This window comes from Sciurus vulgaris (genome assembly GCF_902686455.1).
Source record: "Sciurus vulgaris genome assembly, chromosome: X".
Lineage (NCBI taxonomy): Eukaryota > Metazoa > Chordata > Mammalia > Rodentia > Sciuridae > Sciurus > Sciurus vulgaris.
Genome location: NC_136471.1, coordinates 18,151,565 through 18,395,585, shown reverse-complemented (window position 1 = coordinate 18,395,585; position 244,021 = coordinate 18,151,565). Strand labels below are relative to the sequence as shown.

Here is a 244,021-nt window from a genome sequence, read left to right as displayed (position 1 = left end):
GAAGCTTGTTGGTCTCAGTCATACTGATTTCCTGAGCAGGGTTGATGATTGATATACTCTAGATTGACATAATCTAGCCAAAACTGAGAAAACTGAGCATTAGACACCGGGCAGATTGGAAGGCGCTCCCATACAAATCTCTCCTACCAAATATGTTTCCTAAGTAATGGGAAATCATGCTGAGATTACCATAGTAACAGAGGAACACCCACTGCCAATCATCAGCAGGGAAAGAGACGTGGGAGCGCGGCACCGGGGAAGAAAGGCGGTTCCTTGATTGCGCGTGCGCTCCCGTTAAGGTTGACAAAGGCGCCTGAAGTGACGTTCATTCCCTGCGTAGTAAGCAAGCGTCATCTGTTCAGACACAGAGCGCATGCGGGAAGGGGCGGAACTCAACCGACTCTGGAAGGCGGCAAATTGCAGTTTTTGTTTTGGTCTCAAAGGCTTAGCTGGGCTTGTCGCGGTTTAGAAAGATAAAGGAGAAGGGATCGCGGCGGTGACCGAGATAAGTGCCTCGTTTGTATCATAGACTTGGAGGTGGGGGACCTTTTCTGCCATAGGGGCCCAGAGCATGATTGGGGTAAGGACGTTTGGAACCAGTCCTGCCAAACTTTGTGCCCACTGGTGTTCATGATCCTTGGACTACAAAGGTGAACATTCCTATTTGCCTAAGACCTTTTTCCTTCCTTTTTTCCCTTTTGCCTCCCTCCTTCCGTTATCTACCCAAATACATGATTTGTCCTTATGTGAATGGGAGCCAGAAAGCCTTGAGAACTTCGAACTAAGCAGTGGTTTCAACCTTGACACGGATGTGGCACAGGAGAAAATGGAAGTAGACTTGGAGCTGCCGCCGAATTCCACCGCCACAGATGGCAACGCCCTAAGACCCAACAGCGCCCCTGTGATCAATGGATTTGGGTGAGCAGGGTTGACGTACTGGAGGAGGCAAGCGGGCATTGGGGAGGTGTTGGACGAAAGTGACTTCCTCTAGCATTACCTTCCTTGTATGCATGGAGGTTTTGCAGGTATCCCCCTTGTCCCTGGTGTCTGGGGATCCCACCCTCAGCCTGGTGGAGTCGGGGCGGGTGTGGAATAGGCTGACCTGAGGAAGAACACACGCCGCCGCAGCCTAAGGTTGACACACATCTAAACCTGAACAGCCTCTCCTGACAGTCCACCAGGACCTGAAAGCAGCAACCAATCAGTGTGGAGCACCACTTTTTTCCAATTTCAGCCCATCTCTTACCCACTCCTTTGAAGAAACAACACCCTCTCCAATCCCTCCCTGCTTCCAGATCTCCTGTCACGACCAGTTTTTCTCATTCTCAATTGTTCTGTCACCTCTGACCTTCCCCTCTGGCACACTAAAGATGAAAATGGTTCTCAAGCAAATAAACTTGGACCTTTCTTATAACTAGTTTTTATTTGAACAGAAAGTTTAGGTACTATAGAAGTTCAATCTCCTAAATTACACATTTTCAATGGGTAATATTCCCCCAAGGAAGATGGTTCTTGGGAGGGGGTGTGTGTGAAAAAGTTCTATTATTTTCATGTACAAAACACAGATATATATCTGTGCTGTGAAAATTTGGTGGAATGGGAGTTATTAGGTGAAAAAATACCTAAAAAGGCTCCTTAGAGGCCAAATAATGAAAAAAAGAATTAGAAACACTGCATTCAAAAATGGTTGACTATTTCTTGCACATGTCTGAAGGTCTGGCATTACTAAAGTTTATTAATTCTGAAATAGGTTTTTAAATGAGATTTTGGGAGTGGGGACATACCTCAGTGGTACAGCATTTGCCTAGCATATGTGAGGCCCTGGGTTCTATACTCAACATTGGAGAGAGAGAGAGAGAGAGAGAGAGAGAGAGAGAGAGATATCTCACATCCTGGTAATCCCAGTATCATAAGATTTTCTAGATACTGTAAGTCTGAAAAGTACATTCACTATATGTTATATTAACTTTGCTGCTGACCCCCAAGCCCTGGTACTAGGGATTAAACCCAAGCCCCAGCCCTTTTTATTTTTTATTTTGTGACAGGGTCTCACTAAGTTATTTTTTTTTTTCCTCTGAGGCACCGGGCATTCGAACCGCAGTCCTTCCACATGCTAAGTGAGGGCTTTCCAACACGAGCTTCACTAAGTTATTGAAGCTGGCATTGAACTTGCAATCCTTGGGCCTCAGCCTCCTGAGTTGCTGGGATTACAGCCATATACCACCATGCCCAGCTGCTCCCCACCTTTTATGGCATCATGCCAGTTGATAGTTGTAATACATATAGCATAGACTATTAGCAAGTGACTCACCAGATCAGCCCTCCTTGTTGAACATGTGAGACCTACATATCTTCATAATGACATAGTGACAGAGCCAGTACTAGGAACCTGTATCTCTGGGCTCCTAAACTAGTGTTTTGTGCACTACTATTTAATGTCTAAGATTATTGGCTCTAAAGAAATGCAACTTTTTGGTAATTTGAGTCAGGGAATAACATATAGTCACAAAATGAGGCTAAGATTGGCCAAAAAATAATACATTACCAGCCTGGTGTTGGCCTGTAATCCCAGCAGTTTGGGAGTCTGAGGCAGGGGGATTGTGAGTTCAAAGCCATCCTCAGCAATGTAGTGAGGCCCTGTCTCTAAATAAAATATAAAAAAGGCTGGGGGTGTGACTCAGTGGTTAAGTGTCCCTGGGTTCAATCCCAAGTACAAAAAAAAAAAAAAAAAAAGAAAAATTACCTTTTTAAAAAAGAAAATCTAGAGAAAAATAAAGGTGGTGGCTCTGCATGTTGTATGAAGAACAGTAACTTTTTATTAACTCAAGATTTTGCTCTAGTCCTATTGCAGGACTAAGGAATTGTTATGGGACCTACCCTGCTAGTAGAGTAGAGCAGTAAGAAAGAAGAGTATTGGGTCCCCGCCCCTTTTTGTGGGATGCTGAGGATGAACCCAGGGCCTTGCACATGCTAGGCAAGTGCTTTACTCCTGAGCTACACCCCAGCCTGAGAATGTTGGTTTTATTGGAAAACTTTATGAAAAGAAGCAGTTTGCAAATAATAATGAAGGATATATGCTTGAAGGAACATGTGGATCTAGTTTAATGCAGGAAACATTCCAGGGAGGGAAGAGACTCCACCCCTTTGCCTAATCCACAGAGTCCTGGATCTAACAAAGATCTGTTATAGGACTGGGGATATAGCTCAGTTGGTAAAGTGCTTGCTTAGCATGCACAAGGCCCTGGGTTCAATCCCCAGCATTGCAAAAAAAAAAAAATGATCTTAGTTATCCCTTCCTTCTTTATTGTGCAAAGGATTGACACTTTTAAAAATCACTAGAGCACAGTTACAGAGTTCATTTCTCCAGCTTAAGATCATGATTCATGGAGTAAAATTTGTACAGAAAGGTGAGTGTAAGTTGTCTATTTATCTAGTGGGAGTTAAAGATATAGAAACTGTAGAGTGGATCAGCTCCAGTGACTCAGAAGTTACAGGAATGGTGTGTGACATGCCTGATGTCAGGAACTTGCCCAAGTGATTTGAGCGCATGTTTTGTGATGTTTTTGCAAGCTTAGGCTGTGGTTAGAGAAATTATTCTGAAGAACAATTTAGAGCAGGATTACACTGAGCCTGAGTTGAATTCATTTTCACTTCTTTGCAATTGTAGTATGTACACAGCTCGCTCTTCTCATTCCCTTACTTGGGCCTCTAATACTTGGTGTCTTACCCTTTCTAAACTATACCTGGCAGTAAAGCATTTGGTTCACAGCTTGCTAAATACTGTTGTACCTCTTTCAAGTAATTTTCTGATTGTGCTTGATGTTTCCAATACATAAAGACTCTCTCTCTCTCTCTCTCTCTCTCTCTCTCTCTCTCTCTCTCTCTCACCAGAATTTGCAGAATTTAATTCCTTAAATGTCAGTTATTTAACATAGTACAGCTCCTGCACTGTTTTGTGAACATCTTGTATTAATAAAAGTACCAGTATCAAAAGTTTTGAACCTCGTGGTTCTATATTCTCTTTAGTTGGCTGATTTTATTACTGGTGTCAATAACTATATTTAAAGATGTTGGGTTTTTTTTTTTCCTTTTATTTTTCTCTGACCCTTTTTAAAATAATTAGAGGTCAGGCCGGGCACAGTGGTACACTCCAGTAATCCCAGCAGCTCTGGAGGCTGAGACAGAAGGACTCTGAGTTCAAAGCCAGCCTCAGCAATTTAGCAAGGTCCTAACTACCTCAGTGAAACTCTGTCTCTAAATAAAACTACAAAGAAAATGGACTGGGAATGTGGCTTAGTGCTTGAGTGCCCCTGGATTCAATCCCTAGTACAAAAAAAAAATTAGGGGTCAGGCTGGGGTGTAGTTTAGTGGTACAGTGCTTGCCTAGCTTGTATGAGGCCCTAGGTTTAGCCCTGGCATTGCAGAAACAAAAACAAAAACAAAACAAAAGTGTCTTGGATTCTTGCCAGCAACTTCCCCCTTTAAAAATCTCCAGTTTGATCCTGCTTTTAAATTGTTGCTGCCTCAATTGAAAGGCAGAGTGTTGCCCAAGGGACAAATCTAGCCTGTCCCTTGATTTTTGAAAAATGTTATTGGAACTTAACCATATGCATCTGTATATTGTCCACAGCTACTTTCCCACTACACTGGCAGAGTTGAGTAGTTACAACAGACTGATATGGCCCACAAAGCCTGAAATATTTACTGTCTGTCCCTTTGAAGAAAAAGTTTGCCCACTATCTGGTTTATTGAACTTTTGCCAGAAGAAGAGTAGTGGCCACGAAAAATAATGGCTGGCCCCGTGCGATGGTGCATGCCTATAATAGCAATGACTCAGGAGACTGAGGCAGGAGGTCTACAAGTTAAAGGCCAGCCTTGTCTTGTAAGACCCTGTCTCAGAGTAAAAAATAAAAAGCACTGTGGATGTAGTTCAATGGTAGAGCACCCCTAGGTTTAATCCCTAATACTGAGAAAAAAAAAGAAAAGAAAAATGACGGCTTTGAGAATATTAGACATAATTCTGTTATTGTTTAGACAGCTGTTACTGATCACTTGATGTGGGTCATTGAATACCATCCTGTTATATTAGCTTCACTTTTTCCAAATTAGAAATTGATTTTAACTCAGTTCTAGGAATCATAGAGTGTTTTATATAAATTCATTTTACATGACTTATACTAATTGAAGTGTGTGCTGCCTCAATTATTTCTTTCAGTTATAGTCTTATTAAATAAAATTGGTAGATTACAAATTTAGGGGAGAATACTATTGGCAGCCTGAAGAGGCAGGCTCCCTTCAGAAACACACAAAATATAGTGGAAATAGGTAACCTGTTAGTGTCCCTTCAGTTTCCTTATATAATTGACTGCCTATTCCTGTTCTCATAAGGAAAATGACTGGGAAAGGAGGGAAAAATTATATATCCTCTCAATTCCAAAATATTGAGTTCTTGCCTGTTTCATGCAAATTTCCATACTACAACATTGAATCAAGCTCAATAAGCTTTCAATTTAATAGGGAAGATAAATCCTGAAAGAACTTCAATATTTGGTAGGGTAAAATAAGTGCTTAGGGAGGTAAAGAATGTGCTAAAGGAATTCAAAGAAGGGAGTGAAAAATTGGAGCAGACAATTGATGAAGGATAAGGAAAAGGTTCAGGGAGAAGGTGGCATTTGAAATAGGCCTTAATAGGAAGGAAGAAATTCAGATGGCTGGGACAGCATTTCAAACATACACAACAGGCTTGGAGGCAGGAAAGCCTAAGTCTGTAATAGCCAGACAGCTGGGTGGTCAACATTGCCCGTTAGCCCTGGATTCCAAATGCTTATCTGACCAATGCTGATCCCCAGTGAAGGGTCTGGGTTTTTTTTGTTTGTTTTTTTGCCCATCCATGTTTTTAAAAAAGTTAAGTGCCATGTAATTAAATATGTAACTGCTAATTGTCCTTTCCTGGGCAATTAGCAGCTACGTAACATTTAGCACTTTATCTACTTCCCTAAGTACTTATTTTACTCTACCATACATTTGAATCTGTTGAGTATTTATCTTCCCTATTAAAACCCTACACTGCCTTCTGAGATCATCAGTTCCCTACATTTTTGTAATTACCAAAATAAGCTTTTATAAGTGAAACATTAGTGTTGGTCCATGATGAGATTTTTAAAAATTAGTTATTTAATTGTACTTATTTATGGGGAACAATGTTATCATTCAATATATGCATAAAATGAATAATGATAAAATCAGGGTGGTTTACATTTGAATCTCAAACATTTAAAAAAATTTTTTTTTTTTTTTTTTACTTTTTTTGTATATGTGTGGTGCTGAGGATCAAACTCAGGGCCTCATGCATGCTAGGCAAGCACTCTACCACTGAGCCACAACCCCAGCCCCCATTTTTAAAAATTTTCCATTAACACATTGTCAGCCCTGGCATGGTGGCACACACCTATAATCCCAGTGGCTCGGGAGGCTGATACAGGAGGATTGCAAGTTCAAAGCCAGCCTCAGCAATGGTGAGGCACTAAGCAACTCAGTAAGACCCTGTCTCTAAATAAAATACAAAATAGGTCTGGGGATGTGACTCAGTGGTTGAGTGCCCCTGAGTTCAGTCCCTGGTACCCAAAACAAAAACACATAGTGTACATATTTATGATGCCCAGCATGATATTTCAATACATATATACACTATCAAATCAGGCTTATTAATATTTCCATTTTCTTATCATTACTTTTAGTTTGCAGCCTCCCAGCTCTTTTTCAGTTATTCAAAAAATGTAAACTAGGTTATTGTGAACTATGGTCATGGCACTGGGCCCTACTTGGCAAAAGAGAAAGATAGTCACTGTATTTGTGCCTAGATTTCATACTGAAATTTTACTACTTCCTGAAATGCAAAATTCAAGTGCCAAATTGTGGAGGGCTTTAAAGAACTAAATTCAGGTCGGAGTGGTGGCCTATAATTCCAGCAACTGGGGAGGCTGAGGCAGTAGGATCACAAATTCAAGGCCAGTCTCAGCAACTTAGTGAGGCCCTGTCTCAAAAAAAGAAAATTAAAAGGGCTGGGGATGTAGTTCAGTGGTAAAGCACCCATAGTTCAATTCCCCAGTACGGCCATCCCCCAAAACAAAACTTAGTTCTTCAGACAATAAAGCAAGCCACTGAAAGTAGTAAGACAAGTAAGCAAGTAAGCAAGCTGTTCTTTAGGAAGTTGCCCCTGGTAGTGTTTTTTTGGAGAGTTTGGAGTAAGGAAAGAACAGAGGTGAGGAGGCCACTGAGACTATTGTGCAGTCTATAGAAAAAGGAGAAGGTTTTGAATTGGTTTTTGACGAGGAGCCTGAGAAGAATAAGATAGATGTAAGAGAGAACATAGAGGGAAAACCTAGAAGACTGGTACCTGATTGGATATAAGTGTAAGCGTGGTCCACTTTTCCTTTTGAATATAGCCCTCACTGCTTATTTTAAAAGGGACATATTTTTCTTTTCCTCTTCTCCCTTTCCCCTTTCTTGACGTGGGGGCAGGAACAAGATTACCTTTTCCTATCCTAGACCTAGTTAGTTATCTGTCCTTGAGCACACACTTACCACAGGAAGGCCATGTCACTGGGAGATCTAGGAAGTGCCTATCTCCCAAATTAATGAGTAAGTGAATTTCACCACACTTTCAGGGCGCACCTGGGGCCCCCCTTGGGGCACACCTGGAATGCAGCCTTGAAGACCTTTAAAAGCTCTGTTCTCCCTGATGGGTGGACCCACAGCCTCTGGACAAGTCTCCTGTACTCCTTTGCTAGCTCATTATTAAATTGGCTTGATTGGCATTGGGGAGAAGGACCCAGCTTTCCATAATATAAGCAGACAAAAAAAAAGTGTTAAAAATGATTTATTATTATCATTGGATGAAAGGTACATGGGAACAATTGGTGTTCTTTTTGCAACTTCTTGTGAGTCAAATTATTTCAAAATAAAACGTTGTAGTAAGTGGGGAATGGTGGCACATGGTGGCTTTGGGAGGCTGAGGCAGGAGGATAGAGAGTTCAAATCCAGCCTCAGCAAAAGTGAGGTGCTGTGCAACTCAGTGAGACACTGTCTCTAAATAAAATACAAAATAGAGCTGGGGATGTGGCTCAGTGGTCGAGCACCCCAGAGTTCAATTCCTGGTACCAAAAAAAAAAAAAATGTCACAGTAAAAAGAAAACATATAAAGGAAAAAATGACTTCTTCAGGGTTATAATCTCAAATAGAATTGAGGCCACCTGGTTGGGCTATAGCCCAAGCTGAGGACACACACTTCATTTTCAGTGGGCAGCAACTGCTCACTTTCAATCCATTGTTGTCACATGGGAATGTAGCCCAATGTTGCAAAATCTTGCGAATTTTCAATAGAAGCAAAAATCTGGAATCTGGATTTTTTCTTATGAAATCTCTCAACTTGCACAATGAATTCAGAAATGTATTTAACACCTTGTAGGTCAAACAAAGCATATCTGTGAAAGATCTCAGTTCTGTTGACACCTGCTATCAGTTATCCCTCTTGTTCATGTAATATTGGGGAGTTGAGAGGGATTGTAGCTCCGATCATAAATTTATTTTATGTTGGTACGGGGGATTGAACTTATGGGCACTTAACCACTGAGTCACATCTCCAGCCCTTTTTATTTTTTATTTTGAGACAGGGTCTCGCTAGGTTGCTTACAGCCTTGCTAAGTTGCGGAGGCTGGCTTCGAATCTGAGATCCTCCTGCCTTAGCCTCCCGAGCTGTTGGAATTATAGGTGTGCACCAGTGTGCCCAACTCCAATCATAAATTTAAATGAATTACAGGTTTACACTGAAAAATGATGTATTTCCAAGATCACAATTATTCTTATTATACTTATTCTCAGTAGCATTAGAGGTAAAGTGGCATGCTTGAGAATTCCTTGCCTTACATGGTGACTTGTTTAGGCTTAACGGACTAAGACTGTGTATATGTTTGTGTCTGCACAGTTGTCTCCACCAAGATGCCAGTTACAGTTAATGGCATTGCTATTTAAGTATTAGAAATGTTATTTCTTTAAGGGCTGGGGGTATAGCTCAGTTGGTAGAGTGCTCGCCTCGCAAGCATAAGGCCCTGGGTTCAATCCCCAGCACCACAAAAAAAAAAAAAAAAAATGTGTGGGGGAAAAAAAAATGTGTGGGCTTGAGGATGTAAGTCAGTGGTCAAGTGCTTGCCTAGAATGGACAAGGCCCTGAGTTCCATTTCCAGCACTGTTTTAAAAGAAATTGTAATAAATTTTATATGACAAGTGTTTTTTCTTTTTCTCCTTAGTGATAATTCACAGGTATTCCAAGCTGACACGTTAACAGTGAAAAGAAACAGCACAACATTTATAAGCCGGCATGGCCTGGTAAGAAAATGCCTATAGCAGACTCCTTGTCCAAGTCTTAACCAGTGGTACTCAGACTTGAGTGAGCTCCTGGGGGGTTTGTTAAGACATGGTTGGCAAGTTCTCACCCCATAGTTTCTGGTTCCGTGGGTCTGGGGCAGAGCCTGAGATTTTGCATTTCCAACAAGTTCCTTCTTGAGAAACAGTACTCTAAACACTAACCAAGGAAAAACAAGTACATTGAATATAGGTTTTGCTGCATTTGAAGCAGAATTAACTTTTGAATTCCACATGGATTTAACATTAAGATGTGTTTTTATGTATAAGGTCATCTATCTTCCAGGTTTTGAAGAATATACTAACTTTGATAGGAAAATTTATTTGCTCTCTTAAAAGTAGTTTTCAGACCTTTAATTTCATCTCACCTTTATCTTGAATTGTAAATAAAATTTCCTATTCATAAGTTATAATGCAAATCTTTAAATTGTGATATTTTCTAATTAAACATATGAAACATACTTGTGATCAGTAAGCCAAGGTGAATGAATGCTTCATTATATGGAAATTGTATTGAGGTAAAATTCAGCTAACATTTAATTGACTGTTTTAAAATGCACAGTTTTGTCAAGTGAGGTGATGCTGCCCTGTATTCCAGCTATTCTGGAGGCTGGGGCAGGAGGATAGCAAGTTTGAGGCTGGCCTCAACAATTTAATAAGACCCTGTCTCAAAATAAAAATAAAAAGAGATGGGGGTGTAGTTCACTGGGTTCAATCCCCAGTACCGCTAAATAAATAAATAAATAAATTGTACATTTCAGTGAATTCACAGGGTTGTTCAACCATCAGCTCTCTTTAGTTTCAGGAAGTGCACATCCTTGTTTTGTTCCTAGTGGGGGGGGGGAGCTTTCAGAGTTTCACCATTCATTGTAATGTTGACTGTGGGGTTTTGGTAAATACCCTTTATTATATTAAGGAAGTTTCCTTCTACTCTTACCCATGAGGGTTTTTATCATGCAAGAGCATTGAGCATTGGGGGATGGGTGTTGCAAGCCTGTAATCCCAGGAACTCTGGGAAGTTGAAGCAGAAGGATCACAAATTCAAGGCCAGTCCCAGAAATTTAAGGAGACTTTATCTCAAAATAAAAAGGGCTGGGGTGTAGCTCAGTACTAAAGCACCCTTGGGTTCAGTCCCTAATACCGAAAACAGAAAGGCATGGAATTGTGAGTGTTTTCTCTGCACTTTTGAGATGACCATGTTTTCCCCCTTTGTTCTATTAATATAACACAGCACTTTGATTTTCTTAGGTTAAACCACCCTTGAGTTCCTGGGGTATGTTCCTTTGCATCTTTATTTAGAAGGGATATTGGTCTGTAGTTTCCTGGTGGTGTCTTTGCTGGCTTTGGCATCTGGGTAATGCTGGCTTTCAGAATGCATTAGGAAGTGCTAGCTTTTTTTTTTCCTGTAGTTCTGAGAATGGAACCCAGGGCCTAGCATATGCTAAACTGTGCTCCACCACTGAGCTACACCCCAGCCTCTCCTCTAATTTTGGAAGAATTTGAATAGGATTGGTTTTAATTCTTCTTTTAAGTGTTTCATAGAGTTCATCCATGAAACCATCTAGTCCTGGAAATGTCCTTGTTGGAAGGTTGTTTTTTTTTTTTTTTTTTTTTGTGGTGCTGGGGATCGAACCCAGGGCCTTGTACATGCAAGGCAAGCACTCTACCGACTGAGCTATCCCCCCAGCCCTGTTGGAAGGTTTTTGATGACAGATTCTATCTCTTGTTATAAGTCTGTTGAGATTCTATTTCTTCTTGAATCGTTTTGGTAATTTGTATGTTTGTAGGCATTTGTCCATTTTATGTAGATTAACTTGTTGGCATACAGTTGCTCATAAATTTCTCTTATAATATGAATTTCTATGTGAATCTGTAGGATGCATTCTTATGAAACGTTACACCTTGAAATTTATTTTAGAATGTTACTACTGTCTGCCAGGCACAATGGGTGCATGCCTGTAATCCCAGTGACTTGGGGACTGAGGCAGGAGAATTGTAAGTTTGAGATCAGCCTCAAGAACTTAGTGAGATCCTGTCTCAAAATAAAAAATTAAGAAGGACTGGAAGTGTGGCTCAGTGGTAAAGTGCCTCTGGGTTCAATCCCTAGTACCCCTCCAAAAAAAATTACTTCTTAAGCTTAAAATCAGACATTTTCATCATTTGTTTGTTTGTTTGTTTGTACCGGGAATTGAACTCAGGGGCACTTGAACACTGAGCCACATCCCCCAGCCCTATTTTGTATTTTATTTAGAGACAGGGTCTCACTGAGTTGCTTAGGGCCTTGCTAAGTTGCTGAGGCTGGCTTTGAACTCCTGCCTCAGCCTCCCAAGTTGCTGGGATTACAGGAGTGTGCTACCATGCTCAGCATGTACCTGAAATTTTTAAATGCATTATATTTCTTAGGAATTTTAGGCTCTTAATTTGCTTACAGTTCAGTTTAGTACAGTACATATTTAAAATAAGCCATTTTATATAACATATCATGTGTGCCAGAATCGAATTCATTTTTACTCATTTGATGATAGGAACATCCAGGGCTTATTGGTTAAACTTATACATGTGGCTTTATTGTGTCAAAATAGCCCATCATCATTATTATAGGACTTATGTCCATATATACTTGCCTTTATTATAGAAGTGCTGAATTATCTAGGAGAATGACATGATTAATTAGAATGCTTTCAGCAGAAGGAACAAAATACAATTAGAAGGGCTGGGGTTGTGGCTCAGTGGTAGAGCGCTTGCCTAGCACGTGTGAGGCACTGGGTTCCATCCTCAGCACCACATAAAAATAAATAAGTAAAATAAAGGTATTGTGTTTATCTGCAACTAAAAATTTTTTTTATTGTAAACAAATGGAATACATGTTGTTTCTCTGTTTGTACATGGAGTAAAGGCATACCATTTGTATAATCATAAATTTATATAGGGTAATGCTGTTTGATTCATTCTGTTATTTTTTTCCCTTCCCCCCCACCCCTCCCACCCCTCTTTTCCCTCTATACCGCCCTTCCTTCCTCTATTCTTGCCCCCCTCCCTAAAAATATTTTTTAAAAATACAATTAGGAAGGGCTGGTGATATAGCTCAGTTGGTAGAGTGCTTGCCTTACAAGCACAAGGCCCTGGGTTCAAACCCCAGCACTGCAAAAAAAAAAAAAATACAATTAGGAGAGACTTAAGGAATATTTATGCTATCAAATAATAAGCTGTCCCTAAGAATGGAGGTTCCAGGGTTGGTTAATTCAGTGATCCAGTGATGTCATCAGAGACCCAAGTTCCTTCCATCTCTCCACTTTCCCATCCTCAGCAGCCTCACTAATCTTTGTCCCTAGTAACTAGACAGTAACTAGACCCAGGGTTCAGGATCTTATATGTATTTATAGATATCAATGAAAATATGAGCTGGGTATGATGGTGCACACCTGTAATCACAGCTGCTTGGGAGGCTGAGGCAGGAGGATCATGAGTTCAAAGCCAGCCTCAGCAAAATCAAGGCACTAAGCAACTCAGTGAGACCCTGTCTCTAAATAAAATACAAAATAGGGCTGGGGATGTGGCTCGGTGGTCGAGTGCCCCTGAGTCCAATCCCTGGTACCCACCCCCCACCAGAAAAAAAGAAAGATATATAGCAATTTGTTATTACAATTAGAGGAAGAATTTACTTCTACTTTACGTATTTCTATGGTATTTAAATATTTTTCAGAAAGCATGAACAATAAAAGTATTTTCATTTCTAGCTAACATATCACATTACAAAGTAGAAACGTCATTCCTGAAAAAATGTAAGCATTGCTGAGTGGTATCATAAACTATAATTTTAAGGGTCTTTGCCATACTGGACTACCCTTAAAATTGGTACTGCAGGTAGCTAGAGTGGTCAAATTCATAGAGACAGAAAGTAGGTTGGTGATTGCCAGGGCTGGCAGGAGGGAGTAACAGGCAGGTATTGTTTAATGGTGTAGTTTTAGTCTTGACAAATGGAGAGTTCTGGAGACTAACATTCGCATTAAGGCTACTGAATTGTGCACTTAAAAATGGTTACTGTGGTATGTTGTATGTTATGTATATTTTACCAAGATTGAAAATTTAAAAAGTGGTGCTGGTTTTCATGTATTTTAGTGTAGGTAAAACAATGTTTTAGAAAAAAATCACTGTAACAAAGGTCCTTGAAGAACCAAGGGTTTCATTTAACAAATAAATGTGAATATTTCTTAAGCATTGTAAAATTGTGCATTATCTCACAACTGTTTTGTTTAATTAAGCACAAATATTTTCTTCACCACTTTCAAGAAATCACTGCACCCTACTTCTAGTTAGTAGAAACACGAGGGTTTCTTCTGACTATTGGGGCTCTGCCTTCCCTCCAAATCCCCCCTTTTCTTTATCTCAACAACGCTGAGGTTGGCATGCCATTCCCCATCTCTGCCAAGAATCCTCTTAGCACCCCTGTTGAGTCTGGGTGCAACTGTGGTATTTCTCCATCCCTGCCTGCCCCCTGTTCTTCGAAAAGAAGCAGGAGACATGTTTCACCCTCTTATTAGCCAAGATTGGGTTTTTCTTGAGCAGTTCATCCACTTTAATTTTATGGCTGTTGATATTTACCTGATTGGCTTTTACTTTTCACGTTGGCAGCTACGAACCCTAAATCTAGTTCACGGCTCACCCGGCAGCAAGTGTATAATGCATTCCAGGCCTTGCTCTGTCTGTGCTGTCTGTCCAGCCTACACTCAATTCTTGTTAAGTACCACTGAGAACCAACTTAATTTCTGGAACCAGACAGCCATTTCTAAACATAGCATACAACCCTTCATTCAGAATTTTCTAAGCCTTTTATCTCTAGTAAGGACTAGGAAATGGATTAAAAATAACATACCTAGAAAAGTTAAAAATTATTTTTAAAAATTTACTGTCTGTAGAATATTAGTTTTCTATGGTTTCTCTTTTAAACAGAACTTATGTTGGTCTTTCTTCCTATCTTAATTGCTTCACTTGAAAGAAATCCTAGGAATTAGTTTCACCTATTGCTCATCCCCAACCCCTCTTTCCATCCCTACTCCCCCATGACACACACACACACACAAACCTTGATATCATTCCTTGGTGACATCATTTTTTGGTGCTAGTACTCTGGCTTTCCTCCAAAGACTTTTTCTCCCTAGAGTGTAAGAGATATGTGAGAAATTAACACAGAAGATACCAATGAGTTTTAGCAACATCTCAGGATACTTTATTTTATTTTATTACTTTGTTTTATATAGAAAAGTTATCTGGGCTGGGGTTGTGGCTCAGTGGTAGAGCACTTGCCTAGAATGTGTGAGGCACAGGGTGCAATCCTCAGCACAACATAAAGATAAATAAAAATAAAAGTTAAAAAAATTATCTGATGCAATTTCCTTATAAGCACTAGCTATAGTACTTAACTTTGGAGAGAATTCTCTTCCAATTAATTTTTCACAATATTACTAAAACAAACAAACAAAATCAGCCAGTCCGGCATTTGATTCACAATTTATTCAATTAAAAAAACGTCCTGTGATTTTCTGTGATTCTGTAGCTAAAGTTCAAACCCAACCCACCCAGAAAATTCACACTATAGCACTACTGATGTCATAATTTCAGTCAGGCAATTTTTTTTTTAATTTATAGTTGTAGATGGGCACGGTACCTTTATTTATTTATTTATTTTTATGTGGTGCTGAGGATCAAAGCCAGTGCCTCACCACCAGGCAAGCGCTCCACCACCAGGCCACAAACCCAGCCCTAGTCAGGTAATCTTCTAGTGATTTCCTGGACAGAGTCTTCCAATAGGAAATTCTAAACCTTTGCCTGAACTAAACTGGGTCTTTCCCATCCCTTAGGTATCTGTGAAAAATAATCTCTTCCAGGAAGTCTTTTGTAATTAGTTTAGAATTGTTTACCACACTCTGCAATTCTCTTTTCCTGGTTAAGGATGTAGCTCAGTGGTAGAACAGCAGGGGGCCCTGGATTCAATTGCCAATATTGGGAAAAAAGTACTGAGGCAGGAGGATCCCCAGTTCAAAGCCAGCCTCAACAAAAGTGAGGCTCTAGCAACTCAATGAGACCCTGTCTTTAAATACAGAATAGTGCTGGGGATGTGACTCAGTGGCTGAGTGCCCCTGAGTTCAATCTCCGGTACACTCCAAAAAAAAAAAAAAATCATAATTCAGCTAAAGTAACGAACACAATTTCATATATAGAGTATATGTATATATTTTAATATAGGTTACCATGTCTTTTTTTTTTTTTTTTTTTTTTGGTGCTGGGGATTGAACTCAGGGCCTTAGTGCTTGCAAAGAGAGCACTCTACCAACTGAGCTATCTCCCCAGCCCGTTACCATGTCTTTTCAATCAGATTATAAACCTCAATGTTTTATATCATATATTGTGGGTGTTCTGTGCATTGGAATGCTGCAGATGTGGACATCAGTATAATCAAACTTTTTTGTTTATATTGGATATTGAGCCCAGGGATACTTAACCACTGAGCCACATCCCAGCCCTTTTTTATAGTATTTAGAGACAGGGTCTCCTGCCTCAGCCTTCTGAGCTGTGGCGTGCAACAATGCCCATCAGAATTAATTAAACAATAAATTTTACTTGTTCAAGGATGTGTATACATACTCATACACATGCATATATTGTATTTGAGTCCTTTTAAAAGGAAAATCCAAAAATTTCAGCTAGAGTTCATGCCACTGCACAACTTAGCAATGATCAGTGGTAATAAAAGGGAACATTGGGCTGGGATTATAGCTCAGTGGCAGAGCGCTTGCCTAGCATGTATAAGGCACTGGGTTCAATTCTCAGCACCACATAGAAATAAATAAAATAAAGGTCCATCAACAACTAAAAAAAATATTTAAAAAACAGAACATCGTGGAAGAATATCCACAACTGTGTATGAATCACAGTATTTTCTGCTTGCTTTGGAAGGTCAATTATTTTTATAATGGGCCTCAAGAATGGGCATACAAATTTTTTCTTTTTTTTAAAAATTGCCAGTCTCTAATGTTGGAAAGATGTAAGGAAATTATGTTTTCGACTGAACAGGTATTGCTCCATAATAAGAAAAGTGAATCAGCTAGATGTGGTGGCGTATGTCTGTAATCCCAGTGGTTTAGGAGGCTGAGGCAGGAGGATCGTGAGTTCAAATCCAGTCTCAGCAACTTAGTGAGGCCTTAAGCAACTCAGTGAGACCCTGTCTCTAAATAAAATATAAGAAGGACTGAGGATGTGACTCAGTTGTTAAATGCCGCTGAGTTCAATCCCCGGTACGAAAAAAAAAAAAAAGTCTGCTTCTAACCACATTGGGGTAAATTGAGGTATCAGACTTTTTCTCCTGTCATAAAAAAAAACCCTAGAACACTAAATAACATAGGAAACAGCTGTTTTTAGATACTGTTCAGTAGGAAGAACAGGACTGTGATCCCATAGAGAAGGGGAGAGAATGAGGGGAAGTCTATGATGGTCCCTAATTTCTGTCTGGAGGCACTTTCTGGACCATGGTGTGGGAAGGAGAAACTCCAGAAGAGCATAGAGGTCTCCCTGAGTTAATGAGAAAGATATTGGAGTTTGGAAAAATGAGGTGGCTGGAATTTATAGGGCAGAGTTCTGAATGGAGGGAGCATGAAAATAAATTTAAAAAATAATAATTTTAAAATGTAAGTTTTATACAGAAACATTTCCTGACTTTCCTGAGAGGGGTCTACTAGTTGCACTATTGACTTGAATTAGAAAGGTTCTTGAAATATCACTTCTGGAGCTTGGTTGGTACAGGCCAGCCGAGTTACTAGTCCACAGCTGTCAGACCCCTTCTGTATATCCATCCTCTGAATAGGAACTGAACCAGGCTCAGGGCTGAATATCTGAGAATGTCCACTTCAAAGTTAAATAGATGGTGCTGCTGGGTGTAACCAGCTTGTCTTCCATATATACTAGGGGCTGGGGATATGGCTCAGTTGGTAGAGTGCTTGCCTCGCAAACACAAGTCTCTGGGTTCAAATCCCCAACATTGCCAAAAAAAAAAAAAGAATTTCTGTATATACCAGAATAGGTTGTTTTTTGCACAGTTCAGAGGATTTGAGCAAGACATTTAAAACTTGCATGTCTTCACCCTTCCAGCCTCTGAGCTCCCTCTTCCTCCCTGCCCTCCCTGGACTCAAACAGGGTTAACAGTCTTGCCAAAAACATGCCAAGCACCACATAAAAATAAATAATAAAATGATAAATAAATAAAATAAAGATATGTGTCCATCTACAAATAATTTTTTTTGCGGTGCTGGGGACTGAACCCAGGGCCTTGTGCACACAAGGCAAGCACTCCACCAACTGAGCTATCTCCCCAGCCCCATTTTCACTTTTCTGTTGCTTCCGGTGTTAAACTCCTTGCACAACTCAAATGCCACCCAGTGCCTCTCATCTGTCTCCTACCATCTGCGCATGGACAGTTGATCTTCACTTTGTATTTCCACTCCACCTTGCTTCCATTTAAAAAATCATTTCCAAATAATATTTGCTTCCACAACTGGTTTGTAAGGTCTCTAAGTGTCTCTTATTAGCCTTTTCCGCTTCAACGCTCTCCTTTCCCTCTGAGCAGAAAAACAGCTCCTTAAACATGATAAGGATTCAAAACATACTGAAATACTTATACATTAGCCACATTTTTATAATAGTGAATTACTATGATAAAGTAGTTGTTGCTAATTATCAAATATAATTTATATGTAGTGAATTTCCAGTTAGTCACGTAAGAATTTTCTATTTTTTGTTTGTTTGTTTTTTACCTTTTTTGGTACCAGGGATTGAACGTAGAGGCACTTAACCACTAAGCCACATCCTTAGGAAAAATTTTAACTGTAAATGGACATAATGCCTTTATTTCTTTTATTTATTTTTATGGGGTGCTGAGGATTGAACCCAGTGCCTCATACATGCTAGGCAAGTGCTCTATCACTGAGCCACAACCCCAGCCCCTCCTCAGCCCTTTTTATGTCTTATTTTGAGACAGGGGTCCTGCTAAGTTGCTGAGGCTGGCCTTGAACATGCCATTCTCCTGTCTCCGCCTTCCAAGCCCTTGGGATTACAGGCCTGAGCCACTGCACCCAGTTTCTTATCCTTTTAACAGTCTTGGCTATTTAGTCCACTTTTAGAAAATGTTGGGGGGAGAAAAAAGCTGATGTTAACACTTTAAGCAAAATATAATTGGTGAGGCAACAGGTTCCTGAAGAAGTCATATGATACATTTTAAAACTCAATAAAGCTAGATGCAGTAGTGTGTGCCTATAATACCAGCAACCTGGGAGGCTGAGGCAGGAGGATTGAAAGTTTCAGGCCAGCCTCAGCAACTTAGTGAGGCTCTAAACTACTTAGTGAGACCCTGTCTCAAAAAAAAAAAAAAAAAAATGAAAAGGTCTGGGAAGGTGGCTCAGTGGGGAAGCATCTCTGAGTTCAATCCCTGGTACCAAATAAATAAATAAACAAATAAATAAAAATTTTTAAAATAGTAAAAATTCAGATTATCTGCTTCATAAAGCATTTATTTTTCCAACACACACTTTTGAGCATTTGTCAATTTATTCTTCTTATTGTCTTTCTTGTCCTACTGGTTGCTACTAGGATCCTTAAGCTAGTCCAGTTCTTTTCCCTCTTCCTGATCATTTCTCCAACTGGCTGCCTTCTCTTCTCCCTCCCTTTTTCATCCAACTCTTACTCTCTTTACTAGCCTGTGACCCTGCTTCTAGTCTTCCACTCTAAATTTGTTCTGCATGATACTACTAGGGTTACCTTTCTTTTTTATGTTGCTGAGGCTGGCCTTGATTTTGAAATCCTCCTGCCTCTGCCTCCTGAGTGTCTGGCATTACAGGCGTGCGACAGCATGCCAGGCGAGGGTTACCTTTCCAAAGCTATTTAGAAGCCTTGTTGTTTAGAAGACCTTTTTTGTTCAGTGCTGGGAATTGAACCCAGGGCCTTGTGCATGCTAGCCCTCTATCACTGAGCTATACCCACAGCCCCTAGAAGGCCTTTAAGCCTGGTACAGTATTGCACACCTGTAATCCCAGCAACTCAGGAGACTGAGGCAGGAGGATTGCAAGTTGGAGGCCAGCCTCAGCAACTTAGCACGACCCTATCTCAAAATAAAAAATAAAAAGGGCTGCGCATGTAGCCCTGGGAGTACTGATATGGTGACCATGGTTTCAATCCCCAGTATCAAAAAAAAAAAAAAAAACCTTTGAGATATAAGAACTTATGCTTTGGGTTTCCTATTGGACTCAAATGCTAAAGTTCAAAAATTGGAATTTGTTTTCAGTCAAATTTCTCCTAATTTGCTCCTGCAACTTCCTCTGACATATCAGGTTTCAGCCACCTTGAACCCTTCTGTTCTGAGAACCTTGGGTTTTGGCCTGAGCATCTCGTCCCACTCCTTCAAACGCCCTTCTCCCTTTCCCCATCTCACGAATTCCTACCTCCACTCTGGGGCCTTCTCTAAGACTGTAGGTAGAGTTTGCTGTCTTTTGAGCTCCCACAAATGATAACGGTTTTGGCACTTACTTGTGGCCTACTTTTCCCTAAGTGGACATTGGTTTCTCAAGGATAAGAAAAAATATACTTTTTAATCTTTGGATCTTCAGGGCTGAGCAGAGTATTTTAGCACATGGTAGGTGCTCATTAAATATTTTCAGTCAGATATGGCAAATTCACTATCTAACATTTCAAGAAAAAAACAGGGTACAGAAAGAACAAATGAATAAATGTGGAAAGTAATTTTCTAGCTCCATATTCACACTCAACTTTAAATCCCTTCCCTGTTTTATGCCCTTCTCGTGTAGGTCCTCATAAGCTTTGAAAAAAGACCTAAAAAGAGAAAGTAGCCCTGAAAAAGAGAAAGGACCTAGACGACAAGGTTCTTAGCAATCAAGAGTAAAATGTGCTACTTGAAAACGATTACCTAAAGTCAGTTCATATTAATGAACATTTTGTTTCCTTGCCTAGAATCCAAGGTGTTTGGTGGAGTTGCTTCTTTTATGTTCCTTTGGTATGTTTGGCAAGTTATCTGCTGATATAAGGACTGTTTCTACTATTTGTTCCAAGAAATGCCTTTCACTAAGCTTTAAGGATGGGCTTAAACTGGCAAGAAGAATGAGGTGATTTAAAGCTCTAGTACCTTAGGACCTTAGGAAAGGAAAGGTAAAGATAAAATCTTTTCTTTTTGACTTCTTTTTTTTTTTTTGGTACTGGGATATTAACCTGGCGTGTTTTACCACTGAGTCCCATCCCCAGCCCTTTTTGATTTTTATTTTGAGGCAGGATCTCACTAAGTTGCTTAGGACCTTGCTAAGTTCCTGAGGCTGGCCTCGAAATTGCAATCCTCCTGTCTCAGCCTCCCAAGCCGCTGGGATTACCAGCCACTGTGCCAGGCTCTGTCCCATATTTCTTATGTTAACAGTTATTTTGTTTGGTTTTGAAATGCATTAGACTTTGGTTAGTGTAATTTCTTTTTGTCAAGATCCAACTGAATATTTTAACCTTTGACCTTAACTGATATCATTGCTAGTATACATTAGGCACTCAATAAATGTGTTAGATGATTCAACATTAACTTCCTGTTTAGAAATAACTAATCAGAAATGTTAACACGAGCTTGACTTTTATGTTTTAAATTTCAGTTGTTCCTACCTTCTCCTATTCGTACTTCTGCCAGTCGCCTGCATCAAATCAAACAGGTAAGAAGACTTTCAAAATTGACAGATGTTCATTAACAAAAGTAAATTTTATTTATTTATTTTTTTAAAAGATCTATGTTTCAGTAATTCTAAGCCAGGTCATGTATAATTAAGTTTCTAATTTTAGGAATGGTTTTCTAAACAAAACAAATGATACAGTTCTCTATTTATTTGGGCTATTTTAATAAATTGATAGTTTCCAGAAATACCACGTACCCTTATGTTACAAATCTAGTTTCTTCCAAGGATCTCAGAGAATGCTATATATAAAAACTAAGTTTCAGCTTCATAATTACCACAGTTATGTTTTCTTAAAGCTCTCCAACGAATTTTTGGACAGCTGAAGTGACTTTTATGCCACTGTTTTGCATTCACTTCTTAGTGATCTGAGTTTAGGGACACATTGTACCTTACTGGTTTAATGTTTGGTGCATGCCTGTGTGTGTTTATATGCATGTGTGTATTTAACAGCACAAGCCAAATACAGAATTAAACCTTTTAATTATCCAAGGATTAGTCACCAAACTCAAAAAGATCAAATCACCACTCCATCACAGGTGGTAGGATTTTTTCTGACCCAGGTACAAGCAGCCTTTTTGCAAGGGGGTGCTTAACTGTTACGAAGCACTTATTCACTTAGCACTGTGATGGGTACATCTGTGGTCTCTTTTCATCTCACAACAGCCTTGCAAGGTCAGAAATAAAAAACAGCAGAACTGAACTTATTTACCCAATGTCCAGACTTCGTGAATGTCAGAGTCAAGATTTAGGCCCAAATTATTAGATTCTTTTCCAGCTCCCCTTTCCCGGTTAGAGTGACACAAAACCCTTAATGGTATTTTATAATTCTAGTTGTTAGTCCTCTAACTCGTATGTCCTTTTCCTCTCTACCTCGCCAGCATGATGGCCTCCCTAAGGTCAGGTTACCTTACACTAACAAGAAAGTATGATGAAACTGTTTTTTTTTTTTTGGTACCAGGAACTGAACCCAGAGGCACTTAACCAATGAGTCACCTCCCAGCCCTGTTTAAAATATTTTATTTAGAGACAGGGTCTCACTAAGTTGCTGAGGGCCTTGCTAAGTTGCTGAGGCTGGCTTTGAACTTGTGATCCTCCTGCCTCAGCCTCCTGCGCCACTGGGAGTATAGGCGTGTGCCACTGCAAATAGTCCATTCTTTTGATTTTTACCTTTTCACTGCTTGTCTTTGTACGATGCTATTTCAGAATTTTTCGAAGAATGAAAAAAAACTTCACACCAACAGTAAAAGTGACTTTTGACTTATCTGTGCAATTTGGTTTTTTGCTTTTCGCAAATCAAGCCAAAAATTTGAAAATGGGTTATTTTCAAAGAAATCAGTGCTATTTGAACTGGTTAATAATGTAGGTTGGAAAGCCACTTATTTCCATAGTGACAGAATATGTATTATAAACATTTAAAGTGAAAAACAAGTAGAAAATTAGTGATGAGGAAATCGAGTTACACTACTTTGAACCTGGGTACTGATTGAATGGAAAATTAAGACTTATTCTCAGTTTAATGAACTGATAAATGTCTTAAGTTGCTTACTTCTTTATATGCATTCTTTAACCATGACTACTACTACTTTTTTTTCTGTTGAACTTAATTTTTTAAGCTTAAAACAGGGCTGGGGAGATAGCTCAGTTGGTAGAGTGCTTGCCTTGCAAGCACAAAGCCCTGGATTCGATCCCTAGCACTGCAAAAAAAAAAAGCTTAAAACAGAAATGTCTGGTCCTTTCTCCATTGCATTCTGAACTTTGACTTTAACAACATTAATAAGGACATTTATTTCATCTTTCAGTAAAATGGAGGAAATAATAGTAGCTTTTTCAGGGTTGTTGTGAGGATGAATATAATTAATATATGTATAATATCTGGCATACTGCATTAATTTTTTTTTGTAGTGGGGATTGAATCCAAGGGCACTTAACCAGTGAGCCACATCCCCAGACCTTTATATATATATATATTTTTTTTTTTTTTGAGACAGAGTCTCACTAAGTATATGTGGACCTCATTAAGTTGCTGAGGCTGGCTTTGAACTTGCAATCCTCCTGCCTCGCCTCCCAAGTCACTGGGATTAAAGGTGTGCACCACCATGCCCTGCTTTGCATTAAAAATTTTTAATGGAAGTTTAAAATCATATAAAATAGAACCTCCATGTACCTAATACCTAACTTTGAACAGTTATCCACATTTGGAACATTATTTTTTCATCTATTTCTTTCTATTTAGAGGGGAACAGAGGGATAGTACTTTAAAGTAAATCCCTAATGTATCTTTTTACCTAAATTTATGGGCATGAAAAAGACTCTTTGGCACCAGGTGCGGTGGTGCACACCTGTAATCCCAGCAGCTCAGGAGGCTGAGGCAGGAGGATCACGAGTTCAACGCCAGCCTCAGCTACTTAGAGAGGCCCTAAGCTACTCAGGGAGATCCTGTCTCTAAATAAAATGTAAAAAGGACTGAGGATGTGGCTCAGTCATTAAGTGCCTCTGGGCTCAATCGCTGGTACTAAAAATAGAAGAGGACGAAGAAGAAGAAAAGAAGAGGAGGAAGAGGAAGAAGAAGAAGAGAAAAAAGAAAGAGACACTTTGGCATAATCACAATGATCATTATGTATAAGAAATTAATTTCTCAGTGTCATCTAAGTCCATGTTAGGTTTTTTCAGATTCTTAAAAATGCCTTTTTTATTGATTCAGACCCAATCCAAACATGACACTTGGTATCTCTCTCAGACCTTCTTTATTTAAAACATCCTTCTCTTCCTATTCTTGTTTACTGTTGCGTTTTTATTGTAGAAACCAGGTCATTTGTCCTGTAGAGTGTCCCACATTCTCCTTTTGCTTCCATGTAGTGTTAATATGTGCTTTTATTCCCTGTAAACTGATTTCATGAAATTTGCTTTTATTTTTAAATAAGCACACAATCCTAAGTGAATGTTAGGTTCTGGGTTAGCATTGAAATAATTGTATAGTTTAAATTGCAACCTTCCCTACTGGACTATTAATGGACAATGTCTTGATTGTGATTGTTAGCTGTTTTCTGGTATTTGAGAGCTCAAACTTAATTTTCTAACACATAGCAATTCTTCCTAAGTATTCAAGAATTAATGTTTTTGTGATTTTCCTTTCCTAATAACAAGTGATATTGTGTTTTGATTTAAAAGCACCGTCTGTAGTTCTCTATCTCCCAAAGCAGTGAACATACAGAGCAGAAATAGTGGTGAGTTTGCTCAGGCTGCTGTAACCAAGTACTACAAACTGTGTGTCTTAAACAGTAGGAATGTGTTGTACCTCACAGTTCTAGGGACTAGAAGTTTGAAATCAAGGGGTTCCTTCTGAAGGAGGTGAAAGAGATCTGTTCCAGGCCTCTCTCCTTAACTTGTCAATGGCTGTCTTCACATTCATATGAAGACACACTGTACAACCACTTGGCCATTAAAATCTTTCAGACACAGCCTCCATTGGAGAACAAAAGTAAAGGCCCTGTCTTCAAATAAGGTCACATTCTGAGGAACCTAGGGGTTAGGACTTCAGTATATGAATTTTGAAGGACATAATTGAGTTTGATTGCAGTATTTCATTGTATAACTTTATTTCCTAACTTGCTAAGTAGGATGTAAAATCCTTAGTATCCAGATGGGGTGATGGCACAGTTCTGTTATCTCAGCTACTTTTTGTTTTTTGGTAGTGGGGATTGAACCCAGGGGTGTTTTACCACTGAACTACATCCCCAACCCTCTTTTATGTATCTATCTATCCATCTAACTATCTATAATGGCATTGAACCCAGGAGTGCTTAACCACTGAGCTCTACCGCCAACCCCTTTTATTTTTTATTTTGAGACAGGGTCTTCCCAAGTTACTTAGAACTTCTCTAAATTGCTAAAGCTGGCCAATCTCAGCTACTTTGAAGGCTGACGGAAGAGGTTTACAAGTTCAAGGATAGACTGAGCAATTTAGGAAGATGCTGTCTCAGCATAAAAATTTTAAAAAGGGCTGGGGATGGCTGTAGCTCAGTGGTAGAGTACTTCCATGCACTTGGCTCTGGGTTCAATACCCACTACTCACAACAAAGCAAAACAAAACAAAACATTGGCATCCAGTAAGCACTTGACTTCTCTATAGTGTCTTAAGTAAAATCAATTGAAAAGTATCTTCTTTATTTATATTTTTTATTTTTGGGGGGTACTGGGGATTGAAATCAGGGGCACTTGACCACCGAGCCACATCCCCAGCCCTATTTTATATTTTATTTAGAGGCAGGGTCTCACTGAGTTGCTCAGCGCCTCACCATCGTTGAGGCTGGCTTTGAACTCGTGATCCTCCTGCCTCATCCTCCAGAGCTGCTGGGATTACAGGACTGCATCACTGTGCCTGGCACTATTATGTATATTTTATAATGCAAACATAAAAATAAAGGAAATTTTTTTTAATCTTCTTACTTGCATTTCTAGTATCCCTGTATTCATATTTTCACAAATTAAAACTTTAGTAACATATTACAGTTTTCTTTTTATCTTACCTGGATTTTACTAATTAAATTGAAGTTAGACATAAATATAAGGAAGCTGTTTATAAGATGAAGCCATTTAAAATGGATTACGCCAGCTGGTTGTGATTATGATAGGCACAGTGTAGATAGTATCTTTCTGTGAGCATTTTCTTGTCTAATAAAGCATTGAAATTCAATTTCTGTGATATGTTTTTGAGGACTTTCTTTTATCTTTTTTTTTTTTTGAACCTAATAAGTACCTAGTCTCTTTCATGAACAGAACTTCTTTAAGGGAAGAGCCTAACTTGTTTAAAAAGAAATTTAATTTGATCTTTGTTTATGAATTGTTTCAGTCTTTCAACAAGCATTTATTGATAACTATGCAGACGTTTGACAAATAAATCTTTCAGGCATAGTTTCCCTCAGGGAGGAAAAATTCTTTTCTTTTTTTACCTTGTGTACTCAAAAATTGAAAACTAACAGGGTTCAGTGGTGCACCCTATAATCCCAGCAACTCAGGAGAATGACAAGTTCAAAGCCAGCCTCAGCACCTTAGCCAGACCCAATCCCAAAATAAAAAGGGCTGGAGATGTAGCTCAATGGTTAAGCACCCTGGGTTCCATCCCTGACACCACAAAGAAAGAGAGAGAGAGAGAGAGAGAGAGAGAGAGAGAGAGAGAGAGAGAGAGAGAGAGAGAAATAATCTTAAATCCTCAATTGTGACAGTTACATCACAGGGAAAGGGTGGTGCTATATACTAGAATATTATCCTTATTTTAACATTCTTATTATAAGTCATCTAAAATTCTCAAATCATTTGGGAAAAAGACAAGACATAAAATGAAAAAGCATCAATCAACTCCCTTTTACTAACAACACTCAATAGCTGATGCTGCCTCACGTTACTTTTTTTTTTTTTAATTGTACTACAGATTGAACCCAGGGGTGCTTAACCACTAAACCACATCCCTAGCCCCTTTTATTTTTTATTTTGAGACAGAGTCTCACTGAATTGCTTAGGGCCTGGCCAAGTTGCTATTGGCTGACCTTGAATTTATGATCTTCCTGCCTCAGCCTCCCCAGTTGCTGGGATTACAGGTGTTCACCCTTGCACCCAGATCACGCTCTTATTTTGAATGGGAGGAATATTAAATAAAATTTGGTCCCAGTTCTAGGAAAACTTGCTGTTTGCTTGCTCATTGGCTTAATTACAAAATACCATGAGCTTTTCTCACTAGAGGAAAACATCTACATGAATATTAAATGGAAGAATTATACTAACAATTTTGCTTAAAAGATTGACTGTTCCATTATTCTAAGATATTGAATTTCTTCTTAAACTACCTTTCTGAATTTCCCTCATTTTCCATGACAGTATCAAAATAGTCACCATCACACAATTTTAAGACTTAATCTTCACTTTGTCTTAGTTTTCATCCAATTAGCCCTCTAATCCTATTAATTTTTCCTTGACAGCATCTTCTCTGTTCTCACGGCCACTTCCTCCTTCTGTCCCTTGGGTCCAAATCACAAAGATAATATCCTAATAGATTTCCTATCTCTTCCAGTTTTATCTGACTTCCACAAGCAACACCGAGGTAACTTTTTTTTTTTTGGTACTGGGAATTGAACTCAGGGGCACTTAACCACTGAACTACATCCCCAGCCCTTTTTATATTATATTTAGAGACAGGGTCTCACTGAGTTGCTTAGGGCCTTGCTAAGTTGCTGAGGTTGGCGTTGAATTTGCAATCCTCCTGCCTCAGCTTCCCGAGACACCAGGATTACAGGTGTCTAGATAACTTTTCTAAAACATTGTTTTTTACTTTCTTACTACACAAAAAGTACGAAAGGCTTTCCATTACCCACTAATAAGATTCATTGATGTGTGGGCTGGGGAGATAGCTCAGTCAGTGGAGTGCTTGCCTTGCATGCACAAGGCCCTGGGTTCAATCCCCAGCACCGCAAAAAAAAAAAAAAAATAGATTAATTGATTTGTAATGAACCGTAACTACGTGCTAGACACTGTGTTGAGAACTTATACAACCACATCAATATTCTCGTTATTATCATCTTTGTAAGGAGGAAAAAAACAAGACTCAGGTTATGTCTGCAGTTACACAGGTAATAAGTTAAAGATTCTAGGGATCTGGGATTCTAGTCAGTTCTGTTTGACTTCAAAGCCTTTGGGCCTAACAACTATTCTTTTTTACCCAAAATTCTTTAAGTTCAAACTCTTCAATTGTTTAAGGTCCTATAAATCTGGTCCTGTCTTATCTCTCCAGTTTTATCTTTTCGTTACTCTGTCACACAAACTGTTTTCAAGCTAGACTTGACTATCTGTAAATTTGCTATATTCTTTCCTTCCTCAAAACTTTTGTTCATATGTTACCTTCTGTTTGTAATATTCTTCCCTCCACCCTCTCCTTGTCCATATTTGAGCATCTTTAAAGGCCTAGGTCAAATTTTGGTTCTTTCATACACCTCATACCACCACTCTTCCAAAACATTTACTATTTATAATAGAAACAACAATCTTTTTTTTTTTTTAATCTGAGGATTGAACCCAGGGACACTCCACAACTGAGCCACATCCCCAATCTGGTTTGTTTGTTTGTTTGTTGTTTGTTTTGAGATAGGGTCTCACTAAGTTGCTTAGGGCCTCACTGAGGCTGGCCCTTCTGAGGCTGGCCTCAACCTTGCAATCCTCTTGCCTTAGCATCCCAAGTTGCTGGAATTACAGGTGTGATCCTTTGCACCTGGTGTAAACAACCAAGTTCTTTAAACTCTCTTTTTTTCTTTTTTGGTGGTATTGGGACTCAAACCCAAGGCCTCCCATGTGGGAGACAAGCACTCCACCACAGGGGTACATCCATAGCTCCTAAATTCTCTTGAACACACACGACATCAGTATGAAACGTTTGAGTACTTGCCTCCAATAAACACACACACACACACACACACCCTAACCCACTGTATTTACTTATACATTTTGGACATATACCATTGTGCTAGTATATTATAAGAATCAGAATATATACAAAGTAGAAATAAGCAGGAAATTATATGTTTAGAAAATTTAAAATTTTACTAACTATAGATTATTATTAAGACTGAATATGAATTTTTATTTCCAATACTTTTCTTTTAATGGAAAGTATTTATTTATTTTTGTAATTTATAAGAAGAAATAGAAACTGGAAAAACTAAATGAATTACTAAAAGCCAAATAAATGTTTTGTACTGTAAGAGATAATTTCTTAAAATACCTCATTTGCAACATAGAAGTTGTGGTCATTATGTTTTTTTTTTATACATGTATATAGGGTAATAACATCTGTCTCATTCTACTGTCCTTCCCATCCCCACTGCCCCACCCCTCCCCCCATTCCCCTCTACATAATCTAAAGTTCCTTCATTCTTCCCTACCTACCACCCACTATGGATCAGCATCTGCTTATCAGAGAAATCATTCAACCCTTAGATTTTTGGGGATTGGCTTATTTCACTTAGCATGATATTCTCTAGTTCCATCTATTTACCTGCAGATGCCATAATTTCATTCTTTAAGGTTGAGTATTATTCCATTGTGTATATGTACCACATTTTCTTTATTCATTCATCTGTTGAAGGGCATCTAGGTTGGTTCCATAGTTTTACTATCATGAATTGAGCTGTTATAAACATTGATGCGGCTGTATTTCTGTAGTATGCTGATTTTAAGTCCTTTGGGTATAGGCCAAGGAGTGGGATAGCTGGGTCAAATGGTGGTTCCATTCCAAGTTTTCTTAGGAATCTCCATACTGCTTTCCAAAGTGGTTGCACCAATCTGCAGTCCCACTAGCAATGTACAAGTGTTCCTTTCCCTCCACATCCTCAGGAACACTTATTATTGCTTGCATTCTTGATGATTGCCATGATTGCCATTCTGACTGAAGTGAGATGAAATCTTAGATTTTTTTTTTTTTTTTGTGGTGCTGGGGATCGAATCCAGGGCCTTGTGCTTGCAAGGCAAGCACTCTACCGACTGAGCTATCTCCCCAGCCCTGAAATCTTAGTTTTGATTTGCATTGCTCTAATTGCAAGATGATGAACATTTTTTCATATGTTTGTTCATTGTATTTCTTCTTCTGTTAAGTGTTTGCCCAGTTCCTTAGCCCATTTATTGATTGGGTTATTTGTTTTATTGGTGTTAAGTTTTTTGAGTTCTTTATATATCCTGGAGATTAGTGCTGTATCTGAGGTGCACGTGGAAAAGGTTTTTTTCCCATTCTGTAAGCTCTCTCTTCATGTTATTGATTGTTTCCTTTGCTGAGCTGAAGCTTTTTAGTTTGAATCCATCCCATTTATTGATTCTTAATTTTACTTCTTGCACTTTAGGAGTCTTGTTATGGAAGTCAGGTCCTAAGCTGACATGATGAAGATTTAGGTCTACTTTTTCATGTAATAGGCTCAGGATCTCTGTTCTAGTGCCTAAGTCTTTGACCCACTTTGAGTTGAGTTTTGTGCAGGGTGAGAGATAGGGGTTTAATTTCATTTTGCTACATGTGGATTTCCAGTTTTCCCAGCACCATTTGTTGAAGAGGCTATCTTTTCTCCAATGCATATTTTTGGCACTTTTGTCTAGTATCAGATAATCATATTTATGTGGGTTTGTCTCTGTGTCTTCTGGTCAGTACCATTGGTCTACATGTCTATTTTGGTGCCAATACCATGCCATTTTTTGTTACTATTGCTCTGTAGTATAGTTTAAGGTCTGGTAGTGTGATGTCTCCTGCTTCACTCTTCTTGCTAACGATTGCCCTGGCTTTTCTGGGTCTCTTATTTTTCCAAATGAATTGCATGCTTGCTTTTTCTATTTCTATGAAGAATGTCGTTGGGATTTTAATTGGAATTGCATTGAATCTGTATAACACTTTTGGTAGTATGGCCATTTTGACAATATTAATTCTGCCTATCCAAGAACATGGGAGATCTTTCCATCTCCTAAGGTCTTCTTCCATTTCTTTCTTTAGTGTTTTGTAGTTTTCATTGTAGAGGTTTTTCGCCTCTTTTGTTAGATTGAGTCCCATGTATTTTATTTTTGTTGAGGCTATTATGAATGGGGTAATTTTCCTAATTTCTCTTGCAGTGGATTCGTCGCTTATGTATAGAAATGCATTTGATTTATGGGTATCGATTTTATATCCTACTACTTTGCTGAATTCATTTATGAGTTCTAGAAGTTTTCTGGTGGAGATTTTTGGGTCTTCTAAATATAGAATCATGTCATCGCAAATAGTGATAGTTTGAGTTTTTCTTTTCCTATTTGTATCCCTTTAATTTCTGTCATCCGTCTAATTGCTCTGGCTAGAGTTTCAAAATGATGTTTAAGTAGAAGTGGTGCAAGAGGGCATCCTGTCTTGTTCCAGTTTTTAGAGGAAATGCTTTCAATTTTTTTCCATTTAGGATGATGTTGGCCATGGGCTTAGCCTACATAGCCTTTACAATGTTGAGGTATGTTCCTACTATCCCTAGTTTTTCTAGTATTCTGAACATGAAGAGGTGCTGTATTTTGTCAAATGCTTTTTCTGTGGTAATTGAGATAATCTTATGATTCTTGTCTTTAGATCTGTTGATGTGATATATTATGTTTATTGATTTCCGTATGTTGAACCAACCTTGCTTCCGGGGATGAGCCCCACTTGATCATGATGCCCTATCTTTTTAATGTTTTTGTATGTGATTTTCCAGAACTTTACTGAGAATTTTTGCATCTGCATTCATCAGGGATATTGGTCTGCAGTTTTCTTTCCTTGATGTGTCTTTGTCTGGTTTTGGTGTTAGGTGATACCACGCTCAATGAATGAATTTAGCAGGGTTCTCTCCTTTTCGATTTCATGGAATACTTTGAGGATTATTGGAATGAGTTCTTCTTTGAAGGTCTTATAGAACTTGGCTGACAATTCGTCTGGTCCTGGGCTTTTCTTGGTTGGTAGGCTTTTGATGGCATCTTCTATTTCATTGCTTGAAATTGATCTGTTTAAATTGTGTATGTCCTCTTGCATGAGTTTGGGTAGGTCTTATGTCAGAAATTTTTGGATGTCTTCAAGGTTTTCTATTTTGTTTGAGTGTAAATTTTCAAAATAGTTTCTAATTATCTTCTGTATTTCAATAGTATCTATCATGATATTTCCTTTCTTATCACAAATTTTAGTAATTTGAGTTTTCTCTCTCTTTCTCTTTGTTAGTGTGGCTCAGGGTTTATCAATTTTATTTATTTTTTCAAAGAATCAACTTTTTGTTTTGTCAATTTCTTCAGTTGTTTCTTTTGTTTTAATTTCATTGATTTTAGCTCTGATTTTAATTATTTACTGTCTTCTGCTTCTTTTGGTATTGATTTGTTCTTTTTCTAGCGCTTTGAGATGTAATGTTAGGTCAATTATTTGTTGAGTTTTTACTCTTTTAGTGTACGAACTCAATGCATTGACCTTTCCTCTTAGCACTGCCTTCATAGCATCCAAGAGATTTTGATATGTTGTATTGGTATTCTCATTTACCTCTAAATATTTTTTTATTTCCTCCTTGATTTCTTCTTTTATGCATTCATCATTTACTATTAAATGATGCTATTTAGTCTCCAGGTGTTGGAGTATCTGTTATTTTTTTATTTTATCATTGACTTCTAGTTTCATTCCATTATGATTGGATAGAATGCAGGGTAGTGTTTCTATTTGGATTTGCTGAGAGTAGCTTTGTGGCATAACATGTGGTCTATTTTAGAGAAGGATCCTTGTGCTGCTAAGAAGAAACTGTATTTGCTTGATGATGGATGAAATACATATGTCCATTAAGTCTAAATCATTGATTATGTTATTTAATTCTATAGTTTCTCTGTTTAGTTTTTGTTTGGAAGATCTAGTCAGTGGTGACAAAGGTGTGTTAAAGTTACCCAGTATTATTGTGTTGTGGTCTATTTGATTCTTGAAATTGAGAAGGGTTTGTTTGATGTACATAGATGCTCCATTGTTTGGGGTATATGTATTTATGATTGTTATGTCTTGCTGATTTATGATTCCCTTAAGCAGTATGAAATGTCCTTCTTTATCCTTTCTTACTAACTGTGGTTTGAAGTCCACATTATCTGACATGACATGAGGATGGAAATCCTTGCTTCTTTACATAGTCCATGTGAGTGATATGTTTTTCCTTAGACTTTCACCTTCCATCTGTGGATGTCTTTTCCTAGGAGGTGAGTCTCTTGAAGGCAGCATATTGTTGGGTCTTTTTAAACATCTAGTCTGTCAGTCTATGTTTTTTGATTGATGAGTTTAGGCCATTAACATTCAGGGTTATTATTGAGATATGATTTGTATTCCTGGTCATCTTGGTTTATTTTTGGTTTTTAACATGACTTAGTTTCTCCTTTGATTGACCTTTCCTTTAGTGTAGTTCCTCCCTTTGCTGGTTTTCATTGTTTTTTTTACATTTCCTCCTCACAGAATATTTTGCTGAGAATGTTCTGTAGTGCAGGCTTTCTTGTTGTGAATTCTTTTAACTTTTGTTTATCATGGAAGGTTTTTATTTCATCTTCAAATCTGAAGCTTAATTTTTCTGGCTATAAAATTCTCGGTTGGCATCCATTTTCTTTCAGAGCTTGATATATGTTATTCCAGGGCCTCCTGGTGTTGAGGGTCTGGGTTGAGAAATAAGCTGAGATCCAAACTGGTATCCCCTTATATGTAATTTGATTTTTTTTTCTCTCACAGCCTTTAAAATTCTATCTTTATTTTGTATGTTAGTCATTTTCATTATAATGTGCCTTGGTGAAGGTCTGCTGTAATTTTGTACATTTGGGGTCCATAAAGCTTCTTGTAGTTGATTTTCCATTTCATTCTTAAGATTTGGGAAGTTTTCTGATATTATGTCATTGAAAAGGTTGTGCATTCCATTGGTTTGTATCTCCACGCCTTCGTGTATTCTGATAAATCTTAAATTTGGTCTTTTCATGTTGTCCCATATATCTTGGAAGTTCTGTTCAAGATTTCTTACCATCTTCTCTGTGCCATGAACTTTATTTTCAAGAGTATGTATTCTGCCTTTGTTGTCTGAGGGTCTGTCTTCCAGGTGGTCTAGTCTATGGTGATACTTTCCATTGAATTATTAATTTGGTTTATTGTTTCCTTCATTTCAAGGATTTCTGCTTGATTTCTTTTTATAATCTCTGCCTCTATATTGAAGTGATCTTTTACTTCCTGTGTTTTCTAATACCATCCTCTATTTTATTTTTATTTTATTTTATTTTATTTTGTGGTGCTGGGGATTGAACCCAGGGCCTTGTGCATGCAAGGCAAGCACTCTACTGACTGAGCTATCTCCCCAGCCCCCATCCTTTATTTTGAAGATCAATCTAATTATGTATTTTCTAAACTCCTTCTCTGACATTTCTTCTACAGTGTTGTCTATGGAGTCTATTGTTGGAACATCTTGGTTTGTTTGAGGCGCTTCGTTCCCTTGTTTTTTCATGTTGTTTGTGTGTCTTCTTATCTAGTGGTGTGGAGCTGAGGCAGTACAGATTCTACCCTGTAGTCTTATGGTGTCCCTGAAAGCTTCCAGTACCTCACCTTTAAGGGGAAGACCATTATTAGCAGCATCCAGTACAAACAATATACAACCTTAAACCAAATGGCTCCTATTAAGGCATTTACTGCTTTGTCACAATAGACAGAAATGAAGTATTCAATTATTGTCTATAATATAAACAGTTAGTTTGCTAATTTTGTTTTTCTTTCAAATGATGGATGATGAGGGAACAGAAGTAGTGGAGGATGTGATGTTTATGAGGGAGAGGGAGAGAAGATAGAGGTAAAAATTTATAGTAAGAGTGAGGAAAGAAATAGAGGATAGCTGTTAGTATGAGAGAAGTGAGAAAGAGAATCCAGGGAGACAGGTAGATGAGAAAAAAAATATATGCAGATTTTTTTAAAAAGTAAAAATATCGATCCCCAGCACCCCCCCCAAAAAAGTAAAAATATAAGAATAAACAACAAAACTGTCATATACTATTCAGACATCTCATTCTTCAATAAATTGATGGATGAAAAATATTTGGATTCAAAGATGGTAGAGGTGTGAGAGAGAGGGCAAAAAAAGAAAAAAATAAAGGAGGAAAGTCTCAATGGAAAATTGATTGCTTCTATTGGCTTTCAAAAACGTTCTCAGCTTCCCTTCTCCACTGATAGTGGGGTTGTTTGAAGTTTGATGTTCGCTCCAGTCCAGTGGGTGCCCAACCAGTTGGGTGGGCAATCCAATAGCCAGATGCCCTCATACCCTTCTAGTCTTCCCACTCATTGTAGCTGGCCCCTTCCATCCCTGCATACCTCAGGACTCACTGAGCTGGAGAGAGCCCAGTTTTCTCCAGTTTCTTCAACCTGTGCTCCCCCCACGGAACTGCCCCTAGTCTCCGCCTTTCCACAGACTTGCCAGACTCAGACTGGCCCATGCAAACCCAGCTGCAAGCTGATGGACCTGGGCTTCAGCTTCCCCAGGCCCTGTCTTGCTGCAGCTCCAAGATCTCAGTGCCCTTTCAGCTTGCAGAGAGACCACCAGGCATGCGCTCACACAAAGGAGTGATCCTGCAAAGAGACAGTCAGATAGCAGCCACTACCACATGGAGTAGAAAGACCTCAGGGGCAACCAGACCTGTGGGTACCCCAATATATCTCCAGGTCCTGGCCTGAGTCCCCAGACCCAGGTGGCTGTGCCCCAAGATGATGGTGGCTTGGGTGGCAAACCCTGCAAGCCCTGGCCAGTGTTCCAAGATGGTGGCAGCTGTGTGTAACCAAACCTGTGGGTAGTGTGACAGTGGACTTCCAGGCAACAGTGGGCAGCCAGGTGATCTGCTGGTGGTCTGTAGGCAGTCTGCAGGCTAATGGCTGACAATAGGCGGGAGAACACTGGGTGGTGGGCGATGGGTAGGGGAAAATTGGGCGATAGGCAGGCAAGAGGTGGGCAAACAGGCAAATGGTAGATGAAAGGCTGCGGTCAATGAGGAATCTGCACTCCAAAGGCAGGCAATATGCTGGCAGATGGCGGGTGATCATGGCGGACGAATAGGGTAAACAGCAGGGGATTGGTGGGGAGCAAGACTGCGGACTGCCTCGCAGAGAAAGGTTTCCTCTGCTTGAATCCCTATGACGGAGTGATCAGGAATGCAGCCACCCCTAGTTTGCCATCTTGGATCTCTATCTCCAATACTCTTAATGATTCATACTTTAGACAGCTCCTTGATAGATGAGAATAGCTCAGCCTCGTGTTTTCATAGTAATGAGGCTTAGAGGAGCTGTGTAGCTAGGAGTAGCACAGGTTTCACCTTTGCCACTTTCCCAAATATTTGCTTCAACTTGCATTACTAGCTTTAGCTTTATCTGGTGTTCATAGGAGTCCTTTTTTTTTTTTTTTAAGGAAATGGGGTCCCTCTGTGTTGCCCAGGCTGGCCCCAAACTCCTGGGTTCAAGTGATCCTTCTGCCCCAGCTTCCCTGATAGCTGGGACTACAGGTGCCCATCACAATGTCCAATCTGTAGGAATCTTGTTCAGGCTTTGTCCATGTTGTGGTTAGTGGTTTAGTGAAAAGTGGACAACATATACATGTTTAGCTAACTTGGCTCAGGTAAACTACAGCTGACTATATAAACAGGTAAAGACCCTCCCAAAATACCCTTCCCTCAACTTCTGGAACCGAAGGGCTGAGTGAGGTCACCTGTGTCAATCTGTATGTTTAATATCAGAAAGCATTTAATTCTTGCTATCTTAAATCAATATATATTTATAAATTGACATATAGGTAGGTAAATTGAATTTCTATCTTGAGTCTATATTTAATACATTTATATAACTATAAAAATTGAATGTTTTTTTCTTTCTGCTTCTCAGTAGGTCATCTTATGCACCCCATAGGCTATGTTCATATTTACTTTGGAGAATAAACACTTCCTGTATGATTTGAGACCTCTTTGGGGAAGGTTCATCTGCCTTCCTACAATGTTTAGCACCCTATTTGTCACATTGGAGATATTTATTGTGCATGGAATATGTTCTTGAGAATGTAAGGATAAGTAGACTGGTTGTTTTTGTTTGGCCATTTTAAGCATTTTAAGAATATAGTTAGAGGGCTGGGGATGGAGCTCAGTGGCAGAGTGCTTGCCTAGCATTCCTGAGGCCCTGGGTTCAAGCCCCAGCACCACCAAAAAAGTATAGTTCATGGTATTAGATACACTCACAATGTTGGGCAACCATCTCCATTTTTAGAACTTCTTCATCAAGCCGAGCATAGTGGTGCACACCTATAATTCCAGCAACTTGCGGGGCTGAGGCAGGAGGATCTCAAGTTCAAAGGCAGCCTCAGGGAATGAAGGGAAGGAAGGGGGAATGGTAATAGGAAAGATAATAGAATGAATTGGATATTACTATCCTATGTGCATATATGATTACACAAGCAATGTAACTGTATATCACATACAACCAGAAGAATGAGAAGTTATACTCCATGTATATATAAAATGTCAAAATATACTCTACTATCATGTAAAACTAATAAGAACAAATTTAAAAAATTTTTAAAAAGCCAGCCTCAGCAAGATAGCAAGGACCTAAACAACTCAGTGAGACCCTGTGTCTGAATAAAATGTACAATTGCTGGGGATGTGGCTTAGTGCTTAAGCACCCCAGGTTCAATCCCCGGTACACAAGAAAAAAAAAAGAACTTTTTCATCATGCCAAACAATAACCGTTTAAATAGTAATTCCCCATTCTCGCTGCCACCCCAGCCCCACCCTGTAACCTCTACTCTACTTTTTGTGTCTGAATTTGACTCTTCTACATACTCATATAAATGGAGTCTTGCAGTATTTGTCCTGGCTTATTTTGCCTAACAATGTTTGCAAGATTCGTCCATGTTGTAGCATGTGTCAGAACTTCATTTCTTTCTAGGGTTGAATAATATTCCATTGTATGACTGTACCACAGTTTCTAATCTCCACATCTGTCGACGAACACTTGGGTCATTGCCACCTTGGAGCTCCTGTGACTAGTGCTGCTCTGGGTATTGGTGTACAAGCATCAGTTGGAGTTCTTGTTTTCACTTCTTTGAGGCAGATACCTAGAAATGAAATCGCTAGCTCATTTGGTAATTATTTCAATCTTTCGGGACTTGCCAAACTGTTTTCCACAGAGTTTATATCATTTTTCATTCCCACCAGCAATATCCAAGAGTTACCATTTCTTCACATTTTCACCAACATTCATGCCTTTCTGGTGAACATTCTTCTGGGTGCCTCTCTTTCACAATTTTATATAAACAATTCATTTTTTTCCCACTTAACATATAATACATGTTTTTTGATGTCAATGACTAGATTTAAATCATGTTTGTCCCATCATTTACGTATGCAAACTCATATTGACTGACATTTAGTTTGTTTTGGACTATGAGTAATATTAATATAGTATTAATGGTAGGGAAAAATCAATAATTTTGAATCTTTGGCTTTATTATTTATACTGGGAATTGAAACCAGGTGCGCTTAACCACTGTACCACACCTCCCGATCTTTTTAAAATATATTTTATTTAGAAACGGGCTCACTGAGTTGCGTAGGGCCTCGCTAAATTGCTGAGGCTGGCTTTGAACTCGAGATCCTCCTGCCTCAGCCACCTGAGCTGCTAGGATTACAGGCACGCACCACTCACCCAGTACAGAATGAAAGTTTTTCGCCTAATCATTCCTTGTATATCTGATGTTCTGTAATGCATAAGTAATAGATCTTTGTGTGGGAGTTTGTATAACAATGAAGAATACAGACCAAGATACTTATTTAGAGATCTGTTTATGCTATAGCTCTTCGATAGTCCCATGAGTAAGAATATAGATGCGCCCAAATGAAACTTTAAAATTTTCAACCTAAATGAAACTGTTTAAAACCACAGAAACTAGACGTTCCTTTTACCCTCATGTCCCCACCTTCCAGGAAGAAGGCATGGATGTAGTAAATAGAGAAGCAATGCATGAACGGTGAGTAGTGTACTTTGAACTATGACTTTGATTATTTGTATATTCAGTTCTATCTTTTCCTTCAGATAGGCAGGCTACGGTACTGATTTCTTTTTTCTTTTTCTTTTTTTTTTTTTTTGTAGGGAGATACACACTGCGATACAGATAAGTCAGTCTTGGGAAGAAAGTCTAAACCTGGTATGGTATTATAATAACACTTTAATATTGTCCAAAATTTCAAATTTTCACTGTTGTAGTGTTGTGCTACCTAGTTTCATTGTAATTTCTAAAAAAAAATCTCAGCTCTTGTTTGATATTTAATTAATATTTTTAATATAAATTAATTGAATGATCTTAAGTAATAGTTTATGATTTATCCATAAAATAACTATTATTTGAAAGTGGGGTTCAAAGTACATAGTTGTCTGATACAAAACCATAGCTGGTCTAAACCAACTTTCTTTCTGTCCTAGTGGACCTTTGAAAAGTTGTTTTACTAAAATGCTTAGAATGCAAAACAATAAATGATTTTACTTCTACATCATTTATTAACTATGTTAATTTTAAGCTATAGGCAATGGATTTATGAAAAGATATTGCATTTTTATGTCTGCAAATATATATATATATATATATTTTTCCCTGGTCACATTTTAACATATAACATTTAAGCATGTTCAGAATATAGTTACATCCCTCATTCACATTTTTTAATGTTTCTGTACATCATGGTTGCTCAGTTATGGTAGTTGAATGATGTTTAGTGTTCTTTTCTATGGAAATTTGTGATGGTAGGAGATGAACTGAAATTTGAGTAGGAGAGATTCTAGTTAATGTCAATTTCCAGATTTGGGAGTTATTAGATCAAGAAATGGGTCATCAACAGAAGACATCTTTTCCTTTGAGTCCTGAGTAACTTACATGAACATCTGCCCCTGATTTTGAAGTAGGTTCTGAAAAATGAATAGATACCTTCTGGAGTCTTGTCCCTACTCACATTTTGGTACTAATAACAATTTTTAGATGTTGTCAGAGTCCTTTAATTGACCAAATTCTAATTACTGTGGGTGTTGGCATGAGTAAGTGAATAAGAGATTCTCCAAGTGTTTTAGGAGGAGAAAGGGAACATGTAATATATGTTTAACTTACATTGTGTTTTGGAAAAGAAGAGAGCCTATGTTAAAATTCTCAATTATATAGTACTGATTTTGCCCACATAAAATCTATAATTTTTTTTTTTAGGTCATCCTGCCGTCCCATTTATATTTTAGTTCTAGCTGAATCTTTTTGAGTCCTTTTCTGGACATAGCATTACAGTTTTCATTAGCAAAGTACAGGTCAAATCCAAGAAGGAACGCTGAAACTTAGGGTTTGTGTATATAGTATATATAGCTTAATATTGAGTACTCATGTTCTAGGTTTTTGGGATGCTAGGGAAGCCCCTCAATCACCACCTCCAAGTGGCAAAGGGAAGCTTTGCTTCTGGAAGTGAATCTTAGGTTCCCTGCTTGCTTTATCATGATGAGAGCTTTCTGCATGTTGAAGCCAGACTCAGTAGTAAAGATTCTCTTTCCCATGCAACAGCTATCTCCATAAGTATTTGATTAGTAAGTAATTGGTGCTACAATTATCCACTGCTTTCTGCTTTCACAGAATGACCATGATCTGGAGAAACCATCCTCTATAAAGAGCATTGATCTAATCCCAGTACCCCAAGCAGCTTCTCTCACCAAATGGATTGGGAAAGTAAGAAAGGGGTGTCTTGAAGTCTATGTTCTTTGAAATAGTACTAGTTACCCACTCAAAAGCCTCTGAGGGCTGGGCATGGTGGGCCAAGCCTGTAATCCCAGTGGCTCAGGAAGCTGAGGCAGGAGAATTATGAGTTCCAAGCCAGCCTCAGCCATTTAGTGAGGCCCTCAACAACTTAGCAAGACCCTGTCTCTAAATAATGTGTAAGAAAAGGGCTAGGGATGTGGCTCAGTGGTTATGTACTCCTGGGTTTAATCCCTGGTACAAAAAAAATAATCTCAGAGGGAGTATATTTTGCTATGGTATATCTGATGCTTAGCAACACTTTTCCCTTTTTTTTCATTTCTCAAAGTATTATTTATATATAATAAAATTCACCAACTTTTAAGTACACAGTTAACTTTGGTAATTGTGTACAGTTTCATAACCACAACCCTAATCAAGGTATAGAAGAGTTCCCACACTCTAAATAATGTCATGATCTTTTGTACTGTCTCCCTCCCCATCACCCTTCCTGCCCTAGGAAACCACTGACCTGTTTTCTAAGAAAAGTGGTGGTTTTAAAACCTCTGTTCCAATTTGGTTTTAGCGATGTTTTCCTCCATCAAATTGGTGTGAGTTACACAAGTTTGCCTCCAAATCCTGTTCCCTATTAGTCCTACATGATGAGTTTCTATGTAAGTGTATGTTATCTGAAATACCACATTGCTTATAAAATAAGAATTTTAGAAACTTAGAAGAAATTATAGCTCCAGGTTCTATGACAACCAAATAAGTGGTTTCTTTTTAGTGAAATGAAAATGTCATTTGTTTGGATTTATCATTTTTATATACTGAAAAAGAAAAACCCGTGACAAAGAACGCATGAAAATAAATGCAAAATTCAACAATTCATTAACCCTGTTTCACCATAATCTTCCTCTGACTGATCTTGTTCATAAGCCTTATTTATCTCTAGCACTTTAAAGAACCTCTTCATCCACAATTCTCAGCTTGATTCAAGGCATGTCTCAGCCTGGACTTGCATGTCCTTCTATACTGCAGGTTCCAAAATCCTAAATCTTGGTGAATTAGAAGACAATTTGCTCTCGATGTATTCCTAGATTTATCCATATTTAGAAAAAGGCAATAAAGTGATGTGATATCACATAGTATCCACAGTTCTCTTTCGTGTTTCATGCTTAGATCTGTTATAATGAAATAATCATTGATTTCTTTTCAGATTTTTTTCTAATGATCATAATGGTTTTATTTTAGAAGTCACAGGCCCACCAACACTGTTAAAACAAGTATCCTTGGAGCAGAAAAAAGAAAAGGTACTTTATCTACTCTCAGAAATAAGTATAACAACTTTTACTCACTTTTATAAAATAACTAAAATCAAGTTTTTTATAAAAATTGCTTTTAAATGATTTATTTAAAATGTATTTAATAAGTTACTATAACTCTTCCATTTTACCCAAATGGAAATACGTATAAAGACATTGAAAACTAAATTGGTCAAGGTGATGCACGCCTGTAATCCCAGCGTCCTGGGATGCTGAGGTAGGAGGATCATCGAGAGTTCAAAGCCAGCCTCAGCAACTTAGTGAGACCTAAAGCAACTCAGTGAGACTGTCTCTAAATAAAATAAAATACAAAATAGGGCTGGGGGGTGGCTCAGTGGTGGAGTGCCCCTGAGTTCAATCCCAGGTACTAAAAAAAAAAAAAAAAAGACATTCAAAACTATTAAGTGCTATATAAATGTGAACTGAGAAATTTAATTCCAGTTTAGTTGACTGTTATGATTTTTTTTGTATCAGAATAAGCCCAGGGATGCTTAACCACTCAGCCACATCCCCAGCCCTTTTTAATATTTTATTTTGAGACAGAGTCTTGCAATTTGCTTAGGGCCTTGCTAAAATTGGTGAGGCTGACTTAAAACTTGCCATCCTCCTGCCTCAGCCTCCCAAGCTGCTGGGATTCCAGGTGTGTGCCACCACACCCGACCTGGTTGTTCTGATATTCATTATATAAGTATAATTTACCAAGCTAGCTGCCTTAGATATTCTCTAAAATAAGGTAGAGAATGAATGAATGAATGAATGAATGAATGAATGAATAAACGAACAGAGTGAGTCACTGATAAAGTATTTTGCTTTATCTTAACTCCTGTCCCTCTACTGCAGATATACACATTGATATCATATGAATAAGTTAGTACAACTTAAGTCTACTTAAACACTAACAATATATGTGAAGGGATAGGTTCTTTTTGATTTAACGAATAGAAAGCCACCAACCTACTCAGTAGTAAAAGGGCAGTTTAATAAAAAGAAGTGTCTTTTCTTAAACTCCATAGAACTAGATCCTGCTTCTCAGTGCTCCCTCCATAAATTACACTTTTCTTCCTTTCTAAATACACTATTGAATTATATATTCAGAACAAAGTCTAACTACAGTAGGGAGGGAAAAATAGGTAAATGGGAAGGAGATTAAACTTAAAAGTGTGTAATTGTGAAAAACCCATTATGATGAGAAAGAAGATGAAGAAATGATAGGGAAAGAAGTTGAAATTTATGTGACTTTTGGGGGAGGGGGTACTAGAGATTGAACCCCAGGGCACTTAACCACTAAGCCACATCTCCAGTCCTTTTTATATTTTATTTAGAGACAGGGTCTCACTGAGTTGCTTTGGGCCTCACTAATTTGCTGAGGTTGGCTTTGAACTCAACATCCTCCTGCCTCACCCTCCTGAACCACTGGGATCACAAGTGTGTGCCAATACACCTGGTGAAATATATGTATTTTGTGTATTTTTGATTAATGAATGGACATCTCAATAACAATATACCTAACTCAGCATGTACTTTTTATATTCTAAAACTAGATAAATTCTGAAAATTCTCATTTCCAAACTAAGTACATTGTTTTATAAAGATGCCTCAATAACTAAACTTAGGGGTCTTTTGCTTGTGCTGTGAAGCGTGGACTGGTGTTGAAAAACATTCAACTATATCAGCAGTTTAAGACCCACTAGGAAGTTGGTATCTTTGAATATTTCAAATACAGTGTGCTTAGGGCTGGGGATATGGCTCAGTGTGCTTAGGGCTAGCCCTTGCCTAACATGAGTGAGGCCCTTGATTCCGTCCTTAGCACTGCAAAAAATTAAGTATGCTTAAATTGAAAATAGTGCTTTATCAGCTTAAGACAGTTTTCCCTTTTATAAGGCATTTATATGTAAAATATTTTATCACATTGAAAGTGCTTGGAGTTTTCTTAGAATATATGAATTAAGAATTGTTTTGGGAAGTCTGGGGATGTAGTTCAGTGGTACTCCCTATGCCTAGCATGAGGCCCTGGGTTCTAGACCCAGTGATGCCAAAAAAAAATGTTTGGGGATAGGCAGTGGTGGGGGTGGGGGTCAAGTGGGGATGTGGGGAAATGGTGCTTCAAAGAATGAGTACTCTGCCAGGTGGGCATGATGGCACAGACCTGTAATCCCAGCAGTTTAGAAGGTTGAGGCAAGATTCCTAACAACTTAAGTTCAAGGCCAGCCAAACAATTTAGCAAGATCCTTAAGCAATTTGGAGAGACCCTGTCTTAAAATATTAAAAGGACTGGAATGTGGCTTAATGGTAAAATACTTTTCGGTTCAATCCCCAGTTCCCCAGTAACTCCCCCACCCCCAAAAAGAATAACAGATCAATAAAGTGAAGGAATGTGAAATAAAGATCAGTCTCAGCCTTGCAAGGTGGCGCACACCTGTAATCCCAGCAGCCCTGGACACTGAGGCAGGAGGATCACGAGTTCAAAGCCAGCCTCAGCAATTTAGCGAGGCACTAAGCAACTCAGTGAGACCCTGTTTCTAAATAAAATACAAAATAGGGCTGGGAATGTGGCTCAGTGGTTGAGTGCCCCTGAGATCAATCCCTGGTACCACCACCCACCCCCTGAAAATCACAGTCTCTAAGCAAATGAAGGCATATTGTATGTGATAAGTAGCAGTTACTTCCATTAGAAGTAAGCAAGAACAAGTAGGAAATGTAAGAACTTTCCAAAAATTAGGTAGCTGTAAATATTGTTTTAAAGTAATACTGGCTTTAGCAAAGAATTTTGCTGAGGCAGGCTTTGAACTTGGGATCTTCCTGCCTCAGCCTCCCCAGCTGCTGGGATTACAGGCATGTGCCACTGTGCGCTGCTTAATTTTCTTTTTCTTTTCTTTTTTAGAAAATATTTTTTAGTTGTCAATGGATTTTTATTTAATTTATTTATTTATATGCAGTGCTAAGAATCCAACCCAGTTCCTCACACATGGGAGGCAAGCACTCTAACACAGAGCGACAACCCCAGCCCTTAATGTTCTTTTATGAGGACTTTTTTTGTCATGTTTAAATTTATTTATTTTTATAGTTTTTTTGTTTATTTTTTTGTTGTTTTTTTTAATATATTTTTTATTTTTACAGACACATTTTGAGTCATTGTACACAAATGGGGTACAACTTTTCATTTCTATGGTTGTACACAATGTAGATTCACACCATTCATGTAACTATGGTAATACTGTGTGTTTCATTCTACTGTTTTTCCATCCCCACCCCCTCCCACCCCTTTTACCTCTACACCATCCAAAGTTTCTTCATTCTTCTCTCCCCCACCCCTCCTGCCACCCCCCGTCGTTATATATTGTCATGCACTTATCAGAGAAAACATTCGGCCTTTGGTTTTTGAGATTGGCTTATCTCCCTTAGCATGATATTCTCCAATTTCATCCATTTGCCTGCAAATGCCATAATTTTATCAATCTTTATGGCTGAGTAATATTCCATTGTATATATATACCACAGTGTCTTTATCCATTCATCAATTGAAGGGCATCTAGGTTGGTTCCACAATCTAGTTATTGTGAATTGAGCAGCTATGAACATTGATGTGGCTGTATCTCTGTAGTATGCTGATTTTAAGTCCTTTGGGTATAAACCGAGGAGTGGAATAGCTGGGTCAAATGGTGGGTCCATCCCAAGCTTTCTGAGGATTCTCCATACTGCTTTCCAGAGTGGCTGCACTAATTTGCAACCCCACTAGCAATGTATGAGTGTACCTTTTCCCCACATCCACACCAACACTTATTATTGCTTGTGTTCTTGATAATAGCCATTCTAATTGGAGTGAGATGAAATCTTAGGGTGGTTTTAATTTGCATCTCTCTAATTACTAGGGATGATGAGCACTTTTTCATAAAAAAAAAAAAAGAACAGATGGGTTTTTTTGTTGTTGTTGTTGTTGTTTTTTTTAATACTAGTGTCTGCCATGGGATAGGATACCAGACTTTTTCAAAGCTTTATGACCCATGATTATACTCCTAAAGAAGTTCTATGGAATCTCTGTCTGTAGGATAATGATGATGACGATAATGATAATGATTTCAGTACTGGAGATTGAACCCAGGGGCCCTTTACCTCAAAGCTACATCCCAGCCCTTTTTATTTTTTTAAATTTGAGACAGGCACTCACTAAGTAGCTAAGGGTGGCCTCCAACTTATGATCTTTCTGCCTCAGCCTCCAGAGTCGCAGGGATTGCAGATGTGTGCCACCATAACTGACACTAGGATTATTTTTTTAATGATGGTCCCAGTATTTTGTTTTGTTTTTTTGTTTGTTTGTTTTTGGTACTAGGCATTGAATCCAGGGGTGCTTAAGTCCTGAGCCACATCCCCAGCCCATTTTATTTTTTATTTTGAGTTAGGGTCTCTGAGTTGCTGAGGCTGGCCTCGAACTTGTGATCTTCCTGCCTCAGCCTCCCTAGTCAGTGGCATTACAGGTGTGGGCCACCATGCGTTGCCTGGTCATAGTGTTAAAAATATACTCCACCCTAGAAGACGTAGACTTGAATGTCAGTTTTTCTCTCAGCCAGACACTGTTATCATATGAATATGAAACATTGTGCAGATTTTAACATTTACTTCAAAGCAAAGATTATAGCAGTGTCATTTTTTGATATTAGATGGTTCTCCTTAATCTTTGAATATATATAAATGTGTGTTTATGTGTGTATGTGTAGTTCATTGTGTGCTGTAAAAGAATTTACCAAAAGAAAAAAATTTACCTATTTAGTTCATCATATATGTTTGGCAAATAAAGGTAGCAACAACCTAAAGGTTTAAATTAAAGAATGGGATTAAGTTCATTCAACAGCCCTACTACAGTTATATAAAATCATGTGGTAGAATTTAGTTAGAAATAAAACAAAATGATAATCATTAAAAACAACAAATAGATTAAATACCATTATATATAGTACAAATCCAAGTTTGTTTTAAAATAAACAGTCATGTATGCACACATATTCAGGGTTTTTTGAAGATTGATAATCTCTGGATAATAATGAGTTAAATTTTTTTCTTTATACTTTCTGTATTTTCCAAATTAGTTGCAACGAACAATTATTACTTTTGCAATGAAAAGCACAATAAGCAAGTTAAGAAATGTCTCTCTTGATCTGCCATTTTGTCTTAGGTAAAATTGCACTTGATGATCAAAGAGATTTTCAAAAGACGCTGCCAACATACATCCTGTGACACTTCCCAGTTGTCAGCAAAAAGTGTATGGTGAGTATCAACATGGGGTTTTTAAAATTCACTGGCTATTTTTCACTTGACTTTTAGGTGTACTTTGGCCATTAGGTATATTCAGACCTATGGTTCATTATTAAATATATCTAGAAATTATAAAACTAGTATCCCAAATGTATACTATCAACTTCACTTCTTTTTTCTAGCATGTGTGTGATATTCATATATGGTAGATTCATTTTTAGAATGGAGGTTTTGGCATTAGATTAAGAGGTATTGGAGAAATACATGAAAATGCATGCTTAGAGCTGGAAGTATATTTCAGTGGCAAAGCATGTGCTTAGCATGCTGGAGGTCCTGGGTTCAATCCCCAGCACTGCAAAAATAATAATAATTATTATAAAATAAAGTCAAGTCTGCTGAAGAAAAAGTCATTTTCTGCCTGTCTTGTCTACCTTGGATTTTTGCCTGTTTTGTTGATTGAGAGTATTACTGAAAAGTATGCCTAAGAAAGCATTTTTGTTGTTGTTGTTGTTTTGTTTTTTTTTGCAGTGCTGGGGATCGAACCCAGGGCCTTGTGCTTGCAAGGCAAGCACTCTACCAACTGAGCTATCTCCCTAGCCCAGAAAGCATGTTTTAATAATTATAGTGGGAAATAAAGGAATGCATTTTTATCTATTGGTACTATTGGTGTACGTGTTTTTGTTTTTGCTTTTTCGGTACTATGGATTTTGTGATGCTATTCTTGTGAAACAGCCTTTGTGACTAGTGCCAGTTGTTTGTCACATATTTGGCATTCCTGTGTAGACAAAGCAGAGTGCACAGAGTCATGTCTTGAATCCTGTTATGAATCCGCGGCATTTTCTTCTCTTAGTTTATCTCCAGCTATTCCTAATGAAAGCAATAGCAATGTTGGATCTTCTTCCTGTAATTCAACAGCTAAAATCAGCACAAACTCTCCTCTGTCACCTTCTGATACTGGTTCTCCTTTTATTTGTATAGATTTCAACTAAAAAGACCTTCTTATCATTGAACACACACACACACACACACACACACACACACCAAACCAAGTCAGAGCAATAACAGAATTGTGTAATTTAGACTATCTCCTATTTATCTTTTTTCCCCCAAAAAAATCTAAAATCCTGTGTATCTACAAAACTTATATGTGTAATTCTGTGCATGGCCTTCAGTTCAATGTAGTAATATTTTCAAAGATGTTTTCCAACTAAGACCTATGTTGAGGATACAGTCATATGTCTATAAGCTGAAATGTCTACAAAATGCTTTACCTTGATTTTTGTTGATAATTCAGAGCTCTATTTATTTTTAGGGATTAAAAAGGAAATGTCATAAACAAACATCTGAAACTATAAGGTCTAATGAAATGTAATTGTCCAATTAACCAACAGGATAAAATGATTTTTAAAAATTACTAGTTTTTAATAATATTTTCAGTAATTGTTAGTTTCCATCTGGTAAGGAAAAGCTACCTATTAAAAGCAATTTTTGAAACTAAGCCAGTTGTACCATCCTGATCTAAGAATTGACTATTTTGCACATGAATACTTGGGTATTTAATTTGTTGGAATTAGTACGTAGGGGAAGAGCAAGATGAATAAAAGCTAATTGAATGGAAAAAAAATAATATATAATTAGGGCTTCACTCAATTTGTACTCAACCTGATTAGCCTTGATCAATTTTGTATTCTAATTAAATCCAGAAAAAAGACAATGTCGATAAATTGTGGTCTTTTATATTTTTATGAACTACCTTTTATTCATCAGCATGACTACTGATTTGATTAAATACAAGCTTAATATATTAGGGCTTTTCTGCAAGAATCATGTGTTTCCAATTGTTCCCTATGGGCTATAAATATTTGTTTAAGCCTCAATTTTCTATTTGAAAATCATAAGGGCTTATTTTAATGGGAAAAATTATTTGTTAAAAAATTTAAATCTATGCCAAACACAGAAGTGCCTGTGCTGGCCTGTAATCCCGGCAACTTGGGAGGCTGAGATAGGAGGATCGCTGCAGGTTAGAGACCAGCCTCTGCAATTTAACAAGACCCTGTTTCAAAATAAAATAAAAAGGGCTTGGTGAAACTCAGTGGTAGTGCACGCTTGTGTTAAATCCCTGTACTATGCACACACACACACAGACACACACACCCATACAAATTAAATTATTAATTTTGGGGAGGGGGTACCAGGGATTGAACTCAGGCACATTTGACCACTGAGCCACATCCCCAGCCCTATTTTGTATTTTATTTAGAAGCAGGGTCTCACTGAGTGGCTTAGTGCCTTGATTTTGCTGAGGCTGGCTTTGAACTTGCTATCCTCCTGCCTCAGCCTCCCCAACCACTGGGATTACAAGCATGCACTACTGTGCCCAACCCAAATTATGAAATTGTTTTTTAAAAAAATAGAAATGTATCCTATCCTAATGAAATGAAGTTGAAAATTGGTTTAAATTGCTTCAGCTAACAAAATAAGAGCAGTTATCTAAAATGTTAACAGAAGTTTTTCCCTCTTCATTGGGAATAATCAGAATATTGAATTCTGATACAGGTATACCCGAACATGGAAAAATGGTTGTGGCACTAAGAATTTTTCGACGGTTGCCCTACAGGAATTAACCAGAGTAGATGAAACCAAATATTTACAAGATGCCTAGGATCATGATGGTCACCTGAAACTGAGACAGGATTCTATAAATTGACTAAGGACAAGCCTGTAAATGTTGTCATTGTTACTCGGCTTCTCTATTTACCAGACATTTAGTGCACCAGTTGTAAACATATGAGGGCCCCTCAGAAATGAGGAGTGGTCGCAGTGATGTTGCTGAAGTTGTAGATCATTGACAGACGAGAAGGTCCACACACACTATTGACACTATTGACACTTTAACCAAAGAGTTTTGCAGCATGAAGACAGCAGAGTTCAAGAACACAGAGTATGGACGAAGACTGTAAACAGTGGGAGTGAGACGCGGTTGTAAAAGGAACTTCCATCAGTAAATCTTGGTATTCTAGACTGTCTCAATACTCTTCACTCAGCTCAGAAAATTTCCTGCTTTGTTCAGTTAGTACTATTTTAGTTGTACATCAGGATGCCAAAACTCTTTCTATACCATGCTCAAAACCAAAGATTCCATTGTTGGTGCTCCATTCTCTTGCCTTTGACTTTACTGGGAGGATTCATTTCTTTTTGAGGGGAGCTAGTATTGAGGATTGAACCCAGGGATGCTTTACCACTGAGCTACATCCCCAGCCCTTTTTAAAATTTCTATTTTGAGGCAGGATCTCTCTAAGTTGCTGAGTCTGACCTCAAACTTGCAATTCTCCTGCCTCAGCTTTCCAAGCTGCTGGGATTATAGGCATGTGCTACCATGCCCAATTGGGAAGATTTGTTTCTTTTTTCTTTCTTTTTTTTTTTTGTAATATTTTTAGTTGTAGGTGGACAAGATATCCTTATTTTATTTTTATGTGGTACTGAGAATCAAACCCAGGGCCTCACACATGCTAGGCAAGCACTCTACCACTGAGCCACAAACCCAGCCCTGAAGATTTGTTTCTTAAATGATTTTCCATTTATTGAGTTTCGGACCAAAACAGTTGTAACTTTTACATATTTTCAACCACAAGTTAGGTGATTTAAAGCAATGAAAATTTATTCTCCCATAATTCTGGAGGCAAGAAATCCAATATCAAGTATTGGTGGAGTTGTTTTTTTCCTGGAGGCTGTAAGGGAGAATCTGTTCCATGTCCCTCTAGTATTTTCTGGTGCTTGCTGGCAAACCTTGACTTACAGACAGATAACTCCAATATCTGCCACTGTCAATGTGTGTAGTTCTATCTGTGTCCCTGTGTCTTCACATGGCCTTCTTTTTTTTTTTTTTTTGTGGTGCTGGGGATCGAACCCAGGGCCTTGTGCTTCTAAGGCAAGCGCTCTACCAACTGAGCTATCTCCCCAGCCCCTACATGGCCTTCTTATAATGACAACAGTCACTGGATTTAGAGCTGCCCTAATCCAGTATGACTGCATCTTAATTTGGTTACATCTGTGAAGACCCTATTTCGAGATCTGGTCAAATTCACAGGTAGTGGGGATTAGGACTTCAACATACCTCTTTAGGGACACAGTTCTACCCATTGCAATCTTGATTTTGCTTGTTTCATTTTTCTTAAATTATTTTTAAGATTGTCTGTCCATAACTCATCTTTAAAATGTGAGAACAAAAGATGACTATGTTGTACATAGTGTTGACATCTCTTCTCATGTATCTGTGTGTATGCTAATTTTCATTGTCAGTAAAAGGATAAAGAAAAGAGGAAATATGTTTTTCAAATATTTTTTAAAAACCATTTTAAGCCTTAAGTATGTGTTCAATTAAGTATTCCTATTTACTCATCTTATAAAAGAGCAGCACTCCAAATTTACCTTAAAGATTCACAGAGATTCAATAAGAAAACTCACTCTAGTAGTGAGGTGGATTCTCGGCTCAGGAAAAAAAATATGATTTTTAAAATTCATGAAAACCAAATCAACCAATCAAACTGGTAATTTCAAGTATATTCATTGTATAGGGTATTCTGTGTAAAGGATCAGTACTAAAAATTACACAATGACCAGGAAGAGTGTGACACCATCCTATCTTCAAGCAGAAAGTACAAAAATACTGATCCTGGTATGGCGGTGCATGCCTGTAATCCAGTGGCTCGGGAGACTGAGGCAGGTGGATCATAAGTTCAAAGCCAGCCTCAGCAACTTAGCGAAGCCCTAAGTAACTCAGTGAGACCATGTCTCTAAATAAAATATAAAAAGGCCTGGGGATGTGGCTCAGTGGTTAAGTGCCCCTGGGTTCAATACCAGCTACCAAAAAAAACAACAACAACAAAAATATTGATACAAGGCCATCTATAATAATGACTGTATATACACATATGGAAGTACCCCTATACTATCAAAGTAGGATATAAAAATAATATTGGAATCACAGAATTTTAGAGTTAAAGGATTTTAGAAGTCTTTTACTCCACCTCTGAATGCAGGAATCCTTTAAAGATTTCCAGATAGATGGTCTTTTAGCCTAGTTTGAAATCCTATAGTAATGAACTGACTCCCTGGCAAACATTCATTCTATTGTTGAACAACTCTCACAATTAGAGATCTTCTACATTTAAAAGGGGGATGGGTTGAGAGTTTGTATCTAGGTGGACTTTTTTATTGACTCTTTAGAATTGAGGCAAATCAAGTGAGCTATTAAAAGCACATGAGTTATGATTCTAATTCTGCATAAATCTGGTCCTTGAATTATTAGTACTCCCACTACAGAATATATTTAATCTAATCTTCTAAATGAATTTTAAAAATTCACCTAGAAGCAACTGTATAAATATCCATGATGAAAATGTATGTATCGTACTTCAGATAGCTATGAGGATAACTAATTTACAATTTGTCTCAAGTGTCTTAAAAGTTGAGCTTGAATAATCTATCATAGAGGTAGACTTTGCTGTCAGATAGTTAAAATTTATAGAATTTAGAAAAGGCCAGGAAGCCATAGGTACTCCAGCAAAGAGATAGCTTGCTTTCCCTAAAATGCAGTGATATGTCATGGACTTTTTCCAATGTATTCTTTTTTTGTGTGTGTGGTTCTGGGAATTGAACCCAGGGCCTTGTGCTTGCAAGGCAAGCACTTTACCAACTGAGCTATATCCCCAGCCCCCCAATGTATTCTTAACTCAGTGGTAAACAGGGAATGGGGTCATAGCTCAGTGATAGAGCACTTGCCTAGCATGCAACAGGCCCTAGGTCTTAATGCATGTGGGCCCGCATGCGCGCACACACACACACACACACAAGATTGATTGTCACAGGCTATAGCGTATAAGTAGAGAGCATTATATATCATAGATTAATCTCAGATTATTGCTCAACCCACCCAAGAGTGAGATACTTAATGACCAGGGTCTCTCAGAAAGAAATGTGTTAATGGAATTCATTTGTTAAGTAAATCCTTAATAAGTTGACCGATTGCCACTTCGATGCAATCGGAGTTCTCTATGGCTTTACTGATATTAAAGGAAATTGGTAACATAATTGCTCATGTCAGCCTTTTGGGGGAGTGACCTGACTGCATTCTTTGTGACCAGAGCAGTCAAGAGGTCTGACTTTTAGCTCTGCCACTAGTTCTGTGTGACTTTGGGCAGATCTCTTCACCTCTCTGAACTTCTAGTGGTTGATCTATAAAATAAAGTTGGAGTAGACATTTACAAGATCCCTATTGCCTCTTAAAATTTTATTGAGTCTCTGAAAACATCTGCCTTCATCTTTGTTAGTGTGACAGTGAAAGTCATAATGGCATGCATTTCAGAACACTTTTAGAAAATATTCCTATGTAAATTTATGATTACACAAATGGTATGCCTTGACTCCATGTACAAATAGAGAAACAACATGTATCCCATTTGTTTACAATAAAAAAAAAAGAAAATATTTAGGCCAGGCACGGTGACACACGCCTATAATCCCAGCGGCTCAGGAGGCTGAGGCAGAAGGATTGCAAGTTCAAAGCCAGTCTCAGGAATTTAGCGAGGCCCTAAGCAATTCTGCAAGACTCTGTCTCTAAATAAAATATAAAAAGGAGGTGACTGGGGATGTGGCTCAGTGGTTAAGTACCCCTGGGTTCAATCCCCTGTGCCAAAAAAAAAATTAGGAAATTAGACAGCTTCATACCTAATATTTTTATTCTTCCTGGCAAAGAAAAACTCATTTTGTTCAGCCTCATCAATAGTTTCCCCTCCCTTCTGAATTATGAATGATTTATGATGAAATGCAGAAGCTAATTTCCCCTTGGTTTCTTGTTTTGTGTGAATAAATGATCCTCTCAGGATTTCCATATTAATAACAAGTTCCCAGTGACAAAGCACTCACCATAAATTTTTCTTTGTACTGTAAGTACAGCTTGAGACAAAACAAAAGAAAGATATGCTTGGTGTGTTCGTTTCAGAGAAGCAAGAGAGACATAGCCAAGAGTTGCATCAACTATGAAACACAGCGTCAGGCTGCATTTAGAAGTGTTGAAATAGCACTAAAAAGCAAACCACCAGCAAAAGAGCATTTTCTTTTTCCTCAACAATTTTTGTATGGCTAAAAGAAAAGCCCTCTAACGTCAATTCCGTTTATTTCCCGGCATTGCTTGTGTGTTTGGTAACTCTCCATTGAACACAAACGCAAAGGGATGCACTCGAAAGTTGCAAACAGCTGGCTTGTGACTTTGTGCTGAGGAAGAAAATACTTAAAAATTTCATTATCCAGCAGAGGAACCTAATTATACTTTCCATTTCTGGTCTGGCTCTTCTGAGAGGAAGGGTTTAGTTTGCTTCCTTAACTAGACTTATGTTAAACTCTACAGGGTTTTATACTGAGTCCTATTCTTGGATGATCTTTTCATCAGATGGGGATCTTTGGAAAGGAAAGTATTGAAACTAGCACATTAGAGCAGTCAGAGGAGTTCAGCTAAATTCCCTTCAACTTGATTTGGAATACATTCCTATGCCATGTTAACAAGCAGAAAATTTTTAACTGTTTATAATATATAATGCTGTTGAAAATATGGGGAAAGGGGCTGGGGAGATAGCTCAGTTGGTAGAGTGTTTGCCTTGCAAGCACAAGGCCCTGGGTTCGATCCCCAGCACCCCCCCCCAAAAAAAAAAAAAAGAAAGAAAGAAAGAAAATATGGGGAATGTGCTATTTGAATTCACTGTTGTAGATTGATAATGTCTTCTCTGGAGAAAGTTTCACAGTATATATCAAAAGCCTTCAAAGATGTACATTGATAAAGCAATTCTGATATATATATATTATTTTTTTTTTTTTTTAAACTGGAGAATGAACCCAGGGGCACTTAACCACTGAGCCACATCTCCAGCCGTTTTTATTTTATTTTTTATGTTGATAGGCCTTATTTTATTCATTTATTTATATGTGGCACTGAGAATTGAACCCAGTGCCTCACACATGCTAGGCAAGCACTCTGCCACTGAACCACAACCCCAGCCCCCATTTCTATTTTTTATTTTGAAATGTGGCTTCGCCAAGTTACTGAGGCTGGCTTTGAACTTGTGATTCTCCTGCCTCAGACTCCTGAGCCACTGGGATTATGGGCATGTGCCACCAAGCCTGGCTGATTTTTTGGTTTTTGAAGTACTGGGGATTGAGCCCAGAGCCTCATACATTCTAGGCGAGTGTTCTACTATTGAGCTATACCCCCAGCCCCTGATACAGCAATCCTAGGAATTTTATTTGGGGAAAATATTAAACAGGTCAAAAAGAATGTTTATAATAATATTATTAGTAAATGTGAAAAAATTAATTGTGCAAAACAGTCTTGCCAGGCATGGGGGTACAGACCTTATAATCCCAGTGACTTAGGAGACTAAAGCAAGAGAACAGCAAGTTCAAGCTCAGCCACAGCAATTTAGCAAGACCTTGTCTCAAAAAATAGAAAAGGCCACACACAATGGCATTTCCTGTAATCCCAACAGCTCAGGAGACTGAGGCAGGACAATTGCAAATCTGTCATCAGACACTAGGGAACAGTTAAGCCAGTATTTCTCAGGGTGCTGTACAAAATATTAGTAAGTATGTGTCTTGGAGAATTAAAGAAGAGGGAGTCTAGAAGAATCCATGTTCAAGTAAGCTTGATAAATTCAGTTAAATCTGTTTTTTTTTTCTTTTTTTGTGGAGTGCAAGGGTGCTTAACCACTGAGCCACATTTCCAGCCCTTTTTCTTTTTTATTTTGAGACAGGGTCTCACTTGCTTAGGGTCTTGTTAAGTTGTTGAGACTGGCCCCAAATTTGCGATCCTTCTTGCCTCAGCCTCCCAAATGGCTGGGATTTTAGGCGTGCGCCACCACGCCTGGCTTATAACATTGTCTGCTCTGTCCTCATCATTGGCACCAGTTTTTCTGACTTTTGGTCACAATAGACCAGAGTTAGACAAAGTCAAGCTGCATGCAGATTGGCTGACTTCTCAGTTGAAATGCCCTCCACCAGATGACAGCAGTAGGCCAGAGTTCATATAGAATATCATTTGTTGTCCTTGACTTGCTCCCAGAATTCCTGCCTAACCCAATAAACACATTGGTCTTTTTTCTAGCCTAATGAAAACTTTACTTGTTATGCCTGTTTCCATTTTCCTGCACAGTAGGCACTTTTAAAAAGAGCCTGATAAAAATATATGCTCCTGCCCAAATAGTACAGAGCTTAATGAGTTCCACTATGCATATGTACCTATGCACTTAGCTTTTTCAAAAGGGTTGTTACTTAGTTCTAAGTGCTACATCTTGGTACAGAGTTAATACAGGGTACTTGATACTTACAAAGCAGAAATAACTTTTGATTGGCAACTTCGGAAGAGTTTTGTTTTATTCAGTTTTTAAAAATTATTTATTTATACTGGGGATTGAACCCAGGGGTGCTGTAACACTGAGTTATATCCCTAGCCCTTTTTATTTTGAGACAGGGTCCTGCTAAATTGCTGAGGCTGACCTCCAACTTGTCATCCTCCTGCCTCAGCCTCCCAAGGCACTGGAATTTTAGGTATGTACTGCATGCCCACCCTTTTTATTTTTCATTCTACTTTTTGGGGTACTGGGGATTGAACCTAGGGTTGCTTTACTACTGAGCTACATCTCTAGTCCTTTTTATTTTTAAGTTTGAGATAGGGTCTCACTACGTTGCTGAGGGGCTTGCTAAAATGATGAGGCTTGCCTTGAATTTACAGTCCTCCTGTCTTGGCTTCCCAAGTTGCTGGAATCACAGGTGTGTGCCACCACACTTGGCTGACTATTTTAATTTTTTTTTTTTTTTTTTTTTTTTTTTGGTGTGTGTGATGCTGGGGATATTGAACCTGCAAGGCAAGCACTCTACTAACTGAGCTACATCCCCAGCCCTATTTTACTCTTTATATCAACCTTATGTATTGGTACAGTATATTTTTAGTTTTTTGTTTTTGCTGTGTGCTGGTGCTGGGGACCAAAACTCAGGGCTTTGCACATGCTGGGTGAGTGCTGTACCATGGAGCTACATCCCCAGAGCCAGACCTTTTTATGCAGTTTCAAAATCAGTTTTATCCAAGTCCAATTTGTATGTTACAGATTATACCCATTTTAGCCTTACAGTCAAGGTGTAGACCATCTCCATTGCTACAGAAAATACCCACTATTCCTTGCAGTTAATTCTCCTCCACTCCCTGCTGCTGACTCCAGTCTACCACTGATCTTTTCATTACTGTAGTTAAGATTTCTCTTTTATACAATTTCATAAAAATGTAATCATATGGTATATACTTTTGGTGGTTGGTTATTTTTGCTTGCAATAATGTCTTTGGGAGGATTCATCTGTGTTGCTTCCTTTATCAGTAGTTCATTACCTTTTTTTTTTTAAAGTAGTTCATTACTTTTGATTGCTAAATTATATTTTATTGTATGTATATGGTACAGTTTATCCATTCGCCTTTTTTTTTTTTTTTGGTACCAGGGATTGAACCCAGGGGCACTTAACCACTGAGCCACATCCTCCAACCCAACCCTTTGTAATATTTTATTTAGAGACAGGATCTTACTGAGTTGCTTAGGGCCTTACTAAATTGCTAAGGCTGACTTTGAACCTGTGATCCTCCTGCCTCAGCCTCCCAAGTCACTGGAATTACAGGCGTGTTCTACCACACCCAGCTCCATTGGACTCTTGATGGACACCAGGGTTATTACTAATAAAACTGCTATGAGAGGTTGTGCTTTTTTGTGTGTGATTCTGGGAATTAGAACCCAGGGCCTACCTACATGCTAGGCAAGCACTCTACCACTGAGCTATACCCCCAGCCCTGAATATGTGTGTCTAAGGCTTTGCATGTTTATATCTTTTTTTTTTATTTGAACAAATGGGATACATGTTATTTCTCTGTTTGTACATGGAGTCAAGGCATACCATTTGTGTAATCATAAATTTACATAGGGCAATATTGTTTGATTCATTCTGTTATTGTTTTCCCTTTCCCCCCACCCCTCCCTCCCCTCTTTTCCCTCTGTACAGTCCTTCCTTCCTCCATTCTTACCACCCTCCTTATCCCTAACCCAAAACCTAACCCTAACGCTAACCCCTCCTACCCCCCATTATATGTCCTCATCCGCTTATCAGCGAGATCATTTGTCCTTTAGGTTTTTGAGATTGGCTTATCTTACTTAGCATGATATTCTCCAATTTCATCCATTTGCCTGCAAATGCCATAATTTTATAATTTCTTTTGAGAAAATATCTAGTAGAATTGCTACATTTTAAGGTGAATGTATGTTTAAATTTGTAAGAAATTGTCAGGCTGTTTTCCAAAGTGCCTTTACCATTTTATATTCCCACAGGCAGCACATGTTCATTTATGTAGTTCATATATGTAGCTCATTGAAATGCTTTGATTTGAGATCTTACTTTTCAAAAGCATTAGTTGTGTTAAATGTTACTTGAGGTAAGAAAGCCATCAATGAGGGTGAAGAGAGTATATTTAAATGTTTATTTTGTCAAAAAATGTCAATTAGATTATATGTGCTGTCGAAGAATTTAATTTGTATGTCTTGGGTTTTGGTATTTGGCCAAATACAATTTTATCACTGTTTAAAAAATGATCAGCTAAAGTTCATACTTTCTTTGAAAGATAATCGAATTTATTTAGAAAATAGACAGACCAGACTCTTTCCAGAGGCTCCTAAAATTCTTAGAAATAGCTTCACATGATTTCATACTTCTTTTAGTTAACATAGAAATTCAAGATAAATAAATATTCAGTTAAAAAGAAGCTATGACTTGAAGCTAAGTCCCAGGGACAGAAGTGTACTTGGCCTCCCAAACTCCCTCACTTACTGACAGGAAAAGAATCTGACTTCACAGATGCTTACCAGGGTCCTGTTGGTTAGGAACCATGGGTGCCTGGAAAGTTACTAAGCATGGTGTCACCCTTTGGATCTTGGTGGCAAGAAAGGAATAAAAACACAAAGCTAAATAAAACAGTACAAGTACTTGCTCTATTTTACCATACCACAGATCTAAGGGTTTATAAAGTACATGTTACCAAGCAACAAGCTTTTTGTAATCCCTCTTTACAAGTAGAAAGTCTAGCATAAGTGCCAGGTTTATCTGAGTCTTGTCTGAGACTCCCCAAATGTTGGGCAGGAGAAGGAAGCTATTGGTGTACTAAATAATGTAGTCCCAGGCTATCAAGGGAATGTGATATCTCCTTACAGGGTGAAACCAGGGGCAGTGTGCGTGCCTTTGGAATTTCTATAATAGGTGGTCTTTTCTTCTATGACATAGGGTCTGTATAACACATTACATCTGGGGGCTATTTGGGGTCATTAGGCAAAGATGCACCAGAGATGAACCCCTTCTACCTTAGTTTTTTTTTTTTTTTCCATGAGAACCTTTCATTTGGTCCCCAGTATCTTCCAAGCCATTTACAAATATTTACACTAGGCCAGGTGTATGTGTGGTTCGGGCCTTTAATCCCAGTGACCTGAGGCTGAAGCAAGAGGATCAAAAGTTCAAGTCCAGATTGGGTAACACAGGAGACCCTGTCTCAAAATATAAAAATAAAAAGGGCTGGGAATATAGCTTGGTGGTTGAGCACTTGACTAGCATGTGCTAGTCCTTGGGTTTGATGCCCAGCACTGCAAAGATGAATGAATGAATGAATAAATAATTCTAGGGTGGAAGGAAAAATAGAAGTTCATTGGATTAGACAAAGGGGAATGCAGGGAAGGGAAGGGATGGGAATGGGAGAGACAGTGGAATGAATCAGACATCACTTTCCTATGTTCATATATGAATACACCACCAGCGAAACTACACATCATGTACAACCACAAGAATGGGATTGGGCTGGGGTTGTGGCTCAGTAGTGGAGTACTCGGTTAGCACATGTGAGGCAGTGGGTTTGATCCTCAGTACCACATAAGAATAAGTAAATAAAATAAAGGTATTAAAAAAAACTTTATTAAAAAAAAAAAAACAATGGGATCCTCCAGGCACATCAGTATTGATAGGAACAGCATCTCAGCAAAGGAATGAGCAAATTCAGAGTCACTGAGTTGACTTAGGTCTTGGCATATTTGACTTATAGTTAATAGGGTAATTTGACTGATGGGTAGTGAAAAAATACAGTAGGAAGGGATAACATCCAGTGGACCCCCTTAGGTAAAGGTTTGTGTAGTATTGTAATTGCAAAGAGATGTCCTTACAAAGACTTACTTATTGTTACCACGTGTACAAGGATTTCTCTAGAAGCCTTAGCAAATGAACTGTAGGAGAAGGAAGTAGAGAGACCACCTTGAAAGTTTTTGCAATTGTCCAGGTAAGTCGTACCATTGACTTTGAGCAAAGTTCTAATAGGGGTGAAAGGAGCTGCATTTTACCAGAAAAATGATACATTTGTTAAAAAAAAAAAAAAGAACGGGATCTGAAATTGTATTCCATGTATGTACAATACGTCAACATATACTCTACTGTCATATATATCTAAACAGAACAGATAAAAATAAATAAATAATTCTATATGGGGTATCACCTGCCTTTTATAAATGGAGCATTGACGTACTCTCACATTCCGGAGTGACTACATTATATTGAACTCTTTTTTGCTATGACCCTGTCCTAGACCCTGGGTTCATCTGTGTAACTTTGTGGAATTCTCATTATTCAATGATAAATGAAAGCAGAGAGATACATATGTCTAATTCTGATTCTTTGAGTAGGACAAAGGCCAGTATTGTTTCCTACAAGTGAAAATGGCTTTAAAAGAAAAATGCATGACTGGGGAGATAGTTCACTTGGCAGAGAGCTTGTCTCACAAGCTTAAGGCCCTGGGTTCAAGCCCCAGCACTGGAAAAAAAAAAAAAAAAAAGAAAGAACAAAAGAAAAATCCAAGACTGCCTTCTCAGAAAGTTGAATGGCAATCGTAACCTACTGGGATGGAGCAGCTTAATAGGACCCAGATACTTTCTCGCCACTGATGTATTATTTATTGTTATATTCTGCTTCTTTCCCCAAAGCACGTGAATTAGAGACACTTGAAGTGGATGGTTTGTCTTTAGTTTCCTCCCACCTTGATTTCTGCTGTTTCTTTCCCTCCACGTGCCCCCCTACCCCCCACCACACATACACACTGTCTCCTCCCAAAAGAGGCTGGTGTTCCAACAGCACATCATCTCCCCCTCTTCTAATCAAAACCTCCAACCCAGCAAGGCTGAAATCAATTTGGACATTATGATTAAAGTTCTTCTAGGAAAATTAAAGTGACCAATAAATTTAACTCTGAGGGAGGTGTTTGTAATTTAAAGCAGTAATTTAGTTCCAGTCTCAGCCACTGGCATCTGGTGGGTCAGGGAATGTTGTAGCTAGAGTCTCTGTCCCCTTCCTGTCCTCTCTCTAAGTTTCCCCAAAGCATGACATGGAGTGGGAAGAAACCATTGAACCCTTCTCTCCTATACATCCCCATTATTGTCCCCATTTACTTAGAAGCAAACTGAGACTTGGGAAGGATTATCACTTGACTTGGTTTTCCTCCTAAACCAATGGGAATGGTGATAGTACCTAGCTCCTATTTTTGTGAAGATGAATCATATCTGCTACATGTAAAATAGGAAACTACAGCCGGGCACTGTAGGGCACATCTGAAATCCTAGCCACTGGGGAGGCTGAGGCAGGAGGATTGCAAATTTAAGGCTAGCCTCAGCAACTTAATGAGACCCTGTCTCAAAATAAAAATGACCAGGATGTAGCTCAGTGGTAAAGTACCCCTGGGTTCAAACCCCAGTAGCTAAATAAATGAATTATAAAAAACAGTAACCTGCCTGGAAAACAGTAAGTACACAATTTCAAAAGTGCTTCTTGTTCTTATTTACGTACTGGTCTCTGAATGGAAGGGAAGAGGCCCATGCTAAGTATCAACCGATATCTCTTTCTAGACCTTTATGTCCATTTGATACTGTGTTTCCATTCATGTTAGTGTTATGAAGTTCTCTTTAAAACAAAATTTTTATTGGTTCTTAGCTATACATGACAGTAGAATCCATTTGGATAAAATTATACAAGCATGGAATATAACTTATTTTAATTAGGATCCCTTTTTTTTTTTTCTTTTTTGGTACTGGGGATCGAACTCAGGGCCTTGTGATTGCGAGGCAAGCACTCTACCAGCTGAGCTATCTCCCCAGCCCAGGATCCCATTCTTGTGGGTGGGCATGATGGTGGGGTTCATTTAGGTAATTTCATTTGTGTATACAGGAAAATTATGTTAGATTTGTTCTACTGGCTTTTCTATCCCTCTCTTCATTTCATTTCCCTTTGTCTAATCCATAGAACTTCTCTTCTCCCCCCATTTATAGTGGTTTAGCTTTCACATATCAGTGAAAACATTTGACCTTGGGTTTTTTGGGATTGACTTATATCACTTAGCATGATATTCTCCAGACCCATCCATTTGCTGGCAACTATCCTAAAGTCATTCTTCTTTATGACTGAGTAATATTCCAGTATGTATACATACCACAATTTCGCTATCCATTCATCTGTTGAAGCACCTAGGTTGGTTCCATAGCCAGGGAAGCAAGTTGGTTTAAAGAAATTCATTAGATATCAGGTATGAAGTCATATGTGGTCATGTCAAAGATGATGATGAATATAAGTGACTGCTTATGTCAGTGATTCCTCCTTGTAGAGTAAGTACAAAGTTCATAATGGAGTAACCACTGCGATTAATAGTGCATCTTGTCTGTTCCAACTTCTAGCACTCCTGATCCCCTGTGACTTACTCTACTTTTTCCTTGTTCCACAGGACTTACCACTCTCTAACACACAAACAGTAATTGTAGTAACAAATATATATATATTTGGTACTGGGGATTGAACTCAGGGACACTTGACCACCAAGGCATATCCCCAGCCTTCTTTTGTATTTTACTTAGAGACAGGGTCTCACTGAGTTCTTAGTGCTTTGCTTTTGCTGAGGCTGGTTCTGAACTCACCATCCTCCCATCTCAGCCTCCCGAGCCACTGGGATTATAGGTGTGCGCCACTACGCCCAACGTATTTTTATTTTTATTGTTTGCCTTTCCTTGCTAGAATGTAAGCTCCCCCAGGGCAGGAATCTTTTCCTACTTTGGCTCACTCAGTGAATGAAGTTATCTAAAACCATGCTTAGCATGTAGTAGGTGGTCAATACATATTCAGCAAGTGACTGATTGAATGACTTTGGCATTCACAATCCTTTGTAGTCTGGTCTTGCTCTATTTTCCAACCTCATCTCTCGCCATTCTCCACTCTGTGCCACTGATTCTAGCAGTTTCCCACACACACCATTTGCATCCTCATCCCTATACTCTTTATATCTCATCTTTATATCTCATCCCTCTTACTCTTTCCTCTGCCCTGGATAAATGGCCATGGATTTATGCAAAAAATCAGTTATAAGGGTATTCTTCACAGCCCAGACTCATATCTGCAAAAAATAAATTGAAATAACCTCAATATCCATCAATACTTTATCATTTAAAGAAATCGTGGTAACTTGCACTTGGTGGAGGGCAATTTGGCAATGTGTATCAAAATTACAAATATAGGGGCCTGGGGTTGGGGCTCGGTGGTAGAGCGCTTGCCTAGTACATTGGAGACTCTGGGTTCCATCCTCAGCGCCACATAATAATAAATGAAATGAAGGTATTGTGTCCATTTATAACTAAAAATTTTTTAAAAAATTACAAATACACATTGCTTTGACCCAGAAATTCTGCTTTTGAGAGTTTGTCCCATATCAATATTTGCTTATGTACCAAATGAATATTGGACAGGGTAGTGACAGAACTCACTGAATTATCGTAGAGCTATCTTTGTTGATGCCAAGAAGATTCTGATAGCGGCCAGGCCATGCCTGTAATCCCAGCAGCTAGGGAGGCTGAGGCAGGAGGATGGCAAGTTCAAAGCCACCTCAGCAACTTAGCGAGGCCCTAAACAACTCAGTGAGACCCTGTCTCTAAATAAAATATAAAAAGGGCTTCAGATGTGGCTCAGTGATTAAGCGCCCCTGGATTCAATCCCAGTTACCACAAAAACTAAAAAGCATAGTAACTCAAATTAATTCAACTTGCCATGTGTCAGGCACTGTGATGAGTGGTTTTTAAACAATATTTTTTATCTCATTTAATCCTCATAACAACCCTGTGAGGCAGTTACTCTAATAATCCACATTTTAAACAGGAGGAAACGTACTCTCAGAAAGGTTAATTTACTTCACCAGGGTCAGAAAAGTAACTCGCAAAACATTCTAACAAAACATTTGTATACTATGATCCAATTTTGTCAAAAATATCGATAAATATATGTGTGTGTGTATAAAAAGATTGGAAAGAAACATCAAAATGTTAATAGGTAGGTAGTGGACTTGTGAGTGATTTTTATTCTCTTAGTATTTTCTGATTATGTTGTTACATTTGGAGGCCAACAAGGGAGGAGAAAGCGGAGCCAGGAGGCACAGACATTCCTTGTATCATTTCAAAGATCACTAAATTTGAAAAATCTGATGGTAACGTGGAACGATGGCACAGATATGAGGGAAGTGTTCCTAGTGAGGAGCAAGAGCTTCTCCAAAGGGCAGGAGGATGGCTTCTGGGGCCAAGTGAGGAGAAGGCAGGAGAATTGAGTGCCAAGGACACAAGTGGAAGGAACAAGCTTGAGAAGCAAGTACCTCTTTCCCATGAGGCTTGGGGGACTGGGAGGCAAAAACCACAGTGAAGTGTGCAGAGAACTGGGGAAAGCAGGTGAAGAAGGGGATTGAGGGAGTTCCTGCTTGGTGGCCTGTATTCTTTCATTGAAATCCAGGGCTAGGCCATCGACTGAGGGTTCTGGGGCAAGGGTCGGGCAGAGGATGTGAGGAGAAGAGGATTTGGAACAATCGCTGAGAGAAATTTGATACAGGTATATAAAAGGACTGCCTCGAAGCCCTTGGGGCCCAGCTAAGGCTGGCCGGCCGGGCTTTGTAGTGGAGCCAACTTCATGACCTTCTCCAGCAATAGCTAGCAGCCCGGGAGCGAGTGATGGAGAGAATGCATAGTGGGGTTTTCACAGAGCTGGGAACTGGCAGAGCAAGTGCTGCTGAAGGTCACAGGGAGAATGAATCCAGGCATCAACACTAGCAAAGCAAAAATGGCTGGTCATGGGACGGACTTGGAAGGAGGAGGAAGCCAGGAGGCGACTGAGGCCTCTGGGAAAGAAGAGGGGAGGAAGGGTGGGCTAGTGACTGGGATGGCCAAAGAGCAGTTCAGGGAGACCAATAAGCCGAGGTCAGAGGGGAGTTTCTGATTTTGAGTTGTTGAAGCGGTCCCGGATGGGACCTAGGGAATAAGAGAGGAGTTCCCAGGATACTGTGCTTGATAAAAGGGCACAGACAGCATGCAAACAGCTCTTAATGGAAAGAGGACAACTTGGAAGTATCTACCAGAATTGCAAAGGCACATTCTCTTACATCCTGCAAGTCCACTTTAAGGAATGTCTCCTACCTAATTATTTACTTGCTCTCGTGCAAGAGGATGGGTAAGGCCAGTGGCTGCAGCAGAAGCTGTATTCACAACAGCTTGGCAACAGCCTGAGAGTTGATCAATAGTAACTTGATGAGTTAAACAAATTTCAGTTCATAAAATTAAATGCTAGGTATTTGTAAAAAAGGAGGAAGCTGTTCTTTATGTGTTGATATGGGATGATATTCATGATTTAATAAGTGGAAGAAGCAAGACGCAGAAGAGTGTTTTGCAATCTATTTACTAACCTGTGCATAAAACAGCTCCAGAAGGATACATAAAAAACTGTTAATATTGATTGGTTGCCTCTAAGGACTCCAGCTGTTGGCAGGTGCACAGGGCTTCAAAACTGTTGACTTGGGGACAAGGATGGAAAAGGACTTTTCACTGGTCTTTTTGTTTGTTTGTTTGTTTGCTTTTTGTTTTTTGTACCTTCTGAATTTTCAGCCATATGAATATAGAACTTACTGGGAAAATAAAATAATTAAAATACTATATAGACACATAAAGTGAATATTTCAATCAATTTTAGGTTTATATATAACTGGACTCTGTTTTACAGATTTTAGTACTGAAAAGCATAACCAAACTTCTCCCAGAGATTTGTTTCAAATCAATCCATTTGCTGGGATACCGTGGGGGGATTTGGGTGAAATGAAACTGATCATGCGTCAATAACTGTTAAAGTTGGGGGTGGGTATACAGGTGTTTGTTTTCATTTGGAACACAAAATTGTCATCTTCGTAGGTCAAAAATGGCTCAATTTTGGCAATTTCATGTGGTTTAAACTAATGCTGTTTTCCAAATTTTTTCATAATATTAAAGTTTAAAAAAGAAAAGGGAAAAATAGTCCCATCAGGCCCTTGCTAGGAACATTCGCGTACTTTCTCATGTGGGCTCTTGTATCTCATAATTGAGTGGAAATTCCCATTCCCCCATCGACTTGTGAAACAGCAGTACTGCTTTGCTGCTTCTCTTTATTATGGGACCCGGTACTGTTCTGAGAATTTTTCCTATTAACAACAATCTCTCTCCATCCTGTTGTGTGTTAATTGGCTACTCCCTTATCCTTATTGCTGGTAAAGCTCATCCTGTTCTCAAAAAAATCACTTCTTTAGTTTCTTATGATCACTTGACATTCTCTTCCTGCATCGCTGTTTATTATTAGCAGCTCTAGCTCAGCTGGGGCCGTGCCCTTATCCAGGTTACTTATATTTATTAATCTGGGGGCTGATGTCCCTCAGACATTCAGTGTGCATCACTGCAAAGGTCATCTGTAAGCACACTTGTGTTCAACCTTTCAACCTCAAGTGGTTTTGCTTACGTAAGCTTCTGCTTCTAATGTTACCTCAGAGGCTATGGCGGCCTCAGCCTGGCCCCTGACGCCTGCTAATCCATGCCATGCCTCGTTGTCTGTCCTCAGGAAGCAGGTGGCTTCTGGTTGCCTACAGGTCCAGGCATCTTCCCCATATCCCAGTCCATCAGGCCCTCTGCTCACATGTCTCATTGGCACCTCAAATCTCCACCGGGCTTCCCAACATTAAGCCTCCCCTCTACCTCCTCTGTAAAGAGCTCCTCTGACCCCCTTCCCCAAAATCTGGGCTTTATATTTCTCCTCCAGGCACTCACAACAGCCTTCACCACATGCCAAAATGATCCCCTCTCTGTTTGTCCCTCCTGCCCCACTGTGAGCTAAGGATAGACACCATGACTTATTCTCCCTTGAATATCTCACAGCGAGCACAGCCTCAGGCACATGATTAAATGCTCAAAATAACATATATACACATATATATTTCAAACTAAAAAACAAACATATTTTGCAGTGCTGAGAGTCAAACTTGGGGCCTTGTGTATACCAGGCAAGCACTCTACCACCGGCCCTGCACCCCCTAAAGAATATGTTTTAAAAATATTAATTGAAACAGAGAAACAAGATGTATCCCATTTGTTTACAATAAAAATAAAATTAAAAAACTTGTATATAAAAAGTTGTTAAATTTAACACTAAATAAATGAATGTTTATATATGAAAAAAATTAATTGGCAACTTATGCAAATTGCATGCAAAATAGCAAAAAGAACTTTCATAGACCCTTGATCAAGATTCATCTGTTATAAAGGTCTTGTTACATTGTCTTTATCACTGTTTCTCTCAACACATACAGACAAGCTCACACACTCCAGTTTTCTTCCTGAAACACTTGAGAGAAGGTTGCAGACATTGTGTCCCTTTGCCCCTTAATACTACAGTATTTTTGTTTCCTAAGAACAAGGATATTCTGTTACGTAAACACAATAGAGTTATCAAGCTCAGGAAATGTACTATTGATACAGAACACAATCATATAATCTATAGTTCATTTTCAAATTTTAATTGTCCCGATAATGACCTGCATAGCTATTTTTTTAATCATCCACGATCCAGTCTAGAATCACATTTGTAATTAGTTGTCACGTGTCTTAGTTCTCTTAAATCTCCTTAAGTCTGGAACAGTCTTCATCCTTTTTTTTTAATCTTTTATGGTAATGGTCTTTTGGAGGAGTACAGGTCAATTAAAATGTCCTTCAGTTTGAATTTGCCTGGTTTGTCCTGATATGTCCTTTGCCTGGAATGATGAGTCAGGTTATGTCTTTTGGCAGAAGTAAAACAAATAAGCTAGTGAGGATTATTGTTGATGTTACCTTTGATTCCTTGGTCAGGATGATGTCTTCCAGGTTATTTTCACTGTAAAGATTCCATTTTTCTGTTTGTACTTCATAACTAATATATGGGGAATTTCTTTGAGACTATGTAAATAATTATGTTTCTCACAAAACTTTTACTTCCTAGTTTTAGAATCCATTGATGGCTATTGACAACTTTGACCAACCAGAAGCTGCCATTCTAAGCAAAAGAACTCATCCTTTCTGCAGGACTCATTTAATCAGTGGGTACATACTATTTTGAAAATTACTATTTGGTAACCAACAAAGAGTCTAGGCGGAGACAAGGTACAGCCTGGCTTGAAAACACATGACACTGTAGCACTTGTAAACTTTAGATGAGGCTGGTTCTCCTGAAAGTTCCTTGACCTTTATTGGGGCCCAGAATGAACTCCACAGCATTCCCAATATAGTCTCCCTGCAGCAGGCTAGCAGGCGGCAGCTGTTGGTTTGGTATACCCCACACCATGCATCCCATGCCTGCCTGCCCTTGCTCTTCTCCATCAAACTTGAGAGAGTTCCCTTTTGGTGTATTTGGAAAATATGGAATGCAGTTCAGTGTCCCACACAGGTTCTCGTGTCATTCTGAAGACTATGTGTCCGTGTGCTTGGGTCAAGGTATCATTTTCGTGTGCGTTCATGTACATACATAGAAAACAATCACAGTCTGCACCAAGACTACATGGATGGCAGAGGGCAGAGGGTAGGGGTGCTATTTCTGTTTGGGTAGTGTTTTATTTACAGCTGCAGAACTCCAATCTGTGTCTCCATCTTCACATGACCTTCTTTCTTCTGTATCTCACGTGATGTTCTCCTCTGCGTGTGTGTCCAAATTTACCTCTTCTTAAAGGACACCAGTCATTGGATTAGGGCCCACCCTAAGACCTTTTCTTAACTCGCAGTCGGATCTTTATAGTGGCAAACCTTACATCTGCAAAAAGCCTTTTTCCAAATAGGGGCACATCCACAGGACTGCAAGATACCTTTTTGGGGAATATGATTCCATCTATAAGAGGAACCATATCTGAAATCCAACCCATCTGAGAATCCAGAATGGAGTGCTGTTGTCTATGACATTTAGCCCAGTAGAGCACAACTGTCTCTCCTACTCACTCTAGTTGTGGGTGGCTTGCCAACACGTAAGGAAAGAAAATGACATAGGCAGAGCATGCTCAGCCCCCTTGAAATAGATTTAGGACATCATTTTCAAATGATCACAAGCTATTCATATAACTATTACATAGCAGACAATAATAGAAAACAATCACAGTCTGCACAGTCTTGCCTCTGCATTCTCTCCTATAATTCTAATAGTTGCTTAAGGATATAAATATAGCAAGGCACGGTGGCACATGCCTGTAATCCCAGCAGCTCGGGAGGCTGAAGCAGGTGGATCAAGAGTTCAAAGCCGGCCTTAGCAACTTAGCAAGACCCCGTCTCAAATGAAATATAAAATATGGCTGGAGATATAGCTCAGTGGTTAAGCACCAGTGGGTTCAATCCCTGGTACAAAAAAAATATATATATTAATATATTTGTGAGAAGCGAGACTTCCTGTGGGTCACACAAGTACTGACTAAGTAAATTCCAAAAAGGCAGGGTCATGTCTGAAGTTTACCCAATAGAGCATAGTCATTCACTTAATGAGCCATCAGTTATTTACTGAGCGTCTGCCACAGCTGAGCGAGAGAATGAGTGATCGAATCGGGCTAGAGCTCTGGTCTTCATTTCCTCATGCATTCTTCTTTCCACTCTACCTCACGAAGTGTAGTCCCAAGACAGTGATTGGGGTATATATATAACTAGGTCAATGTCAGATCTTATTGCTGTCTTTGATAATCTTCTCACTTCTATGGCAATAAGCATGTTAGTCTGTAGTTCATTCTTCTTTCTGCTCTACACCTGATAAACTGTTTAAGAAACCATTTTGTCAGCATTGCCTTCTAATCTTACTGGGGTTGTGTAACGGGAGGAAAGGCAGGCTTTACCACGTGAAGGATTTTGCTCTAACAATGTATCAAGTAAAGAGTTCAGCATGTTGGCAGCGGGGTGTAGCTGAGTGGTAGAGTGCTTGCCTAGCGTGCATTAGGCCCTGGGTTCCATCCCCAGTACTGCCAAAAAAAAAAAAAAAAAAAAAAATCAGCATGTCCCCTTCATCCTCTGAAGTGGAATGTGGAATGTTGGCATTCCCTTATGCCCATTTCAGGTCTCCATCAGCAGCATCACTGAAACAACTAGTGCCATTTAGCCTTGCCAACAAGGATTCATTAACAAGCTACTGTGTGCCCAACCCTAGGCTAGGTACTAAAGGAGAAAGAAGAGCTTCCTTTCCAGTGAGCAATGTGGCATCCACATGGAAAAGAATGAGCCGAGCCAACAGGCTAACATTTGCTGAGCACCTGTGAGGTGCCAAACACTTTACAAACCCTTTCAGGCTGGAGTTGCCCCATTGAATGGATGAACACACTGAGGGGCGTCAGGGTCTAGACCGCATGCCTAAGATCCTGTAGCTAGTAAGTGTTAGAACTAGGATTTGAACTCAGGTCCCTCAGACTTAAAATTAGAAAATAATATGAATCAATTTATATCAACTGTTGACTTGCATGGGCCAACTGAAGGGTACTGAAGAAGTTTCCGGGAGATAACACAGAATGTATGAAGGCCAAGTTGAGGCCTTTTGGGGAGGGGAGGGTGTGTCTGGACTCTGATGGCCTGCAGCACATATTCCCTTCCCAGATCCCTTTATACCCTGCCTGAGAGAACCACCTGATTGCCCTGAAGGGCTCCAGCTTTGTCCATCTCTTCTGGAGAGGTGGGGAGGAGAAGCTGGTTCAGGTTTCTACGTTCAACTCAAAATGGCCCCTCTCCAAGGCTAGCTGAACTACTACTGCTTTTCTCCAAGTGCCTGACTTCAGGGGCAGTTCAATACCCAGAGCTTCCTGGCCTGCCCTTCTCCCTCCTTCCAGTTGCTACTTCTATTCACACTGAGGGGATGAAAGGAATTTAACATGTTTCTGCTTTTTTCCCATGGTAGGAAGAAGAGCTGGCTTAGTCAGATATAGAATCTTTCCAGTCTTTTCAAGCCATTACCAATGGATAGCTCCACCTGAAACATCAGGTCCGTAGATTCAAATAAAAGAAGGTCACACACATTCTCTGACTTTTTTTTTCCCCAGTGGGATAATTAAGATGGGGATAAGGGAAACTATTTCTTTTTTCTTCTCTCTTTAATTTTGGCAGGCTCAGGGGTTGAACCCAGGGGCGCTTTACCACTGAGCCACATTCCCAGCCCTTATTTATTTTTTATTTTGAGACAAGGTGTACTAAGTTGCCCAGGCTGGCTACCTTGAACTTGCCATGCTCCTGCCTCAGCCTCCTGAGTTGCTGGCATTACAGGTTTACGTCACCCAGCCAAGTGGGCAAGTTTTTTCCCAAGTCTATACTTTTAGTTCTCATCTCTCACCCTGCACAAAACTCAACTCACAGTGGATCAAGGACCTTGAAATCAGACCAGAGACCCTGCATCTTATAGAAGAAAAAGTAGGTCCAAATCCTCACGTTGTTGGCTTAGGATCAGACTTCCTTAACAGGACTCCCATAGCACAAGAAATAAAAGCAAGAATCAATAACTGGGATAGATTCAAACTAAAAAGCTTTCTCTCAGCAAAGGAAACTATCAGTAATGTGAAGAGAGAGCCTACAGAGTGGGAGAATATCTTTGCCACTCATACTTCAGATAGAACACTAATTTCCAGAATATATAAAGAACTCAAAAAACTCTACACCAAGAATACAAATAACCCAATCAACAAATGGGCTAAGGATATGAATAGACACTTCACAGAAGATCTACAAGCAATCAACAAACACATGAAAAAATGTTTACCATCTTTAATAATAAGAGAAATGCAAATCAAAACTACCCTAAGATTCCATCTCACCCCAATTAGAATGGTGATTATCAAGAATACAGGCAACAATAGGTGTTGGAGAGGATGTGGGGAAAAAGGTACACTCATACATTGCTGGTGGGGCTGCAAATTAGTGCAGCCACTCTGGAAAGCAGTGTGGAGATTCCTTAGAAAACTTGGAATGGAACCACCATTTGACCCAGCTATCCCACTCCTTGGCCTATACCCAAAGGACTTAAAGTCAGCCTACTACAGAGATACAGCCACATCAATGTTCATAGCTGCTCAATTCACAATAGCCAGACTGTAGAACCAACCTAGATATCCTTCAATTGATGAATGGATAAAGAAACTGTGGCATATATATACAATGGAAAATTACTCAGCTATAAAGAATAATAAGATTATGGCATTTGCAGGCAAATGGATGAAATTGGAGAATATCATGTTAAGTGAGATAAGCCAATCTCAAAAATCCAAAAGGTGAATGATCTCACTGATAAGCGGATGATGACACATAATGGGGGGTGGGAGGGGGGCAAGAATGGAGGAAGGAGGGACTGTATAAAGGGAAAAGGGGTGGGAGGGCTGGGGGGGAAGGAAAAAATAACGGAATGAATCAAACATCATTATGTAAATGTATGAATATGCAAATGGTATGCTGTTACTCCATGTACAAAGAGAAACAACATGTATCCCATTTGTTTACAATAAAATTTAAAAAAGAATCAAGGAGGGGTGGTGTAGAGTGGGGGTGGGATAGACTTCTTTCAAAAGAAAAATTGGAAAATGAAGGTTTTGTAGAGCACTTAAAAGAAATGCAGGATTGTGCTTGAGGTTTTTTTGTTTTTTTTGTTTTGTTTTTTACTTTTTATTTTGAAATAAATTATAGATTCACGGGAAGTTGCCTTTCACCCTGTCTCCCCCAATGGTTACATCTCACATAATGATAGTACAATAGAAAGACTAGAAAATTACAATGTGTGTCTAGTTCTATGCCATTCTATTAAATGTATAGATTCATGGACTTACCATCACAAAGATCTCCTTTCTATTCTCCTTTATAGTCATATCCACCCTTCCCCATCCTTACCTCTGGTAACCATTAATTTGTTCTCTATAATTTTGTAATTTTAAAGTACTTTCCTAGCTGGGGTGTAGCGGTGTATGCCTTATAATCCCAGTGACTCAGGAAGTTGAGGTAGGAGCATTGCAAGTTCAAGGCCAACGTCAGCGACTTAGTGAGGTCCTGTCTCAAGATAGAAAATTTAAAAAGACTGGGGGTGTGGTGCTTAGTGGTAGAGTGCTTGCTTAGCATGGATGAGGTCCTGGGTACAATCGCCAGTACTGCCAAAACAAAAGAAAGAAAATAATAACACAGAGTACAGCTAAAATGAGAAGGGGCTAGCAGAAGGGAAGCCCAGGTTCCATGGCAAGGATTCATTCAGACCCCTGGGCTGTTTTGATCTTTCCCCTTTACGTGCATTTATCTTGCTCTTCATGAAGAGCACCACGCTCTCCTCACCTTACCAGTGGCACACACACAAAGCCGGGGTCAGACCTATTAGGACCTGGTGCCCTTTAGAAGAAATGACTTCAAACTAGTGGCCCCCTCCACAGCCAGCCCCAGAGGTAGAGGAAGGAGATGATATCTGCCTTTGAGCTAGGGAGCACTATAGTCCTGGTAACTGGCCCCAGTTCCCTACTTTCTGAGTAGGAACCCCCCACCTTCCAGAACATTCCATCCTTCCCCTTTGATGAGGCAGCTAGGGAAGGCAGAACAGAATGCACCTAGTTCTGTGCCCTACCCCAAGTGCCATTGCTCTGGGCTGCATCATAGTCACAACCAAAGGCCCTCAATATGTATGATGAAAGCAGCTACTTATGCTTCAGGTTGCTCCCCTCACCAAATAACCCATTGGTGTAATTTGTAATTTCCCAAGTGAAAATGTTACTGGAATTAAAAGTCCAGGCTGTCACATCAATGTTTAGTACCAGTTCAATTCACAATAGCTAAACTATGGAACCAACCTAAGTGTCCTTCAACAGATGAATGGATAAAGAAAATGTGGTACATATACACAATGGAATATTACTCAACCTTAAAGAAGAATGAAATTATGGCATTTGCGGATAAACAGATGGAACTGGAGAACATCATACTAAGTGAAATAAGCTAGTCTCAAAGAACCAAAGGCCGAATGTTTCCTCTGATACGCAGATGCTAATTCACAATGGGGGAGAAAATAGAGATAATTTGAACTAAACAGGAGGGAGTGAAGGGTGGAGAGGGAGTATGGGGGTAGGATTGATAACAGAATGAAGCGGACATTATTTCCCTATGTGCACATATGATTACACAACCTGTATAACTCTACATCATGTACAACCAGACGAATGAGAAGTTATACTCCATTTATGTATGATGTGTCAAAATGCATTCTACTGTCAGGTATAACTAATTAGAACAAATGAAAATATTAATTTTATACACACACACACACACACACACACACATATATATATATATATATATATTTTTTTTTTTTTTTAAGTCCCGGCTGCCCACCACTTAAGTACCAACATTCAGGAGGTGAATGTGGGAGGAACAAGTCAGGTTGGTTCAGGGCCAACCCTGAGGAAGATAAAGGAGTAGCTTCTCAAAGATCTGTCCCCTGGCTCGGGGAGGCAAATGGCATTCATGGGGAGGGATGGAGGCTAGGAGTCTGTAGGCTGCCCAGGCTCTTCCTCTTGGTGGCAGTTACCATCTAGGCAGGGCTTTTCTTAGGCCAAAGGATAGGGAAGGCTAGAAGGGCAAAAGGGAAGGAGGGAAGTGGTGGACAATTTCAAGGGGAGCCCCTATTACAAAATGGTTTTTGAACTCATTTAATAATCCTGGCATGTTCTCTGTTGCCTTTTTGTTTGTTTGTTTGTTGTTTTTAGTTGTTTGTGGTATAGGGAATTGAACCCAGGGGCACTCTGCCACTGAAGTGCATCCCCAGCCCTTTTAATATTTTTATTTTGAGACAGGGTCTCACTAGGTCACTGGGGCTGACCTCCAACTTTCCATCCTCCTGTCTCAGCCTCTCAAGATCCCTAGGATTACAGGTGTGCACCACTGCACCTGGCTGCCTTGGTTTTCTTAGGGGGTAATTTTTGTGGCTGTTTCTGAATTATCTTTTTCTTCAATTTTTGAGAAGTTGAAAACAACACAGGGCCAGTGTCTGGTCTGGATGCTGGTCTTGACTCTGCCTCTTAGTTGCTGGACAAGCAATGCCGTTAACATAGACCATACATGCCATACATGTTTGTGTCTTTCAGTGGTGTCAGAATTATTGAATAACAATAAATTTGCAGGCTATACCACTCTCAGCTGTGGCGGTTTATCAAATGCTTGTGGGTGACCTGATAGTCATAAGCTGGGCTATCGCAGGTTCTTATATTCCAATATTTACTAATATGTGTAACACTGAAGTCATACATCACCCTTTGCACAAATATATATATATATACACATACTATATATATATTTTTTTTTCTTTTTTTACAGAAAGGGTTAAGGTGGCCACAGTTCAGGAAACTGAACTGAGAGCAAAGGCAAAGAGCAGATACCTGAAGACAAGAGTCACCGTGGTAGTCAGGATGATACTAGTCAAAGAACTTATGCGGGGCACAGAGCTTTCAAAGCACAGAACTTATTCCAGACCAAAGTTCAGAGGGATGGCAGTTTCAGGGTGTCAGCTGGAAGTGTCAGCAACTTAGAGTGGGCCATGCAAGGTCGTCAGGGGCAGGAGAAACCCTGTTGTGTTGAAGCCTGAGAATAGATTCAGAGGTTCGTCACTTTGAATTTTCCTGGGCAAGGCTTGTGGTGAGTGACCAGGTGACCGGGTCATCGTGCAGCTGTGTCCTGTCTTGGGGTGCTTGTTTTATGGGCCTTGGCAAGGGGGTTGCTTCATTCAGTGGTCTGACATGTTTGATAAGCTTATAGGCCTGTTTCTTTTTTTTAATATGAGTTTGATATGCCTATGCATTCGTGTGCTTCTGATTAATTTGATAAGTTCACAGGTGGTCATTTTTATTAGCATGGTTAATTTATCAGTTTGTGCCTTATGGTTGTGCTAAGCAGATGGTTGTTGTTTACTTGTAGAAACAAGGTGTAGAGTCATTCCGCCTCAGTATTTATACTCAAAATGGAGGAACTTATGGCTAGCTAGTGCTTTATAAAATGGAGTAACTCAGGTTTAGGCACAGCCTGTAAACTACTGTTCTGTACATAATGGAGTAAATCAGTAGGGCACAGCTTACTCTCTATAGCAGACTTCTCGTAGAGAGCCAGTAAATGCCATCTGTGGGCCTTAGTTTCCTCATCTACTACAGAGAGATAAATAATAACTGCCCTTCTAACTTTACAAAGGTGACCAATGAGATAAAAAGTGATTTTAGAAAAGCCTTTGTGAAGGTTTTGGAGGGAAAATACACTGATGAATACATTACTAAAATGTGGTGTTGAAAATACTCTCTTTAAAATACTCTTCAGTGTGGAGGAAGGAAGCACTGTATAGAGGGTAAAGAGGGGTGGGACGGGTGGGGGGAAGGGAAAAAAATAACAGAATGAATCAAACAACATTACTGTATGTAAATTTATGATTACACAAATGGTATGCCTTTGCGCCATGTACAAGCAGAGAAACAGCATGTGTCCCATTTGTTTACAATAAAAAAAAAGAAAAAAAAAGATGACAAAAAAAAATACTCTTCAGTATTTAAAAAATATTTTAAATAATTCTTAACTATTATACCCTAGGTCTTTTGTTTTTGTTTATTTCAACTCATTCTTAGCATTGTTATAATTTTTTTTAATGAGGTAAGTTGGCTGCAAAACATTAATTCAATCCATTAGAATGTGGGATAAAGCAATCCAAATAGTTATTTAAATTGCAGAGGAAATACACTAAGAATTTTTAAAAAAATTTTTTAGTTGTAGATGGACATAATACCTTTATTTTACTTATTTATTTTTATGTGGTGCTGAGAATCAAACCCAGTGCCTCACATGTGCTAGGCAAGCGCTCTACTACTGAGCTACAGCCCCAGCCCTACACTAAGAATTTGATTTCCTGCTTAAACATAACTAGCTTTGTGGAGCACACAGGTTTAGTACTTTTGAGTTGGATTACTGTTTCACAACAGCACATTGTGTCCAGGTCATTTGGTTGTCAAAAAGTCAATCATAATCCCTATGGTCGGTCGCCTATCACCAGGCCATTTTGTGGGCCTCTTCACCTGTTCTTCTGTGTGTGTGTGTGTGTGTGTGTGTGTGTGTGTGTGTGTGTGTGTGTGTAGATTGTTCCGAATTACATCCCTGGGGCTTTGACCTGAGGACTTCATCAGGTTCCTGCTAGAGGCTAATTAATCATCACATCAGCTCATTGCAAAACCAAGTAGCCATGCTGATCCATTAATGCAGGTCTCCAGAGTCATTAGGGCAGTGAAAGAGAGGAAATAGCCCAATCTCCTCCCAGGATCAGAGGAGGAAAGTTCCTGAGATCTAATGAGTTCCTGCTAAACTGGAGGTGTGCTCCAAGCATTACTCTTTTCCTACCTTTTCCAGTAATATTCCTTTCAAAAAGCTGCCCAGAAAACAAAAGGACCTATTGTACCCAGCTGTTCAGGCATTAAGGCTCCCTTCTTGGTGTATGCAACTCAGTCAGCCACTTGTCCTTCCTGCCTATAGATGTCAAACTAGTCTGAAAAAAAACTTTTATATGAAGAAATTCATTTCTTACAGTTCCAGAGGCTGGAAAGTCCAAGGTCAAGGGGCCTGCATCTGGTGAAGGCAGGGGAGCAACAGCATATGAGAGATTGATAGCACCAGTGAGCTGGGTCCCCCAGTGCCGGGGATCAAACCCAGGACCTTGAGCATGTTAAGCAAGAGTTCTACCACTGAGCCAAATCCCCAGTCCTGATACACATTTTTTAATGCCTTTATCAGTTATTTGGGTTTATATCAAATCTTTGTTCTGGGAGAGTTTGTAGTTTGCAATTTGAATCCTATTTGGGTCAGCAGTCACTGTCAAAATGGAGTAACTCTAATAGTTGTTCCAGTTTTCTTTGCCTGACCACTCTGAAATATTTAGCTATCTATGTGAGACTATAATAACTAGCTGAAAAGTGAAAAGGCCTTTCAGTGGAGCAAGGGATTGCCAGCACCAGAGCAGACAGTTTGGTTTTCTGCTATTGTTGTGGCTGAGATGACTGGATATTTTTGTGTTGTGTGTACACACATTATTTCTGATTCTATATATTTTTTTAACTGGAGTTGCTGCAAAAGTGAATTCTCCCTGGAAGGAAGCATGCTGTAAATCACAGACTCTGAAGCCAGACAGACCTAAATTGATTAACTGTGGGATCTTGGAAAAGCCTAGTGGTATCTCTCAGCTTCGGTCATCTCATCTGTAACTTGGGCATGATAATATCGGCCTTTTTCAAGATTGTTAGAAGGCTATTCTGCCAGTCAGATGGTGCTTCTCAATTCTTAATACAGGTCCAGGTCACCTGGAGATCTTGTTAGGTGGCTGACTCTAATTTGACTGGTCTGGGGGCGGGGGGGAGCCTGAGACTCTCCACTGTTAGTAGGCTCCAGGAGATGCCCAAGCTGCTTTGCCATAGACCACACTTGCAGTAGCAATGGTCTAGTCTCATTGACAAAGTGCCTGGCATAGTTAACTGCTCAATACATGGTCACTGCACAACAATTGAGTCACATTTAAAAATAATAGGGCTGGGTGCAGTAGCCCACACCTGTAATCCCAGCAACTCAGGAGGCTGAGTCAGGAGGATCACAAGTTTGAGGCCAGCCTTAGCAAAGCAACTTAACAAGACCCTGTCTCAAAATAAAAAATGAAAAGGGCTGGGAATGTGACTCAGTGGTAAAGTGCCTCTGGGTTAAACCCCCAGTACCAAAAACACAAAAACAAATGACTGAGGGCTGGGTGCCGTGGTGCACATAGGCAGCTGGAACTGGAGGAGCACAAGTCCAAGGCCAGCATCAGCAACTTAACAAGACATGGTCTCAAAATAAAAAATGAAATAAAGAGATGGGGATGGAGCTCAGTGGTAGAGGTCCTCTGGGTACTGCTAAATAAATAAATTAAATTAAAATGAGGGCTGGGGATATGGCTGTTATAGAGCACTTGTCTAGCATGCACAAGACCCTGGGGTTCTGTTCCCAGTGCTACAAATAAATACAATAAAAATGACTGAGAAGAAGCCCCTTTTCCACAAAAGTAACAACCAGTATGCCAATTGCTGTGTTCCCGTAGCCTTTACAAAATCTAAGATTGGCTGTGGTTGGTAATTTCGGAAGGCAGGTAGTGGGTGCATAGGAGAAATTCATTGTACTATATTCTCTGTTCTTAGTGAGCCGGGTCCCCCAGTGCCAGGGATCGAATCCAGGACATGCTGTCAATGTTTTTTGTTATTTAATTTTTTCGGTACCAGGGATTGAGCCTGGGGGCACTTAACCACTGAGCCACATCCCCAGCCCTTTTTTGGATTTTATTTTGAAACAGGGTCTCGCTAAGTTGCTGAGGCTGGGTTTGAACTTGTGATCCTCCTATCTCAGCCTCCAAAGCTGCTGGGATTATAGATGTGCACCACCCAACAAGGAATTTTTAGGGCAGTAAAACTTTGCATCATACTGGCTGATATATGTCATTATACATTTGTCCAAACCCATAGATGTGCATGAAAGGGTGAATCCTGGCAGACTGTGGACTTTGCAGGATAATGATGCATCAGTGTAGCTTCTGGATTGTCACAAATGTGGTCCCACGGTGGTGTGGGATGTTGGTAGAAGGGGAAGCTGTGCATGCGAAAGGAACTCTCTGTACGTTCAGCACAGAGTTCACAGTTTCAGCTGCGAACCCAAAACTGCACTACAAAATACATTTAAAGAGAACCACAAACAAATAGAAAACACCAGTTTCTAATAGCCTGAGAACAACAGAAGATATAGGTTACCTAGCACAGTGATTAGCTCCAAAAATACATTTTGAGGAGAGTTTTTGTTTAAATTCTCTAAGCCTTGATCTCCCATAACTTATGATTGTGCAAAAGTGATTTACTGTATAAGTAAATAGAACAACAAAAAATTGACCAAAAAAAAGTGATTTACTGTGGGATTTCCTCCACATGTATGCACTGAATTTGCATTCCGCCATCTACTCCAGGGTTCCGCATGTTTTTCTTAACATTACCACAGTTCACACTTTGTCAAGTGGGATTTTGCACCGTTTTTCTCTACGTTGTTGGACTAAAATCTACGTCTGTCCTCCTGAAATCATTTATTCTTTTCACTCTATTGAAACAGGCTTGCCTGCCACCTAGCTTGATCACAGCCTGAACTGCCTCGCTTGTTCTCATTAAGTCAGTGATTCACAAAGCAATTGCTCAGCTAATTGGAAAATACATTGAGTGAGCTGGACATTCCCTGCCATCATCTTCCTGAAACTGGGCCCAGTTTTTATTAGGTACTGAAGCTGACATAGCCCAGAGCTGGTGCCCTTTAATTTGGTGAAGTTTTTTTGTTGGATTTTGTGATTAGCTAAATGATGGGCAAATCAGAGAAAAAACAAAAGAACAAAATAAGGGAAATAGCCAAATTGAGTTTAGTCCATTCATTTTTGTTCTCTTCATCACAGAAAGCCTCTCTAAACAGTGTCCTCATTGAGTCTTCCTTTCTCTGCCTATGGCTTAAAGGATCTTTGATGTGGTCACCAGACAAGGCCTCATCCTAATGCTCTGTAGCTGGGTCAACTCTTTTGTTTTTCTCTTTGGCACTTAGTCCCATAGACGGAAGTTGTGCTCTGGTATGTTGTTTATCACTCCCAGCTCATAGGTGTAGCAAATATCTTCCTAGTGCAATAATCACAGATTTGACATTTCTGCTGCTAGTATCATCCAGCCAGGCCCTACTGGGCTCCTCCATTTTCAATCTTCTAGCCAGTTTCACCCAACTTCTCCTTAGGTCTAAATTGTTCTTTTGAGGCATGTTCTCCCTACATGTCAGGGCGTTGGGTGATACTTGAAATCTTCACTCTCTTTGGCAATAGTGACATTCTGAAAGCCTAACCTGTTTCCCTGGGTGTGCAGAAACCCTGTAGCTATCCCTCAGTCCCTCAGCGGCTGCTATAGTCCTATCCTCCTTAATTGCTTGGCGAAGGAAAATTTCTAGGGGCACTTCCAGAATCCTTCTAGAAACCTACATGCTGACTTGCTACAACTCCTCTTGAAGTGAACGAGGGTGGCGGGATTGTGCTGACCTAACCGTTTCGAGGTGGCAGAAACACCTGCAGTGACAGATAATTACAACCATTGCCATGTCTCTTGCTGCATGTTTCCTGTTTGCCAGCCACTTTCAGGATGAGTCATATTTGATTTCACAATGACAACCAGTTCATTGCTTCTTCCATGATTGAACTTAGAAATACCTATGGCCCCTTGGCCAGTTTGCTACTTCTTTCACATTCTACTTTCTTCCCCTTGAATTATGGCAGCAAAACATTTTCTTCATGGCACACATCACAGCCTCAAATCTCTCTGTAAATGTCATTCCAAAACCAGTCTCCTCACCTGGTGGCATGTACTTCCTTGCCTTTTCTTCTGCATGTATAAACCAAACTCACTGAGCCAGAGCTATCTCAAGTCCCAGCTCTCTACTCACAAAATTCTTATCATTTGGATATAAAGGAAATAAGACTACATTTTTTTTACATAAAGAAACATCGGAAGTATATTTAAACTGATAAAAGTGTTCATTTGTAGGGCTGGGTAGACAGGGTGGGAAGGTGTGATTTTTCACTCCATACCTTTTTATAGCTTTTAATTTTTGAAGTATGTCTGTTACCTATTCAAAAAGTTAAATTCAGAATGAGTTATGGAGCCAGGCATGGTGACGCATGTCTGTAATCCCAGCAGCTCAGGAGGCTGAGGCAGGAGGATCCAGAGTTCAAAGCCAGCCTCAGCAACGGCGAGGTGCTAAGCAACTCAGTGAGACCCTGTCTCTAAATAAAAAACAAAATAGGGCTGGGGATGTGGCTCAGTGTTCGAGTGCCTGAGTTCAATCCCTGGTATCCCCCCCCCCCCAAAAAAAGAATGAATTATGGGCTGGGGTTGTGGCTCAGTGGTAGAGCACTTGTCTAGCACATGTGAGAAACTGGGTTCGATCCTCAGCACTGCATAAAAATAAATAAAGACGTTGTGTCCGCCTACAAAAAGATATTTTAAAAAGGATCACACACCTGTGATCTTAGCTACTAGGGAGGGTAAGGCAGAGGGATTGCAAGTTCAAGGCCAACCTTAGCAACTTAGCTAGGATCTAAGCAACTTTGTGAGAAGTGGTGTCAAAATTAAAATTTTAAAAAGGACCTGGGATGTGGCTCAGTGGCAAAGCACCCCTTGGTTCAATCCCCAGTACAAAAAAAATAAAAAATTAACCACCTTGGTAAAATAAGAAACTAAGGACATTTCTAGCTCATATATTTCACTGTTCTTATTTTCCCTACTTAATTCATAGAAATATGAGACAACTTTAATAGGAGAGTTAAAATTCTTTGAGTTCCCCTGAGTTAAACCAAATAAACTGTTTAAATCAATGTGAAACTCAGGCCTCCATTTTCTTTTATTTTTTAAAAGTAATTTCTATTCTTTGCAATGTTACCACACACACACACACACACACACACACACACACACACACACACAGTTTGAAAAATGGATAGAGAAACAAGAGAGCCTCCCAAACATAAGATTTTTTAAACAAAGTTCAAAGTAGATTATATTTATGTGCTTCTCGGTCATTAAACAATGTACAGACATGAGCCACTGAATGATTTATGCTCCCCAAATGGTTAAACATGATTTTCTATGAAAGACTAGACATAAAAGCTTTTAGAAGCAGAACTGTTTCCTCCAAAAACCAACTTCAGGCGTACATTTGTGTTTACGAATATTCCTTGAGAATGCTACAGTAGCAGTGCATAAATTCATTCTGTAAAAAGATCTGAAAGATGATTTTCAAGAGACTCTCAATGCATTGTGCTTTCAGATAAAAATCCTAAGACAAAAAGATCAGTTGGTATGACAATAACAGTTAAAACTGCATTTTATATACATATATATACACATATGTGTGTGCATATATATATGTGTATTAGAGATCAGAAGAGGCTACAAAGAAATGTAAATAGTTGTGCTTAGGGGACTTTTTGGTAAAGTTGTTTTAATAAATAAAAACTTTAATAAATAAAAACTTAAAAAATGTCTCAGTGACTGATATAAAATAGACACAGGTATCAAGGGTTTTCCATTCTCAGCTTAAGAATTTAAAGGTGAAAAAGTCATCTCCACAGAAACCATCTGATACCTGATAATCCCAATCTGGGCAAGTCACTTACAGTCAGGCAGGCAAGGGTCTTGGGAGAAAAGATAAAGGGATTTCCCCCCCTATTAACATAAAGCATTAACCCGAGGTAAAGCCAGGGCAAACCAACTAACTAAACAAATGCCTACCTTCCATTAGAACTCTGGACCAAATAGGTCAACCTACTTCAATTAGGTTTTTTAAAAAACCCATATGCTTGGTGTATGGACCACAACCCATCTGTAGTTCACAAGATGAATTAAATATGTCCTATCTTCTGTGAGACCCTAGGATAAGCATGATCCCTTAGTACCTTAGACTTTTTTAACCCTCCACACGTTAACTGTAAAACTCTCAGAAACACCATAGCAACTGTTTACAATAATAGAGGGCAAGGTATACTTTACATAGTAACATTGATGTGTGTAGCTAGGAAGTCAATGTAATTTTATTTTTAGGCTGGTCATTTTGTTCTTTTCAGCCTTTAGCTTTGAAGGACACACGACTCTTATCAATCAAAGTGGATTAGAAAAATGATGAGAAAATAACAAATGTTTTAAAGTCTTTTGCACAACAGGCATAGATATAAAAAGAATTTCTTCAAATAGTTTCCTAGGTGTCACTCAGAAGCATCCTTGCTGTCTGTAACATAATGTGCTGGCGTCCTTCAAATAAAATTATAGAGAAATTTAAAATATATATTATACATTTGCAGTTATTTGAAATCATTCAATAGTTTGTGGCATGTTAATGGAGTGAATAGAGATAAAAGGCAGTCCACATTCATAGTTTCAAGATAAATTTACTTTAGAAGTCAGTTGAAATCCTTGCTCACGTTCTAAGTATAGCCATTGTGATAAGACCTGAAAGGAAAAAGAGACAACAGTTAAAGACATGCATTTGACAGCCTCTTCCATTCAACAAGCAATTCTTCAGGCCTCAATGAATTCAAAAGTCTAATACATAGGCAGACACTCTACCAAGACCCCAAAGTCAATTTGAATTTAGGTGATATTATACAGAAAAAAATCCAATTCACAGCAAGGGGCAGTCACTGAATAGATTTTAATTAAATCACTAATGTCTGGCCATAGTTCATCTCACCATCACACATACCTCCTACTTTATCCAGTCACATCAGCTATAATTATAGCAGACATGCCATTTTAAAGTGTCAATAAAGCCAGCAAGCTTCGGCAACAGAAGCTTCAAGAGGCTATTTGTATCAGGGCCGTAGGGCCACAGAGACAGAAGCACAGGGTTTCTGCTTTTCTTCAGCGATCCTGCATGCAAGACCATGAACATGTAAATAATATAAGAATGTGCTCAGTCCTAAATGGATGGAGAGGAGAACGAGTGATAAAAAGTACAGGGCTGGAGTTGTGGCTCAGTGGTAGAACACATGCCTAGCATGTGTGGGGCCCTGGGTTCTATCCCCAGCAAAACACATTCATATGTGTCACAAACACAGGAGAAAGGAGGATGATCATGTAACACTGGGGCAATCTACAAAGTTGTCCCCGAAGGTTGTCCCCTTAAAAGATGCACGGAAAAGATACAGAACAATGGGGGGGCAGACATTCCAGGTAAAGACATGGTATGAGCAAGGGCCTTGGAGGACTAGACTTTAGATGAACTTTTCCAGAGTCAATAAATAATCCAACCATCTGTACTCAAGGACTTACACAGGGAAGTGGCTAGACCAGACTGGTTCAAGAAGTCTCAGATTGTGGAGAGTTGAGTGTGTGTGTGTGTGTGTGTGTTTGCCGGGGCCTGAACCCAGGGGAGCTTACCCACTGAGCCACATCGCCAGCCTTTTTATGTTTTATATAGAGACAGGGTCCCGCTGAGTTGCATAGACTCTCACTAAGTTGCTGAGGCTGGTTTTGAACGCCCGATCCTCCCGCCTCAGCCTCCCAAGCTGCTGGGCTTGCAGGCATGTGCCACCGCATCCAGCTGATTGTAGAGTCTTAAATGCTGAGTTATGGAGTTTAACTTCATCCAGTGACTATGGGGAACTTCTGAGGTTTTCAGTAGGGAATGGTTATGAAACCAAAAGAGGATGGATATTGACCTGACATCAATGTGATGGATGGTTGTGGGGGACAGGAGAATGAGGGGAAGGAAGAGTGAGAAAGAAAACAGACAGAAGGTAGGGAGACAATGTAGAAATTTCAAAAAGAAAGGGCACAGTAGGGAATACTTAGAGGATACTGGAAAGAGTTGAAGTGAGAGGAGGAAATGAGGAAAGAGCCATGCATCAGCACAATCACAATGCTCAACACATGCAAGGCACTGAATACATGTTGGCTCCGTTGAAATAATTAACTCTAGGATTTCAAGCCAGGATGACTGCAAGAATGAACAGGAAATGGGGAACTGGTTTAAAGAGAAAGGTTCACGATATTAAGCAACATTGCATGTTCATCTTTATCATGGTGTACACCTTGTCTAAGTGTTTCCCCAGGAGCAGTTCCTGCCAGTAGAAAGACTGTATTATGAAACATATGCATTTCATACATCCATTATAGCACCATAAGTCAGTGAAAGGAAAAGAATTGAGTAAATACAGTTGTAGGCACTAGATAAACAAGTCAAAGACAACGAAATGCAAGCCAAAAATTAAATCTTCAAATGTACCCCACCTCAGACCTCAATGTGCTTTCGAACAATCCTTCAACCTGTTTTTGAAAAAAGAAACCAACCCACTACCCCCCCAACATAAAACCCTACACATATGTCCCCAATGCATCTTTAAACCCCTTACCTAAGATATAAGCAGCCACTAATTTTTGATTCACACTTAAGTGGAGGTAGAGAGGCACCAGCGATTCCACATCCCCCAGCGTGGGCAGCATCAGGGCTGCAATGCACACCACTCCCAGGAAGACAGTTAGTAAACTAGGTCCTGAGGAGACAGTTCTGTTTTCTGTAAAAAGACAAAAATCCCTGAGCTTGTTTCTAAAAACAAGCAAACTGAAGACAAAAGTTCCCTCACAAGTACTGGCCACCAGCTGGGCGTCATCACGCAAGCCTGTAACCCCAGCCACTTGGGAGACTGAGGCAGGAGGATCACAAGTTCAAGATCAGCCTCAGCAATTTAATGAGGCCCTAAGCAGCTTAGTGAGACCTGTTTCAAAATAAAAGAGAAAAAGGTATGGGGATGTAGCTCAGTGGTTGAGCACCCCTGGGTTCAATCCCCAGTACCAAAACAAAACATACTTGGCCATCACTCGCTGGGATTCTCTTTTGGCTGTCTTCTCTGACCCCTTCCCCATCATTCCCATTCCACGGAGACCTATGTGCTACACTTTTCTCAAAGCCTATAAAACTTAATTGCTCTGAGTCATTACAGGATGGCATGCCAAAATGGCACTGTGAGTTAGGGAGTTCCTACTGAAAAAAGTGGGCACCAAATGCCCCCACCCTGATATCCCACCCTCATCAGTAGAAAGTGTTCAAGCATGTAACATTAATGCACGTGTATTTATAAATCATATGCACAAGTTCTGTACTAGTATGCTTAATATAAAACATACAAACAGAACTCTCAAAGAATGTGCTAAAAATAAATTGATGTTCAGTATTTTCTTCCTGTACCCCAAAGAATGGCTTGTGTTTATAAATGATTCCTGACTTAACAATGGCTAGACTTAAGATGGTGTGAATGCATTATGAATTCAGTACAAACTCTACTTTGGATTTTGCTCTTTTCTGGGATAGTTATGTGGGGCCTGACACTCTCATGATACTGGACAGCAGGAGTGGGCCACAGCTGCTGCCGGCCACACAATCATGAGAGGAAGCAACTGACATTCCATAGTCGACTGTACGGCTAAGATATGAGGTCTAGTAGGTTAGGGGTATTCGGTGCATTTCTGACTGATGTGTTCAACTTACAGTGGGTTCTTTGGGACATAATGCCATCATAAATCAAGGAGCATCTGTACTCCATATGAGGCTATTACATTAGGTCTGCAGGGAATATCTCAGGGAGGAATCCAGACAGATTTGATTCCAATAACCACAGCATGCTGCTACTATCTTAAAAAATGTTAAGACACCAAAAAAGCACTATTTGAATGTTATACAGTTGCCCATAAAAGTTCATGCCCCCTGCCCTACCCCATTCATAGTAAAGAAGAAAGCTGTAAAAACAACAGCTTGTCTGGCAAATTTATGCTAAGTGGAATAAGGCAGTCATAGACGAGCAAATTCTTCATGATTCTACTTATATGAAGCATCTAAATAGTCAAACTTATAGAACCAGAGAGGAGAATGGTGGCTGCTAGGGCCTGGAGGAGAAGGATAAAATTGCTAATCAATAGGTATAATTCTTGATTATACAAGAGAACAAGTTCTAGAGATCCATTCTGCAATCAAGTCCCCATAGTTAACAGTATTGCAATATACACTAAAAATTAGTTAAGAGGCCAGGTGTGGTGGCACATGACTGTAATTCCAGCAGCTCTGGAGGCTGAGGTAGGAGGATCACGAGTTCAAAATCAGCCTCAGCAACTTACTGAGGCCCTAAGCAACTCAGTGAGACCCTGTCTCTAAATAAAATATTAAAAGGCTGGGGATGTAGCTCAGTGGTTAAGCACCCCTGGGTTCAATTCCTGGTACTAAAAAAAATTTTTTTTTCAAACATTTGCTATCAAGCCTGCTGTTCTACAGCTCTGGATATATATATATATATATATATATATATATATATATGCAACAAACTTACTCTTCTTTTTAGGAAACTCAATAACACCATTTTCTGTTATATGGCTTTTCTCACTTATGTTCCTTTCATTAAAAATAGCCAACAGCAACACAATCTTGGTGTTTTATTAATGAAATAACAGTTCATTCTATTATTAAATGATGCTTTTCTAAATTATTAATACCTCAGCTGTTGGAAAGTCTAATTGAACCTCACCAACGCCAGATAGGTAAAAAACAAATTCAAATTTCATAATGATTATTGCTTGGGATGAAATAATAGTATAAGTATCTTTAAAAAAAACCATCTCATTTTAGTTAATAAATCAAAGATGAATTTTCAAGGAAAATATTTATGATTTGTGACAATTACACCACATAGTACAAACTTACAATAAAGATAATTTCAAAGAATTTAGTAGTTAGAGAAATGCCAAAAACAAAATGAAAATAGCCTTTTTCCTGATGGTACATGATTATGAAAAATGTATAAAGATATAGAAAACAGGGCTTGGGATGTAGCATAATGTTAGAATGCTTGCCTAGTATATATGAGGTCCTGGGTTCAACCCCCAGCATCACAAAAACAAGATATAGAAAACAAAGTTTCCTCCATAATCTCATCCTCCTATAGATAGGGTAATGCTGTTGGTAATATCCTTTCAGATTTCATAAATGCCTGCATAAATATGTAAAATAATTCTTTACATAAAGGAGAACATATTATATATACCATTACATAACTGTTTTTCACCGTTCACTAAGAAATACATTTGAAGCTTTTTCTGTGTTGATACATAAACATCTATCATTCTATCTGATCCTCGTAAATTCCTGCCAGGCATCCCAGCTTACGAACACTATTAATTTAATCATTTCCCAAATTGATGGGCTTTGGGGTCATTTTCAATTTTGCATTATTATAAAAAATAATAAAGAGCATCATTTTCTTGAGCCAGAGGGCAAAGACTCAAACATAGCAAAGACATGGCAGTTTATTAGTAATGTAATTAAGATTCAGTTATATCTTTTTACCTCTTTTTAATAACCTGGGCTCTAGCATTTTATTAAAGTATACTTTGTAGGTTTCTCTTAATTTAACAGTTAAATTTCTATTAAATGAAAAAACTCACAAAACATAAAATTGTATTTCTACACATTGGAATGGTGTGGAAAGTAACATGGAACACTTACATAAGGAGATTTGCTAAGTGTGTGGGATTAAAGGTGTTCTTTTTCTTTTGGGAATTTGTTACTGCCGTATGTCTTTTATACGATAATCTTGAGAAAAAAATTCTCATTTTACCAACTTTCAATGTTTTAAAATCCAAATTTTTCATAATGTAGTCTTCAACTATTTTTTACTGGTAGTCTCATGACACTGTTATATTTCCAATGCCTCTAATATGCTTTTTATTGAAATGTTTTCGAAGCTAATAACTTGAAAAAATATTGACATTTTAAAACCTCCCAGAAAAAAAAAATCCTCCAGAAAACAATCTCAACTTATTTTGACATTTTGGTTCAGAGAAACTTAATGAAAAAAACAATCTATATACTAGAAATGATTAATGATTATTAATTTAATAGGAGAAATTTTAAGATATCACTTTGTCAACCTAGACCCAGTCAGTCATCATTATACTTAAAGAAAATAAAAACTACTCAATTATTTCCAGATTATTAGCTATAGTGGGGTAACTACCCATCAATGGGGCATGTTGGCCAGGATTGTGAGTGGGCCTCTATTCAGTCCGTTCATGCATTTACTGTGTAACTACTCTGGACCAGGCACTGTGCTAGTACTGAGGACATAGTGGTGAACAAGACAAAGTGCCTGCCTTCCATGAACTTTCTGACATGAATGACTGAGAGATGTTTTCCTCTCCAAAATAGAAACCACTGCATGTTAGGCCAATGTCACCTATCTTCATTCATCTACCTACTCCAATTTTACAGTTAGAATTCTCTCAGATACTTTGGATGTCGAAGTTCGTTACAAAAGTAAAAGAAGAATAAAACAATACCTATTGTAATTTTTTAGCCTTTTAGGATGATTTCCAAGAAATTAAAAAATCAAACAATAAAGTTCTCCTTATGTACATGTACATACACTGTTAAATCTTAACCTTTATATTCTTGGCTATTAAACCAATCTATTAATAAATACAAAATGAGTACCAATGACCCCTTGAATGGATGAATTTAATGTCAAAGAAAAACAAATGCTCATGCAATAGCCCTTCTTGTTTCAGAGGAGGCATTCTGAAGGGAGAGCCTTAGATTTCATAAGTAAGTTGACCTCACAATATTGATCTGACACTTACATTTGACAAATGTAAATGAAAATGTTCTCTCAAAGGTTCCCTTTCTTAGAAAGATGAAAAGATGGTGCTGTCAATTAACAATACATGCTGAAAAGAAAACAATCTACTAACTCCTCCGTACTCCTGGTATCACCAGGAAATCTGAGCTCTCCTTGCATGGACTGAGAAGACACTTGGTAACAGAAACCAAAAAGGCACTATTCCCTATCTTATTGAAATAAATATTCAAAGATGAACAAGCTGATATGGATCTAGGAATTAATGTAATGACAAGTAGATTTTTAAAAATCCCTCAAATACAATATGTCACAATTTCAAGGACCGCTGCTATCACATTTGTATATCACTACATGCAAAAGTTTCCATGTTTTTCAATGGAAAATTTTATCTCCCTCCTCTTATCCGTGTGGGGGAAGATAATGAGAAGTTGGGAGGGAGGGGGAATGACGTCCAAAGAGTTGAATATGAGCATAGTGTCAGCGTTGAAAGAATATATCATAACACTTCTGAATATCTAAGCTGGAAGGAAATGAGGAATGGAGAGGGATTCAATTAATAGCCCACAGGGGATATTATAATCTACTTAGTTTAATTAACTTCAACTTTAATGAGATTTTTTTTTTCAAAATAATATGAACAGTGCACTAAGCTTGGCCTGTTGCCAAACACAATCTCTCTCCTCCTTCGAACTAATTAAATGAGAAAGGATATAGGAAAGTCATAGAAACAAAAGTATAGGATTGCCAAATTCTGCTAGCATACAAGATCATGCCTACAGTCTCCAATTACGACCTCATAAATATGTATATATATAATCTCCAATATATATAAAAAATATGTATATATGTTTACATTTACATTTTTTAAAGGCTACAGTAACATTTGCCCTCTCCTTACAGGCTAGTCTACTGAGGGCTATTCTCGCCTCTGAAAATCCAGATCTGGGTCTTTTGCTCTATTTCAGGTACCTGATTCTCTAGGATTGGTTTTGAAGTAGTTGACTAGGTTTAAAGTGTCAGATTAACTTTTTAGCAATTATTCTTAGCCCCCTGATGATTTTAAAGTTAGAAACGTATAAGATGCAATACTACCTGGTTGAAATGACTGCTCAAAAAATAAACTTTCCGTTAAATGTTCCTTTATTCTTTTTTCCTCCTCTTCCTTTTGTTGTTCTTTTGCAGATGGAAGAAGAGTAGCGATGACCTCTTTCCTTCCTAAAGCCTTCCTCTGGCTTTGCTCAGAAACTTGGAGACGGAATTTATCTATTACACCATAGTGACAGGATCGAACATCTCTATGACGAATCACACTGTAAGCAGCAAAAAAATCAAAAGCTACTGTTTAGGTTTCTAGGGGCCTGTCAAACAGAATGCAGCAAGAGATTTCAATGCAGTAAAACAATATTAACTGACTATAACCAAATACTCAAAAATAGAAATTTACTAATGATGCTAAAAAAAATCATAGTATAAGCCAAAAAGAAATGGGTAATTGAAATATTTGATGAAAGCACATACTCTAAAACATTGAGAAAAGTCTTAAGTAAAAGAATGATAGGTAACACAATAACCTTTTTTTTCTGGCCATCTATATAAAGCAATATTGCCTAATTAGGAATATATGAAAATTTCTTCCCCACAAATATTATCATAAATTTATATTGTTTCTTTTTTGGTACCAGGGATTGAACTCAGGTGCGCTTAACCACTGAGCCACATCCCCAGCCCTTTTTAGATTTTATTAGAGACATGGTCTCACTGAGTTGCTTAGGGCCTTGCTAAGTTGCTGAGGCTGGCTTTGAACTCGTGATCCACCTGCCTCAGCCTCCTGAGCCTCTGGAATTATGGGTGTGCAACACTGTACGTGGCTCATTTATCTATTATTTGCCTAACAAAGTTCACCCAAGACTTAAAAACTGATTGACATACACACAGGTAAAAATAAGCAAGTGAGTAAGTGATAAATCCACTCTGACCAGGGTACCAGAAGTCTAACAATAGACCTCTGTATTTTTCTAAAAGGAAAGTGTATAAAGCACTGTCATTTTTGAGATTTTGCAATTCCACTTTCAGACGTACTTTCTTCTTCCTAGGGAGTACAAAATAATTAGGTCAAGGGTAACAAAATTGTGAGACTACATTTCTATGGAATAGCCCTTGCCTATTATAGACTGAATGAAAATGAAAAGAAATATACAGCTGGGCCCAGTGGTGTACGTCTGTAATCCCAGTGACTCAGGAGCCTATGGCAGGAGGATGGCAAATTCAAGGCCAGCCCAGGTAACTGAGCAAACCCATTTTCTGCCTCAAAATAAAAAATTTAAAAAGGGAGTCGGAATATAGCTATTTGGCCCTCCTGGGTTCAATTCCCAGTACTGCAAAAAAAGAAAGAAAGAAATGTGCAAAAAACACGTTCTCAAAGATACATCATCTTCTAGCTTTGAGATGAAGAAAATATATTCAAGAGGAAAGGCTTCTGCTTTTTATTCTCAAAGAAGATTTAAACAAAGTTGACTTGGTAGCTTAAATTAAGGGCTGGTCAATGGATCCATCTGGTCACCACTATTTCTAAAGTGAAAATTAAATATGAACAGCTTGAACAAACAATCATTTATCTGACACTCTAAGATGAAATTATCTGGAAGCACTCAGATAACCTTTTACAGATGAGTAGTTACATGCTTTGCTTCCTGTTTATATAGATTAACTTCCAGGCTTATTAGCTGAATCATTTCAGATGAACTCACATTACCACTGTTCTTACGCCACAGTATTACTAGTTTCTCAAATGTCATTGTAATAGGAGGATGTTCCAAAGAAAGCTGAATTCCCTATTACTGCAAGAGAAATTAATAAAAGGCATAACTCAGAACTTGAATTTCACAAACATCTCTGCCTTAACTAAAACCACAAGGAAGAAATAGTCAAAGAAATACTGACATGTACATTAGTGGCAACATAATGAAATATTATTTGGTTGACTTGTTTAGAATCTCTTAGAAACTTCATAAACTTTGATAGACAAAATGTCATCACAAATTCAAGATATTATCAATGCCTACGTGGGAATAGCTTTAAGATCCCTTTCCAGTTAAAAACAAATATTAATGCACCCAAAATGTGTTACCAGGAAGTGATTTTGACTTACATATCCACACAACACTGAGGCTTTACTGCACCTGCAGCATCAACGACAACATACTTATTTGGAGTAGTACACAAAACTGAAAGAAAAAGTCACAATGGCCATTAGTATTTTTAAAACAATTAGTTTCTATAAGTAAAAAATTAGTAGGGACTAGTTAAAAATTCATTAAGAAAGACCTAGGAGACTCACCTTTGAACTTCAAGGCAAACTCATAGGGATTGTACAGAGTCAACACTTGTTTATGTGTTGACTGATCATCTGCATAAAATATTAGCTCCGTGGGAAACACAAAAACGGGAAGATTTCCTTCCACTAGCTCTGGTTGTCTTTTTTGTTGATGCATTGGCACTGAATCCCCTCGCTGCAGCTTCTGTTTTTACAGACTCAGATCTATTTTGGACTTTTCTTAGTTTCAGTTAAAAACTCCAAAGCATTTTGGCAATCTAGAAATAGAAAGAGAAAGGGAGAAGGAAAACCAAATGATACTGATTTTCATTACTCTATATAGTCTCTTCACAAAAAGCAGGTTTAGTGTGCATGAAAATAGGCCCCGAATCACAGAAACAGGCCTCTTGACCTTTCCTGTTGGCTTACTGACAGAGCTTTGACCAGATCATGCAAAGAAATTTATACATGTTCCTTTCACATTCAGGATTTCAACCTATGATAGGTTACATAAATACCCGAATAAAGGAAAAATAGAAGTCTTTCTCAAACTGATCATCTCCTTTCGAAGAGGTGAGATCAAAGGAACATCCCTCTTGAAACTTCATATTTTTTTTAAAAAGTAGAATAAACTAAGTATCGTCACAACTGATTTTATGTGAGCCAATCAACTTTTTACGTGAGCCAATCAACTAAATAAACAAGATTTTAAAAAACAATAAAAAAGACTGAAAAAATAATAAATAAAACAAAGGAAGTTTCCATGATTTATGGGAGAAAAACATGAGAATCACGTTTATACTCATGTCAACAATGCTTTATTTAGTGCAATGGCAGCATGGGTGGGAGACTTCTTTTAATCTTCTTTCTACTGAAACTCAAAACAAGCTAAAATGTCTTGAAAGGAAGCTAAATAGCCATATTTGCTACGCAGGACTTGGAGTTTTTTATGAAAATTCAAAGTCACTAAGCGGACTTTGGCATGCGTGGCGCCACCATGTCAAGTACACAGGCTTCATAAGAGCTATTTTCTTCCAACTTCAGAGGCCTTTTTGGATTCCTTCTGGACTTGAATGTGTTCCAGATGGTTGTAGCTGGCAGAAGTCTGACTGTCAAGTGTAATAGTTCTGTATTTATTTCCTAATCTCATTTTAATCAATATCCATATCCAACAAGTCACCCCCAAAGTGGGGCTTTTAAAAATAAAACGTAGGGTTTGATCCAGCATGCTCAAAAAAAGTTAAAACACACAATCAGTATGAAAGATGGTGGAATGAGACAGACAGTATCACCCTACGTACATGTGTGATTGCACGAATGGTGTGACTCTACATTGTGTACAACCATAAATACGAAATGATGTATCCCATTTGTGTACAATGAATCAAAATGCAGTCTGTAATAATAAAAAAAAATACAAAAAACCCAAAAAAATCACAGAAAATGAGCTTCACTCTGTGGATTGCACCTTTAAAATAGGTTATAAAACATTTAATACTTTGATTTCAGGTTCTCATACATTCAGAGGGAAATATAACCAATGAATAAATTACTTGCTTTTATCAGCTAGCAGGGCTCCAATGCTCTTCTGATTGAGGCCTTTTCAACTTTTATCAAGTATGATACTGTATAACTATATGTGCAAATTTTTATTTTTTTCTTTCAGCTGGACAGCTGTTATGCCAGGAACTATTTCAGGAGATGAGCAGCCATACAAAGATAAAGTAATACTTAGGCCCTCCCCTCAAGAAGTTCAAATTTAACTGGTGAGATGAAAATAATAACACTATCTCTATTATAATGCATACCATTTTGTATAAAAAGTACTAAGGAGTCAGAAGACCACAAGAATAATTCAGTCTTGAAGAGAGACCAGGAGATGGCATGTGAGGTGGCCTTTAGTGAAAGGATGGGTACTATGGAATTAAATTGACCAAATTATGTTCTGTGGATGAATGTATATATGACAATGAATCCCATTAATATGTATGATTAGTGCACCAATTTATAAAAATTTTAAAAGACACCCCTCCCAAAGCAAAGAAAGAAAAGATAGGTACACACTTAAGTGTTTAGAGGAAGGTATTTCAGACAAATAAACAGGCACTGAATTCACAGATAGTCTCAGATATAATCAGTCTACTTTATATCCATATACTTTATAACATATATATAGTTCATAACTGTCAAATTTGTTTCTGGGTTTTGTTTTGACTGAGCTAATAGTGTCTATTGACATTTTTGTTATTAATAACATCTAACATTTGTATAATTCATAATATTACAAATTCTTTATTACTTATATAGACTGCATGATTAATAAGCTCTTAGATAGCACTTATTGTAGGCCAGGCAATGTTCTAAGTATTTGTTGTTGTTGTTTAATTATGAAGACACCAGACTGAATGTGGGGGAAGGTCAGCAGGTCTCCTAGTCTAGAATTCCTTTCCATTACACTAAACTGCATCCATTTCCATAAAATAAAACTGAAATTATTCTGAAAAACATCTGATTAAATAATTCTAATTCTGCATTTTAATTTGCCCTGGATTTCTTTCATTCGATCAAAGCTGTATACATTTCTCCTTGGAAAATTGGCTCTCAGAAGTATGGCATATTTTTTTTTCAATAGAAAATACTAAGCTTTATAATTATTTTCATAGGAAGCTTGGCTATTAGGAAGAAAAGATTCAAATTTGACATCACTAAAGAATATGCACTGTCTCATTGTAAAACTATGTTGAGATGAGAGTTTAGTTTATGATAAAAGGTAGCATCTCTGAATTGTGGGAGATGGATTTATCAGTGAGAACTGGTTCAACTGAGTAGCCCTGTAGACAAAAATAAAGTTGAATTTATTTTTCACTCCTTATTTCAGGGTAAATTCCAAACAGATTGAAACTTTAAATGTAAACAAACAAACAAAGCTATCAAAACACTACATGAAATCATGGGAAAAATTTTTTGTAATCTCAGACTAACAATGACATAAAACCAGAAACCAAAAATACTGATAAATTCAAAAACTCTTTAAATTCTGCACGATGAAAAAACATTATTATCATTTTTGACCAGGGTTTAAACCCATGGGTTCTTAACCACTGAGGCACATCCCCAGTCTTTTTAATTTTTTTTTCCTTTAATTTTGAGACGGGGCCTCCCTAAGTTGCTGAGGCTGGCTTTGAACTCAAGATCCTCCTGCCAGTCTCCCAAACTGCTGGGATTACAGGTGTGCACCACTGCCCTTAGCTGAAAAAAACTTTATAAACAAAACTAAGAGATTATTTGCAACTCGAATCAGAGACAGTGGCTAACTTCCCTAGTAGAGGACCTACAAATTTTTGAGAAAGCCAATCCAATATAAAAATGAGCTAACTCTGTTTTAAGAAAGGGATGTAAAAATTATTTTTGGTTTACAAAAGGATGTTTAACCTCACAAGAGAAATGGAAACTAAAACCATATTGTGATGTATGTGTGTGTGTGTGTGTGTGTGTGTGTGTGTGTGTGTGTGTGTGTGTGACCTTTCGGATTAGCAATTTTTTTTTTTTTTTTTTTTTTTTTTTTTTGCGGTGCTGGGGATCGAACCCAGGGCCTTGTGCTTGCAAGGCAAGCACTCTACCAACTGAGCTATCTCCCCAGCCCAGGAAATATTTTTTAAAGCTTGATCTCACACGATGGGAAGCCACCAGGCACATTCTTAAACTTGCTGATGAGCATGTAAATTGGCATAACCACTATAACTGCCAAAATTAAATGCCCGTACCCTTGAATCCACAGTTTACTTGAAGGAATTTATTTGGCATATTTTTCTAGGAAGTTATGTATGTGAGAAAGGTTTGCTTTGAAGTGCTGAGGATTAAATCAAATGATTTATGTGAAGCATAGAGAACAGAGCTCGACATTCAATACAAGCTAATTATTCAAAGCAAAAGACTGGAAACAACCCAAGTGTCCGTTAAGAGGGGATTCATTTAAGTATGGTGGATCCATTCACTGGGATACCAGATATCTGTCAAAAAGAAATCAGAAGCTCTTTGTGTCATGATCTTCAAGTTGTAGAGTTAAGTGAGGGCTGGGGGTGCAACTCAGTGGTAGGCCGTGGGTTCCATTCCCAGAAACTCCCCACCCCCAAAAAAGGTGTAGGGTTAAATGAGAAAAGCAAGGAGAAGTGCAGTCGGAAGCACGTGCTACCATTTGTATGGAAAAGGGAAAAAAGGAATATGTAAGGTGGGCGCACACCTGTAATCCCAGCAGCTCAGCTGGGGAGGCTGAGGCAGGAGGATTGTGAGTTCAAAGCCAGCCTCAGCAATTTCGCGAGGCCCTAAGCAACTCAGTGAGACCCTGTCTCTAATAAAATACAAAACAGGGCTGGGGATGTGGCTCAGTGGTTCAGTCCCCAGTACCAAAAAAAAAAAAAAAAAAAAAGAATATGTAAACCTGTTCTCTTGGATATAAGTAAAAAATCTTTGAAAGGATACCCCATTGTCCATGAAGAAAAAAACAAAACAAAACTGAGTGGCTGCGTACAGGAAAGGGAGGGAAGTTATCTCTGGATATCCTTTTATATTTTTAATTTTGAACCCTATGAATACTTACTTTAAAAACAAAAGCCTGAATTAAACAAAACAATAACAACTCTGCTAGGGCATAAGGGGAAAGGGTGTTGGTTTTAAAACAGGAGAAATAATTTAGAACAATGTGTAAAAATTCTGCTGACTGTATTTTCTAATTTCTGCTCCTCAAATAACAGATTGGAAACCTTATTTAAACTATGTATTAAATAAGATTTCAATTACTTAAAATTTTTCATGCAACAGAAACTCATGACAATGAGAAAAAGATTTCTTTGCAACTTAGAAATATGTATAACTCTAGTGCCAAACTTTTTTGTTATGAAAGAGTATGAGATGGTTCCCAAATCTGACTGGGAAGTCAAAAATAACCACGTAGACAAGCACTAAACTCTTGGTTCTAAGAGTAAGGAGAAGTTAGTTGGCACAGGTCAGAGCAGAATTTTTACTAGCTTGGCAGAAGGCTTAGAAGTAATTCTTTTCATTCTGAAGCTTTGTTTGCTGGTTGAACACGTTCACATTTCCCCATGGATCGTAAATAGGCCATCTCCTTGTCAGCATTAAAGAAGGGTTCAATCATTTTTGAGCAGTTTTTTATTTCTTTCATATCCCTCTTCCCATTTATCACTTATCTTGGCTTGGACATAAATTGCCTCCTAAACTCCAACCAGTAGAAATTACGAAAGAATTAGCACCAGGTCACCAGAGCAGTATTAGCAACTCTGCCAACAAACATAATGAAACATAACACCTGCTTTTAATTGATGGTTTTTCTGGGAGACTAACACTTTCTCTTTGCCCCAGTCCATATTACAAAATGATAAAGTGTAAAAATCCTGGGGAGAGATTACATACTAAGCCAGTAAAACCTCACTGCAGATCGGTTTATGAAGTTTCTTTCCAAAGTCAAGTGCACGCCAAGTCCAAGAATGTTAACTCCCAATCTTTCTCACTTGACAGATGAAGAAAACAGGACCAGGATGGTTAAGACAGTTACCCAGCACTGCACAGGGTAGGGGAGACAGACCTCTCATCTCTAGACTTACACTTCCTTCTATGGTCCTCATGTCCTGAGTTTCAGTTCAAAAGTCTTGCCTCCCTGGTATGGACTGCCACACATACTCTGTCTCTAGAAAAATTCCTGGCTTTTCAAGATCAGAATTCTCAAAGAATGATCCAAAATTCAAGTCATGACCAAGACTGCATTGTCTTGATTCATGTTTCCTTTTCGGTTTTATAAGGAAAAAAAAAAAAAAAAAAAGAGATCGATCATTTCACTTGTTGGGTTACACATACTTTCTTTTCCTGATTGTGAAATGCAGTAGCTGCCAACAACTATTCACTAGGACATTAATAACCAAGGTTTGCCCCATTCTTCCTCCCTGGATGGCAAAATTTTATGTATTCTTCAAAGCCTGGTTCTAATTCTCCCTCCTTGCAACACTCCTCTAATATTCTGATCTCCATGGACCTTACCAATGTTGTATTTTTTAATACACTTACTGTGTGGATTCAATATCTTGACATTTGTTCTATGTGGATTAATTTTGAGTCTTCAAGCAGATTTCAGGTGTAGCCATATTTTTTGTCTGTTTTTGCGTATCTCATTAGATCCCAAGCTCAGTGCTGGCCTTAGCAGATACTGAGCTTATCAGCTGCCATACAGCTGTCCACTAAAAACTGTCTCCTCCATCAAGGAACATTACCCCTACCCCATATCTAAATATACATTGTCCACAAAACAGGCAAAGAATCCTAATTACATGCACAATAAATCTTAGGTGGCTGCTGGCTCTGGGTTGAGGCAAGAGGAGAGCAGAGAGAATCAGCATCGCCAGCTGCGTCTCCTCTCCCTTCCCTTCCATTTCTCTCATCTCCCTTGGCTCCTCAGAGTCAAACTGGGCCAGCCATGTTTAGAAATCCAGGGCTCCAACATGCCCCGGACCTTCCAGGCAGACAGTGCAGCTGGGAGGTGGTGACACAGGAGACTGCCATGGCCTTGTCTCTGTACTAACAGCACAGAAAAGCAATCCTGAATGAAACTGCAAGGAAAACCTTATGTGTGCACACCACCTTGTGACCGGTTTGCAAACTACTCGCTCACAAGAAGCAACATCAACACTGAAATCTTCACACGTGCTTCACACGTGCTTCGCGCATCGACCCAGAGATCAGGGCTCCAAACTGGGATTCTTGCCCCTTCCCTTGCCTTCAGCAGAGGAAGGACAGGATAAGAGTCTCAGATAAACAGGGGTATTTCAGTAAGGTTTTGCACCATAGATTCAAAACTCAGAGACTGTTAAAGAGCACAGAAACCCCTTTAAACATTCTCATCTGCCCTCTCCCTCCAAACACACCTCTCCTTTTTTACCCCTGGAAAAAGGAGGCTGCAAGAGCCAGGGGCAGTGGCTCACACCTGTAATCCCAGTGGCTTGGAAGGCTGAGGCTGATCAAGAGTTTAAAGCCAGCCTCAGCAACTTAGGGAGGCCCTACGCAACTCAGTGAGACCCTGTCTCTAAATATAAAAACGGGCTGAGGATGTGGCTCAATGGTTAAGTGCTCCTGGACATACTTTGTCCATAAGACAGGCAAAGAATCCTAATTAGATGCATAATAAATCTTAGGTAGCTGGTACCCCAGTACCAAAAAGCAGAAAAAGAGGCTGCATAAAAAAATTAAATCAAGTCAAATAAGTGGTCCTACAGGGATTCTTGCACCAATGTGACTCAAGATGTAAAAAAAAGTTAAGGATGGTTCAAAGTATACTCTTCTGTGTCTACTTGGACACAGTATATCAGCTGCCTAACCACCTCTCCCTGGCTCTTTTGGTTTTTCCTTCCCAGGGCTGAGCATCTAACTCAGGGCCTTGCACTGCTAGGCAAGCACTCTGCCACTGAGCTAATTCTCCAACCCCTGTCTCCCTGGTTCTTGCTGTTTACTCTGATCAGAACTCCAGGCTCCACCTTCAGGCCAGCCCCTTTTATCTGGGCACAGGGGCTATCTCTGTTCTCCATACAGGGTGGAGTCCTTGCCAAAGCCAAGTAAATGCTAACTAGCGAAGAACAATACTTTTTGTGGCTTTAGTTTCACTAGTATTAAACACTTTATGCCTCCCATTTTAAAAACAGCTCTCTTCCTCATTGAATTCCCAGGATCATCTATTAGGACTTTTGATGGCTGGTATATTCCTAAAGTCAACTCTTTTACAATGTTATAATGTTCATTTTTATATGTTAATGTCCCTTGCTCAATAGTAGGCAATGTTGCTTATATATTTTTCTATGTTTTTGGTGTCATTTGATATCTTACTAATGGGATTAGCCACTACCAATGATATGTAATGGTAGGCTATTCCATATTCAAGATGTCAAAGTTGCATGATATATGTTTTAAGATTAATAAAGAATACCCTACAGTAATGTCTTTTGGGGGGATACCCAGGATTGAACTCAGGGGCACTTGACCACTGAACCACATCCCCAGCCTTATTTTGTATTTTATTTTGAGACAGGCTTCCCTAAGTTGCTGACGCTAGCCTCCAATTTGTGATCCTCCTGCCTTGGCCTCCTGAGCCACTAGGATTACAGGTGTACATCGCCATGCCCAGCAGTAATGTCTTCTTAAAAAAACATGAGCCTTAAAAAAAAAAATGACCCTGTTGTAATAAACATGCTTCCATGTTTTACAACATCCCAACGTCTTCAGTTATTTCAAGATGCATAAATGATTCTCAAAGCATCATCTATATTAATTCGTTATATGAAACACATGTTGCTACATGTTCAGAAGTTTCAGAATCTCAAATTCTGAAATCTCAAATTCAACAAACATTTCCTCAGCACTTACTATTCAGCACCACACACTATGCTACGGAATATGGAGAAAAGAGGAAAACATTGTCTCAGCCCTCTGAAACCAACCTCAATCTAGCAGGAAAAATAAGATACAAAGCAGTCATTAGGATATGGATATGCCAGGAGAGAGAAAGGTCCTGTGGGAGCATAAGTAAAGTGACAGTCTGCCCGCACCAAATAGGAGTCTGCAACAGGGGTATGGTGGGGGTGGATTCCAGGAACATGTGTAGAGACATCAGAGACACAATGAGCTTGGCACATGCATGCGGTTAAAAACAGTAGGTCTTGGGGAGTGGCAAGAGATAAGCTGAAAAGGTAAACTGGACATAGATTGTAGAAAATCTAAGTGAAGAATCTCAAAATAGCCAAGTTGGGAGCTTTAGGATTCCCTTTGCGGGTGGTTCTCAACAGTACAGCAGCTACTGCTTCCCCTGAGAGCTTGGTAGAAATAGAAATTCCTGCTTTCCACCTTAGACCTACTGAATCAGAAATTCTGGGAGTGGGGCCCAGACATCTGTTTTTAAAGAGCCATCTAGTTGATTTTGATGTATGCCAAAGTTGGACGAACCACTAGTAGGCAATGGGGAAATATGAAGGACTTCTTTTTCTCTTTTTTTGAAATGGGGGGGTCTCACCACGTTGCCGAGGCTGGCCTTGAACTTATGATTCTCCTGCCTCAGCCTCCCAAATTGCCAGGACTACCGGCATGAACCACCGCGCCCTCTAAAGGACTATCAGCAGGGAACTGACCTGATAAGATCTGAAGTAGTACAGTGGTTGCTCTTGACCAATCAAGCACAACACCTGACTCTAGAGTAGTTACAATAAAAAAATAAACAAGTAACTGTTGAATGAATGTGGCATGAAGGGATGATGACGACCCAGACTAAGGAAGTAAGAATGGAGAGGAAACAGATTTAAGAGATGCTTTAGAGCTGAGCCAAGTTAATCAAGTGACTAGGACGTATCAAATACAAGGGTGTCACTGAAATGGTTTTACATATAAAGCTGTAATCTTGTCAAATCTAAAATAGTGGTCTGAAAATAGTGGTCCATGTAGACCCTAGAAAGGGAAGGTCACAAGCAATTTCTACGTGCTTCCACACAGTCCAGAACAAAGGTGGCTGGTAGCTTACACGTGGACCTTCTGGTTTCCTTGGTAGTCCTTCCCGTCAGTAACGTGGCATCCATGTTATCAGAAATCTTTTGTGAGTTTGGTTGGTGAGAATCAGTCCCTGAGACTCACTGATAATTTCAAGATGTGATGACAAAATTAAATTTCGAACCCGGAAAAAGCTGAAAAACACACACTGGCTCTGGTGATCTAACCAAGGTAGTGAGTGCCAAAGTGAGACCCTGCTAAGCCTTCCCCTGTTCCTGCTAAGTCATCAGGAAAATCACATAGCCTGCTTAATTCAGGAAGAAGCTGAATAAGTGAAAGAATCAGACTTTGTACCACACCCTGAAGGTCAAGAAAGTCAAGCGTTGCTGTTATTTCCAGTTTGGGAGGCATGATTTAGCAGAGGGCATCTTCAATTTCCTGATGAAGAGTGAGAGAGGTACCTGTCAACCTATGTGGCTAATTTACCTAACGAGAATTCTGCAGGGTACAATTTCTATCACCATTCCGGATACTTCCTGTTACTGGATGTTATTTAATTAATACTTCTATCTTGCCTTATTTGACCAACTTATTTTGTCTAAAACTAGTTCCCAATTCAAACTGCACTCTTTTAGGGAATTTGAAAGCTATAGAGAACCTTACAGATCAAAACAAAAATTTCTCAAAGATGAAGAAATCGAGGGCCTCAAAGAGGCAATCATTTAATATCTTTATTGTAGGACAAGATTCTCCAGAATGCTACAAGGTGGCAAAACAAGATTCAAACCAAGGCTGGTGATGTGCTCCTTAGCTAACTTTTAGGAAGGAGCTAAAAGTCAACCTTCCATCTTAAAGTTAAAAAAAGAAACCAGAAAAATGGTAGCAAATTACTTCTTTTATTGGGCTAGTAAGGAATGATGTTGCTTTTTATTTTTTTAGTTTAATTGCTTTGTTTTCAGGAAATGAAATTAAATGTAAAATTGCTCTGAAAATTTTTAATATAAAACATTGGGAAGAACCATTTAGAAATTATATACATAATTGGGGCCTTGCACATGCTAAGCAAGTGCTGTACCACTGAGCCACATCCCCTCTCTGAACCATTTAAGGAAGAAATATGCATTCCTTTATATACTATTTGTCCATTACATTTAATTATGCATTACACATAAAGGGAATCTATCACAACTACCCCTCATGGATTTCAAAATTCCCAAATTTCAAATATCCTGATATTTGAGTAAACCTCTGTTGTTTTGAGAGTTCTAGAAATGCTCCAGTAACTAGTTTCATCTCCCATCCTGTTTGGATATGTCAATGTGAATAACTTGAGAGACACATTTGGCCCTGTCTCCTGTTTTCCAAATTTCCCACAGCTTTACACCAAATATATGTGTAATCTAAAAGTTGGTGTCCACACCTTACTCAATTTCCTGAATGTAATATTTTATAGGCAGAGATTTCCCAGAACTTAGAGGAAGTGTGGACAAGGTTTTCATCAAGAATGCATTAAACCCCATGTGTGCCTTGCCCGAAAAAGTCTCCTGTCTGGAATTCACATTTAAGAACGCATGCGTGCTGAAAGAACAGGACTGCTTTCTAGGCAAAACCCAAAGAACGCGTTTTCATTTAATATTTGCCACCTTGCTCCCCGACGTGAGATCCCGTGGGTTCTACTGGGACAGAAATGCCCCTTCGGTCTGGAGAGGGCAGATGTCAGTTACTTTCCCCAAAGGAGAAATGCAAGAACATTGATTAAGGGGCTGGAGGGTTGGGAGGGGAGTAGTCCGCCCTCAGACTTGAGCTCCACCTGATTGGGGCCCGGTCTCTCCAGCCCTCGTCCCCACACCGGCCCGCTCCATGTGAAACCGGTCATGTGAGCCTGTTTACAGCCGAGCAGCTGGTGCTACCATCAGGATCCGTGCGAAGGTCCAGGGAGGGGGAAAGGATACAGGCCACGTCCCCCCTCTCTCCCGCCACCCCATTATTCCAAGAAAGCCTCTGCTCTCCTCCCTTGGCTCTCCACCCCACTTCCATCTGCCTTCAGGCAAACGGAGCGGAGCTGAAACCATCCCGGGACGCCTCGCTCCAGCCCCCCCGCCCCCATTTCCTTCCAGTTGCTCGCTGGGGGGACAGGCTGGGCTGGAGGAAGGGCGAGGGCAGTGTCACCCCGGACAGGGAGCCAGCCTCCCTCTCCCAGCCCTCCTCGCAACGTCCGCCGAAGAGTTGTCCCTGGAGCCGCATCCCCGGGGCAACCGAACTCCACCGAGCAGGCACCCGGAGGCTCCCGACGCTGCCTTCGCCCGGGCAAGGGAGAGCCACATACCAGCTGGCCGGACCCTGCACCCGCGAGCCGCGGGCAGCGGCGACACTGACACCCAGAGATCGGGCAGTCAGGAGCCCCTCTGCCTCCTGCCCACCGCCCACCCGCAGCCCGGCGCCGCTGAGCCCGGCTGTCAAGTCACCGAGCCGAGCCCGGGATTTGGGTACGGGTCGTTCTTTTGGCTGGGGCTCTCGGCCACGTAACTTCCATGTTTTCCCGACGTCGGAGGAAGTGGGTGACGGGACGGTGGGGGACTCTCACCTCGGCAACACCGGCTCCTCGGAAAGCAGCTGCGACTGCTCCTCCGCTCCTTTGTCAGCGTCTCCAGACTGCACTGCCTGCTGGGATACCGGAGGACTCAAATGCCACCTCTCCCCGCCCTCGAGGATGAGTCGCGGCTGGGGGGTGGGTGGGAAGAGGGAGAGGAGGTGGAGCCGGGGGCGGGGCTTCGGTGTCGCCACCTGGCCTCTCGGGTTTCTTTCTGCTGCTTACGCCAAACTTCTTCCTTCTGTCCTCTGACACGCCTCTCCCCCCCCCCGCCCCTTGAGGGGACTGGAGACTCAGAAGTCCACCTCTCTTCGCACTAACTTCGGCCCAGTCTCACTCCCCTCCCCCATCCCACACACACCCAGTGAGTACCCAAGCTAGTTGACATGTCTTATTGACAGTTCCTCTTTCTCAACTCCATGGCAGAGTCCAGCACACAGACTGTTTAGACTTTTGCTTGGACTTTTTGACTTTTTGCTTGGACTGCTACAGTAGTCTCCCGTTTGGACTCCCTCCTTCCACTCTTCCCTCTGTCTAAACCATCTCCCAAAGAGCAGCAAGAGGGATCTTAGATTATAGATAGATGGATTTCCTTGTTCTTCTGCTTAAAACCTTTCAGTCTCACCTGTACCTACAACCCCTTAGCATGGGATATAAGGCCTTTGGCAATCCTCCTCCCATGCACCCATACTCCCATCAATAAACTGGCCATCCATGGAATGGGGGCGGGAGGCTGGGACAACTCACCACCGTTGGTTGCCCCAAATATTCCTTGAAAGGACGTTGCATTGTCAGCAACTTCCATAGGCCTCTTGGAGTATTATTAAAGATAAATTTTTCAAAATGTAATTTTAATGATGTTCAGAAAGGAAGAGTAAGGTGCAATGGCCATGGTCCCGGTCCACAAGTATAAAGCCCAAAGAATTCTCCCTAGTTGTCCCACCCAAGCTGTGACCTGCCTGCCAGTAGATATTCCTTAGGTGTAGGCCTCTGATACTTTTGCTCAAAGATTCCCTCACTTTGTAATTGCCCTTATCTATTTTTGGAATACCTACATATCTTCCAAGACCCCATGCAAATGCCACTTTTCTCCAGAATCTTCCAGAATCTTCCATGAGAACTATTAATTCCTGCCCTATCACCATAGAATCTTGCTTATTCTGCTTTGCAATTCTTCCTGACTTAGGTAATCAGTACTCATGTATATGTCTTCCTTTCTTTCCTGTCTAGACTATGAATACCTGAGAATTAGCCCATAGCTGCCAATATACTGCCTGATCCAGAAAAGACATTAATACGATTTGATGAAATGAAATCTTCCCACTGATTACAGGCTCTTAGTAGACCCAGAAAAGATTCTGGAAAGGGCCTCACATAATAACCACCCTCCCTTCACTAGGACATCTCTATCTTGACCTGGCCATGGGTTGCTTTTGCAAACACAAACTGGTTAGGCAGCAGAGCATTGCAAAAGGACCAGAGCTTGTACTTCCCTTGCAGGTCAGACTGGTTTGTGATACAATATGTGGTTGTGGAAAATGTAACTGGTACAGCTCATGAGAATCCAGCATAAAAAAGTATATGATACCAGAGAAAATAACTGAGTTTCCAAATGCAGACAGACATATCTCCTTGCTTTAGGTGACTTTTGACTCCTATTTGCTTTAGGTTACCTTGGGCTCCACACCCTTCAAACCTTGCATGTTGTGCGTTATAAGGTGTTCTTTTCCAAAAGTGGGCATCTGTTACTCATTCATCATTTAAGGTGTATTTGCTTTCTCTCCAATTATATTACAAGATACACTATGGCAGGTTTCCCATCCCTAAAATAAGGACAAGAATCCTTTGCTAACACAATTTACCAAGCTCTTAGGAGGTTTTAATGTGATACTATATATGGTATATGTAATAATGCAAAGTACAGGTTGCTTTTCCAACATAAATTCAGTTTTATTACATTTTAAAAATTATTGATGCTCTTGACTTAGGCATGTGTGTTTCAGATTCAACCTTAGGAATTAAAAGGCTTTATTGCAAATTCCTGGGGATCATGGTCTCCCAAATTTGCCTAAGGATAAGAATGATCTGGATCCCTTCTTAAAAACGGGTTCAGAGACCCTACCCCAGACGTACTGAATACAAATTTCTAGGTGAAAGAGAAGATCAGCCGTACAACTGAGAATGACAGTAGGTGAATCTTATCCTCAGGCAAATTGGGGAAACTCTATTATAACCAGTCATACACATATCAAAAGGAAATTGTTTAGGACTCTTTCTGTGAAACACCTTTCAAGTAGAGAGGACAGAAGACCGTGGAGCCGAACTTGGAGGGAGGACCAACAAGGCAGATAAACTTTGGTCAAAGTTGTGCCTGAGCAAAGCCTTCTTCTTGACATTTCTTGTCCTTTTCCTAAACGTTTAGAACCTGGTTCTAGAAGCTATGTGAATTGCAACTAGTCTAATTTAGCAGATGAAGCTAAAGTATTAAACAGGGTCATTTACTGCCTCAACCTAATTGGTGATGTTCCAGAAATTTCTTAATGCCACGTGGCTTTGGCCAATCAACACTCCCTTTAGATTCTTCTTTCCAGAGTTCTCCCAGCTTCTGGAGCAGACTTCTGTCATGAATACTTGTGCTGTCATTGCTTTCCAGTTTGTCTCTGAGGTGGTGAGGACTGCACTTAGTCTCATCCACCCTGGCATCTCCAAGCCTTTGCATTGTGCCCGATACATCATGGGTGCTTATGTTGAGTTGACCTTTGAAATTGTTCACCGACTACCTCACCTACTTGACTGGGAGTTACTGGGGGTAGCCACAGTACGACTTCTTATCCACTTGCCATTCACACCCCATCCTTCAGGAAGTATTTGTTGAGCAAACGGCCCCCCTTTTGATTAAGTCTGTTAGCCACTTTAGGAAAGTCCCAGAGTCCATTAGGTATTGGCACTGGAAATCTTGGGAGGAGGTCTCAGTGAGAGCCTACTGCTTTATATAGGTATGCCGTTTTTGAGCTGAGGTTAGTTTGAGAAGAGCCTTTTGAATGTTGCCTGTTCTCCCATTACCCTGAGGCAGTGGCAGGGGAATGGAAGAGGTAGCAAAACCAAGGTTGGCTGCCACCAACACTTCAGCTGCCTTCTCCTGTGCCAACAATCCAGACACCTGGCCTACCCATCCATAAAGGTATGGAAGATCAGATCTTCTGTGTTCAGACACACGGCATTGCTACTCCATTTTGGTACCCTTTGCCCAGACCTCCTCTCCTGTTCATTTTTGCCTCAGCTCATTAGTTGGGAAAACTAAGGAACAGGAACCATCAATGCAGTCATTTTGTGGCCAAGCAGAGAATAGAGATTGTTTTAATTGCCTGGAGTACTTTTTGCAAAAGTAGGAACCAATTTCCCCTGTTCCACTCACTAAGTGTATGATTGCGGGCTAATCCTTTCTTCCATTCATCTGTACATTGAGGTTGCTAGACTAGATTGAGTCTGTGGCAGACCTGGCCAAAAATTTCTGTTCAAGGCCCTGGAACTAGACTTTCTCCTGCCCTGATTCCCTGTCCAAGTCAAACCACAGAGAAGTTGTTCTGTATTTCTCATCTTCTCTACCTCATGGCCCATATTATTTAAACAAAAACTACTAGGTGACCAGTCAAAAAAGTTATTGAATTTCCATGCTCCAGGAACTAGGGAGTGGCCTCAGGGATGCCAGGAGTGGTCTATGACTTAGTGAGCCTGTGTCAGAAGCAAGGATGGTTTTTACCGTCTGTTGTGGCAACCGGGGCACTTGTACTCTATGCACCTGTCAGGATAAAACACTGTTACACAAGGCTGTCTAGTTGCAATTCTAGAAAAAGTTGACCAAGACAAGAAAAGGGTCTTAAGCACAGAATTAAGGGAAAGAAAGAAAAGTCAGGAATTCCTTGTGACTGTTTGGAATGAGGCATGTGAGGCAGTGTGGTTTACTAGAAGCAACATGGAGTCATGAGCTATGGAAACTGGGTGAGCTACTTCATCTGTAAAACCTTTCATGGGGTGGCCTGATAGAGAAAATAATGCATGTTTATAAAGACTAGAACATGGAAAGCATTCCATACATGCTAGTTAGTTTTATGAAGAATCTGGGGGAAGGAAGAGAAGGTAATGAAAGGTCAAATCTACTAAGACTAGTCGAACTTTGTTGTGAAAATTCAAGGGGAGGCCATACTTGGTGATGGGACTAAATGGGGTATCTTTGTACCTTCCCTCAATTTTGCTGTGAATCTAAAAATACTAAGAAAATAAAGTCTCTAAAGAAAACATCAAGAGGATTCCATACTGTCTAAATGATGTTATAGGCCAAATACTGACTTGGGTCACCTCCAGTTCCAACTCATATCTCAGCACCCTCCAGAGGATTTTCAGACTGTACCTCTTTATATTTCAGAGCCTCTCTGCTCTCAGATATTTGTGCCTGCCATTTTGGTTCTGCTCTGCATTGAACTCCAATGAGTTTTGCCATTTTCCACAAGTAATCCAGACATACTTGGCATTTTCTAAATTTGATAACTTCACTGCAATTTTCACTGCAATACTTGGCATTTGCTAAATTTGATAACTTCACTGCAGTTTTTTGAGGTTTGGGGGGTCACACATTGTTCCCCAAGTAGATTTCTAATATCTTCCTGCCCCCAACCCTTTCACTCTGCTCCTTTTCACGGTTTGTACTCCCTCCCTGAGATCCTACCCTTCATACTTAGCTACATGAGTTTTTTTTTTTTTGTATTTGAGGGTGGTATATATAAATGGCAGACCTGCCAGTTTAATCTGGAATTTTCTATCAAGTAATCTTGTAGGTGCTCAATAAAATTTTTATGTTTAAAGCTTAAGATTTCACTAAGGCTTTTGGAACACCTTGTGTTTTAGGGAACATGCCAAAGGACAACACTAAAATTTCCTTAAGCTTCCAAGATGGAGACGTATCATGCTCACCTACTTTCTTCATGGGCAACTTGGAAGGCAGATTGAACTAATATACCTGGGACAGAAAAACATGTTTTTAAGGTAAACATGAATGCCACAGCACATCTGGGAGTGTTTCCTCACAGAGGCACAGATGATTTCACTGATTGGGATGAGTAAGCGGTGACAGGGAGATCCTGTAGCAACACATACTTAAGATGTAGCTTGTATGTAATTATATTCCCCTTCAGCCCACATGATTTTGTACTTCAAAAGTGACTGGTCCCATAATCCATTTGTAAGTATTTTTCCAAACTTGTGTGGCAGGAGGCAGGTACCTTGGAGTACAGTGCAGTGGTTAAGAGCACGGATAGGAGACATTCAGATATGGGTCAGAACCTCATCTTTGACACTTCCTAGCTGTATATGATGTTGGTTTAGTTTGCTTCTTATAGTCTCATTTTTTTTAATTTATAAAATAGGGGTGATCATATAAATGTTGAGGTTCTCTGTATAACTTCACAAAACACATTTTTATTTATTTATTTATTTATTTGGTACTGGGAATTAAACCCAGGGTGCTAAACCACTGAGCAACATCCCCAGCCCTTTTTATTTATTTATTTATTTTTGAGTTTTGAGATAGGGTCTAGCTAAGTTGCTGAGCCTGGCTTTGAACTTGTGATCCTCCTGCCTCTGCTGCCCAAGTCGCTGGAATTACAGGGGTGCACTACCATATCAAGCAAAACACATTTTTAATATTGGCATTTAGAGTGATATCAGAGTCCAGATATATATTCAGAATCAATGATATTACTAAATACATGGAATTCACCATTTAATACACCCAAACTATAGGGTTGGGGATGGACATTTGGTAGAGCATGTGCCTAGCACGAGCAGGGCCCTGAGTTCAATCCCCAACCAAAAAAAAAAAAAAAAAAAAAACCAGCAAACAGAAACAAAACCAAAAAACCTCACCTAAACTATATTTAAGAAGCCAATTCTAATTTAGTCTGATTACAAGCACCCAAACTCCTAGTCTTTGAATTAAAACCCCCAATAAAAACACATTTAACCAGTCAAAACTAAATTACAAATGATTATGTCACCAAAATACACTTTGGCCAGTGGTTCTTTTAAGCTGGGATACTCAAGCTGGCTTAATTGTATCTTCTCTGCAGTTAGAGTGCCCATGATTGCCTGTCCCCTTGTGATTGTAAAGGACAGATGAGTTTCAGGTCCAGTGATACTCTTTTGTGGTCACATTAGCAAGGTTCTGAAAATAGGCAAGTAAAAAACTACTGTGACAATTTAACCATCAGCAACTCAAACCACTTCCTTACCTTTAAACTTCTGCTAGAGTTGCAGCATTTTAGGTGAAGTTGGCCACAGTGGAAGTGATCACTCGGAACCATATTGCCTAAAAGCAGCATGACAAACCATGAGACTTTATTCAGATTAAGACTCTAAAATTAAGCCAGGTGAGGTGGCACACGCCTGTAATCCCAGTGGCTCAGGAGGCTGAGGCAGGAGGATTGCAAGTTCAAAGCAACTCAGCAAGGCCTTAAGCAAACTGAGCAAGACCCTGTTTCTAAATAAAATACAAAAAAGGGCTGGGGATGTGACTCAATGGCTCAGCACCCCTGGGGTCAATCCCCAGTACCACACACACACAAAAAAAATGACTCTAAGATTTTTCAGGGGTGGTGCTGGAGTCATGGCTCAATGGTAGAGCACTTGCTAGCATGTGTGAGGCACCAGGTTTGATCCTCAGCACCACATAAATACATAAAGTCTACTGACAACTAAAAAAATTTTAAAAGATTATTTAGAAATAGGTAACAAATTTATTTATAACAAAAATCCCTTAGCCTTTTTTTTTTGGTCCTGTTTATAGCACTTAATACTGATTTGTTGTAACTAGATATTTTGATAGAAGCCCCTAAAACTACATAATTGAATGGGGTTGTTAGAAACTGAAGAAGTTCATTTCCAAGTTTCAAGAATTTTCTATGTCTTAAGAGGTATGGATTTGGGCTAAGGATGTAGCTCAGTGGTACAGCACTTGCTTAGCATGTGCAAAGCCCTGGGTTCCATCTTCAGCACCACAAAAAAAAGTATGCATTTTTGTACTTCTTTGAAGCATAGTTCCTTTGTTCTGAAAAATCATCCAGTGATCTCACAACAAATAACAAAATCAACAACTCCCATCATCCCATCTTGCTCCTATTATCCACAGGACATGATAAGATCATGCCCTTTTTTTTCCCAAACCTTAACTGAATTTTGAAAGCCTGAGTCTATTCCTCCTAGTCATCAAGAACTAAATCTAGGGAAGTATGATACCTTCGTGCCCCCCGAGTTACGTATGAACTGCCCTCCCATCTTGCAAGTATGCTTCTCATCCTAATCCTCTGCTTCTTCTCTTCTTACTCAAAGTTCCACTCCTCTCAGTAACCAAAACCTTCCAGCATGACTTTTCTAGAATGGCCACTACATAACTGTAACACCTTTGTACCTTCAACACCTTTTTAGAGCATTTTTCTGCCTCTTTACTATGAATTTGATTCTCCTCTAAGAACACAATTTCCTTTACAGCCATGTTTAATGATGGCTACTTATTCTCCCAACATGCCATGGTTTATAGTTTAGCAGGTGGGGTTGGTGTCCTCCACATTGGTGAATGGCACCTTCAAACTATTTCTCCTCCTTTGAGTTCCATACTGTTGGGCTGTGCTAATGTTTCCCTCTTTGTTTTTATTATCTATTGAACTCCTGGTCATTCTTGTATATATTCATTGGAGACTTTCGCAACTGGCCCTTGGTCTTCCTCTATACTTCAAGCCTTGCTGCCATCATTCTGGGTGACTTCAGTGTCCACATGATCAACCTACAGATTGCCATAGCCATTCTATCCCTTGGCCATATTTCCAGTGGCCCTGCCCTCCACCCAGCTGTCCACTCTAACAATCACATTCTGGACCTTGTAGTCAGAAGAAACTTATCCAAATTAAAAATTCTACTTTCTGGGTTTTTGTTCTTGTTTGTTTGTTTTGTTACCGAGGATTGAACCTGGGGGCACTTAACCTCTGAGCCACAAATTGAACTGGCTGCTTTTATAGATTGAAGTCCATTTTTACATGGAGGAGTAACTCATGGTGGCACATGCCTATAATCTCAGTGACTCGAGAGGCTGAGGCAGGAGGATTGCAATTTGAGGCCAGCTTCATCAACTTATCAAAGCCCTAAGCAACTTAGCAAGTCCCTGTCTCTGGCAGATTTTTTTTTTCATAAATGAATGGAGTGAACTTGTCACTTTAAAAGAACATTTGTTGTCAACTGTTACAAATGCTCCTAAGATAGCAAAAAAGAGTTAAAAAAAATCCCATTAGATTTAGGAACACGAAGATCCTGCTGACCTTAAAAGATTTTAGTGGAATAGTGAGGGTGGAATACAAATTATGGTAGACTGAGAAATGAGTGGGATAGTGAAAAAATCGAGGTGGTAAAAATAGACAACTCTGCTGGGCACGGTGGTGCACACCTGTAATCCCAGCGGCTCAGGAGGCTGAGGCAGGAGGATCGCAAGTTCAAAGCCAGCCTTAGCAACTTAGCAACTGAGTGAGACCCTGTCTCTAAATAAAATACAAAATAGGGCTCGGGATGTGGCTCAGTGGATAAGCACCCTGAGTTCAATCTACCAAATTAAAAAAAAAAAAACAAAAAAAAAAAAAACAGACAACTCTGGAGAAGTTCAACAATGAAGGGGGAGAAAAGATAGGATGACAGCTGGAGAGGAAGTCAAGGAAAATGGCTCTAAGGATGTGAGAGACTTGACCACGTATAAATGATGATAGGCTGGAGAGAGTAAAGAGGGAGTGACTGAAGAGAGAGGAAATAGTGGACAAGATTCAGAAGAGGTTGGGATCTGGCGATCCATTGATGATGGGGATGGTAGTGGGGAAGGTGATGGTGATGTGTGTTCATGTTTTGGTTGAGTAGGAGTGGTAGAAATTTTGAGGAGCATGGAAAAGTGTGAAGTTGTCATTGTAGGAAGTAAGAGGTCAAGCTGGGCATGGTGGCGCACACCTGTAATCCCAGTGGCTCAGGAGGCTGAAGCAGGAGGATTGCAAGTTCAAAGCCAGCCTTAGCAACTTAGTGAGGTCCTAAGCAACTCAGCAAAACCATGTCTCTAAATATAAAAAAAAAAAGGGCTGGGGATGTGGCTCAGTGGTTAAGTGCCCCTGGGTTCAATCCTGAGTACAAAAAAAAAAAAAAAAGTGAGAGGTTGAACAGACTTAAGAAACAAAGCAGTTTTGCCAGGCAGCATGGATCTCAGCCATTCCCATCACTTCTACCCTCTTATTGATTGCTGGTTCCAAGACTGTCCCTCCAGTCCATGCATTTCCCTGGCCTCCAGATTCACACCTGCCTGACCCTTGGATATCATGCAAGCAATGTTACTCACCATCTGCCCTACTTTTTTTTTTCCGAATAGCACTTACCACCTAAGAGTCTATGTATTTTAATCTGCTACTTATTTTCTGACTCCCCCTTCTAGAATGTAAGCTCTCCCAAGACCATGCACCCTTGTTTTTTACATAGATATACCATAACTTGGGCCTGAATTGTGGACCTCCTCAAATTTGTATGTTAAAGTTCTAACCCCTAGTATCTCAGAATGTGACTGTATTTGAGATAGGGTCTTTAAAGAGATAATTGAGGCCAAATGAGGTCAATCCAACTGGTACTCTGACATGAAGAGGAGATTAGGAGACAGCCACACAGAGAGAGGACCATGTGAAGGCACAAAGAGAAGGCAATCATCTGCATGCAAAGGACAGGGGACTCGGGAGAAAAGAATCCTGCTGACATCTTGACCTCCAGAACCATGAGACAATAATGGAGACAATAAATTTCTGTTGTTTAAGCCACCCAATGTGCCTTACCTTGTTATTGAACAGCCCTAGAAACTAGTACAAGCCCAAACACCTAGACTAGCTCCTGGCACATTGTAAGGGCTCAGCAAATATTTGCAAAATAAGAGATGAATGTAAGGCCCTGAGTGTTCTTGACCCTGCTGACCTCTCTGACCTCATCCCCAGTGACTTTCCCCTTTGATCTTTCAACTCTGTCCAAACAGGACTTTTTGGAACTCCTGAGGTATGTTCTACACTTTTCAGGACCTTTACACACTCTGCTCTCCTCCTGGAGGGTTCTCCCTCTCATCCCACCAGCCCCTCCCCCAACTCCAGCACCACGAATTGCTACTTTTCATCCTTCAGCTCCCAAATGAAAAATGCTTTTCAACTGTATTAATTGAAGTGTAATTAACATACCATACATTTCTTTAAAGTGTACAATGTGATAAACTTTGACATATATACATTCATGAAATCATGATACTGACTATATCCATCACCCCAAAAGTTTCCTGGTGTCCCTTCATTATCCCTTCCATGGGCTCCCCCCTCCCACTTCATCCAGGCAAATGCTGATTTGCTTTCTGCAGCTATAGATTAATTTGCATTTCCTGGAGTCTTATGTAAATGGATTAACATACCATGTACTTTTGGTCTGGCTTCTTTGACTCAGTACAATTACTTTGAGGCTCCTGTATGTTGTTTTTTTTTTGTTTTTTGTTTTTTTTTTGCAGTGCTGGGGATTGAACCCAGGGCCTTATGCTTGTGAGGCAAGCACTCTACCACCTGAGCTATATCCCCAGCCCTCCTGTATGTTTTTGTATGTATCGGTACTCTGTTCCCTTTTACTACTCAGCAGCATTCCATTGTATAGCTACACCATAGTTTGCTTATCTATTAACCAAATAATAGACATTTGTGCTGTTTATGGTTTACAGCTATAACCAATAAAACTTCTATGACCATTTATGTACAATCAGGATTAATCCTATTTTTTTCAGGGTAATGTTTTCTAGCTTTCATGTTAGATTAAGTCTCTCTCTTCTGCTCTCCCATTTATTCATGTCTTCTCTGTCTAGATGGGTGTGTTTTGCTGTGAAGAAATGTTGTGTTGGTTTGGAAGAGAGCATTGGATAAATAACTCAGGATAAAGAGACCCACAGTGAAACAAGATTTCTTTTTCTTGAATAAGATGGGTATAAGTAAAAGGAAAACAAAAATCTTTGGATTCATCTAGTAATCTTTGACAAATACATGACATATGGACAATTTCAAAGGCTGGACTTGTGGAGCACTTATGTAGCATGTGCCAAGGGCCTGAGTTCAATCCCCAGCACCACAAAAAACAACTTTTTGGCTGCAGTGTATTGGGCTTTTCTTCTGAAGGATAGATAGAAGATAATGAGATCAATTTTAACTACATTGTATTTTGCAGTGCTGGAAATTAGACCTGAGGCTTTGTATTCTAGGCAAGCACTCTACCACTGAGCTACCCCCATGGTGTACTAACTTGTATTTTTTTTAAAGATTATTTTTTTAGGGCTGGGGGTGTGGCTCAGTGGTAGAGCGCTTACCTGGCATGTGTGAGGCACTGGGTTCGATTCTCAGCACCACATAGAAATAAATGAATAAAATAAAGGGTCTATCAACAGTTTAAAAAAAGATTATTTTTTAGTTGTGGATGGACATAATAACTTTATTTCTTTTAATGTTGTGCTGAGGATTGAACCCAGTGCCTCCAACATGCTAGGCAAGTGCTCTATCACTGAGCTACAGCCCTAGCCTCTAAACTGTATTTTTAAAAAGATCTATTGCTATTGTTTCTGCTTGTTGTAGAGTCCTACCATTTATGCGACTTTCCTCTCTCCTTTAAGCAAATATTCCCTAGCTATGACCCTCTACTCTCTCCATTCTTCTTGCATCACCACTTCCCCTAAACAAAGCCCTCCTTCCCCTACTATGCCAACCTGTTCCCTGCACAGTTCTCTCTCCTCTTCTGACTGTTTGCTGAATTCAGCAACCCAGGACCCAGGCACCCAATGGAGATGAGAGACCCACCCAGCAGCCGGGCTCAAGTTCCAGGCATACAGAGCCCTGTTTCCAATCCTGCTGCTCCTAAAAATATACCCAACCATTGGCAGGTGGCTGGGCTATTTTCAACCTTGGGGGCCTCAGGAATCAAGGGATTCATGCCAGGCCAGGAAGCAAAATAGCAAACCCTTATTGGTGGGCTTTGGATAAAAACAGCTGTGTGGGGCGTGGGTTCAACTGATTCTCGATTGTCTGTGTTTACTGGCATTGCCTTTTTGCCATTTCCCTTTTGTGACTCAATCATATTTTCCAGTTCTGCCCTAAAACATGAACTTGGGACAGCATATGCAGATGTTGGGAGGGAAGGATGGGGGACCAGCATCTTTTCTCAGTTTGCCCAATTCCATGTAATTCTTAAGATGCAGACAGCCTGTGATGTAACACTCAGAGACTTGTAGTTTCTCTACAATTTCAGGATTAAACATTACATATGTCTACAAAGTTGGCCAAGGTGCCTGTATCTGCTGGCAAAATTAAAGTACTATTCTTATCATACCCATTTTATAGAGGAGGTAACCTGAGGAACAGAGAGGTTAAGTAACTGATCCAAGTTCACACAACTAGAAAGTGGAAAGGCTGAGCCAGGATACAACTCAGATCTGTCTGATTCCAAAGTTTATGCTTTTAATCACCAGTGTTTCTGGAACTGTGGTCCTCAAGTTGTCTCCCAGTATTGCATTACATGGCAACCACTTTATAACCATGTCCTGCCATGCAATCTCAGCATCAGAATTTGCATCTGTTTATTACCCTAACAGTACCAAAGAATACTGTTTTAATTGTTCTAGATCCAAGAGAAGAGAACAGAGATTGACCGAATGCATAAATGATATATTGGCTCCAAACAAAGGGAGATAATACCATCATCAATTTGGAGAAACTATTTTAATAATGCAATACCAACATTCACAATGAAGCAAGTGGTGTTGCTTCAATAAAACAACACCATCTATCATATTAAATTCAAGATTGTAACTTGAATTTTATTGAATTTTTAAGTTTTGTTTGCATTTAGTATGCAAAATCATTCTGGCTATATAGCTGTTTAACTGTTATAAGCATAAGGAGTTTACCTCTCATTTTATGTTGTCGTATGTTTAGTAATGTTAGAAAACATAAACCCTGACCATCTGAAGTAATTCTTTTCTGATTGAGAATGCCCCCATGTTGCTCATGTTGGAGAAACTGCTACACAGGACATTGAAAACTGCAAAGAGCTGCATGACTGTCCAGGGATTTTTATTATTAGAATTTTGTTTTTGTTGCCATTATTACCTTGGTGATATCTCACGGATTCAAGGTGACCCTGGCCTTCCTTCAACCACTGGTGTGGATACACAATAAAGCTACAAGTCTTTGACATTCCATAACTATTCAATCCCGTTAATGTAGCTTAGCAATTTCTGTTTTATGCTGTTGTAAATAGTTTGTACTATTTTCTCAGTTGTTTCTTTAAACAAGAATGGTGCTTTGGCAGGAATTAAGGTGAGAAAAGAAAAAGAAAGGAAGGGCTCCTATTTTCTTTCACTTCATCTAAATTGCATATAACTTTTATTTTTTGTCTCTTTCAAACCTGGATGTAATTATAAAATTTGTTAAGAGGATTCAGAATGATTCTCCACTCTCTACCTTCCCAAAATCAAAGAAATGGAGTGAAATCAAAGCTCCTCACTCCATCCCAAGAGTAAAGGGAAATATTTGGGGCAACACAGGTTGGGTCTCCAATTCTGGCTTCAGCACTTATAGGCAAATTCATCTGAGTCTCAGTTTCCTTACATGTAAAATGAGGATAAGATATGCCAACTTCACAAGGCCATAGTATAGATGAAAGTAAATGAAATCATGTTCATATATCATCTAGACTGTACCTATCAAAAGGAGGCATTTTGGGGCTGGGGAGATAGCTCAATTGGTAGAGTGCTTGCCTTGCAAGCACAAGGCCCTGGGTTCAATCCCCAGCACTGCAAAAAAAAATTATTTGTAGATGGACACATATCTTTATTTTATTTATTTATCATTTTATTATTTATTTTTATGTGGTGCTGAGAATCAAACCCAGTGCCTCACACATGCTAGGCAAGCACTCTACCACTGAACCACAATCCCAGCCCCTTTCCTTCTTTCTTTCTGAAAGATTTTAATGTTATATTTACAATTAAAACATGGGGAAATTAATGCATTATATTTGTGTTACAAAAAAGTGCACATTAATTATTTCAGTGAGGCAGACCAAAGGAGCCACAAACGTATTATTAAATTTTAATCCACATTAAGCAGGCTTTACTGGGAATGTTCCTTGGTCTTTTTATTGTGCTTTAAGGAGAAAATATTTAGAACACTTTGAAGCATTCATGTTTGTCAAATAAACATAAAATAAAGGGGCAATTTGGCAGTGGGTGAAATGTCATGCATGTTTCAACCTGAGAACCTAATAGAGCTAGCAGTTGTAGAGAGCTTGATAAGTGAATTTCTTAGAATCTGTTCTTGAATTAACTTATTTTTAGTGTATAGACAATGGACCATATTCCAAGCTTTTGTATTTGGACTCTAAAGTTTGGGATGTTCTTTGAAAGTGTTCAAACTTCCCATTTTGCAGATGAGAAAATTAGGCCCAGTTGGGGATGTGATTTGCTCGAAGCCACATTTGTCTTTCTATCCCTCAACATCCCTGTCCCAATTGCTTGAGTTTTCAAAGTGCTTTGCCACACCTGGTGTTTCAGGTTCGCCATGTGCAAATTGGGGATAATTATGGGGACTATCTCATTCAAAGGTGTTGTCCAAGAATTAAACGGGATTCCCCAGGCACGGTGGTGCGCCTTGTAATCCCAGCAACTCAGGGTGTGCCTGCCTCAGGCTGAGGCAGGAGGATGGCAAGTTCCAGGCCAGACTCAGCAATTTAGCAAGGCCCTAAGCAACTCAGGGAGACCCTGTCTCTAAATAAAATATAAAAAGGGCTGAGGATGTGGCTCAGTGGTTAAGCACCCCTGGGTTCAATCCCCAGTACAAACAAACAAAAAAAGAATTAAACAAGAATTAAACACTTATTGGCCTTCAATAAGTGTTAGCTATTACAATCTTTATTGTAATAATCACTCACTCTTGGAATCTTCTCCACAGCCTGGGAAGGCAGGCAGCATAGACCTTGCCATCATTTTACCCATAAGCATATTGAAAGATCAGAGGGTTAAATGTCTCATTTGGTTGTAAGTAGCACAATTGCATCTGAAATTCTGATACTGTGTACCTATCTAGTGCATTGGTCAACACCTTCAGAATCTTTTCCAACTCTAAAATTCCTTGGTATCTACTTAAAAGAGTCTCATGGTCAGCCTTTGAAAAACCTTAAGCTCATTTTGTCTCAGAGGACAAGAAGACAGAAAAGGTTAGGGCTTACACTAGGTGACACAGTGATAGCAAAGGTTAGGGCTCACACTAGGGAGCCAGTGTTAGTGAACGAGGCCCATTTTGCCTACTGCACAGTATGCCCATCACTGAAACAGAGTTTTGAAAAAGAGAGAGTTTATTTTTAATGTAGGAGAGTCAAGTCTCAAAAAAAAAATATTGGAACAGCCAGGTTATGGTGGCTCACACCTCTAATCTCAGCTACTTAGGAGATAGAAGCAGGAGGATTACAAGTTCAAGGTCAGCCTGGACAATTTAGTGAGACCCCCCCCATTTGAAAATGAAAATAAAAAGAAAAAGGGCTAGGAATGTAGTTCAGTGGTAAAGTGCCCCCCCGGGTTTGGTATCCAATACCACCAAAAAAAAATGCATAATTGTGACTTTGACTTGACATGCTCACTTTATAAATTAACTTGCTCTTTAGATGCAGCATTGCAATACCACGAGTGCTATCCCTACTACTAATAGTTATCATTTACTGAGCAATTACTACCTGCCAAAGTGCTAAGTGTTAAGTCCTTTAAAAATGGAATGCATTATCTCATTTAACTACCATAACAATCCTCTGAGGTAGGTACTTCATTATCCCCATCTTAAGTGGGAATTTATAATACTAGACATGGTAGTAATAATACAATAATTGTAACTTCTTGAATATCTGATACCTCAGAGAGATCACTTGCCCAGTCTTTCATGTTTTAAATTTTTTAAAAAATTTTAGCTGTAAATGGACACAATACCTTTATTTTATTTATTTATATGGTGCTGAGGATCAAACCCAGCGCTTCACGCATATGAGGCAAGCACTCTACCACTGAGCTACAGCCCCAGTGCATCCAAAGTCTTTTAATAGCTCTTAAGTATCAGACCCAGAGTTAGAGCCCACATTGGTGAGGCTATACATGTATCACTCATAAAATGTGATGGGCACTGAGAAGTAATTTTTTATTGATCATTGTATCTTTTAGTTGCTGGGGATCAAACCCAGGACCTCACACATGCTAGGCAAGTGTTCTACCACTGAGCTCTATGGGAAGTGTTATGATTTAGATATGAGGTACCCCCAAAAGTTCCTGTGTTGATGCAAGAATATTTGGAGATGAAATGATCAGATTATGAGAGCTGTAAGATAACTTGTCCCTCCTAGTTTGAATGGACTGACTGGGTGATAACTGTAGGCAGGTGGGGTGTGGCTAGTATAGGTGTGTCATGGGGGGTGTGCTCAGGAAAGGATGCATCTTCCCCACGGACCCACCCCCTTCTCTGTCTCCTTCCCAGCTGCCACCAGGGGGCAGCTTCTCTATAGTGCCCTTCCCCCAGGTTGCACTGCCTCACCTTGGGCCCAAAGCAATGGAGTTGGCCAACTACAGACCAAGACCTCTGAAACCGTGAGCCCCAAATAAACTTTTCGTCCTGTAAGTTGTTCTTGTGGGGTATTTTGGTCACAGTGATAAAAAGCTGACTAAAACTGAAGTTTTGTCTAAAAGCCCTAAAATGTTGTTTGGATTGGGAACATATATTTGAGAATAGGCATTTAAATCCTGGTCAATGGACATGGTGTCCATTGTAATATTTGTAATCCAGTGACTCAGGAGGCTGAGGCAGGGAGGATCACAAATTTGAGGCCAGCTTCAGCATCTTACTGATACCCTGTCTCTCCAAATAAAAAATACTGGGGATATAGGTCCATGATAAAGTAGCCTTGGGTTCAATCTCCAGTACAAAAAAAAAAAAAAAAAATCCTAATCAAGACCCAAATGGCGGGCTGGGATGTAGCTCAGTGGCAAAGTGTTTGCCTCACATTTGCAAAGTCCTGGGTTTGATCCCTAGTTCCAAAAAAGACAAAAAAAAAAAAAAAAAAAAAGACCCAAATGGCTTCCCTGCCACCCTGATGGTTGTTGAGCTGAATTGAATTGTGTTTCTTCTGACACTATTTGTATCAGTACTTTTTTAAAAGTTGTTTTGTACTGGGCATGGTGGTGCATGCCTGTAATCCCAGCAACTCGGGAGTCTGAGGCAGGAGGATCTCGAGTTCAAAGCCAGCCTCAGCAATTTAGTGAGTCCCTGAAGAACTCAGCAAGATCCTGTCTTTAAATAATAAATTTTAAAAGGACTGGGGATGTGCCTCAGTAGTTAAATGCCCCTGGGTTCAAGCCCCAGTACAAAAAAAATCTTGTTTTGTGAAGTAGCTATTGTTTTTTTCTATTAACGAACATCTGTTTGATAGAAGCAATCCCTGAAGTTTTGAAAATCAGATAATTTACGAAACTCTAATAAGTTTGTTCATGAGCTTTAAACTGATTTTCATTCTGCAATGGGCTAGAAATATGGAGGCCAGTTTCTGCAATAATACTCTGGGTGACCAAGGGCAACCCATCTCCCCTCTATGGTCCTCAGTTTTCTTTCCCTAAAAGTCAGATGGTATTTTAAGATCCCACCCAGTTCCAATTGTAAGAGTTGAAATATTCCAGGATTTTCTTAAATATCTGGATCAGTCTAGTCCTTAGAAATGGTTACTTTTATCTTATTATTTACTAAATATAATTATTGGTTGGATGCTGTATTAGTCAGGGTTCTCTAGAGGAACAGAATCAACAGGAAGTATGATTATAAAAAAGGGCTTTAGTAGACTGGCTTACCTGACCAGAAGCTGGAGAGTCCACAATGGCCGTCTGCAGCTGGAGAGCTGGAGGAACCAGCAGCTGCGCAGTCCAAGCGGCAGAAGCCTCAGAACAAGAGGGATCAATGGTGCTACCCCAGTTCGAGACCAAGGCTTCTGGAAACTCCCTGGAGAATCACTGGCAGAATCGCTTTGGAAAAGTGAAGGAGGAGGGTCTGTTATCCGCAGGTGATCCCAGCAGCAATCAAGAACCCGTTCAAGAAGAACCACGCCTGCATCTGCCGCTGCTTCCTTGTTCTTCCAACTTCGATTCCATCCAAGCTTCGATTCCATCCAAGCCACCATCCTATTGGCTGTGCTGCCCATGCTTAGGGAGGGTCTGCACTTCAGTTTGCTATCCCACATGCCAGTCATTCCTAGCCACGCCCTCATTGACGCACCCAGAAACTTTTTAATCATTGGCATCTCTTAATCCAATCAAGTTGACAATTCATATTAACCATTACAGATGTGAAGAGCAAAACTTTCAAAAAACTTCCAAATTTGAGAGAGGTCATTTTTCAGTGAGTCATTTGTGCCACCAAATATGGAAATAGGTTGTAGACATATAGACTACCTGCAGAAGCCCATCAACCCTGAATGCAAAAATGCCGTGAATTTTCTGAACAATTGTGAAAAATGCTTTAAAAATGCCATCAGGCATGATAGCACACCCCTGTAATCCCAGCAGCTCAGGAGGCTAAAGCAGGAGGATCGCAAGTTCAAAGCCAGCTCAGCAACTTAGCAAGGCCCTAAGCATTTTAGCAAGATCCTGTCTCAAAGTAAAAAATAAAAGGGGCTGGGTATGTGACTCAGTGGTTAAGTGCTCCTGGGTTCAGTCACCAGAACTAAATATGTGTATCTATATATACACATACATTATAATATATTATAAATATATTATAAATATGTATATATATATATGTTTCCCCTTTACAAGTTTGATAATATAGATGAAATCACTTTCAGCCTTTCTATGATTTCCTGAGAATCTAATTTAACTATTGTGCTGTCTCCATATTTGTTGTATTTTCTAATCATTATTTTCCCAAGAAATACTTTATTATTTTGATTGCACTTTCTGATTTTATCTATGTAATATAGTCTCTAATCTTTCTGAGGGTCTTTTTGATCTTATCATTATCTGCTTCCCTCAGGATCAGATATTTTTTTGCTCATCTTGTACTTCTTTTATGTTGTTGTTTTCCCTCAAATACCTGATGTTTCTTGGCTGACTGTTTATGTTTATGATCAGAGGACTTTGATAAAGAAGAGAAGTAGCTTTGGGGTATAGCTCAGTGGTAGAGTGCTTGCCTTACATGTACGAGGCCCTATGTTGGACCTTCAGCACTGGAGGTGGGGGGAGCGCTTTGCCTTTGTGTAAATCTGTTTACTCTGAGTTCACCTTCCCTGAAAGGACTACCTGACTGCAGCCTCTGTGTAAGCAGATGGGCCCCTCAGTGAGCATGCGTCCCTTTAGGCACTGGGCAGAGAAGCCCTCTTAGGAGTCCTTCCAGCACCTGTGGGGCCCAAACATGAGGACCTGATTCTTAGTGTATTTTACCCCTGGGTGCTACTGCCTTTCCTTTTTTCCCTCTGGACCTATTGTGAAGGTTGGAACTAACCCCAGGCCCTGTCTGCCTCTCTCCCTTGTTCCAATACCCATTCCTTGGGGCCATTCAAGGCAAATTTTCTACTCTGTAAAGGAATCACTTATTGGGATGGGCGCTAGTTACACATGGCACTTTTTAAACTTGGAACACAGGAGTGAACTTCTATCCCAGCTGTTCTATCCTGCCTTCTGTCCTCCAACCAACTCTGCTCTGTACTTGTCAACTTCAAGACCTATGACTTAGTCCTATGAGCATACTACAGTAGGTCTCTATCATTCACTGTTGTGTTTCCAGAGTCTGTCACAAAGTAGATGCTCACAAAGTATACTTATTCCATGATTAAATGATGGGAACCAAATCATGAAGGGTCTTGGTGCCAAGTTTTCTTTATCCTGAAAAAAGTGAGGAGTTATTGAAGATTTGAGCAGGAGAATGTCAAGATTAAATCTGTTGTTTTGTTTTCAAAGATCCTTTTTGTGTGGGTGTGTGAACCGGGGGCACTTTTCCACTGATCTACATCCACAGCCCTTTTTATTCTTTGAGTCAGGGTCTCACTAAGTTGCTGTAACTGGCCTCAATCTTATGATCCTCCTGTTTCAGCCTCCTGAGTCACTGGGATTGCACTGCACCCAGCTCAGATTATTTTGACTACAGAACGGGAGGTGGGAATCCTAAAGACCAGTTAGAAGACTCTTTTGATTATCCAAATAAGAGATGATAATGAGTACTTTAAATGTGTGGCCACTGGGATAGACAGAAGAGTAATTTAGTAGACAGCAATCTTGGTCCTAGATGCTGGGCATGTAGCCATGAATAAAACAAAGTTCTGCTCTCATGGACCTCACATTCTAGTTGGGAAAGGAAGAAAAGCAAAGCAATTTCACATGTGATCTATGCAAGGTCATGATAAATGCTAAGAAGGAAAATAAAGAGTAAGGGGACAAAAACAGGTGGAGTGGGCAGAGACATGCCATTTTTTATATGATCCTCTGTGAAACAGTGTTACAAACTGAAGGAAGTGGGGCTGGGGATATAGCTCAGTTGGTGGAGTGCTTGCCTTGCAAGCACAAGGCCCTGGGTTCAAATCCCCAGCACTGCAAAAAAAAAAAAAAAAAAAACTGAAGGAAGTGAGATAGTCATAAGAAAACCTGTGGGGGAGTTGGGGTGGGGGTGGGCATGGTGGCGCAGGCCTGTAATACCAGCAGCTCAGAAGCTGAGGCAGGAGGATGGTGAGTTCAAAGCCAGCCTCAGCAATTTAGTGAGGTCCTAAGAAACTTAGTGAGGCCTTGTCTCTAAATAAAAAATAAAAAGGGCTGGGAATGTGGCTCAGTGGTTAAGCACCCCTGGGTTCAATACCCAGTACCCAAAAGAAAAAAAAAGAAAACCCAGGGAAGAGCATTCCAAGCAGAGGGAACAGTGAGTACAAAGGTCCTGAAGTTTATAGAAACTATTTAGAATTCAGGTTCAATATGCCACTCAATAATGAGAAGCCAACCTCAGGTTGATGGGTTGGTTGGTTGGTTGTTGGTTGGTTGGTTCTGTCATCTGGGCTCCAAGAGAAATGACTAATTTCTAGGCAGGATGATAAATCAAAGAAGAAATTCTGAGAAGATAATGCCTGCTAAGAAGACCCCTGGTGTAGAGAGGCCTGGATACCAGAAGGTGGGAAGGGTTCAACCTTGAATTAGGGAGCCGATGTCCCTCTGGAAAAAAGATCATGGATGTAAAGACAGAGTTTTTTTTCAGAAGTCTGTGATGGTCCTATTGTGGTAGGCAGAATAATAGTCCCTCACAGATGTCCATTTTCTAATCCCCAACATCTGGGAATATGTTGTCACATGGCAAGGAGGTTTCTAATCAGCTAACCCTGAGATCAGGAGGTTTTTCCAGGTGGGCCCAATAGAAGGACAAGGTCCTTATAAGAAAAAGGAGGCAGGAGAATCTGTGTCAGATTGATTTGATGTGAGAAAGGTTTGACCTATTTCTTTGAAGACAGGAAGAGGGTCACAAGCCAAGGACTGTGGTGGCCTCTAGAAACTGCACAAAGCAAGGAAATGATGTTCTTCTGGCACCTCTACAAAAGAGTGAAGCCTTGCACCTTAAATCTATCAGCAAAAATAAATATAGTAAGGAAGATCAGAAGTTGAAAGACTTTCCTCCCTCTCTGGCTTCACATTACTGGTCAGTAGAATAGTGAATGTTTATTGGGTCTGTGGTGTTTAAACCATTTCAGCTATTGTGATGGTTAATTTTATATTTTAACTTGACTGGACCACAGGGTCAAGAATGTTTGATCAAACATATTCTGAATGTGTCTATAAGGCCATTTTGGTATGAGATTAATATTTAAATCAATAAACTGAGTAAAGCAGATGACCCTCTCTACTGTGGATAGGCCTCATTCAATCAGTTAAAGACCTAAATGGAACAACAAGGCCAACCCTCCCCAGACTCAGAGAACTCTACTTGCCTGGTGATCTTTTTTTTTTGTACTGGGGATTGAAGCCATGGATGCTTTACCACTGATCCACATCCCCAGCCCTTTTTATATTTTATTTTGAGACAGGGTCTTGCTAAATTGCTAAGGGCCCTGCTGAGTTGCTGAGGCTGGCTTTGAACTTGTGATCCTCCTACATCCTGAGCTGCTGGGATTGCAGGCATGCACGACCACGCTTGGCTGCCTGGTGATCTTTGAACTGGGACATTGGCTTTTTGCTTACCTTTGGACTCAAACTGAAACATCTTCCTGGGTCCCCAGCTTTGACTAATGCAGCCAGAAAAGTTCAATATCAGTAATGGATTAAAGTGAAAATGTTTCAGTTGTCACAGTGTTGGGTGGGCCTAATGCAATCCACTCAAAGTCCCTCTCTCCCTCTGGGTTACAGATTTTTGATGAAAGCCACTCATTCACAGCATCGCTTAACTCTTAAATTTGATGTTTGTTTCTTTATGTCTTTAAAGAAAAGTGCAAATTGAAAAATAAAAATATTCAGTGTATTCTCTTACCTTTATTCTCATTTATCTTAGTTTCCTACTGCTACTGTAACGAATTACCACAAACTTAGTGGCTTATAACAATACAGATTTATTATCTTCAATTGAGGAGGTCAGAGTCCAAAACAAGTCTCATAAACTAAAATCAAAGTGTCTCTGTGTTTGCTTGTCTTTTCTGCTTCTTAAAGATCACCTTCATTCCTTGGTCATGACCTCTTTCTCCATCTTCAAAGGCAGCAGTGCAGTATCGTCAAATCTCTTTCTGATGCTGACCCCTTACTCCATTTTTCATTTATAAAGGACTCTTGAGATTACAGTGGGCATGCCTGAGCAATCCAGGATGATCTTCCCATCACAGTCAGCAAATTTGCAACTTAATTTCATCTACAACCTTAACTCCCCATTGCTCTGTACCATGGTGTATTCACGGCTACTGGGGATTAGGGTGTTTGTATCTTTAGGGGACATTATTTTGCTTATCACACCATTCCTTAATGGTGGCCACTAATAATAGTTTATTTCGGAAACATTTTAGGAATGTTATATAAATGGAATTTTATAGTATGTAACCTTTTGATCTTCTTTTTTGTTTTTATTTTTAGTACTGGGGTACTGGGGATTGAACCCAGGGCACTTTGAGCTTCATCCCCAGTCCTTTTGATTTTTTATTTTAAGACAGGATCTCATTAAGTTTCTGAGACTGGCCTCAAAATTACAATCCTGTCTCCATTTCCCAAGTCGCTGGTATTACAGGCATGCACTACCACACCCAGCTAGCCAAAGCAATCCTGGGCAGGAAGAGTGAAGCAGGAGGCATCACTATACCAGACCTTAAACTATACTACAGAGCAATAGTAACAAAAATTGCATGATATTGGCACCAAAATAGACAGGTAGACCAATGGTACAGGATAGAGGACACAGAGACAAACCTACATAAGTACAATTTTCTCATACTTGACAAAAGTGCCAAAAACTTAAAATGGAGAAAAGATAGCCTCTTCAACAAATGGTGCTGGGAAAACTGGAAATCCATATGCAGCAAAATGAAACTAAACCCCTATCTCTCACCCTGTACAAAACTCAACTCCAAATGGAGCAAGGATCTAGGAATTAGACCTGAGACCCTGTGCCTCCTAGAAGAAAAAGTAGGCCCGAATCTCCATCATGTTGGCTTAGGACCAGACTTCCTGAACAAGACCCCCATAGTGCAAGAAATAAAAGCAAGAATCAACAAATGGGATAGATTCAAACTAAAAAGATTTTTCTCAGTACAGGAAACAATAATGTGAAAAGAGAGCCTACAGAGTGGGAGAAAATCTTTTCCACACACACTTCAGACAGAACACTCATCTCCAAAGTTTATAAAGAACTTAAAAAACTTTACATCCAAAATACAAAGAACCCAATCAATAAATGGGCTAAGGAAATGGGCAGACACTTCACAGAAGAAGATATACAGGTGATCAACAAATATATGAAAAAGTGCTCATCATCCCTAGTAATTAGAGAAATGCAAATTAAAGCCACCCTAAGATTTCATCCAACTCCAATTAGGATGGCTATTATCAAGAACACAAGCAATAATAAGTGTTGGCATGGATGTGGGGAAAAAGGCACACTCATACATTGCTGGTAGAGTTGCAAATTAGTGCAGCCACTCTGGAAAGCAGTATGGAGACTCCTCAGAAAGCTTGGGATGGACCCACCATTTGACCCAGCTATCCCACTCCTCAGTTTATACCCAAAGGACTTAAAATCAGCATACTACAGAGATACAGCCACATCAATGTTCATAGCTGCTCAATTCACAATAGCTAGATTGTGGAACCAACCTAGATGCCCTTCAATTGACGAATGGATAAAGACACTGTGGTATATATATACAATGAAATATTACTCAGCCATAAAGAAGAATAAAATTATGGCATTTGCTGGTAAATGGATGAAGTTGGAAAATATCATGCTAAGTGAAATAGGCCAAGCCCAAAAAACCAAAGGCCAAATGTTTTCTCTGATAAGTGCATGACAATATATAATAATGGGGGGTGATGGGGGAAGAGAAGAATGAAGGAACTTTGGATGGTATAGAGGAAAAAGGGATGGGGGGATGGAAAAACAGTAGAATGAAACAGACAGTATTACCCTATGTATGTGTATGATTACATGAATGGCGTGAATCTACATTGTGTAATTTTGGTAGAAATGAAAAGTTTTATCCCATTTGTGTACAATGAATCGAAATGTGTTTGCAAAAATAAAAATATTTTAATTAGAAAAATAAATAAATTTATTATTGATTTTTAAAAAAGATTCATCCAGGGTGTTGTGTATATCAGTATTTCATTCTTTTTTATTGCTGAATAGTATTCCATGGTATGGATGTGCCACAGTTTGTTTCACCATTTTAAAATGGAAGGTTGTTTTGGTTGCTTTGATTTTTGCATAACATGAATAGTCTTTTATTTCATTTCCTTTCTGAAAATGACCTATGACTTATCATTGCTTATATAAGGGATCTTTATTTTGGGTTCTATGAGCTCCTAGGGAATTAATTGACTTCCTGAATTATATTTAAAATATCCTTTGTCTGTAAGAGGATCCATTTTTTTAAAAAAGATATTTTTAGTTGTAGATGGACATAATAGCTTTATTTATTTTTTGTAATTGTAAGTTTTAATACAAAAATTATTGAATGTGACACTAAAAGCACAATTCATAAAAGAAAAATGTGACAAACCAAGCCCTATGAAAATTTTTAAAAAACTTGCTCTGTATACAATCATGTGAGGATAAAAATACAAGCTATAGACGGGCGTGGTGGTGCATGCCTGTAATTCCAGCAGCTCAGGAGGCTGAGGCAGGAGGATTGAGAGTTCAAAGCCAGCCTCAGCATCTGTGAGACCCTATCTCTAAATAAAGTACAAATTTGGGCTGGGGATGTGGCTCAGTGGTAGATGGCCCCTGGGTTCATCCCCCAGTCCAAAACCAAACAAACAGCAAACAAAAAAATACAAGCTACAGACGGAGAAATTTTTCTTGTGAAACACAAATCAAATAAAGGATTCACATTTAGAATATACTTTCAAAAGTGAACAGTAAAAAACCAGTGCAGTGGTGTACACCTATAATTCCAGCTACTCAGGAGGTTGAGGCAGGAGGATTCCAAGTTTGAGGCCAGTCTCAGCAACTTAGAGAGAACTAATCTCAAAATAAAAATAAAAAGGGCAGGGAATGTTGCTCAGTAGTAGAGTATCCCTGGTTGAGGTCCCCAGTACTGAAAAAAAAAAAAGCCAAGAGTGAAAATCAAAAAATCCCAATGGAAAATGGACAAAAGATTCGAAGAGACATTTCACCACATAGGATACATGGATGGACAACGAGCATATGAAAAGAAGGCCAACATTGTTCATCATTAGGAAAATGAAAATTAAACTATAGGAAGAGATTACTATATTGCTATCCAATAGCTAAAATAAAAATAAGCAATTAGAACAAAACCAAATACTGGAGAGGATGCAGAGAAACTAGATCACTCATTCATTTCTGGAGAGAGTATAAAATGGTGCAGCCACTTTGGAAAAGAAAGGAGTATGGTGGATTCTTACAAAAGTAAATATTTGCTTACCATCCAACTCAGCAAATGTATTTTAAACATTTATTTCAAACTTGCTTTTCTAAAACTTAACAATATATCATTGACATCTTTGTGTGTATATGTACATATAATTAGGCACCATACACTTTTAAAGAAATGCAAAGGGGAGCTAGGATGTGGCTCAATGATACAGTGCTTGCCTAACATGTGCTAAGGTCCTGGGTTCAATCCCCCACATTGCAAAAAACAAATAAAAAGAGCTGCGAGGAGTGTCCACAGTATGGATGCACATGCCTTATTTACCTGTTCCTCTACAGATGGTAGCCTTCCTTCCTTCCTTCCTTCCTTCCTTCCTTCCTTCCTTCCTTCCTTCCTTCCTTCCTTCCTTCCTCCCTCCCTCCCTCCCTCCCTCCCTCCTTCCTTCCTTCCTTCCTTCCTTCCTTCCTTCCTTCCTTCCTTCCCTCCCTCCTTCCTTCCTTCCTCTCTTACTCAGGGCCTTGCACATACTAGACAAGCACTCTACCACTGAATCACATCCCAGCCCCAATGTTTCTTACTAAAAAATGCTATAGGGAAATCCCTAACAAACACACACACAGACGCACACACACACACACTAATTCTGAAGACTAGATTCCTTTGAATGAAATTGCTGAGTCAAGGGTATGTGGAATTACAATTTCAATGGATGTCTTAATTTGTTTTCTGTTGATAGACATGAATACCACAGACTGGGTAATTTGTTTTCTTTTCTTTTTATTTATTTATTCATTTATTTTTGGTATGAGGGATTGAACCCAGAGGCACTTAACCACTGGCCACAACCCTACCCCCTTTTTATGTTTTACTTTTATTTAGAGTCAGGGTCTTGCTAAGTTTCTTAGGGCCTTGCTAAGTTGCTGAGGCTGGCTTTGAACTTGTGATCCTCCTGCCTAAGTCTCCTGAGCTGCTGCGATTACAGGTGTGCACCACCATGCCTGGTCAGAGTGGGTAATTTATAAAGAATAGAAGTTTATTCAGCTTACAATTCTGAAGGCGTAAGGTACAAAAGCCATATCTTTTGAGGCCCTTCTTGCTGGTGAGGACTTTTCTTGAGTCCTGAGGTAGTACAAGGTATCACGCAGTGAGAGAGAACAAGTTTGCTAGGCTCTCTTTCTCTTTTAAAGATGCTAATTCGCAGTGGTACACCCCTGTAATTCCTGAGGCAGAAGGATCATGAGTTCAAAGTCAACCTCAGCAATTTAGGGAGGCACTAAGTAACTTAGCAAGATCCTGTCTCAAAATAAAAAACAAAAGGGACTGGGGATGTGGCTCAGTGGTTAAGTACCCCGGGTTCAATCTGTTAACAAAAATAAACAAAATAAAATAAAATAAAATAAATATACTAATTCCATCCTGGGGACTCTTTCCTCACGGCTTCTTTAAATCCTAACTACCTCTCAAAGGCCCTACCTCCAAAACATATGACTTTGTGGATTAAGTTTTCACCCTGTTAATGTCTCACACTAGGGATTAAATTTCAATATGAGCTTTGGTGAAGATATTCAAACCATAGTAAGGAACATTGCAAATTGCCTTCCAAAAAGTTTCTATTGGTATACAGTCTCACCAACAGTATAGGAGAGTAAATTGACTGATAAAGAATGTATATAAATAAATTTGGTTTGTTAGTATCTAAAAGATCTTTTATACCCTTGAGAATAAGAGGCCTTTTTTTATTAGCATCTCTCCATCATCCATAGTCAGTCATATCAAGCACTGTATATTCTAGAGCCATTGAAGCGCTCAGGGCAAGACACTTGTTATACTCTTGAGGTTAAAGATTTGTATTCTTCATCCTTTACCTCTTTCATTTTTTAAGGCCATAGCCAAGTGAAAATGGCACTCATATGAGGGATATGAGGAGTCTTGAAGGTAAGGGAAGGTTGTCAGGAAATATGGAGCTTGGTTTGCTTATTGGGTGGACCCAAAATGGAAACTCATTATGTAGCATCGGTTCCTAGAACATAGTAGGCACTCCATAGTATTACCATCCTGAATAAGCCATTGTATTTTTGAATCTTGGTGCTCAACTGTCACCATTTCTATAAGTCCTTTTCTAACTACCTAGACATTAGTTATTCATTCATTCAATGAACACTCATTGAGCAGAAGTATGCTAATAGAAAAAGTACTCTCTCTGTGATCCCACACGCTTGAATGCATGTGAAAGTTAATAGCAGTGACTCCATTTTGTGATCCAGACCCTCTGTCTTGTGGGATGGTGACCATTCTATGAACTTGCTGACATGCCACAAGAAGTTATTTGGGTTTTGGAGGTTATTTTTAATTTTTGGCACAGGGGATTGATTCCAGAGGTGCTCTACCACTGAGTCACATCCCCAACCCTTTTTTATTTTTTATTTAGAGACAGGGTCTCTCAGTTGCTCAGGGTCTCACTAAGTTGCTGAGGCTGGCTTTGAACTCACGATTTTCCTGCCTCAGCCTCCTGAGTTACTGGGATTACAGGTGTGCACCACCATGTCTGGTTGAAAGTTACTTGTTGAAAGGACAGCCTGAGGATTGTATAAACTAAACTATTTCTTAGAACCATGATATGATCTGAGTTGGTGTGTGCTGGACCAATGACAGAAACAAATTTTTCCTCCAATCATATATATATATATATAATATTTTTAGTTACAGATGGCCACATACCTTTATTTAATTTATTTACATGTGGCGCTGAGGATTGAACCCAGTGCCTCACACATGCTACGCAAGTGCTGTACCACTGAACCACATCCCCAGCCCTCATATATTTTTTGTGATGCTCAGTTTATTATAGTATAAGTTTCCTTGTGTCTATTTTCTTATCAGTCCTTTTTTGTACTAGAGATTGAACCTAGGGGTGCTTAGCCACTGAGCCACACCCCCAGTCTTTTAATTTTTTATTTTGAGACAGGGCCTTGCTAAATTGCTGAGGCTGGCTTTGAATTTGTAATCCTCCTATCTCAGCCTCCCGAGTCCCTGGGATTACAGGTATGCGTCACTAGGCCAGGCTGTCATTAGCCTATCTTATATGCTAGTGACAAGTTAACCTTCCACTTCAATCCCCTAAGAAACAAAGCATGCCAAAAAGTGCTTTAATAAGGGTTCTTTATTCTAGGGAGTCCATTGGTTTCCTGTAATTATATTTAAGAAATTTTTCTTTGGAGCAGGTCCATTACTTTTATTAAAAGATACTCTTTTTAACCCAACACTTATGTTTCCACAGAGGGAAGGGGCACTCATACTCTCCAGGTGGAATGTTTCTATTCCTTTTCTACCCCACATTTAGTTCTTCCCACAGGGAAGAGGAGTAAGTAATGCTTATGATGGCTGGATTTCCATTGTTCCCAATTCTGAGCCAGGTTATTATGTTCAAGGTCACTGCCAGTAAATTACCTAACCTCTTGCTCCATTTTTCTGCGCAAGTGGCAACTATTCTGTTTCCTGCTTCTGCAACCAGGTTAGGGTTTTCCTCTCTGTGACTAATTAGATGGCTAATTCTGTTAAACAAAAATTTCAGAGGCTCTTTATTTACAGAACATGGATCACATTATCTCTTTGTTCTCTCAGAGCATAGTAGGAATTAGTTTAAACTAGGCTCTTTAACATACCAGACTGAAAATCAAAATGGAGTTACTCATGCTAAAGTTCCATGGTCACCAAGCTGAAACTAGCTATTTATCTGACCTTGGTAAAAATCAGAATTAGAGAGATAGCAGCCAGATTTCCAAAACAGTCCAGTTTTAATTGGCATGATAATGAAGTTCCCTTTGCTTTAATCTTTGTACAAAAGAACTAACCTGAAATACCTGATATTAGCCAATCACTTATATTCCTATTTTTCTGTCTCCCTGTCCCTGCCTTACAAGGAAAGTAACTTTGAAACGACCAATCTGCATTTTGATTTTGTTTCCTTCAAGTCCTTCTCTTTTTTTTTTTATGTTTTTAGTTGTAGATGGACACAGTCCCTTTATTTTATTTATTTATTTTATTTATTTATATGTGGTGCTGAGGATCGAACCCAGAGCCTCACACATGCTAGGCAAGTGCTCTACCACTGAGCCACAACCCCAGCCCCTTAAGTCCTTCTTTATAGATACAATCAGCCTCCTTCATTTGGACCATGGGAACATTTATTCTATTTTATGAAGTGAGGTTTTCCAGATTCTAGAATTGAAAATAAGGACAATTAAGATTTTTAAACTATGGCCTGGGGTTGTGGCTCAGTGGTAGAGTGCTTGCCTAGCATAAGTGAGGCACGGGGTACCATTGGCATCAGCTGCTGCCAGTATTCTACCCCTCCACACACACCATTTTACAACCCAGACTCTCAATCTGCAAACGTCCTAGTCAGTCAATTGTGTGCTCATCAGCCTGCGAACATTCTTGTCAGTCATTGGTCAGTTATTATTAGCCCATGAAATTCAACTACTTAAGAATGGCTCCACCACCATTCTTTCTCGCTCTCCTCATTCTCTCTCTCTCTGTCTCTCATTTTTTCTCTCTCTCTCTCTCTCACCCTGCGGGCAGACACTCTACCTGTCTGCTTAATAAAATCTCTTGCGTGAGTTCCCACATCCAGAGTGGTTTCTGGGTGCTTTCAGGCACAATCCCAAGCAGCACATTAAAAAACATAAATAAATAAACAAAATAAAGGTATTGTGTCCATCTACACTAAAAGTATATTTTTGAAAAAAGATTGTTAAACTAACAATTGATTTTCCGTTTGACATGTCTACTTCAGGAGGAAGGGGTAAAGTGTCATCTGTGCCTTGGAGCCACTCTATGTTCTCCAACATAGCGAGTTTCATAGCGTTTTGATTCCCATCAGATTCTGTATATATTTCTCTATTGTTTCAGATCCCATAGGGAAGGGATGGGGTAATTAGCATCCTTGAACCCACTACCCTACCATATGCATGGCTTTTCATTCAATGCTTAGGGGATCCCATTACACCCCTACACACCCACAGGCACACACACCCTTACCTTAAGACCCTGTAGGTTAAAGTCCACTGCCCTTTATCTCAAATTCAAGTTCACAAACTGGCCTATCCACACTTATCCCTTCCCCTTGTCTCCCACTAACAAATCCTCTGTTTCAGTCCATTCCGCCCACTTGTGTTTCGGCCCCTGATCTGTACTTGGCCATTTCCTCTCCCCGAGAAGCTCTCGCCACCCCTCCAAATCCTACCCATATTTCAAAACCAAGGTCATTCTTCTCTGTGAAAACTCTCCTGACCATTCCAGCACAGAGTGAAAATGTATTTATGGTCTCTAGTGTAAGTTAGGGTTAACTTTCCCCTTCCTTTGTCTCTGTATGTATTCTCTCACAACTAGATTTGAGTCCCTGTGTAACAGTAGTCCACTTCACATTTTGAGTCTAGCCCTTGATATTCCAAAGGTTATTTTAAAAGGGACATGTTTTTCTTTTCCTCTTCTCCCTCTCTCCCTCCCTGACCTGGCAGGGGGCGGGGGAAGATTACCTTTTCCCATCCTAGCCAAGTTGTCTGTCCTTGAGTGCACTCCCATCACCTGAAGGAGATGCCATCCGAAGATCTAGGAAGTGCCTATCTCCCAAATTAACACCATCAGGGAGCACCTGGGACCCCTGTCAGGGCACATCTGGAATTCAGCCTTGAAGAGCTTCTTTAAAAGCTTTCTGTTCTCCCTGATGGGCAAAATCACAACCTCTGGTCAAGACTCCCTGTGCTTCTCCTTTGCTAGCAAACAATACACGTTCTTTTGCCTTTTTCTCAAAACAGTATCCTCCTTATTAAATTGGCATCAAGGACAAGGACCGAGCTTTTGGTAACACCTGGGGAACATGGATCACATTCTCTATTGTTCGCTCAAAGCTTAGCAGGAGTTAGAATCTCAATAAATACTTGTGGCTATAATTTATCTTCTCTTTTTCTCCCATTTGTAGCACTACTTTCCTGAGCTAGTGGTTCTAAGGGTATGAAATTGCTTTTCATCCACCATTAATAATGTCAACAGACCAGCTTATAAAAATATATTAACAGCTTCCATTTATTGGGTGCTTACTCTGCTAGACACCACAGTTCACCTGCATTGGCTCATGGACTTCTCATACCAACCTTTTTGGAGATGAAGAAGTTGAGATTCAGAAGGTTTAGGTGGTTTATTCTAGATTCATCAGCTCATAAGTGACAGGGCCAGAACTAAACTTGGGTCTGTCTGAACTTAGAATACACTGTGTCCCCACCTTTGACTGCACAAGGGAGGAGCTGGGTGTGGTGGTGCACACCTGTAATCCCAGCCACTCAGGAGGCTGAGGCAGGAGGATTGAGAGTTCAAAGTCAGCCTCAGCAACTTAGCAAAGCCCTAAGCAATTCAGCGAGACCCTTTCTGTAAATAAAAAAATAAAAAGGGCTGAGGATGTAGCGTGGTGGTTAAGTGCCCCTGGGTTCAATCCCTGGTACCAAAATAAATAAATAATAACTGATGCCTGGGTTCCACCTCCAGGAATTCTAATACAATTAGCATGGCATACAGCTGAGCACTGAGGGTTTTCAAAACTCCCCAGGCAAGGCAAATGTGCAGCCAGGATCAGGCTCCTGATTTCTGTTCTTCACTGTCTCCAATGTGGAGAAAAGTGTCAGGAAGTCTGAGATGTGGGGAGCAGCTGTTTACTGAGCTAATGCAGCCAAGTAAGAACTCACAACCAGAGACGTGTGATTAGGACAAAACCAGAATTCCCAGACAGGTGATGGGGCTCCTTTGGACAGGGGGCAGGAGATCAGGTCAATTACATGTGACTTTTACAAATCCCAGTTGGCAACTGACTTTTACAAATCCCTTATCCACCCTGAGCCACTCATTTGCTTAAATGGGTCAAAGCTTAAAGCAAAAGGCACTTAATACTCCATATTTTAAGTTTGGAGGACTAGCAACTGTTAGGGCTAGCCACCAGTGCAAAAATAAAGATGGGAACTAGTATATATTCTTTTCATGAAAATTGCAAAGTCACTGCCCTGTCACTGTGTCTGATGTTGCTGGGGCTTATAGGAAGGATAGAGGCCTAGAGCATTGCTAGGTGGAGCAGGGCCTTGGACAAGTCCTTCAATTTTTTTTTTCTTTTTTTGGTACCAGGGATTGAACTCGGGGCGCTTAACCACTGAGCCATGTCCCCACCCTCTTTTATTTATATTTTTTATTCTGAGACAGGGTCTCGTCAAGTTGCTTATGGCCTTGCTAGGTTGCTGAGGCTGGCCTCAAACTTGAGATCCTACTGCCTCAGCCTCCCAAGTCACTGGGATTATAGGTGTGTGCTATCATGCCTGGTGCCCCTCAACTTCTAGATCTTTGAGGAGAAAGTAAGGTATACATGACTCATACCTGCAAGCCCAAGTACTGTCTTGGAAGGACAGACAAGATTGGAGCTCATGATCTTGCCAAAAACTACCACAATATGGGGACAAAGAGTTTCACACATTAGAAGAATATCATGTTATGCCTCCAACAGGGCATAGTGCAATTGAGGGAAGACTCAGCTGAGAAATAGAAAATAAATAAAGTAAAACCGTTTTGTGTGTGTACCCCCGAGTTGAGGCACTTCAATAAATTTGTTACACTTTTGTCGCCTCCATTAACCCTAAAAACACTTTATAAAGTAGGTACTTATTTTTCTATCTTATAGATGAGGGAATTTAAAATCGGAGAAGGTGAGTAACATGTCTAAGGTCACATAATGGGGAAATACAATCATCCCTTGGTATCTGTGGGTGATTGGTTCCAGGAACCCCTATAGATACCAAAACTTGAGAATGCTTAAGTCCCTTATCTAAAATGATATAGTACTTGCATAGAATCTTATGTACATTCTCCCATATACTTTGAATCATGTCTAGATCACTTACAATACTGACTATAACACAATTCTGTGTAAATAGTTATACTGTATTATTTAGGGTATGATAAGGTGATATAAGTTTGTACATATTCAATACAGATGCAATTGGTTTTTTAAATATATCTTCGATCTGTGGTAGTCAAATCTGCCATGTAGAACCTTTAAATATGGAAGGGTGACTGCAAATGACAGAACTATGATTTGAACCCAATTGTGGGTTCTTCTTCTACACCTGGCTTCCTTATATGTGTGTGTCAGGGAGACAAGGAAGAAGGCACCATGGTGTATTAGTAGAGAGATTCCAGTGGACACTCAGGGTGTCCAATATGTGTTCTTCCACTTGGAGACCTTCCTTCCCCTTTAGCGACCAGGGGTTTGGTTCCTGAGAGTAACCCTGAGGATGTTCTAGTTAGTTCCCTGATCTAAGTTTCTGGCAATATGCTTCTTGTCGCTTCAAGTTGGAACCCAAACTTAAAGCTGAGTCCTTGTCCAGGCTACTCTGGGTGTTGTACTTATCTGTCAGACTACATAGCTGTGCCTATCCCATAATGCCTGTCTCCACTCTTCATGGGTGGATGCCAGCACCACATATCAGATCCTCACAGGCAATGTGGTCCTCCTGCAGTAAACTGGTAGAAATGCTTCCTACAAAGCATCACCTCAATATGAGGGCATGAGTTGGTAGGTTAAGAAAATCATGTGTCACATGTCATCCCAGTGACTCAGGAGGCTGAGGCAAGAGGATTGCAAGTTTGAGACCAGCCTCAGCAACTTACGCCTTGTTTCAAAATAAAAATAAAAAAGGACTGAGGATGTAGCTCAGTGGTAAAGGGACCCCAGGTTAAATTCCCATTCTATTTATTTAAAAAATCAAATACTTCTTAGCTCGTATACAGAAAAAAAAATCCTCTTTCATGATAGAGAACAATAATCTTGCACAGATGTTTACTATAGCCCTAGCAAAGAAAGAAATCTCTACCCTAAGCTTCTTGCTAAGTATCTGCATGGGTTATGGAGTCAAAGGAATTCTGTTAATGTTGATTCTAAAATTCTTAAGAACATTCACATAGCGAATAGCAACAAACACTTCACATTTATTTATGAAGATCCCAAAACCAGGGGCAACACTACCCTTTAATCCAGTTTAGTTTCACAGGCGCTGCCAAAGCAATGTGAAGCTTGTCTCAAGACTCACCAGGCCTGAGGATTTTCAGCACTGAAAGGTGGGCACTAGGAAATGCAATAAAACCTTGTTAGGTTGATATGAATTTGCAAAAATGGCATAGCCGCTATTGATAATCTCTCTCTTGGATGAAAATATTGCCTAATCCAAATCCTCTTAATGCAAGGAGTCTGTTTCATTCAGCTTCTTGTACTTTCAATTAACAAGGTGGTTTTCTATTAAATCCTGATACTTTCTAGCTAGTTGGGTCACCTTAGAATATAGCACCATTCCAAAAAATGTACAAATGGAATGAACGCAAATGAGGTCAACACTCAAATTTGCACAGTCCAGGGTTCTGCCGTTGACAGAAACCAAGGGACTGGTGTGGAAAGGGAAAATTGTTCTCCTTTAGTGTCGACCTGCAAAAGATTTTTTCAGACATTTTCAGGTTCCTTTAATTGTCTACTTAGCATCCATGAATGCATGTGAATTTTTTTTAAATTATCCCATTTTGGGCTTAAATAAATGGGCAACAATGAACCAGAACTATGTTTGCTTCTACTCCCTTGAATATTGACTGACTTTGACCCATTCCTAACCTTGGCATTTGTTTCCAGGTACTGCTGATGACTTCTCTGGCTTTGACATACTACTGTCCGATCTCCATCTTCAGCATCTTTGTTCTCCACTGCCTATGAGTGCATGTGAGTTCCTTGCTGAATGACCAACTTGGTTCAACTCCTGTTTTTGTTTTTGTTTTGGTCCCAGGGATTGAACTCAGGGGTGCTTAACCACTGAGCCACATCCCCAGCCCTTTTTGTATTTTATTTAGAGACAGGGTCTCACCGAGTTGCTTAGCACCTCGCTTTTGCTGAGGCTGGCTTTGAACTTACGATCCTCCTGCCTCAGTCTCCCAAGCTGCTGGGATTACAGGTGTGCACCATCACACCCAGCGTGGTTCAGTCTTCAGCAGTATAACTAAGGGTGAATGACACTGGCATCTTTGGGCAAGCAATGGGGGATGTTTATTATATATTCTTTCAGTGGCCTTGTGGAGTTCTTCCCAAGGGTACCCAGCCTGCCCTTCAACTGTTATGCCCTAGGTCTCTGCAATGACTTAAATCTGGAGACTGAATAAAAGGACCATGATTTTCCATTGCAGTGACTGACACATTACCTACTGACAATCCTGGTTTGCAGAAGACAACCACTTTCGTCTTGTTTTGTTGCTGTGCTGGGAATTGAACTCAGGGCCTTGCACGTGCTAGGCGAGTGTTCTTACCACTGAACCACTGATCTTCTCAGTAGGGTTGGTGTGCCTGCTCATCAGTGTGTTTTGTTGAAGGGAGCATCTTCTGAGCTTTCCCAGGGAATGTGGTCAAGTGGTGGTTTAGCTGGTCTCCCAATGTAACTCCATTCTAACATTTCCACATCTCTGACATTGTGTAATTTTGGACTCCTTCCCCAGTATCTAATCAGTTCTGGTATGTCCATTTCACTTATGGTAGGCCATTGTTTATCTTCCCCAGCTCCCGTTCCCTAGTTTCAGTTAGCCACCCAGCAGCATGTTAGTACTGGCTCTATGGAGCCTTCCAGGCCATTAAACCCTGAGTCATGGGACAGTACTCCTAAGAGTTCTCTCCTTTCCACACTTATGTTTCTTCCCTTGGTCAGACTTGACTACCTAAGCCTAAGGTAGGGACAGTCTCAGTCTCAGTCTCAGTTTCAGTCACAGGTTCAGTGATACCCCTTCTTTGTTAACACACTGAAAACAAAAAAGTCAGCTGGGAAACCACTATTGATGGAATATTTAAGAGACTCTCAGGGATCCTCAAGAGGAAACCTTGGGTCCTGAAAAACCTGGGGGTGAGAAGGGTGGTCCTTGTCCTCATGATGAAGTATAACAGGACTGTGGCTGCCTGGTTTGATTTCATAACTGCCAGTCCAAAACTGAGCTCCTTCTTATCCTTGAACTCTGCCCCTTTGGGCCTTGCTGGTGGTTGCATACCTTCTCCCACTCATCCCCGGTACTACTTCTCCCACCTCCTTATTGGTCTCCAACAGTAGTCACCAAATCCATTCTGTCCACTGACTCTCACTATAGTGGGTCCCCTCTTCTCTACAACCAAATCCCTGCCTGGATCCCAATCACCTGCCCCTTTAGCCCAATGACTGCAGAGGCCCTACCACCGGGCCCAGCAGAGCCTGGACTTGTCTTCTGCCTGCTGTGACTGCTTCTCTGTCTTAAGGCAGTTGAGAGAATATTGTCACATGATCAAAGGAGGAACATTTAGAATTTCACAAACTTTGTTGTACACAGAGACATGGTGAACCTTATTTTGGGCCCGGAGATTAGGACAGTAGTAGTACCTGCCCTGCGGCCTGAGTGGACAACTGTGTTATTTACTCACCTTGAGACAGGCTGTTGTTGAGTGAGCCTCTGTGGGGCAATAGCTGTTCTGATTCAGTAACTTCTAAATATTTTGAGTTTTTTTCCTTCCTACACAGAGTTTTGCACAGGCACGATTGTATCATTGTTCACTCCTAGGGTTGGAAATAAAGAGCTGTGTGACTTTGAGGTAGTGATTAGGTCTCTGTCCCTCAGGGTCTCTCCCCTGTCTTTCCCTTTGTGTTAATGGTGGTATCAACCTGCAGGGAATGATGATGGCCCCTCCTCCTTTTGCTCTACCTGGGCCTTTTCTTGTTCTGTCTTCTGCTCTTCTGCTTCCTGCTGTGTTTGGTAGAATTTACCATGGGGATCAAATGTGTCCCCCATACACATCCCAAAGTCATATGTTGAAATCCTAACCTCCTCCAGTACCTCAGAAATCAATGAGTAGAAATCCATTTTGCCTATCAAATACCATGATTAATTCCCAAAGCCATTATCACTTGATAACCAGCAACAATTCCATTTCTAACTCTTGAACTCTAACCTAGACTGTGAACACAGAAGCAGATAAAGATACACAGGAAGCTGGGTGTAGTGGTGCACACCTGGAATCCCAGTGGCTTGGGAGGCTGAGGCAGGAGGATCGCAAGCTCAAAGCCAGCCTCAGCAACTTAGTGAGCTTGTAAACAATTTAGCAAGACCTTATCTCAAAATGAGAAATAAAAAAGGGCTGAGGATGTGGCTCAGTGGTTAAGCATCCCTGGGTTCAATCCCTGGTACAAAAAAAAGTTACACAGGAAAATATATATTGCAACATTACTTAAAATAGCAAAAGACTACATTTTTTACTGTATTTGGAAATTCTTTAAGGTGGTAGTAAAGGTCAAATGGGGTTCTTAGGGTAGATCCTATTCCAATATAATAGGTGTCCTTATAAAAAAGATTAGGACAGCGATAGACATAGAGGGAAGACTAGGTGAAGGCAGAAGGTAGCTATTGATAAATCAAGGAGGCAGTTCTTGAAATGAAACCAACCCTGCTAAAACTTTCATCTTGGACTTTGTTAGGGGGAATGTGACCTAGGTAAGGCCATTTTGAAGCATATTCTTCATCTTAGAACAAGTGTCACCCCACGGTCACTGTGACCCAGCCTGACCTAAACCCCAGACAATACTCCACCATTACACAAAGAAAGGGGATTTTTATCATGACTGATAGGATCCTGAGAAACACCTTGTTCTGACATGGCACAGTGACCACCACAAGAATGAAGGTGACAGCCACAAAGACCCTTCCCTGACAGCCCCCTAGCAACATCATAAGTGCACCCCCCCTTACTCTCCTATAACTTCCCTAGGCTGTAAGCAGAAGACAGTTCCAAACTCCATTAGGCCCCCTCTGCACGTTTGTCCCAAATAAACCTGTGTCACTGTTGAGCTGCCTCTCCTCCCTCTGTTTCCTTCATTCAGTTCTTTCCTTATAGACTTCTACATAGAACTGTGAGGAAATAAATTTCTGTTAAGCCACTTAGTCCGTGTCACTTGTGCTTGAAGTCACTACCCAGTGAAAATAACTACTGTTCTGACAAAAGTTTTGCATGTTTCTCACCTTTACATAAATCAAATCATGCTGGGCATGAGGCTTGGGAGGATGAGGCAGGAGGATTGGAAGTTCAAAGCCAGCCTCAGCAACTTAGCAGGATGCTGTCTATAAATAAAATACAAAAGGGCTGGGGATGTGGCTCAGTGGTTAAGCCCCCCTGGGTTCAATCCCTAGTATAGAAAAAAAATCAAATCATACATATGTATTTTTTTGTGTGTAGTGCTAGGGGTCAAACTAGGCCTCATGTATGCTAAGCAAGTGCTCTACCACTGAACTCTACCTACAGCCCTGGATTCTTCTGTTTTCACCGATATTATGTTTGTGAAACCGATTCATATCCATGTAACTATAATCCATTTATCTTCATGATGTTTAGTATACCATTATGTGATTATATATAATTGATATAATTCTATTATATATATATATATTTTTCTTTTTCTTTTCTTTTTTTGCTACCAAGGGCTCTTAACCACTGAGCCCATCCCCAGCCCTTTTTACTTTGAGACAGGGTCTCACTAGATTGCCGAGGACCTCTATAAATTGCCAATGATAGCCTCCAAAGTTACAGATTACGGGCATGTGTCACCATGCCAAGCTTTCATTCCCCTTTTCAAGGGCATTGGGACCAGGTCCAGTTTTTGGCAATTGCAAAGTGTGTCGTTATGGGGTTCGGGTGAAGATCTGTGGTACAGTGCACGTATAGCATGTGTGAGACCCTGGTTTCATCCCCAGAACCCTGGGATGAGAAAAAGCATGCTGCTATGAATATTCTCAAAAACGTTTATTGATAAGCATTTGCATGAATTCCTGTTAGGTACAGACCGTGGAGACGAAGTGTGGGATTATAAGGAATGCCTATGTTCAGATTTCCCAAGTGATTTTCAAAAGTGGTTGCACCAATTTAGACTTCTACCATCAGAGTGAGAAGATTCTGGCTGTCCCACACTTTTGCAAACACCTGGTATTTTCTTGTTCTTGATTTAGCCATTCTAGTCGGTATGTGGTGATATCATATTGTGGTTTTAATTCGCATTTGCCTGATGATTAATGAAGCTAAGTACATTTTCATATGTTTACTGACCACTTGGAAATACCTACTCAAGTCTTTTATGTGTGTTTCTACTCTCCCCAGTCTTTTTCTTCTTTACATTCTTTTGTTTGTAGTAGAAATTGAACCTAGTGGTGCTCTACCACTGAACTACATCCCTATCCCTTTTGCTTAAAAAAAATTTTTTTTTGGTACCAGGGATTGACCTCAGGGGCACTCGACCACTGAGCCACATCCCCAGCCCTATTTTGTATTTTATTTAGAGACAGTTCTCACTGAGTGACTTAGGGCCTTGGTAAGTTGCTGAGGCTGGCTTTGAACTCGTGATCCTCCCATCTGCTCTCAAGTTACTGGCAGAACAGGAGTGCACCACTGCACCTGGGAGAGGTCTTACACCTTTTAAAAATATTTATTTACAGTTATTTGATAGTACTTAAAGCCAGACAGAGACTAGACAGGGGACCAAATGGCAGAAAAACTCTAGGGCCTACATTCCCAGTCTTTACCTGCTAAGTCTTTCCTCCTCCCCACTCTTACAGTATGTGGAAGGAGCCCCTTACCCTCCTGTTCTTAACCAAATCAACCCTAAAGACTAGGTGTAGGGCCATGGCAAAAAATTTAGAGGTGTCTCCTCCACAAGAAAACTTTTTATGCTCTACTGTCATGTCTATCTAAAAAGAACAAGTAAAATTCTAAAAAAGCTCACAGAAATTATAAGCACCAGACCCTTCCTGACTCAGAGCCACTCCATAAGAGGCCTGTTCATCCTTTGTTGGGTGCGACCTTTTCATTTTCCTTATTAAAGCTTCCCCTGTATATTCATGCTCACTCGACTCATCTGTTTCAACTTTTGATTCAGATAATCAAAAATTCCCATATCTGGTATCAATTATACATAGTATTATTGAGAATTTTATTTTTTTATTTCTTAATTGTTTCTTTAGATTTTCTTCTTTTCTTTTTTTTGGGGGGTGGATACCAGGGATGGAACCCAGGGTTGCTTAACCACTGAGCAACATCCCCAGCCCTTTTTATATTTTGTTTTGAGACAGGGTCTTGCTAAGTTGCTTGGGGCCTGGCTAAATTGCTGAGACTGGTTTTGAACTCACACTACTCCTGCCTCCTGAGCTGCTACTCCAGTCTCCTGAGCTGCTGGGATTACAGGTGTGCACCATTGCACCCAGTCCATGTGAAGACTTTTACTTCCATATTGATGATAAGTGAAGTGGCCCCTGGGAGACAGCTGATGTCCAGGGTGGGATGTTGCGAGACCTGAACACTGATGAAGAGACTCATCATTTCCTTGCCGCTTGCTGCTGTTAAGAATCCCATGGAGATTTAAATTCAAAGGTTAACCCTCCCTTCGGAGGAGGCATACAAGTAACTTTAGATTACAGTCTCCTTTAGTCTACGGGCCTAGGGAAAGGCTTGTCCTTCCTTCCGCCTTAAGGTCAGGAAGTTTTCCTTACTTCTGAGGTTAGGGCACTGAAGCAAGGAAGAAGAGGGTGTTGTGACAAGAAAGGGCCCCAAATTACATCCTCAGCTCTTTCTCAGGTGTCAGTACTTTTAGTAGGGGCTGGGAGGAGTTAACACGGGCTCTACCAGCCTCTAGCTCCATGGGTCAAGTCTCAGGACAACCTATCCTCCTAGAGAGCCTGTTTCCACAATCCCTAGAGAGCAGTGGTTCCCTGAACAAGGACATAACCTTAAATTTTTGCCCTAAATTGGGTGGAAGTGGATCAGGCAAGAGCACCTTGAATCCATGGATACTCAGGTGATCTTGTTCTCCTAGCTTGACTCCAGAATCCAGGTGTATCGTTTTGCTAGGGTTTCCAAAACAAAGTACTACAGACTGGGTGGATTAAACAATGGAATTTATTTCCTCATAATTTTCGAAGCTATAAGTCCTAGGTCCAGGTGTCAGCAAGATTGGTCTCTCCTAAAGTCTTTTACCTTGACTTGTAAATCAGTGTCTTATCCCTGTGTCTTCCCACATGTTGTGTCTTAGATTTGGAATGTCCCCCAAAGGCTCATGTGTTGAAGGTTTGGTCCCCAATGCAGCAATATTTAGAGGTTGGACTTTTAGGAAGTGTTTGGATATGAGGGCTGTAACCTCAACTACTGATGGATTCATACTTTGAATGAACTACAGGGAGGTGGTGCAAAGTGTAGGAACCTAGTTGAAGGAAGAGGATCTACGGGGACATGCTCTTGGGGACTATATCTTCTCCCAGGCTCCTTTCTCTGCTTCATGGTTGCTACAAGGTGAGCAACTTTTCTCTGTTATTTTCCATGAGGCTCTGCCTCACTCAGACCCAAAGCAATGGAGCCAGGCAACTATGAACTGAAATCTCTGAAACAGTGAGCTGAAATAAAGTTTTCTTCCATTAAGTTGTTTTTCTCAGGTATTTTGTCATAGCATTGAAAAACTGACTAGCACACCCTGGTTTTCCCTCTGCACATGTCTGTGTCCTAATGTCCTCTTCTTATAAAGGTACCAGTCGCCAGTCATGCCTACCCTAATGGTGTCCTTTAAGTACATCTCTAAAAGTCCTATTCTAGCCAGTGCAGTGGCACATATCTGTAATCTCAGAGACTGGGGAGGCTGAGGTAGGAGTATGGAAAGGTTTTTTTTTTTTTGGTGTTTTTTTTTGTACCAGGGATTGAACCCAGTGGTGCTTAACCAGTGAGCCACATCCCCATCCCTTTTTTATATTTTATTTAGAGACAGGGTCTCACTGAGTTGCTTTAGGAAATTGTGATCCTCCTGCCTCAGCCTCCTAAGCCACTGGGATTACAGACATGTGCCACCCTGCCCAGCTGAGGATGGCAAGTTTGAGGACAGCACAGGCAATTTAGTGAGACTCTGCTCAAAATAGAAAAAATAAAAAGTGCTGGGAATTCAGCTCAGTGGTAGAGCTCGTTTAATCTCCACTACCAAAGTAAAAAAAAAAAAAAAAGCTCTTTAATCATGCAAGTACCTGAATTTTTGGTCCATTGAACTGGCTACAGGTGTAAAGACACAGGATGCTGTCCACCTGGATACCTCAGTGTTCTGGCCTCAAGACATTCTTCCCACATGCTTTGTAGGTCTTTCTTCCACCCCCATCAATGGGGGTGTCCTTGCACCAAAGGACATTTGATAATTTGTATTCCTTTAACCTATTTACACTTGGTTAGCAGGGGAGAAGGATTTTTTTTTTCAGGATCTCGTGCATGCTAGGCAAGAGCTCTACCACTGAGCTATATCCTCATCCCCTTTTATTTTTTATTTTGAGACACAGTCACACAAAGTTGTCCAGGCTGTCCTTGAACTTATGAACCTCCTGCCTCAGCTTCTGGGTAGCTGGGATTACAGACATGTACCAAGAGAGAAGGATTTTAACTCAGATTTTGTACTACTTGTTTTATAGAAGTCATTTTTTTCTTTTTTTTTATAAGTTGTTTTTTCAAGAACTCTGTTCATTTCACTCTGATTCTCATTTTTTGCATATAGTTATTCAGTATATCATCTTATTTGTTTATGTAACCCCGCAGGATATTATATTTTATTGTATGAGTTTCAAATGTTTCACAGTACCAATTTACTTAACTTTATGTATTCTAAAAGATAAATACTATTTTAGGTGGTTAGGGTTGTAGCTTAGTGGTGGAGCACTTACCTAGCGTGTGTGAGGCACTGGGTTTGATCCACAGCACTGCATATTAATAAATAAATAAACAAATAAATAAATAAAATAAAGGTCCATCAACAATTAAAATAATATATGGGAAAAAAAGGGCTGGGATGTGGCTCAGTGGTAAAGTACCCCTGGGTTAAATCCCTAGTACCCACCCCTCCCCCAAATTAAAAACATACTATTTTAAAATACACTGGAATTAATAACAAATGTAATGAAAAGTATAGATGCTTGAAATATACCCAGTATGACTGGGCTTGGTGGCACACACCTGTAATACCAGAAACTTGGGAGGCTGAGGCAGGAGGATCACAAGTTCAAAGCCAGCCTCAGCAATTTAGTGAGGCACTAAGCAACTCAGTGAGACCCTGTCTCTAAATTAAAAAAGGGCTGGGGATGTGGCTCAGGGTTTAAGTACCCCTGGGTTCAATCCCTGGTACCAAAATAAAATTATATATATATAATTTTATTTATATACATATATATACATATATATGTATATATACACATATATATGTATATATTAATATTAATATTAATATTAATATTTTGTATATATACACACACACACACACATTTTTAGCAAGAAATGCTTCTAAAGTTGTTATGGACAAATTTGATCTTCTTTGAAATGTGCTGTCCACTGCTTTTCTTTCTGTTACAGTAGCTATAAATAGCTGTTCAAGGATATCCTTTTCTAAATTCCTGCCAATAAGGACCAATTGATTTGTTCTCTCAGTGTCATCTTTCCAGCCCACTGGACTTTCTTCCAGACCACAGAGCTTGTGGATACCTTGGACAATCACTTGTGGTTTATCTTTGTTCTTACCAGCCCCTTTAGTGCCATGTGACCTCCATGCAGTGACTGTCCTTATTTCTCACACTCTTCCTACAGGAGACTGTGAATAAATATGCTTAGCCCTCCTTTGCATTTCCTGGTACTTCAAATGTGACTATAACAATATTCTGATCAAGGTGAGGCTATGTTTTCTGCAAACACTTTCCAGAGAGATATCTGATACATTAGAGAGATCAACTCTTGGTCTTTATGCTTCTAAGATTTTTCCTAGTCCATTTATTGATCTAATAGTTACTCTTTTGTGGGGAGAGGTACTGGGGATTGAACTCAGGTGTGCTTAACCGCTGAGCCACATCCCCAGTCCTTTTTATTTTTTATTTTGAGACAGGGTCTCACTAAGTTGTTTAGGGCCTTGCTAAATTGCTGAGGCTGGCCTTGAATTTGCCATCCTTCTGCCCCATCCTCCTGAGCCCCCTGGAATTACAGATATGTGCCACCAAGCCCAGCTAATAGTTGGTCTTAATTTGTTTAAATCTTTACTCTTCTGGGACCAAGTCAGTCTTATTGATAAGAAAGACACCTGTTGAAGCAGCTTACCTAGCAGCTTCAATGATGAGACCATCAGATTTATCTTCTGTTAAATGTTTTAATCCATATTTTGAATCCATAACACTTATGCTACCATCAAGATAAATATCACTGTCCAATTCAGTATCAACTCAAAACATAGAAGCCATGGCACAGGGATCTGCTAACTCAGTGGTCACTAACAGTATGTGATCAAATTTCCCTTTCTGCATCAAATTCTCAATAACTCTAAGGACATCGTCTATCACTAAACGGCAGAGGCAACGCTTTGCAAGTTCCTGCTATACTTTATAGAGCTCATCCCGTGGCTTACAGCTATGGATCCCTACTGTACTCCTTTCTTCAAATTTGTCTACAGTGACTGCTACTCTTTACTATGTTGCTCTATAAAATATAGTTCAAGAAGTGTTGTCTTGTTGAGTGCTGGGGTGCATGCCTGTAATCTCAGTGACTCAAGAGGCTGAGGCAGGAGGATCAAGAGTTCAAAGCCTGCCTCAGCAATTTGGTGAGGTCCTAAGTAACTTAGCAAGACCCTGTCTCTAAATAAAATATAAAAAGGGCTGGGGATGTGTCTCGGTGGTTAAGTGTCTCTGGGTTTAATCCCTGGTACCAAAAAAAAAAAAAAAAGTTGTCTTCTCTGTCTTCCCAGCAGTGAAATACCCAGTGATAACTGACTGGAATCTGGGTGTAGGGCCCACAATTTTCCTTCTTATTTCTTCACTTTCTCCCATTGGGATCAAGTTGAGGACAGTCCTCCCCCACATGCTCCTCTTCCTCATCCACAAACTAAATAGCCAGTAGTATCTGGGATCCGGCATATCCCTCCCTCAGCTCAAGAGTTGAGACCAAGATCTTATTTTGCTTTTAATGTTTGTATGATATGTATTGATGTCATTTTGACAAGAGCAATTGGTATTTGTCTTCTTTTTTTCCCTTGAAAATTCTTTTTTTTTAAAGTTTTTTCTAGTTGTAGATGAACACAATACCTTTATTTTATTTATTTTTATGTGGTGCTGAGGATTGAACCTGGTGCCTCACACATGCTAGTCAAGTGCTCTACCACTGAGCTACAATCCCAGCCCCCTTGAAAATTCTTGTTATAGAGTTATCTTTTTTTTTTTTTTTTTATACTTGGGATTGAACTCAGGGGCACTTTACCACTGAGTCACATCTCAGCCCTTTTTATTATTTTGAGAAAGGTTCTCACTAAATTGATTAGGGCCTCACTCAATTGCTGAGGCTGGCCTCCAATTTGGGATCCTCCTGCCTCAGCCTCTCAAGTCACTGGATTATAGGTTTGTACCACCACATCCAGTGGGTTTATTAATTTAAGTATTTTCAAAGAACCTTTGAAACAGTGGTTCACTTTATGCTTTGAATATAGCCCTCACTGCTCTGCCATTGCAACTTATTTTTAAAATGGGTATGTTTCTTTCTTCTCTTCTCTCCTTCCTTATCCCTAATTCCTCCCACTCCCTAATCTCTGGGGAAACAGGATTGCCTTTCTTCCACATTTTAGGCACAGTTATCTGTCCTTGAGTACAAACCCATCACAGGAATGAAATAATTCAGATTTGGGGATGGCTCCAGAAGATCTCAGAAATGACTATTGAAAGCACCCAGAAACCACTCCGGATGCAGGAACTCACACAAGAGATTTTATTAAGCAGACAGGCAGAGTGTCTCCCTGCAGGGTGAGAGAGAAAAAAATGAAAGAAAGAGAGAGAGTGAAAGCCAGGAGGAGAGAGCCAGGAGGAGAGAGCATGAAAGCGAGGAGGAGAGAGAGAATGGCAGGGGAGCTACTCTTAAGTAGTGGAATTTCATGGGCTAATAACAACGGACCAATGGCTGGCGAGGAAGTTCTTGGGCTAACAATCTGGGTTGTAAAGTGGTGTGGGGGAGGGAGAATATTTGCAGCAGCAAAATGGTGGATTTGATGCCAACAACTATCTCCCAAATTAAGAAGTGAATTACAACTCCAACAGAGAACACATGGAATGTAGCCTTTGAGCCACCTCTTTGAAAGCCCCCTGTTCCCTGTGATGGGCAGAATCATGGGCTCTAGACAACAATCTCCTGTGTTTCTCTTTTGCTAGCAAAGCAATAAACCTTCATTTTTCCCCCCTCAAAATCTTGTCTTCATTATTGGATTGGCCTTAGGGACAAAGACAAAGCTTTCAGTAACACCATTTGAGGCTTTGTTGATTTTTTATTTCATTTATTTCTGCACCTATCTTTATTATGTCCTTCCTTCTACATTTGCCTTGATTTCATGTCCTCTTTCCAGATCCTTTCTAAAAAATATGGTGGTTTAACTTTATTGTTGAGTCTAAGAGGTATGCTCATAGCAACATTATTTCCAAGTAGGAAATGTTCATTGTCCATGAATTGATGAACGTATAAACAAAATGCAGTGAACACATACATACAATGGAATAATTTAATGAAATTTTGATTAACATATTAATATTGCTGAAAACTTGGTCCTTATTCCTGATGCCAATCCAATAATGAGGACACAATTTTGAGAAAAAGAAAAAAGAAGGTTTATTGCTTTGCTAGCAAAGGAGAAACACAGAGGCTCCTGTCCCAAAGGCTGTGATTCTACCCATCAGCAGGACAGGGGGCTTTTTAAAGAGATAACTCAAAGGCTACATTCCACGTGTTCTCTGTTGGAGTTGTAATTCACTTGTTAATTTGCGAGCTGGTCATTTCTGTGATCTGGTGCCATCCCCAAAGTCTGGATTACCTTGTTCCTGTGGTCGGTGTGTGCTCAGGGACAGATAACTCTGCCTAGGATGGGGAAGAAAGGTGATCCTGTTTCCCTGAGATTAGGGAGAGGGGGAGATTAGGGAGGAGCAGGGAGAGGAAGAGAAAGAAACATGTCCCTTTAAAAAATAAGTGGCAGTAGCAGAGCAGCAAGGGTTATATTCAAAGCATAAAGTGGACACTGTTACATTAATTGTACATATTAATGAGGCTCAGTATGACATTTTCATATGTGCATACGGTATCCACTGATCAAATCCAACCACTCTTTTTGTAGACTTCTTTTTCTAGTTTATTTTTTTGGTACCAGGGATTGAACCCAGGGGTGCTTTAGCATTGAGGCACATCCACAGCCCTTTTTTATATTTTATTTAGAGACAGGGCCTCACTAATTTGCTAAAGCTGACTTTGAATTTGCCATCCTCCTGCCTGGGATTACAGGGCGAGGCCACAGTGCCCAGCCTTTTTCTTGATTCTTAAAGTGGAATGTCAGTTGATTTTTAAGCTTGTCTTTCCTTGTTTTACAGTATATTCTACATATTTCTAGAAACTTCTGAAAATTGCTTTGGGTAAATCTCAAGAGTTTGGAGGAATATTAGCATACTCAGAGTGAAAATATTAAAGTGGAAACTTGAAGGCAAACTATATTATGCCTTTAAATGAAGTTACTGTAGAGAAATGACAATATTTGGGAAGATGGAAATGCTAATTGCCCTCAGTTGATTACTGCACATTGTATGTGTGTATCTGCAACAGGGGTTCACTTGATGCTTTGAGTATATCCCCTGCGGCTTTGAAACTTACATGTTCTTTTTTTTCTTTTGCCCAATCTTCTTCTCCCTGATCTTCTTTTTCTTAACCTTTTCCTTGACCTTCTCTGATCTTCTTTTCCCTAACCTTCTCCTCCCTTATGTTTTCCCTGATCTTCTCCTTCCTCATTTGTCCTCCCTGATCTCATTCTCTTTAAATCACCTCTATAAAATCCCCCGTTTCCCCTGATGGGCAGAATCACAGCCTTTGGGACAGGAGTCCCCTTTGTTTTTCCTTTGCTAGTAAAGCAATAAACCTTCTTTCTTTTTCTCAAAACTGTGCCCAATTATTGGATTGGCACTGGGGACAAGGACTGAACTTTCAAGGATATCATCAAATTTGATATTATCAAATTATAATAATATACCCACAAATAAGTACAAATAATATGTGCCAATTAAAAATGGAAAAAATTTAAAGGATTCTTTCATAACCATATAGTTTCCAACAGCTTAAAATGTAAGTCCTATTCACTGGAGAATCTTTTTCCATATTTTCAGACTACAGATCAGATCCTAGTAAGCTATGGAAGGGAAAAGAGGGAAAAGGAACCAAACATTAGAACATTCCATAGATTAGCTACTTTTGCAATAATTATCTATAACTTGGAAGTGAGACCAAAGGGTGAACCTGTACTTCTTCAGTGTCACAAATTCATCTTAGGGTCCTACGGTGGGAGTTTAACCTTGTTTCATTTACCTTTTTTTTTTTTTTTTTTGGTACCAGGGACTGAATCCAGGTACACTTAACCACTGAGCCACATCCCCAGCCCTTTTAATATTTTATTTAGAGACAGGGTCTCGCTGAGTTGCTTATGGCCTTGCTGAGTTGTTGAGGCTGGCTTTGAACTGGAGATCCTCCTGCCTCAGCTTCCTAAGATGCTGGGATTACAGGCATGTACCACCATGCTTGACCTATCTCCTGTCTTTTTAGAATTTCTATATACCATAACATTTTATGATTCTCAGAGTGACTCTCAAGTGGAAATAGAATCTCCTCCTCCCATCTCTTTATTTTTATTTCTAGTTCTTGTCTAAGTCCAATTTGTCTTCCCTTTTTTGAAATCTAATTATTATGTGTTTTGGAATAGAAATGTGGTAGACTTTTTGATTCAAAAAAATTTTTTAATGGACCTTTAATTAATTAATTAATTAATTTAGTTATTTATTTATTTTTATGTGGTGCTGAGAATTGAACCCAGTGCCTCACACATGCTAGATGAGTGCTCTACCACTGAGCCACAACCCCAGCTCTGATTTTATTTGTAACTTTTTTTTTGAGATGGGGTTTCAATATGTTGCTCAGGTTGACCTCCAACCCCTGGACTCAAATGAACCACCTGCCTCAATCTCCTGAGTAGCTGGAACTATAGGTGCATGCCACCAGAATGGGCTGAAATGTGATAGACTTTAAAGAAGAAAAAAATAAAAACCCTGAGAGCTCAAAATAATTTTTTAAATAAAAATTCAAGTTCACATATTCAAAGTGAGTCTTCAGACAAAACACATTCGTTTGATCATTTTGGTTCTAAAAAAGCATATTTTGGGGCTGGGTTGTGGCTAAGTGGTAGATCGCTTGCCTAGCATATGTGAGGCACTGGATTCCATCCTCAGCATCACATATAAATAAATTAAAATAAAGGTTTGTACACAACTAAAACAAAAAAAATTTTAAAGCAGATCTTTTTTTCAGGCTATTAACAGTGAAAACTGCAACCAGGCATGGTGGTGTACACCTGTAATCCCAGTGGCTTGGGAGGTTGAGGCAGGAGGATCATGAGTTCAAAGCCAGCCTCAGGAACTTACCAAGGCCCTAAGCAACTCAGTGAGACCCTGTCTCTAAATAAAACACAAAATAGGGCTGGAGATGAGGGTCAGTTGTTGAGTCCCTAAGTTCAATCCCTAGTACCCAAATAAATAAATAAACAGACAAACAAATTATAATACAAATGTGCTTTTTTTGGTAAGCTTTGGGTTTGTTTTCTCATGGAGATCCTAATTAAACATAACCACCTGAACTTCTTATTATTGGCATTACTAATCAGAAAATCTAGCATTACTTCCACATGCTTAAGGTTATTAAAAAAAGGTCTGTATTAACTAAAATTGAATTTTAATTCTGACACATCATCTGCAAACAGGGATAATTTGACCTCTCATTTCCTCTTTGGGTATATTTCTTTTTTCCTTTTTTGGTACTGGGGATCAAACCCAGTGGTGTTTTACCATTGAGATACATTCTCAGTCCTTTATTTTGAGACAGGGTCTTGCTAAGTTGCTGAGGCTGGCCTCGAACTTGCCATACTCCTGACTCAGTCTCCCAAGTAGCTGGGATTACAGGTGTGTGCCACTGTGTCCAGCTTTCTTTCTCTTGTATTATTTCTGTGAATAAGACTTCCAATACTGTATTGAATAAGAGGAATGAAAGTGGACATCTATATCTAAACAAAAAAATCCCTACTTTAAAAAAATTTCCTTTTTATTCATTTTGTTTTTTGGTACTGGAGATTGACCCAGGGGCACTTTACCACTAAGCTACACCCCCAACCCTTTTTATTTTTTATTTTGAGACAGGATCCTGCTAAGTTGCCATGGCTGGCCTTGAACATCATCCTGCTTTAGTGTTCCCCAGTCTCTCGGGTTATAGGCATTTGTCAGCATGCCTTGCAAAAATTTCCCTACTTTTAAGTGTGTTCAAGTTCCTTACAATTATGTCACATTCTGCTATATGTAACTTAATGTATTGTATTGTCACTCTGGATAACAGGTTGATCTCCAACTGCTGCCTTTGACCCCTCACCATGGAAGCTGTCCTTGCCCATGTCTTAGTCTGTTTTCTGTTGTTATAATGGAATACCACTGACTGGGTGATTTATAAAGAAATATTTATTTAGCTTGCAGTTGTGGAGGCTGTGAAGTCCAAGAGTATGGCACTGACATTTGCTCGGTTTCTGGTGACGGAGGGTATCACTTGGTGAGACAGAACAAACCTGGGAGAAGTTAAAGCCACTCCCTCAATAACCTCTTAATCCATTCATGTGGGTGGAGCCCTATGACCAGATCACCTCCCAAAGGCCCAATTCTAAATACCAATAACATATGAATTTATGAATTAAGTTTCTAACATATGAGGTTTGGGGGACATATTCAAACCACAGTACCCTGCTTGACTGACACTTTAATGGTCCACCTTCCCTTCAGGGTGCCCATCTCACCTAACTTTAGGCTTAGGTACTCTATGCTGAGCTGTTCCATGTTTACCTCATTAGACACTAAAGTCTTTTGCCAGGATCCCTCTTCCCATGCCCATGGAAGCCCCCCTCCATGTGCTTGCTTTCTGATATCCTCTGTTGGGCCTGGTTACTGCATGGATGCTCTAAGCTCCTAACCCAGCTCAGGCCATGCTCACCACTACCCCCTGCCCTGAAGGTAGACACCCTTTCTACAAAGTTCAGCCTCCAAAATTCAATTATTGTATTTGTTTGCTAGAGCTGCCATAAACCAAGTCATTGAAAAAATCGTTTAAGAGTCTTTCAAGTTCTGTAATACAAAGCTGCTCTCCCTGCCCTCTGCATCACAACCTAGCTTGTCAGTCTGAAAGCTGCTCTCCCCGCCCTTTCTGGTGCAGCCATTTCCCCGCCTCCCAACCACTTGTCGATCTGTGAACACCCTAGCTAGCTACTGGTTCATCATTCAGCTTGCAAGTGTCCTTCTCCGTTATTGGTCCCCTGTTAGCCTAGCGGGATTCTTAAAAGATAGCTTCACCGCCGTCTTTTCTCTTGCTCTTCCCTTCCTACTCACTTGCTTTCTTTCTCCTCCTGGCTTTCCACTCTCTCTAGCATACGCCCTTTCTCTTTCCTTTTCTTTTCCTCTCATTTTCTCTCTTACCCTGCAGGGAGACACTCTTAATAAACTCTCTTATGTGATATCCCGTGTCTGGCGTGGTTTTCGTGGGATTTTCTTACAAGTTCAAAATTAAAGTGCTGATAAGGTTGGTTCCTTCTGAGGGTTTGAAGAGAAGGCTCTGTTCCAGTCTCTCTCCTTGGCTTGTACATGACTGTCTTCTCCCTTTATCTCTTCCCTCTGAGTGTATCTTTGTGTCTAAATTCGCCCTGTTTATAAGGACAACAGTTATACTGGGTTAAGGCTTGGCCTAATAACCTCAACTTAACTTCATTAGTTCTGCAAAGACCCTGTCTCAAGATAAAGTCAGTTAAGACTTCAACATGAATTTTGGAAGGACACAGTTCAACCAGTAACTGTTACTTCCCACCTCATGTAACTGTCTTCCTTACTGCAATAAGGTTCTGAAAGTCCATGCCAGACTACCTGTTTCCAGACTCTTGGGCCACTGCCATCAGTTCCCTTTCTCGATGGCATTGCTCTCTTCATCCCATCTGGGCTCTGACCCCTGACATTGGTTCACCACCGGCACCCTTCCCTTCTCATAGATGCTTGTCTCACTCTGCTCAGTTCCTGATACCACTTAATACATAGTCACACTGGCTCCCCAATTTGAATACATTGCTTGGATTTTGGACTAAATTGTTCAGTGAGAGAACAGAATGAGAAATAGAAAGAAACCTGACCATTTAGGGAAGGCCCTTAGTCTTTGTTTATATTTCCAATTGCCTATTAATTCTTTAAAATTACTTTAAACCTACTAATACCAACTTGACATTCTGTCTTAATTCTGTTCAGGCTCCTATAACAAAATGTCTTTGACTGAGAGCCTTATAAACAACAGAAATTTATTTCTCTCAGTTCTGGAGGCTGAGAAGTCCAAGGTCAAGTTGACAGAGCATCTGGTGTATGGGATAGATGGTATCTTCTTGCTGTATCCTCACATGGCAGAAGGAACAAGGCAGCTCTCTGGGACCTCTGGGATTAAGGCCATTAATCTCATTTCTGAGGGCAGAGCCCTTACCTCCCATAGGTCTCCCCTCCTAATGCCATCACATTGGTGATTAATTTCAACTATGATATTGGTGGGGGACATAGACATGCAGACCATAGCACATTCTATGTCTGCAAAATAGGTATCATGGCAGATGATTTCCATGTTTGTGACAAAAGACTTTGAGTGAAGACACTGCTTTCCCTCCCATCAGGTGGGGAATGGTGTCCACTTAGTTTTCCCTACACACAGATGTGAGTAGCAGTGAGCCTAAAAACCAAACCATACAGAGATCCATGGAGCCCAGAAACTGGAGAGAAAGGGACTATTTAGAATACACATCCAGTGAAATAAAATGAAAACATATCATATTCTCCAAATCTTTATACTATTATGGGAAATGGCCCTGCCAAAACATCAAGTAATAAAAGCAGATTACAAAAGAATAGAGAGAGGGTGTGGGGTGTTACGGGGTTCTTCCATTCTGCCACATGCTAGAACTGATCAGAGACCCTCACCCAAAATTTTGTATGGGGAGTTAGGGCTGGGAAGGTACCTAAAACCACTGTCAGGTAGGACACAGCTCAGCGAAAGCTGGAAAACCATTGTTTTTGGAAATTGTTTTTCCATTCTAACGAAGGTAAACCCCTAAGGAATAGAAGGTACCCTGATATTTTAATGAAGAAGGCTATAGCCTAAAGTAGACTTCCTGGCTTGATTCTGTAGCTGCTGGCTCAGAACTGAGCTCCTCCTCTTCCCTGGACACTGCTCCTTTGTGGTTGCACATTTTCTCCCCCTAACCCCAGTCCTCTTCATCCCCATTCTCCTACTGGTCTCCAATGACTGTCACCAAATCTGTTCTGTCCCCTGACTCTCACTTCAGTAGATCCTCTTCTCCATAGCCAGAGGGGACCCCAATCCCAACTGCCTGCCCTCTTCTGTCCACAGACTGCAGGTTTTATCCCAGGTAGAACTTTCAAGATTTACAGGTCCTCTGGGGAAAGTGGCCGTGCTGTAATTGCTACTTTTGGCCATATGATGGCAGGATGCTCCCAGCTGCCCTGACACAGACACAATCAGGCTCCCGCAGTGGTATCTGCTCTGCAATCTGATGACGACATCCCTCTCTGATTAAAGGCAGACAATGACTGGACCTGTCACCAGGGGGCCAAGCTGCTCTAGTTTAGTAAATTTGAATGGTACCTTATTACAAATGTGTAGACCTTTGGAAAATATAGAAAAAACAATGGACAAAGATAAAAATTACCTGGTATTCAATACCTCAGATAACCACTTAGAACACAATGGCATTTTGTTTACATTATTTTTCCCTGTAAGAGTAAATAAAAATTTTTAAATGGAAGTATTTACTTGCACAACAATTTTTTTTTTTTTTTTTTGGGCACTGGGGATTGAACCCAGGGGCACTTGACCACTGAGCCACATCCCCCAACCCTTTTGAATATTTTATTTAGAGACAGGGTCTCACTGAGTTGCTTAGCACCTCGCCATTGCTGAGGCTGGCCGAGAACTTGTGATCCTCCTGCCTCAGCCTCCCAAGCAGCTGGTACTACAGGTGTGCATCACTGCACCCAGAGTTGCATGGCATCTTGTTTGTACTTTCTAACAATCTTGTGGCGATCTCTCCAAGGTATTAAATATTCTCCTACAGCGTTATTTTTTAATGTTTAATTATTATCAAAACATAGATGATACACTTTGTCATGGTTAAATAATTTATCACACCACTGATAAACTCTTTGGTTTAGGTTAGCAATGGCTAAAAGAGCAGTAGCTAGCTCAAACAACATAATCCCTTTAGGTTTGTGACATGTTTTCACAAGTTGTTTTCCAGAAAAAGAGTGAGGAGTCTCCCCAGCAGAATGGCTTTCATCTGCATGATTGTTTTAAATTTTACCTCTTTAATAATCAAGGGTAAAGGAAGTATTAAATGAGCATGGATTATTTGTCTCCTCCTGTGCTAAACACTAGGAATCCAGCAGGAAGGAAGGCAGACGTTGTTCCTCCTCCCATGTCATGCTCTAAGGAGATGAGGGCATGACCAAAACAAAACCAAAGATAAACAAGTAGTCACAGATGACGAGCTTTCCCTCACACCCATCAGCTACTGGATTTCTTCTTTTGTGAATTGGAGTCAGGGTCAAGGGGCTGGCAGGATGTTTGCTGCTGTAGTAATGATGTCCTGCATCTTTCAAAATGCACACTCAACTTCCACATCCCTGTCTGCACACATGCACACACACACACACACACGCATACACACACACACACACAAAAGCATAAACCAAAGTAGTCTGCTGCAATATGATGGAGGATGGTCAGACAATATGATGGATGATCACCTCAGCCAGGTGCAGTGCCACACACCTGTAATCCCAGCAACTTGGGAGACTGAGGCAAGAGGATCGTGAGTTCAAAGCCAGCCTCAGCAACTTACCAAGGCCCTAAGCAACTCAGGGAGACCTTGTCTCTAAATTAAAAATAAAAAGGGCTGGGGATGTGGCTCAGTGGTCAAGTGCCCCTGGGCTCAATCCCTGGTACCAAAACAAAAAAAGAAGAAAAAGAAAAAGGATCACCTCAGATCCCTGAGCAGAAGCTCTGGATCTCCCTTCCATCCTTACACAGACTCATCAAAATATGTGATTATAAATGCAGCATGGATTCTCATCGTGGAACACTTGTAACAAGCAAGAAAGCCTCCAGCCTCCCAAACACACACTGTGCACCCTCATACACACAGCCCCTGTTGTGAAATCGGTATGGCTGTGCCACTGTGTTTTACCCCACCTGATTCTAGATTCGCTTTACTTCCCCAAATTGAACCTTGTGAGTTATCCTTTGCTTTTCCCTTTGGCTAGTCGGTGACTTCTAAAGTAAAACCCCTTTGGGGGCTGGGGATGTGGCCCAGTGCACTTGCTTAGTGTGGAGGAGGCCTGGGTTCCATCCCCAGCACCACAAAAACAAACAACAACAACAACAACAACAACAAAACAACCTTTAAAGAGCTGAGTTATTAACTACTAGAGTTGACCACTCCAGGAAAGGGGATCAAAGAAGGAGATAAAAATTAGTAACCCAGGCCTCGTAATCAGTCATCTTTAGTTGTTCAGAACCTGGAATACTAGATGGTCTTCAAATACCAGCAAAGGACTTGCTCACCCTGTTCTCTAATTAAAACAAAGATAATGTTTAATTTGCAGGAAAATAACATGTTTACTTTAAAGGGTTACAAGGACTGACACAGGAGACAAAGGTCACTTGTGATTGGAAAGAATGTTTAGACTAAAGAGAAAGGAAAACATCCCCTGAAGGACAAAGACTGTTACTGAGCCCAGATGCTGCCCTCAGCTGCAGCCTTCCTGTCCATTTCCCTGTGACCCTTCTTTCCTCCTCGTAAATGCCCTTAGGGCCCCTGAGTTTCCTGAAGTGAGCTTCGAGGATAACAACTCCTCTACCCGCTCAGGACTGGCCCCTGCATACTCTGATTTCCTTCGCACCAACTCTCATCTCCACAGTACTGGCTTTCTAGTGGCAGGCACAACAGACTTGGGCCTAGTGCCTTTGTCATTGTTCTTCCCTGAATTCTAAAGTAGCCAGATGACAGGTAAGCTCTGGAAGGTTCACTAAACTTTTGAGACATTGCCTCCCACATTAATTGTTTAGTACTGCATCTCTCAACATACTGGCACTGGGTCTCAAGTGTCCTTTGAGGAAGACATGTTTTTTCACACCAGTGATTCTAAAAAGTTGCTGCAAAACAACTTCACTGTAACAGCAATGAGAGTAGCTGTGAGGAGGGAATTCATGCCCCCCCTTAATGCACCCAGTGCATCCGTTTCTCCTCCCCCCTTTCCATTTAGGACATGCCTTCTTCATGCCATTTGACAGATACAGCAGTGAAACACACAGCTGCGACGTGTACACAGATCCAAAGAATGGCATAAACCTAAAGCGATGGAATTTCTTTCTTTAAATAGAGCCGAAGTACAGACCTTACAAGGGAGGGGGTCCCAAATGCGTAGGTGCTGAGTTGCTCCTGTCTAGGGCATTTACATAGTATTGCTGGAGGTGACCTTTAAAACAATTGGTTGATGACTTTCGTGGGGTAGTTTCTTCTTCCAATCAGATCAAGACACTTGGTGATCATGTACCCTCCCTGTCCAATCAAGATTTTTAAAAAAAATATTTTTTAGATGTTGATAGACCTTTATTTTATTCATTTATTTATATGTGGTACTGAGAATTGAACCCAGTGCTTCACACATGCTAGGAAAGTGCTCTACCCGGAGCCACAGCCCCAGCCCTCAAGATGTTGATTATGTGCTGTTCCATGCTTGACCACCTGCTGTCTGGCCCTGCGGACACTTTGTATATGGAATTGTTGCAACTGAGGTCGCGCCCTGCCTGTCTGTGGAGTTTCTAGCTCCTGCTCTCAGCAGCATCTAGGTGTATGTACAAGTAGCTATTGAAGGTAGATCTTGAGGCCTCAGTGGGATACGATGCCAAGCACAAACCCGCAAGACAGAGCTGATGGGGTCTGGGGGCAAAGATGGACAAGGCTGCCCTCCTAGGATGCGAGGTCTGAGACAGTGGTTCAGAAAAGGCAGGGCCCGGGCATACCATCCTATGTGCTTTTTTCTTCCCGTCAGCCTTTTCCACTCACACAGACTTTCATACTGCAGTTTGGTGAGAGTGAACATGCTTTGTCAAGGAGTAAGAATTCAGCTATGGTGACAGGCCACTGGAAGCCATGTGTTGACAAGAACATAGATCCATCTATGCCTTGCTGTCCTGAGAGTGGCTTGTGGACTGTCTTATGAGGAAGGGGCTCCTCTCTGTCCTCCTGCAACTCAGTCACTGCCCAGCTACTACAATGCAGGGCCCTGGAGAGCACGGGCCAAGAGTGATTGCTCCCGGGTGGCAGATTTAGCTAGCCAGTCAGGATTGTCCAGGGCAGACTGGTGAAGACAACCTGTCTGGACTTGCTTTGTGTCCAGTAGTTCAGGGGTGTTCAGATTCCTTAAGGTCCCAGGAAACTTAGGCTCTCAGTCTTTTTTTTTTTTTTTTTTTTTTTTTTGTACTGAGGGATTGAACCCAGGGTCACTTAACCACTGAGCCACATGCCCAGCCCTTTTTATTTTTTATTTTGAGACAGGGTCTCACTGAGCTGCTTAGGGCCTGGTTTTGAACTTGTGGTTGAAAGCAAATGAAAGAGAATCCAGAAAGAAAAAGAAATGGAGGCAGACCTCAACAGATCAGCAGTGCTTTATTAAGCAGCGAGGGGCCCATTTTCAAGGGGGGAAAATGGCCACTGGCTACAATGAGGGTCTAAGTTTTTAGGGTTACAGGGCTGAGGCCTGGCAGGAAATATGTTCGTTACAGGTGGAGGGAGACCTTGGCATTCAGGGGAAGGGCTGTAGAAAAGGAAAATTGCAACAAGTGCAGAGCCCATTTCTTTCCCTTTCTCCTTGGGGGTTGTGATTTTCCATGTCCTTCAAAGGGTGTGGCTAGAGATCATGGGGGCCCAGTACTGGGGACAACCAGTTTAGCTCTAGGTGGGGGCCAGTTGCAAGTTCCTTCTGTGCTCTCCCCGGTTTCCCTTCCTGCCTTGTTCTGGCTGAGGCCTGGGCTTCTTTTTTATCCCACTACAATGACAAAAGCTGCAGTTTCCCACAGACATCTCCCCACAGCATGGCAGGGGGGCGGGAGGGGAAGAGTGGTATATGAGGGAAGTTCCCTGGGGCCTCTTGTCCATATCCTTCAGCGATCCTCCCAAGCTGCTGGGATTAACAGGCGTGTGCCACCATGCCCAGCTAGGCTCCCAGTCTTTTATATGGGTTTCAAGAGAATGAGAGTAGAAGCACCAGAGCCTTCCTGACTGGGCTCAGGAGTCCCAGTTTGTCCTACCACATTTTATAGGTCTAAACAATTCACAGGCCAGCTCAAACTCTTGGGGGTGTAGAAACCAACTCCACCTTCACCTCTTGAAGGAAGGAGTGGTAAAGTCATAGAACAAAGGGCAGCACCTACATCCTGTGGTCTGGGGACTTGCTGTGGTCTTCTTTGCAACCATTGACCATGGTCTGTATATGAAAATATGATCCAGTACCTAGAGCAGAATAGAATCTTATAAAAGGGCAGGAGCCAATAGATAGCAATCAAGTTAGTATGTAGATACAGGTTTACCCAAGGGGTGTGAATCCCTTCTAATCCACTGGTGTGAATGTTAAGTCAAAAACTGGGTAGAGCCTGGTGTGGTGGCGCACACCTGTAATCCCAGCTACTCAGGAGGTTGAGGCAGGAGGACCCAAGGTCAAAGTCAGCCTTAGCAACTTAGTGAAGCTCTGACCCAAAAATTAACAAAAAAAAAATATAAAGGAGCAGAGATGTAGCCCAGTGGTAAAGTGCCCCTAGGTTCAATCCCCAGTCAACAACAACAAAAACTGTAGCGATAAACTGCCTCTGGGTTTGCAGGGAAACAAACCATCCCAGGGTTTGAATTTCAGCTCAGCTTTCCCTCCTTATATCCTAAGAGGAATGGCAATAAAAGGGTGTCTCTGGTCTGCCTCTAGGAGAGTAAGGAGTTAAACGTGTGAGGCTGGGTGCAGTGACACATGCCTGTAATCCCAGAAGCTCGGGAGGCCAAGACATGAGGATCAGAGAGTTGAAAGCCAGCCTCAGCAAACCCTGGTACAAAAAAAAAAAAAAAAAAAAAAAAAAAAAAAAAAAAAGATGTCTATGTAGTCCACATCTGGAATGTGGTGTGAAGTTCAGATGCAGGATGAGGGCTTTGAACCACAGTAAGGGATCAAAGATCCTTGCTTTGTTATGATACATACAGCAGGTCTTGGCATCTCCTGGGTTAGAAATGAGAATTTGATAGAGTGGCATTCTGAGCAGGTTCCAGGGTTAATAATAAAAAGAAAAGTGGACAGACCTCCAAAAGGTGGGGGATTGCAGTAATATTTTGTTCTTTGGGAATATCTTTCATTGGTAATGCTAAGAACACTTTGAAAAATACACCTTTATGAGGTTGGTATATGCTGTTTTCCCAATATTAATTCTCTTAATATTGTGAATAATGATTCAGCTGAAGAAAATGTTGGCTCATAGTGGCCTTCACTAGCTCCTAGTCTAGAGTATTGCTGAGTGTGATCCGAGGGACATTAGTGTTACTGAACTGTTAGCAAGTATTGGTTCCATACTCAAACACCTTTGAAAATGGCACCTAATATGAATACCTAGATCTGCAGTGCACATTAGAATATCAAAGGCTTCTAGAAGCCCTGGAGCGAAGAAACCTGGTTACCTTTGTCAAAGGACCACCTATTAACACCTACATCGCAGATTCTTTACCTGAGGAGTGGTTAAGAAGTAGCTGGGGAAAGGACCTAAAATCAGCATACTACAGTTGATGCAGTCACATCAATGTTTATGGCAGCTCAATTCACAATAGCTAGATTGGGGAACCAACCTAGATGCCCTTCAACTGATAAGTGGATAAAGAAACTGCGGTATATATACACAATGAAATATTACTCAGCCATAAAGAAGAATAAAATCATGGTATTTGCTGGTAAATGAAGGAAGTTGGAGAATATCATGCTAAGTGAAATAGGCCAATCCCAAAAAACCAAATGCTGAATGTTTTCTCTGATAAGTGCATGACAATATATAACAATGGGGGGTGGCAGGGAGAAAAGAAGAATGAAGGAACTTTGGATGGTGTAGAGGAAGATGGGGCGGGAGGGGTGGGAGAAGGAAAGATAGTAGACTGAGACAGACTATATTAGGGTACATGTATGATTACATGAATGGTGTGAATCTACATTGTGCACAACCATAGAAATGAAAAGTTGTACTCTCCCCCCCAAAAAGAAGTAGCTGGTGATTAGTTTTTGTATATGTGTAAAGCTGTGATACTTTCTGAATCATAATATCTATGGTGAAGCATATACATTTTCAGGGATCTTGGATCATTCTAAGGAGCAATTGTAATTACGCAGACTTTTTTTTCTTTTTTTCTTTCTTTTTGTAATGCTGGGGATGGAACCCAGACTCTCTAGCATGCTAGGCAAGCACACTACCACTGAGCCACACCCCTAGCAAATTTTTTTCAGGGTCCAGGACCTCAGTGTTTTGCCTAGGCTGCTCTCTAACTCCTGGTCTCAGGTGATCCTCCTGTCTCAGCCTCCTGAGTAGCTGTGACCACAGGTGTACAAAATGCAACAATTGTAATTATAAACCACTAAAGATATCTGTGTTTTGTGGAGCTGAGTTTGGGAACTACCGATCTAGGAAACACCTTCCTTTTACAGGTGAGAAATTTGAGATCCAACTAAGAGAAATGACTTGCCCAGATAAGAACAGAACAAATGTTTGAAACCTGTTCCCTGTGATACAAACGACGGCTAGATGGCAGTCTGTTCCTTGGTTTCAGTCTTTTCCTGAACAAGCAGAAAAATTGAAAAGTTATTGGATGAATTTGAGCATTAAAGTACAATAATCAAATTATTACTGTCACCCTGAAAGCATGGTGTTTCCTATGGAACTTACCATGGCTAAGAAGCCAACAGTTGTGTCCACGGCAGCACCTCCTAAGTATATACTTTGTCAGCCTGAGACAACTGTCCCCCCTCAGATGATGTCTTCTTTGAGAATGAATGCTTTATAAATACACTTGGTGAAGGGGCCTTTGGAGAGATGCCTTTTGAAAGGCACTGATTTGGGGCTGGGGCTGGGGCTCAGGGTAGAGTACTTGTCTAGCCTGTGTCTCACTGGGTTCAATCCATCCTCAGTAACACAGAGGCAAAAACAAACAAACAAACAAAAACCACCACCACCACAAAACCCCCTCAAAACAAACAAACAAAAAACCAAAGAAACCCCAGGCGTTTCAAGGAACTTTTCTCTAGTCCCTACTGCTCTTCTTTAGAATCCTAGAATATTGGGGAATTTCAGACTCTACCAGGCCAATACCAGGTTCTAGCCTTCTATCTGCTAGTTTGTTTCTTTATCTATAAACTGAGGAAGTTGGATTAGACCCAGCCTCAGATATTTTGATATAATTCCCTATAAAATTATTGTTAATGTTTTGGTTTATCTTTCTATATCTAGCTCTGGGTATATATATATATATATATATATATATATATATATATATATACATGATATTGAAATATATGTATATATTCTTTCTATTTTTTAAGTGCTGGGGATGGAACCCAGATTCTTTCACATGTCAGGGAAATAGTTTACCACTAAGCTGCACCCCCAGCCCTAAAGACATATTTTATAAAATTTTGGTCCATTTGTAGCATGCTTATATTCATACATTGTGAGGTTTTTTTTTTTTTTTTTTTTTTTTTTTTTTTTGTTCTGGGTATTAAATCTTGGGTTGCTTTGCCACTGAATTATATGCCCAGCCCTTTTTATTTTTCATTTTGAGACAGTCTCGCTTAGTTGCTGAGGCTAGCCTAGAACTTGCTGTCTTCCTGCCTCAGCCTCCCAAATTAAGGGAATTACTGGTATGCACCACCACACCTGGTTTAGACTTAAATTTTTTTTGCGGGGGGCAGGGACCAGGAATTGAGCCCTGGGGTGTTTAACCACTAAGCCACATCCCCATACCTTTTTATTTCTCATTTTGAGACAGGGTCTCACTGAGTTGTACAGGGCTCCACTTGCTTGCTCAGGCTAGTCTCGAACTTGTGATCCTCCTGTCTCAAGCCTCCTGAGCTGGTGGGATTACAGGCATGAGCCACCATTCCCAGTGTTATGGGGCGCAACTTAAGAACAGACCAATCACCACTGAGAAGTCCAAATTTGAGAGTCTTTATTAAGCTAGCCGGCTGACTGTCTCACACAATGCCCCCAAAAATGGCTATTGGGAGAACAGCCCTGACCACAGGGTTGTAGGGGTTCTTATACCAAAAATCACATCAATCGTAAGTGTCTGTTGCTATGATTCAAAATTACAAACTAACATGAGATCATCGACAGAGGGGGAAGTGGGTCAAAATGACCCTTACCTAGGTACAAACTAAAGAATGGTTGCTAACATCCACACAATTACCGTTTACATGGTACATTGTTTAGGAGCAATAGAGGTCAAAGGAGAGCAATTCTTTACTACATAGGAGTTGCCATTGTATATCATTAAACATGTCACACCAAGTAACTGAGGATGGGCACAGAGGCAGTGTATTCCCATGGGAGAAGTTTATTTCCTACATAACATGGAGTCTCAGAGCAAAATGGAGTCTGGTTTAGTCATTTCCCTTAGACTCTGGCCCATAACATTCTCATGGAGCCAGATCTGTCAGCCCATCACACCCAGCTGAGACTTAATTTTTAATTTCATAATGTGAGCTGGCATCTGGTGAATCTATACACAGCTACTACCCTTGTCATTGCTATGAAGTTGCACTACTCAGAGGAGTAAGAATTGACTCAAGCAAATGGGGAATCTATTTGGTACTATCTACTAAAGCTAAACATAAGCATCCCTTGTGATCTAGGAATTGTAATTATAAGTTCTTTAACCAAAACAAATATGTACATACGTTTAATAAAAGATATGTATAAGAACTAACTGTCCTACAGCAAGTGAAGAATTAGAGAGACTAGTTAGAGGAGGCTATCATCCCAGCTACCAGGGAGACTAAGGCAAGAAAATTACTTGAGTCCTCAAGTTTGAGACCAGCCTGGGCAATAGAGTCAGACCCCATCATAATATAAGTAAATAAATAAATGAATAATCCAGGAGAGTAGCAAAGGTGGTTTGGATAAGGCTAGTAAGAGTGCTAACAGAGGAGCTGCAAGGAAGTGGTCAGATTCTGGTTGTATGTTGAAGGTACAGTTGAGAATTTGATGATGGAGTTAGTAAGGGGCACAAAAGAAACAGGATTCAAAAAGGACAGCAAGGTATTTGGCTAGAGCAATAAGAAAAAAAGAGTTGTCATCCACCAAGATGGAGAAGACAGAGGAGGAGCAGATTGGGGAGATTAAAAAATTACTCAATAACAAATCCTTCATGATTACTAAATTGTTATATTTATTTTAAAAGTAAACAGGGCCCGGAGATGTAGCTCAGTGAAAGAGCACTTGCCTAACATGCTCAAGGCCCTGCCTGGGTTCCTTCCCCAGTACTGCAAAAAAAAAAATAAATAAATAAATAAATAATAATAATAAAATAAAAGGTAAATTGAAAAAAACAATGAAACTAAGCTTCCTTTACATGTTCGTAAACTTAAGAGTTCTCCTTAAAATCCTAACTCTAAATCCATTATTCAATTATGTATTTTATTCTATATTTTCTATTTTTTTCAAAAAAATTGGAACAGGGAGGCACGGAGGCTCACACCTGTAATTCCAGTAGCTCTGGAGGCTGAGCCAGGAGGATCACGAGTTCACGGCCCACCTTAGCAACTTAGAGAGACCCTAAACAACTAAGTGAGACCCTGTCTCTAAATAAAATATAAAAATAGGGCTGGAGATGTGGCTCAGTGGTTAAGTGCCCCCGGGTTCGATCCCCAGTACAAAAACAAAACAAAACAACAACAACAACAAAAATGGAATAATATGAGACCTGTCATCTTTGGTGGTCATCTAGGGGGGCTGACCTGTAGCATTATCATAAAACTTGTGATTTATGAAAGAAACTGAAGTGAAGGCCATTGAAACGAATTGTCCTAAATAAATGGTATATTATGTGCATACATGTGATTATAATATTAGAGAAAGTAATGTAATGATCACAATGGCAATTCTATTTTGGTAAAAGACTAAAAGCAAAGGCCTCTGGCAAAATAGCACAAAACCTCTTATTTTTATGTCTCCCATCCACATCTATGAAGATAACTATGATTATTGTCTTTTGGTCTCTTGATATAGCATGTCAACAGACTTTGCAACGGTCAACTCTTCTTACATTAACTGCACATGGATCCTTATGCTGCTCTGGATTATATTTGCTAATATTTAGGATTTTCCTATTATTTTTCCTAGCATCCAGGTGCCTCGTCACCACACCCACAGCCCACCCTGCCCTGAACATGACTGTGGAGAAAGCACTCCTGGTTCCACGTGGGAATGTAAAGATCAGAGTGGCAACACAATTCTATAGCATTGGTAAAAGACTAAAAGCAAATGCCGCCAGGCGTGTACGCCTGTACTCCTAGTGGCTCAGGAGGCTGAAGCAGGAGGGTCCTGAGTTCAAAGCCAGCCTCGGCAACTTAGTGAGGCCTCAAGCAACTCTGTCTCTAAATAAATATAAAAAAGGGGCTGGGGATGTGGCCCAGTGGTTAAGTACCCTGGGTTCAATTCCCAGTACCAAAAAAAAGTAAATGTCTCCGGCAAAATCATACCCATACCCACTGACCTGAAACGGGGCTCAGATGAAGACAAAAGGGGCATTTTAAGGGGCATTTTTCTTTGCTTCCATCCTCCATCCTCTAACACAGAACGTTGAGGGAGAACAACCTTGGGCTGCCCCAGCTGCCTAAAGTTCACTCTACCCCAGACCTTGGTGACAATTCTGAGTCTGTCTGTCTTAGGCAGAAACCAGGAGACAGAAGAAGCACACAGCTGGAAGGGGAAGGAAAGTTCTCCAATGGAAGAACAGGTCCATTAAACACCTTTCTACAGATGTTCCGAGCCCCAGTTGGGATAACTGCTTCCTCTTCCTCTGCTTACTGTGTACTTACAACCAAAAGGAAAAATGAAAGTTGTTCTTTCTGGATGAGTAACGGTTGTATTTCACTTGTTATTCTTCCCCTCATGCTATTATGAATTGACAAGTTCTTTGCAGTAAGAGAGAGAACACTTTTATAATCAGAGAGAGCACAGTTGCTTTTAAAAACAAATGAAAATATAGAGGTCACAAAAAAAATGACAAAATATTTTTCCTTTTTTAAAAGTTTTTTTTAATAAATTGAGTGAAACCAATGGAAAATAAATTGCATACATAATAGTTTATATATATATATGTATACATGCACACACACACACACACACCCACACACATATATATAGAGAGATACTAGATAGCAATTGAAATGTAAAAAAAGGTGTTTTTGATTTATATGGCAAGGAAAATGCCAATTTTTTCCTAATCTCTCTTTTTTTTTTTTTTTTTTGCGGTGCTGCGGATTGAACCCAGGGCCTTGTGCATGTGAGGCAAGCACTCTACCAACTGAGCTACATCCCCAACCCACTTTTCCTAATATCTCTATTTCAAATTTCCTTTAATGAATATCTGTTCACCATCCTCCACATTCAAGGAAAGTTCATGCCATTCTAAGATGCCATGGGCTTAAGAGCACACAGGCTATCTTGCTTCTAATCTTGCCTGTGTAACTCATTGACAGCATGTCCTTAAGCAAGTGACTTGGCTTCTCTGAGACATACATGTGGGACCTGGCTGTCCAGATTACCATGAGTGTGAAGGAAGAATACAGACTGCTGCTTAGCACAGGGCCTGTCAGAGGCAGTAAAGGAGCTATTACAACCATTACAGAGGGGACTTGATGAGTTTGTGATTTTGCTGAGGTTAATAGTTTGCTTTTATGCTGCTAATACATGTACGAACCTAAGAAGTTCTTGCCTAAGAGGTTCTTGCCCAGTAGCTCCTACTTCCGTCTTGAGAGTGTTAAATACACCTTGTCACTCTTATCATGTCTTTTCTCCTGGACTTGTCCCTCTCTACCAGATTGTATACCTCTCATTGTCATGCAGTCTCTTTGGGGGTGTTAGAGTGGTAAAGTGAACCAGCCCTATATAATCTGCCACCCGTGGATGGTAATAGCTCAGAGAACCTCCAGCAGCAACAGTTCTAGTCTCAGTGCATCCCTGGTTTTCTGAGACTATGGTCACCTTAATTCACACATCCCCTTGCATAGGGAAGATGCCATACATTTGGCCAATGTCCCCCATTATCTGGGGGCCAATACAACTAGGTATGGCAAACCTCATCTGAAGTATAACTAAGGTCCATTACTGGCTACCCATCATAAGCTTAAGAAGACCATGTATGCCTGCCACTGGATGGTGCTGGGTTTCTGGTTAATGGTAAGAACCCAGTGTCACTGGCCATCTATTCTCTAACCCTTCTGTCCCTTCAAAACTCCTCACAGCCCAGAACAGCATTTCAGAGAATTTCTTAGGAGAGGGGCACATGTTTTGGGGACACTATACTGGCTGGAGACATGGGTGAGCAGAGTTGGTCAGGAGAGGCTCACAGCCTAATGTGAGACTCATTCTGAAACACAAGAGAGGATAATAAAAGTCATATAAATAAAGTTCTAGATACAAATGGAGAAAAAGAGAAGTGATTTGAAGTCTGCACACTGGTGAACTTCTCAGCAAAGCAGGGAAGAGGCATGGTAGCTCAGGCCCCTCTACATACTGAGTGGCAAGAATATAGTTGATGACACCTGCTGCCAAGATCTCTCTGAAATCACATGGACAGACCCATGTGCAGACACACAGAGTAACACTTCTACAGGCAGGACAGACTGCCATAGTCTCATTTCCTTTTCTGTGGGGATGGATTTCAATGACCACAATGATAAGGCTATTTGATGAAATGTTTAAACCAAGGTAAGCTGCACAGAGAACAGGTAATTTCAGTTAGATGGAAATTGTATACAAGCAGTGGAAACTGTACTGATATATTTAAAGAAAAATCAATGCCAAATGAAAACCCAACCCTTCTACCCATTTAATGAAATTCTACTATTACAAAGACTTTATAAGATCTACTGGTATGGTATGATGAAAGACGCCTCAGATGCAAAGGACCAAGAATGTAAAGCAGGTGTCCTAAGATTTTTTTTTTTTTGGTACCAGGGATTGAACCCAAGGGTGATTCACCACTGAGCCACATCCCCAGCCCTTTTTGTTTTTTATTTTGAGTTAGTCTAAGTTGCCTAAAGCCTCACTAAATTGCTGAGGCTGGCTCTGAATTTGTGATGCTCCTACCTGAGCCACTGGGATTATAGACGTGTGCCACTGCACCCAGTTTGTATTTGTGGCTTTTAAGAAGTGAACAAGAAGGGTCATTTCTCATAAGGAGGTATTTATTATTTACTACCTTTGGCGGAGCACTTCCATAAATAAAGGAGAAAACTTCTACACGGCCAGGAAATTTCACACCTCTGCCCCTAAACCCCTGTCCTCAATGCACCAGATTGAGTAGTTTAGAGCTCTGCCCTGGTTCATGCATGTGGCAGAGACACAGCCTTCTTGATCATGTATTGTGAATAATAAAAATCTACAGGCGGGAGTTTCTCAAACATTTTATTGGAAGAATACAAATATTTTACAAAATGAAAGAAACAAAGTGACAAACCTGTTTTTCTAAACTTTTATTTGCATTTATTTGATGCTGAATTTATTCCCATGCCATAAGTTTTTGTTTCTTCAGTTTCTTCTGGGCAACCTCCTCTTCTGGTTTAGGAACAGCTTGTTCCTTTGCAGTGAGGATCATGCCATTTTGGCAGGGGGAAGTCATGCATGGGTTAATCTGACCCTGAGCTCTGTAGGTACGGTGGTGCATCTTGGGTACTTCATTCACCTGCATATGTTCAACAACCAGAGAATCTACGCCTGCACCCTAAAATTCATCATTCCCTCTGCATTTTTAAGCATGTGCAGCAAAAATTCAGCACTCTTTTGTGGCACTGTCCCTATGTCTAGCCCCACTCTTTGGCTTGGGCACACCTCCCAACTCCACCATTGTAATACTGCAATGGCACACATTGCTTCTTTTTTTTATTTTCTTCTATTTTTAATTTTTTTTTTACATTGCTTCTTTAAAGTGACATCTTTCAGGTATTTGGTGGCTTTTCGGATATGCATACCCTTCAAGTTTGGCACAGTTTCACGGGTATTCTTACAGTGAACAAGAAGATTTGAACCTCTCGATTTGCGTGATTTTGTGGGGTTTTCTGGGTCAAGAGAGTAGCAAACCATTTTCACAGATCACCTCTGGCCCCTTACAGGAGGATGACAAACATATTTTAAAGACAGAAATGAGCATAGCTCAGGAAAACCTACTACAGCCTTTCCAACACTGTGTCAGGCAACTCTGACTGATGGGGAGATTGAGAAAATCCAGGAATTCCCTTGGTCGTCACTGGACACACTCCATGGTTGTTTTTTCAAAAAGACTGGAAGCAGTAAACAGGTCTGCATGTGAATGAAAATAGGCAAGAGAAACTCAGAATATTAACCCAAATACAGGTGTCCAGTGGGCAGCCCAGCAGCAGTGAGCAACATACACACTGTATTATTGTCCTCAGCACCATGGGCTGGAGGGTCATATGCAAATCCAGAGGGATCTGTAGGAGATGATTCAAATTGGATAGCAGTTACACACATTTTTCATATTCTTCCCACCTTCTCTAATAGCACCATGCACTAAATTTCCTTAACAAAGAACCCAATTCCTGACATCCTGCCAACTATTTTTTTCTTCGTTGGTACCAGGGATTGAGCCCAGGGAGCTTTACCACTGAGCTACATCCCCAGCCCTTTGTTTTAATGTTTTATTTAGAGACAGAGTCTTATTTAGTTGCTTAGGGCCTTGCTAAGTTGCTGAGGCTGGCTTTGAACTCATGATCCTTCTGCCTCAGCTTCCTGATGTTGCTGGGATTATAAGCACATGCCACCATGCTTGGCTCCTGCCAGCTATTCCATCAGGTGATGCGAATGATAAGTCATAGAGATCAAACCCTGCCAGCTGGAAGGATTTGTCTTATGCTGGGTACTCAAGGATGGGGGGATATGACAGGAACAGTACAGACCCCTATGTCGACATCAGCATATTAATCTAAATCATCCATAATCAGGTGTCGCACTGCATTCCTCAACCCAACTGACTGGGACAAGAGTAGGCAAAAGCAATTGCTCAGACTAGCAACTTGTCCTGGATGTCCCCTTTGCACAAGTTCCACTTGAGGAATTCTCTGTACACACCTGACTTTGGCCAGGACTCAGGAATCACCACAAGCAGGGAGTAGAGGGAGGGAACGAGTATCTCATGATGGAATGTTATAAGGGCAAATTCACAGTAAAATACAAAATAAAAGTTTAATTTTCTTGGTAAAAGAGGGAAGAAACCTACCCCTTCCATTTTCTTAGAGTATTTCTTTTAGGAAACTTGCTTTTTTTCTACCCCATGTTGCAAAATATACAAATCTTTCTGAAGGCTAAAGAAACCTCCTGTCAGTATTACAATCAGAACTGGACAAAGATGGCCATACCACCCTGAGCACACCTGATAATCTCTGATCTCTAAGGTCCAGTTAGTACCTGTGTAACAGTGTCCACTTTATGCTTTGAATACAGCCCTTGCTGCTCTGCCACTGCAACTTATTTTAAAAATGGACATGTTTCTTTCGCTTCCTCTCTCCCTGCTCCTCCACAATCTCTCCCCTTAACTAATCTCAGGGGAAACAGGATCACCTTGCTTCCCCATTTTAGGCAGAGTTATCTGTACTTCAGGACACACCCATCACAGGAAGCAAGTAATCAATCCAGACTTTGGGGATGGCACCAGAAGATCTCAGAAATGACCATCTCCCAAATTAACAAGTGAATTACTATTCCAGACAGAGAACACAGGAAGTGTAGCCTTTGAGTCACCTCTTTAAAAGACCCCTGCTCCTGCTGATAGGTGGAACCACACTTCTGGGACAGGACTCCTCTGTGTTTCTCCTTTGCTTTGCTAGCAAAGCAATAACCTTCTTTTTCCTTTTTCTCAAAATTGTGTCCTTTTTATTGGATTGGCACTGGGGACAAGGACCAGGCTTTCAGCAACCCTTGGATGGGAAGAATGGACAAGCAGTTGACAGCAAAATGGTTTGGGCTGCATGAGAACTAGGAAAAGAGGAAGAGGGGGCAGTAGTTGAAACCAGAACCTCATCCAGGCCCTCCTGTGACAGACACAGGGAAATGCACATTGCAGCCAATGCCCAGGCAACCCATGAAGCCACAGGAGAAAGACCCGGAAGATGGACCAGATATGTGGTGTCTAGAGCATATCCAGGTTCTAATCACTGAGCAAAAGCAAGAGCAGCTCCTTCTCACAGCTCCTTCACCCGACTGTACTGCCCAACATGGGGAGAGTGTGCAGGGCCACCTACCTCCATGGCCATCGTCACAGCCTAAGGCTGATCCAGCACAACCTTCACCAACAGACAAACCCAGCGTCCTTGGGGGAAATGGAACATAAGGACCCCCCCCCAATCATAAATGTCTCCACTTGCAGAGGGCACGTTCTCTCATGTCACTCACACCAGCAATGGCCGCTGAGCCAGGCTGCCCCACAAATGAGGGAACAGGAAGGGGGACAGGTGCATTTCCTCGAACCCCCAAGGTCCTTCACATTTTCACACCAAAGTCCCTCAGGCTAGAACTGCCTGTATCTTCCTCATCTAGGGAGCAAACTCACTCTCTTGCTTACATGGAACCTGACACAGGGAGACCATTGTGTCCCCCCGCCCCAAACCGCAGCTGTACCTTATCCTGTCGCAGTCCCAGGGGCTGTAGCACTCCAAGGGATTTCCAAGTTCCTCCCCCTTGTGTTGGCCACACCCTCTCCTAGAGAGTGCAGCAGAGTCTCCAGGCAATGCAGGCAGCCCTCGGAGAGGAACGCAGGACCCTGGGTGGGACCACCAAGCCACCAAGGCTTCCTGCACACACAGAGGAAGTGACACCTTCAGCCTGTGGCCTGTGAAGCTGGAGAACAGGAGGAGGGGTGCACTGCCAGCCTGGAGACCTGACCTGGAGGTTTCTGCAAAGCCAGGCTCTGAACAGAACCCGTGGGTTTTATTTCCTCCCACGGATGTGCAGAGTGTGGTCAGAGGAAGCGAGCTGAGGCTGAGCACAGGAGCCTCATAGGCCTCAATGTCGTGAACACGCGATGTCTGTCACAGGTCCCCCACCAGAGCCCAGTGTCCTCAGCCTCCACGAGCAGCTCTGCACAGTGCTGCTGCTCCCGGCCCTCTCCCCGCCTCTAGGCTGTAAGCCCCTGAATGAGGGGCTGCATTTATGGGCTAGTCCACCTTTGCTGGTCACAACAGCCCTCTCCTCCTTGGAGCCTCTAACTTCTGCAGTTCTTCTCATTAAAAGAACAGACAGCAAGGTGCATGCCTGTAATCCCAGCAACTTGGGAGGTGCAAGTTTGAGGTCAACCTCAGCAATTTAGCAAGAGCCTATCTCAGAAATGTTTAAAAGGGCTGAGGATGTATCCCAGTGGTAGAGCACCCCTGGGATCAATCCCCAGTATTGAAAGAAAAAAGGTGCTCATCTCAGTGGGTCTTGAGAGAGTTAAATGAGATACAACATGAAAAGAGCTAAGCACAGTTCTGGATCCCACTTGGCATTGCTCTCCCTTTTACACTACCAGGTGCATGAAACAGGGGATCAGTCTAGCAGGGAATTAACTTACCTATATTTTGGTCAGTGGTTACTATCTGCCACTTTGGACTGGACTGCCACCAGGAAAAACTAAAGTTGGCATTCAAAGCGGAAGACACAGGCCTTCAGTTACCAAACTGGTGGTAATGGGGGGAGTGTGCCTTTAAATTCAAAATAAATAAGGCTCTCCTTTTGTGACACCTACATATCCTCACCTCCACAAGCATCCTGAGAGAGGAAGGCATATTGCAGCTATGGGGGAAACACAAAAACATTTAGAGAAAAAAAGAAATTACCCTCTGAGCAGGAGGTTATACAGGTTCCTTTGTGTAATACTCTTTTCTAAGGCACTTGTGGCTGTCCAGAGCATAAAATTTTTTGTGCTATAAAACAATACAATAAAACAATGTATATCAGCCCAGAAAAGCCTAATTGAAAACAGACCAAAATCATAACAGTGGGTATAATTCTACATAGATGGATTTTCTGGAATTCACATTTCACCATATTCTGAAATCTCACCTTGCACATGCACACATATTATATCTATAATTCAAAAAACTGCTAAAATTTGAGCACATCAATCCAATGTACACTGTTTTGCATAAAATATTAGCAAATCAATTTTTTCTTTCTACACATATAATCCCTAATAGAGTTTCAGTCAAAGGCTTTGCTTTAAGTGATCCATTATAATCCATTCTCTTTCCATCACCCATACAAATAAGAAGAGAGAAAAAAAAAAAAACACATAAAGCAAGTATGAGTTTGGTAGGGACTATTTCACACCACGAAATTACAGTTTTGTAGGAATCAGGCAAGATGCAGCAAACAGCACTTGGAGAGTGGGAGAATTCAAATATTGTTTTATGTCAGTGAGCCCAAATTCTGAGCACCCATCACCTGTTTTTCACAACATACATAGGCTATCTAGTATCATCAGTTTTCTAGTCTAAACAATACATGATTGTGCACAGGGTTTCAAGTGGGAAGCATGTTTACAGAAGCAGAGTGCAGTATGGGAAAGAACTGGCTCCTCTTAGTTCCTATGGGAAATCATTTACAATCCGAAAGGTAGGAGTGGATGTGCTAATCAGGTTTCCTGAAGACCAGCTGACTAGACAGGTGAGGGGAACTCTCTCTTTCCTGGGCACTAATTCTCATCACAGTGTTCTTAGTTTATTTTGCATCCACGCTTGGGTTAATTACCCATTATATCTCCTTGCTTCTGATACCCACTTAAACCCTTTAAGGGGCATCACCTCTGTCCATGTCCTCCAAGCTAAGCTGCTGGTAGCTCTGGAGGACCATTTGTAAGTTTATGGCTGCTAAGCAGGAGGAGATGAATTGGGTCAGCATGTTAAGACTGCAGGGACCAGGGGCTGGGGATGTAGCTCAGTTGGTAGAGGCCCTGGGTTCATTCCCCAGCACTGCCAAAAGGAAGAAAGAAAAAGCGGGGACCAAACAGGAGTGCCAGGAGGAGCCCAAGGAGGGGTCCAACCAGTGGTAGGAGCCAGGAAGCCCAGCTCTGTAGAGGTGCCAGGGTAGCTCAGTATAGGCAAGGGCTGCAGAGTCAAGACCCCTAGACTCCGGAAGTTGGGTGGAAGCAGACTTGTGTCGAGCAGCCTGCAAACTCATTTATTGTGGGAATAGCTATACATTTTATAGGTTTCTTGCCCAATCACAATGCGCCACAGGGAATCAGACCACCTGGCCCCTATACAGGTTCCCTTGGTAACACTAGGTCAACTTGAGGCAGTTGTTTACATTCCTAGGTGGTCAGAGCGGAATGCTCCTCTCTGCAAGTTTACACACTTGAGACATGAACTGCTTTGAGCCAAGAACTAGGATTTCTCCCAATACAGCTCCAGATATTGCTCCAAACGACCAAGAGTTAGCTAATTCTTCTCTCCTTTTTGTAACCTGCTCTTTCGGTTGTTGAGCCATGCCTAGGACTATCCCTGACTGGTTTACATAAACACAGCATTCTTTGTTTAAGAAGAGGCAAAGTGGGTGGGGTTGTGGCTCAGTGGTAGAGCGCTTGCCTAGCACGTGGGAGGCCCTGGGTTCGACCCTCAGCACCACAGAGAACTAAGTCAACTGAAGGTCCATTGACAACTTGAAAAAAAAGGAATCCACAGAGGCGAGTTCTCCCTTCTCAGCTGTTCTTAAATCCAGTCCTCTCCAGTTTTGTAAGGTTACTAATGCTAAGGAGTCTAATTGGTCTTGCATGGCCACTATTGATTTGGCTACTCACTCTATGTCATCTGCCATGTCCCTAGATAATTGATTATATAACTGACTGATGTGGCAATCCCTGCCAATCCTGTTCCTATTCCAGCCATGACTCCCTAACAACCAGCAGCACAATGAATTGGATGGCTCTTTTTGTTTGGGTATGTGCTGCTAGAGGTACAGTGAGGGTCTGGTTGTTGGGGACTATGTCTGTCTGGGGGTGAGGAAAACCAGGGCACGGGTCCCTTTCCATCCAGTTGGTAAGCATAAATAGGCATCATTCCACATCCAAAGACAAGTCCTGGTAAGGATGATACCACACTGGGTTGGGTGGGCCACAGTAAGATCATCAACCAGTTTGTCTTCAATAGTCTGGATGCACTGGTCATTATTCAGGCTTCCCACTGAGATTGTTTTGAATGAGTCTTTCTTATCTTTATTGGTAATGCATATGGGAGCCTTTTCAGACAATAGCACCCCCCACAGAATAGGTCTTATTAGAGAAGGGTCCAGGAGAGAGCCTTTGCTAGTCAAATTAGTTAGGGGTGCCTGTGTGGCCAGGTACCCAGGAGCCTCCAAGGGTAAGCAGAACGTGCATTCTCTTGCTAAATGGGGGTAAACAATCACTGAGAAGGCAATGAGTTGTGTGTAGGATCTGATAAAGCTGAGTCTCTAAATCATGTGTCTCACTTGATTGGAGATTAGATAGGGACCCATAGCCTGGCTCAGTTTCCCTATAGGTGGGGCCTGAAACCTTGGGGCAATCTCAGTCTGGGAATCCTCAAATATTCTGGAATGTCTTCTGTTCAATGTATGTTCCCACCTTTGTGACAGGGAAAGACCTTTTCTGCCAGGTAGCAATTACTTGGCATATTAGGGTAAACAGAGGTACAAAGACCCAGTGGTGGTTGTCATCCCTTTTATGTCTGGAGAAGCAGAACCTGGGGGAATCGGGCCAGGTGGGGGAACATATTCCTTAGGGGGAAGTGCAGTGTAGCAGATAGGGCATGTCCATCTTGTCCCATAGGTTTGTTCCTCCCTCATGGAGGCAGTAACCTTTGGGGCCTACTTTGATACATGCACTGAGCCTATTGTTCCAGGAGCAAGAAAGGAATTGCTGACGGGAACATACTGGAAAGGGGCTGTGACCCATTGTCCCAGGACTTAGTGGGATACAAGTTATTACAAGCAGTAACATTCCCCCAATAGGGTTACCACACTTAAGTAAAATATGGCTGGACAACCCTCGGTATTCAATTCCAGTTGTTTGGGGCTGCTGCAGTAAGACCTACAGAAATTAGGCAATAAATGTCATTAGTCCCAGTGTAGCAGGGTGACATCGTGACCACTGGCCCCATTCATCCCCTGTTGAATTCCTCAAGCTTCTGCTGTGTATTGTCCCGTCGGCCTCCAGGTTAGTGACTGGAGCAGGGCTGTCATTTCCTCAGTTCTCCTTAGCAGGCAGGTTAACGTCTGGGATGGCTGTGGCAGAGCTGTTGCAGGTGGCCTCTGGAGTTTCAGTCTCAGTGGGTCTCCGGGGTTGGCCTCAGATGTCCAGAGAGGGGAGTTCTCAGCAGCAGCTATCTTTTTAACTTGAGAGTGGTGTATCCATGGGTTTATTCCTACAACTTTATGGCAGTGGGAGAGGTTAATGTGACAATATGGTGTCCCCTACAGGTGGGCTGAAGTGGCTCCTTCAAGTTTTCAATCCATTCAGGATCTCTGGGTTGGTGTGGGTGCAACTGGCTTCCCAGTGAGAAGGGGGACCTCTCCTGGACATCCCTAGATATCTGGCGAAGGGTCTTTCCTAGGACCTGGAGCTGCTAGGACAGGCTAAACTTACCTGACGGGGATTCCCTCTTTATTTATTATAGGCAGTGGTCACACAAACAGAATGTCAAATGGGGAATACCCTGTGCTTCCAGGTGTACAGTTGACCTGGAGGAGAGCAATAGGGAGGAGATCTACCCAAGAAGTCCCTGTTTCCTGACAGTTTAGCAAGGGTGGTGCTTCACACGTCCAACTTTCCCTGAACTCTGTGCTTAGTAGGCTGTGTGTAGCTTCCATTTGATTCCCAATATTCAGGTGAGGCTCTGGATGACTTCTGTGTTGAAGGCAGGTCCATTGTCCAACCCAATGGACAGGGCCAGGCCACATCAGTATCCTGCCCCTCAGGTATCAGTATCCTTTACTTGGTCTGGCTTCCCTGAGGTTTCAACCTCTATGTCTTCAAAAGGTAATGTCCTAATGACCTGGATGCCTGGGGACCAGGCTGGTTGCTGGTTAGCATTATTTTTGGCACAAGTTACACACTTTTGGCTGATTTGGTTACACAGAGTAGGGAGTTTGACTATGTAGTAGTACCTGCTAAGTAAAGCATTCAATTTAGTTTTCCCTAGGTGACCCACTTCAGGGTGTTGAAACATCCCCTGCTATCCCAAACCTGGTGGGACAGAAACCCAGTGGTCTGGCATACCCACCATTCTTCCAGTGTTTTTTGTCCTCCTTCTATGGTGGCCCATTCATTATCTTCTTTGGTGCACTTAAAGCAGTCTGGTAGGCTTGAGGCCAGCAGTATTTGAGCTTCCCAGGATGCCTTAGGACGATGTCCTGATGCAGAACAGCTTCTTTGGTCACCTGATGACCATTCTATTTCCTCGGCTCACCAGGTCCATTCTTTCACATCCAGGCTCTAAACCACTTAACCTGGAGTGGAATCAAGCTGAGGAGTGTTTAGGGGTTAAGGAACACCTGGTGAAGAGTAACCACCACCTAGTAACTATTGAGAGCTCTTGCACCTGTTGGTAATCTTCACTGTTAGGCTTTTGCACCAGCAGTAAGGGAGCATTCCAGAGGGACTGGCACTCAATCAGGAACCCAGAGTCTCTCAGTTCCCGGAGATGCTTCCTTATTCCAAGGCATGCTTCCCTTCTTAGGGAATATTGCCTTAGTCTGATGGGCTCTGCTCCCAATTTCAGTTCAACAGCTAATGGGTGTGAATTCTTGGCCAATGGAGGCAGCTTGTTTTCTGCCCAGTCTGAGGGGAATTCTTGAAGCAGGGAGGAAGGATTTTCAGTGGCAATTGGATTTTGAGCATAGAGTCTCCATTCATCTCCTCGGGGTAACATGACTGACCTAAACATGGCGAGTCCCTTCCTTAAGGTCAGACAGGTGGGACCACTGGGGGAGAAGGTGATTTGTGCTTCCAATTTTGAGAGAAAATTCCTTCCAAGGAAGGGAACTGAGCAGTCTGGCAAGTACAGGAACTCATGTGACACCAGATGTCCCGAGCTTACAGATGCAGAATTTGCAGAAAGGTCTGGCTGCCTATTGCTCCTATCACAGTAAACTCTTCACCACTGAATGGAGCAATGGGTCACATAACTACAGAATGTTTCATGCCCGTGTAGACCATAAGTGTCATTGGGTGGCCCCTGTTATTTTGACCAAGGGCTCTGTGGGGCCAAGAATCAAAGAGCCTGGTCTTTCCTATTTTGAGTTCATCCTGGCCAAGCTGGATTCCACTTGCTATTAATTAGCCTTCCCAATTCAGTGGTGGGTTCTTTTGAAGGGGTTAGCCTTTTTATGATTTGAGCGTTGATTTTTCCAATGGCCTAATTCCTTGCAGTAGGCACATTGGTCCTTCTGCAGTGAAGGGTGACTTCCAGGTATCTGGTTCTTACGAGATGGTCCAGGCTGTCTGACTGGTCTGGACATCCAGGTGCTTCCACCAAGAGAGACATATTGTCTCATGCATTTGTGTGCCTCTCTCTGTGCAGTTTGATCCTGGTTGATGTAGACCTTGTTAGCTGCCTCAAGCAGCTGGGAAGTGTTCACACCTGCAAACCCTTCTAGTTTCTGGAGCTTCTTCCTGATATTTGGACTGGACTGGAACACAAAAGCTGTGTTGACCATGTCCTGATTCTCAGAGACTTCTGGATCAAATGGTGTGAAAACTTGAAAGGCTTCACAAAGCTTTTCGTAAAACTCTGAAGGGGGCACCTATGGCCTCTGGAGTACCATAGCTACTTCAGGCATGTTGGTGGGCTTCCCTGCATCTGACTGGACTCCTCAGAGGAGGGCAGTTTGTACCACTCAAGGTGGTTCCATCCCTCTTCAGAGTTGTGATCCCAGGCCGGGTCCTCCTCTGGGGCTGCCCTTTGTGCCCAGACTTCAGCATCTACCTCTTGTGCAGGGACCTATTCTTGGAGTCATTTTCCGGCTTCTGATAGAATGCATCTTCTACTCCTCACTACGGAAGAGCAAGAGAAGCTGATGGCAGTGTCCCCTGGTAGGTCGATGGGTTTGGAAGATTGACTTCAAGAAATCAATGAGTGTTTCCTGAATGGTGTCATCTCTATTGCTCTGTGGGGGCCCAAAAGTCTCACACAGGGGCAACTGTAGGGCTTGTGGCTGCCAAGTGAACCCAAGTTGTCCCTGACTCACAGGTTCTGGCCTAAGGTTTTCTGGCAGGGGGGGTGGGTGACAGCCAGTGAGACAGATGGTGACAGGGTTTCAGGCAATGAGGTTGGTCATCTGGGAGCTGGTTGTGAAGCAATGGACAAGTAGGGTGGCAGGGGCAGTGGCTCCTCTTCAAGATCCCCTTAATGGATGTGCTTGGTGGGCTTGGGAGTTGCCAGGTTTTTGCTAACATAACCTACACTGACCCTTGGAGTTAAGGCAAAACTGCACCCATGGGGGCAAAATCTTGGCAATTGGGAGTCAGGAATCTATGTAACAAAACTGATCTGGGTGACCTGCCTTGATGGTGGGGAGATGAAGGGTGTCTTCCTGAGACAAATTAACACCAAAAGCAGGCCATTCAAGCTCGCAGAGTGTGGAGTCAGCCCTTTGTCAGCCTAATCCTATAACCCCCAGAGTAGCCCTTTCAAAAATTCTTAATCATAGTCCAGGATTGTAGGTTTAGACTGTGCTCCTCCCATGTCCCACCCTGTATCAGTGTTGCAAGACAGACCAGGGCTGGGGGTGGTGGTGTCAGACAAGAGACCCACCTGGCTATGTCCCAGAATGGACCCTAGGTGCTTCTTGGCTGAAGGTGTGCCCATATAAACTCCAGGACCTGTCAGTGGTTCCATTACAAGACTTGAATCACCATTGTGCCTTTACAATGTCTCCGTGGAACTGCAGTTCAGGACTCACTCAGACTCCATAGCACAAAGCCATGGAGCCAACAGTTTCACATCCACTTACACCAACACAGACACTTAAGAGTTTAAAGCATTTCCTCCCCGGCCCTTCCTCTTTTGGAAGCCACCTTGTGGGTGGCTATGGGAGGTGATCAGTCTCCCCTTCCGTCCTTATTGTCTGGCCTGGCTATGGTTCTGGGTCCCTGAAACTTACCTTCTCTAGAAGACTGTGCAGGAGTTTTGTCCCACTCTCCAGTCTGGGCACCAGCAGCCATTCCAGAGGCACAGACCTTCTAGGTGAAGGAGATCCCAGAATTTCTGGGTGGCACTGTCCTGTTCTGTTTGAGGGGTACCACAGGCTCTGGCATGGGCCACCTGCCATGCTGGTGACCCCAAACCAGCACGGTTGTTGCTTTTGGACCAATGCATCAGCAATATTATAGGAATCAGGTAAGAAGTAGCAAATGGCACTGAAAGACTGGGAGAACTCAAACTTTATTTTATACCAAAGGGCCCAGAGGAGATCAGACTCCAAATTCTGAGTGCTCATCACCAGTTTTCCACATTTATAGGCTATCTAGTGTCATAAGACTAGGAGGAGGGGAACTCTCCATTTCCTGGGCACTAATTCTCATGACAGTGTTCTTACTTTATTTTGCATCCAGGCTTGGGTTAGTTACCCAATACAACAGAACATTAACAGTTACCACTGGTGGGTGTGTGTTCATTGACTACTCATCAAATGAGCCTAAGTCACAAGTGGAGCTTCAGAATAAACTCCTTAGGAAAGATCCAAGGAGCTAGATCCCACCTTTAATTCTGAGAACAGTCACTTCTTTCACAGATGGTCCTGATATTAAGGTGTGAACAATTAGTCACCCTTTAGGAACCTTCAACCTCATGATGAATTTCTAAGTTGAAATTCTCAGAATTACCCAATTAACCATTCACTTAGGTGTTCCCAATGCCTCCCCCAAGGAAGAGATCCAAGATGACAGATGGGCACAAGTGGGTGTAGAGGGGGGAAAAATGTGTCATAGTCACAGTTGTTTCCAGCTTATTTTAACCAGCAAATAAACCATTATGCTACTTGGTGAAGGGATGAGGGTGTGAGTTTTTTTTTTTTTTTTTTTGGGTACTGGGGTTTGAACCAAGGTAAGTTTAACCACTGAGCCACATCCCCAGCCCTTTAAAAACTATTTTATTGAGACAGTCTCCGAGTTTGCTTAGGGCCTCACTAAGTTGCTCAGGTTGACCTTGAACTCATGATCCTCCTGCCTCAGCCTCCTGGGCCACTGGGAATACAGGTGTGCACCACTGCACCCAGCTGGTATGGGTTTTTCTAAATATCTGTTTTTCACTGGGTGAGACAACAATCCCATCTTTCACAGCTTAAGTAATTTAGCCAATTACAGTGGTAAATAAAACTCCTGCGAAATGTCCATGTGCTTTAAAGACTAGACACTTTAGTTTCTAATCCTAAAAGAGTACATTTTTTGATTTTTGGATGGGTGAACTTCTGGTTCCATGTCAACATCTTTTGGATAAAGCCTGTGAGAACAGAGCAGCAAAGAAATCACAGGCACCTACTGACGCTAAATAGAGGTGTCTTAACACATCCTAGAATAGCTCCTACTTATATTTAGTACTTTCCTCCCCCATCACCAACTGTCATATCTGCAACCAATTTCCAACAAATTAATCACTACCCAGAATAGAAGTTACTTTATATAAGTAAGGAAAGAAATGGGGACCTTTTGGTACTTCTGTAGTAAGCACTCTCTATAGTGCACTTCTTAAATCCTGGAATGTCCTGATGGGTGCAAAGTCATGTCAGCTTTGATGGAAGGACTCCACATGGGTCCGAGTAAGGAAAAGAGCAGAATCCTGGACACCTCCTTGCATCACAGCATAATGGGGGTGGGTTTCTAAACAGATGCCCATGTAATCACTGAGGACATTTGCTGGCCCTGCAAAAGAAATGAGTGTTTGGCTGAAATTATGTTAAAAACCTAAAGCAATGGGATGGGGGTGGGTGGAGGCTGGAGAGAGAGGGAAAGGAGCTAAACCAAGCTCCATGATGCTCTGCTTTAATACATGTATTCCAGAAATGGGGGACTAATTCCTTGAGTATCTCCTGTGTGCTCAACTCTTGACAAAGATTATCACAGTTCATTATCACAACCTCCCTGATATCATGGCATGATACTCATTTTGCAAATGAGGCTCAAAGATACAAGTGAGAAAAGGCCAAAGGTCTTTCCAATTCAAACACTAGAGGCTGAAACGGGAGGATCGTGAGTTCAAAGCCAATCTCAGCAATGGCGAGGCACTAAGCAACTCAGTGAGACCTTGTCGCTAAATAAAATACAAAATAGGGCTGGGGATGTGGCTCAGTGGTCAAGTTCAAATTCCCCCGAGTTCAATCCCTGGTACAAAAAAAAAAAAACCCAGAAATTCAATGTGAACAAAATACTATGTGCTCCATGTACAGTCAGAGGAATGAGAAGTTGCTCTATTTGTGTACGATGTGTCAAGATGCATTCTATCATGCATAACTAATTAGAAAAAATTAAAAAATAAAAACTACAATGTGTGGTTGCAGGAGACTGCAAGGAAATGGACAATACATGGATAGGTAAATATTTAAAGCAGTATCGGACCTACATAATACTTGAATTATTAACCTGTGCCTCCAGGACTCCTACCAAATAAATATCTACGCTAGCACAGTGGGGTAGACTGGTAGACCATCATACTCAGTTGGTCCTCTATTCTCATTTTCCCTACCTTTCTTAGATTTTGCTGGCTTCATAATTGCATTCAAAGCCATATTCTCATACATGCTCTTTTAGTCAGCTATTTCACTTCCATGACTAAAAGATTGGACCAGAACAATTTTAAAGGAGGAAAAGTTTATTTGAGGGCTCACGGTTTCAGAGGTCTTAGTCCATAGAAGGCTGGCTCCATTCCTTGGGGTTCGAGCTGAGGCAGAACATCATGGCAGAAGAGCATGGCAGAGGAAGCAGCTCACATCATCAGGAAGTAAAGAGACTCCACTCTCCAGATACAAAATATATGCCCATAGCCACACCCCAGTTCCCACCTCCTCCAGCCACACCCTACCACTTCAATTAATCCCATCAGGGATTAATTCCCTGATGGGGTTAAGACTCTCACAACCCATTTCTCCTCTGAATCTTTCTGCACTGTCTCACATGTGAGCTTTGGGGGACACCTCACATCCAAACCACAACACCTGTTTAAAAAAAAAAAGGCACATAACCATTGCTTCCATGGTCCTAGATTCCTTAAGTTTGCTCTTGAAAATCTCATCCAGTCCATCCAGTTTCTGTCTGGTACTGCAAGGGTTTTCCAAACAGGATAAAAAGGTAACAAGACAGCTGTGGTGTTGCATGTCTGTAATCCCAGTGACTCGGGAGGCTGAGGCAGGAGTATCACAAGTTAGAGGTCAGCTTCAGAAACTTAGTGAGAACCTGTCTCAAAATAAAAAAATATAAAGGGCCAGGGATGTAGATCAGTGGTAAAGCACCACAGGGTTTAATCCCTAGTATTGAAAAAAAGTAACTCAAAACTTTGATGTGAAAATGTTAGATCAGGTTCTTTTGATCTGACAGTCTAGTAAAGTCAATGTATCTGTAATAGCACACCTACAGTAACACAAATGAGGACTAGACCAAAGTGCCAATGCCTAGCTAAGAAACTGATTGTAGAAACAAGGTCTCTACCATAGTGTTAATTAAGTGGTGTCCATGAATGTACCCTGGCATTGCTGGTAATTCCTAATTTAGAAACTCAGAAATAGAGTCGGCATCAACCTAAATGATGGTCCAGCTAACAGGAGGCAGGTGCTGTCTTCCACTCAACACCTGTTACCTCACAAAACATAAGGTTCCTCTTACTTGTCTAGTTGGTCTTGACCATCATTTCCAGTTCTTTGTTCTTCATGTTACAGATGTATAGGTGACTGGTACCAGAGTTTTCCATCACAGGTCCTGGAGGAGATGATGGCTGTCCAAATCTTCCAGGGGACTTGCCTGTGGAGAGATATCTAGCACCACTTCAGGGAAATTCTGTCACTTGGAAACTCAGGGAAGGTGAGTGAGTGGGCTAAACTTCCTCTTTCCCTCTCCAGGGCAACTTCTGCAATCAGTTGTTGGGGCAAGGTAGTCAGTCATGCTGCATGTGTGAGGCCAAAATAGTGAACAATAATGTCAGACAGAAACTGCATGAATCAAACCACAATAACAGATAAGAACTCAGTTTTGAGGCTGGACCAACTCTTCACAAGAACCATAATTCATCCTGCTTTAATAAAAATCATAGGGGAATTGTTAAATATTACATTGAAAGGTATTTATTACCAGTTATTTGCTAGAAGATTCATAAGCCCATTTTTTCTCTTCAGTAATATTGCAATTGACTCATACAAAGCTATGGATAACAAATCTTTTAAATGAATTCTGTATTCTCATTTTGTTACTAATTGCTAAAAGTCAAATACCATGCAAGATTACGGTAGTGAATCATTTAAGTAGGTTTTCTGTTCTATTTAATAGACCATGAAATGCACATAGTACAACTGTTTCTATCTCAGTAAAGAGTAACAAAATACATTTGAAGCTTGCTGACATTAGAAATGAGCTAATGCTTGGAATGATTTCATTCATTAGATGTTCCTACAATCTGACACAGAACATAGGTCTTTGGGGAGAAAATAATGAAAAAATGTATAGTTACTAATTTACAGATTGGGAGACTTCCTCTTAATTAGCAAATATACCTCTAGGATAGTAGATGCAATGAGCATGGGGATAAAGTGCCTTCCATTCCACACTTAGATATTATTTCAAGTCTAGGACTTGTCCTGAAAAATTAACACTTGTCAATCTAGGTTCCCAATTCCTGAAACCAGCATTCCTAAAAGTACCAACAACACAGATAAAGAATTCAAATACCAGAATGAATCTGCTTTAAAAAATGTAACAACTTGGTTTAGAAAACATTACTGATCCATCTAAATAGGAGTCATTAAATAATTTTAACAAAATATACATAATTCAAGGAAATATGAAGAATCAGGGGCTGGAGGCATGGCTTAGCGGTAGAGAACTTACTTGCCTAGCTTGTGTTAGGCCCTGGGTTCATTCCCAGCACTGAAAAAACAGGAGTCCCCAGTCAACGCCCCCTCAGCAGGAGTAGTTTAAGATATATTGTTGCCCCTTCTCCCATCACCCCTTTCATATCAAAAAAAAAAAAAAAAAGAAAGAAAGAAAGAAAGAGAAAATAAAGAGGCAGGAATATTAGGAGGAACTTGACATAGGCAATGCCATCTTGAAACATATCCTCTATCTTGAAACAAGAGTCTCCTCAAGGTCACTCTGACTCAACCTGACCTAAACCCCACACAAAACTATCATTGTGCAAAGAAATCCCAAACACTCCATTGTTATCTGAGTCTGAAATCCTGAAAAGCACCTGGTTCCTTATGAAGATGACGCCAGCCACAAGGACCCTTCCCTGACAACCCCCTAGCAGTGGCCTAATGGCAAAAATACACCCCCCCACTCCCCTAAGAGGGGAATCACTTTATGCCTTGACTATATCCTTTGTTGCTTTTAAACTGACATTTTTTTCTTTTTCCCAACCTTCTTTTCCCTGACCTTCTCCTGCCTGATCTTCTTTGCCCTGATCTCCTCCCTGATCTTTCCTCCCCAATCTCATTTCTCTGAATCACCCCCCTGCTCCTCTTGACAGGGAGAATCACAGACTCTTGTCCCAGAGTCCCCCGTGTTTCTCCTTTGCTAGCAAAGCAATAAACCTTCTTTTACTCAAAACCTTGTTTTCATTATTGGAGTGGTGTTAGGGACAAGGACTGAGTTTTCAATAACACCCCTATACCTGCCCCAAGTATACCTAATGTTAAAAAAATCAACTGGTGAGAAGTTAACAAGCAAACTCATCCATTACCATTATCAAAGTGAAATGACTCTATTATCTCAATCAAAGTATCAGATTACTCAAGCAATCAGAGTCATTGGGCATTTGAAGTATTTTCCTTTAATTCTCCTCCCGAATATACATTCTGTGTCACATAGTGGAAGGATTTTTTTTTTTTTTTTTGGTACCGGGTATTGAACCCAGGGGTACTTAACAACTTAGCCACATCCTTGGCCCCCTTTCTATTTTTTTTTTTTTTTTTATTTAGAGACAGGGTCTTGCTAAGTTGCCTAGGGCCTCACTAAGTTGCTGAGGCTGGCTTTGAATTTCCCATCTTCCTGCTTCAGCCTCTGGGGATTATAGGTATGCCTGGCAGGAACTGCCTATTTCTTAAGCTAATATGGTAGTACTTGGGACACTAAAACATAGCACCTGTGAAGAAAAAGGCAGGGACAATACTCTTGTCATTGGGTACTGTCCCTAACAGTCCACCACTCCTCTCCTTCACATTTGGAAATTGAGACTACATAAATCATTTTTTAATGGTAAAGATACCTGGGAAGGAGGACCTAGGCCAACATTTAAAGAACTAACAATTTATTAAATGCAAAATTATGGTTCTGAAATAAAATTTAAAATTCAAAACTATTCCGGATGACCAGCAAAGGTCATTCTATCCCAGGGAATAGAAGAACACTCATTTTGGGGGTAAATTTACTCATTTGGAAGTTACAAATGCCCTGTGATTTTCAAACGAAATGCATGCAGATACTAAAAATGGAACTGAATTGGATAACATGATAGTCAACATGAAATTGTTGTGGGAAAATTAAATCCCAAATGATACCAAATCATCCCCAAAATGTTCAGAGGAGACTGGTGACAAGTACTTATGAGCATTTGTTGTTATAAAATGACAAGCACTCAGCCAGATGGACAATGTGTGTGTTTCATTTTGTTGTTCTGTTTTGGATACTGGGTACCGAATCCAGCAGTATTTTACCACTGAGTTATATCCCTAGTCATTTTTATCTTTTTATTGTTAGACAGTTTTGTTAAGTTTCTGAGGCTGGTCTTGAACTTGTGTTCCTCTTGCCTCAGCCTCCTGAGTAGCTGGGATTATAGGCATGCACCACCACATGCAGGTAATGTGTTCTTCTTAAATATTCTGAACTCCTTTTCTGACATTTCTTCTACCATGCTGTCACTGGATTCTATTAATATAGAATCTAGGTTTGTTTGGATCATTTTCTTTCCTTGTTTTTTCATGTTGTTCATGTATCTTCCCCTCTAGCAGTGCAGATCTGGGGTATTGTAATTTCCCCTGTATAGGCTTATAGTGACCCTACAGGTTTCCAAAACCTTTTCTTTAAGGGGGAGATCAACATTAGCAGTGCCCAGTACAGAAAATATGTAACCCTAGGGGCTGCAAATTAGTGCAGCCACTCTGGAAAGCAGTGTGGAGATTCCTTAGAAAACTTGGAATGGAACCACCATTTGACCCAGCTATCCCACTCCTTGGTCTATACCCAAAGGACATAAAATCAGCATACTACAGAGATACAGCCACATCAATGTTCATAGCTGCTCAATTCACAATAGCCAGATTGTGGAACCAACCTAGATGTCCTTCAATTGATGAGTGGATAAAGAAACTGTGGTATATATATACAATGGAATATTACTCTGCCATAAAGAACGATAAAATTACGGCAGTTACAGGCAAATGGATGAAATTGGAGACCATCATGCTAAGTGAGATAAGCCAATCTCAAAAAATTAAAGGACGAATGATCTCGCTGATAAGTGGATGGTGACACATAAGGGGGAGGGTGGGGGGAGTTAGTGTTAGGGTTAGGGTTAGGGTTAGAGTTAGGGAGGGGGACAAGAATGGAGGAAGAAAGGACTGTTTAGAGGGAAAAGAAGGGTGGGGGGGGAAGGGAAAAAATAATAGAATGAATTGAATCAAACAACATTATCATATGTAAATTTATGATTATACAAATGGTATGCCTTTAACCCACGTACAAACAGACAAACAACATGTATCCCATTTGTTTACAATAAATAAAAAAAGAAAAAAAAAAGAAAATATGTAACCCTAAACCAAAAAGCCCCTATGAAGATGTTAGCAATATCGACATAATAAATAGAATGGTTCAATTATTATCTACAGTATAACAAATAGATTTGCAATAAGGTCTGCAGTTTCTAATGGAGGACAAAGAGGATGGGGAGGGGTATAGGATGTAGCTGTTAATGGGATAAGAAAAGAGTATATATATAACTTCTAGACTGTAGAAAGAGTGAAAATGTAATCAAAAGAAATTGGTTGTTAGCATGAGAAAATGGACAAAGAGACTCTGAGGAAATAGGTAAACAAAAGGAAAATAGAACGAGAAAAGTAAAGACATAAAAACTTAAAATTTTTCAAAAAGGAGGAAGAAAAAGAAAAAAGAAAAAAAAATCTACACTATAGCAGTCATATAGTATTCAAACTTCCCAGTGTTCAGTAGCCTGATGCATGAGAGGTACCTGACAATGAGCTTCAAGCCTCCAGCAGTTGTTGCAGGATGGGATTTGCCCCACCCGAAGATCAGAGCTCCGCTTCCAGGATTATCCAAGATGGCCGCTCTGGCTTCCAAATGTGTTGGCAAATGGGGAGCTGCAGCTCAGGGGTGGATGTGGTCAGCTCGAGGTCCTGGAGGTGGGGTGTGGCTGGTCTGGTTGTGGGATCCTGGAGGCAGGGAGCAGTCAGTCCGTCTGGGGATCCTGGGGTCCTGGAGACAGGGCTCAGTCAGTCCAGCCAGGGGTCCTACGGGGCCTGGCTGTTGTCTCAAAATGGCGGCAGCCACGTGTAACCAAACCTGCAGGTACTGTGACAGTGAACTTCCAGGCAACAGCAGGCAGCTGGTGCTCCACTGGCAGTCTGCAGTCGGTCTGCTGGCTGCTGTCGGATGATCAGCAGGTGAACCTTGGGTGGTGGGTGATGGATAGGTGAAAGGCAGGTGATGGACAGGCAAGAGGCAGGAAAATGGCAGATGATAGGCACCAGTCAGTGAGCAATCTGCACTCAAAAAGTAGTCAATATGCTGGCAGACTGCACGTGATCACAGTGGACAAATGGGGTAAACAGCAGGGGATCAATAAGCTGCAAAAACTGCCTCACCGAGAAACAGATATCCTCTGCTTGAAACACGAGTTATGGAGCGACAAGGAACGCAGCCTCTCTCTAGTCCACCATCTTGGGTCTCCTCTCTTCTTAAATATTGAAATACTAAAAACCTTTTTTCATTTGCAGTAGACCCATGAAACAAGATACAAAAAAACCCCTAGAATTTTGGGCTGGGGTTGTGGCTCACTGGTAGAGCACTTGTCTACCATGTGTGAGGCACTGGGTTCAATCCTCAGCACCACATATAAATAAATAAAGATATGTGTCCCTATAGAACTAAAAATGTTTTTAAAAATCCTATTTTTTTAGCAAATATTTGATATTAAACCAATCTAATGGTAAAATAAAATGAAAAGTTTGGCTACATGACCTCTGTAAACTAATAACTGTTGTAGAGCAAGAGGCACAAGAGGAAAACCTTTTCCCCATCTGTGACGGAGGTAATAAGAACCCTTTTAACATAAAACTTATGAAAAAGGCCTGGACCAAAAATTAATAGAATAAAATGATACCAAACACAAATCTGTTATATACAATCCCAAAATGGGTTTAATGTTGACCTAGGACCAAGAATTAACAGCAATCACTGCCATAGCATATTAGGGCTTCAAAAACTGATCAAGTTTTGCATTTATAACTCAAGACTATCCCAAAATTTGCTGAGCATGGTGGCTCACTCCTGTAGTCCCAGTAATTCAGGATGATGAGGTAGGAGAATCACAAGTTAGGTGCCAGCCTCAGCAACTGAGTGAGTCCCTGTCTCAAAATAAAGAATAAAAAGGGCTGGGGATATAGTGCTAAAGTATCCTTGGGCTCAATCCCCAGTGTCAAAAAATAAAAATGAATAAATAATTTTAAAAGACAATCGCAAAATGTTTCTTTTTATGAAGATCTAGATTAGTGAACAAGACCAGAATTTAAGCAATATAAATTATGTCAAACATACCATTTTTTTTGCAGTGCTGGTGATTGAACCCAGGGCCTTAATGCTTGTGAGGCATGTGCTCTACCAACCAAGCTATCTCCCCAGCCCAAACATACCATCTAATTATAAACTTAAAGGTCCTCAGTTAGACATTAGTTTCTTTCTCTATAAATTGAAATTTATCCAAACCTTGTAAAGAAAATTTGTGAAGAGCAGCATGACTTAAATTCCTTAGCTACCACGAGATGAACAGCCAATATTAAAACAAACAGGTCCATGTCTGCCTGACAAAAGCAATTAAGGAACATTCATGGTGGACCTTAAGCTTCAAGTGCGTAGACAGAAAAATCAAGTTTCAAATGTGCAAAAGGAAACTACTTTCATTTGAACAATATTTTTGGAACATGGCCCAAGCCAAAATCAAACAAATTCAAATATCTTTAATGTCACAAAAAAAGGGAAAAAAAAAAAAAACCTCACAGAACTATATTTTAAGTAAAACAAGAAATGAAATTTTTGGTAATTTGATTCCCTTCAGAGACCGAAAACAACGAACTCCTGCCAACCACACTGCTATTTCCATTACTCATCAAATGAAAATAAGTTGGGCATAGTGGTGCACACCTGTGATCCCAGTGACTCGGGAGGCTGAGGCAGGAAAATCTCAAGTTCAAAGAAAGCCTCAGGTTTTTGGTCAAGATGGCGGAGTAAAGGAGGTACTTTCCAAGCTGCTCTGAGGTGCAAGACAAGGAAAGCAGACGAACAACATCTCTTTGAGGTTGGTGAAAAGAGAAACTTTATTGGGATTTAATACCAGACTCCTAGAACAGCCTAGGGAGTCAGAAGTTTGGATAGAAAAAAAAAAATCCTCCACTAGCACTGGTAGCCACCAATTTGGATCCACTGAAGGCAAATCAGAGAGGAGAACTAAGAAAACCTACATTTCAGGTGGCACCACAGCATGTCTTGAAACAGAGAAATCAGTGATCATGGACATTGTCCAATGATCCAGTGGGTGACCTACACTATATGCTCATGTAAGAAAGATGCTGCACTTCTCCAGGTAACCTGTGAAGAGCCAAGACAGCCTCCATTATTTCCAGCTGTGCTCTAGTGACCAGCTGGTGTGGGTCCAAACCCCAGTGCCCAGACTTGTGTAATTCCAGCTGGGTCTGAAAACCCGACCTGGCAGAGGTCCACCAAGTAACCCAGGGTGTGACTAGAAAATCAGGTGAAATTCAGGTGTGCAGAATGTTGTACCCAGGGGAATTTAGGACACTCCAACCTAAGAGATCCCAGGTGCCTCACCTTTTGAGTTCTGCCCTTTGCAGGACCAGCTGGGGATGACCAGGAACTTGATCCAGCAGAGGTGAGGCAGGGTGGGGTGGGGTGTGAATGTGCTCTTTGGGACTGAGCCCAGGAGGAGCTGTGGGTGGTGGAGTGGATGAAGGACTGGCTCCTCCTCTGCACCAGTGGAACCCAGGGGAGATTCCAGGGGTACAGACTCCCAGCACGGATCAGAAGCAGCTGGGTTCCGGACGTGTGCTGTTTTAAAAGCTTCACCAAACATCATACACAAAGCACTGGGGGTCTAGCTGTTATGGGAAGTCAGCTGGATGAGAAGAAGCAAGAGAGAGTAAAACTCGAACTTTATTATACACCAGTGAGCCCAGAAATTCTGAGTGCCAATCCACAGTTTCTCACAAAATTTATAGGCTATTTGGTGTCATAAAATTTCTAGTTTACATGACAGAAGGCCTTGTGTGGGGTTTCCGGTAAGAAGTGTGTTTACAGAAGCAAAAAAGCTATAAGAGGGGCTGGGGCTGTAGCTCAGTGGTAGAGCACTTGCCTAGCATGTGTGAGGCACTGGGTTTGATCCATAGCACAACATAGAAATAAACAAAATAAAGATATACTGTCTCTTGACAACTACCAAATTTTTAAAAAAGGGAGAAACTGTCTCTTTCACAGGCATCTTTAAATCTTTAGCCTTGTGTCTGAAGCCTCACCCAGGGGTGTTTGCATTTCTTTTTTTTTTTTTTTATTTTAAAAGGTTAATTTATTTTTTTTTATTTTTTTTGTTTTTGGGTGTTTGCATTTCAAAAGGGAGTAGTCAGACTCCTAGAGACAGTCATTTACAATCCAAAACGTAGGGACCTCTGGTTAATTAGGTTTCCGGAGGGGAACTGACCCTTTCCCCAGGCATTTGTTTCTCAGGATAGTGGTCCTGTAATTTCACTTTACAACTAGGTCTGGTTTTGTCACCTCATGCCCCCTTTGATGCCCTTCAAGGGGCATCACCTCTGTCCATGTCCTCCAAGCTAAGCTGCTGGTAGCTCTGGAGGACCATTTGTAAGTTTATGGCTGCTAAGCAGGAGGAGATGAATTGGGTCAGCATGTTAAGACTGCAGGGACCAGGGGCTGGGGATGTAGCTCAGTTGGTAGAGGCCCTGGGTTCATTCCCCAGCACTGCCAAAAGGAAGAAAGAAAAAGCGGGGACCAAACAGGAGTGCCAGGAGGAGCCCAAGGAGGGGTCCAACCAGTGGTAGGAGCCAGGAAGCCCAGCTCTGTAGAGGTGCCAGGGTAGCTCAGTATAGGCAAGGGCTGCAGAGTCAAGACCCCTAGACTCCGGAAGTTGGGTGGAAGCAGACTTGTGTCGAGCAGCCTGCAAACTCATTTATTGTGGGAATAGCTATACATTTTATAGGTTTCTTGCCCAATCACAATGCGCCACAGGGAATCAGACCACCTGGCCCCTATACAGGTTCCCTTGGTAACACTAGGTCAACTTGAGGCAGTTGTTTACATTCCTAGGTGGTCAGAGCGGAATGCTCCTCTCTGCAAGTTTACACACTTGAGACATGAACTGCTTTGAGCCAAGAACTAGGATTTCTCCCAATACAGCTCCAGATATTGCTCCAAACGACCAAGAGTTAGCTAATTCTTCTCTCCTTTTTGTAACCTGCTCTTTCGGTTGTTGAGCCATGCCTAGGACTATCCCTGACTGGTTTACATAAACACAGCATTCTTTGTTTAAGAAGAGGCAAAGTGGGTGGGGTTGTGGCTCCGTGGTAGAGCGCTTGCCTAGCACGTGGGAGGCCCTGGGTTCGACCCTCAGCACCACAGAGAACTAAGTCAACTGAAGGTCCATTGACAACTTGAAAAAAAAGGAATCCACAGAGGCGAGTTCTCCCTTCTCAGCTGTTCTTAAATCCAGTCCTCTCCAGTTTTGTAAGGTTACTAATGCTAAGGAGTCTAATTGGTCTTGCATGACCACTATTGATTTGGCTACTCACTCTATGTCATGTGCCATGTCCCTAGATAATTGGGGCCAGTAGTATTTGAGCTTTCCGGGATGCCTTAGGATGATGTCCTGACATAGAACTGCTTCTTTGGCCACCTGATCACCATTCTATTTCCTCGGCTCACCTGGTTAGTCCCTTTCTGGTGCCCATGCCAGTGCATCACGGTCACCTGAGCTGGTTTCTAGACTGCCTCTAGGAGTCGAGTATTCTTTGTTTTGTATTTCTTTACCCCCCTACTGATAGAAGTTCTCTTTCCTTTAGATGGCCCCATGTACATGCAAAGTGTCAAAGGCATATTTTGAGTTAGTGTGAGTGTTGACTAGCTAATCAGTAACATACTCTAAGGCCCTGATCAATGCTCATAACTCTGCCCATTGGCTGATCACCCCTGAAGCAGCACTCCTGCTTCCACCACATACCTCTCTGAGGTTACTGCGTATCCTTCTATCCTTTGTTCTTTGCATGAAGCTTCTCCTGTCTGTGAACAGGGTGAGATCCAGATTCTGGAGGGGGCCGGTCAATCAGTTCAGGCTGACTGGAGTAAATTTCATCTATCAAGCCTTTGTAGTCATGATCGGAGATCCCAGTTCTGCTGATAGGAAGGATGAAGGGTTTAGGGTATGCACATAACACCCCTTGTCAGTGGGCCACCTGGGCACTGGTCAGCCTCAGTGCCCCTTGCAGTCCATCAGAGCAGTTATAGCATGAGCAACTTTTACATTGATATTCTGTCTGAGCATAAGCTTGTCAGCTTCCTGGACTGAGATCACAGTGGCTGCCAGAACTCTTAGGCACAGGGGCCATTCAGTCACTGCTGGGTCTAGTTGCTTTGAAAAGTAAGCCACTGACCATTGCCAGGGGCCAATCTCTTGGGTGAGGACCCCAAGGGCAGTTTTTCTCTGCCGTAGAGGTTGAATGCACTTTTTGTGTCAGGCAGTCCAAGAGAGGGTGCTAAGGCTAACTGCAGCTTAATCTCATGGAAAGCAGGTTCCTGTTTGGTTCCCTAGCATAGGGTGTCATTTTCTGGCCTCTTGGTGGCCTCATACAGTGCTGATACCCAGTAGCCAGCACTATATACCCAGGGATCCAGATCAAACAACATCCAGTCACTCCCAAGAACCCCTGTATTTTTGTCCTGATTTAGGTCTGGGGATGGAGCAGACAGCTTGTTTTCATTTGGGTCTTGAGGACTAATAGCCTGGTGTAATGAGAAACCCAAGATATTTTACTTGTTACTGGCAAATTTGGGCCTTTTTCAAGAGACTCTGTAACCCGTCTCCAAAAGGAGGGTTAGTAGGGTTTTAGTTCTGGCCCTGCAGGCCTCTCAATCTGGGATAGCCAAGAGGAGGTCATCTACATATTGTAGCAGGGCACAATTCAGATGGTCCTCAGGAAAGGCAGTTATTTCTGTGCCTAGTGCCTCCCTGAATAGGGATGGAGAGTTCTTAAAGCCTTGGGGAAGTTGGGTCCAAGTCAGCTGAATCTTTCCAGTCTCTGGGTCCTTCTATTCAAATACCAAGAGGATTTGGCTGATAGGGGCTAATCAGAGATAGAAGGCGGCATCCTTCAAATCCAGGCACATAAACCATTTGGCTTGGGGCAGAATCAAGACAAAGAATGTGTAGGAATTAAGGACCACCGTGGGTAGAAAGAACACCACCTCATTAATTTGGACTGGTTGGCAATCTTTGCTCTTTGGCTTTTGCACCAGCAGTGAGGGTGTATTCTAGGGGTACTGGCACTCAACCGGGATCCCAGAGTCTCTCAGTCCCTGCAGGTGCTTCCTTATCCCAATGTGTTTCCCTTGTATGGGGACATTGTCTCATTCTGATGGGCTCTGCTCCCAAATTCAGTTCAACAGCTAATGGGGGTGAACTCTTGGCCAATGGAGGCAGCTTGTTTTCTGCCCAGTCTGAGGGGGATTATTGAAGCAGGGAGGAAGGATTTTCAGTGGCGGTTGGATTTTGAGCATAGAGTCTCCATTCATCTCTTTGGGGTAACATAACTGCCATCACTATGGTGGGTTCTTTTCCTAGGCTCAGGTAGGTGGGAGAATCAGGGGTGAAGGTGATCTGTGCTCCCAGTTTCAAGAGGAGATTCCTTCCAAGAAGGTGAGTCAGGCATTCTGGCAAGTACAGGAAGTTGTGCAACACCAGATGCCCCCTGAGCTTACAAGTGTAGAATTTGCAGAAAGTCTGGCTGCCTGTGAGCCAGTTGCACCTACTATGGTAAACTCATCACAAGTGAATGGGGTGATGGGTCATGTGACCACAGAATGCTCAAAGCTTGTATCAACCATGAACACCAACTATCATTTTTTTATAGGTAAGGTAAATCAGAGGATAATGTATTGGGATAGTTTTGTTCTTGTTTACAATCAAAAAGCCCAGGGATTGATGGGAGTGGGAATGACAAATGTACATTTCAGACCTTTATCACCAATGAAAAAAGAAAGCATTTTTATAGGCTTAAAATTTGTCATTAGTGCATTTAGCTTTTGAAGAAAGAATCAAAATGTAAAATACCTCTACAATAATACAATATTAATAGAAATCAGCTACATATTGAGGTCATTTTAGTAAGCTACCATTGTTTAAATATAAGAAAAGTAACTTCTTGTTTCAAATTATTGAAAACTTAAAAAAGATTGTCTTTAGAGAACATTATTTATAGACAATGCTTTTTCAAACAGATTGTGATATTCAAAATCACTTTATAACATAATTATGGATTAACCTTTAAATCACATTCTTTCTTTTAAAAAAGTTGTCAGATTTCCATTTTTCCAGGAGATATTCTCACTAGTGTGTTGTTCAATTCTACAGGATAAGCTTTCTTCATTATTATTAAGAACTTTGTACACAGTAGAAAGATTGCCATTCATTGCTTTATCATGTTTTTAAAAAGACATGGGCAGACTTGCTACACTAAAGCTGACGTCTTTAAAGGCATGCAACAAGAATATCCCCACAATGATTGTGAAGAAGCCACTCAGAGTCCCAATGATATCATCAGCAGGCATATCTTGCCACTCCTTAAAAAGAATAGCTGAACAAGTTAAAACTGAGGTTGTAAAGAAAACGTAATATATTGGCATCATGATGGAAGTGTTGAATATGTCCAGGGCCTGGTGGAGGTAATTGATCTGTGTGCTCACACAGACTATGAGGCTCAAAAGCAGAATCCAGGCCAGGGGATGCCGCAGCAAGACTTTCCAGTGAACAGTTCTTTGATGGCGATGCCCAAGCCCTTCACACAGGAGACTGAAAATGCTCCAATCACAGAGCAGATTGTTATGAACACAAGAATATTTGTCAGTCCATGGCAAGGTTCCACCACAAAGATTATTATCAAGGACTCAATGACCACAAGTGTTGCAAATACCACAAAACTTGGATCACCTAACTTGTGTGACATTTCATTTAGGGTCTCAGTCTCTTCTTCCTTTGGAGCATGGATGACCATAACTATAGACCCTAGAATGCTTTGCAAACATCCAATTTTCCCATGAAGATTAAGTCTTTCATTTAGAAAGTATGAAGACAGAATGGCACTTACGAGGACGCTGAGAGCTCCCAGTGGCGTCACTAGTGTGGCTGGTGCAAAGGCATATGCAGCAAAGTTGGCCACCTCGCCTGCCCCCATTGACAGTAGTCCAGCCCACCACAACCATTCTTTAAGATATGCGTGGCCACCTTGACCAGAGTGCTCTCATGGAGCCTTTTCTGGCAAGTTGCAGGTGGCCTTTTTTTTTTTTTTTTTTTTCCCAAAATTAAACTCCTTCCTATGAAAATGCTGGAGGTCATAGCCAATCCCAAACCAATATAGAAATCATATTTTCCACTCCCTGGGCTCATTTTGTTTGTCACTTAAGCTCCTGTGAATCACATTGATCACAGAACAGAGAAACTGCTGGTGCTGAGGCAGGGGTGTGCACTCTTCACATATGTAAGTTTAATATGGTCTCTCTTTTGAAAACCAGGAATGATTTATTCATTCTCATTTCCTCGTAAATACTACCCTTTATTCCCATTTAAAGTTTTAAACTTTACTGGCACAGTACTTCCAGCTCCAGCTGACACGTGGGCCACTTGACTTCCCCTCAGTGATTCGGCCCCAGGAACCTTGGCTCACACCCCCACACAGGCCACTCCCTCCGGCACTTGTGCGGCCACCGTCTCAGTGTCCAGTGGGAAGTGCAAGCATCTGAGGCTGCTGCCATGCGAGCTGTCTCTCCATACCAGCGCTGAGATAAACCTACCCAGGACAACCACCATTCCTGCTGCGGCAGGGACCCAGGGCCACTGTCAAGGAGAACCTGGGCACTCCCAACTGTCCTTTTGAATGTGAGCTCTCAGGGGCCAAGAATCAAAGAGCCCTGTCTTCCCTATTCTGAGTCCCTCCCAGCCAGGACAATGAGGCTGCTGGTGCCAGGCTCCACATGATATTGGCCTTTGCTATGAAATGGTGGGTGTTTCTGAATGGGTTTAACTTTTTACAGTTTGGGCATTCATTTTCCAATAGCTTAGATCCTTATAGTAGGCACACTGGTCCTGCTGTGGTTGGGGAACAGGGTTGACTTTGAGGCATCTGGTTCTTGCGAGGTGGTTCAGATCATCTGACTGGGCCCAGACATCTGAGTGATGGCAAAAGGAGGGACACTTTTTGTCTCATGCATTTGTGTGCCTCTCTCTGTGCAGTTTGATCCTGGTTGAGGAAGACCTTGTTAGCCGCCTCTAGCAACTGAGAAGTGTTCATACCTGCAAACCCTTCTGACTTGTGGAGTTTCTTCCGCATATCTGGACTGGATTGGGCCATGAGAGCTGTGTGGACCATGCACTGATTCTCTGGGACTTCTGGCTCTAAAGGTATGAAAATTTGAAAGGTTTCATGAGCCTTTTGTAAAACTATGAAGGAGACTCTTCTGGCTTCCAGAGTAATGTTTCAGACATGTTAGTGGGCTTCCTCTCACCTGACCCGACTCCTCAGAGGAGGGTGGTTTGGTATCACTCTAGCCGGTTGCATCCCTCTTCAGAGTGTGGTCCCAGGCCAGGTCCTCCTCTGGGGCTGCCCTCTCTTCCCAGGTTCCAGCATCTACCTCTCATGCAGGGGCCTGTTCTTGGAGCCCTTTCTGGGCTTCTGTCAGCATGCGTCTTCTCTCCTCGGTATTGAAGAGGGTGAGGAGGAGTTGACGGAGGTCTCCCCGGCTTGGTTGATGGGATTGGAAGATTGACTTCAAGAGATTGATGAGTGCGTGGGGCTTTTCTGAGTATGGAGAGTTATGGCGCTTCCAGTTCAGGAGGTCAGTGGTGCTGAAGGGCTGGTAGTAGAAAATGAAGCGCCTTCTCGAATGGTACCATCTGCATTGACCTGTGGGGCCCAAGAGTCTCATGCAGGGGCAGCTGTGGGCTTGTGGCTGCTGGGTGAACCTGAGTCATCTCCCTGCAGGTTCCAGACTAGGGTCTTCTTGTGGGGGAGGGGGCTGCAACCAGCGAGACAGATGGCACCAGGGCATCAGACAGTGAGTCCAGTTGACTGGGAGCTGGTGGTGGAGTGGTGGGTATGTAGGGTGGCAGGGGCAGTGGCTCCTCTTTGGGGTCCCCTTGATGATGGGCTTGGTGGGCTTTGGGGTTACCATGTTTCTGACTAACAAGACCCTACACTGGCCCTTGGAGCTAATGCAGAACCTCACCCATGGGGTCGTCTGTGCAATTTGGAGCCAGGAATCTATGTAAGGAAACTGACCCTGGTAGCCTGGGGTTTTGGTGACAACATGGTGAACTGCTTTGATGGTGGGGACATGGAAGGTGCCTTCCAGAAGCCAATCTGCACCAAAAGTGGGCCATTCAACCTCACAAAGTGTGGTTTCTAGTAGGATGTGTGTTTGCAGAAGCAAAACTGTTAAGAAAAACTGGCTCTTTTCACAAGTATTTGATAAATTTCTAGCCTTGTGTTTTAAGCCTCCCACAGGGGTGTTTACACTCCAAAGGGAGTAGTCAGATTCCTAGAGACATTCGTTTACAATTCAAAAGGTAGGGACTTCTGGTTTATTAAATTTCCTGAAGAAAGGCTGACAGAGAGGTTTCAAGATGGCGGCCAAGAGGGTGGCTGCATTTCATGTTGCTCCAGGACTCAGGATCAAAAGAGGAGATATTGAGAGACTTGGGACCAACTCAAAGCAGCCGTGTGATTCTCTCCCATTGGGGAGGTATCCCGGATGGGGCGGTCATCTGGAATGCAGGGACCTTTGTGAAGTAGAGCTGCCTGGAGAGACACCCCTCCCCCCGCTGGAGCAGTGAACGCGGACAACTGGGAGCATCGGAGAGGAGGCCACTCAGCACAGTGCTGGGACTCCGGTGGCTGCCCAGAAGAGGAGCAGCGAGGAGAGCTGTTTGGACTCAGAGCGACCAACGCTGAACACCGGGGACCTGCCCGGAGGAGGAGGAGGAGGAGGAGCGTGGCCGCTTGGATTTGGAGTGACTATACCAGAGCTACGGGTGGTTGCCAGAGGAGGAGCTGCGCGGCGAGCTGTTTGGACTCAAAGCGACTGCTTCTGAACACCGGGGCCTGCCCTGAGGAGGAGGAGGAGGAGGAGGAGGAGGAGCGTGGCCGCTTGGATTTGGAGTGACTGCACCAGAGCTACAGGCGGTTGCCAGAGGAGGGGCTGTGAGGAGAGCTGCTTGGACTCAGAGCAACCGCTTCTGAACCCCGGGGCCTGCCCACAGGAGTAGGAGGAGGAGGAGGAGCGCAGTGGGTCGTTTGGACTCGCAGTGACTGCATTAGAGCTCCAGGCGGATGCTCACAGGAGGAGGCGATTGGTGAGTTGTTTGGACTCAAAGTGACCGCTCCTGAACACTGGGGGGCTGACTGGAGGAGAAGCGCGGTGGGTCGCTTGGGCTCTAGTGGCCGCACCAGTGCTCTGGGCGGCTGCCCAGAGGAGGCGTGCAGCAGGTCACGTGGATTCAGAGCGACTCAGAGTGAACACTCCGGAACACCCGGGGGGTTACCTGGAGGAGGAGGAGGAACGGGGCAGGTCACATGGACTCGGAGTGACTGCCCAGGGCTACGGGGGGTTGGTGGGAGGAGGAGGCGGGCAGTGAGTTGCTTGGACTCCTAGTGACCGCATCAGAACACCGGGTGGCTGTCTGGAGGAAGAGGCGTACGGCGGGTCACTGTGACTCGGAGTGACTGTACGGGGCTCCAGGTGGCTGCTCAGAGGAGGGGCCGCATAGCCAGGCGATTAGGTGCAGAGCAGGGTCCCAGGACCTAGGAGGCTTCTTGGTGGAGGAGCTGCACAGAGACACACTTAGGGGCGGAGCGAAGGTTCCAGGACTGCGGGCAGATTCTCTGAGGAGAGGTAGCCTAAGGAGATTCATCTGCGAAGGGCAAGGCTCCCAGGCCCAGGAGGTAGGGCCAGGCCCCTGGGAACTTTGCAGAGGAAGGCAGCCCAGCCCAGGCGGTAGCTGTAAATTGAGGGGATCCTCTAGGAGGGGAACTGACCAGCGAGACCTCCCCACCGGGTGAGTCTTCCCTGCCGGGTGAGGATTCCCCACAAGGACGGTAAAACCAGAGACACAGGCCCAAACAGGCCTTGCCTCAGCCCATAGCCTAGTTCCCCTTTGGATGACCATTGGTCAACAAGTGGAGGCACTTCTGCCCACTAGCAGGGAATATACCCCACCTGAAGGCCACCACTCCTAGAGAGGCAGCTTCCTTGTGGAGCACCACATTATCAACTTCCTCCAAGACTTCAGCCTACTGAAGGCTAGGAGGGGATATATAGAAATCTTCAGGGACATTGTAAGTCAGTAGAGGAAATCTGCAATATCTCAGCGGTCCACTGATACCTGAACAACATGAGAAAACAAGGGAAGAAAATGCTGCAAACAAATCTAGATGTTACATCAATAAAACCCAATGACAGCATGGCAGAAGAAATGACAGAAAAGGAGTTCAGAATGTACATAATTAAAATGATCAGGGAAGCAAATGATGAGATGAAAGGGCAAATGCAGGCATTGAATGATCATACCAATCGACAGTTAAAAGAGCAAATACAGGAAGCAAAAGATCATTTCAATAAAGAGTTAGAGATATTGAAAAAAAAAACAAACAGAAATCCTTGACATGAAGGAAACAATAAACCAAATTAAGAACTCCATAGAAAGCATATCCAGTAGGATAGAACACCTGGAAGGCAGAACCTCAGACATTGAACACAAAATATTTAACTTTGAAAACAAAGTTGAACAAACAGAGAAGATGGTAAGAAATCATGAACAGAATCTCCAAGAACTATGGGATATCATGAAAAGGCCAAATTTAAGAATTATTGGGATTGAGGAAAGCCTAGAGAAACAAACCAAAGGAATGAACAATCTATTCAATGAAATAATATCAGAAAATTTCCAAAATCTGAAGAATAAAATGGAAAATCAAGTTCAAGAGGCTTATAGGACTCCAAATACACAAAATTACAACAGACCCACACCAAGGCACATTATAATGAAAATACCTAACATACAAAATAAAGACAGAATTTTAAAGGCTGTGAGAGAAAAGAACCAAATTACATTCAGGGGGAAACCAATACGGATATCAGCAGATTTTTCAATCCAGACCCTAAAAGCTAGAAGGGCCTGGAACAACATTTTTCAAGCCCTGAAAGAAAATGGATGCCAACCAAGAATCTTATACCCAGCAAAACTTACCTTCAAATTTGACGATGAAATAAAATCCTTCCATGATAAACAAGAGCTAAAAGAATTTACAAAAAGAAAGCCAGCCCTACAGAACATTCTCAGCAAAATATTCCATGAGGAAGAGATGAAAAATAAAGAAGCAAATCAGCAAAGGGAGGAATTATCCTAACGGAATTGTCAAATAAAGGAGGAACCAAGTCGTGTCAAATAAATAAATAAATAAATAAATAAATAAATAAATAAATAAATAAAATTTCAAAAATGAACCAAATGACCGGGAAACCAAATTGAATCTCAATAATAACCCTGAATATTAATGGCCTCAATTCATCAGTCAAAAGACATAGACTGGCAGATTGGATTAAAAAGAAAGATCCAACAATATGTTGCCTACAAGAGACTCACCTCATAGAAAAAGATACCCATAGACTAAAGGTGAAAGGATGGGGAAAAACATACCATGCACATGGACTCAGCAAGAAAGCTGGAGTATCCATCCTTATTTCAGATAATGTGGACTTCAAGCCAAAGTTAGTCAGAAGGGATGAAGAAGGACATTTCATACTGCTTAAGGGAAGCATAAATCAGCAAGATATAACAATCATAAACATCTATGCCCCAAACAGTGGCTCATCCATGTATGTCAAACAAATCCTTCTCAATTTCAGAAACCAAATAGACCATAACACAATAATACTAGGTGATTTTAACACACCTCTCTCACCACTGGACAGATCTTCCAGACAAAAGTTGAACAAAGAAACCATAGATCTCAATAACACAATCAATAATTTAGACTTAACGGACATTTATAGAATATACCATCCAACCAAGAGTGAATACACTTTCTTCTCAGCAGCACATGGATCCTTCTCTAAAATAGACCATACATTATGCCACAAAGCTAATGTTAGCAAATACAAGAAGATAGAGACACTACCATGTATTCTATCAGATCATAATGGATTGAAGTTAGAAATAAATGAAAGAGTAAAACACAGCAACTATTCCAACATCTGGAGATTAAACAATATGCTATTATATGATGAATGGATAACAGAAGATATTAGGAAGGAAATTAAAAAATTCTTAGAGGTAAATGAGAACAAAGAAACATCATATCAAAATCTCTGGGACACTATGAAGGCAGTACTTAGAGGGAAATTTATTTCATGGAGCGCATTTAATAAAAGAAGTAAAACTCACCAAATAAACGACCTAACACTACAGCTCAAAGCCCTAGAAAAAGAACAGACCAGCACCAAAAGTAGTAGAAGGCAGGAAATAGTTAAACTCAGAGCTGAAATCAATGAAATTGAAACAAAAGAAACAATAGAAAAAAATTGATAAAATAAACAGTTGGTTCTTCGAAAAAATAAACAAAATTGATAAACCTTTAGCCACACTAACAAAGAGAAGATGAGAGAAAACCCGAATCACTAAAATTTGGAATGAACAAGGAAATATTGCAACAGACAGGATTGAAATACAAAACATAATTAGAAGCTATTTTGAAAATCTATATTCCAACAAGAAAATTTTGAAGACATCAACAGGTTTCAAGAGACATATGAATTGCCTAAACTGAATGAGGAGGACATTCACAATTTAAATAGACTAATTTCAAGTACTGAAATAGAAGAAGTCATCAAAAGCCTACCAACAAAGAAAAGTCCAGGACCAGATGGGTTCTCAGCCAAGTTCTACAAAACCTTTAAAGAAGAGCTCATTCCAATACTTCTCAAAGTATTCCATAAAATAGAAGAGGAGGGAACCCTCCCAAACTCATTCTATGAAGCCAATATCACACTGATACCTGAACCAGACAGAGACTCATCAAGGAAAGAAAATTCCAGACCAATATCCTTAATGAACATCAATGCAAAAATTCTCAACAAAATTTTAGCAAATCGCATACAAAAACATATTAAAAAGATAGTGCACCATGATCAAGTGGGTTTCATCCCAGCGAAGCAAGGTTGGTTCAACATCCGGAAATCAATAAATGTAATTCACCATATCAATAGACTTAAAGTCAAGAATCACATGATTATTTCAATAGATGCAGAAAAAGCATTTGATAAAATACAGCACCCCTTCATGCTCAAAACACTAGAAAAAATAGGGATAGTGGGAACATTCCTTAACATTGTAAAGGCCATTTATGCTAAGCCCATGGCTAATATCATTCTAAATGGTGAAAATCTGAAAGCATTCCCCCTAAAAACTGGAACAAGGCAGGGATGCCCTCTTTCACCACTCCTATTCAACATCATTCTTGAGACTCTAGCCAGAGGAATTAGACAAACCAAAGAAATTAAAGGGATACGAATTGGAAAAGAAGAACTCAAACTATCCCTGTTTGCTGATGACATGATTATATATTTAGAGGAACCTGGAAATTCCACCAGAAAACTCTTAGAACTCATAAGTGAATTCAGTAAAGTAGCAGGTTACAAGATCAATGCTCATAAATCCAATGCATTTTTATACATAAGTGATGAATCTTCAGAAAGAGAAATTAGGAAAACTACCCCATTCACAATAGCCTCGAAAAAAATAAAATACTTGGGAATCAATCTCACAAAAGAGGTGAAAGACCTCAACAATGAGAACTACAGAACACTAAAGAAAGAAATTAAAGAAAACCTTAGAAGATAGAAAGATCTCCCATGTTCTTGGATAGGAAGAATTAATATTGTTAAAATGGCCATACTACCTAAAGTGCTATACAAATTCAATGCAATTCCAATTAAAATCCCAATGACGTACCTTACAGAAATAGAGCAAGCAATTATGAAATTCATCTGGAAGAATGAGAAACCCAGAATAGCTAAAGCAATCCTTAGCAGGAAGAGTGAAACAGGGGGTATTGCAATACCAGATCTTCAACTCTACTACAAAGCAATAGTAACAAAAACGGCATGGTATTGGTACCAAAATAGAAAGGTAGATCAATGGTACAGAATAGAGGACACGGACACAAACCCAAATAAATACAATTTTTTCATACTAGACAAAGGGGCCAAAAATATGCAATGGAGAAAAGATAGCCTCTTCAACAAATGGTGCTGGGAGAATTGGAAATCCATATGCAACAGAATGAAACTAAACCCATATCTCTCACCATGCATGAAACTAAACTCAAAATGGATTAAGGACCTCGGAGTCAGACCAGAGACCTTGAAGATTATAGAGGAAAAAGTAGGTCCAGATCTTCAACATGTTGGCTTAGGACCAGACTTCCTCAACAGGACTCCCATAGCACAAGAAATAAAAGCAAGAATCAATAACTGGGATAGATTCAAACTAAAAAGCTTTCTCTCAGCAAAGAAACTATCAGCAATGCGAAGAAAGAGCCTACAGAGTGGGAGAAAATCTTTGCCAATCATACTTCAGATAGAGCACTAATCTCCAGACTATATAAAGAACTCAAAAAACTCCACACCAAGAATACAAATAATCCAATCGTCAAATGGGCTAAGGAAATGAATAGACACTTCACAGAAGAAGATCTACAAGCAATCAACAAACATATGGAAAAATGTTCAACATCTCTAGTAATAAGAGAAATGCAAATCAAAACCACCCTAAGATTCCATCTCACCCCAATTTGAATGGCGATTATCAAGAATAGAAGTAACAACAGGTGTTGGCGAGGATGTGGGGAGAAAGGTACACTCATACACTGCTGGTGGGGCTGCAAATTAGTGCAGCCACTCTGGAAAGCAGTGTGGAGATTCCTTAGAAAACTTGGAATGGAACCACCATTTGACCCAGCTATCCCACTCCTTGGCCTATACCCAAAGGACTTAAAATCAGCATACTACAGAGATACAGCCACATCAATGTTCATAGCTGCTCAATTCACAATAGCCAGACTGTGGAACCAACCTAGATGCCCTTCAATTGATGAATGGATAAAGAAACTGTGGTATATATATATACAATGGAATATTACTCAGCCATAAAGAATGATAAAATTATGGCATTTGCAGGCAAATGGATGAAATTGGAGAATATCATGCTAAGTGAGATAAGCCAATCTCAAAAAGCCAAAGGACGAATGATATCGCTAATAAGTGGATGATGACACAGAATGGGGGAGGGAAGGGTTAGTGTTAGGGTTAGAGTTAGGGTTAGGGAGGGGGGCAAGAATGGAGGAAGGCCTGTATAGAGGGAAAAGAGGGGTGGGAGGGGTGGGGGGAAGAGAAAAAATAACAATGAATCAAGCAACATTACTCTATGTAAAAAAAAAATTATGACAAATTTAACATTCTAATATATTCTAACAATCAGGAAAAAAAAAGGCTGACAGAAAGGGAGAGGAACTGACCCTTTCCCCAGACATGTGCCTCTCAAGATAACATTCTTGTAATTTCATTTTCTAAATGGTTCTCGTTTTGCCATCTCCTAGCTAGACCCAAACCCCGCCTCTAGGAATTCCACCTCTGGGAACCCCTTTCACAGAACCCCTCACTGTGAGTGGAGTAGACACACTCTCCAACCACACCCACCCACTTAGTGCCAAGGAGGGAAGCTGAGAATGGGCAACCTGACTAGCTCCACAAAAACAAAAGGAAACTGACAGCCCCTGACTACTACTCTTGTGTGCAATACATATCTCAAGAAAAAACAGAAAGAAATTCAATTGGGAACTGACAATCAACATATAATATTATTGATAATTTTTTTACCTCATTGGAAACAATTCCTTAATTTCCCTTCAGGAACCTTTTTTAAAAAAATTGTTTATATGCTGAATCGTTCATAGACATTTGTCCATATATATGTATTTGTCTCACTCATCCCATTTCTAGCATTTCTTGAAGGTAGTTATTTTCTTGACTTTGTCTTTTGAGGACTAGGTTTTTGATTGGTATAAGTTGGTTTTGTTTTATATTGTTTTCTATTTCTCTTAATTTGTTTCCTCTCTTTTGTTTAGCTAACAACCAAATTCTATTATTCTTTCTCTCTTCCTTTAATTTTTACTACTACTCTCTCTCATCTTGCCTCACAGTTATTACATCCTACATCTCTTCTGCATTCTCCCTCTTCATCTTTATGAAATAGCAAACCCTTTTGCAAACATACTGTGGTTGGCAATTGCTTACCACACCATTTCTTTTTATAGTGCCAATTAACATTATAGATGTCAAAGTATGAACTAAATATTTATTTTAATGCTGGAAGTTGTTTACATTGGTGGTTGTTATTATTTGTCTCACCCTAAACTGTGAGGTACTAGAAACCTCAAGGACATTATAAATTCATGGGGTAGAAGCTCTGGCAACTCAGATTCTTTCTAATAAATGTATAGACATACAAACAGTATGAAAAAACAAGGGAACAGATCATCCCAATCAAACCATAATACCTCATTAACAGAATTCAATGATATCACATTGGAGGAAATGTCAGAGAAGGAATTTAGGAAGTTCATGATTAAACTAATCTGTGAGGTAAAAGAAAATGTAAGAAGTATAATCAGAGAGAAAATTCAAGAAGTGAAATGTCCCTTCAATAAGGAGTTAGAAATCCTGAAGAAGAATCAATCAGAAATTCTCAAAACAAAGGAATCAACAAACCCAATTAAAACCTTAATGGAAAGAATCACCAGCAGACTAGACCACTTGGAAGATAAAGTTTCAGGCAATGAAAAAATACATATAATTTGAAAATAAAGTTGACCATGCAGAAGAGATGTTAAGAGACCATGAACAGAACTTTCAAGTAATATGGGATCACATGAGAAGCCCAAATATAAGATTTATTGGGATAGATGAAGGCTTGGAAGAACTAAACCAAAGGAATGTACAATATTTTCAATGAAATAATATCAGAAAATTTCCTAAACCATAGGAATGAAATCGAAAATAAAATATAGGAGGTTTACAGGACTCCAAATACACAAAATTACAACAAATCTACACAAAGGCACATTATTATAAAAATGCCCAGCATATAGAAAAATGATAAAATTTTAAAGACTGCATGAGAAAAATGACAGGTTACATTTATAGGGAAACCAATCTAGAAATCAGCTGATTTCTCAACCCAGAACTTAAAAGCTAGGAGGTTTTCAAATATATACAAAGCTCTGAAAGAAGATGGATACCAACCAAGAATACCATACCCAGCAAAATTAAGCTTCAGTTTTGATGATGAAATAAAAACCTTCCATGATAAATAAAAGTTGAAGAACTTACAATTTGAAAGCCAGGACTACAAAATATACTCAATAAAAGATTTCATTTATAAGAAATAAAGGACTGGTGTTGTGGCTCAGTGGTAGAGCACTTCCCTAGCATATGTGAGGCACTGGTTCAATTCTCAGCACTACATATACATTCATAAATAAAGGTCAATTGACAACTAAAAAATAATAATAAAAAGTAAAATTGAAAACCAGCTAAAGGTGGAACTACACTAGAAGAATAGTCAATCAATGGAGAAACTAATTCAAATTAAAAACCAGAAACAAATCAAAATGACAGGAAATAAAAATCATTTCTCAGTAATAACATTGAATATAAATTGCCTAAACTTGTCAATCAAAAGACGTAGACTGGCAGATTAGATTAAAAAACAAGACCCAAAAACATGCTGTCTCTGAGACTCAGCTTATAGGCAAAGACATCCACGGACTGAAGGCGAAAGGATGGGAAAAAACATATCCCTCCCATGAATCATGTAAACAAGCAGGCATTTCTATCCTCATATCAGATAAAGTGGACTTTAAGCCAAAGTTAATCAGAAGGGATAAAGAAGGACATTTCATACTGCTTAAGGGAATTATACATCAGCAAGACATAAAAATCTTAAAATATATGCCCCCCCAAAATGGAGCATCTGTGTACCTCAAACAAACCCTTCTCAATTTCAAGAATCAAATAGACCAAAACACAGTAGTACTGGGTGACTTTAACACACCTCTCTCACTACTGGATAGAGCTGTCAAACAAAAATTAAACAAGGAAGCTATAGTACTGGGCTGGGTATGTAGCTCAGTAGTAGAGCTGCTTGCCTAGCATGTGTGAGGCTCTGGGTTTGATACTCAGCACCACATAAAAAATATTGTGTCCATCTACAATTAAAATATCTTTAGGGCTAGGGAGATAGCTCAGTTGGTAGAGTGCTTACCTTGCAAGCAGAAGGCCCTGGGTTCAATTCCCAGCACCACAAATAATTTTTTTTTTTTAAAAAGAAGCTATAGTACTAAAATACACCATTAGTAACTTAGACTTCATAGACCTATGTAGAATATTTCATCCATCAATTACTGAATACAATTTCTTAGCAGCACACAGATCATTTTCTAAAACAGACCACATCTTAGGACACAAAGCAACTCTTAGCAGATACAAAAACCAGAAATAATACCCTACGTTCTATCAGATCATAATGGAATGAAATGAGAAGTCAATGATATAATAAAAATAGAAGCTATGTTTAACACCTGGACACAAAATAATACCCTACTGAATGATCAATGGAAATATAGGATGAAATAAAAAAATTCTTAGAGGTAAATGAGAATAGTGACACACTTATCAAAATCTCTGGGACACTATGAAGAGGAAAGTTCTTTGCATTGAGCTCATTCATTAAAAGAATAGAAAGTCACCAAATAAATAACAACATTACATCTCAAAGCCCCAGAAGAAGAAGACATGAAATAATTAGAATCAGAGATTAAATTAATAAAACAACAAATTTTTTAAAAATCAATGAAACAAAAAGTTGGTTTTTTGAAAAAATAAATAAAATTGATAAACCCTTAGTCATGCTAACCAAGAAAAAAAAAAAAGGAAAAAACTCAAATTTCTAAAATTCCTGATGAAAAGGGAAGTATCAACATGGGCACAGTCAGTCAACAAATATATGAAAAAAAGTTCAACATCTATAGCAATTACATAAATGAAAATTAAAACAACACTGAGATTCCATCTCATTTCAACCAGAATGGCAGTTAACAAAAATACAAGTAACAATAAATGTTGGCAAGGATGTGGGGAAAACAGTACAGTCACATTGTTGGTGAGACTGCAAATTAGTGCAACCAACTTGGAAAGTGGTATGGAGGTTCCTCAAAAATCAAGGAATGGAACCACCATCTGACTCAGTCTTCCCACTCCTTGGTATATACTCAAAGGATTTAAAATCAGCATACTACAGTGATGAAGCCACATCAATGTTTATAGCAGTTCAGTTCACAATGGCTGAACTATGGAACCAACCTATGTGCACCTTTGACAGATGAATGGATAAAGAAAATGTGGTATATATACACAAAGGAATACTACTCTGCCATAAAGAAGAATGACTTTATGCCTTTTGCTGGTAAATGGATCTGGACACTACTATGCTAAGTGAAATAAGCCAATACCCAAAAAAAAAAAAACTTTGAAAGTTTTCCCTGTTATGTGAATGCTAACTCAAAACAAGGGAGCAGAGGGGAAGAATAGAGTCCAGTAGATAAGACAAAGGAGAATAAAGGGAAGGGAGGGGTATAGGGATAGAAAAGATAGTGGAATGAATTGGACATAACTCTCCTATGTACATGTATGAATACACCATAGTGAATCTCTATAGCATATATATCCACAAGACTGGAATCCTAATTAGAATAAGATACACTCCATCTTTGTATAAATATGTCAAAATGTACTTTACTGTTGTATTAGTGTTCTCTAGAGGAACAGAATCAACAGGAAGTATGATTATAAAAAGGGGATTTATTAGGTTGGCTTTCACGACCAGAAGCTGGATAGTACACAAAGGCCGACTGTAGCTGGAGAGCTGGAAGAACCAACAGCTGCACGGTTCAAGAGGTGGAAGTGCCAGAACAAGAGGAACAACAGTGCTACCCTAGTCCAAGACCAAGGCTTCTGGAAACTATCTGGAGAATCACTGGCAGAGTCTGCTTTGGAAGAGTGAAGAAGCAAGAGTCCAAAATCCTCAGGCGAAGAAAGCAGCAATCAAGAACCCGTTTAAGAAGAGCCAAGCTGCATCTGCACCTGCTTCCTTGTTCTTCCAGCTTTTATTCCATCATATTGGGCCATGCTACCCATGCTTAGGGAGGGGCTCCACTTCCATTCACTATCCCACATTCCAATCATTCCTAGACACACACATTCATTGACATAGCAGAGGCCTCTAAATCATTGCCATTTCTTAATCCAATCAAGTCAACAATTCAAATTGACCATTACAACTGTCAGGTATAACTAAAAAGAATAAATAAATTTTAAAAAAACCAAATAGGCATAAAAGTAAATAATTTAATTGGCCACCAAACTCCTCATATTCACAATGAAATTACCAAGTGTTTAAAAAACTTTGAAGACAATATTGGAATAAGACAAATTCAAAATGTAATCACGCAAATTCAATGAAACATATTGTCATATTGTTAAAGAGGAAACTTCACTGAAAGGCAGCTAACTCCAAACACAATCCTTCCATGTGTTACTTTCCTCTTTTTCAGGTCCAGAATAACAGAAATATGATGTCCGACAAGAAATCTCACACGGTCAAGACCAAGATTTAAACAAATCCACGCACGCGGACCATCCCTTCCCACCAATACTGTAAAATCTAGGCCAAAGCGGACTCCTGGTGGCCAAGGACCACTGTGCGCTGCCGGCCACACCAGCTCAGCATCCACACCAGCATCTATCCCAAGTTCAAATCACCGCTTTAGGATCACAACTTGGGTGGTGAAAGAGCAACATGTGCACCAACAAAATGATCCGCAAGCAGCATCCTGCAACGGCTTTAAGCACAACACCGGGCCCAGTTGGCTAAGGCCCGCCCCATCATCCACACAGAAGCCCACGAGACATGATGTGGTTAAAGACATTAGCACACATCATCCACTTGTCCATCAAACATCACACCATGAACCACGAATTAGGAAGCAAAATGAACTAAACGTACGGTGACGGTGACTGTTGGATGGGGCCACCATGGTCCTATATCCATGAGCGGAACCATCTTCGGGACCCAGCTGCACAATCCGCAGCTCAACTGCTCCCCGACCACAGAGCACCCGGGTAGCTGCCCACCAGTGGAGGGCTTGACAGCCAGGCTATGGCCCCACCCTCCACCAAGGTGACTGGAGGGCCTGAAATGATAGACAGGGAATCTGCACTCGCCCAAGGCCCACAAGCAGGAACCCCACACCTATCTCATGATCCAGCTGAATAGTTGAAGGCTTTGCACCTATGCATATCCCTCAATGTCTGAATCTACCACTCAGACCTTGGCCTCTGTTTCCTGTTACTGCTGAGCGGGGAAATCTGGCTCCCCCTGTTAATCCAGGTCCAGATCAAGCGCACCCCCTTGTGGAGACCAGGCTGTGCCCTGCTCTGAGCTACTTGGGAAGGTACAGAAGAGCAGTTCTAGACTATGCCTAAACCTGGGTGACTGTAATTTAGAACGCAGTAGCTTGTCATAAGCTCCTCCATGGTGGGTTGAAGTGCTGAGGAAGAATGGCTCCATATTTTATTTGTACAAGTAAACACCACCCTCTGCCTCATACGACTGTAAGGAACAAACAGATAAATTAGTATGCTAATAAAAATGACTACCTGTGAAATTAGGGAACTAATGAGTAGCACATGGATGCACGGGTGCATCAAATGCATGTCGGAAAAACCAGGCCCATGAGCCCACGGAACACACCAGACGATCAGATGAAGGAACCCCCTCACTCGAGCCCATAAAAGGAGGAGCATCCTGAGACTGGACACCAGGTGCCGGATCCATCACCTGGTCACTCATCATAAGCCTTCCCAGTAAAATTTCCACAGTGACCAACCGCTGAATCTCTGTCCCTGGGCTTTAGCAGAGTGTGGTTTGTCCTGCCTGTGAGGATCATGTACGGCCCACTCCAAGCTGCTGACACTCCAAGCTGACACTCTGAAACCACTGTCTTTCTGGGCCTTGGCCTAGAATAAGGTTGTGTTCCTTGACAGCTCTCTACCTGATCAATGTCTTCAGCTGGTCTGTGTCTCATACACTGGCCACCTACAGTGACTCTTTGACTTTGTATTCATCTCTCTCTCTACCTGTGCTCTTCATTCCACATCCCGTAACTCTGTGGCCATCCTAAACCTCAGTCTCTCTGTGACCTATTCATGCATCATTGTGCGAGGTGTGAGGTGTGACTCTACTGCTATGAGAATTTAAGATTGGAATAAAAGAACTTGTGTTCAGGCTGGGGGTGTGGCTTAGTGGTAGAGCGCTTACCTAGCACGTGCAAGGCACTGGGTTCCATCCTCAGCACCACATATAAGTAAAATAAAGGTATTGTGTCCATCTACAACTAAAAATGTATATAAAAAAAAGAACTTGTGTTCACCCAGCTTCTGAGTACCAGGTGAGCCACAAGTATTCCGTGAACTGCTGATGCTGAAAGTGGCATAGAGCCTGTGAACTTAGGGATAGTCAAGAAATTCTGACATTGGGAAAGACACAAACATGTTTGGTCTACATTATTGGCAGAGCTTGCTCATGACACTCCTTGAGGAAACGTTCCATGAGTTCCTGCTCTTGCCCCTACAGGTATACGGGCATTCTTTGCTCTCAGGTGGGCATTTGGGGAGACATCAGAGCGGGGATGCTGGAGAGGGATGTGGTCTCTGAGATGACCAATACCACATGGTCCTTTCTCTAGGACCACCTACATCTCCTTGTGCTTCACAGACCATTCAGACTCCATTCACGCTTTGCACTAGGTCAGTGCCCTGGGCTTCTCCCTGTGTGGGAAGAATGAGCAACCTCTGTCAACCTCCTGTGTGCTCTAGCACGTGGTTAGGCGTATGGGCTGTAAGAGTGCTCTTTGCATTCACATCCCAGTTCATCCTCACGCTACGCCTGCAGTGAATCTGAGTGTGTGAGTTCTCCAGTCTCCCGTGGTGCCCCCCTTGGAACAATCCAGCAAGCCCCGGTGATACCACTGCCCTGAATGATCTGCCTTCCTCGAAAGTCTCATGTCCCCACACCCCTACTGATAGGACCTGGGCTTCCCTCTCAAGTAAGCTGCTTGTAGTCACAGGTTACCCTCCAGGCTGCTTCCTGAGAACCCACACTTGGCACCTGGCATGTCAATGCCCCCACACCAAAGTGTGGGGCAGTGTGGGGGAGTTTCCTGCCACGTTCCATGTGGATGTGAGAAAAGACTTTCTGTCAGAGGACAGGACAGTGCCGGCTATCAATTAATCACCAAAAAATGTATCTAATCAATAAACACAAGAGCCCATAATCTTTCCAAGCGGAAGGGGATGTGGTGGACTGGGCCATGCCAGAGCTGGCCTCCAACGAGATGGAGAAGCCCACCTTCACCTTTATTTATAGTCCCACAGGTAAAGGGACCCTGACCTGAAGGGGCTTCTTCTGTGAGGGGCAGGATGGGGTGGAGTTAGGGAAACCATTTGCTCAGAGAATTAGCATTTCCTCAGGGGTGAGTCACTCTGTACAGGGCCACCTTCCCCAGGCTGTCTGCAACAGTCTCTCATGTCTGCCACTTCCTAGGGGTCAGACCTTGTATCCCATGGCTCAGCCAAACCTGACTCTGCTGAACATGGAGGGCTCCCCAGCGGGCAGGATGCAGAACCCTGTGCTCTGTGTTACTGGGCACCAACACTTGACAGAAAGGCTGCCCATCATTCTGTCTCCTGAATATGCTTCCTCATGATCTCCCTTTTTCTCGCTTGATGATCCATGTCAGGAATAAGGACATGAACAGGTAACAGCCAAAGAAATGCCTATGTACCCGATTTCCAGCTAAGGAAATGAAACTTCCAACAGGAGGACGCTCCTGGTCCTGGAGTAAGCACTATTCGAGTCTGGACTTCGTTGTTCCCATATCTGTGCGGCTGGCACATAGAAAAGCACAGGCTGAAACCAGAGTTTTTTCCCATTACCGTACTATGCCCCCCATCCTGTCCATCTGCTGGGTTCCTTCTTGGCCACGCCCCACTGTCAATCAGAGGGTCAGCTCTATGACTTTTGGATCACTTTCAGGCTCTAACATGCTTTGGTGGCCTTGGTATCCCACCCCACGAGTGTTCGGACCTTTCTCTGTCCTGTCCAAGGTGATGATCACGGCTGTCCCCTCTCAGGCCTGCAGCTGCTTCTCACTTGTTCCACTGAGGGGAGGCCCCGGCTGAAGCCTTCGGTAGGAAAGGCAGTGAGCTGTGCTCTGATCCTTCCACTTGCACGTGGGCCCCACGTTCCTTCCCCCCACCCTGTTAGGCTTCTTACGCAGGGTCTGTTGAACATGGGATGGACACAGGTCAGACTCAGTAAGTGCCCCTTATCTGGGTGGACTGCAGAAGCTCTTTTCATCTTATTTCTTGCTCTCTTGGGGGCTGCCCTCTTACCCACTTTGGGGAAGGCATCAGTGGCGTGCGTCCCCTGCAGTCCCAACACATGGCCAGCCTTAAGGGAACTCCCTCCCACCCCAGCCACTACCACTTACTCATGATTTGGACTCCTTCCCTCTGACGCCACCAAACTTCCAGGCTGACAAATGAAGCCCCACCCCACCCCACGGCCACTAGTAGCCTGCTTGAAGTGCCCTCCTTAGTAATTTGGAGGTGGAGATTGTTTCCACAGGTCCAATCGGCCGACCTTCAGCTGCTCTCAGCATGGCCCACCCTTGGCTTCCAATCCCCCACACTCTGCAAGGTTAGTGACCACCTTCTTAAGGGCCAGTGGCCAGAGCTCACCTACCTATGGCCCTGGAGTGGCACCCAGATGGGTCATGAGTACAGAGCCTGAGAAAGGAAAAATGTCATACCCCAAGAAATGAAAACCCGGTCTCTGTTGAAATGGTTGCGTCAGGGGAAGGCTTTGTTGAGCCACACCATTTTCCTGGGCTTCTCATCGACCTCGAGGAAGTCAGAGGGGTGAGTCACGTGGTGTTTGGGCAGTGGCCAAGTCCACCCTGGGGTTTCTTGGGTCAGTTTCCACAGCCACTGGGCCAGATGCGCATCGCTTCTGTAACTCCCCAGCTGTCTTCCTAGTAAAACGCTCAGCAGGCCTTTGCGGGCCAGATTGGCTTTCAGGTATTCATCTGCCTTTCGCCTGAGTCTCGGGGTGCTGGTGCTGGAATGGACTTCACGGTGTTCTTTATCCATGATGGCCGGCCTCCACAGATGGCTGCGGACAGAGACACAACAGAGGACCCCTGTCGGCATGACTGGAGTCCAGAGTTACCTGTAGGAGAGACCCGAGTGGCCCAGAAAACCCTCTACACCTGTGCCTGCACACACACACCCTTGCACATACACGCTGTCATAAGGGTCTGTTTGAAGGGAACAAATGTCACATATTTGGTCTTCACACGTTCGTGTGAGTCTGTTTCTGGAGTCTTCGTTTTGGTACAATGACACATGGGTCAATTGCTCTTTCCATTTCCAGTGCTATTCAGTGAATTTTGGTATTCGGTATGACAAGCTGCCCTGTCGGACACTCCTGCACATTCTCTCTTCAAAATAATTTTAGAATGTGGCCATCCAGGTTCACACATACTCAAATTCTTCTTGTGATTTCTGATTGGGATTGCACTAAATTCATAGATTAATTCACAGAAGAGTGGACACCATCTCAAGAACGTGACTTCTTTACAGGAGAAAATGATGTTTTAACATACTCTTTTAATATGAATACACGATCAGTGTAACCCCACCTCATGTTCAACCACAAGAATGGGATCCTAGTTAGAATCAGTTATACTCCACCTATGCATAATGGGTCAAAATACACTGTACTGTCATGCATATCTAAAAAGAACAAGTAAAACTGTAGTTATAAGATTAAATAAATAAATAAATAATTATTTGAGTGCCCACACAGGAAGCTCTTAAAAGTCACATGTGTATTTTCCTTATCATGTTTATAGAAGCTTCAATACGTTTTGGACCAATGTCAATAGGATGTTGTTTCTATTATATTGTGTAATCGTTGGAAGGCTGTGAGCAGTCTGACCCTTCGCAGCCAACATTTCTCATCTAAATGCCCACTGATGTGAATTGTGTATTATAACAGCAGTGACTGCAGAGTCATGACCAAGGCGGTCCAGCGATTGACAAGTGCAGCACTCTAAGTTCCTGATTCGAACTGGAGATCAAATACTGAGCAGTGCCCAGGGCCCCTGCTGAGATGTCATGGATGCAGTGAGGCCCTCACACAGAAGGTTTATTGGGAAGTTTCACACAAGCCAGGGAAAAGTTCTGAGCCCAAGATAAAAAGCCCTTACCAAGGGAATAGCTCATGCAGAGGGTTCCAACTCCTGGGTCTTTCTTATCTGCCCCCTTTCATAGCCCCTTCCACGTACCTCCTCATCGTTGAACCAGGAATAGCTCACAGGCAGGGGTGGCCAGCAGGTCGATCCCATCAACCACTGTGGTCTCAAGGTTCCGAGACTCATTGTGCCTCGCCATGACTCCCTTGGGGCTTAACCAATCAGGCTCTGGAACCCAGAGAACACAGTGAACCATGGAGACAGGGACCATTTCTTCTCACTCCTAATCACCTCTTCAACAGCTGTCTTCCAGAAAAACCACAGTGATCTGACAGGTAAAGCATCCTGACGTAACTGGATAAAATGGCATCTTTGGGGCCACCACCCACATCATCTGTGTGATGACTCCCAACCGTGCTGGGCATAGGGGAGAGGGCAGGGCACAGTTGTATGTTCAAACTGACAGAGTGACTCTCCAAGGAGAAGTGGGTGGGGGCCCAGGCCCTACTTAGGCGCTTCCTTTCTCCAGGCCCACCTCTGTGTCACCAGGGATGAATCCTTTCATCTCTCCTGGGGGGTCAAACACTGAGAACTCCTTGGGCACCACCTCTGGCCTTGGTACTTTGTCAGATTCAAACCAAGTACTTACTGCTCCAGGCTTTCGGGGGTGAGTCACAGGCAGCTGTCTGGCAGGGGGGCTGGAAGTGGGATGCAGGCTTGTGGGGACGTGTCTTAAGCTGTTTTGGACTCCCATCTTCTCTGTTGATGTCCCCTTCTGGGCTCTCAGGACAGACCTGGCTTTGGAAGGGCTCCCTGCCCTCTCCTGATTCCTTGGTGGTGTCCTCGCCCTTGCTCTTTACTCCTCCAGACCTTGAACAGGTTAGTCATACTGAGTTCCTGGCCTCAGATCCCTTCCTTCCTGAGATGTCTGCGGTGGTTTCTCCTCATGCTGTCCTTGGCAGATTCAGAGAGCAAGTCAGACAAGGTCCTGCCTTTGCCAAACTTGGGATCAAGCAGATATAGCCAAGGGAGCTCACAGTTACCATACAGCATGGAGGGTCCATCAGTCAGGTAGTCAAGTAAGGTTCGTGAGAACCCACACATTGAGCAATTGAAACAGGAACTGAAAAGGTGTCAATAGAACAGAAAGGAGATGCTAGGCACAGACCCATTCATATGACAGAATGAAAGAACTGATCAAGTTGGCACTGCAAATCAGATGATGCCCCAAACCCATTTCTTACAACCATTGCTGCCTCTGTGTGCGTGTGTGTGTGTGTGTGTGTGTGTGTGTGTGTGTGTGTGTAAGAGAGAGAGAGAGAGAGAGAGGAGAGGAGACAGTGAGAAAGGGACTGGTCCTGTTGATCATGGAGATTTCTTTATCTTTTCCAGGCTTTCTCAGTTGTGCTGTGTTCCTGAAGTTGTGGGTAGAGTCCACCAGTCATGGACAAAGGACATCCCATGGATATCTCCCCATCACCTGAATCAAACATGGTGGAGAAGTCAGACTCACAGTTCAAACCCCGTGGGGCCTCCAATAACATACTGACCTATTTAATCAATAGACAACTGGGGAGGCCCAGAAATGATGTGGATCTGTCCAAGTGGGTGTGGATGCTCACATGAGCTTCCCCACAGTGGAGTGGCCTTTGTTGCCGTGTCATTTTGTCCTGGGACTCCCCTATTAATCTTTATCTGAAACTATAGATATACAAAAAAAGAATTTGAACAAACCTTACCCATGTTTGAGCCAATAATTAATAATTGTGTCTCATCTCCTTTCGTTTTCAAGTGTGTCTTCTGACATAGCCTTCTTGTGTTACACTGTACAGGGGGTCACAGCCATCTAAACACTCCATTCAGGGGCTCTCATACTGAGAGGAATGCTGAGACTGCTGTGCACATCACATCTCTTTTATCATTAATTTGAATCATAAGTGTGAAGGAAGGCATAGCTTTGTAGGACTGGCCACTCATTGCCAAAGACTCTTCTCCCAAGTCATTTGGAGAGACAGTAAACATATTCCCATTTAAAACCTAACTGTTTCCCCCCAGGAGAATGAGACAGGGACTGGACAGGAGACAAATTGGTGGATAAATTCTTGGAGTTTCATTTTTAATTCATTGCTAAGTCTTTTCTTACTGTTTTACTGTCACAATGCATGGAATCTCCCTTTTCTTGCCGATGTGCACTAACTGCCCTGTGCCAGCAAAGTTTGGCTGTGGGGAGAGTGAGGAGGAAACAACTGAAGCCATAGGAGGAGCAGGGGAGCAAGAGAGACACACCAGAGGAGGAGGGGGAGAAAGCCAGCCCCCTACACTCCATGGCCATCCAAGTGCAGAGAGGATTTAGCATGGTGAGCATCAGATGGCAACAGGGAGAAATTGCAGGAAGATCCCATTGAGGGAAAGAAGTGAGCAGGTCACACGTAAGTCGTGGACAAGTGATAAAGGCAATAAAGGTGTTGGAGCAGCACTTAGGTATGTAAAGGGCTTCACACTCCACGGCCAGAGCCTCTGGTGGAGGTATGCTCTCAACTCAGTGGGACCTCAGGGCAGTTGGTGCAACTCCTCCACGTCTGGTGGTTGGTTGCACAGTCTCTGTGCATGAGACTAGGGACCTCTTCTTCCACATTTCAGGGTTTCACTCATTGGTTCAGTCCACAAAGAATGGTGCTTCCCTTGTGCCACTTGCTGGGGTTGTAGTCTGTAACACAATTCCAGATCCTAATGGAGTTGGCCTACTGTCACTCCCTCCAAGTTTCCTGATCTATGGAGCAGCTCCTGAGAGAGAAAGGGGCAGTTGGAGCTGTTGCAGCTGCAGGTCCCTGGGAAAGTCCTCTTTTCCAGAGCAGTCCCCACACCCTGTGCGAGTCATGGAGAAGTCTGATGTGAGACATGCATGGCCATGGATTCAGGCACCTCCTATTGGAGTCTCCATTTGGACCAACATGGAAGCATGTCCCCTTGTGACCAACAGTAGATTTGGTCAGCCCAGTTAGGTGTGAATCAGTCAGAGCCCTGTTTCCAGATTCCTCCCTGGACAGAGGACATCACTTGGGTCCCTGGGGAGCAGCAGTTATGGGGTGGATAAGTTCCCCTCACCTTTGTAGATGGCAAAGCCCAGGATGCATTTGCTCTCATAGGCAGGCCCAGCACAGCTGCACGTTAAACCTTTTGCCTCAGAGATATGTTAATTCTAAGGCTCTTTGCCATCAATTGAGAGACAGTTCCCCATTATTTCACCCTCATCAGGGTATCATCCTGGTCTCCCTAAAGAACTCTAGGAGCAGGAGGTAGCAGGTTGGGTTAAATATGTGTTCTCTGCAAATGGAACAAAAATAACATGAAAATATGAGCAGATGTCACCAAAATTCTTTGAATCTCCAGAGCTTCCAAATAGCATGCTGGGGATGGGATCTGGATGGCTAATATTAGATATCCTCTGCTTATTTAGGTATACAAGCCTGAAAAAAAGATAAATAATGATATTGAGCAGAGATTAGCAAACTATCAAACTATCACCTATGACTCTGGCCTGTTTCCTGTCTCCCCCCCCCACAGTACTGAGGAGTGAACTCAGGGAAACTCTACCACTCAGCTACATCCCCAGACCTTTTTATTTTTTAGAGACAAGGTCTCACTAATTTGCTAAGATTGGCCTCAAACTTGGGATCCTCTTGCCTCAACCTCCCAAGTCACTGGGATTATAGGACTGTGCCATCATGCCTAAACCTGGTTTGTTTTAAAGAGCCCATTGTGACCTAATTCACACAACACGCAATTCACCCTTTTAGAGTGGACATTGTAATAATATTTAATATACTCACAGAACTGTTTCCATCACCAACCAAATTTTACAATATTTTTCCTCATTAAAAAAAAAAACCCAGTTCACATTGCTTATCACTACCTATTTCTCCTGCTCATTTTGTAAATCAGTTTTACTATAACATGGCCACATCATTCATTTTCTTGATGTCCATAGCTGCTTTGGCACCACAATGACAAAGGTAAGTAGTTATGACAGAAACTACGTGGTCCCAAAATTAACTTGTCCCCGCTCATGCCACCAGTTGGCATAGTGTCCCTCGTATGTGCTTCTCTTCCCAGGGATTCTCTGGAATGCTGTTCTGGGTGTGGGATTTGGTAAACAATGGCAGCAGTGACATGTAAGTTGTTACTCCATCCCAGCACACAGCTTCATAGCGGTCATAGGGAATAGTTTTTCCCCTGAGCCTAGTGTGAATCAAAACTGTAGGGAAAGCCTGCAGGAAACAGAGGGAGGAGAGGCAGCTCAACAGTGACACAGGTTTATTTGGGACAAACGTGCTGAGGGGGCCTAATGGAGTTTGGAACTGTCTTCTGCTTACAGCCTAGGGAAGTTATAGGAGAGTAAGGGGGGGTGCACTTACGATGTTGCTAGGGGGCTGTCAGGGAAGGGTCTTTGTGGCTGTCACCTTCATTCTTGTGGTGGTCACTGTGCCATGTCAGAACAAGGTGTTTCTCAGGATCCTATCAGTCATGATAAAAATCCCCTTTCTTTGTGTAATGGTGGAGTATTGTCTGGGGTTTAGGTCAGGCTGGGTCACAGTGACCGTGGGGTGACACTTGTTCTAAGATGAAGAATATGCTTCAAAATTACCTTACGTAGGTCACATTCCCCCTAACAAAAACTTCATCTTAAGTCACAGACAATTCATGCCAAGACACATGCTGAAGGACCACTTATGGAGGATTACAATCCAATACTGTCCCTTAACACAAAGTGAGTATGGAAACTGCCAACTTACAGCCACTAGATCTGTCAGAGAGGCTCATTAGGATCACTTGATGCAACATAAAACAGCAAAACCTCAGGGGAACAGCTATAGACAACATGATCTTATATTTAGAAGACCCCAAAAACTCTACCAGAACACTTCTAGAGCTATAAATGAATTCAGCAAAGAAGCAGGATATAAGACCAACTCTCATAAATTAATTGTAATCCTATACTTCAGTGATAAATGTGCTGAAAAAGAAATTAGGAAAACTCTCATTCACAATAGTCTTTAAAAAATACCTGGGAATCAATCTAACAAAAGGGGTGAAGGACCTCTACAATGAAAACTATAGACCACTAAAGAAAGAAATTGAAGAAGACCTTAGAAGGTGGAAAGGCTTTCCATGTTCTTTGATAGGCAGAATTAATATATATTTTATCTTATTTTTTTTTGGTGGAGTTCTTTTTTTTGTCTTTTTTGGAACTGGGGGTCAAACCCAGGGCATTACAATGCAAGGCAGACGCTTTGCCACTGAGCTACATCCCAGCCCCAGAATTAATATTGTCAAAATGGCCATACTACCAAAAGTGATCTACAGAGCTTTGCCCCCTGCTCGTCAGATAGGACATTATTATCCAGAACATACAAAAATCTCAAAAAACTTGACACCATTAAAACAACCCAATTCATAAATGAGGAATAGAACTAAAGTGATACTTCTCAAAAGAAGAAACTCACATGGGCAAGAAATTATATGAAAAAAATGTTCATCATGTCTAGCAATTAGGGAAATGCAAATCAAAACTACTCTAAGATTTAATCTCACTCCACTCACAATGGCAATTTTCAAGAATGCAAACAATAAGAAGTGTTGGTGAGGATGTGAAGAAAAAGGTACACTCATTCATTGTTGGTAGGACAGCAAATTAGTGCAGCCACTCTGGAAAGCAGTATGGAGATTCCTCAGAAAGCTTGGAATGGAACCACCATTTGACCCAGCTATCCCACTCCTCGGCCTATACCCAAAGAACTTAAAATCAGCATACTACAGTGATGCAGCCACATCAATGTTTATAGCTGAACCATTTACAATAGCTGAGCTATGGAACCAACTTAGGTGCCCTTCAACAGATGAATAAAGAAAATGTGGTAGCTGGGAATGGTGGCACATGCCTATAATCCCAGTGGCTCAGGAGGCTGAGGCAGGAGGTTCACAAGTTTTCAAAGCCAGCCTCAGCAACTTAGTGAGCTCCTAAACAATTTAGTGAGACCCTGTCTCAAAATAAAACATAAAAATGGTGAAGGATGTGGTCCAGTGGTTAGCACCTGTGGGTCCCTGAGTTCAATCCCTGGTACCAAAAATGAAAAAAGAAAAGAAAATGTGCTATATACATACAATGGAGTATTAGTCATAAAGAAGAATGAAATTGTGACATTTGCCAGTAAATGGATGGAAATGCTACGTGAAATAAGCCAGTCCCCCAAAATTGAAAGGTCAAATGTTTTCTCCGATGTGTGGAAGCTAATCCAAAATAGGGGAGCAGGGGACAAAAAGAAAAGAAAGAAAAAAGTAAAAAAGGGAGAGGTAATTTTATTAATGTAGAGGAAAGATCAGTAGAGTAGATGATGGGAATTGAGGAGGAGGAAGAAAGGATAGGAAAAGGGAAGAACAGTGGAATGAATCTGACCAAACTTTTGTATGTGCATGTATGGACATGTGGGACAGTGGGTCCCAGAATCAGGTGTCTAATTAAAAAAAAAGGGGGGCTCTAATTGAAAAAAAAAAAAAAGTCAACTGCCAATGGGGTGGGGAATAGGAGTAGTGCTGAGGACTGAATTGAAGCGGGTTGTGTTCCACGATTTTGTGATAATGTGAGCAAGTCCTAGCAAGAGACCTGTGCCCCCTGCTGGTGGTGGTTCAGATGCAGGCATCCTGTCACAGCACCACTTGTTAGGGTGAGCTGTACAGTTGGTTTATAGCTGTTTTTCTAACAAAGAGTGAATAACTTCCACTGGAGGGCAGGGGAATCTAATCATCAAGTACCATACCCCAAGTCCACAAATTCCTGGGCATGTCCCTGGCTACTAGGTGTAATTTCTGATTAGTTGAGACTCCTTTGCAAATCATAGGAAATCAGCCTGAACTGGATGAAGGGGAAATATGAAATTTACTGATTCACATAAGCAAATAATCGAGTTTATGACTAGTTTTGGCTTTCAGTGGGTTCCTAAGTTCCTTTGACACACACCCATCATTGCTTGTGTGTATGTGTGTGTGTGCACATGTGCATGAGGCTCATTTTGAATAATCCCTGCCTTAGCCTTGGAATCAGTCATTTCTCTCCACTGAATCTCTGGGACTAGGAAAACAGTATGGTTTTGTTTGGTTCCACAGGATTCTAAGAATTGATTGCTTGATCTTAGAATCCTTATGCCCATTCCTCTTGGAAGATGGACACATTCACGTCACCTAGGTGCTCAGGTTTTCCTTTGGCTCCCCCAAATCATTAAGAACAATTTCTCAGGGAAGATGGGAGGGAAAGGGGAGACATTGAGAAATGAAATTGACCAAATTATGTTATGTACTTGTGAAAACATATAACAAATCTCACTACTCTGTATCATTATAATGCAATAATAATAATAATAATAATAATAATAAAGAATTGTTCCACCGAGAGTTATGGGAGAAAGGAGCCAAAGCAGGGTGCTGAAAACCTGTTGCAGGGCAGAAGGGTAGCAGGTTTACATGAAAGGTGTGGAGGAGATGTAAAAGCAGGGAAGGTAGGAAGGTGAGAGAGAAAGAACCCTCTGCTAGTGGCACAAAGAGTCCCCGTAAGAGGAAAATTGAAGGAGGAGGATAGTTATGGGGGTAGAAGAGGAGATAATGGGAATTTCCATGTTACCTGGAGACCCTGCCTTCTCCTTTTTCTCTGGATCCTGTAGGGGAGGCAACCTTTCACTGCTACCTTCTTAGGGTTTTTCAGCTGAGCTTGACAATTAAATTGACGTAAGAAAGATAAAGTGGTGAAAAGCATACAAATTTATTTTGCACATTTTACATGGCAGGCAGTGCTCACAAAGAAACAAAAACCCACCAGGTGCACACCTGTAATCCCAGCCACTCAGGAGGCTGAGGCAGGAGGATCATAAGTTCAGGGCCAGCCTCAGAAATTTAGTGAGAATCTGTCTCAAAAATAAAAAATAAAATTTGTTGGGATGAGACTCATCTTTCTGGCCATAGCAACTCAAAGGAAGTGGTGTGCACCCAACATAGGGACGAGAGGAGTCTGGCTTCAATAGTAATTGTGGGAGGGGATTTCAAGATGGCGGCCTAGAGGGTGGCTGCATTTCATGTTGCTCCAGGACTCAGGATTCAAAAGAGGAGATATTGAGACACTTGGGACCAACTCAAAGCAGCCGGGTGACTCTCACCCGTTGGGAAAGCGTCCCGGATGGGACGGTGGTCCTGGAACGCAGGGAACTTTGTGAAGTAGAGCTGCCAGCGAGACGCCCCTCCCCCCGCTGGAGCAGTGAACTCGGACAACTGGGAGCGCCGTAAAGGAGGCCGCTCAGCGCAGCGCTGGGACTCGGAGCAACCACTGGAGCTCCAGTGGCTGCCCAGGGGAGGAGTGGCAAGGAGAGCTGTGTGAACTCAGGACACCGGGGCCTGCCCTGAGGAGGAGGAGGAGGAGCGTGGCCGCTTGGATTCGGAGTGACTGCACCAGAGCTACAGGCGGTTGCCAGAGGAGGGGCTGCGTGGCGAGCTGTTTGGACTCAGACCACTTCTGAACCCCGGGGCCTGCCCGGAGGAGGAGGAGGAGGAGGAGGAGGAGGAGCGCGGCAGGTCGTTTGGACTTGCAGTGACTGCATTAGGGCTCCAGGCAGCTGCTCAGAGGAGGAGGCGATTGGTGAGTTGTTTGGACTTAAAGTGACCGCTCCTGAACACAGGGGGACTGCCTGGAGGAGAAGCGTGGTGAGTTGCTTGGTCTTGAGTGGCCGCACCAGAGCTCCGGGCGGTTGCCCAGAGGACCCATGCAGCGGGTCACGTGGATTCAGAGCCACTCAGAGCGACCACTCCTGAACACCCGGGGGGTTACCTGGAGGTGGAGGAGGAACGGCGCGGGTCACTTCGACTCAGAGTGATTGACTGCCCAAGGCTATGGGTGGTCGGTGGGAGGAGGAGGCACGCAGGGAGTTTCTTGGACTCCTAGTGACCGCACTGGAATACTGGGCGGCTGTCTGGAGGAAGAGGCGTGTGGCGGGTCTCTGGGACTCAGAGCGATTGTACGGGGCCCCAGGTGGCTGCTCAGAGGAGGGACCGCATACCCAGGCGATTAGGTGCAGAGCAGGGTCCCAGGATCTAGGAGGCTTCTTGGTGGAAGAGCTGCACAGAGACACACTTAGGGGTGGAGCGAAGGTTCCAGGACTGCGGGCAGATTCTCAGAGGAGGGGCAGCCTAAGGAGATTCATCTGCAAAGGGTGAGGCTCCCAGGCCCAGGAGGTAGGGCCGGGCCCCTGGGAACTTTGCAGAGGAAGGCAGCCCAGCCCAGGCGGTAGCTGTAAATTGAGGGGATCCTCTAGGAGGGAACTGACCAGCGAGACCTCCCCACCGGGTGAGTCTTCCCTGCCGGGTGAGGATTCAGAGACACAGGCCCAAACAGGCCTTGCCTCAGCCCGCAGCCTAGTTCCCCTTTAGATGACCATTGGTCAACAAGTGGAGGCACCTCTGCCCACTAGCAGGGAATATACCCCACCTGAAGGCCACCACCCCTAGAGAGGCAGCTTCCTTGTGGAGCACCGCATTATCAACTTCCTCCAAGACTTCAGCCTACTGAAGGCTAGGAGGGGATATATATAGAAATCTTCAGGGACATTGTAAGTCAATAGAGGAAATCTGCAATATCTCAGCGGTCCACTGATACCTGAACAATATGAGAAAACAAGGAAAGAAAATGCTGCAAACAAATCTAGATGTTACATCAATAAAACCCAATGACAGCATGGCACAAAAAATGACAGAAAAGGAGTTCAGAATGTACATAATTAAAATGATTAAGGAAGCAAACAATGAGATGAAAGAGCAAATGCAGGCATTGAATGATCGCACCAATTGACAGTTAAAAGAGCAAATACAGGAAGCAAAAGATCATTTCAATAAAGAGTTAGAGATATTGAAAAAAAAACCAAACAGAAATCCTTGAAATGAAGGAAACAATAAACCAAATTAAGAACTCCACAGAAAGCATATCCAATAGGATAGAACACCTGGAAGACAGAACCTCAGACATTGAAGACAAAATATTTAACCTTGAAAACAAAGTTGAACAAACAGAGAAGATGGTAAGAAATCATGAACAGAATTTCCAAGAACTATGGGATATCATGAAAAGGCCAAATTTAAGAATTATTGGGATTGAGCAAGGCTTAGAGAAACAAACCAAAGGAATGAACAATCTATTCAATGAAATAATATCAGAAAATTTCCCAAATCTGAAGAATGAAATGGAAAATCAAGTTCAAGAGGCTTATAGGACTCCAAATACACAAAATTACAACAGACCCACACCAAGGCACATTATAATGAAAATACCTAACACACAAAATAAAGACAGAATTTTAAAGGCTGTGAGAGAAAAGAACCAAATTACATTCAGGGGGAAACCAATACGGATATCAGCAGATTTTTCAATCCAGACCCTAAAAGCTAGAAGGGCCTGGAACAACATTTTTCAAGTCCTGAAAGAAAATGGATGCCAACCAAGAATCTTATACCCAGCAAAACTTACCTTCAAATTTGACAATGAAATAAAATCCTTCCATGATAAACAAAAGCTAAAAGAATTTACAAAAAGAAAGCCAGCACTACAGAACATTCTCAGCAAAATATTCCATGAGGAAGAGATGAAAAATAAAGAAGCAAATCAGCAAAGGGAGGAATTATCCTAAAGGAATTGTCAAATAAAGGAGGAACCAAGTCGTGTCAAATAAATAAATAAATAAATAAATAAATAAATAAATAAATAAATAAAATTTCAAAAATGAACCAAATGACCGGGAAACCAAATTGAATCTCTATAATAACCCTGAATATTAATGGCCTCAATTCATCAGTCAAAAGACATAGACTGGCAGATTGGATTAAAAAGAAAGATCCAACAATATGTTGCCTACAAGAGACTCACCTCATAGAAAAAGATACCCATAGACTAAAGGTGAAAGGATGGGGAAAAACATACCATGCACATGGACTCAGCAAGAAAGCTGGAGTATCCATCCTCATTTCAGATAATGTGGACTTCAAGCCAAAGTTAGTCAGAAGGGATAAAGAAGGTCATTTCATACTGCTTAAGGGAAGCATAAATCAGCAAGATATAACAATCATAAACATCTATGCCCCAAACAGTGGCTCATCCATGTATGTCAAACAAATCCTTCTCAATTTCAGAAACCAAATAGACCATAACACAATAATACTAGGTGATTTTAACACACCTCTCTCACCACTGGACAGATCTTCCAGACAAAAGTTGAACAAAGAAACCATAGATCTCAATAACACAATCAATAATTTAGACTTAATGGACATTTATAGAATATACCATCCAACCAAGAGTGAATACACTTTCTTCTCAGCAGCACATGGATCCTTCTCTAAAATAGACCATATATTATGCCACAAAGCTAATGTTAGCAAATACAAGAAGATAGAGACACTACCATGTATTCTATCAGATCATAATGGATTGAAGTTAGAAATAAATGAAAGAGTAAAACACAGCAACTATTCCAACATCTGGAGATTAAACAATATGCTATTATATGATGAATGGATAACAGAAGATATTAGGAAGGAAATTAAAAAATTCTTAGAGGTAAATGAGAACAAAGAAACATCATATCAAAATCTCTGGGACACTATGAAAGCAGTACTTAGAGGGAAATTTATTTCATGGAGCGCATTTAATAAAAGAAGTAAAACTCAACAAATAAACGACCTAACACTACAGCTCAATGCCCTAGAAAAAGAAGAACAGACCAGCACCAAAAGTAGTAGAAGGCAGGAAAGAGTTAAACTCAGAGCTGAAATCAATGAAATTGAAACAAAAGAAACAATACAAAAAATTGACAAAATAAATAGTTGTTTCTTCGAAAAAATAAACCAAATTGATAAAACTTTAGCCACACTAACAAAGAGAAGACGAGAGAAAACCCAAATCACTAAAATTTGGAATGAACAAGGAAATATCACAACAGACAGGATTGAAATACAAAACATAATTAGAAGCTATTTTGAAAATCTATACTCCAACAAAATAGAAAATTTCGAATACATCAACAGGTTTCTAGAGACATATGAATTGCCTAAACTGAACGAGGAGGACATACACAATTTAAATAGACTAATTTCAAATATTGAAATAGAAGAAGTCATCAAAAGCCTACCAACAAAGAAAAGTCCGGGACCAGATGGGTTCTCAGCCGAAATCTACAAAACCTTTAAAGAAGAGCTCATTCCAATACTTCTCAAAGTATTCCATAAAATAGAAGAGGAGGGAACCCTCCCAAACTCATTCTATGAAGCCAATATCACACTGATACCTAAACCAGACAGAGACTCATCAAGGAAAGGAAATTTCAGACCAATATCCTTAATGAACATCGACACAAAAATTCTCAACAAAATTTTAGCAAATCGCATACAAAAACATATTAAAAAGATAGTGCACCATGATCAAATGGGTTTCATCCCAGCGAAGCAAGGTTGGTTTAACATCCGGAAATCAATAAATGTAATTCACCATATCAATAGACTTAAAGTCAAGAATCACATGATTATTTCAATAGATGCAGAAAAAGCATTTGATAAAATACAGCACCTCTTCATGCTCAAAACACTAGAAAAAATAGGGATAGTGGGAACATTCCTTAACATTGTAAAGGCCATTTATGCTAAGCCCATGGCTAATATCATTCTAAATGGTGAAAAACTGAAAGCATTCCCCCTAAAAACGGGAACAAGGCAGGGATGCCCTCTTTCACCACTCCTATTCAACATCGTTCTTGAGACTCTGGCCAGAGGAATTAGACAAACCAAAGAAATTAAAGGGATACGAATTGGAAAAGAAGAACTCAAACTATCCCTGTTCGCTGATGACATGATTATATATTTAGAGGAACCTGGAAATTCCACCAGAAAACTCTTAGAACTCATAAGTGAATTCAGTAAAGTAGCAGGTTACAAGATCAATGCTCATAAATCCAACACATTTTTATACATAAGTGATGAATCTGCAGAAAGAGAAATTAGGAAAACTACCCCATTCACAATAGCCTCGAAAAAAATAAAATACTTGGGAATCAATCTCACAAAAGAGGTGAAAGACCTCTACAATGAGAACTACAGAACACTAAAGAAAGAAATTAAAGAAAACCTTAGAAGATGGAAAGATCTCCCATGTTCTTGGATAGGAAGAATTAATATTGTCAAAATGGCCATACTACCTAAAGTGCTATACAAATTCAATGCAATTCCAATTAAAATCCCAATGACGTACCTTACAGAAATAGAGCAAGCAATTATGAAATTCATCTGGAAGAATGAGAAACCCAGAATAGCTAAAGCAATCCTTAGCAGGAAGAGTGAAACAGGGGGTATTGCAATACCAGATCTTCAACTCTACTACAAAGCAATAGTAACAAAAACGGCATGGTATTGGTACCAAAATAGAAAGGTAGATCAATGGTACAGAATAGAGGACACGGACACAAACCCAAATAAATACAATTTTTTCATACTAGACAAAGGGGCCAAAAATATGCAATGGAGAAAAGATAGCCTCTTCAACAAATGGTGCTGGGAGAATTGGAAATCCATATGCAGCAGAATGAAACTAAACCCATATCTCTCACCATGCATGAAACTAAACTCAAAATGGATTAAGGACCTCGGAATCAGACCAGAGACCCTGACGATTATAGAAGAAAAAGTAGGTCCAGATCTTCAACATGTCGGCTTAGGACCAGACTTCCTTAACAGGACTCCCATAGCACAAGAAATAAAAGCTAGAATCAATAACTAGGATAGATTCAAACTAAATAGCTTTCTCTCAGCAAAGAAACTATCAGCAATGTGAAGAAAGAGCCTACAGAGTGGGAGAATATCTTTGCCAATCATACTTCAGATAGAACACTAATCTCCAGAATCTATAAAGAACTCAAAAAACTCTACTCCAAGAATTCAAATAATCCAGTCGACAAATGGGCTAAGGAAATGAATAGACACTTCACAGAAGAAGATCTACAAGCAATCAACAAACATATGGAAAAATGTTCAACATCTCTAGTAATAAGAGAAATGCAAATCAAAACCACCCTAAGATTCCATCTCACCTCAATTAGAATGGCAATTATCAAGAATACTAGCAACAACAGGTGTTGGTGAGAATGGTGGGAGAAAGGTACACTCATACATTGCTGGTTGGGCTGCAAATTAGTGCAGCCACTCTGGAAAGCATTGTGGAGATTCCTTAGAAAACTTGGAATGGACCCTCCATTTGACCCAGCAATCCCACTCCTTGGCCTATACCCAAAGGGCTTAAAATCAGCATACTACAGAGATACAGCCACATCAATGTTCATAGCTGCTCAATTCACAATAGCCAGACTGTGAAACCAACCTAGATGCCCTTCAATTGATGAGTGGATAAAGAAACTGTGGTGTATATATATACAATGGAATATTACTCAGCCATAAAGAATGATAAAATTATGGCATTTGCAGGCAAATGGATGAAATTGGAGAATATCATGCTAAGTGAGATAAGCCAATCTCAAAAAGCCAAAGGACGAATGATATCGCTAATAAGTGGATGATGACACAGAATGGGGGAGGGAAGGGTTAGTGTTAGGGTTAGAGTTAGGGTTAGGGAGGGGGTCAAGTATGGAGGAAGGAAGGACTGTATAGAGGGAAAAGAGTGGTTGGAGGGGTGGGGGGAAGGGAAAAATAACAGAATGAATCAAACAACATTACTCTATGTAAATTTATGATTACACAAATGGTATGCCTTTACGCCATGTACAAACAGAGAAACAACATGTATACCATTTGTTTACAATAAAAATAAATTACAAAAAAATAGTAATTGTGGGATTTCTGTGGTGACACATGGGAAATACCCAAGCTCAGGGTCCCTAATTTCCAAGAGAGGTGCCTCAGACTGAATTCAGGACAGTGGTTAGAGGACCTAAAAACTCTCCTCTCTTACAGAATAGCCAATATTGGAGGGACCACCTCTATTGTACAAGATTGCCCACTCAGATATATACTCCATCACTTTGACCCTGACAATGTGAAAAAAAAAAAAGCTGACTTGTTTTCTATTGCAATACTTCTTGACTCCAATATTGAGTCCAATATGAGCTAGGGGATTCAGAACAATGGCCTCTGAATGGTAGCCAAAATTTTCCGCAGAAAATGGATGGAACTAGAGACCATCATGTTAAGCGAAAAAAGTCAAACGTGGAAGGTCAAGGGTGGTATGTTTTCTATCATATACAGAAACTAGAGAGGAAAAAGGAAAGGAAAGTGGGGGAGTCTCATGAAAATCAAAGGGAGATCAGTACAGGAAAGTGACCAAGTAGTAGGAGGTGGGGAGGTAGGTGGGAAGAGCTGGGCAGTGATATTGGCCAAAGTATATTGTTATACTGTGTGCATGTGTGAATATGTAACAACAAATCCTGTCAAAAACTATAATTCACCAATAAAAATGTCGAAAAAATAGTACCATCCTGCAACTAGACATCTTTTGCAGGAGATAAAGCAAATGTCAGAACTCACCTACATTCAAGCCTTCATGGCCCTATACCAAAACCTGCCCCTAATCAAAAACAAGATCTCACAAGGGGCCTCTTAGGCTATTTCCCCAAATCCAGATATCCTGACCATTGTTAAACCACCCCCCTGTCTCTCATGGGGAATATCTAAAGCAGCCTCCTCCATATGATCCTTTCAGGCAGGAACCCCACAGGCCACCCCCTTCTCTAAAGGTACTAATCCCTCAGCATTTCCAAAGCAGGACCCATTACGGTCCTTATAACCCTGCTGCCTTCGTGTCACCATTCAGGGAGGTGATGGGGGTAGAGGGGACTGTGAGGGTCCAAGTACTCTTCTCTATTCCAGATATTCAACAGTATATGGAAATACTCAGAGGACCCAGAAAAATTTGCTGATCATTTCAAATCCTAACCATGACCCTTGATTTGTCCTGCAGACATTGTTTATCTTGACAGCATGCTGTACCCCATTGGAAAGGGAGAAAATTGCTGAAGCAGTTTTGCAGAGAGCCATAGCTGGGGCTGGACCTCCTACTGTCACTGCCACCTTGGCTATTTGATCAGTCCTTCTGTTCCCCAGGGACTCCTTTGACATGTCCTTTTGATGCCCCTGGAAGTGTAGGAAGCCACCCTTTGGGGGAGAGTCACAGCTTCCAATAGCTGCAAGATCTGTTCCTTATGCTTAATGGGGAAGTGTTGAACTATCAAGAGGCCTCTTTCTTTCCAAATGACTGTGCGGCATACAACACCAAAAACACATATTTGGAGTGTGTGTACACATTGAGTTCTTTACCTTGTCCTTTCATTAGGGCTCTGGTTAGAGCGATTGTCTTAGCCTTTTGAGTGGAGGTCCCTAGGTACAAGGGGTGAACTTCTATTATTTTTTCAAGGCTAACTACTGCATACCTAGCCTCCCTTGGACTAATGTAGAAAAAACTACTGCCATCTGTGAACCATTCCTCCTCTGGGTTAGGTAGGTCAGACAGGTCTGGGTGGCTGGCATAGGTTCAGAGATCATTTCCTCACATTAATGCTCCACCAGGAGGTCAAGGGGGCTGGATTGAGTGTATTACATGTCCTGATACTGACTTCAGGTTTATCCAAGAGAACTGCCTGATATTTTGTGAACCTCTTTCCTGTCATTTATCAATGCCCCTTTATTTCTAAGGTGGTTTAAACCTTTCGTGGAGTGAAGACCTCAGGATGTTGTCCAAAAATATGTGAGTGACCTCTGTTACCAGGAGGGCTGTAGCCACCACCACTCACAGACATCCTGGCTATCCAGTGGCCACCCCATCAAGGGTCTTTGAAAAACAAGCCACTGGTCTGTATTGCCTGGGAATCAAATAGTACCTACACTTTGCTTAGAGACCCCAATCATCAGAGAAGGTAGAAAGAACTGACCAGAACTTAAAGTGGGTCCTAGGTAAATTCTCTCAGGATAGTTCTGAAATATGGGAGACCCATTGCACTCATGAGAGTTCAAAATGCACCTAGGACCCAGCTAAATATCTGCCTTTATGAAATGCTATATGGGTAACCCTTCTGTTAGAACTTACAGCAGATCCTGAAACTGCCTAACTCATTAAGTACCTAACTAATGTGAGCAAATTCCAACTACCTATTCAAACCATAGGAAACCAAATCCTCCATCTCTTAAGGATGGAATGGCCCTATAAGTAAAACCAGGAGAACAGGTGCTAATAAAAACCTGGAAGGAAGGATTCCAAGAATCAATTGAGGGCAAAAGTGAGTCTGGTTATCCCCACAGCTATAAAAGTATCAGAGATCAACAGCTGGATTCATGTGTTGAGGATGAAGAGAGCACCATCTGGCCATCACATCCTGTTCAAAGAGAATTAGATCAGCAAATCAGTTGAAGACCTCAAGTTCCTTTTAAAGAAGCAGTCACAAAAATGACAAACAAGTGCCTTCTGATCCTCTACCCCACCTGATGTGGGCTCCAGTTTGGGGAATTATCTTTCTCTATGGATTATTGTGTTTGGGGTTCTGCTATTCTTAACACTATACTCTCAAGGATAGGACCCTTTACTTTCTCTTTAACATGGGGTTACCTTTCCAGATGACTCCTATCATATTAAAAGTCTCATTCTGCCTTTCCCCATTTCTCATCCTGACTCTGGGAGTGATCCTTACCCTATGACCATTATTTGGCTCAGGCCAGCCTCTGGGAGAATCTTTGGATCCGACACACCTGTTCAAAACTTTAAACCTTACCCACTGTCTTCTAAAGCAATCGGATTCCAGGTTGGCTGAGGACTGTTGGGTATGACCATCACCTAGCTCTACAGAAAACACTACCATCCCAGTCCATGATCAGCTATGTACTACCAGAAAAATCACTCTCCACCTGAAATGTCACGTGGTCATCCATTCTGGTTAATGAACTTTGGTGATTTGTACAACTTCCAAATTAAAAAGATGGTCAAAAACAATGACTGAAAGGCAGTTCAATTCCAGTCTTATCAAAATAACCTTACTAAGACCTCATCTTACCTGCCAATATGGGGGGCATACTATAACCCAAATGAGGCTCAAGTTCCAGGCACCCCTCTGAATCCAGAGGGAACAGAATCTTAGGTATAACTTGGGAAAATTAGTAAAACTCCTTTGCAACTACTCCTTAAAAATTACAGAGTCCACTTTAATTCCATGGTGACCCAAGCAGCCTCCTTTAGAAAACTAGTATGGAAACCATTCTTGAAAAAGGATACCTTATTAAATAGAAAGTCAAGCTATTATCAAAACAGACTCTCTGGTTGCACAGACATCTTTCCTTGGGAGATCTGCTCCAACTGGTTATGAAAACTCAACTGAATAGATTCTCATTGGTATAAAAAGAAATTTCTTACACTGGGAAAATAAAATCCTGAGGGTAACCCCAGACCAGTCCTATGGCCCCTTCCAACTTCTGACAGAGGCTGTGTTTGCCAGAACTCTATCCACATGGGAATCTGAAAATAATAAACTAACACACATTTTCAATCAAACTTGGTTTCTGTATGGAGACACTAGAAATATTCTTCCTGTATGGAACCAATTCTCACTTGTGTCTACCAACCAACTGGATGGGAATGTGTACACTGGTATATCTAGCACCAAATATAAGATACAGCCCCTAACATTCAATCTCTAATCACACCTTTAATAACATCTATTAGAGCAAAACAGGCTATACAACTAATTCTTCTCTTAGTAGGATTGGGATTATCCACTGGAGTTAGCACAAGGGTGAGGGAGATGTAGAAGGGTTTTGGCGGCCATGGCAAGATGGTGAGTGAGGAGGACCAGGGCAGGGGGCCAGAGCAAAGAAGCATGAAAAGGGTCCTCTGACGAGGTCAACTTCCTGCTTGACGAAAGTGCTCATGGACACAAGTGGGGACCCCAATCAGATAGACACTTCTGTACTCGTGTTCCTAAGTGGAAGATCCAATAGAAAAATGAAAACAGATATGTGGATGCAGGGGGGCACCAATTAATAATAGTGAAGCTAGCGTGGACAGGGCAGGAGATAAGGGAAGGAGGAGGTTCCAGAGACCATAAAAAGAGCAGGCTGAAACTCCCCCACCTGACTCCTGCCTCCAAGGACACTTCTCTTCAAAGAAGTCTTGTCTATGTCACTTTCCCAACAAACCTGCTGCTTGCTTGCTATCTCTGTGTCTTTGTTTTTGAATACTTTGCTGAACAGAGACAACAAATCCAGCACCCCTGGACAATAACAAGGGTAAGGAGCTAAACACCTCCCTCTCCTACTTTCAGAGTTTATCTAAAGATCTCTCGAATAGCCTAGAGAAAATAATAAAAAGTATAATAACCTTTCGAAACCAGATAGATTAATTGGCAGCAGTCACTCTCCAAAACAGGAGGGGGCTAGGTTTGTTAACTGTTGAAAGGGGGGATTATGTCTCTTCCTGGAGGAAGAATACTGCTTTTAAGCAAACTAATCTGGAATTGTTATGAATACACCAAAGAAATTAACAAACTGTGCCTCCAAAATCCAACAGCAGTTGTTGGAGTCATGGGGATCATCAAAATTGTGGAACTGGATGTCTTAGTTACTTCCCTTGGTGGGACCCCTTTGATGCTCCTTCTGGCATTGTTGTTTGGATCCTGCTTATTATACGTACTAACAAAGTTTATCTCCTCTAGAGGCCATCCAACTTCAGCTGGTACTATAGCAAGCCTTCAAACTGATTTTCCAAATGGACCCAGTCACTCAACTATTT

General features: G+C 41.0%; 2 protein-coding genes and 3 pseudogenes across 6 annotated transcripts; 1 reads left to right on the top strand and 4 right to left on the bottom strand.

Moving 5' to 3' along the window:
• Positions 1 to 505: 505 nt before the first annotated feature.
• LOC306651788 (P2R1A-PPP2R2A-interacting phosphatase regulator 1-like) lies at positions 506 to 117,468 on the top strand. Its single transcript, XM_079124637.1, has 11 exons — positions 506 to 918; positions 9,306 to 9,384; positions 21,105 to 21,161; positions 27,247 to 27,276; positions 38,685 to 38,728; positions 38,851 to 38,905; positions 40,361 to 40,453; positions 46,952 to 47,043; positions 95,691 to 95,790; positions 111,045 to 111,182; positions 117,085 to 117,468. The coding sequence occupies exons 1-9, from the start codon at positions 827 to 829 to the stop codon at positions 95,785 to 95,787; spliced, it is 639 nt and encodes a 212-aa protein (XP_078980763.1). The 5' UTR covers positions 506 to 826; the 3' UTR covers positions 95,788 to 95,790; positions 111,045 to 111,182; positions 117,085 to 117,468.
• Positions 82,562 to 106,273, bottom strand: MOSPD1 (motile sperm domain containing 1). Of its 2 annotated transcripts, XM_079124635.1 has the most exons (6): positions 106,137 to 106,273; positions 94,049 to 94,302; positions 93,860 to 93,935; positions 91,804 to 92,021; positions 86,443 to 86,604; positions 82,565 to 84,538 (listed from the first exon to the last, which is right to left on the bottom strand). In XM_079124635.1, exons 2-6 carry the CDS (start codon positions 94,200 to 94,202, stop codon positions 84,507 to 84,509), a joined length of 642 nt encoding a protein of 213 aa, XP_078980761.1. In that variant the 5' UTR covers positions 94,203 to 94,302; positions 106,137 to 106,273; the 3' UTR covers positions 82,565 to 84,506. The 2 variants fall into 2 exon arrangements, with proteins under 2 accessions (XP_078980762.1, XP_078980761.1); XM_079124636.1 differs by lacking the exon at positions 86,443 to 86,604 and having other exon boundaries at positions 82,562 to 84,538.
• Positions 117,469 to 150,762: 33,294 nt separating the features above from the next.
• Positions 150,763 to 157,945, bottom strand: LOC306651186 (zinc-regulated GTPase metalloprotein activator 1F-like; annotated as a pseudogene). Its single transcript has 4 exons — positions 157,924 to 157,945; positions 151,555 to 151,792; positions 151,181 to 151,241; positions 150,763 to 151,047 (listed from the first exon to the last, which is right to left on the bottom strand). The product of its transcript is annotated as a zinc-regulated GTPase metalloprotein activator 1F-like (transcript).
• Positions 157,946 to 175,435: 17,490 nt separating this feature from the next.
• Positions 175,436 to 176,016, bottom strand: LOC306651185 (large ribosomal subunit protein uL22-like; annotated as a pseudogene). Its single transcript has 2 exons — positions 175,853 to 176,016; positions 175,436 to 175,809 (listed from the first exon to the last, which is right to left on the bottom strand). The product of its transcript is annotated as a large ribosomal subunit protein uL22-like (transcript).
• A 26,598-nt stretch (positions 176,017 to 202,614) lies between these two features.
• On the bottom strand, positions 202,615 to 205,679 carry LOC306651519 (magnesium transporter NIPA2-like; annotated as a pseudogene). The gene has a single exon. The product of its transcript is annotated as a magnesium transporter NIPA2-like (transcript).
• Positions 205,680 to 244,021: the final 38,342 nt, after the last annotated feature.

Excerpts from the sequence above, each read along its gene's own strand:
- LOC306651788 (XM_079124637.1), top strand. The coding sequence starts at position 827 with ATGGAAGTAGACTTGGAGCTGCCGCCGAATTCCACCGCCACAGATGGC. Across the intron at positions 38,729-38,850 it reads AGAGAAGCAATGCATGAACG|GGAGATACACACTGCGATAC; the intron begins GTGAGTAGTGTA and ends TTTTTTTTGTAG. Across the intron at positions 38,906-40,360 it reads GGGAAGAAAGTCTAAACCTG|AATGACCATGATCTGGAGAA; the intron begins GTATGGTATTAT and ends CTGCTTTCACAG.
- MOSPD1 (XM_079124635.1), bottom strand. The coding sequence starts at position 94,202 with ATGCATCAACAAAAAAGACAACCAGAGCTAGTGGAAGGAAATCTTCCC. Across the intron at positions 93,936-94,048 it reads GTTTGCCTTGAAGTTCAAAG|TTTTGTGTACTACTCCAAAT; the intron begins GTGAGTCTCCTA and ends TTTTTCTTTCAG. Across the intron at positions 92,022-93,859 it reads CCTCAGTGTTGTGTGGATAT|TGTGATTCGTCATAGAGATG; the intron begins GTAAGTCAAAAT and ends TGCTGCTTACAG.